General features: G+C 47.7%; 9 protein-coding genes and 9 long non-coding RNA genes across 21 annotated transcripts; 8 read left to right on the forward strand and 10 right to left on the reverse strand.

Moving 5' to 3' along the window:
- Nucleotides 1–1,304: 1,304 nt before the first annotated feature.
- LOC146423402 (rho-related BTB domain-containing protein 2-like) lies at nt 1,305–13,242 on the forward strand. Of its 3 annotated transcripts, none has more exons than XM_085044794.1 (10): nt 1,305–1,447; nt 7,403–7,604; nt 7,766–7,869; nt 7,950–8,135; nt 8,214–9,238; nt 9,998–10,116; nt 10,188–10,338; nt 10,422–10,510; nt 10,833–10,938; nt 11,019–13,242. In XM_085044794.1, the coding sequence occupies exons 1-10, from the start codon at nt 1,389–1,391 to the stop codon at nt 11,255–11,257; spliced, it is 2,280 nt and encodes a 759-aa protein (XP_084900920.1). In that variant the 5' UTR covers nt 1,305–1,388; the 3' UTR covers nt 11,258–13,242. The 3 variants fall into 3 exon arrangements, with proteins under 3 accessions (XP_084900920.1, XP_084900921.1, XP_084900919.1); XM_085044795.1 differs by lacking the exon at nt 1,305–1,447 and adding an exon at nt 2,755–2,962; XM_085044793.1 differs by lacking the exon at nt 1,305–1,447 and adding an exon at nt 3,945–4,403.
- A 986-nt stretch (nt 13,243–14,228) lies between these two features.
- Nucleotides 14,229–22,184, reverse strand: LOC146423403 (tumor necrosis factor receptor superfamily member 10B-like). 2 transcript variants are annotated; one of them, XM_085044798.1, is made up of 10 exons: nt 21,983–22,184; nt 17,800–17,929; nt 17,063–17,191; nt 16,360–16,474; nt 16,192–16,277; nt 15,915–16,004; nt 15,754–15,791; nt 15,517–15,615; nt 15,112–15,178; nt 14,229–15,028 (listed from the first exon to the last, which is right to left on the reverse strand). In XM_085044798.1, exons 1-10 carry the CDS (start codon nt 22,031–22,033, stop codon nt 14,748–14,750), a joined length of 1,086 nt encoding a protein of 361 aa, XP_084900924.1. In that variant the 5' UTR covers nt 22,034–22,184; the 3' UTR covers nt 14,229–14,747. The 2 variants fall into 2 exon arrangements, with proteins under 2 accessions (XP_084900924.1, XP_084900922.1); XM_085044796.1 differs by having other exon boundaries at nt 15,751–15,791.
- An 18,810-nt stretch (nt 22,185–40,994) lies between these two features.
- On the forward strand, nt 40,995–49,718 carry LOC146423404 (charged multivesicular body protein 7). The gene is made up of 10 exons (XM_085044786.1): nt 40,995–41,368; nt 42,300–42,474; nt 43,241–43,426; nt 44,069–44,202; nt 44,578–44,626; nt 45,430–45,549; nt 46,179–46,277; nt 47,188–47,248; nt 47,805–47,966; nt 49,349–49,718. Exons 1-10 carry the CDS (start codon nt 41,079–41,081, stop codon nt 49,411–49,413), a joined length of 1,341 nt encoding a protein of 446 aa, XP_084900912.1. The 5' UTR covers nt 40,995–41,078; the 3' UTR covers nt 49,414–49,718.
- Nucleotides 49,719–49,925: 207 nt separating this feature from the next.
- On the reverse strand, nt 49,926–51,706 carry LOC146423405 (uncharacterized). Its single transcript, XR_014847552.1, has 3 exons — nt 51,318–51,706; nt 50,974–51,113; nt 49,926–50,746 (listed from the first exon to the last, which is right to left on the reverse strand). It is a non-coding gene; the product is annotated as an uncharacterized LOC146423405 (long non-coding RNA).
- Nucleotides 51,707–55,936: 4,230 nt separating this feature from the next.
- Nucleotides 55,937–59,541, forward strand: LOC146423406 (D(1) dopamine receptor-like). Its single transcript, XM_085044791.1, has 2 exons — nt 55,937–59,136; nt 59,177–59,541. Exon 1 carries the CDS (start codon nt 57,784–57,786, stop codon nt 59,071–59,073), a length of 1,290 nt encoding a protein of 429 aa, XP_084900917.1. The 5' UTR covers nt 55,937–57,783; the 3' UTR covers nt 59,074–59,136; nt 59,177–59,541.
- Nucleotides 59,542–62,300: 2,759 nt separating this feature from the next.
- R3HCC1 (R3H domain and coiled-coil containing 1) lies at nt 62,301–76,097 on the forward strand. The gene is made up of 7 exons (XM_085044787.1): nt 62,301–62,495; nt 63,427–63,564; nt 64,106–65,201; nt 66,367–66,539; nt 68,209–68,279; nt 69,434–69,529; nt 74,981–76,097. The coding sequence occupies exons 1-7, from the start codon at nt 62,401–62,403 to the stop codon at nt 75,127–75,129; spliced, it is 1,818 nt and encodes a 605-aa protein (XP_084900913.1). The 5' UTR covers nt 62,301–62,400; the 3' UTR covers nt 75,130–76,097.
- Nucleotides 76,098–77,222: 1,125 nt separating this feature from the next.
- Nucleotides 77,223–139,453, reverse strand: LOC146423408 (lysyl oxidase homolog 2). Its single transcript, XM_085044790.1, has 15 exons — nt 139,367–139,453; nt 131,066–131,447; nt 130,113–130,135; nt 128,821–128,996; nt 106,393–106,604; nt 99,306–99,531; nt 96,242–96,425; nt 92,536–92,687; nt 90,197–90,364; nt 87,371–87,536; nt 86,223–86,466; nt 82,680–82,795; nt 80,984–81,120; nt 80,294–80,405; nt 77,223–77,610 (listed from the first exon to the last, which is right to left on the reverse strand). Exons 2-15 carry the CDS (start codon nt 131,392–131,394, stop codon nt 77,531–77,533), a joined length of 2,325 nt encoding a protein of 774 aa, XP_084900916.1. The 5' UTR covers nt 131,395–131,447; nt 139,367–139,453; the 3' UTR covers nt 77,223–77,530.
- Nucleotides 78,262–79,506, forward strand: LOC146423409 (uncharacterized). The gene is made up of 2 exons (XR_014847559.1): nt 78,262–78,333; nt 78,830–79,506. It is a non-coding gene; the product is annotated as an uncharacterized LOC146423409 (long non-coding RNA).
- A 15,232-nt stretch (nt 139,454–154,685) lies between the features above and the next one.
- LOC146423410 (uncharacterized) lies at nt 154,686–155,628 on the reverse strand. The gene is made up of 3 exons (XR_014847556.1): nt 155,577–155,628; nt 155,272–155,435; nt 154,686–155,042 (listed from the first exon to the last, which is right to left on the reverse strand). It is a non-coding gene; the product is annotated as an uncharacterized LOC146423410 (long non-coding RNA).
- A 262-nt stretch (nt 155,629–155,890) lies between these two features.
- On the reverse strand, nt 155,891–174,585 carry LOC146423411 (ectonucleoside triphosphate diphosphohydrolase 4-like). The gene is made up of 14 exons (XM_085044799.1): nt 174,542–174,585; nt 174,053–174,241; nt 171,859–172,064; nt 169,860–169,891; nt 168,667–168,785; nt 168,487–168,590; nt 167,433–167,492; nt 165,355–165,374; nt 164,542–164,676; nt 163,215–163,381; nt 161,204–161,528; nt 159,708–159,793; nt 157,571–157,732; nt 155,891–156,187 (listed from the first exon to the last, which is right to left on the reverse strand). Exons 1-14 carry the CDS (start codon nt 174,583–174,585, stop codon nt 155,959–155,961), a joined length of 1,878 nt encoding a protein of 625 aa, XP_084900925.1. The 3' UTR covers nt 155,891–155,958.
- LOC146423412 (uncharacterized) lies at nt 161,535–163,145 on the reverse strand. Its single transcript, XR_014847553.1, has 3 exons — nt 161,892–163,145; nt 161,746–161,799; nt 161,535–161,636 (listed from the first exon to the last, which is right to left on the reverse strand). It is a non-coding gene; the product is annotated as an uncharacterized LOC146423412 (long non-coding RNA).
- A 703-nt stretch (nt 174,586–175,288) lies between the features above and the next one.
- Nucleotides 175,289–177,365, reverse strand: LOC146423413 (uncharacterized). Its single transcript, XR_014847560.1, has 3 exons — nt 176,941–177,365; nt 176,200–176,416; nt 175,289–175,357 (listed from the first exon to the last, which is right to left on the reverse strand). It is a non-coding gene; the product is annotated as an uncharacterized LOC146423413 (long non-coding RNA).
- Nucleotides 177,366–183,571: 6,206 nt separating this feature from the next.
- LOC146423414 (uncharacterized) lies at nt 183,572–185,673 on the reverse strand. Its single transcript, XR_014847558.1, has 3 exons — nt 185,572–185,673; nt 184,571–184,635; nt 183,572–183,890 (listed from the first exon to the last, which is right to left on the reverse strand). It is a non-coding gene; the product is annotated as an uncharacterized LOC146423414 (long non-coding RNA).
- A 314-nt stretch (nt 185,674–185,987) lies between these two features.
- LOC146423415 (mitoferrin-1-like) lies at nt 185,988–201,506 on the forward strand. The gene is made up of 4 exons (XM_085044788.1): nt 185,988–186,231; nt 195,018–195,246; nt 199,923–199,979; nt 200,954–201,506. Exons 1-4 carry the CDS (start codon nt 186,028–186,030, stop codon nt 201,472–201,474), a joined length of 1,011 nt encoding a protein of 336 aa, XP_084900914.1. The 5' UTR covers nt 185,988–186,027; the 3' UTR covers nt 201,475–201,506.
- Nucleotides 186,918–188,217, forward strand: LOC146423416 (uncharacterized). Its single transcript, XR_014847557.1, has 3 exons — nt 186,918–186,935; nt 186,982–187,211; nt 187,257–188,217. It is a non-coding gene; the product is annotated as an uncharacterized LOC146423416 (long non-coding RNA).
- Nucleotides 201,507–201,770: 264 nt separating the features above from the next.
- LOC146423417 (uncharacterized) lies at nt 201,771–202,069 on the reverse strand. The gene is made up of 2 exons (XR_014847555.1): nt 201,998–202,069; nt 201,771–201,831 (listed from the first exon to the last, which is right to left on the reverse strand). It is a non-coding gene; the product is annotated as an uncharacterized LOC146423417 (long non-coding RNA).
- A 618-nt stretch (nt 202,070–202,687) lies between these two features.
- LOC146423418 (uncharacterized) lies at nt 202,688–205,508 on the forward strand. Its single transcript, XR_014847554.1, has 2 exons — nt 202,688–204,023; nt 204,067–205,508. It is a non-coding gene; the product is annotated as an uncharacterized LOC146423418 (long non-coding RNA).
- Nucleotides 205,509–216,987: 11,479 nt separating this feature from the next.
- LOC146423419 (homeobox protein Nkx-3.1-like) lies at nt 216,988–218,979 on the reverse strand. The gene is made up of 2 exons (XM_085044792.1): nt 218,712–218,979; nt 216,988–217,725 (listed from the first exon to the last, which is right to left on the reverse strand). Exons 1-2 carry the CDS (start codon nt 218,968–218,970, stop codon nt 217,325–217,327), a joined length of 660 nt encoding a protein of 219 aa, XP_084900918.1. The 5' UTR covers nt 218,971–218,979; the 3' UTR covers nt 216,988–217,324.
- Nucleotides 218,980–223,921: the final 4,942 nt, after the last annotated feature.

The following is a 223,921-nucleotide window of genomic DNA, read 5'->3' on the forward strand; positions in this document are numbered from 1 at the left end:
TCTTAATGCTGTATGAAACTGTGAATCCTGCCTGGAGCAGCCGGCGGGAGCCTGTCAGTGCTCCAGGCTGCAGCTGCGGCCTTTCCCGGGGTGTGGGGCTGGCTGTGCCCCCCAAAAACCTGCCCGGGGGGGCAGGAATGAGCATCTGGAAGAGCAGCCTGGGCTGTGATTCCATCCCAGCAGCGATTTCTGCACCACTCGGGGTGGTAAACCCACCACACCCCAGCTGGAGGGTGCAGAAATCCTGCACGGGTGGATCAAGACCTTGAGTTTCGCCCTGACCTGGTTTTTAGCTGGGAAAGATCTGTCTGGAGAGCCCCAAATGTTCATTAGCTCAGCGCTGGGATGCTGGGCTCCTGTGAGGAGTTGCATTTTCCGGGAGCACGCGGCGCCTTCTGGGTTTAAATATTTATAAGCTGAGCGCTGAATCCCCTGGAGCTCTGCAGCCGTATCGATGGCAGGGTGAGCTGTCACCAGGGAGTGTCAGGTGGCTCATTCCAGGGCTGGGAGATGGGATCCAGCTGGGGCAGAGAATTCCTGCAGGCAGGGAATTTCCAGAGCCCCCCAAACTCCTGGCTCGCAGACAGAACCTACTGCTTTGGCAGGGCAGGAGGTGGAAGGTGCAAAAAATGTTCTTTTTTTTTGCTTGTTTTAGGCCTTTCTTTCTGGTATCTGCTGTTCCCTGGGCTCTGCGCCCCACCGGTGTGGTGGCACATCCCAGAGGGTCCCTTTGTCCCCACTGGTCCCCCATCAAGGTTGGGTTTTGCTATTTTTGCAAAGTTCTGGTTGAAGATTTCTCCAACTGGATATGGAGCCTGAAAACCCCATTTTTAAGGCGCTGCCACCTCCCTCCCTGGCTGCTGATGGGGCTGGGGGTGCCTGGGGCAGCTATCCTGAGCCAGGACATCCCTTGTAGCATCATCCAGGCAGGAAAACTGCAGGAGTTGGGATTTCCCGAGCAGCAAAATGAAGGGATCACCCTTCCTGCTCTTCCTGGTGAACCCATGGAAGGATCCAGCACCATGTTGGGTCTCTGGAATTCACTGCCTGGCAGGAGCCAGGACTCTGCTGTCACTGTGGAGCCTTCAGCCCAGGGGACAGCTCTGTGTGTGTTCCATGGATTGATTGATTGATTGATTGATTGATTGATTGATTTTGGCTGCCGTGTAGGGTGGCACGCGGAGGGCAGAGCTGGCAGTGAGACAGTGGGGACACAAGGGACAGCTCTGCCTCCACACCAGGACATTTGGCCAGCCCAGGACCTGCCCTCCCAAAGCCTTCCCGTCCCCAGGGTCAGGGGGTGACACTGAGGGTGGCTTTAGCCATGTTTGGGGTGTTGTCACCCAGTCCCTGCGCCCTCTCCTTGCAGAGCCTGCCAAGAGAAAGCGATGGAAAGCCCGGGGAAGGGCAGCCCTGCCGGGAAGATGACCGCCGTGGCTCACAGCCTGTAAGTACCTCCTGCTGCCTCCTCCTCCTCCTCCTCCTCCTCCTCCTCCTCCTCCTCCTCCTCCTCCTCCTCCTGCTCCTGGCACTTTTCCTCCGGCCACTTTCTCCGGGGACTTTGCTCTATGCTCCCACCCCACACTGCAACGCCTCCGTTCCCCATGGATGAGGTGGAAAAAACCCGGCAGGGCTTAGGGCAGAGCAAGGCCAAGGCAGATTCCCGGCGCTTTTGGGGATGTGTGCTCCGGAGCTGCCGGAGGGTGTCGGGGTGTCTCCCCATCCCAAATCCACTTTTTCCAGCATTGCCTCGGCCTGTCCCAGCCTGTCAGCCCCCTGCAAGGTGAATAACGCTGGATTTGGGGCTCAGGGTGGGGGGCAGAGCCAGGAAAGCTGCAGAGATTGCAGAGTGCTTGCTGCTCCAAGGAGCATAGGGAAAATGGGTTTGGATCACTGCATGCTGACCCCAGCGAGGCTGGGCAGGGGCCTGGCAGTGCCTGGGAGGGGTGGAAATATCCTTGGCATTGAACTGGAGAGTCATAAATTTTACTGGGGATGGAGCAATGTCTGCTCTTATCTCAGATATCCCGAGAGCTTCTTCATTCCAGGCCGGGGAGTGGGAGGTGGAGTGAGGAGGGTGCTGTGGGGTGAAAAGGGCTGTTCAGTTCAGGGCTGTGACCCCCAGGGCTCAGCCGCGGGTGGGTGTGGAGCTCTTTGCCTGGGAGTCAGGGTGCTAACGGAGCAGGACAGATGGAATTCCTTGGGGACAGATTCCAGAGGCTTCGATTGCAGAGGTGGGAGCAGGGAGGAAAGGCCTTTTAATCACAGCCCTGCCAGGACAGCGCTGCTGGGGGAGAGGGGATGTCACTGGGCAGCTGTGCCATGCCATGGCCAGCTGTGCCACGCCGTGCCGTGCCATTCCAACCCGTGCCACAGCGTGGGCTCACCGGGGAACAGTCAGCTGAGGCTCGTGTTCCTCCTCCCGCGGAGCAGGGGGGCTGCGAGCAGCACCCCCAGCTTCTCCCGACCCCCTTCCCGTGCCCCGTGCCCACCCCGCTGCCTCCACCCGCGGCTCTCTCCTCCCGGGAAGGAGGCCCGGGCGAGCTCGGCAGCCGGAGCGTTCCGCCCGCGGGTGACAATCGTGCTTTTGTTTCGCCTGGCCGCGAGAGGGGCAGGCGGGAATTTGGCCGCTCGGAAAGCTGCCGGGAACCCTTTCTGCCACAATTAAGCACCTGCTACAAGAGAGCAAATAAGCCAAATCATGCGGCTGGCAAACAAGCTTTACGTGTTCCTTCCCCGTGACCCACTCCAAGGAGCAGAAAGCTCCAGGCTCTGCGGCTCGGCTGCTCGCAGCTCCCGGGGCAGCGGCTCAGCAGCGGTTCGGTGCCGCCGCGGGCAGCGAGGCAGAGCCGGGAGCTGCATCCTGCCGCCTCCAAAGCCGAAAGGGCTTCTTCCCCCTCCCCAAATTAGCGGCTCCATCTGCTTCTGCTATGGAGAGACAGATCCCCGTGCTGCGAGTTCGGTGAGGCGGGGGGCTCGGCCGGGCTGGGGGCGCAGCGGCGGGGCGAGGCGAGCCGCTGGGTTGTGCCGCGATGGGACGCGATGTCGCAGCGGTGACAATCTGAGCGCGGCCCGATGCGAGAGGGAAGGGATCAGGCCATGCAGGGGGCTGAGCTTAGCGCGGCTCCGCGGCGGCGATGGCGAGGGAAGGAGGCTGAAAGGCTCGGGAAGGGATGGCGAGGATCACATGATGCGGATATACGGGGTCAGAGCAGCGGGGCCAGCGGTGCCCAGCGCCTTCCCGGCAGCGCTGCGAACATGACTCGGAGTTTTTTTTTATGCCGCCAGGGTTCAAATTTAGGGGAGGTGCCCCGGGGGTGAGGAGGGGGCTGCGGTAAATCCTGCAGGGTAGAGGGAGAAGGCAGGAGCGCAGCGTGTGGCCTGTGCTTGGAGGGATGGAGGGGCAGCTCTGAAGGGTTTGGGGGTGCTGCGGGGGGGCTGTGGGGGTTTTGAGGGGTCTTCTCCACCAGCAGCTGGGAGCTGGCAGCCCCTGAAATTTGGGGAGAGGGAAAGATGCTCGGGGGGATGCAGGAGAGGTGCACCCCGGATCGGGATTGGGGGTTTGGCTGCAGAGGAAGGGGGAGGTGGGATGAAGGGGGGGATGAGGGTGTCACCCCCCTCGTTTGGGTGTCACAGATGATGGAGGACAGGGTGGGAGGGCGATGGGCACCATGGGGGCTCCAAGGCAGAATTGGGGGCACAACAAAGCCCCCTGAGGGGAAGGTCTAGGGGCAGGATGGGGGTGGCATGGAAGGCAGGATTGGGGGGCACAACGGAGCCCCCTGCAAGGGAGAGTCGAAGGACATTAAGGGGTCCCAAGGCAGGACTGGGGGACATGACAAAGCCCCCTGCAAGGGATGGTTAGAGGACACGATGGGGTCCCAAGGCAGATTTGGGGGGACATGACACAGCCCCCCACAAGGGAGGTTTAGGGGCAGGCCGGGGGGGTCCCACGGCAGGACTAGGGGGGCACAAGGGACATGATGAGGGTCCCCAAGCGCGGCAGGATGCGCCCGTACCCCCCCGGGAGCCCCCCCGTGTCCCTCTCAGCCAATGCGCGGCGGCGGGGGGGGCTCGGGGGCGGGGCCGGGCCGGGGCCGCTTGTTTTTTGTGAATGAAAGGCGGGGCGGCCGCGACTGCAGCGCGCAGGGCAGCGCGCACCGCTCGGCGCAGCGACCGCGCAGGGCCGCGATCCGCGCACGGCTCCGCGCAGGGCTCCGCGCAGCGCAGCGGGCCGCGGATGCGGAGATCGGGGCGGCCGAGGTGCCGCCATGGGCCCCCGCGGCCCCGGCCTTGAGCCGCCCAGCCGTGCCCAGGCGAGCCGCGCGAGCTGCGCCGTGGCCATGTCCGGAGGGGCGAGCCCGGCCCCGGCCCCTGGGAGCCGCCGCTTCGTCTGTGTTGGTGTAAGTACCGCCGGACCCCCCCCGCGCTTCCGCCGCGCGTCCCGCTCCGCCTCCGCGCATCCTGCCCCGCCGCCCGGCCCGGGCCGCCTGCCGGACAGGGGGACAGCGAGGGCCAGGCCCCTTGGCCGTGCCAGCAGCCCCGATTGCGAGCACCGCCGAGCCCCCTTGGGATGCTCCCGGTGCTCTCCAGCCCCCTCTCTGCGTCCCGCACCCCTCCCGGCGCTTCCCGTGCTCCCCGCAGCCCCGAGCCAGGTGCTCCGAGCACCCCAAACCTCCCTGCGATGCCCCGCACCCTCCATCGGCTGCTCCGAGCTCCCCCGAGACCCCTGGCCATGCCCCACGCCCCCGGCCTAGGTTCCTCCTCAGTCTCCTTGCGATGTCCCGCACCCTCCATCTGGGTGCTCCGGACACCCCCAACCTCCTCGGGGTGCCCCTCACCCCCGGCTGGGTCCTGCCCAGCCTCCTCGGGATGCCCAGCACCCTCCCCCGGTGCTTCCCGACCCGCCACAGCCCCGACTGGGGTGCTCCGGACACCCCTGAACCCCCCGCACCCACTCCACATCCTCCCCGTTTCCCCCGCCATACCCCGCGCCCGCTCCCGGTGTCCCCGATCCCTCCGCGACGCCCCGCACCCCCGCTCCGGATGCTCCGAGACCCCTCGCCATCCCCGCGCCCCCAATCCCGGTGCTCCCCAACTCCCGCACCCTCTCCCGGTGCTCCCCGACCCCTCCGCCGTGCCCCGCAGCCCCGATCCCCGCAGCCGGTCCGCTGCCCCCCGCCCGCCGCATCCCCCGGCCCCGGCCGTGCTGCAGCCCCGCTCGGGGCCCCGTTCCTCCCGCACCGCCTCCCGCACCGCCTCCCGCCGCGGCCTCCACAGCCTCCGCGGGGCCGCCCGGGCCCCGTTCCTCCCGCAGCCCGCGGCCGCCCCAAACCCCCGTTATTTTTGGGCATCGCTGCCGTTTCGGGGCGGTTTCGCCCCGGTTTGGGGGTTCTCCTCCCCTGGCGAGGTGCGGGATGGAGGATTTGGAGCCTGGGAGTTGCTAAGCGACGGCTCCCGGGGTGATGGTGCAGTTGCCTTGGCAACCGCGGGCTGGGAGGCTGGAAGGAGCGATTTTGGGGGTCTCCTTGGGGGGTGGGTGTGAATTGGTGCCCGTGGTTTGGGTGGGGGGCTGCGGCGGGCAGGGGGAGCAGGGCTGGGGGCTGCTGGCTGGAGCAGCCCCGTTCCCCAGGGGGAACTCCAAGGTCTTGGCATCTCGAGTTATTTTTACTCTCCGGTGGGATTTGGAGCTGTTCCCAGGAGAGAAGCGATTGTAGGGAAGGTGGGGAGGGGGCTTGGAAAGGTTCAGCCCCTCCCGGGGTGGTCTCGTGGGTGAGGGGCTGTGACCTCCCCTCTGTGGGGCCAACAGAGCTCCCCAAATGTGCTTCTGCTTTATTGAGAACCTGCGTTTTGTCCCCACTGCTGTCCTCCCTTCCTCTCCTCCAGCAGGCACTGATCCCACAAGGATTTAGCCCTTAATTCCCATGAGGCCCCAGCCTGTCCAAGCAGGCTCGGCTCGGGGTGTGCTGAGCTCCCCAGGAGGGACAAACATCCCAAGTGCCAACTGCAGTTGTCATTCCCTGCGCCTTCCCCCTCCATCCGAATGAGCTCGGCCGACCTGGGAGCACGGCTGGGCCTAAAAATAACCACAGCCCAGCTCCCTGAGCACTCACAGCCCCCATCCCGCAGATCTCTGCATCTCCTGGCCCTACGGAGCCGAGCTGATCCCTGGGGGTGGCAGCAGAGGGGGATGCCTGAGATGGAAACACATTTTGAGGGGCTGATGAGGAAGCAGCCCCGCTGCCCTGCCTCCTTTTCGCTTCCCAATGCCCTCCGGGATGAATTCCCTGCATCCCAAAGGATGGAGGAGGCGCGGAATGCGGCGACAACTCCTCGGAGAAGTTTTGCCTCGGGACCAGCCCGGTGTGGAAGCGCTGGCACCCGAAACCACCGGGATTTGTGCCACCTGCCTTTGCCTCCAGCTGCCCACGGGGCTCAGCCGTGCCCGGGGGATCCAGGTGTGCCCAGGGAGGCTGCGCACGGAGGGAGGTGCTAACATTGGGAAGTCCTTGCCAGGCTGCCGGTTTGGGGAACTGTGGTCCCACGTGCAGGGCTCGGTTGCCATCGTTACCGGGTATTTTCGCTCACTGCGCTGGTGGTTTATTATAGCAGCTCGGGAGGTCGCTGCCAGGAGGGAGCGACAAGGGGGAGCAGATCCGTGGCCTCGGGAAGTTCGGAGAAATTGGGATGTGGGGTTTTTTTGTCCTTTTTGCTGTCCCTCAACTTCCTCACTGCTTTTCCCTGTGGAAACCACGTAAACTCTTGGTTAATGGTGTGATGAGCTAATTCTGGCTGGTTTGGAGTCTGGCTTTGCACAGGGAGTGGGTGACACACCTGGGTGCTGCACGTCACACCTTGCAGGAGTTTTGGGGTCACACCTGCTCCTGGGAACTCTCCCAGTCCTGATGGCTGCTGAGCCTCTGGGAAACCTAAGGAGTTTCTTCGTGCTGCTCTTAGCTGGGAGCAAATATCCCCTTGGGAATGGGGTGGGAAAAGGGGGGCAGGTCAGTGTCCCCTGGCAGTGCCTGCTCTACACTCAGTCAGGCGGCTCTGGAAGCTTCTCTTGCAAACGCTGGAGAAGGAGAAAAGGAAGAGGAGGAAGGGAGAGGAAAAAAAAAAAGCCTCATCTCACATGAACAAGCATGAGCCGAGAGCCGGGAGGGAGGAGGGCGCAATCCAACGCAGGCCATGTGTCTGACGCGGCACAGCAGCCACGCTGCCACCAGAACATGAAATTTTAAAGGGGACTGGCGGGGACAGCCAGCTGGGAAAGGCTGGGCAGCCGCTGCAGAGCTTCCCCGGGCTGCCAGGGAGTGTCAGCATCCTCCTGCTTTGTCCCCCTCCGGCGCCCTGTCCCGGCTGGCTCCTGGCTGTGTTTGCCGAGCCCTCGTTCCGCCCGCAGGTCCCAATTAATGGATTCTGACATGGATTATGAGAGGCCAAACGTAGAAACCATCAAGTGCGTCGTGGTCGGGGACAACGCGGTGGGCAAGACCCGGCTCATCTGTGCCCGCGCCTGCAACGCCACCTTGACCCAGTACCAGCTCCTCGCCACCCACGTGCCCACGGTGTGGGCCATCGACCAGTACCGCGTCTGCCAGGAGGTGAGGGCTGCCTGGGAGATTTGGGGTGCTGGGGAAGGTTTGGGATACCCCGTGGGGATCCCGGGGAGGTGGAGGAAATTGTGGTTTGCTCCCCACGGTGGGGACAGCGCTGTTGTGAGGCTCAGGGACTCAGGAGCGGGGCGGTGTTGGTGTTCCCACAGGTGCTGGAGCGCTCCCGGGATGTGGTAGACGATGTCAGCGTGTCCTTGCGCCTCTGGGACACCTTTGGTGACCACCACAAGGACAGGCGCTTTGCCTACGGCAGGTAAGGAGAGGCAGAGCCTGGCGCCGCCCCGGGCAGGGAGGGAATCCCCAGGCTGCACCTTGACCCTCCTTCTCCTCCAGGTCCGACGTTGTGGTTTTGTGCTTCTCCATCGCCAACCCCAACTCCCTGCACCATGTGAAGACCATGTGGTACCCGGAGATCAAACACTTCTGTCCCCGCGCCCCCGTCATCCTGGTGGGCTGCCAGCTCGACCTGCGCTACGCCGACCTGGAGGCTGTCAACCGCGCGCGGCGACCCTTGGCCAGGTGGGACCCTGGAGACGTCCCCGCCCGCCCTCCTTATCTCCAGAGCTCTCCTCATTAATTATCTCCCGTCTCTTCCAGGCCAATCAAACCTAACGAGATCCTTCCCCCGGAGAAGGGCAGGGAGGTTGCCAAGGAGCTGGGGATCCCCTATTACGAGACGAGCGTGGTGGCCCAGTTCGGCGTCAAGGACGTCTTTGACAACGCCATCCGCGCCGCGCTCATCTCCCGCCGCCACCTGCAGTTCTGGAAGTCCCACCTGCGCAACGTGCAGCGGCCTCTGCTCCAAGCCCCCTTCCTGCCCCCCAAGCCCCCTCCTCCCATCATCATCGTCCCTGACCCCCCTTCCAACAACGAGGAGCGTCCAGCCCACCTCCTGGAGGACCCCCTGTGCGCGGACGTCATCCTGGTGCTGCAAGAGAAGATCAAAATCTACGCACACAAGATCTACCTCTCCACCTCCTCCTCCAAGTTTTACGACCTGTTCCTCATGGACCTGAGCGAGGAGGACCAGCAGAGCACGGCGGGGCACGGCTTCGGGGTGGCCGTCACCGCGGCCGCCGAGCGGATGCTGCACCAGGAGGAGAGGCACCACGGGCGGGATTTCCTCCTGCGGGCCGCCAGCTTCGACATCTGCGAGAGCGCCGAGGAGGCCGGACCCGGCCAGCGCAAACCGTGCCTTAGAGCCTCCACCAGTGACGGCATCCTGCGCGGCGACCGCTACGAGAACGGCGAGCGCGGGCTGCGGCGGGGCCGGAACCTCTCCTCGTGGAGCCGGGCGTTCACCAGCATCCAGGAGGAGATGGCCGAAGACCCGCTGACCTACAAGTCCAAGCTGATGGTGGTGGTGAAGATGGACGCGTCCATCCAGCCGGGTCCGTTCCGCGCCGTGCTGAAGTATCTCTACACGGGGGAGCTGGACGAGAACGAGAGGGACCTCATGCACATCGCCCACATCGCCGAGCTGCTCGAGGTGTTCGACCTGCGCATGATGGTGGCCAACATCCTCAACAACGAGGCGTTCATGAACCAGGAGATCACCAAAGCCTTCCACGTCCGGAGGACCAACCGGGTGAAGGAATGCCTGGCCAAGGGGACTTTCTCGGGTATGGCACCCCCTGGTCCCTGGGAGTGACTCTGAGGGCTGGATGGGAGCTCCTGGCTTTGCTCTGGATTTTTATCCTTTTTTTATTGCTTTTTATCACTTTTTTTTCCCTGAAAAAGTGAGTGCAAAGCCCTTCCCCAGGGTTTCCTGCTTCCCAGCTGGCCCAGCAGCTCTGTTTATTTACGGAAGAGCTGCAAAGGCGACTTCCTCCTCTCCCAGCCCAGATTTTCACGGGGTCATCCTGATTTATGAGGAACAAGCGCCCTTGGTAGGATTTCCTCAGCTTTCCAGCGAGCACCACGAGCCACCAGCACGAGGTGACATCCCAGGGGGATGTGAACGTCCCAGCCTCCCTCTGGCTGGATTTGTTTCGTGGAGATGGATCCTAATATGGTCAGGCTGTCCCTGTTGGGGACAGATGTGTGCTGGCCCTTGGCACAGCCCTGGGAGAAGCTGTGGAGAGCAGGGCAGGAGATCCCCAGCTCTCCAAGGACTCAGATGTGCTTCCTTGGTTTTCCCCTTGCTTTCAAATGTGTTGTGTGACCTGGGAAAACCCCTTGGAATAAGCAGGGCTTCTTCCCTGAGCTGCCAGGGAATGCTGGATAAAAAAAACAGTTTTTTTTTTAGGGAAAAATACAGGATATTCCAGGCTCTATCCCCTTCCCTCTGCTGTCCCCGGGGTGAGGTGTTTAGTGGCAGGGGGTGGCCGAGCCCCAGGTGGCAGGGCCGGTCCCAGCAGCTGCCCTGTGCTTGTCCCCAGATGTCACCTTCGTGCTGGATGACGGTGCTATCAGTGCCCACAAGCCCCTGCTCATCTCCAGCTGCGACTGGATGGCTGCCATGTTCGGTGGCCCCTTCGTGGAGAGCTCCACCAACGAGGTGAGGAGAGCTCCCTGCCCGGGTGGGGCGGGTGGGGACAACCCCGAGGTGACAATTAATGTGTCCTGCAGGTGGCACTTCCTCACACCAGCAAGAGCTGCATGCGGGCAGTGCTGGAGTACCTCTACACGGGGCAGTTCAGCTCCAGCCCCGACCTGGACGACATGAAGCTCATCATCCTCGCCAACCGCCTCTGCCTGCCGCACCTGGTGGCTCTCACAGGTGAGCTGGGGTGGCTGCGGCAGGGCAGGGTGGCTGTCACCCTGTCCTGGCCACCCCCTGACCCCGAGTGTCCCCCTGTGCAGAGCAGTACACGGTGACCGGCCTGATGGAGGCGGCGCAGATGATGGTGGACATCGATGGGGACGTGCTCGTGTTCCTGGAGCTGGCTCAGGTAGGACAGCAGCACGGGCTGGCAGGGCTGGGGGAGCGGGAGGTGACACTCTGAGGGGCTGGAAGGGCTGGGGGTGACACTCAGAGGGTCTGACAGGGCTGGGTGGTGACACTCAGAGGGTCTAGCAGGGCTGGAGGTGCTCAAGGTGACACACAGAGGGTCTAGCAGGGCTGGAGGTGCTCAAGGTGACACCCAGAGTGCCCTGGCAGTTCTGGGAGCAGGACAACCAGGCCTGGCCTTGGCTGTCCGTGGAGGAATGAGGTGAATCCCTCATGCTGTCCCATTCCTGGTGACCCCGAGCTGCTGTCCCTCCTTCCCCCAGTTCCACTGCGCCTACCAGCTGGCCGACTGGTGTTTGCACCACATCTGCACCAACTACAACAACGTCTGCCGCAAGTTCCCCCGCGACATGAAGGCCATGTCGGGAGGTGAGTGACACCCGGGCTGAGGGGACAGGGAGGTCCTGGTGGCCCTGGTGGTGCCACCCTCACCCGCTGTGTCCCCGCAGAGAACCAGGAGTACTTCGAGAAGCACCGCTGGCCGCCGGTGTGGTACCTGAAGGAGGAGGATCACTACCAGCGGGCGAAGAAGGAGCGGGAGAAGGAAGACTACCTCCACCTCAAACGGCAGCCCAAGAGGCGGTGGCTCTTCTGGAACGCCTCCTCCTCCCCTTCTTCCTCTCCTTCATCGTCGGCAGCCACAGCCTCCTCTTCCTCCTCCTCCTCCTCCTCCTCAGCTGTGGTTTGAAAGCCCCGTCCTTGCCCTGGCTCCAGAGACGGGGAGGAGGAGGAGGAGGAGGAAGGGTGGGATGCCCTGCCCCAGCGCCCGGCCAGCAGCGGCAGAAGCCCCGGAGCAGAGGTGGTGGCCGCAGGGGCAGTGCCAGGGGAGGGCTCGGTGCTCCTGGAGCTCTGCTCTCCCCGCGGCAGGACTGGCAGAGCCCGAGCAGCAGGAGAAACTCACGTTTACAGGAGCACGAGGGCTGTGTTGTGGTTTCATTTCGGAAGTTTTCTTTTGGATTTCTTTCTTTTTTTTGAAACATCAGCAGCATGAGGAAGATGAAGAAGAAGAAACGCATCCTGCTTCCACTTTGATTTGGAACCAGAAGCTCTGGGATGTGGTTTGGGTGTCTGATGGCATCTCGCCACCCGGAGCCACCGTGGGGGTCCTGCCACCCCCCTCAACTCGCAGCAGGGTCAGGCACAGGGCAGGGGACCTCGGTCCCCAAATGCCTCGAGGCACTGCAGCATCTCCCCTACAAGAGGGGTTTGTCCTAAATCAGGGCACGGAGGGGACAGGAGTCCTCTCCTCCCTGCTCTTAACTCTTCACTTTTGTTTAGAAAGCAAACTTCAAGCAAAAAAAAAAAACCCAAACAACCCCAACCCCATCCCAAACCCACTCCCTCAACCTGCCACACCAGAAACCAACCCCGAGCCCTCGGCTTGGGATTTTAGCCTGGAAGGCTCCATTGTAATAAATGGTGTTTGAAAAGCCCGGCGTGGTCGCTGTGTGTGTGGGAGGAGCAGCTGGGCATGGCACGTCCTTGTGCCCTGCTGGGGCGATGCCATCACCCCCTGCCAGCGCTCCCAGGACGGGCAGGGACAGCGAGGGACATCCCACCCCTGCTCCAGCACGAGGTGGCTTTTCCAGAGGTGGCTTCCCCATCGGACTAACTGCACGCCCCAGCCGTGTCCTGCAGGGCTTTGCAGGGCTGCCAGGCAGGGCAGGAGCACCCAAACCTCCAGCTGGGACGGGGAAAGCTCCTGGGAGCCATCCTGCTGCTGGAGGAGCAGCTGGGGATGCTCCTGTGGCGTCCTCTCCCGCTCCACGCCGCTCCCCTTCCCAGAGAGCACCCGGAGCCTCTCATTCCAGCGAGCTCTGCCTCGCTGTCCTCACCCTCGGCAGCCCCAGCGAGCAGGTAGGACCACGACTTTCTTTCCTTTCCAACGATCTGGGCGCTCACCGCTGCTTCCGAGCCCTGTTTGCCAAGCCCTGCATGTGCCTGGCTCTGCAGGAGCTCCTGCCCAGGCTTGGGGGGGCACAGGGAACCCCCAGGAGAGGGACAAACCCTCCCGGCAGGTCACCCACAGCTCCTGCTCCTCGATCCCCTCCACAGTGAAGGGCTGGAGAGAAGCTCCGGAGGGGTTTTTGGGGGGAGAGCAGAGCCGTTTGCTCACCAAGCACTGCATGGATTTGCAACACAGCTACTGCAACACACAGAGCCCTGGCTGGGAGGAGCAGCTCTGACCCTGCTGGTGCCACCACGGGACACGGGGACAGGTGGCACCGTCCTGTTCTGGCAGGGGACAAAGCATGGGACTCGTGGTGTGGAGAAATAATTAAAGGCCTGAGGGCTTTCCCTGGCAGGAGGGACCCTTGGGGACCGGTGGGGACAATTCCTGGTGGGATACTGAGCACCAGTTCCACGGGCTGAGTCCTCAATGCCACATCTGGTGTCCCCTGGGACCCTGGACAGACCCTCACCAGAGTTCTGAGGGAAAAAAAAAATCAAACCAGACGAGAAAATCAGGAGGTTTTGTTTTTTTTTTTTAAAGTTAACTTTTCCTTCATAAAACAGAGAAATGTAAAAACTGGAAATAGCAAACTGGCTGGGCCAGAGCTCTGTACAAAAAAAACACACAACCATGCATAACAAAAAAACCGATATTTTTATATAGCTTTTAAGTTAATATATGTAACGTTTACGATTGCTAAATAAATAAGTACAAAAACTTCTGCTTGTGGACGCAGGATTTGTTAAGGCTTTGGAGAGTGGGGGAGAAGGGGGGCAGCAGGAGAGGCACTGAGCCCTGGGGAGGTCCTGCTGGACTGGGGTGGCAGCTCAAGTAATCCAGTAGTTTTTCCAGCTCAAAGTTGTTGTCCCTGAGTGTTGGAGGAGCTGCCCATCGGGCTGGGATGGGCAGTGGTGCCCACCGGGCTGGGATGGGCAGTGGTGCCCATCGGGCTGGGATGGGCAGTGGTACCCACGGTCACTCTCGGACCTCAGTGCATTCGCCTTGCCACGCTGCCTGGGGACACAGGGACACCTCAGCCACCCCATGGCCACGGGAAAGGAACCAACCTGGGGCCAGCAGGTCCGTGAGGGGATTTTTCCTCTCTGTTAAAACCCAACCTGCAGCTCTGGGGTCTCCAACAGCACCAGGATGGGGAGCTGGTGGAGCTAATCCAGAGGCCATGGAGATGCTCTGAGGGCTGGAGCTCCTCTGGAGCCAGGCTGGGAGAGATGGGATTGCCCACCCTGGAGAAGAAAAGGCTCTGGGAGACCTTCAAGCCCCATCCAGAGCCTAAAGGGGCTCCAGGAGAGCTGGAGAGGCACTCTGGACAAAAACCATTCCCAGGGCATGGGAATGGCTTCAAACGGAATGAGAGTCACATTAGATATCAGGAAGAACAATTTCACAACCAGGGTGGGTAAACACTGGCAGAGAGGTCACCCAGGTAAGCTGCCCCATCCCTGGAAACATTCAAGGTCAGGCTGGAAGGGGTTTGGAGCAGCCTGGAGGAGGGGAAGATGTCCCTTCTCCTGGCAGGGGCTGGACTGGGCGATCCCTGCACTGTCCCTTTCCTCAGACAACCCCAAATCATAGTGCAAGTCAACCATTCCCACTCTCCCCTCCAAGTCCAGTTCCAAACTGGTTCCTGAGAGCAAGCAGAATCACTTGAACACATTAACAACAAAATTATTAAAAACACATTAAGAACAGAAACACGTAAAACTCATTTTAGTCCACAGGACTCAGCTGAGCTCGCAGAACGAAGCTCACTTAGAGATGCTCTAGAAGCAGAAGCCATTTCATGATGCCAGGAATCCTCGGGGAAAAAAAAGGAGGATCCAGTTAGAAAAACACAGCAATGCCTAAAATCCTGCAAAAGCCCTTCTCTGATCCCGAAGATCTCCGTGTAGTACCGGCGCTTCCAAGCGAGGTGATCCCAGAGGCAGCTTGAAATGATCGGAGGCTCTTCGCAGTGAAAACCAAGAAACCAGCTTGGATTTCAGGAGGAAGCACCAACGTGTGGAACCTGTAAATCCACCAGAGAGGACCCCGAGGTTCGTACTCCGTGTGAAAATCAGCTCCTCCTGGCTCAGCTGAACTCTGAGATGGCTTCAAGAGGAGAGGAGCCGCAGGAGAGCTACGCACAGCTAAAATTCAAGTGTTCCGGGAGGTATTTCATAGCTTTAGCTCCAAAGAGGGAGGCTCAGGGTCTCTGCCCTGCCCTTCAGCTCGTTTCAGCAGACTGGAAAAGTCCCATCCGGATCAGATTGCTGGAGATGTCATCTGCCACGCCGCTGAGGTGGAGCCTGTCCAGCGTGTCCAGCAGGGTGTTGACCGAGGCCTTGGAGCCTTCTCTGCTCTGCCACTTGAAGAGCATCTGGTAGAAGGCGTCCTCCGTCCACTCCTGGATGATGTCGTTCTCCTCCAGATCCAGGCTGCGGCCGAATTTCTTCCACTCCACCTTGGGAACCTTTCCGGCGAAGATGTAGAAGGAGCGGCGCAGCACTGGAGGGGGAAAAGGAGGGTTAGAGAATGGGGTGGGACAGGAATCTCATTCCCCAGCATGCCCCTTAGGCCCCAGAACTTACAGTGAATGGGGTCGTCCTCTTTCACTGGCACCAGGTTCCTCTTGGGTCTCTCATTCTTCAGCATCACCTGGAATGGCAACGGCAGTGCTGGGATGACGATGTCCTGCAGCACCCTCCCAGCCCTGTGGTTTGTGGGGATTGGAGACCCTTTCCCTCTCTCCTGGGGCTGGTGGGGCAGGAGACCACCACCCACCCCTGGGATATCCGAGTTTCCTGGCTGTGGGATGGGGGAGATGAGTTGTGTTTGCTCAGCATCAGAGTTAAATCCTTCAGGGACTCTGGAACTGGACAATGAGCACATTTTGCCATCCTGACCACACAAAGTGACCCTTTGCCACCTCCCTGAGTGCTCCAGCCATGGAATCCCCCCAAACTGACCAGGAGGGAGCAGAGGGTGACTCATACCTCTGTCTCTGTCACCATGGCACGCTGCTCGTTGGTGGCATTGTCCTCTCTCCCTGCATTTTCACTCCTGTACCACGGCAGCTTCCGAAACATGGACCTCTGTGGGGGAGAGAAGCACCAACTGTGGCAGGTGGTCCTGGGAAAGCAGGAGTCAAGGACATGGATGGGGGGACCTGGGGGACCTCATCCCACCCCCCAGACAGAGCCATCCCCCCTGCCATCCCAGGAACTCACCACCATTTCGTAGGGCCTCCTGCTCGAGGGTCTCCCATCCCCTGCAGAAGATGGAAACAGTGCTGTGATCCCTTTTTCCCCAGGAAGGTCCCTGTTCCCCCTCACCCCACACCAGAGCAGAGCCCCCGGCCAAGGTGGGTGCTCTGGGGGTCTCCTGCACTCACCTGGGGAGCTGGAGCAGCGCCTCCACATGCAGAACCCAAAAATCATCAGGACCACCAACGTGATCGCCACCAGGATAATGGTCAAGGAGTCTGAGGCAGATAAAACAGGGGTATGGTGGGCAGATGCTCCTGGTCCCCCTCAGCAGCAGCTCCCACCCCATCCCTCAGCAGCTCCCACCCCATCCCTCAGCAGCAGCTCCCACCCCATCCCTCAGCAGCTCCCACCCCATCCCTCAGCAGCAGCTCCCACCCCATCCCTGGGCAGCCCCCTACTCACGGAAGGAATCGGAATGTGTAGCAGGACCACACTGCAGGTCACTGTGGGTTGTGCAGGCTCTCAGCACCACCTGACCCTCAGGACACCTGGGGAAGGGGGAGAGAGGGAGGGCTCAGAAGCTGGAGCTCCAGCAGGGACCCCGGGGAAGCCACCGTGTCCCACACCCACCTGGGCTGGCACTTCTGGCACATCTCGCAGGGGTGGTCTGGGGGGCAGAAGGTGCCGTTCCTGCAGGCACACACCGTGTTCCTGGTGGCCCGGCAGGGACTCAGCTCCACCTGATCTGAGGGACAGAGGGGACACAGGTTTATCCCTGTCCATCCCTGCTCCATCCCAGCTCCATCCTGCTCCATCCCTGCTCCATCCCTGCTCCATCCCTGCTCCATCCCTGCTCCATCCCTGCTCCATCCCTGCTCCATCCCTGCTCCATCCCTGCTCCATCCCTGCTCCATCCCTGCTCCATCCTGCTCCATCCCTGCTCCATCCCAGCTCCATCCTGCTCCATCCCTGCTCCATCCCAGCTCCATCCTGCTCCATCCCTGCTCCATCCCTGCTCCATGCCAACTCCATTCCAGCTCCATCCCTGCTCCATCCTGCTCCATCCCAGCTCTCCATCCCTGCTCCATCCTGCTCCATCCCAGCTCCATCCCTGCTCCATCCTGCTCCATCCCAGCTCCATCCCAGCTCCATCCCTGCTCCATCCCAGCTCCATCCTGCTCCATCCTGCTCCATCCTGCTCCATGCCAACTCCATCCCAGCTCCATCCTGCTCCATCCCAGCCCCAGCCACCCTCTGGGGACACTGTAGGTGACACTTAAAGAGCTCAGCTGGACCAGCCTGAGCCACCAGCCCTGCTCCCCCCAGCTCATACCTTCCCTGCACTTCCCGCATTCTCGGCACCACTGGAAGGCGTTGGGATATTCCATGTACTCCCCAGGTCCGCAGGGCAAACATCGGCCCAAGCTGTTCTGCTCTTTGCACTCCTCTGCTACGTAGGTGCCTGAAGAGAAGGGGAAACTCTGAACACACAAGAAGGGAGCTGGGAAGGGGCTGGAGAACTCCTGAGGGAGCTGGAAAGGAGCTCAGCCTGGAGAAAAGGGGATCAGGGGGACCTTGTGGCTCTGCACAACTGCTGACAGGAGGGGACAGCCAGGGGGACAGGCTGTGCTCCAGGGAACAGGGACAGGAGGAGAGGGAACAGCCTCAGGCTGGGCAGGGGAGGCTCAGGGTGGACAGCAGCAGGGATTTCCTCATGGAAAAATCAGGGATTGGAACTGCCCAGGGAGTTTGGAGTTGCCATCCCTGCAGGTGTCCAAGGAATTCCTGGAATTCCATGCAGCTCCCTGGGCTGGGACAAGGTGGAAATTGGGCACAGCTTGGCCTCAATGGCCTTGGAGAGCTTTTCCACCCTGAACCATTCTGTGGTTCCACCACCAGTGAAGCTCAGAGGCAAATGAGGAGCCAACAAAAGGAAAATATTCCCATAATGAGAGCTCAGATCGGTGACAGAGGAGCAGGGGAGAGCTGGAGCTCTGCTGCCCCTCAGGAAAAGCAAGGACACAGAACAGGAGAGGCTGCAGTGCTGGGGTCAGTGCTGTGACATCTCACCTGCAGGACACTTCTGGCAGTAGAGTTCCTTGCCTGGCACTTGGTAATTTGTCAGTTCCCAAAGTGTATCCAGGGGATCCAAACTGTCCCTCCTCCTCAGGCTGACAGCATTAGTGCCTAAAACAGTTACCTGTTAAAAACACAGAGAAACTTGGGTTGACAACCACCCCAACCCACGGGGAAAGGGGAGAGAGGGAAAGGCCAGGGCTGCTGGGAAGCAGGAAAGAAACTCTGGGATGGCTCAGAGCCACTGGAGCCAGCAGCCAAACCTTCCCCTGACTCAGGCAAAGGCCAAACCAGGGTTGCTTTTCCCTTGGCAAAGCCTGGAGGTTTGCAGGGGAATTCCGTGTGCCAGGTTATCAGCAGGCAAAAACTCCCAACAACCCCTTTTCCTTCCCCAATTTCTGGGTGAGCCAACAGCCCTGAATGGAAGGGAAGAGTCGGGAACAGGAACCGGTTTGTGGGAGGAAGCAGCCTGGTGTCAAGGCTGGAAGGTGGCTCTGGTGCCCGCAAGAGTGCCCTGGGCTGTCACCCTGGGCTCCCAGGGGACAGCACAGCCTCGTGTTCCTGTGTTTTCCCTGTTATCCTGCACGGATCAGGAAGAAAAGCACATTTCCGCCAGCTCTCCACGCCCTTTTTCTGCTGCCTCAGCTCCTTCCGCCCCGGCCGGGTCACTCTGGGGGGACAACACTGGGCAGGAACTGCCATTTGTCCCCTCGGGCTTTGGGGGGGCTTTGAGCACCTCAGTGTCCCCAACAGGGACAATGGGCTTGGCCTTGGAGCCAGCACAGCTCCATGATATCCATGGATATAAACTTGCATGGATTTAACTGCAAGGATTTAAACCTGAATGGAGTTAAACCTACATGGAATCAAATCTACCTGGATATAAACCTACATGGATTTAACTGCATGGATTTAAACCTGCATGGATTCAAACCTCCATGGATTTAAACCTGCATGGATTCAAACTTGCATGGATTTAAACCTGTATGGATTTAACTGAATGGATTTAAACCTGCATGGATATAAACCTGAATGGATATAAACCTGTGTTGATATAAACCTGCACAGATATAAACCTACATGGATATAAACCTGCATAGATTTAACTGCATGGATTTAAACCTACATGGATTTAAACCTGTATGGATATAAACCTGCATGGATTCAAACCTACATAGATATAAACCTGCATAGATTTAACTGCATGGATTTAAACTTTCATAGATTTAACTGCATGGAAATAAACCTACATGGATTTAACTGCATGGATTTAACTGCATGGATTCAAACCTGCATGGATATAAACCTACATGGATCTAAACCTGCAGCACCTGTCCCTCCCCCCCGGGTGGCAGGGAGTGACATGCACAGCCCGGAGGTGGCACTGTCCCCCTCCCCTCCCCAGCGCGGGGGTACAAATCTGCCTTTTCAAGCAAATATTTCTGCTGTGAGTCAGAAGCTGCCTGGAAGGCTGAACAATAGGGACTCGTGCTGTCCCCAGCGCCGTCCCGCCTCCTCCCCGGACACCTCCCGCGCCAGGACAGGGCAGAACTGGCTGAGGCAGGTTGGGGACGGTCACGGGGCTGGGGAAGGTGACGCCGAGCCGCTAAAAACGCCACCAACACCAGCCAGGCCATGGCAGGACAAATGCCCACCACGACAGAGCCCCCCAGCCCTGTCCAGCCCAGGAATGAGGATCAATCCATGTCACTCCAACAGCTTGTGGCGCCTCTTTCTCCAGCCAGGAATATCTGCAAGTTTGTAGTTTTTAAATGTAACTATTGTTTTTATGTATCTATTTTACTGTAGTGGTTTTTTACCCACTTGAGGAGTTACAACCACAAGGGCTTCACCCGCTCTGGTCTGGGAAGTCCCGGGAGTGAAAAGACAACTTTTCCCATTTCCATGGGGGAAAAAATTCCATCTTTCCTCCCCACCTGAACTCTGCCATGCTGGGAGGACGATCACAGTGACAACACAGCTATCTGCTGTTGGGAAAGGCAAATCCTCTCAGACAGAGGATTCCATTGCTTTCCAGGCAGCAGCAACAAGTGCACGATAAGGTTATCAGCCCACGGCACCCTGACCAAACCAGCAGCTGGAATAACCAGCCTTGGGCAAGACACGGTGAAATCGAGGAGTTTTCAGCCACGGTAAACAACCCCAGAAAGCCTGGAGGCAGAATTAGCAGGCACAGGAATCCCTGTAAAAAAAAAAGCTAAAAGCCTCTTCTCCTTCTTGGGGGATCAAGTGTGGAGAAGAAGTTCAGGAAAGCATCACGCTTTGAACTTCACCTTTTTCCACCCCAAATTTTTTTTTTTTTTTTTCCTGAGGTGATCCCAAAAGCAACTCAACCCTGCAGAAAGGCACAGGCCCCTCGCTGAGCTCCTGATGTGAACACAAATCAAACACATCCCACAGCCCTGACGGCAGGAAGGGATAAGAGAGACGCCAGGCAGACACCTGATGCCATCTGCTCCAAGGACGTGGGGCTGATCCAGGCAGGGATTTTCCCCTGGAATTCCCGCACGTGGAATTTGAGCTCCAGCAAACTCACAGATCCATCCTCAAAAACCGGTGGCCTGTGTCCAGGCCATGATGCAAGAGAGAGAGGACACGAGACGCAACATCGTCCGACTGTGACGTGTGAATCATCAACCCCAGCAGCTCCCCTCCCCTTTTATTAAAAAAATAGGATAAAAACTAAAAAAAAACTTTAAAAACTGAGGCGATTACGAGCGTGGCTTTAGTGATGGGTTTAGCAAGGCTTGGCTTTATCAGGCGAAGTCTAAATAAACTCTGCTAAACACCACAGGGAATGAAGTGGATGAGAAGCTCTCAATAAAAACCTGTAACGGGAGGTGCTGATGTCATCCCAGCACGGGAGCAACACCCACCCGGCTCCCTCCTATCGGCCAGATAACAGGGATAAAACTCAGAGCAGTTTTATAGTATCTCTGGGATAAAACTCCGGGCAGAATCCGCGGGATAAAACTCAGGGCAGGACCCCCCTGCCTTCAGGCGAGAACAGAATTCAGGTATTTCCGATCTCTACACCGCCACCCAGAAATCCGATATGCCCAGGCGGAATTCAGTGTCCCAAAAACGCCGCGCTGAGGGTTTGGCCACAGCTCGGGCGACTTGCAGAGGCAGCATTCCTGCAGCGGGCAGCCCCGAGCCGCCCGATGTGTTAGAACATCGCCGGCAGATGCCGGCACGGAACGGCAAACGGGATTGGGAAGGCTGGAAATCCCCGTCCTTCCCTCGGGCTGGCCGAGCCGCAGGTCCAGCCTGCAGCTCGGATCGCTGTCCCTGTCGCCAAAGGGCCATGTGCTCGAAGCGGGAGCGCTGAGATCGCTGAGATCCCTTCGCTTCCCATTGCCCCTCCACGCTGCTTCCTCCCAGCCGCAGCTTTACACCCCAACATGAACCCCGAACCCCCCGAACACTCCTGAATCACCCCGAATCGTGCCCAGGTGAGCCCATCGGGACCCCGCCTGGCCAGGTGAGGCCCCCGGGTCCCCCGAACCGTGCCCAGCTGAGCCCCCCGGGTTTTCCGAACCGTGCCCAAGTGAGTCCCCCGAGTCCCCGCCTGCCCAGGTGAACCCCCCGGGTCACCCGAACAGAGCCCAGGTGAGCCCCCCGAGTCCCCGCCTGCCCAGGTGAGCCCCCCGGGTCCCCCGAATCGTGCCCAGGTGAGCCCCCCGAGTCCATCGCTTCCTCCCCGGACCGGCTGAATCGCCACCGCCGCGGCTCTCCCGGTGCCCCCCAGACCAGGTGAGCACCCCAGCTCCCCCCACGCCCCCCCCGGAGCAGATGAAACCCCCCGGAGCGCAGTTTTCCCCCGACTCACACAAGCCCTGTCCCCCCCAAACCGACACGAAAGGCAGCCCCCCATCCGCCAGTCCCTTTCAGGTAACCCCACCGCCTCCCTCCAGCCAGGGCTACCCCGATCCGCAGAGCCCCCGCGCCTGGGCGAGCCCCCAAATACCCCTGGCACCCCCTCCCCACCTTTTCCCCCCTCCTAGCCCTCCGCACGACCCCGACCCGCCCCGCCGCTCCGAGCCCCTCGACGGCGCGGCAAGCCCGGGCATGTCGCGACAACACCGCGCAGCCCCGACAGAGCTCCGGACCCCCCTGTCCCGCCTCCCGGAGGGTCCCCACGGTCCCCACTCACCGTGACCAGCAGCAGCAGCAGCGGCGGCAGGCCGTCGGGGGGCCGGCGCATGGTGAGCGGGCAGAGCGCGGCGGGGCAGGGCGGGCGCGGAGCGGGACGGAGCGGGCACGGAGCGGGCACGGAGAGGGGACAGCGCGGGCCAGGTCCGGAGTTACCTCAAGGACAGCCACCTCCACCGGCCGCCACCGGGAGAATGTATGAGCTCGGCCCGATCAGGAGGCTTTATAGGGGCGGGACAGGAAGGAAGGGGCGGCGGGAGGGGCTGTCCCAGCGCAGGTCCCTGCGACTTCGGCTCTTTCGTTCATCGTCCCCGACGAATTGGAGGATCGTAGTTAGTGCGATCGTTTCATCGTCACACCAAGGCATCGTAGGATCGTAGTTAGTGCGATCGTTCCATCCTCACACCGAGGCATCGTAGGATCGTTTCTAGTGCTCTATAGTTGTATAATCGTTCATAATCACACCCAGGAAGTGCAGTAGCTTTTTGCAGTGCTCTTTAGTCCTGTGATTGTCCCATCGTAATTAAGGAAGTGCAGCATCGTTTCTAGTGCTCCAAAGTTTTGTGAGTGTCCCATCCTCACACCGAGGCATCGCAGGATCGTTTCTAGTGCTCTGTAGCTGTGTGATCGTCCCATCGTCACTGAGGAAGTGCAGTAGCTTTTTGTGGTGCTCTATAGCTGTGTGATCGTCCCATCGTAATTAAGGAAGTGCAGCATATTTTCTAGTGCTCTATAGTTTTGTGATCGTCCCATCGTAGCTAAAGAAGTACAGCATAGTTTCTAGTGCTCTATAGTTTTGTGATTGTCCCATCCTCACACCGAGGCATCGTAGGATCATTTCTAGTGCTCTTTAGCTGTGTGATTGTTCCTTCATCAGCGAGGATGTGCAGTAGCTTTTTGTGGTGCTCTATAATTCTGTGATCGTTCCATGGTAAGTAAGGAAGTACAGCATAGTTTCTAGTGCTCTATAGCTGTGTGATCGTCCCATCGTCACTGAGGAAGTGCAGCATCGTTTCTAGTGCTCTGTAGTCCTGTGATCGTCCCATCGTAGCTAAAGAAGTACAGCATAGTTTCTAATGCGCTACAGTTTTGTGATCGTTTCATGGTAAGTAAGGAAGTGCAGTAGCTTTTTGTGGTGCTCTATAGCTGTGTGATCATCCCATCGTAGGTAAGGAAGTATCGCATAGTTTCTAGTGCTCTATAGTTTTGTGATCGTTTCATTTTAAGTAAGGAAGTGCAGTAGCTTTTTGTGGTGCTCTATAGTTGTGTGATTGTCCCATCGTAGCTAAAGAAGTACAGCATCGTTTCTGGTGCTCTATAGCTGTGTGATCATCCCATCGTCACTGAGGAAGTGCAGCATAGTTTCTAGTGCTCTGTAGTTCTGTGATCGTCCCATCGTAGCTAAAGAAGTGCAGCATAGTTTCTAGTGCTCTATAGTTTTGTGATTGTCCCATCCTCACACCGAGGCATTGTAGGATCATTTTTAGTGCTCCTTAGCTGTGTGATTGTTCCTTCATCAGCGAAGATGTGCAGTAGCTTTTTGTGGTGCTCTATAGTTCTGTGATTGTCCCATCGTAAGTAAGGAAGTGCAGCATAGTTTCTAATGCTCTATAGCTGTGTGATCATTTCATGGTAAGTAAGGAAGTACAGTGTAGTTTCTAGTGCTCTATAGTTGTGTGATCGTTTCATTTTAAGTAAGGAAGTGCAGTAGCTTTTTGTGGTGCTCTATAGCTGTATGATCATCCCATCGTAGCTAAAGAAGTGCAGCATAGTTTCTAGTGCTCTATAGTTTTGTGATCGTCCCATCGTAATTAAGGAAGTGCAGCATAGTTTCTAATGCTCTATAGCTGTGTGATCGTCCCATCGTAGGTAAGGAAGTGCAGCATCGTTTCTAGTGCTCTGTAGTTTTCTGATCGTCCCATCCTCACACTGAGGCATTGCAGGATTGTTTCTAGTGCCCTTTAGTTGTGTGATTGTTCCTTCATCAGTGAGGATGTGCAGTAGCTTTTTGTGTTGCTCTATAGTTGTGTGATCGTTCCATGGTAAGTAAGGAAGTACAGCATCGTTTCTAATGCTCTATACTTGTGTGATCGTCGCATCGTAGCTAAAGAAGTACAGCATAGTTTCTAGTGCTCTATAGTTTTATGATCGTCCCATCATCGCTGAGGAAGTACAGCATTGTTTCTAGTGCTCTATAGCTGTGTGATCATTTCATGGTAAGTAAGGAAGTGCAGTAGCTTTTTGTGGTGCTCTATAGCTGTGTGATTATCCCATCGTAGCTAAAGAAGTACAGCATAGTTTCTAGTGCTCTATAGCTGTGTGATCATCCCATCATCAGTGAGGAAGTGCAGCATAGTTTCTAGTGCTCTGTAGTCCTGTGATCGTCCCATCGTAGCTAAAGAAGTATAGCGTAGTTGCTAGTGCTCTATAGTTGTGTGATCGTCGCATTGTAGCTAAGGAAGAATCGCATAGTTTCCAGTGCTCTATAGTTTTGTGATCGTTTCATTGTAAGTAAGGAAGTGCAGTAGCTTTTTGTGGTGCTCTTTACTTGTGTGATCGTCCCATCGTAATTAAGGAAGTACAGCATAGTTTCTAGTGCTCCATAGTTGTGTGATCATTTCATCGTAGCTAAAGAAGTGCAGCATCGTTTCCAGTGCTCTATAGCTGTGTGATTGTTCCTTCATCAGTGAGGATGTGCAGTAGCTTTTTGTGTTGCTCTATAGCTGTGTGATCGTTCCATGGTAAGTAAGGAAGTACAGCATCGTTTCTAGTGCTCTATAGCTGTGTGATCGTCCCATCGTCACTGAGGAAGTGCAGCATAGTTTCTAGTGCTCTGTAGTCCTGTGATCGTCCCATCGTAGCTAAAGAAGTACAGCATAGTTTCTGGTGCCCTATACTTGTGTGATCGTCGCATTGTAGCTAAGGAAGTGCTGCATAGTTTCTAGTGCTCTATAGTTGTGTGATCGTTTCATTGTAAGTAAGGAAGTGCAGTAGCTTTTTGTGGTGCTCTATAGTTCTGTGATTGTCCCATCGTAAGTAAGGAAGTATCGCATAGTTTCTAATGCTCTATAGCTGTGTGATCATTTCATGGTAAGTAAGGAAGTATCGCATAGTTTCTAATGCTCTATAGCTGTGTGATCATTTCATGGTAAGTAAGGAAGTATCGCATAGTTTCTAGTGCTCTATAGTTGTGTGATCGTTTCATGGTAAGTAAGGAAGTGCAGTAGCTTTTTGTGGTGCTCTATAGCTGTGTGATCGTCCCATCGTAGCTAAAGAAGTACAGAATCGTTTCTAGTGCTCTATAGCTGTGTGATCGTCCCATCATCAGCGAGGAAGTACAGCATAGTTTCTAGTTCTCTATAGTTGTGTGATCGTTTCATTGTAAGTAAGGAAGTGGAGTAGCATTTTGTGGTGCTCTATAGATGTGTGATTGTCCCATCGTAACTAAAGAAGTGCAGCATAGTTTCTAGTGCTCTTTAGCTGTGTGATCGTCCCATCATAAGTAAGGAAGTACAGCATAGTTTCTAGTGCTCTATAGTTGTGTGATCATTCCATTGTAGCTAAAGAAGTACAGCATTGTTTCCAGTGCTCTATAGTTGTGTGATTGTCCCATCGTAGGTAAGGAAGTGCAGCATAGTTTCTAGTGCTCTATAGCTGTGTGATCGTTCCATGGTAAGTAAGGAAGTACAGCATAGTTTCTGGTGCTCTATAGCTGTGTGATCGTCCCATCGTCACTGAGGAAGTGCAGCATAGTTTCCAGTGCTCTGTAGTCCTGTGATCGTCCCATCGTAGCCAAAGAAGTACAGCATAGTTTCTAGTGCCCTATACTTGTGTGATCGTCGCATTGTAGCTAAGGAAGTGCTGCATAGTTTCTAGTGCTCTATAGTTGTGTGATCGTTTCATTTTAAGTAAGGAAGTGCAGTAGCTTTTTGTGTTGCTCTATAGCTGTGTGATTGTCCCATCGTAGCTAAAGAAGTACAGCATCGTTTCTAGTGCTTTATAGCTGTGTGATCGTCCCATCGTAATTAAGGAAGTGCAGCATAGTTTCTAGTGCTCTGTAGTTCTGTGATCATCCCATCGTAGCTAAAGAAGTGCAGCACAGTTTCTAGTGCTCTATAGCTGTGTGATCATCCCATCGTAGCTAAGAAGTACAGCATCGTTTCCAGTGCTCTATAGCTGTGTGATTGTTCCATTGTCACTGAGGAAGTGCACCATCGTTTCTAGTGCTCTGTAGTCCTGTGATCGTCCCATCGTAGCTAAAGAAGTGCAGCATAGTTTCTAGTGCTCTATAGTTTTGTGATTGTCCCATCCGCACACCGAGGCATCGTAGGATCATTTCTAGTGCTCTATAGCTGTGTGATTGTTCCTTCATCAGCAAGGATGTGCAGTAGCTTTTTGTGGTGCTCTATAGCTGTGTGATCATCCCATCGTAGCTAAAGAAGTACAGCATAGTTTCTAGTGCTCTATAGTTTTGTGATCGTCCCATCGTAATTAAGGAAGTGCAGCATCGTTTCTAGTGCTCTGTAGTTTTCTGATTGTCCCATCCTCACACTGAGGCATCGCAGGATTGTTTCTAGTGCCCTTTAGTTGTGTGATTGTTCCTTCATCAGTGAGAATGTGCAGTAGCTTTTTGTGTTGCTCTATAGTTGTGTGATCGTTCCATGGTAAGTAAGGAAGTACAGCATAGTTTCTAATGCTCTATACATGTGTGATTGTCGCATCGTAGCTAAGGTAGTGCAGCATAGTTTCTAGTTTTCTATAGCTGTGTGATCGTCCCATCATCAGTGAGGAAGTACAGCATTGTTTCTAGGGCTCTATAGCTGTGTGATCGTTCCATGGTAAGTAAGGAAGTACAGCATAGTTTCTAGTGCTCTATAGCTGTGTGATTGTCCCATCGTCACTGAGGAAGTGCAGCATAGTTTCTTTTGCTCTGTAGTCCTGTGATCGTCCCATCGTAGCTAAAGAAGTACAGCATAGTTTCTAGTGCTCTACAGTTGTGTGATCGTTTCATGGTAAGTAAGGAAGTGCAGTAGCTTTTTGTGGTGCTCTATAGCTGTGTGATCGTCCTATCGTAGCTAAAGAAGTACAGCATAGTTTCTGGTGCTCTATAGCTGTGTGATTGTCCCATCCTCACTGAGGAAGTACAGCATAGTTTCTAGTGCTCTGTAGTCCTGTGATCGTCCCATCGTAGCTAAAGAAGTACAGCATAGTTTCTAATGCTCTATACTTGTGTGATCGTCGCATTGTAGCTAAGGAAGCATCGCATAGTTTCTAGTGCTCTATAGTTTTGTGATCGTTTCATTGTAAGTAAGGATGTGCAGTAGCTTTTTGTGGTGCTCTATAGCTGTGTGATCGTTCCATGGTAAGTAAGGAAGTACAGCATAGTTTCTGGTGCTCTATAGCTGTGTGATTGTCCCATCGTCACCCAGGAAGTGCAGCATAGTTTCTTGTGCTCTGTAGTCCTGTGATCGTCCCATCGTAGCTAAACAAGTACAGCATCGTTTCTAGTGCTCTATAGTTTTATGATCGTCCCATCATCAGCGAGGAAGTACAGCATTGTTTCTAGTGCTCTATAGTTGTGTGATCGTTTCATGGTAAGTAAGGAAGTGCAGTAGCTTTTTGTGGTGCTCTAGAGTTGTGTGATCATCCCATCGTAGCTAAGAAGTACAGCATCGTTTCCAGTGCTCTTTAGCTGTGTGATTGTCCCATTGTCACTGAGGAAGTGCAGCATGGTTTCTAGTGCTCTGTAGTCCTGTGATCGTCCCATCGTAGCTAAAGAAGTACAGCATAGTTTCTAGTGCCCTATACTTGTGTGATCGTCGCATTGTAGCTAAGGAAGCATCGCATAGTTTCTAGTGCTCTATAGTTGTGTGATCGTTTCATTGTAACTAAGGAAGTGCAGTAGCTTTTTGTGGTGCTCTATAGTTCTGTGATTGTCCCATCGTAAGTAAGGAAGTGCAGCATAGTTTCTAATGCTCTATAGCTGTGTGATCATTTCATGGTAAGTAAGGAAGTATCGCATAGTTTCTAGTGCCCTATAGTTGTGTGATCGTTTCATTGTAAGTAAGGAAGTGCAGTAGCTTTTTGTGGTGCTCTATAGCTGTATGATCATCCCATCGTAGCTAAAGAAGTGCAGCATTGTTTCTAGTGCTCTTTAGCTGTGTGATTGTTCCTTCATCAGTGAGGATGTGCAGTAGCTTTTTGTGGTGCTCTATAGCTGTGTGATCGTTCCATGGTAAGTAAGGAAGTACAGCGTAGTTTCTAGTGCTCTATAGCTGTGTGATCATCCCATCGTAGCTAAAGAAGTGCAGCATAGTTTCTGGTGCTCTATAGTTGTGTGATCGTTTCATTTTAAGTAAGGAAGTGCAGTAGCTTTTTGTGGTGCTCTATAGCTGTGTGATTGTCCCATCGTAGCTAAAGAAGTACAGCATCGTTTCTAGTGCTCTTTAGCTGTGTGATTGTTCCTTCATCAGCGAGGTTGTGCAGTAGCTTTTTGTGGTGCTCTATAGTTCTGTGAATGTCCCATCGTAAGTAAGGAAGTATCGCATAGTTTCTAATGCTCTATAGCTGTGTGATCGTTTCATGGTAAGTAAGGAAGTACAGCATAGTTTCTAGTGCTCTATAGTTGTGTGATCGTTTCATTTTAAGTAAGGAAGTGCAGTAGCTTTTTGTGGTGCTCTATACTTGTGTGATTGTCCCATCGTAGCTAAAGAAGTACAGCATAGTTTCTGGTGCTCTATAGCTGTGTGATCGTCCCATTGTCACTGAGGAAGTGCAGCATAGTTTCTAGTGCTCTGTAGTCCTGTGATTGTCCCATCGTAGCCAAAGAAGTACAGCATAGTTTCTAATGCTCTATAGCTGTGTGATCATCCCATCGTAGGTAAGGAAGTGCAGCATCGTTTCTAATGCTCTGTAGTTTTCTGATCGTCCCATCCTCACACTGAGGCATTGCAGGATTGTTTCTAGTGCCCTTTAGTTGTGTGATTGTTCCTTCATCAGTGAGGATGTGCAGTAGCTTTTTGTGTTGCTCTATAGTTGTGTGATCGTTCCATGGTAAGTAAGGAAGTACAGCATAGTTTCTAATGCTCTAAACTTGTGTGATCGTCGCATCGTAGCTAAAGAAGTGCAGCATAGTTTCTAGTTCTCTATAGCTGTGTGATCGTCCCATCATAGCTAAAGAAGTACAGCATCGTTTCTAGTGCTCTATAGTTGTGTGATCGTCCCATCATCGCTGAGGAAGTACAGCATAGTTTCTAGTTCTCTATAGCTGTGTGATCATTTCATGGTAAGTAAGGAAGTGCAGTAGCTTTTTGTGGTGCTCTATAGCTGTGTGATTGTCCCATCGTAGCTAAAGAAGTACAGCATAGTTTCTAGTGCTCTATAGCTGTGTGATCGTCCCATCGTCAGTGAGGAAGTGCAGCATAGTTTCTAGTGCTCTGTAGTCCTGTGATTGTCCCATCGTAGCTAAAGAAGTACAGCATAGTTTCTAATGCTCTATACTTGTGTGATCGTCGCATCGTAGCTAAGGAAGCATCGCATAGTTTCCAGTGCTCTATAGCTGTGTGATCGTTTCATTGTAAGTAAGGAAGTGCAGTAGCTTTTTGTGGTGCTCTTTACTTGTGTGATTGTCCCATCGTAGCTAAAGAAGTGCAGCATAGTTTCTAGTGCTCTTTAGCTGTGTGATCGTCCCATCGTAATTAAGGAATTACAGCATAGTTTCTAGTGCTCTATAGTTGTGTGATCATTTCATTGTAGCTAAAGAAGTACAGCATAGTTTCCAGTGCTCTATAGCTGTGTGATCGTCCCATCGTCAGTGAGGAAGTGCAGCATAGTTTCTAGTGCTCTGTAGTCCTGTGATCGTCCCATCGTAGCCAAAGAAGTACAGCATAGTTTCTAGTGCCCTATACTTGTGTGATCGTCGCATTGTAGCTAAGGAAGTGCAGCATAGTTTCTAGTGCTCTATAGTTGTGTGATCGTTTCATTTTAAGTAAGGAAGTGCAGTAGCTTTTTGTGGTGCTCTATAGCTGTGTGATTGTCCCATCGTAGCTAAGAAGTACAGCATCGTTTCCAGTGCTCTTTAGCTGTGTGATTGTTCCATTGTCACTGAGGAAGTGCAGCATAGTTTCTAGTGCTCTGTAGTTCTGTGATCATCCCATCGTAGCTAAAGAAGTGCAGCATAGTTTCTAGTGCTCTATAGTTTTGTGATTGTCCCATCCGCACACCGAGGCATTGTAGGATCATTTCTAGTGCTCTATAGCTGTGTGATTGTTCCTTCATCAGCGAGGATGTGCAGTAGCTTTTTGTGGTGCTCTATAGTTCTGTGATTGTCCCATCGTAAGTAAGGAAGTACAGCATAGTTTCTAATGCTCTATAGCTGTGTGATCATTTCATGGTAAGTAAGGAAGTATCGCATAGTTTCTAGTGCTCTATAGTTGTGTGATCATTTCATTGTAAGTAAGGATGTGCAGTAGCTTTTTGTGGTGCTCTATAGCTGTGTGATCATCCCATCGTAGCTAAAGAAGTACAGCATAGTTTCTAGTGCTCTATAGTTTTGTGATTGTCCCATCGTAATTAAGGAAGTGCAGCATCGTTTCTAATGCTCTATAGCTGTGTGATCACCCCATCGTAGGTAAGGAAGTGCAGCATCGTTTCTAGTTCTCTGTAGTTTTCTGATTGTCCCATCCTCACACTGAGGCATTGCAAGATTGTTTCTAGTGCCCTTTAGTTGTGTGATTGTTCCTTCATCAGTGAGGATGTGCAATAGCTTTTTGTGGTGCTCTATAGTTGTGTGATCGTTCCATGGTAAGTAAGGAAGTACAGCATAGTTTCTAATGCTCTATACTTGTGTGATTGTCGCATCGTAGCTAAGGTAGTGCAGCATAGTTTCTAGTTCTCTATAGCTGTGTGATCGTCCCATCATCAGTGAGGAAGTACAGCATAGTTTCTAGTGCTCTATAGCTGTGTGATTGTCCCATCCTCACTGAGGAAGTGCAGCATAGTTTCTGGTGCTCTGTAGTCCTGTGATCGTCCCATCGTAGCTAAAGAAGTACAGCATAGTTTCTAATGCTCTATACTTGTGTGATCGTCGCATTGTAGCTAAGGAAGCATCGCATAGTTTCTAGTGCTCTATAGTTTTGTGATCGTTTCATTGTAAGTAAGGAAGTGCAGTAGCTTTTTGTGGTGCTCTATACTTGTGTGATTGTCCCATCGTAGCTAAAGAAGTGCAGCATAGTTTCTAGTGCTTTATAGCTGTGTGATCGTCCCATCGTAATTAAGGAAGTGCAGCATAGTTTCTTGTGCTCCATAGTTGTGTGATCATTCCATTGTAGCTAAAGAAGTACAGCATAGTTTCTAGTGCTCTATAGTTGCGTGATCGTTCCATGGTAAGTAAGGAAGTACAGCATAGTTTCTGGTGCTCTATAGCTGTGTGATCGTCCCATCGTCACTGAGGAAGTGCAGCATAGTTTCTAGTGCTCTGTAGTCCTGTGATCGTCCCATCGTAGCTAAAGAAGTGCAGCATAGTTTCTGGTGCCCTATACTTGTGTGATCGTCGCATCGTAGCTAAGGAAGTGCAGCATAGTTTCTAGTGCTCTACAGTTGTGTGATCGTTTCATTGTAAGTAAGGAAGTGCAGTAGCTTTTTGTGGTGCTCTATAGTTTTGTGATCGTCCCATGGTAGCTAAAGAAGTAGAACATTGTTTCTAGTGCTCTTTAGCTGTGTGATTGTTCCTTCATCAGCGAGGATGTGCAGTAGCTTTTTGTGTTACTCTATAGTTGTGTGATTGTCCCATTGTAGGTAAAGAAGTACAGCATAGTTTCCAGTGCTCTATAGTTGTGTGATCTCCCATCGTAGGTAAGGAAGTGCAGCATAGTTTCTAGTGCTCTATAGCTGTGTGATCGTCCCATCGTCAGTGAGGAAGTACAGCATTGTTTCTAGGGCTCTATAGTTGTGTGATCGTTTCATTGTAAGTAAGGAAGTGCAGTAGCTTTTTGTGTTGCTCTATAGCTGTGTGATCGTCCCATCGTCACCCAGGAAGTGCAGCATAGTTTCTTGTGCTCTGTAGTCCTGTGATCGTCCCATCGTAGCTAAACAAGTACAGCATCGTTTCTAGTGCTCTATAGTTTTATGATCGTCCCATCATCAGCGAGGAAGTACAGCATTGTTTCTAGTGCTCTATAGTTGTGTGATCGTTTCATGGTAAGTAAGGAAGTGCAGTAGCTTTTTGTGGTGCTCTATAGCTGCGTGATCGTTCCATGGTAAGTAAGGAAGTACAGCATTGTTTCTAATGCTCTATAGTTGTGTGATCATCCCATCGTAGCTAAGAAGTACATCATCGTTTCCAGTGCTCTTTAGCTGTGTGATTGTCCCATTGTCACTGAGGAAGTGCAGCATGGTTTCTAGTGCTCTGTAGTCCTGTGATTGTCCCATCGTAGCTAAGGAAGTGCAGCATAGTTTCTAGTGCTCTATAGTTTTGTGATTGTTCCATCCTCACACCGAGGCATCGTAGGATTGTTTCTAGTGCTCTTCAGTTGTGTGATTGTTCCTTCATCAGCGAGGATGTGCAGTAGCTTTTTGTGGTGCTCTATAGCTGTGTGATCATCCCATCGTAGCTAAAGAAGTGCAGCATAGTTTCTAAGGCTCTCTACTTGTGTGATCATCGCATCGTAGCTAAGGAAGTGCAGCATAGTTTCTAATGCTCTATAGTTCTGTGATCGTCCCATCGTCAGTGAGGAAGTACAGCATTGTTTCTAGGGCTCTATAGTTGTGTGATCGTTTCATTGTAAGTAAGGATGTGCAGTATCTTTTTGTGGTGCTCTATAGCTGTGTGATCATCCCATCGTAGCTAAAGAAGTACAGCATTGTTTCTAGTGCTTTATAGCTGTGTGATCGTCCCATCGTAATTAAGGAAGTGCAGCATAGTTTCTAGTGCTCTGTAGTTCTGTGATCGTCCCATCGTAGCTAAAGAAGTGCAGCATAGTTTCTAGTGCTCTATAGTTTTGTGATTGTCCCATCCTCACACCGAGGCATCGTAGGATCGTTTCTAGTGCTCTTCAGCTGTGTGTTCGTTCGTTCGCCACCGAAAAGCTGCAGCAGGTTTTCTCCTGCTGGTTGCTATTTTGCCAGGGAAGCTGAATTGATTGGCGCAGAACTTTTATTTTTCAGCGCCTCTTGTTTTCGCGTTTGTCGCCCCCCCACCCCCCAAGTGACTAAATAAGTTTCCAAAGTCCTGAATCACCCAGAAGCCCTCAGGAATGATTTCTAGGGTGTTGCTTCTCCATCTTGCATATTTTTCCTATCACTCAGCGGGCTCGAGTGAGAAAAGCCGCGGGATGTTTGTGTTCAGGGCAAAGGGAAGGTGAATAGGTGCTGTTAGGTGGATCTGCTCGGGTCAGAAATCCCGGGATTCTGGTGGCATTCAAGGTGGAAAACCACAGCACGGCAGCTTTGTAAAACAGTCGCCATCTCACCCCTGGGAAGTGGGGAAATTCCACCTCGCTTGTGGATTTTTTTTTTTTTTTTTTTTTTTGTGGGATAGAAAAAAAACCCCATAGTAAGTTAAATCTTTGGACTTTCTGCTGTTACCCAAACGGCTCTGCTGCTGCACGTTATCAGGGGAGCGTGTGGGAAAAATTAATTCTGAGAAAGGTGTGATTTTCCTGGGATGGTGGCAGTGTGGTGGGATGGCAGTGGAGGGACAAAGGGACTTCAGGAAGGACAGGCAGGGAGACTTTCCAGCCTTTTCCAGCACCTCAAGGAGCTCCAAGAGAGCTTCTCCAGGTCTCTTCCAACCCAAAATTGTGATTCTGGGAGAATCACGGGCAGAGAAGTTGTCATGTTAATCTTTTCCTAGTCCTGACCGCCAACTAATCCCTGAGCTCCCTTCCGGTCACCTCCCCTGTGACTCACCGGAGGTTGCTTGAAAGTTCTTAAAAACAGTTTAGTGCTGCTTTCCTAATAAATGCCTGAGGCAGAGGAATCTGCAGGTGAGAGGGAGACTGAAAATGGGTGTTAGGGAGACTGAAAATGGGTGAGAGGGAGGCTGAAAATGGGTGAAAGGGAGACTGAAAATGGTGACAGCCTGAAAATGGGTGTTAGGGAGTCTGAAAATGGGTGAGAGCGAGCCTGAAAATGGTGACAGCCTGAAAATGGGTGTTAGGAAGACTGAAAATGGGTGACAGCCTGAAAACGGGTGACAGGACCAAGGCCCAGGACTAAGGCAGGGCTGCAGGGAAAATGCTGCTTCCCAGAAAATCGCTGCTCGCCAGGGAAAAGGCTCAGTGCATCCCCAATCCCAGTGCCAAGGGGCTGCTGAGCAGCATCACCATCACCCCCGCGCTGGGAGGAAGGCAGGAAGGCTCCCTGGATCCAACTGGATCAGTGGGATCGGAGCTAATCCGCTCCAGATGTGGATTTTTGGGAAGCCACTCCTCCATTGTGCACTCAGGGCAGGGCAAGAAACGCACACCTGGCTGTCTCCTTGCAGGGGGAATTATCCACACTCTCCCTGCCGGAATTAATGAAGCTGAAGGGTGATTTCGAGGAGGAGAAGAATTGCTGCTCGTTTCCTGGGTGGGTCCTTCAATTACCAACTCCCAAAAGTATGCAGGGCTTTTGTTTAACGAAAACCATGTGTTCTGGGCTCTGCACAGCTCTGAAGTCATTGCAGTCCTCAGAGGATGAGGAATTCTGCAGTTGGGGCAGAGCTAGAACGAGGTTTGGGTCTAGGATTTGGCATAAATGGTAGTCCGTATAAAAATGGGATGGGGCAGAACCCTGTTCATCCTCTTTCTGGAAAACCTGCTGCCTTTTAGGGAGCTGAATTCATTTTAGTCCATATAAAATGGGATGGGGCAGAACCCTGTTCATCCTCTTTCTGGAAAACCTGGTGCATTTAGGGAGCTGAATTCATTTTAGTCCATATAAAAATGGGATGGGGCAGAACCCTGCTCATCCTCTCTCTGGAAAACCTGGTGCATTTAGGGAGCTGAATTCATTTTAGTCCATATAAAAATGGGATGGGGTAGAACCCTGTTCATCCTCTTTCTGGAAAACCTGGTGCATTTAGGGAGCTGAATTCATTTTAGTCCATATAAAAATGGGATGGGGCAGAACCCTGTTCATCCTCTTTCTGGAAAATCACCTGGATGGTCTTTAGGGAGCTGAATTCAGGCAGGAAGAATTGGGATGTGGCAGTGGAGATCCCAGTTTGCCCCACAAACAGCAGTGGGGTCACCCCTCAGCACCCAAACCCCAGAATCCCCCTCCTCCTCCCACCAAACACTTGCTGGGAAGCCACAGAGTTTTCCCTTTCCATCTCAATTTATAAAATTGCCCCGAGTTATCTGCGCTGGCAAACCACAGGGAGAATATTTGGCTCTGAACAAAGGCAGCTCAGTGTCCAGCGTGTGAGGAGAGGTCAGGATGGTCACTCTGCCACTCCCCAGCTGCCCAAGGAGTGTGACACCGTGGCAGACACATCATCCCCTCTCCAAGCAAGAGTTTCCAGCCTGGAAAAAGCACTGAAGGTTGATTTTTGGGCAGCTGGCTGGCTGAGAAAGGGGTGTGTTTTTATCTTCCACAGCCAGACCTCCCAGCAGACTCCCAATCCTTATCACCCCAGCCTTATCCAGCAGCTCTCTCCACACCAGGGACCCCCCAGAGCCGGCAGGCTGCACCCCAACATGAGCACTGGGGGGAAATTGGGAAATTTGAGGAGCAGGGGTGACCCACGGTGGGTTTGGGGTGTTAAATCCTCCCCTGGATTCTGCTGCGAGAGGAGAATGAAATGAGGGTGAGGACTGGAGCTGAGCTTGGCTCAAGAATTGACTCTGGAGCCTGAAATTCCCACAGGGGACAGAGCAATAAACAGTGACGGGGGAAGTTCAACCTCAGTTAATGAGTAACCCCAGCCCAGCTCCTCCTCTGCCACTCCAGACCCTCAAAATGTTCCTGTCCTGTCTGTTTGCTCAACATCCCCGGTTTTTTTTGCCCAGACAGGGGCTTTGGGAAGTTCTAATCTCCCCTCCCAGGGTGTCTGTGACCCCCAGGAGCTGCTGGGGTACGTGACTTTTTGTGGGTTATTTTTGTACATCCCCGTTCAGCCCCACCTTCTGTCCTTTGTCGCCTCCCGCCTGTTTTTGGTGCCCGGCAGGGAGCTGAGGCTGAGTGATAATTTCGACCTTCCCTCCCCCCCCTTCCCCCCCCTTCCTGCCAAACGAATTTATTTGCCTCATAAATTCCAAGTTCCTCTTTGAAACGGAGAAATAAAGGGGAAAAAAAAAAGAAATAAAAACGGCACAACCCCTTTCGCAGGCTGTGAACTTCGTGGTGAACTTTGCTCCTTGGGCAAGCCTGGGCAAACCACCCCTAGCCCTCCGTGCCTCAGTTTCCCCTCTGCAGTGCGGGGTGCTCAGGTTTCTGTCCTCTCTCCCTTTGCCTGCCTGATTTTGGGGGGTTTGGGGAGCGTTTGGGGCAAGAAGGTGGATTTTCTCCTCATTTTCTCCTCATTTTCTCCTCTTTTCTCCCTTCCCCTTTCCCAGCTGCCCAGCCTCCGAGCAGGGAAAAGGGTTAAAGAAACCCTTGTCCTTCCCCTCAAAAGCCCAGAACCCTAAAAACAAGTGGAAAATCAACGGTAAATGCACAATTGTAACCCAAATTTAAGATCTACCCCTAATATAGATTAAATCTATATTTTAATTTGTATCTTGTATAACTTTTGGGGTTTTTTTTCCAGCTGAATTTCCAGGAGGGATTGCACTGGTTTGGGCGGGGATGGAGTTAATTTTGCCGGCAGGAGCTGTTTTGGGGTTGCTCTGCAAACAGGGCTGTTTACAGAGCTGATTTCAGTATTGCTCAGCAGAGCTCCGCAGCCTCAAGGCTTTTCCTGCTTCCAGGGGGACAGGAAACGAGACTTTGGGAGGGGACACGGCTGATCCCAGGGGTATTCCTGACCACAGGAATGCTCAGCAGGATAAATCTGGGGGAGAATAATGGAATTGTGGAATGGTTTGGGTGGGAAGGGAGCTTAAATCTCATCCAGTGCCATGGCAGGGATATCTCCCACTGTCCCAGGTTATCCCAGCCTGGCCTTGGACACTTCCAGGGATTCACAGCTCCTCTGGGAATTCCATCCCAGCCCCCCAGCACCCTCACAGGGAAGAATTCCTCCCCAAAATCCCATCCATCCCTGCCCTGTGGCAGTGGGAAGCCATTCCCTGTGTCCTGTCCCTCCCTCCCTAGTAAATTTTCTCTCCATCTTTTCTCCCTTCAGGAGCTACAAGGTCACCCCAAATCTTCTCCTCTCCAGGCTGAGCAATCCCAGTTCCCCCAGAATTCTCCCAGAATTCTCCCAGTTCTCCCAGAATTTTCCCATTTCTCACTTTCCTCCCAGATCCATCCCTCTGCTCCCCCTCTGCAATCACTCCAGCAGCTCCAGGTCCTTCCCATGCTGTGGGAAGTGGAAGCAGAAACACTCAGAGCGGTGGAATTTTTCTCCCCAGCTACGTGTGCTGCTTCCCCGGGAAACTCTGACCACCTGCCAGCCATGGGGTGAAATTCCTTCTTTCGCATTCCTCACCTATCTGACTCTCCCCACCTCTCCCACCTTCCCTCCCCAATCCCTCCCCATCCTTCTGCGGGGGAGCAGCTGAACTTCCAGCTGGGATTTCTCCACTGTGGGGAGTTTTTCCACCCCGAGCAGGGCAGGATTGAGGCCTTATCACTGGTAAAAATTCTGAGATGCAGACGTGTGTTGCTGTTGAGCTGCTAGCAGAGGAAAAGACGTGGATTCTCAGCGTGGCAAGAAAAGAGAGCTTTATTATTTTAATTCCAACTTATATAGATTTTTCAGAGGTCACCCAGATTGGTCAGTCAGAAACCTCCCCCTAGGCCTGACTGGCCAGGCCTGAACTGTCCAAATCTCGAGACACTGTTTTTAATAACATCCAAACTTTATCTTTGTTTATAAGACACAGGAGAAAATTGTCATGGGAAAGACCTGTGCTAGCCACAGCCATGCAGTATAGGAAAAGGGTATTTCCTTGGTTTAATAGGATCCCAGATGCACACTGACCCAAGAGAGCGACGATATTCCCATATAGAATTTATGGACGGCCTAGATTAGCATCCCTATCCAAAAGTCTCCAATAAGAAGCCTAACAAATGAAGTAATTGCCCCCTTATTAAAATTACTTCCCCCAAAAAGGTTACAACTTAGTTTACAAAAACATGTCTCAGGGATGAGGCTCTGTTCAGGGTTGGTGCCTCATGCTCTTGAGATTGTGGGGATTGTTTTGTCTTCCCCAAAGAATTCTGAGCAGGGTGGGGGTACTGGGGTGATAAACATGTGGGGTTGAGGGTTATAAACATGTAGGGTTAAGGGTTATAAACATGTAGGGTTGAGGGTTATGAACATGTAGGGTTAAGGGTTATACACATGTAGGGTTGAGGGTTATAAACATGTAGGGTTAAGGGTGATAGACATGTAGGGTTGAGGGTTATAAACATGTAGGGTTGAGGGTTATAAACATGTAGGGTTGAGGGTTATGAACATGTAGGGTTGAGGGTTATAAACATGTAGGGTTAAGGGTTATAAACATGTAGGGTTGAGGGTTATAAACATGTGGGGTTGAGGGTTATAAACATGTAGGGTTAAGGGTTATAAACATGTAGGGTTGAGGGTTATAAACATGTAGGGTTGAGGGTTATAAACATGTAGGGTTGAGGGTTATGAACATGTAGGGTTGAGGGTTATAAACATGTAGGGTTAAGGGTTATAAACATGTAGGGTTGAGGGTTATAAACATGTGGGGCTAAAATATAGGGAGTGAAAAGTACAGGAATGGGGAAGGGTAAAAGGATATATATAAAGAGAGTATAAAAGTATGATGAAAAAGGACAAAAACCCCCATCAGGCATCGGGATCAGATCATCTCTTGGCTCGTTTCATCCCAAACATGTGATTCCTTGTTCCAACCGCCTCCGGTTCAAGGCCAAACCTCTCAGGTTCGCAAACAGAGCCCCGTGAGGCTCCTTTGAACAAAACCTCGTGATGCAGAGCTGCAGTTTCCTTCCTGGCTCAGCGTTTTCTGTGCTGATAACACCCCAAATGTGCCCTGCTCAGAGCCAGGCTGCAGTTTGGGAGGAGCAGCCCCAAAACGGGCTTTCCAGGCGTTATATGGAGGGTGAGAGTTGAAGGGATTGATAAGAAAATCGAAGGGATTAATAAGAAAATGGAAGGGATTAATAAGAAAATCGAAGGGAATAATGAGAAATTTCGGCTTGGAAGGAGCTAAAAATAGGCTGTGGCTGTGCTGAGTCACTCCGTGGTTTTCAGGGATTGGTTCAGAGGGTTGGGGCAGAGGCAGCTCCGGGACCTGCTGCCCTCCCTGCAGCATCTGGAGCCGGTCAGGGGATTTGGAGCCAAGGTGGTGTCACCGAATTCCAGGGGATTTGGACCATCCTGGGCTTTTTTATTCCATTTTCAATTCCCTTTCCTCCCCGAGGCGCTTTGAAGCAGATTCCAAATGTGACTGAGTGTGGATGAAATGAGAGCAGCTCCACCCGCGGCTGCCGGAGCCTCGGAAAATCCCTTCCCCGTGAGCAGGGTGCGCATCCCAAACCCCCAGGGCTCGCCCTCATTGCCAGAGGATCCTGCTTGCCTCCTGGTTTATACTGTCGTGTGGAAATTTGCCTGGAAAAGCCTGGATTTGGGGCTGGGGGATGCAGGGTCCCAAATATAGATATTAAAAAAAAAAAAAAAAAAAAAATATATATATATATGGTCCCAAATATACATATATATATGTAGTCCCAAATAAATATATATATGTATAAAAATTATAATAATATATATTTTAAAAGTGTCCTGTGTGTGTATATATAAAAATAAAAATAAAAATAAAAATAAAAATAAAAATAAAAATTAAAATATAAATAAAAATATAAATATAAATATATTTAAAATAATATATAGAGAGACGACACAGATATATATGAAAGCTCTCTCTATGGAATATATATTACAGTATTATGAAATATCTGTTGTAGAAGATTATATCTAAGTTGTATGTTATACAAAATGTATAATGTGTATTGTGATATTATACGATAGAAACAATAATAGATTATTGTATATTATGTAACAACATATCAAATTAGATACAGTGTATGTTAATTAATGATAATATAGTATTACGTGTATAACATTATACTATATTATAATGTATAACTACATACTATATATATCAATATATACACTATATACTATATTATAATGTATAATGTATATATAATGTATAACATTTATACTATATATCTGTATCTATATTATATACTAATTAATATGGTTATATTATACATCAATTTACATTTTATTATGCAGTTGATATTATGTGTACATTATGTTATATGTTATTGTATATATACACAATATAATATACCATATATAATATAATAGTAATTATAATATACAATAATATAATAATATAATAATAAATATTATAATATCATAATATTATAATATTATAATATAGATAATAATATATATTATATTATTAATAAATACACAATAATAAATATTATAATACTATACTTGAATAACAATAAATATAATCATAATATAATATATAATATATATGATATATAATTATATATGATGAAAATTAATAACATATAGCATATATTCTCTATATGACATATATAGGAACTATATGCATATATAATCATTATTATTTTAACAAACAGTCCAAGCTCCGCCCTCTCCCCACCCGCTATGACATCACACATGCCATCAATCAGCCGTCACGCATGACGTCACCCACACATCACGCATGACGTCACCCACACATCATGCATGACGTCACCCACACATCACGCATGACGTCACCGGGATCCCGCGGGGCGATTGGGAGGAGCTGAGCCCCTCCGGGCCGTACCACCGCGGGCTCCGGGGGGGGAGCACAGCGCGGCCCGCACCAAGTGCCGCGGGCAGGGGGGGGCGCGGGGGCGGCACCGCGCATGCGCCCTGCGCACCTCCCCGACGGCGGGCGGGCGGCCGGGCCGGGCGGAGGCCGCGGCCGAGCCGGGGGCTCGCGTAGATGTGCAGCCCGGGGGAGGCCCCCCCTGGGCCGGCCCCGGCCGGGGACCTGCCCCCGGAGTGGGAGACGGACGACGAGCGCATGGCCTTCCTGTTCTCGGCCTTCAAGCAGAGCCGCGAGGTGAACAGCACCGAGTGGGACAGCAAGATGGCCTTCTGGGTCGGGCTGGTGCTGGCCCGCGGGCGGCGGCGGGGCGCGGTGCGGACCTGCCTGAGGGAGCTGCAGAACGGCTTCGAGCGGCGGGGCAGCGTGCCGCTGGGGCTGGGCACCGTGCTCAGGGAGCTGCTCAGGTACAGCGCGGCGGGGAGGCCTCGGGGGGATGAGGGGAGGTGTGAGGGGATGCCGGTGGGGATGGATCCGTGCCGGGCCAGCCTGGAGGGGCAATACTGCACTGTCAGCCCTGGCACGGCGTGCCCAGAGAGCCTGTGGCTGCCACAGCCTTGGGAATGTGCACGGCCGAATGTCCCCATCTTTGGATGGGGTTTGGAGCAGCCTGGGGTACTGGAAGGTGTCCATGGAATGAAATGGGATTTAAGATCCTTTCTCACCCAAATCATTCTGAGATGCTGTGAATTCCGGGTGATGTTATGTGTGGAATTGGGGAGACCTGTGGGAGGTAAAGCTGGACAGGCAGTCAGAGGTGTGGGACAGGCAGTCAGAGGGCAGTGGGTCGTGCAGGAGATCCCACGGGAATATTTATGTTAAATGAGGTGATGTTCTCTGGAATGGTGTGCTGTCCCAGTCGCCAGGGACACCGGGGATGTGTTGAGCAGGTGTTGGCAAGCAGAGGTTTTGTGTTATGAAATTGGAGCCCGGGGCTGGAACCTCGAGGAGGATCAAAACAGCAGGAGCTCTGTCGGGTGACCTGAAAATGAAAACCAGCAGATCTGAGAAGCTGGTGTTGAAATTGAATGTAAAACCAGAACTATCCTGAAATGGCTGATTGATCCTAAAACTGGCACTGCTTGTTAATTCCTCATTTGGTGCCTCATCAGTTTCGAGTCAGAAAACAGTGAGAAACTTGCAAAATGGGAAAAACAATAAACAAAGGGGATCCAGAGGAAGCAGGGGAGGAGTGGAAACCTCTGTGTGCTTCCAGCAATAAGATCCCAAACTTTAGCTGGATCTGGTGACAGAAAACACCACAGGAATTGAGGATGTGCAGGACATCCAAGGTTTAGCCTGACTGTATTCAGTTCCACGTGAATATCTTTTCCCCAGACGTGGGAAGCTGCAGAGGGAGTCAGACTTCATGGCCAGTGTAGACAGCAGCTGGATCTCCTGGGGTGTGGGAGTTTTCATCCTGAAGCCCCTCAAGTGGACCCTGTCCAGCGTGCTGGGGGACAGCAAAATCCCCGAGGAGGAGGAGGTTCTGATCTACGTGGAGCTGCTGCAGGTGAGTGTTGAGAGATTTCCTGAGATTCTGCTTTTCCAGGAAAACCAGGAGTCGGTTTATGTGCTGGGAAGGAAATGTCAGGATTGAGCAGATTGGTGCTGCTGAGGTGTTTAAATGCCTGGAGGGAGATGGGTGGAGTAATTTGGGGAATGAGGAGTGATTTAGATCTACAGATGTTCCTTGAAAATAATGTTGATGCTCCAAGGGCTGGAGCATCCAGCAATAGAGCAATCCAGGCTGGGATTGCTCTATTTTGGGAGGAGCAGGGGACTGGCAATCCAATGTCCCACCAGCCCAACTTCCTGGGTGTTATTCGAGCTGCTTTCACTTGCAGCATGAGCTTTCCCATGGAATTAAAGCCTTCCTGGGATCCTTTCCCAGCCCTTTTCTCTCTGTGCTCCTCTGTGACTGTGCAAAACCAACCCCAAAACGTGCTGTGGTGTCTGTATCCAGCAGAAATGCAGGAAATCTTTAAAGGCAGGGATTTTTATTTGGTTCAGACCTGAGGAGGGATTTTCAGGAAGTGCAGGGGAAGCCAATTTATTGCCTGTGTGGTTCCTGTGCTGTTCCTCAGCATTTCAGGGAACATCAATAGTGGAGTTCTGCTTTTCATGGGTAACTATTTTTAAAGTCCCCCACAGCTCAACCTGAAACTCACTCCGGAACAAAATAGGAAATGTCCAAGCTTGGGAGGAAGGATCTGTGGGTGGGTTTGGGAAGAGCAGGAATGCTGTGTGGGCTGACAGCATGCCTGGACTCCTCGCAGGAGAAAGCAGAGGAAGTTTATCGCCTCTACCAGAACTCTGCCCTCTCTTCCCACCCCGTGGTCGCTCTGTCCGAGCTGCGCTCCCTCTGCGCCGGGCTCTGCCCTGATGAAAGGACATTCTACCTGCTGCTGCTGCAGCTGCAGAAGGAGAAGAGGGTCACCATCCTGGAGCAGAATGGAGAGAAGGTACAGGGTCAAGGTGACTGCTTTTGGGTGGTATCATCCCTGTCTTGCGTTCCGTCTGCCCGGAGAGAAAATTGGATTGGATAAAATGGGTGGTTTTTGGAAAGGTAAATTCCACCTTTTCACCTGGTTGTGGGGTGGTAAGAAATCCTCATTGCTGCATGGCAGGTTCTTTGAATGTTTGTAATAATTCCTGTTTAATTTGGAGCTAAAAACTCGGCAGGTCCTGCAGCTGCCTGGCTGTTCCCAGCAGCACACACTGAAATTTTGTTTGTGGAATTCCACTTTGTGTGGAAGGTTTTTCTGTCTCTCAGCACCTGCAGAGAGGTGCAGCCACTCTCAGCTCTGAGATTCCATGCTCCCTGTGGTGCTCTGAAATCCTTGGAAGTAGTGACATTCCCATCCACTTCCAGAGCCCAGGAACAGCTTTAAATCTTCCAGGATTTCCATTAAGGCTTTTTGTTCCCACACTGCAAACCCTCAATCATGCCTGATTCAACATCAAACACTGTGGTGACTGCGACATCCTCAACTGGGAGCGTAAAAACATCTTTCCCTTCCTTCCTTCCTTCCTAGTGAAAGTATTCCCAGTGCAGCTCTAGATTTTTTTGGAAGTGACTCCAGCCTGTGCTCCTCTAATTTTAGATCGTGAAGTTTGCCCGAGGTCTCCACGCCAAGGTGTCCCCGATGAACGACGTGGACATTGGGGTTTATCAGCTGATGCAGAGCGAGCAGCTGCTGTCACAGAAGGTGGAGTCCCTTTCCCAGGATGCAGAGAAGTAATTTGGGGAAGGGTGGTGGGAACAACATCTGTGGGAGGTAGAGCTTGGTGACACACTTAGGAGCTGCTTTCGTCTGTTATTCTTTTCCTGTTCGTAAATAAAATAGTCAGAGCCTTGTGCTGGGGCAGCTTTCCCAGCCTTTGTTGCCTGTTTCCATAAAAACAAGGTGCAGGGAATGGGTGTGAGGAATGTTTGGAATGCTCTCAAGGACTTGTGGGAATCAGCAGTGGTTTCAGGGTGGTTGTGTCCAAAATTCAGCGTTGTGGTCCCATCAGGGCAAGGGAGAGGGTGGTTGTGGTTTGTGAAATGAAGTGTAACATTTATAAAATACACTGCTGGCTGAGGAATAAATCCCCTTTTTCTGTCTTCCAGGTGTAAAGAGGATGCCAGGAGTGCTTGTAAAGCTGGGAAAAAGCAGTTGGTGAGTGGAAGCAGCAGGGAAATGTCCTGGAGCTGCTCCAGAGCTGCAGATAATGCCCAGGGTTAAACATTCTCAGGGGTGGTGAAGCCAAAGCTCTCCTTGAGGTGAAGATAAGGATTTGTTTTTCCAGAGTGAGCTGATGAAGGGAAATGGAAATAAACTCTTGAAACCACTTGTTCTGTGTGTGCCTCAGGGATTCCTGGTTGTTTGGGTTTTTTTTTTTATGACACTTCCAATCCTAGAATAGCCTGAGTTGGAAGGCACCCAGTCAAAATCATCAAACTGCAGCTCCTGCCCCTTTTTTTTATTTATAATTTTTTTTATTTGGCAGTTAAATTTTTTTCCTTTGACATGATAATTTCTGAACAAACTTTACACAAACACAAATCCACATTTCACAACCTTCCTCTGCTTTTTCCTACTTCCAGCATAATGCAACAGGCGACAAATACCTGTTTTTAATCCTCATGAAATTCCACAATTATTGCTTTTATTTTTTGAAGGAAGCTTCCACAACCAGGAATGTGAATATTTGTGAATATTTGTGAATATCAGATACCAACTGACTTTCCAAAGCAGACATCCAGGATTTTTCTGCAGGAATACCTGGATGAACCCCACGAATTAATGAAGACACTTGGCCATTCCTCATTTTTTCAGTTTCATCCTGGTTTTCTTGCAGTGCCACTAAGAATTACTAGACTCACCACAGTGGGGATGAGCCTAGGGACAGGGAGATTTTGCAGATGTGGGTGTGAAGCTGAGCTGATGTCTCTCTGAGTGCTCTTTGTCCTTTTTTTCAGGCCCTGAGGTGCCTCAAGTCCAAGCGGAGGACGGAGCGGCGCATCGAGGAGCTGCACTCCAAGCTGGATGCAGTGCAGGGAATCCTGGATCGCATCTACGCCTCCCAGACCGACCAGATGGTACCAAAATCCTCCTTCCTCAGCCCCTCTCTTCCCTCTCAGTCCTTCCAGGGTGGGATTTTACCCTTGGAATGTCCCTCTGGGTAAACCTGCCTCCGTTTCCTGCTGTTCTCATGCCTTAGGATCTTCCTTATTTTACTCGTGTCTGTAATTTTAGTGTTTAACTGAGCTAATTTCTCTCATTTTTAGACAAAACAATTCCTCTCTAAGCCCAAAACTCAAGGACACCTCACTGTCTCAGAGCCCCAGAATAAGTAAACAGCAGTGAATTAATTGAGGGAGCAAACTTGGAGTGATTGACTTCATTAGCTGGAGCTGTAATTGGAGGATTAAACCTCAATATGCAAATAGACAGGATTTATAAAGTATTAAAAACTTGTGACCTTATAAAAAACTTATAAATTATGAAAAACTCGTGATTTGTTGTCCATTTTGGGTGCAGCCCTGGGTGAGCTGTGAGTGCCCTGAATACACCTGAAGGCTTTCAATAAATTTAACTTTTTATTCTCCTAACTTTGTCAGCCTGTTTTAGGTAGACCCCTCAAGCCATCAGTTTCCACTGGGAGAAAAACTCCTGCTGTTCTTCATGAGCATTGAGCATATTTCTCTCTTTTATTTTTCCTTTCAAGGTGTTCAATGCCTACCAGGCTGGAGTGGGAGCTCTGAAGCTCTCCATGAAGGATGTGACTGTGGAGAGGGCAGAGAACCTGGTGGATCAGATCCAGGAGGTACTGGAACAGCTGAAAAAACAGCCAGTGGGGTGTGGATATTCCCAAGAAACCTGCCCAGATATTTAAAATTTATTAATTCTTTGATTTGTTTTAATTATTTAGTTTCTTTCCTTTTATAGAGTCAGTAAACTGACTTAATTTTGAGTTAAAATATCAGCAAGAGGAGGACTTTTATGCCTTCTGGTTTTGCTTTTATGTGTTTTAATTTACATTCAATTTGTGCATTTCATGGGTTTTTTAAATTTGGGTCAGCAAATATTGGCCAAACACCCAGCTTTCCTAGGAAGTGTGAATTTCTTCAAAAGAAATTCAAGTCAAACCTTTCTAAGCTGGGATACAACTCAGGGCATAAAACATAAAGTGTATTAAATCTCCCTGCCCCATAATCTGCATTTCAGAGAGGGAGAGGAGTGAATTCTGCAGGAATTGGAGTGAAGAGAGCAGTCTGGCTGCAGGAGCTGGCGTGAAAAATTTTCAAGGAAAAATTTCCAAGCAAAGGATTAATTTTTTTAGCACCATCAGCTCAAGCTGTGACTCCAGCTCTCGAGCTGAGGGGCTGCAAAATGTCGTAGCTGAGATCTGTTGGTCTGCAGCTTCCTGATTTCCTAGCCTAAGCTGTGATATCAACTCATTATTTATGTGAAAAAACTAAAATATGTGAAGGATATTTTTATTTCCACTGGGAAATTCTGGTTGAGGGTTTGGTCCTCAAATGTGCCACACTTGGTCTTGTAGAATATTATTAAAATAATCTTCTCATTCTTTGTGAAAATCACGGTGGAAATGAATTTCCCACTGATTCCTGCTGCCTTCAGATCAACTTTGGAACTCTTTTTTTGTTATTTCTTGTTTTGATATGGTAAGATTAGTTTCTATTCTTTGTTTAATTGTGTTTATTTCCCCTCAGCTTTGTGACACTCAAGATGAAGTTGCCCAGACTCTGGCTGGAGTGGGGATCAACGGTCTGGGTATATCTTGGAATTTTTTATCCTTTCCTCATCCCTTCCCTCCTCCCTCCCTTCCCCACACCTGGCAGATTCCTGGGAGAATAAACTCTTCCTGAAAAACCCAAACTTGGTGCCTTGAACTTCAAGGAGTTCTCTCCTCTGACATTTATTCCTCTGCAAATCCTTGCAGTCCCCGTTTGGGGCTGAATTTCAGTTCAAAGCTGCGTAATGTTGATTGAAATCTATTTTTAGAGTGGCTGCTGCTTTGTTTTTTTGTTTTTTTTTTTTAAGTGATGAGCTTTTTCCTCTGGCCTGGCTGTTGCTGCAGCTTGTTTGCCTCTGCTGAAAGGTGCCAGAGCTTCTTGGCCTCGGTGCAAACATTTTTCTGCAAGAAAAAAAAATCCTTTTCCCTGAGATCAGGACTGAATTTCCAGTCCTTTAAAAGAAATACAGGAAATTCCTCCTGAGTTACAATGGATAGGGAGGAATAACAGCTTTGTTTGATTTAGATTTCAGCCTGTGCTGTGAAAATGCCACTGAATTATTGTCAGAACTGCAATGTTTTGTTCAATCACAGAGATGGACACTGAGGAGCTGGAGAAGGAGCTGGACAGCCTGCTGCAGGACTCGAGCAAGGATGCTGTGGATCTTCCTGCTGCTCCCCAGAAGGTGCTGAGCCCTCCCTTCTCTGATGCCGAGCTGGAGGCTGAGCTGGAGAAGCTCTCTGTGGCTGATGGAGGTGGGAACTGCCCTGGGATCTGGGATTTGGGATTTGGGATTTGGGATTTGGGATCTGACATTTGGATCTGGGATCTGGGATTTGGGATTTGGATCTGGGATTTGGGATCTGGGATCTGGGATTTGGGATCTGGGATTTGGGATCTGGGATTTGGATCTGGGATTTGGGATCTGGGATTTGGGATCTGGGATTTGGGATTTGGGATAGCCCTGCACAGCCAAGGGGTTCAGCAGAGCCAAATCCCAATCCTGAGGAAACTGCCCTGGGATCTGGGATTTGGGATTTGGGATCTGGGATTTGGGATCTGGGATTTGGGATCTGGGATAGCCCTGCACAGCCAAGGGGTTCAGCAGAGCCAAATCGCAATCCTGAGAGAACTGCCCTGGAATTTGGGATTTAGGATCTGGGATCTGGGATTTGAGATCTGGGACAGCCCTGCATAGCCAAGGGGTTCAGCAGAGCCAAATCCCAATCCTGAGGGAACTGCTCTGGGATCTGGAATTTGGGATTTGGCATTTGGGATTTGGGATGTGGGACAGCCCTGCATAGCCAAGGGGTTCAGCAGAGCCAAATCCCAGTCCTGAGAGAACTGCACTGGGCTATGGGATCTGGGATTTGGGACAGCCCTGCATAGCCAAAGGGTTCAGCAGAGCTAAATCCCAATCCTGAGGGAACTGCTCTGGGATTTGGGACAGCCCTGCACAGCCAAAGGGTTCAGCAGAGCTAAATCCCAATCCTGAGAATCCTCCCTGCTGGGAATTCTGCCTGGATCCTCTGCCAGGGGGTGGAGGGAAGGCTGAAGGCTCTGTGAGGGAGCTCTGATGGCTCTTTTAACATCTGAGGTGGTTTTACAAAGCCAGGCAGTGTTGGAAAGGATAAATCTGACAGGATTTGTTCAGCATCTTCTCCAGCCTGGAATGCTGACTGTCTGATGTGGGACAGGCGTGCTTAAAATTATTTATTTACTGATAAGTAAATAAATAATAAGAATAAAGAAATCATGTTTTATGATTTGTTAATGACCTTTTTGGGTCTCTTCCAACTCAGGATATCCTATGATTTGGTAACAGTGAGTGACCAGAATTTATGGGTTTGAACTGAGCTTTCCCTGCACCTGTTTTGGACAACTTCCATTTCCCTTCCAGGAATCTGCTCATGAGCAATTCCACAGGACTGGCTGTGTAGTTTTCCTCTGAGCTGATAACCTCAATTTCCAGAGCATTTCCCATAAAACACAGAACATGTGTTCCCAGGGGGATGGAATGTGTGATTCCAAAGGGATGGAGCTGAGCAGTGAAGCACTGAGGCACTCTGGGATTTCCTGGGTGGTTGTGGATGTGTTTGATGAGTTCTGATCTCTTTCCCCTTGCAATTCTTCCCAGATTTGGCACAACAGACTCCCTCTGCTTCTTCCGAACCCAAAACAGCTCTGGGACTGAACCTCTGAGGAGCCAACAGAATCCTGTTGCTGGGAAGTTGTCTTAATGTTCCTTAACTCATGACCAGAACTTCCAAGGAGAGGGGAAACACCTCCCTGTCCTTCTGGATCTCTCTTTGCTCAGCAGCAGGATCTCCTGCCGTGACAATCCGCTCTGGAAGTGACCCCAAGCTGGTGTGTTTGTCATCTCTGTGCCAACATCTGCACCGATCTCCATCCTACTGGTGACCCCAAGTCACTGCCACACCCAGCCTTCCCTCCTGGGAATACAATTCCAGCGAAGAAAAACTCTCCTGTGTCCATAGCAGTGCTCAGTTTTGGGTTTGATTTTGATTTCCTTTTCGCTGTGGCTGATGCTGAGAATCCGATTCACGGCAGAATCTGATTTTTTTTTTTATTTTTTGTGGTTGTTTAGAACACTTTGGCACATCCAATTCTCGCCCTGCAACGAGCTTGAGCACCTGGTGGTAGTTGTGTTTCTCCCTGTGTGTGTCCTGCACTGGCAGCCAGGCACTGCAGCTGCTCAGTTTTAGGAGATTTTGGTGCAGCAATGGCAAAGCACAAGACAAAAGAATTCCCTCTCTCTATTAAGGCCTTAAAAGGGAGACCTGCAAAAGATTCCCCTGGGGGAGTTTTGGGCTCTTGTGAGCGAGGCTGGGCTCTGCCATCTGGCTTTTTGCTGCTGCCTCTTGGAAATTGGAGCTGCTGGCTGTTTTTGTGTCCTCCTGGGGAGCTGCAGGGTGATGGCTCTGAGCTGCCAGCGAGGGATTTGGGGTGGGGAGAGAAGGAATTCCCAATTTCCAGCTCCACCCAGCAGCCTCGGCTCTGCCTTCAGTCTGAGCACTGCAATCCCTCGAGGTGTTGTGTTCCCAGCGTTGCCAAACCAAACCCTGGGGGTGTTTTTGGTGCACAAAGCCCTGAGCACAGCTCCTGCAGCTGCCCCAGAGGCTGCTCCTGCCCAGCCCTCACCTTTTGCAGGTCACTTTTTTGCCCCTCCTGTGCACATGGAAGCGCGGGAAGCCTGATCCCTGGAAAACTGAGCTTTCAGGGTGGGAATGTGACCTTCCCTGGGCTTTGTGAGTGAGGCAGGGCAGTGCCTGGCTGCCTGTGGGTGAATTAGCAACCCTCTGCCCCTCTCCCTGGCTGGGAATGGATTCCAGCTCCTCTAGGGATGTATTCCCAGCACCATTCGGAATGTATTCCCAGCTCCACTCAGAATGTATTCCAACACTACTTGGGGTATATTCCAGCTCCACTAGGAATGTATTCCCAGCTCCTTTCAGAAAGTATTCCCAGCACTATTTGGAATATATTCCCAGCTCCACTAGGAATGTATTCCTAGCTCCACTAGGAATATATTTCCAGCACCATTCAGAATGTATTCCAGCTCCACTAATAATGTATTCCAGTTCCACTCGGAATGTGTTCCCAGCACCATTTGGAATATATTCCCAGCTCCACTTGGAATGTATTCCAGCTCCACTGGGAAGATATTCCTAGCTCCACTGGGAATATATTCCCAGCACCATTTGGAATGTGTTCCTAGCTCCACTGGGAATGTATTCCAACACTACTCAGAATATATTCCAGCTCCACTCAGAATGTATTCCCAACAGCATTTGGAATATATTCCCAGCTCCACTAGGAATGTATTCCAGCTCCACTCAGAAGGTATTCCCAGCTCCACTAGGAATATATTCCCAGCTCCACTAGGAGTGTATTCCCAACACCATTTGGAATGTATTCCCAGCTCTACTCAGAATATATTCCAACACTAATCAGAATATATTCCAGTTATACTAGGAATGTATTCCCAGCACCATTCGGAATGTATTCCAGCTCCACTCAGAGTATATTCCCAACTCCACTAGGAATATATTCCAACACTACTGAGAATATATTCTGAACTCCACTCAGAATATATTCCCAGCTCCACTCAGAATATATTCCCAGCTCCACTCAGAATGTATTCCCAGCTGCACTTCCACACTGCCTGTTCCAAGCTCCATTCCCACAGCTGGCAGCTTGGAGCAGTGGGAATTAGGGCTGGAATTTCCCCTCCTGGTCATTATTTATTGCCCACCGAGCTGCAGCCCCAGGGGTGGAGCTGGAGGTGTCCCCAGGGGCTGTGGCTGTCCCCAGGGGCTGTGTCCCCTCTGTCACTCGGCTCCTGCCAGGGAAGGGCTGGATGCAGCTCCCACTTCACCCAGGCTGTCCATGGAATGATGTACAATGACTCGAAGCTCTGTATTCCTTTCCTCTGGAAGTAAACGGGAGAAAATCCTCGCTGTTCTCTGCCTGTGTGTGCCCGAGGGGAGGGGAGGAACCCGAGGGGCTCTGGGGCCTCCTGGGCCTTTTTCCTGCTCCAGCTGCTGCAATTCCAGCTGTGCTGCAATCCAGGGATGGTCCTGGGCTGTAAGTCTGTAAAATCTTATCCAAGTCTGTAAAAAAGCCCATTATTGGACATCACTATTTTTAATGATTTGTCTGTTTTTCCTGAGCAGCCTCTGCTGCTTTCTGGGTGGCACAGCTTTCATTTTTTGGTGTCATTTTGGACTTTTCCTTATCTTTCCTGCTTTTTTCCTGCTATCTTTTCCTTATCTTTTCCTCCACATTTCCTGCTTTTCCTTATCTTCCCACTTTTTTATCTCTCTGCATCTCAAACCTGCTTTTTCAAGGCTCACAAAGCCTCAGCCCCTTTGCCTAAACCACCTTGCTGTGCCCATGGAGAAAAGGAATTCAATTCTGATGAAACCCTTGATTTTGTACCAGGCAATTCCTAAAACTGAACTTGGGAACAGTTTTTTACCCAGCTTCTTGTTCTAACTGTAATTAAGCAGCAAAGTCTGGGAGCCTGGTCCTGTCTTTGTCTGCCTGAAGAAAATCAATTTAAATGGTGTATCAAAAACCAAATTTCCCTCTAAAACCACAATGCTTGAAGAAAACTCAGATTTTCCAGGCTGAGGTTTGCTCTGATCCCTGGAGATCTCCCATGGATTTTTTTGCAGGGCTCAACTCTCACCTACAACCTGGATTTTTTTTTTATTTTTAAAGTCTTAAAATTTTTTTTTTCAAATCCTTTCTCCCCCTGCTCTCAGAACTCATCCCTTCCCTGGAAACCCAAAGGGATTCCTGCAGGAATTTGCACTCCCCTGTCCTTCTGGGATGCATCAGCCGTGCTGGAAGTGACATTTAGGAGTTAAACCCCAGCAGCTGCTGCTTTATTTGGAGTGGCTGATAATTTTCTGCCTTTGATGCAAAGTGGGGGATGTAATCAGGGTGGCTGAATGGAGAATTTTCAGGATATTTTGGTGAGACAGCAGGGAAAGGAAATCAAGGGCAGCCTCTCGCTGGGTGAGGAAATTAAATATAAAAACCTCGAGCTGAATTGCCACCAAACTGGGATCTTTTCATGCTGGAGAGGTGGTTAAAATAGTGCTTAACTCCAGCCTGGAGAAAAATAGCTGCTGAGCTGTTGATGATAAAATAAAACAGTTTGCTCAGGGGAGAAGAGCTGATCTGGGAGCACCAGGAGCTGCCTGGGACAGCAGAATCAGCAGGGATTTCTGGTCCAAAATGCACAGAAATTGGACAAAATGGATCTCTTCCCATCCTGAGCCAGCTCTTAACTGCTCCAGTCTGAGTGAGTGCAGGGGGAGATCCTTTCTACCAGCCTCGGGTTGTGCCAGGAGAGGTTTAGAGATTTTAGGACAGGGATTGGATTTTAGGGATTTTTGGGGGGGATTTTAGGATTTAGGGATTTGATTTGAGGGCAAAATTCCTCATGGGAAATGTCAGTCAGTGGAAGGATCTGCTCAGTGGTGAAATCACCATCCCTGGAGGGGTTAAAATGTGGGGATGTGGCACTTGGGGACACAGTTTGGTGGTGGCCTTGGCACTGGGACTTGATGGCCTTCGAGGTCTTTTCCAGCCTTAACAATTCCAGGATTCTTTACTTGGAAAGAGGAGGAGCTGCCCTGCACCTCGAGGAAGGATTTCCTGGTTGTCACACCTGAGATCCCTGGAGAGCAGTGGGACATCCTGGGGTTTGTCTGAAATCCTGAAATCCTAAAAATCCTCCTGCCCAGAGCAGGGATTGGGAGGAAATACCCTGTGGGGCACAGAGGGGAGAACATCCCTGCCAAGAGCCTGGAATATCCTGAGTGGGAAGGATCCACCAGGATCATGGATCCTGCACAGACATCCCAAAATCCACCAGGATCATGGATCCTGCACAGGCATCCCAAAATCCACCAGGATCATGGGTCCAGCTCCTGGCCCTGCACAGACATCCCAAAATCCCACTCTGTGCATCCCTGGGAATGTTGTCCCAAAGATCCTGGAGCTCTGTGGGGATGTGTGGGAAAGAAGAGCCTTTCCCTGCCCCAACCCCACGCTTTTCCCTGCCGAATTCCTGAATCCCCAAAATCCCAAATTCCCGAAATCCCGAATTCCCAAAATCCCGAATTCCCAAAATCCCAAATTCCAGAAATCCTGAATTTCTGAATTTCAAAAATCCCGAAATCCCAAATTCCCAAAATCCTGAATCCCCGAATTCCTGAAATCCCAAATTCCCAAAATCCTGAATCCCTGCATTCCCTAAATCCCGAATTCCCGAATTCCAGAAATCCTGAATTCCCGAAATCCCGCATTCCCGAATCCCCGAATTCCATAAATCCCGAAATCCTGACATCCTGAAATCCCAAAATCCCGAATTCCCGAAATCCCAAATTCCCGCTCCGCTCCTGCCGCGGCCGCTGCTGCCATCTAGGCTCCCTGGCTGGAACAGCGCCTGGCAGCGCGCGGCGGAACTAATGAGCTTTAATTAAAGCAAACCCCGGCGATGAACGCCGTGACAGCCTGGCAGAGATCCCCGAACGGCCGGGAGGGTGTGGGGTTGGCTTTGGGAATAGCTCGGGCTGTGGGAATAGCCTGATATTCCAGGGAATGTGGGAATAGCCTGACATTCCAGGGAATGTGGGAATAGCCTGAATATTCCAGGGAATGTGGGAATAGCCTGACATTCCAGGGAATGTGGGAACAGCTCGGGCTGTAGGAATATCCTGATATTCCAGGGAATGTGGGAATAGCCTGACATTCCAGGGAATATGGGAATAGCCTGAATATTCCAGGGAATATGGGAATAGCCTGACATTCCAGGGAATATGGGAATATCTCGGGCTGTGGGAATAGCCTGATATTCCAGGGAATATGGGAATATCTCGAGCTGTGGGAATAGCCTGACATTCCAGGGAATATGGGAATAGCCTGACATTCCAGGGAATATGGGAATAGCCTGACATTCCAGGGAATGTGGGAATAGCCTGACATTCCAGGGAATGTGGTTGGGAATGAGCAGTTTCTCCTTTCTGGGCTCGGGGGGACTCAATCCAAGCTCAGCAGAGCAATCTTGGGGTTTTCCAGCCTGATTTAGAGAAGGAATTGTTGGTCTGAGATTGGGGTGATCATCTGGAAACCTTCAGGGTGCTTTGGTGGCTTTTTAGCTCCAGAGGTGACAGGGACAAAGGTCAGGGATGCTCCAAAGCCACGCTCTGGGCACAGAGGGAATCAGAGCTGAACTCAATGTGTGCCCAGGATTTGCAAACTTGTCCTGCTCTTTCCACATTGTCCTGCTCTTCCCAGGGAGGTTTTCCCCTCAGGAGAGCAGTGGTGGCAGTGATCTGTCACTCGGAGCAGTGGTGGCACTGATCTGTCACTCAGAGCAGTGGTGGCAGTGATCTGTCACTGAGAGCAGTGGTGGCACTGATCTGTCACTCAGAGCAGTGGTGGCAGTGATCTGTCACTCAGAGCAGTGGTGGCACTGATCTGTCACTCAGAGCAGTGGTGGCACTGATCTGTCACTCAGAGCAGCGGTGGCACTGATCTGTCACTCACAGCAGTGGCAGTGATCTGTCACCTCAGAGCAGTGGTGGCAGTGATCTGTCACTGAGAGCAGTGATGGCAGTGATTTGTCACTCAGAGCAGCAGTGGCAGTGATCTGTCAGAGCAGTGGTGGCACTGATCTGTCACTCAGAGCAGTGATGGCAGTGATCTGTCACTCAGAGCAGTGGTGGCAGTGATCTGTCAGAGCAGAGGTGGCAGTGATCTGTCACTGAGAGCAGCAGTGGCACTGATCTGTCACTGAGAGCAGTGGTGGCAGTGATCTGTCACTCAGAGCAGTGGTGGCACTGATCTGTCACTCAGAGCAGCGGTGGCACTGATCTGTCACTCAGAGCAGAGGTGGCAGTGATCTGTCACTGAGAGCAGCAGGGGCAGTGATCTGTCACTGAGAGCAGTGGTGGCACTGATCTGTCAGAGCAGCGGTGGCACTGATCTGTCAGAGCAGCAGTGGCAGTGATCTGTCACTCAGAGCAGTGGTGGCAGTGATCTGTCACTCAGAGCAGTGGTGGCACTGATCTGTCACTCAGAGCAGCAGTGGCAGTGATCTGTCACTCAGAGCAGTGGTGGCACTGATCTGTCACTCAGAGCAGCGGTGGCACTGATCTGTCACTCAGAGCAGTGGTGGCAGTGATCTGTCACTCAGAGCAGTGGTGGCACTGATCTGTCACTGAGAGCAGTGGTGGCAGTGATCTGTCACCTCAGAGCAGTGGTGGCACTGATCTGTCACTGAGAGCAGCAGGGGCAGTGATCTGTCACTCAGAGCAGTGGTGGCAGTGATCTGTCACTCAGAGCAGTGGTGGCAGTGATCTGTCACTGAGAGCAGCAGGGGCAGTGATCTGTCCCTCAGAGCAGCGGTGGCACTGATCTGTCACTCAGAGCAGAGGTGGCACTGCTCTGTCACCTCAGGAAATCACAGCAGAGCTTTGCAGTGGCAGCTCGTGGCTCATCCAGACCTCCAGGAAATCCTTCCTCGAGGTTCAGGGCAGCTCCTCCTTCAAAATACAGAATCCTGGGATTATTAATGTTGGAAAAGTCCTTGAAGGCCATCAGGTCCCACTGTGGCCTCAGCAGTGCCAAGGCTGCCACCAAACTGTCCCCAAGTGCCACATCCACACCTGCCTGGAAGAGCATCTTGACTTTCTGGTTGATGTTTCCAGCTGTCAGTTATCCCTGAGGTGAGAACAATGGAATGACCTGGGAATTAAAGGAAGAGTGATGAACTTGAAAGAGAAGCGACTTTACAGCATTTTACTGAAAGTGAAATCCATTTATTAAGGATTTAAAAACATATCCAGGTGGTGTTCAGCATCCTCACCGGTTCTGCAGAAAGAAAAACTTCAGAAAGAAAAAACTTCCATGTTTGTACAGGATTTTTAGATGTGTTTTTTTTTTAATTTTCTTTTTCCTGGAGGAGGAATTTTTCAGTGGAAAATAAATTCCAGTTTGGCACCAGCTCAGGGCAGGGAGCAGTGAGTGGTTTGGGGTCATCAGCGAGCTGTGACTCAGTGCCTGGCCAGTGCAATCAGGTAATCTTTTATTCAGGACATCACAATCAATTCCTGCGCTGATTTGCATTGAGGACCCTCCAATCCCGCTGGGATATTTGTTATTTTCCCTCTTCACCCTTCTCCCTCAATTCCCAGTGACTCACGCCATGGATTAAACCTTCTCCCAGCTCCAAGGGGCACTCAGATCCCACCGGATGCAATCCAGAGGGAAGAGCAGCTCGGTTTGGGAGATCTGTGGGAGAATAAAGAGATCAAATCCCCTCTGGAAATCCCAGCCTGGCCTCGGTGGGGATTTGGGAATTCTGCAGCAGGCAGAGGATCACCCGAAGAGAATCCTGAAGAGGAGAGAGGAGAGGGAGGAAGATTTGCAGCAAATCCTCCGCAGCTGCTGGAGGTGAGTGTGAGCCCCTGAGCTGGGCTGGGAGGCAGGAGGGAAAATCTAAACGCTGTCAGCAGCAGCTCTGGAATGGAGTGAGAGCTTCCAGCGCCTCTCCTGGGGCTGGCAGTGGGATTGGACTGCAGCTGGAGCTCCGGGGATGTTGTGACAATGCTTTGGGAGCAGTGACACTGGGCTGTGGATGCTGATGGACACTGGAGCTCTGGGGATGTTGTGACAATGCTTTGGGAGCAGTGACACTGGGCTGTGGATGCTGATGGACACTGGAGCTCTGGGGATGTTGTGACAATGCTTCGGGAGCAGTGACACCGGGCTGTGGATGCTGATGGACTCTGGAGCTCTGGGGATGTGGTGACAATGCTCTGGGAGCAGTGACACCAGGCTGTGGATCCTGATGGACACTGGAGCTCTGGGGATGTTGTGACAACTGTTTAGGGAGCAGTGACAACGGGCTGTGGATGCTGATGGACACTGGAGCTCCGGGGATGTTGTGACAGTGCTTCGGGAGCAGTGACACCAGGCTGTGGATGCTGATGGACTCTGGAGCAGCTGAGGAGCTCTGCAGGAGCAGCCATGGATGGGTTGTCCCCCTCGGCGGGAGGAGCAGTGCAGCTCAATGCCACCAGCTGGCCTGAGGACAGCAACCCCCAGCTGTCCCTGCGAGCAGTGACAGCCACCTGCCTGTCCCTGCTCATCCTCGCCACGCTGCTGGGGAACAGCCTGGTGTGCCTGGCCGTGCTCAGGTTCAGACATCTCCGCTCCAAGGTCACCAACCTCTTCGTGGTGTCGCTGGCCGTGTCTGACCTGCTGGTGGCCGTGCTGGTGATGCCCTGGCGAGCGGCCAGCGACGTGCTGGGCTTCTGGCCCTTCGGGGCTTTCTGTGACCTCTGGGTGGCTTTTGACATCACCTGCTGCACGGCCTCCATCCTCAACCTGTGCCTCATCGGCGTCGAGCGCTACTGCGCCATCGCCAGCCCCTTCGGCCACCGCGGCAGGGTGACACGGCGCGCGGCCTCTGTCGCCATCGGGGTGGCTTGGCTGCTGTCCCTCCTCATCTCCTTCGTCCCCGTGCAGCTGCGGTGGCACAAGGACCGGGAGCAGCCGGGACTGAACGGCTCCGGGGAGGAGAGAAGCTGTGATTCCAGCCTCGGCAGGACCTACGCCATCTCCTCGTCCCTCGTCAGCTTCTACATCCCCGTGGCCATCATGCTGGTCACCTACGGGCGCCTCTTCCCCATCGCCCGGCGCCAGCTCCGCGGGATCTCCTCCCTGGAGGGGACAGCAGGACACCCCGGCGGTGACAGCCCGCGGGGAACCTCCCCGAAAAACTCCTTCAAGAAGGAGACCAAGGTGCTCCAGACGCTCTCCATCATCGTGGGGGTGTTCGTGTGCTGCTGGCTGCCCTTCTTCGTGCTCAACTGCCTGCTTCCCTTCTGCGCCGCCGAGCCCAGGGAGCCGGGAGAGCCGCGGTGCGTCAGCGGGGCTGTGCTGAGCACCTTCACCTGGCTGGGCTGGGCCAACTCGGCCCTCAACCCCGTCATCTATGCCTTCAACGCCGAGTTCCGCAGGGCTTTCGCCTCGCTGCTGGGCTGGGGCTGTCTGTGTCCCGGCAGCGCTGTGGAGACAGTGACCTTCAGCAATGAACTGGTGTCCTTCCAGCCGGACACGGCGGAGCACAGGGCTGTGCAGAGCCTCAGCCACCCCCAGCCCCTGCCCCACGCTGTGCTGCAGCTGGAGAACCACCAGGATTCCTTGGATGGGGTTTCTCCAGGCTCTTCTCCCCCTCCCAGGCCTTTTCCAGAGTGTGGAACTCCCATCTCGCTGGGGAGGATTCCCCATCTCAGCAGCAGCGTCCTCCCTTGAGGAGAGGCTGGGAATGGGGGGGTGGGAAGGTCTGCGGGAGGGATGGAAGCTGGGACACTCTGGGTGGAAGTTGGGACACTGGAGGGAAGCTGGGACACTCCAGGTGGAATCTGGGACACTGGAGGGAAGCTGGGACACTCCAGATGGGAGCTGGGATGCTCCTGATGGAAACTGGGACACACGATGGAAGATGGGACACTGGATGGGAGCTGGGACACTCTGGATGGAAGCTGGGACACTCCTGATGGAAGCTGTGACACTGGATGGAAGCTGGGACACTCCTGTCCCTCCTGCTTGCTGAGGAGCCCGAGGATAATGTGGGTGTTTCCCTCTCTGTTTCCGTTCCCGAGTGTGGAATAGCCAGAGTGCTTTTCCAGGTTTCTCCATCCGTGTTTCTGTGACTCAGCTGTGGCCCCAGCCTGGGGGGCAGCAGGGATTTGTGTTGCTGCTTTCTCCAGTTCACCCATGGGGAAAAAAAACCCAAAAAACAACCCACTTTCTGCAAAAGATGGGGAATGGAAAGGCTGGAATTCCACTTTCCTGGTGACTTCAGCTGCGGAAGCAGAGATGCTGTGGTCTCCTGAGCCTCTCCGTGGTTGGGAAGTGAAAATCCAGCTGTGCCTGTGGGGAAAGGAGGTGGCTTTGGCCACTGTCCCTGTCCTGTGGCCACCAGCCTGAGGCTGCTGGATGGGCACTGGCCAAACCCAGCTGGTCACTGGGTGCCAGATTTGGTCACTGGGTGCCAAGTGTGGCTGTCAGGGCTGGACAACCCTGCCCGGAGCTCGTGGGGCGATGCTGTGCCACGGAACAGCCTCCAGCCATGGCAAGCTGGGCGGGAAGGAGGGGATGATTTGCCAGGAAAACTCCCCTGGGCTGTCCCTGTCGGCAGGAATTCACCCTGCAGGTCTCGACAGGTCACAGCCACCTTCCCCGGGGCTGAGTGATCGTCCGAGCCGCGCAGGAAGGATCTGACAGCTGAAATCCGCCCTGGCCCTGCGGCAGGAGCTCGGAGCGTCCCTGGGCTGAAGGTCCTGGCAGCGACCAAAGCCAGCTTTTAGATGTTTGGGACATTTGGGGATGAGGGTGTCTGAGCCCTGCGGAGGGAACAGCAGAAAATCAGCAGAAAATCAGTGCCTCCACAGCTCCTTCCACCCCTCAGATCCTCCTTTTCCCGAGCTGCTCCATCCCCCTTTCACCTCATTCTCCCTCTAATTCCCTTCCTCCTCCATTTCATTAACGATCCTGCCGCTCTGCCTGCCGAGCCGCCTCATTGCAATAAAAAAGGCTCTTCAGGAGCTCTCCTTGCTCCCCAATCAACCTCGGGATGTTTCTGTCTGATCGCTGAGGTCAGGAGCAGCTCCTGCACTCCCTTCCAGCTGTGACCCTAAATCTCGGGGTTTTTCAGCCTAATTTAGAGGAGGAATTGTTGGTCTGAGATGGGGATGATCATCTGGAAAGCCTCAAATGACTGGATCTGAACGCTGCTGTAATAGTTAGAATTAATATTTAGAATTAATATTTGGAATTAATATTTGGAATTAATATTTAGAATTAATATTTAGAATTAATATTTAGAATTAATATTTAGAATTCAGGGTGTTGGGTGGTCCTTGGGACTCCTGGCTGGGTGGCAGGAGGGAGCTGGAGTGCCCAGCTTTTCCCAAAACTGCTTGGGAAGAGTTTCCTGCTACTTGCGGCAAAATTCTGGGGTTTAATCCTTAATCCAGGGCTGTTTGTGGAGGGAGTGGAGGCAAACCCTTGGGGCAGGGAATGGCTGCTGTGCTGAAAGTGGTTTGTCAGCAGGAGAAAAAAAAGGGAATTGAAGAGGATTTAGCGGAGAAAGGAGGAAATGAGAGCAGGGGAGGAGAATGGGATGTGGGCCCGGCGGGAAGAGCGGGGATGGAGCGGGAAGAGTGAGGATGGAGTGGGAGAACCGGGATGGAGCGGGGAGAACCGGGATGAAGAGGGAAGAGTGAGGATGGAGCAGGAGAACCGGGAGAACTGGGATGGAGTGGGAAGAGCCGGGATGGAGCGGGAGAACCGGGATGGAGAGGGAAGAGTGAGGATGGAGCGGGAAGGACCAGGATCGAGTGAGAAGAACCGGGATGGAGTGGGAGAACTGGGATGGAGTGGGAGAACTGGGGTGGAGCGGGAGAACTGGGATGGAGTGGGAAAACTGGGATGGAGCGGGAAAACTGGGATGGAGAGGGAAGAGCGGAGATGGAGAGGAAGGAGCCAGGACAGGGCGAGAGAAGCCGAGACAGAGAGGAACGAGCTGGGACAGAGAGAGAACAGTCGGGATCAAGCGGCAGGAACCAGAGCCGGGAGGGACAAGCCGGGAAGGGGACGGAAAAGAAGGGACGAAGCAGGAGGAACCGGGCTAGAGCGGGAGGATAGAACGGGAGGAGCCAGGACCGGGCGGGAGGAGTCGGGGCGAAGCGGGAGGAGCCGGGATAGAGCGGGAGGAGCCGGGACGGAGCGGGAGGAGCCGGGATAGAGCGGGAGGAGCCGGGATAGAGCGGGAGGAGCCGGGACGGGGCGGGAGGAGCCAGGACCGGGCGGGAGGAGCCGGGACAGGGCGCAGGCGCCGCACCGGCATCCGCCACTCGGCCGGGCCTGGCGGTGAGGACACGGGGGGACCCCGGACGGGGCGGCCGGAGCTTGGGGGGACCGGGGGGTGCGGGATAGGGGGTGCGGGGAGGCGGGGATGGGGGTGAAGGGGGCTCGGGGATGGGGTGGGGTGGGGACAGGGACAGGAGGAGCACGTGGCGCTGGGGGAAGGGGGGCAGCGCTGGGTGCTGGGGGTGCGGAGAGCAGGGATGGGGGAATTGGGATGTCCAGGGAAGGGGAAATTGGGATGTCCAGGGATGGGGGAATTGGGATGTCCAGGGAAGGGGGAATTGGGATGCCCAGGGAAGGGGATATTGGGATGCTCAGGGATAACGAGGTGCAGATGGATCAGTGCAGCAGCAGCACAGGGTGAGGTTGGCAGGGCACCCGGGGATGGGGTTTGTGGCCGCGTGTGTCCCCCCTGAATGTCCCTGTCCCTCCCGGTGTGTCCCTCCCGGTGTGTCCCTGTCCCACCCCCGTGTCCCTGTCCCTCCCGGTGTGTCCCTCCCGGTGTGTCCCTGTCCCTGCCGAATGTCCCTGTCCCTCTCGGTGTGTCCCTCCCGGTGTGTCCCTGTCCCACCCCCGTGTCCCTGTCCCTCCCGGTGTGTCCCTGCCGAATGTCCCTGTCCCTCTCGGTGTGTCCCTCCCGAATGTCCCTGTCCCACCCCCGTGTCCCTGTCCCTCGCAGGCTCCCCTGCCACGCTGGCTCAGCGCCCCATGGATGGCGTGTTCCTGTCGCCCACCGAGGATGAGTTCGTGGCGAGGATCGCGGAGGAGCTGGAGCACTTCATGGCGCAGGGACAGCACCAGCGGTCAGTGTCCAGCCTGGCCGGGGCAGGGGGTGACCGGGGGTGACCTCTCCCTGCTGTCCCCGCTGTCCCTGGGGGATGGCAGCAGCAGGGACTCGTGGTGACGTTTGGCTCCTGGTGACGTTTGGCTCCTGGTGACTTGGTTTGCATCGTTTCTCTGGGGTGAAACTGGCAGCATTTGGGGTCTGCCTGTGGAGCTCCAGCTGCTCAGAGCATTCCCGAGGGATTGGTGTGGATCTCCACCTCTGGTCACTCCTCCAGGCACAGTTTGGTGGACATTGGTGGTTTTTTCACCAGGCCATGGCTCACCCTGTGTTCAGCTGGATTTATTCCCCAATCTGGTGACCTTTGGAGCCCTGCAGGTGACCAGAGCCAGGTGTTGGACAGAGCAGGGCTGGCAGTGCTGAGTTCAGCTCCCTCCCAGCTCATCTGACCTTCAATATTTGTTTCAGTGCTTTTTTTATTTAATGAACATTTGGCAGAGGAGTTGCCTGGGCAGTTGTCAAACCCTCGGGGACAAACCCTGTGTGACAGCAGTGCCACTGGCTGGGGTGTTTCTTTATCCATTTTGGTTTATTCCACATTTCTGAGGTGGGGAGAAAAGGGACCTGCAGCAGCCTTCTGGTGCTTCCCAGCCATTCCCACATGGATCCAGGCAGGAATGGGAATCCCAGTCCATGGGATCAGACATCCCATGCTGTAATTTATAGATAAAATGTGTCTGGCTGCACATCTGGAAGGATTTTAAACTCCTTAACATCATCAACTCCCGCTTGGCTTTTTTCCCGATTTAAATCCCATACTGGGATTTGCTCATCCAGTGACCAAAATCCCATACTGGGGTTTAAATTCCCATACTGGGAACGCCTTGGGGAAGAGTTTGTTGAACTTCTCCTGCGTTGCCACCCCTCCAAGCTGAGCCCTGTCCCTGCAGGGTGCTGCTGTTCCCGCCGCTGTCCAGCCGCCTGCGCTACCTGATCCATCGCACCGTGGAGAGCATGGAGCTGCTCAGCAGCTTCTCGGTGGGAGAGGGCTGGAGGAGGAGGACAGTCATTTGTCACTCGGCTGTCAGGTGAGCTGGGCTTGGATTGGAGCTCATGGGATGGTGGGAGGGACTCTGGAGTCACCCCAGTGCCACCCTGCCGTGGGGACACCTTCACTGTCCCAGGTTATCCCAACCTGGCCTTGGACATTTCCAGGGATCCAGGGGATTCTCTGGGAATTCCATCCCAGCCAGGAATTCCTTCCCAAAATCCCACCCATCCTTTCCCTCTGGCAGTGTGTCTCCGTTCCCTGTGTCCTGTCCCTCCATCCCTTGTCCCCAGTCCCTCTGCAGCTCTCCTGGAGCTCCTGGAAAGGCTCTGAGCTCTCCCTGGAGCTTCTCCAGGTGAACATTCCCAGCCTGGCTCCAGGGAATCTCCAGCCCTGGGATCAAGCACAAAGCCACCATGTCCCATTCAATGTCCCCATGACCACCTTGCAGACCCCAAGGAACAGCAGGATTTCCCCTCTGCCCTGACTCCTTTATGAATTTGCTTCTCCTCCATTTCCTCCTCCCTTTCCACACCCCTGGGGATTCCCTGCTCACCTCTCCATCATCCCCTCATTCCCAGGCTTCCCAGTGACACCTCGAGTGACCAAAAACCCAGAGCCAACCCTCCTCGCTCCCAGCGTCCAGCCCAGCCCTGGGGCCGGGGTGGCCGAGGGCTCTGGCCACGCCACCCGGGTGACACCCACGGGGACAACTCCCGTGCCTCCGTGGGGTCAGGCAGGATCACCAGGCCGCCCAGGAAGAAGCCAGAAAAAGCTCTGTATGTCCCCAAAGCCAGCAGGAAAAAGGCGAATTGGAGGGAGAGGGAGAGCCCTGGAGCGGAGCTGGGCGGGGATGTGACAGGAGGTGACAACTGCCCGAAAAATTCCCTCGGGGACAGCCATGCCAGCCCGCAGGGAGGGGACAGGGATGGAGGCAGCCCCGGGGGTGGCTCTGGGAAGCAGCAGGAGGAGCCTGAAGAAGGGAATGTCCCAGGAGAAGCCGAGCATCCTCCGTGCGATGAAAATTCTGAAAATTTGGAAAATTCGACATCCGTAGGGAATAGCAATGATCCCTGTGAGCAGGAAAATCAGGATAAAGACTGTTCCCATTCCCTGGCTTCTGGACACAATAACCAGCCACCTGATGAAGCAGGAGAGGAAGATTTGATCCCAGAAGGCAGCGAATCCCAGAGCCAAGCGGGAGAGCAAAACCCATCCAGCCGCGACGCCGCAGGGCCAGAATGTGGGAAAAGCTCCTTCCCTTTGGAAAACCACAGCTGCACAGAGCTGGAATGCCAACCTGCTCCTGCCCAGAGCCTGGAGAGCAGCAGGAATACATCCCCACCTGCAGAGCAGGATCCTGGGAATGCTGAGCAACGCCAGGATTCTTCCAGCACGGAAAGCCAGCAGAGCCCCAGCACTGCCCAGGAGGAGGAAAAACCTCTCCAGATCCTCCAGGAAGGTCCAGCTGGAGCTCTGGCTGCTCCTGAGCTGCTCCAGGGTGATCCCTCAGCTCCTCAGGGAGTTCCTGAGCAGAAGGAGATCATGGAGGAGGAGGAGGAGGAGAAGGATGTGGCCGAGGCGCTGTGGAGAAACCTGGATTTGGCTGCTGGGGACAGAGAGGGGACAAGGCAGGGTGGCCTGGAGGAGGAGTGCTCAGCAGAGCTCCTGGCAGAGGTAGGGCTGGGGGAGAGTTTGGGGAAAGAGGGGAAGGAATTGGTGCCAGAGAGGAGAATTCCTGTCCTGGGTGGTGCAGATTTTTGGAAAATAGGGGAAGGAATCGATTCCTGGGGTGTGCAGATGGGGTTGAAGCAAATTTTGGGAAAAGAGGGGGAAGAACTGAATCCTGGGAGGAGAATCCCAGTCGTGGGTGGTGCAGATGGGGTTTGAGCAGATTTTGGGAAAATTAGGGAAGGAATCGATTCCTGGGGGGTGCAGGTGGGGTTGGAGCAAATTTTGGGAAAAGAGGGAAAAAAATCAATTATTGGGAGGAGAATCTCTGACCTGGGTGGTGCATATGGAGGGATAGAGCAAATTTTGGGAGAAAAGGGGGAGGAATTGATTCCTGGGAGGTGCAGATTTAGGGTTGGAGCAGATTTTGGGAAAAGACAGAAAAGAATTAATTCCTGGGAGGAGAATCTCTGTCCTGGGTGGGGAAGATGTAGGGCTTGAGCAGATTTTGGGAAAACAGGGAAAGGAATTGGTGCCTGAAAGGAGAATCTCTGTCCTGGATGGTGCAGATGGAAGGTTGAAGCAAATTTTGGGAAAATAGGGAAAAGAATTAATCCCTGGGACGAGAATCTCTATCCTGGGTGGTGCAGAGTTAGCTTGGAACAAATTTTGGGAAAAGAGGGGAAAGAACTGAATCCTGGGAAGAGAATCCCAGTCCTGGATGGTGCAGATGGGGTTGGAGCAAATTTTGGGAAAAAAAGGAAAAGAATTAATTCCTGGGAGGTGCAGATTTAGGGTTGGAGCACATTTTGGGAAGAGAGGGGAAAGAATTAATTCCTGGGAGGGGAATCTCTGTCCTGGGTGGTGCAAATGGGGTTGGAGCAAATTTTGGGAAAAGAGGGGAAGAAATCAATTCCTGAGAGGAGAATCTCTGTCCTGGGTGGTGCAGATGGGGTTGGAGCAAATTTTGGGAAAAAAAGGGAAAGAATTAATTCCTGGGAGGTGCAGATTTAGGGTTGGAACAAATTTTGGGAAAAAATGGGAAGGAATTCATTCCTGGGAGGTGCAGATTTAGGGTTGGAATGCCCACTCTGAGGACTGGCATTTGGGGTGCCACAATCCTCTTCCCAATACTCATTATTTCCCTAATTCCCACTTTATCTCTCCCCAGATCGTGGCCAAGCTGACCCTGAAGGAGATCAGCGTCGAGAGGATCAGCCTGGACTGCTCCACCTTCGGGGAGCCTCAGGTCACCGAGGGCCACCTGGGCCATGTCACCGAGATCTACGACTTCCCCTCCTCCCTGAGAACCGAGGATCTCATGGAGATCTTCGCCGATTTCCAGTGAGTCCTTCCCCAGCCAGTGAAAAAATCCCAAATTTTGGTCTCTCCTTCCCCAGTTTCTGTGCCCTAAAGGGGTTTTTACTCCTTTTCCCAAAGGTTAGGTTTGGTTTAAAATCAAGATTTTCTCCTTTTCTTCGTTTCTCTCCATCCAGGTGGTTTTTTAGGAGTTTTTGGGTTGAGAAAAACGAGGTGATTCCACTGGGATTTCCAAGGAAAAGTTCCACAAACAAAAAAAAACCAAACCAAAACCAAAACCAAAACCAAAACCCCACAAACCAACCAAAAAACCTTTTTTTTGGTTGGTTCTTGAGCGAAATTCCATTGGGATTTCCAAGGAAAAGTCCTTTTTTTTTGGTTGGAAAAGTCCTTTTTTTGGTTGGAAAAGTCCTTTTTTTTTGGTTGGAAAAGTCCTTTTTTTTTGGTTGGAAACGTCCTTTTTTTTGGTTGGAAAAGTCCTTTTTTTTGGTTGGAAAAGTCCTTTTTTTTGGTTGGAAAAGTCCTTTTTTGGTTGGAAAAGTCCTTTTTTTGGTTGGAAAAGTCCTTTTTTCGGTTGGTTCCTGAGCGAAATTCCATCAGAATTTCCAAGGAAAAGTCCTTTTTTTTTTTTTTTTTCCCCCAGTCCTGCTGCTGGGATGAGATTTTTTTGGGGAAATCCAGGGGAATGAGGTTGGAGCAGAGCTGAGCTCCTCTCACTCTTTTTTTCCATGTTTTTCTCTCACCATCCCCCTGGGATAATTCCTGGATTGGATGTGGAAATCCATTCTGTAGATCCCATTGAAACCCGATGAATTCTTATTTTAAAAGTGATATTTCAATTGTAATTTCATCAATTTATTTATTTTACATATATATATTATTTTTGAAATGATATTTAAATTATAATTTCATTTATTTATTTATTTTGCAAATATTTTATTTTTAAAATGATATTTAAATTGTAATTTCATCAATTTGTTTATTTATTTATTTTATATATATATAATTTTTAAATGATATTTAAATTATAATTTTATTTAATTTTTATTTTATAAATATTTTATTTTTAAAACGATATTTTAATTATGATTTTGTCAATTTATTTATTTATTTATATATATATTGTTTTAAAAATGATTTTTAAATTATAATTTCATCAATTCATTTATTTTTATATATATATATTTATATATTTATATATTTTATTTATATATTTATTTATTTCATTTATTTATTTTATATATTTTTTTATTTATTTCATTTATTTATTTGATTTAAATTATTATTTCAAATAATATTTTAAACATCCAACACTTCCTACTGTGTGGTTTTTCATATTTTTTATTTCCCACCCTCTGGGAATAGAACTGAGCTGGGAATGGATCAATCCAATGGATTGGATTCCTTCTTTGGGGAAGGAATTTTTTTTTTTGCTCCCAAATTCCCATTTCCCGCTGAGCCTTTATGGGATTTTCCCCTCTAACCACATCAGAAATCCCTTGATTTTTCATTATTGTCCCTGAGCACTTAAAAAATGCCAATATTTCAGTCAATCCCTGAAGCTGAGGTTGGGTTGGAGAGGAAAAGGAGAATTTTGGGGTCATTTGACATCGAGGCCTCAAAAAGGGAACATTTAATGTTCTTTGCTCTTCTTTTCCTAGACATTAATTAAGATTATTTTATTTCCTTGCAGTGAAAGTGGATTCAAAATCCAGTGGGTGGATGATACTCACGCCCTGGGAATCTTCTCCAGCCTTTCCACAGGTATTTCTGGGATTTAGGGATCCCAGGGAAATCAGGGCTCACCCCATTATTGTTGTTGTTGTTATTATTATTATTATTATTATTATTATTATTATAAAAACCAAAAAACAACAAAAAAAAACACCAAAACTACTATTACTATTATTATTATTATTACTATCATAATCCTATTGGTATTATTATTATTATTATTATTAATTATTCCATTGCTATTATTGTTATTGTTATTATTATTATTGTCATCATCCTATTGGTATTATTATTATTACTATTATTATTATTATCCCATCCTATTGGTACTATTATTATTAATTATTCCATTGCTATTAGTTATTATTATTATAATTATAATCCTATTGATATTATTATTATTACTATTATTATTATTATTATCACAAACCAAAAAAACACTATTTATATTATTATTAATATTATTATATTATTATTATTATTATTAATATCCATTGCTATTATTTTATTATTATTATTATCATCATCATCGTATTGGTATTATTATTATTACTATTAATATTATTATAATCCCATTGCTATTATTATTATTATTATTATTATTATTATTATTATTACTATTACTATTATTCAATTGCTATTATTATTGCTATTATTATTATTATTATTATTATTATTGTCCCATTGCTATTATTATTATTATTATTGTTATTGTTGTTGTTGTTGTTGTTAATGATAATAATAATGATAATAATAATAATAATAATATTTTCACTTTTTCCCCTTTTTTCCCTTTTTTTTGTTCTTCTATAACCAAAAAGAAATTCCTACAAATTCCAAAAATTCCCCAGGCACCTTGGCAATGACACCAAAACTCTGAGCACATTTATTTTTATTTCAATTTTTTTTTGGGGGGGACAAACACCCCACATTTGGCTCAGAGCAGCCTGGAGGGATTTCCATCCAATTTCCCCTTTTTTTTGGGGGGTGAAATTTCCTCCAAAAACCACAACATTCTTCCAAAACCAACATTTTTTCCCCATATTTTTTCCGATTCTCACTACAATTTCACCCGTTTTACCCCACATCTTGCTCCAACCCCGTCATTATTAAGTTTTATTCTCCATATATTGATTTTTTGGGGATTAATTCTTAATTAATTGCTGGATTTTGGCTCCCTGCAGCTTCCCAAGCCCTTGGCCGGCGCTACGGCAGTGTGAAGCTGCGGCCTCTGCTCCACGGCAGCCCCCAGGCCAGGCTGCGAGCGCTGCAGAGACACAGTGAGTCAGCAATTCACTAACAATTCCCACATTCCTCTGCTTTTTCTGATTGATAATAAATTGTGTTGTTGTATGTTAAGTGTAGAAATTATTAGTTATAATTATAATTATAATTAATTGTAATTGTGATAATGTAATTAATCATTATTAGAATAGGTTGTTATAATGATATAGTAATATAATAGTATAATATATAATATAATAATAATATAATGTATAATGATATAATAATATAATAAGAATTAATTGTCATTATAATTATAATTATATATTTTATTATTAATAATATTATATATTTTTATTATATAATAAAATATATATATATATATTATATATATATATATATTATATATAATATATAAAATATATATATTATATATAATATATATAATATATATAATAAATATATTTTATATGTAATTATATATATTATATATAATTACATAATTTATATATAATTATTATATATAATATATATAATATGATATATATTATATATAATATAAATATGTATATTATATATAATTATATAATTATATTATATAATTACAAGTATAATTATTTTAATAATATATTAATGATATAAATTATTAATTATAACATAATTCTAAATAATTGATAATATAATTAATTATAATTATTATATATATAATATAATAGTATAATTATACAATAAAAATATAATAAAATAATATATATTATTAATAATAAAATATATGCAATTATAGATAGAATTATTATTATATATTGATGATATAAATTATTAATTATTATTAATCCACATTTATTATTCCCAGTCCTGAGTGGTGCAGGTGAGAAATCCACGTGGAAATTCATGTTAAATGCCAATTATTTGTTGTTGAGTTGGGTTTTTTTATAGATTTTATGGATTTTTATGGATTTTATTGTGGGTGTGGAGTCTGGAATTTTGCTGTAATTCAGATTTAGGATTTTTTTTTTGTAATTGTAATTTTTAATTATAATTGGAAATCGTAATTTTTTTTTTTTGGTAATTTGTAATTTGCTGCTGTTTTGAGGAGCTGGAAGGGAAAAGTTGTGCTGGAATTGGGATTTTTTTTAAACAAAACACCCAAAACCACAAACCCAAACCCCCAACAAAAAACAAAACACCCAAACCAAAACCCAAACCCCCAACAAAAAACAAAACACCCAAAACCACAAACCCAAACCCCACAACAAAAACAAAAACAAACCACAACCCCAAACCCCCACAAAAGAAGGCAAAATGTAACCCAAACCATGAAATTTCCCTGTAATTCTCTCTTTCCATTTATGCTGAAATTGTGATTTTTCGAAGGCAAAACCATCAAATTTCCCAGGAATTTTCTCTCTCCAGTTCTGCTGGAATTGTGATTTTTAGAAAGCAAAACATGAACCAAACAATGAAATTTCCCAGGAATTTTTTCTTTCCATCTATGTTGGAATTATGGTTTTTTTAAATCAAAGCATGACCCAAACCATCAAATTTCCCAGGAATTTTCTCTTTCCAGTTCTGCTGGAATTGTGATTTTTTTTTTGAACGCAAAATTTCGCCCAAGCCATGAAATTTCCCAGGAATTTTCTCTTTCCAATCGTGCTGAAATTGTATTTTTTTTGAAGGCAAAACTTGACCCAATCCATCAAATTTCCCAGGAATTCTCTTTTTTCAGCTGTGCTGAAATTGTGATTTTTTTTTAAAGCAAAATGTGATTCAAACCATCAAATTTCCCAGGAATTCTCTCTTTCCATTTATGCTGAAATTGTGATTTTTTTGAAGGCAAAACCACCAAATTTCCCAGGAATTCTCTCTTTCCAGTTCTGCTGGAATTGTGATTTTTTTAAAAATCAAAACATGAACCAAACCATCACATTTCCCAGGAATTTTCTCTTTCCAGTTGTTCTGCAATTGTGATTTTTTTGAAATCAAAACCCACCAAATTCCCCAGGAATTCTCTCTATCCAATTGTGCTGAAATTGTGATTTTTTTAAAAATCAAAACGTTACCCAAAACCACCAAATTTCCCAGGAATTTTCTCTTTCCAGTTCTGCTGAAACTCCGATTTTTTTTGAAGGCAAAACCATCAAATTTCCCAGGAATTCTCTCTTTCCAGTTCTGCCAAAATTGTGATTTTTTGAAACCAAAAACCACCAAATTTCCCAGGAATTTTCTCTTCCCAGTTCTGCTGAAACTCTGATTTTTTTTAAAGCAAAAACCACCAAATTTCCCAAGAATTCTCTTCCCAGTTCTGCCAAAATTCTGATTTTTTAAACCAAAACCCACCGAATTCCCCAGGAATTTTCTCTTTCCAGTTGTGCTGAAACTCCGATTTTTTTTAAAGCAAAACCATCAAATTTCCCAAGAATTTTCTTCTTCCAGTTCTGGAATTTCAAAAATTCAAAAACTTTCAAGAATTTCAAAAAATTCTGATTTTTTTTAAAGCAAAAACCACCAAATTTCCCAAGAATTCTCTTCCCAGTTCTGCCAAAATTCTGATTTTTTAAACCAAAACCCACCAAATTCCCCAGGAATTCTCTCTATCCAATTGTGCTGAAATTGTGATTTTTTAAAAAATCAAAACGTTACCCAAAACCACCAAATTTCCCACGAATTTTCTCTTTCCAGTTGTGCTGAAACTCTGATTTTTTTTGAAGCTAAAACCACCAAATTTCCCAGGAATTCTCTCTTTCCAGTTCTGCTGAAACTCTGATTTTTTTTGAAGGTAAAACCATCAAATTTCCCAAAAATTCTCTCTTTCCAGTTCTGGAATTTCAAAAATTCAAAAATTTTCAAGAATTTAAAAAAATTCTGATTTTTTGAAAGCAAAAACCACCAAATTTCCCAGGAATTCTCTCTTTCCAGTTCTGCCAAAATTCTGATTTTTTGAAAACAAAAAACACCAAATTTCCCAGGAATTTTCTCTTTCCAGTTGTGCTGAAACTCTGATTTTTTTTGAAGGTAAAACCACCAAATTTCCCAGGAATTTTCTTCTTCCAGTTCTGGAATTTCAAAAATTCAAAAATTTTCAAGAATTTCAAAAAATTCTGATTTTTTGAAAGCAAAAACCATCAAATTTCCCAAGAATTCTCTTTCCAGTTCTGCCAAAATTCTGATTTTTTAAACCAAAACCCACCAAATTCCCCAGGAACTCTCTCTATCCAATTGTGCTGAAATTGTGATTTTTTAAAAAATCAAAACGTTACCCAAACCACCAAATTTCCCAGGAATTTTCTCTTTCCAGTTCTGCTGAAACTCTGATTTTTTTTAAAGCAAAACCACCAAATTTCCCAAGAATTCTCTCTTCCCAGTTCTGCCAAAATTCTGATTTTTTAAACCAAAACCCACCAAATTCCCCAGCAATTCTCTCTCCCTCTGCCCAACCCAAAGCAGACAAACCCAACCTCGTGGTTTTTAATTCAGAATTTTATTCAGGATCAGGTGGAGGAGAAATGGTGAAGCTGAGCCGTGAACATCGTCGGATTGATCGAGTATTGATCGATTATTGATTATCGATTATTGATTATCGATTATCGATTATCGATTAACGCCATTTAATTGATTTCCAATCAGTACAGTTGCCACAGGAAAGAAAAGCCACCAACCTCAGAGACTCTGAACCAACAATTCCTGGGATTTCCCAGCTCTCTGCAGCTGAAAGAAATCCCAATTTTAATTACACAATTATTATTTTTTATTATTTTTTATTATTTTTAATAATTTTTATTATTTTTATTATTATTATTATTATTATTAATTCCAATTGAAAAGGGACAAAGCCACAGTGACAAATTCATGAGTTTTCAGCCAAATTCTTGAGTTAAAACAGCCAAAAATTGGGTTTATTTGCATCTCCCCTTCATCTGTTTGGTTTTTTTTCATTTATTCACTCATCTGAGAATTAATTAATTAAAATTAATAAATATAGTGATTCAACAGAAATTCTGTTGGCACCCACTTCAAATTGATTTTTTTTCTCAATGCAAAATTAATCTTAAATTAGATTAAAATGAAAATTAAATCCATTAAAAATCCATTAAAAATCCATTAAAATTAAATCCATTAAAATTGAATCCATTAAAATTAATGGATCTTAATTAGCTGACAGTCTCTCCTTTATTTATTTTTAACAACTTTAGGAATAAAACTTCTGGAAAAACAAGCCAAACCTCCCCTTGCTGGGTGGATAATAACTCTGAAAATTAATTAATTAATTCATCCCCAAATCCGGATTATTGTGGATTTGGTGGAATTTTGGTGAAATTTCTTTTCTTGCAGATGGAATTGCAAAATCCCCAAAAAATGGAGAGCACTGCCTGGGGAATATTGGAATATCTGGAATATTTAAAAATTATTAAAATGTAGATTTTTTTTTTCCTTTTCCTTGCATTTTTCTAAGGATTCAGGCTGCTGGTTTGGAGGAGTTTGTGCTGAAAAATTGTTTTTTATGGATGGATAAATTGCTTTTTCCCAGGGATGGGATGTGTGGGGAATTTTTATTCCTGGAGGAGGATGAGGAAAAATTCCCAACCACAGCAGAAACTTATGGTGACCTTTTGAAATTCCACTGGAAAATGTGGAATTCCCTCTTCCTAGGGAAAAAAAATCAATTTATTCACAGGGACAGAAGGATTTAATGCCAATAAATCAACACAATACCAGCCAGCAAGGCTGATTTTTACCACAAATTGAATTTTTACCACAAATTTCTGCCTGTTGGAGCACCAAGTTGAATTTTTCCCCATTTCTTTCCCCCAGAACTCCTCCACCTGGGCAAGGAAAAACAATTCAGGTTTTGAGGAGTTTAGATTGGCTGATTGTGCATGGATAAGTTATTTTTCTGGATGGATAAATTGCTTTTTCCCAGGGATGGGATGTGTGAAGAATTTCATTCCTGGAGGAGGATGAGGAAAAATTCCTAACCACAGCAGAAGAGACCTGGAGCTTTATACCTTTAAAAATTCCACTGGAAAACGTGGAATTCCTTCTTCCTAGGCAAAAAAAAAATCAATTTATTCTATTAGAAACAAGGATTTAATGGCAATAAATCAACATAACCGCAGCCACTTTTTTTTTTTTTTGCTATTGATTTTTACCATTTAACCACAAATTTCTGCCTGTAGGAGCACCAAGTTGAATTTTTTCCCATTTTTTTTCCCCCAGAACTTCTCCACCTGGGCAAGGAATGACGATTCAGGCTGCTGGTTTTGAGGAAAACTGGGATCAGGCTTTGTGCTGATAAACTGGGAAGTTTTGAAATTCCACTGGAAAATGTGGAATTTCCTCTTCCCAGGCAAAAAAAATCCATTTATTGGTTTAGATACAAGGATTTAATGGCAATAAATCAACAAAATACCAGCCAGCAAGGCTGATTTTTACCACAAATAGAATTTTTACCACAAATTTCTGCCTGTAGGAGCACCAAGTTGAATTTTCCCCATTTTTTTTCCCCCCAGAACTCCTCCAGCTGGGCAAGGAACGTCCCCAGACAGACGCAGCAGTGGCCAGGAGACTCGTGTCCCACGCCCTGGGCTGGAAAAACCGACAGCAGGAAACCTCTGGGAACGAAATTCCCCAACCAGACCCTTCGGATCAGCAGGAATAATCCCAAAAAAAAAAGCTGGAAAATCAGCGTGGCTGTTGCTGTGAAAATGCAGAGGAAATGTTGTTCCTTTAGGGAGCAGAACCAAGTTGGGAAAATGGGGAAAAGTTGGTTTTTTTTCCAGGTTTTTTTGGGGAGGTGCTGGAATTCTTGGTTGAGGTTGGTTCTTTGTTGAGTATTTCCTGTTTTCCCGAAAAAAATTGAAAAAATAGGCATTGAGAGTAAAGGAATTGGAGGTTTTTTGGCCAAAATTTAGCTCTTAAGGAGGTGAAAAAATCTGTTCTGTGTTTGTTGTAATGTTGCTGTTGGATATCCCAGAAAATTGGTGGGAATTCGAGTGAATTCGAGTTTTTGGGAATTTTTTTTTCCCAAATTTGCAGAGTTTCAACTCGGCCTGCTGGTGAGGAAAGGTTTTGATTTGCTCCTTAGGGGAAGAAAAACCAGGATTTGCCTGTGCTGATGTGTCCCAAAGCCTGTTTGAATTCCAGGCTGGAATTCCGATCGAAAAATGGGAATTTTCCACTTTTCAGGAGGTCCAAACCCCTTTTGCCAGCTGCCCTCTGCACCGCTGGAGGGAGAGAAATTACAAATATTCCAAATATTCCAAATATTCCTGCATTTTCAAGCCTCACAGCATCCCTGTGAGGTGAGGATTTTTTTGGGAAACAGCCAAAAAAAATCCATTTTTAATCCCCTGTGGAATCAGCTGGAAAGATCCAGGTGACTTTGGCTGCTCGGAGAATAAAGGAGAAAAAAAAATTCCAAAAAATTCCAAATAATTCCAGGAATTGTGAGGAGAAATACACCAAGGGCTTCTGGAGTAATTTTGATTTTTTTTTTCCTGGTTTTTTCTTGGAGGAGCAAAAGTGTTTCCTCAAACAAACAGAGGAGCACCACAGGGAATTCCCACAGGAGCAGATTTCTGGGGATGAGAGGCAGGAATGACGAGGAGGCAAATCCATCCTTTGGGATTAAAAAAAAAAAAAAAATTGGAATATCCAGCTGGGAGGTGGGAGGAGGACAATCTGGGATGGGAATTCCCAACCCCAAAGTGCTCATCGCTGGGAATTCACTGAGTTCTGGGTGGTGAGGGAAGGGAGCACTTCTGGGGAGCTCTGATTCCATGGGAAATTCCCAAATTCCAGGTGAAATTCTGGGTGAAATTCCAGGTGAAATTCCATGTTCTGCATTCGCTGCTCCCCTCCAGAACAGGTTGTTGGATCCAAGCGTTTCACTGTATTAAATTCAGCTTTTACACTGTTCTGCTCACAAAAAGCTGCTCCTTTATTTCCCTTTTTCTTTTAAAAAAACCCAAATTTTCCTTTCTTTGTCTTTCCTTGCTAAACTGGAGCCAGCAGCAGCACAAACAGAGTGGGAAAAGAGCTGAGAATTCCCAAATTTTCACCTCGAAAATAAGGATAAAGGCTCTGATTCCACGTGAAATTTATTCCATGTGAAATTCTGGATGAAATTCCAGGTGAAATTCCATGTTCTGCATTCGCTGCTCCCCTCCAGAACAGGTTGTTGGATCCAAGCGTTTCACTGCAGTATTAAATTCAGCTTCACACTGTTCTGCTCACAAAAAGCTGCTCCTTTCTTTCTCTTTATTTTTTTTTAAAACCAAATTTTCCTTTCCTCGTCTCTCCTTGATAAACTGGAGCCAAGGCGCTGAGGAGCGCAGGAAGCAGCAGCAGCACAAACAAAGTGGGAAAAGAGCTGAGAATTCCCAAATTTTCACCTCGAAAATAAGGATAAAGGCTCTGATTCCACGGGAAATTTATTCCATGTGAAATTCCAGGTGAAATTCCATGTTCTGCATTCGCTGCTCCCCTCCGGACCAAAAAGCTGCTCCTTTGTTTCTTCTTTTTCTTTTAAAAAAACCCAAAATTTTCCTCGTCTTTCCTTGCTGAGGAGCGCAGGAAGCAGCAGCAGCAGCACAAACAAGAGCGGGAAAAGAGCCGAAAATTCCCAAATTTTCCCCTGGAAACGAAGGCTAAAGGCACTTTTGGGCTGGCTGGCATCCAGCCGAGAATTCCCAAATTTTCCCCTGGAAACGAAGGCTGAAGGCACTTTTGGGCTGGCTGGCATCCAGCCGAGAATTCCCAAATTTTCCCCTGGAAACGAAGGCTGAAGGCACTTTTGGGCTGGCTGGCATCCCTCCCGGGCTGAGCTGAATTCCTGGGAGGAAAGGCGATGCTGCAAACAGCAGGGAGAAAGAAATCCTTGGGAATGGCTTGGAAGAGCTGGAATTGCAGGAGGCACCGAGGGGTGGCCTGAGCACCTAAACCGGGCAGGGAGAGCTTTTCCAGGAAAGAATTCCCGGGGGATTTGGGAGTCCTGGGGGGTGCAGTGGTTCGGGAAGGGCCGGAGCTGGAGTCCTGGCTGCCTTAAATTAGTGGGAATTCTACCGGGAGGAGACGACGTTATTTGAGAGTCCCCGGGAGTGGTCGAACTTCTGCTCCGTCTCGTCGCTGAAGGAGCCGCCTGGGGAGGGATGGGGAGAGGTTGGGGTCAGCGGGAGCAGGGAAAAGCATTTGGGGGATTTTTTTCTGGGATTGGGAAGGGAAAAACACTTGGGATTGGGAAGGGAAAAGCATTTAAGGGATTTTTTTTTCTGGGATTGGGAAGGAAAAGCACTTGGGGGATTTTTTTCTGGGATCGGGAAGGAAAAGAATTTGGGATTGGGAAGGGAAAAACATTTGAGGGATTTTTTTCTGGGATTGGGAAGGGAAAAACACTTGGGGGATTTTTTCTGGGATTGGCAAGGAAAAGCACTTGGGATTTATTTTCTTCTAGGATTGGGAAGGGAAAAGCACTTAAGGGATTTTTTTCTGGGATTGGGAAGGGAAAAGTACTTGGGGGATTTTCTTCTGGGATTGGGAAGGGAAAAGTACTTGGAGAGGGACAGGGAGAGCTCAGGGTCAGCAGGAGCAGGATAAAAATGGGAAAAGCACTTGGAGGATTTTTTTCTGGGATTGGGAAGGGAAAAGTACTTGGAGAAGGACAGGGAGAAATCAGGGTCAGCAGGAATAGAAAAAAATAGGGAAAAGCATTTGGGGATTTTCTTCTGGGATTGGGAAGGGAAAAACATCTGGAGAGGGATGGGGAGAGCTCGGGTCAGCAGGAGCAGGGAAAAGTCCTTGGGGGATTTTTTTTCTGGGATTGGGAAGGGAAAAACACTTGGGATTTTTTTCTGGGACCAGGAAGGTAGAGGCACTTGGGAGACTTTTTTCTGAGCTCAGTCAAGGAAAAGCACTTGGGGGATTTTTTTCTATAATTGGGAAGGGAAAAGCACTTAAGGGATCTTTTTCTGGGATTGGGAAGGAAAAGCACTTGGAGAGGGACAGGGAGAGCTCAGGGTCAGCAGGAGCAGGGAAAAGCATTTGGGGGATTTTTTTCTGGGATTGGAAAAGGAAAAACACTTGGGATTGGGAAGGGAAAAGCACTTAAGGGATTTTTTTCTGGGACCAGGAAGGAAAAGAATTTGGGATTGGGAAGGGAAAAGCATTTGAGGGATTTTTTTCTGGGATTGGGAAGGAAAAAGCACTTGGGATTGGGAAGGGAAAAGCACTTGGGGGATTTTTTTTCTGGGATAGGAAAGGGAAAAACACTTGGGATTGGGAAGGGAAAAGCACTTGGGGGATTTTTTTGGGGGAGATTGGGCAAGGAAAAGCACTTAAATTTTTTTTCTGGGATTGAGAAGGTAAAAACACATGGAATTTTTTCTGGGATCAGGCAGAGCAAAGCACTTGTGGGATTTTTTCCCAGCTTGGGTGGCACAGGCTCCAGGCACCCTGGGAACAAAGGGCTCAAAGCTTTGGGGTTAATTAGATGAAGCTTTAATTAAATCTTTCCCTAACTGGGACAGCCAGGAGAGCTGGGTTAGTCCTTCATGGATTTGCAAGACTAAACTCCCCGAATTTCTTTATTTCTAACACAATGAAATCCAAACCATTTCTTTGGAACTGGAAATATTCCCAAGCCCATCCCACAGCTGGGATGAGCTCCACGTCCCTCAACTAGGTCACAGTCTGCAATGTGACACACAAAACGAGGATTTTCTGCTAAAAAACCCACAAAATAATGAGAAAAATCGGCGGTTGTGTGGATTTTTTTTGGTTTTTTTTGTTGTTTTCCAGGAAAACCATTCCTTGGAGAAGGGAATTTTGGGAGCTGGTTGTGTTTGGAGCTGGGCAGGGAGTTGTGTTGTTAATTTGTGGTGAAAAGTCCTCAAAAGCCCTCGAGTCAATTCCATCTGAAATGGTTCTGACAGTTCTGAGCCAAATTCAAATTACTTTGCCTTTGATATTTCCATGGCCAAAAAGAAGCAGCCAAGTGATAATATTCTACGTTTTTCCAAGAAAATTGAGTTTTCCCTGACATTCTGGGAATGTTTTAATTCCTGCCTAGAGCAGAAGACTTTCCTCCAATTCTTTATTTCTTTTCCAAGAGAAACTAAACTCTGGGACCTGAAGAGATCTTGGCTTGGCAAAATAATTTGAATTTGGGGAAGGAGAAGTTTCCCAGCTTGGCAAAATAATTTGAATAATTTGCAAAGGAGAAATTTCCCAGCTTGGCAAAATAATTTGAATAATTTGCAAAGGAGAAATTTCCAAGGTTGATTCCCTGGACTTGTGCTGGGATTGGAGCAGAGGACTTTTCTCCAATTCTTTATTTCTTTCTGAAGACAAACTTTGGGACCTGAAGAGATCTTAGGTTGGCAAAATAATTTGAATTTGGGAAGGAGAAATTTCCCAGCTTGGCAAAATATAATTTAAATTTGGGGAAGGAGAAGTTTCCCAGCTTGGCAAAATATAATCTGAATCTGGGAAGGAGAAATTTCCCAGCTTGGCAAAATATAATTTGAATTTGGGGAAGGAGAAATTTCCCAGCTTGGCAAAATAATTTGAATTTAGGGAAGGAGAAATTTCCCAGCTTGGTGAAATAATTTGAATTTGCGAAGAAGTTTCCTAGCTTGGCAAAATAATTTCGATTGGGGAAGGAGAAATGTCCCAGCTTGGCAAAATAATTTCAATTTGCGGAGAACTTTCCCACCTGATTCCCTGGATTTCTGCCAGGTGCTGGGATTGCCCCAGAGCATTTCACGAGGGGGAAACCCTGAAATTCCCGTCCCAGGAGGAATTTTGGGGTGTTCCCAGCGCCTCACCTATGTGGCAGTTGTACATCCAGATGCGCTGCCCGTCGTAGCGGCTGCGGCACTTCATGACGTTGTTGGAATAATCCGACTCTGCCACCTCGTAGTTGGGGTTGATCACCACCTGGAGGGATGGAAAAGGGGAGTTAATCCAAGGGGGATTGGGCAGGATGAAGGATGAGGGATTTCCTTACTGCTGTGTTTTCAGCAGGGAAAAAAAAAACGTAATTAATTTTGCGAGGAGAGAGGAAGTGGTTGAATAAAGGCAGATTGGGGAATAAAGGCTCAGTCAGGGAATCCTGGAATGGGTTGGGTTGGGTTGGGAAATATTTTAAATGCCATCCAGTGTCACACCAGGGACACCTCCAGCTGTCCCACGGTGCTCCAAGCTGGCCTTGGACATTCCAGGGATCCAGGGGCAGCCACAGCTCCTCTGGGAATTCCATCCCAGCCAGGAATTCCTTCCCAAAATCCCATTTATTGCCTTTAACGCTGCTGCCCAGCCCAGTGCAATGTCCTTTCCCAATAAAAGGTGAATTCAGAGTGTGAGGAATTGCTGCACATCCATCACTCAAAACCTAAAGGGAACATAATCCCTTTATAATCAGGAGTAGGAGGTGTCAGATCAACCAGTTTGGTAAATCCTTGCTATAATTTGGAAGATCAAAGCAGCAGAAGTGTCCCAAAAGCTCCTTTTCCCACCTGGAAGAGGTAATCCCCGGGCGGGACGTCGGTGATGTCGATCCACTGGCAGTCGATGTCGTGCCGATAGACGTCCCAGCAGCCCACAGTGATGCCCTGCTCCCCGAAATTGGCACACTCATACTGCTTCTGGACATCTAAACCAGGAGAGGCAGAGGCAGAAAATGTTCAATCTGCAGCAGGGTTCTCAGGGGATCCCTGCTCCCCGAAATTGGCACACTTGTACTGCTTTTGGACATCTAAACCGGGAGAGGCAGAGTGGTCAATCCTCAGCAGGGTTCTCAGGGGATCCCTGCTCCCCGAAATTGGCACATTCATACTGCTTCTGCACATCTAAACCAGGAGAATCAGAGGCAGAAAATGTTCAATCTGCAGCAGGGTTCTCAGGGGATCCCTGCTCCCCAAAATTGGCACACTCATATTGCTTTTGCACATCTAAAGAGGGAGAGTCAGTGTTCAGTCCTCAGCAGGGCTCTCAGGGGATCCCTGCTCCCCGAAATTGGCACACTCGTACTGCTTCTGCACATCTAAACCAGGAGAGGCAGAGGCAGAAAGGGTTCAATCCACAGCAGGGTTCTCAGGGGATCCCCCTGCTCCCCGAAATTGGCACATTCGTACTGCTTCTGCACATCTAAACCAGGAGAATCAGAGGCAGAAAGGGTTCAGTCCACAGCAGGGCTCTCAGGGGATCCCTGCTCCCCGAAATTGGCACATTCACATTGCTTCTGCATGTCTAAATTGGGAGAGTCAGAGTGTTCAATCCACAGCAGGGTTCTGAGGGCATCCCTGCTCCCCGAAATTGGCACACTCGTACTGCTTTTGGACATCTAAACCAGGAGAGGCAGAGGCAGAGTGTTCAGTCCACAGCAGGGTTCTCAGGGGATCCCTGCTCCCCGAAATTGGCACACTCATAGTGCTTTTGTACATCTAAACCAGGAGAGACAGAGGCAGAAAGGGTTCAACCCACAGCAGGGTTTTCAGGGGGTCCCTGCTTCCCAAAATTGGCACACTCATATTGCTTTTGCACGTCTAAATTGGGAGAGTCAGAGTGTTCAATCCTCAGCAGGGTTCTCAGGGATTCCTGGGATTCCAGAGAGGGGAGTTTGGATGAGGTTTGGGGGAGATTTAAGGAGTTGTGCAGCTCCAGCAGCTGGAGGCTTCTTTGGGGATTGCTTTCTAATTTGGGGAAATTGGCAGGGAGCAGAAAGTGCACAGCTGGGGGTTTGGAGGAGTTTGGAGTAGGGATGGAGGGAGCTGAGGGTGGGAAAAACATGGGGGACCTTGGGGTTTCCATTCATTCGTGAATTCCATGGATCCCATCTATCCATCATCCATCCATCCATCCATCCATTCATCTCTCCATTATCCATCCATCCTCCATCTCTCCATCCATCATCCACCCATCATTCCATCCATCCACATCTTCATCCATCCATCCATTATCCATCCATCCATCATCCCTCCATCATCCATCCATCATCCATCCATCTATCCATCTATCATGCATATCTTCATCTATCCATCCATCATCCATCCATCCCTCCCTCCCTCCATCCCTGTCCATCCATCCTCCATCCATCTATCATCCACCCCTGGTTCCTCCCTCCTTCCAGACCCCACAGAGCCCTCGGCAGCCACATGGGACCAGGATGGCATTCCAGGATGGAGTTCCAGGCCCAAGGGCTGTGTCACAGACCTGCCTCGCACTCGGTGTCCTCCAGGCAGAAGCTGGCCTTGTGTCCCTCGGCCACCTTGGTGCCATTGAGGTTCAGCAGGTCGTAGTGGGTGAACACCTCCATGCTGTGGTAGTGCCTGTGGGGAGCAGACACGGATCGTTATCCCGAGGGAAAACTCTTTATTTCCCTGGGGAAAACCCTTTCCATTTCCCTAGGGAAAACCCTTTCCATTTCCCTAGGGAAAACCCATTTCCCTAGGGAAAACCCTTTATTTCCCGAGGGAAAACCCTTTCCATTTCCCTAGGAAAACCCTTTCCATTTCCCGAGGGAAAACCCTTTATTTCCTGAGGGAAAACCCTTTATTTCCCTGGGGAAAACCCTTTCCATTTCCCGAGGGAAAACCCTTTCCATTTCCCGAGGGAAAACCCTTTCCATTTCCCGAGGGAAAACCCTTTAATCAGCAGGGCTGAAGGGCAACAGAGTGAGAGGAGCTGCAGGGAGGAATCCAGCCAGGAAATATTCCCTCGGGGTGGATAACCCTGTGTGGCATCATCACCCATCCTGGATGTTTATTTACAGGAATCCCAGGCTGGTTTGTGTGGGAAGAGATCTTTGGGATCATCAATCCATGGGCAGGGACTCCTCCCACCATCCCAGGTTGCTCCCAGTCCCATCCAACCTGCCCTGGGACATCCTAAAGCTGTTCCAGGGGGAGCCTTGCTCCATCTTTTGTAGGATCACATTACAAAAAATGGCAGAAATGGGAAAAAACCCACCAGGTCGTCACCCACCATTTCCCAGGAATATTCCACACAGAGCTGTGCCCAGACCAGCACCTCCCTGCTTTTACTGATTCATTTTTTAAGCAGCACAACGTGAATTCATCAGCCAAAAAAAAAACCCCAAAAACAACAGCTGGATCAGCTTCTCTCCCCCTGCTCAGATCTAAATAACCTTTCCTAATTTTAAACTGGGAATTCTCAGTGCCAGCCCAGCCTGGGGAACATTCCAGCACAAAAATCTGGAAATTCAGATTGCTGAAGAGCACAAGCAGAGCCTGGCAGGGTTTGGGTGACACTGGCCTCGGGGGACATTGGGGTTTTTGTGTCCCACTGCTGGCTCAGCAGAAAATCCAGCTGTGCTGCAGCCCAGTTGGGCTCCATGGGATTTGCAGAGCAGGAATGAGCTGGAAATTCCTGGTGAAATCCCAGCTGGGGCTCCACGTGGGGCAGGCTGGGCACAGCAGTGTGGGTTGTGCTGATGCAACACCTTGGATTCGATCCCAGCCTTGGAATTTGGGAGAAAATCCAGAGCGTGAGGGAGCAGGGGAACAACTGGAGTGGGATTTAAATCCCTCTGTGTCACCCCCAGCTTTGGGAATGTCTATCCCATATTTGGGAATGGAATCCCAGATTTGGGAATGCCTTTCCCAGATTTGGGAATGGAATCCCAGATTTGTGAATGTCTATCCCAGCTTTGGGAATGCCTATCCCAGCTTTGGGAATGCCTGTCTCAGAATTGGGAATGTCTATCCCAGATTTGGGAATGGAATCCTAGATTTGGGAATGCCAATCCCAGCTTTGGGAATGCCAATCCCACCTTTAGGAATGCCAATCCCAGCTCTGGGAATGCCAATCCCAGATTTGGGAATGTGTATCTCAGCTTTGGGAATGGTATCCCAGATTTGGGGATGGTATCCCATATTTGGGAATGTCTATCCCAGCTTTGGGAATGTCTATCCCAATTTTGGGAATGGTATCCCAGATTTGGGAATGGAATCCCAGATTTGGGAATGTCTATCCCAGATTTGGGAATGCCTATCCCAGCTTTGGGAATGGAATCCCAGCTTTGGGAATGGAATCCCAGATTTGGGAATGCCAATCACAGATTTGGGAATGGTATCTGAGATTTGGGAATGGAATCCCAGCTTTGGGAGTTGTATCCCAGATTTAGGAATGTCTATCCCAGCTCTGGGAATGCCTATCCCATATTTGGGAATGTCTATCCCAGATTTGGGAATGCCAATCCCAGATTTGGGAATGCCTATCCCAGATTTAGGAATGCCAATCCCAACCATGGGAATCCTGGCTGCAAAGCTCAGCTCTGAGAGAGGCACAGACAGAGCCTAATTCAGAACCAGTTGCTGACTAATTTTTAAAAAATAGAAGAAAAAAAAGGGAATAAATCCTCTCCTTTTCCAGCTGTAAAAATAATCAAAACTCAAACACTCCCAATCACCACCATCACTCATGGATTTACAGATAGGGGAGGAGCAAGGAGGGAAAGGCAGGAAATTTTCCCTGCTTTCCCCCTCACTAAAATAATTAAAACCCACAAATTGCCATCTAATAATAATGAAATAATTAATAATGAAATAATTTTTCACCCCCTTATCCAGGTCTTTCCCATTTTTATTCCACCTCCACCTCCAAATCCAAGCAAACAGGAGCTCCTGGGGCAGGAGGGAAAGCAGAGCCCCAAGGCTGAGCCCAGGCTGTGGATTTCAGGCAAATTTGGCTTAAATCAACAATTTTGCTGCTGGGGTTTGAGGTTCTGGAGTCTGACTCAGTTCTGAGCTATGTCTGAGTCACTGCAGGGCTGTTTACACTCAGCTGTTTACCGACTGGAAAGAGTGAAGAGGTTTTGAGTTCATCCCTCTCTGCTGAATTCCAGTTGGGAGCACAGCTGGCTCCTGGCCTCCTCCTCACCCTTTCCCACTCCAGCTCTCTTCCACAGGCTCCAAAATCCCTCCAAATTCCCCCTTTTTTCAGTGCTGCCTGCACACCTCAGCTCTTTGGGAAGATGATAAACGACCCTTAGGGTTTAAAATTTACCAATTTAAAATTTTTCTGGGTTTCTTACACGGGACAAGAGCTGCACCCAGAGCTGTGTTGTTCACTTTTCCCCCAAAACAGAGGAAAATCAACCTCATTTCACAGCAGAGCACCTGGATGGTTGCTCCAGCCTGGCCTTGGACACTTCCAGGGATCCAGGGGCAGCCACAGCTTCTCTGGGAATTCCATCCCAGCCTCTCCTCACCCTCTCAGGGAGGAATTCCTTCCCAAAATCCCATCTATTCCCTTTAATTCTACTGTCCAGCCCAGTGCAAAATCCCTTCCCAATACAAGGTGGATTCAGAGTGTGGGGAATTGGGTTGGGAATTGCTGCACATCCATTGCTCAAAACCCCATCCAGCATCACCTCAGACCCTCCCAGGGGTGCAGCATGGGCTCACTGCCCTCTGCCACACCTCTCCCGAGGGAAACTCCACATTTTCCATCCACATCCCAAATTTTAACCATAATTCCCCCAGCACTGAGGCCACCCTTCATGTGTCACCCTTAAGAGGTGACAGCCACCCCAGTGCCACAACCACACCTCTCCCAAGGGAAACTCCACATTTTCCATCCACATCCCCATTTTTAACCATAATTTCCCCACCATTAAGGCCACCATTAATATGTCACCCTTAAGAGGTGACAGCCACCCCAGCACCACAACCACCTCTCCCACCACCATGGGAGCGACCGGACAATGCCACCACCCCGCCGCGTGTCACCCACCGGTGACAATCGTGCCACACCCAGGCGTGGCGGCCGTTCTTGGGGCGGAAGTCGGACTGGCCGTTGTTGTGGATCTGCGAGGAGAAGCGCAGCAGGCGGCGGTAGCCCGAGGTCAGCGAGGTGTTGTGGGCCGAGCTGGCCAGGCAGTTCTCCTCCAGGGCACACTGCAGCAGGAACATGGGTCTGTCCTCCAGGTAGGAGGTTTGCTCCACCAGCTCGGCGTTCAGCACCAGGTCGGGGGCGGCTGGAGGGAGGGACAGAGGGGTGGGGTTGGGTGAAGTCACCCCAGAAGTGGCTGCTGGAGGGGGAGGAGGGTGTTGTGCTGCTCGGTGGTCCTCTAGGGTTGGTCAGTGGGAATTGGGGAAGGGGTTGGGTGGGAAGGGTTTGAGATTCAGACAGTTCCAGCCCCAACAGCTCCCACTGTGCCAGGGTGCTCCAGGCTGGCCTTGGACACTTCCAGATATCCAGGGGCAGCCAGAGCTTCTCTGGGAATTCCATCCCAGCCTCTCCCCAACCTGAGTATTTGTTTCTCCTGAATATCCAACCTAATCCTACTCTGGGTTTGAGTAGGTAAAAGCCTGGGAGGGGATTGATTCACCAGATGGGAACATGGACCTTAAATCCCATCCCATCCCATCATCCCATCATCCCAATATCCCATCCCATCATCCCATTATCCCATCCCATTATCCCATCCCACTATCCCATCCCATGGTCAGGGACACCTCCCACTATCCCAGGACACTTTTAGGAATTTGGCAGCCAAAGCCTCTCTGGAAGGAGGAATTTGCCACATCCAAAGCACAGCAGAGATCACCCCACTCCTTGTGCACATCCCTCGTCCCCAGGTGAAATAAATAAATAAAATAAATAAATAAAATAAAGAAATAAAATAAAGACATTAAATAAATAAATAAATAAATAAAAATAAATAAAATAAAATTAAAAAATAAATAAAAGAAATAAAATAAAAAAATAAATGAAATAAAAATAAATACATCAAATCAAATAAATAAATAAAATAAAATAAATAAATTAAATAAAATAAATAAAATAAAATAAAATAAAATAAATAAATTAAATAAAAAATGAATAAAATAAAATAAATAAAATAAACAAATGAACTAAATGAACCCGGATTTGCTCACTCTCCGAGCAGGACACGCCGGCCCCGAAGCGTCCCCCTCCCCTGGGGCAGGACACGTGAGCCCCATCGTGGCGGCAGTGGGACAGGGACATCTCTGTCCCCGAGCACTTCACCCCGCTCATCACCACGTCGTCAGCGCTGACATCCCCGTGCCAGTACCACGTTTCCTGGGGAAAAAAAGGCAGGAAAAGGTGTTTCAGGTGTTACTCGGTGTTTGGTGGTTCTTAGGGGAAAATTTAAACTGAAAACATGGATTGTGCCTTTAGGGGAAAGCAGGGAAAACCCCACAGTGTCCAGGGGAGGATTGTGCCAAGGGATGCTGCAGCAGGGAGCTCAGGGAAGCAGGAGATTTGTCACCAAATCCTTATAAAACCTTAAATCCCATCCAGTGCCACCCCAGGGACACTTTCCCCTATCCCAGGTTGCTCCAGCCTGGCCTGGGACACTTCCAGGGATCCAGAATTCCCACAGCTCCTCTGGAATTCCATCCCAGCCCTCCCCACCCTCCCAGGGAGGAATTTCATCCCAATATCCCCCCTAACCCTGCCCTGTGGCAGTGGGAAGCCATTCCCCCTTGTCCCCCTGATAAAATCCCCTCACTTCTCATCACCCCCCAGCCTTACAAAACTTATAGGAACAACACAACACCAACCCCCAAACCCAAACCCACCAAACCCCAAAACTTGGGAGATGGAGAGGGGAGAAAGAACATTAAAAAATCCGATCAGATCTGTCTGTATCCCAGCCTGGAGCACATTTCCAGGGAAAGAAAACCCCCTGAATCCCAGACTTCCACCAGCCCTGGAATTTTGGGAAGGCTGGGAGCACACAGGGCTGCCCTGTTCTGCACACTGCAGCTTTATGCTGCTGGGGCTGGGGCAGCATAAGGACCTTTTCTGTTCGCAATTCCAGCAGCCTCAGCCCAAGGAAAAAATGCCTTTTTTCCTCTCAGGGTTGTGTCAACAGAGCTGGGCAGGAGGAAAGGTTGACACTCAGGGATGTGGAGGTGATCAGCTCCTGGGATTTGATGGGAAAAATCAGCTGGAGGATCCATCTGCAGCAGGGGAATGGCAGCAGCAGCTCCAGAATTTTCCAGAATTCTGGGTATCCAACCCTGGAATGCCCCTGGGGAGCTGCAGATTCCCTCCCTGGCCACGGAGAATGTGGGATTTGCCGTGAGCTTGGGATGGTTTGGGTGGGAGAGACCTTAAAGCTCAGCCATGCCACCCCCAGGGTCACCTTCTGCCGTCCCAGGCTGCTCCAAACTGCCCTTGGACACCTCCAGGGATCCAGGGACAAAGCTGAGGAGTCACTCCTGGCCATGCAGGGAGGTTTGGGGCAGCAGAGGAGCAGGGAATCCAAACAATTCGTGGAGGAGGATGCAGCCCCGCTGCTCAGGGCTGCACTGGAGCAGCTGCAGCAGCAAATTCCAACCATTTCCAGGCGCCCTGACACCAGTTGGAACCTGACCTCGGCGTTTGGGGAGGGACAAGAAGCTGCTTGCAGCCACCAGCCCCAGCAGGGATGGGGAATCCCGAAAAACCTGAGCTGTGGGCGAACGGCGGCTTTGCCCAGAGCTGCCCCAGCTCCTCCTGCCCCAAATTCTGACCTCCGTGGTCATTGGACAGTGAGATTTAACCCTCAGGGTCTTTCCAGCCCAACCCTTGAAGACATTTTTGGATTAACCCTTCCTCCTCCTCCTCCAAATTCCCACCTCCACAGCCATTGGACAACGGGATTTAACCCTCAAGTCTTTCTAGCTCAACCTTTGAAGCCATTTTCAGATTAACCCTTCCTCCATCTCCTCCAGCACCCCTGAGGTGTCAACTCCAGCTTTGCCCAGAGCTGCCCCAGCTCCTCCTGCCCCAAATTCTGACCTCCGTGGTCATTGGACAATGGGATTTAACCCTCAGGGTCTTTACAGCCCAACCCTTGAAGACATTTTTGGATTAACCCTTCCTTCTCCTGCAGCACTCCTAAAGATGTCAACCCCAGCTTTGTCCAGCGCTGCCCCAGCTCCTCCTGCCCCAAATTGCCAATGGACAGGGAGATTTAACCCTCAGGGTCTTTTCAGCCCAACTCTTGATTCCATTTTTTTGATTAACCCTTCCTCCTTCTGCTCCAAATTCCCACCTCAATGGGATTTAACCCTCAGGATCTTTCCAGCTCAACCCTTGATTCTATTTTTGGAGTAACCCTTCCTCCTCCTGCTCCAAATTCCCACCTCCACACCCCCTGGACAACAACATTGAACCCTCAGTGTCTTTCCATCTCAACCCTTGACTCCAATTTTTGGTTAATCCTTCCTCCTCCTCCTCCAAATTCCCACCTCCACAGCCACTGGACAATGGGATTTAACCCTCAGAGTCTTTCCAGCCCAACCCTTGAAGACATTTTTGGATTAACCCTTCCTCCTCCTCCGAATTCCCATCTCCACAACCATTGGATTATGACATTTAACCCTCAGAGTCTTTCCAGCTCAACCCTGGAAGCACTTTTTGGGATAACCCTTCTTCCTCCTCCTCCAGCACCACCTGAGGTGTCAACCCCAGCTTTGCCCAGAGCTGCCCCAGCTCCTCCTGCTCCAAATTCTGACCTCCACGGTCATTGGACAGTGAGATTTAACCCTCAAGGTCTTTCTAGCTCAACCGTTGACTCCATTTTTGTATTAACCCTTCCTCCTCCTGCCCCAAATTCCCACCTCCACACCCCCTGGACAATCAGATTCAACCCTCGCCGTCTTTCCACCTCAACCCTCCACTCCATTTTCCCATTACCCCTTCCTCCTCCTCCCCCTGCAGCCCCCCGAGGTGTCCCCCCGGCTCACCTGGAAGGCGTGGCTGGCGAAGCCCAGCCCCAGCTGCCGGCACACCACCATGGCCTCCACGGTGCCCCAGTTGTGGCTGCACACCGTTCCCCAGCGCAGCGTCCCGTTGCGCTCGGCCAGCACCTCCACACGACCCTCGAACGGGTTGCGGCCGCCGCTCAGGCGGAGCTGAGGGACAGAGAATCCCGTAAAGCCGCGGAAAACGTCCCAGGGAAGGGGCGGCAGGTGGGGAAATAAAAAAAAAAAAAAAAAAAATTAAAAATAAATAAATAAATAAATATTTTAAAAATAAATAAATAAATAAAATTTTAAAAATAAATAAATAAATAAAATTTAAAAATAAATAAATAAATTTAAAAATAAATAAAATAGATAAAATTTAAAAAAAAAAAAAAAAAAAAAAAAAAAAATAAATAAATAAAAATAAAAAAAAATAAATTTTTATTTTTACTTATTTATAAAGTAAATAAATTTTATTTATTTACATTTTTAAAATTATTATTTTATATATTTTTTATTATTATATTTATTTTATTGTTATTATATTATATAATATATATTATAATATATAAAAAATATTATTATATATATTATATATATATTATAAATATTTATTATTATATATATTATATATATTATAATATATATTATATATATAATAATATTATTATATATATTATATATTATATTATTTTATTATTATATTATTATTATATTTACTTATATATATATTTTATTATATTTCTTTATATTTTTATAAAATATATATATATTTCTTTATATTATTATAAAATAAATAAAGAAGTGTTCCTTGGAAATGGAGAGGTTTGGGGATCATGGAATAGCCCCAGGTGCAACCCAGCCTTGCACAGTGAGGGAAAAAAACTCCCCCTATAATATAGGATAAAATTTCCCATTTAGCAGGGAAGATGTGGTGGTTTTGATTAGCCCAAAACGTGAGAAAGGTATTTTTAACACAAAGGTGTGGCTAGCACAGCTCTTTCCCGTGAGAACATTCTCCTGTGTTTTATAAACAAAGATAAAGTTTGGATGTTATTAAAAACAGTGTCTCGAGATTTGGACAGTTCAGGCCTGGCCAGTCAGGCCTAGGGGGAGGTTTCTGACTGACCAATCTGGGTGACCTCTGAAAAATCTATATATATTGAAATCAAAATAATAAACTCTCTTTTCTTGTCACACTGAGAACTTGGGTCCTTTTCTCTGCTAGCGGCTCAACAGCGACATAAAGAGGCAAAGAAAATTTAAAATTTTTAACATAAAGGGGTAAAGAAAATTTAACATTTTTAACATGAAGGGGTAAAGAAAATTTCCTCTTTAGCACAAAAGAAAATTCTCCCTTCAGCACAGAAGAAAACTCCTCTTTAGCACAGAAGAAAATTCCCCCTTTAGCACGGAGCTGGAGAAATCCTGAGGAGGGATTTTCCCTCCACACAGGGAATTCTGAGTGGAAATAAGGAATTCTAACAAGACTGCTTGAGCTCATTCCCAACCCATCCCTGGGGAAAGCAATTCAGGTTGGATGTTTTGTCCCATTTCTGTGTGGCTTTTCCTCTCCAGGGGAAAGCTCTGGAAATCCACCCAGGAGCAGAGCAGAGCTCAGGGTTTGCCCAAAGCTCCAGCTCAGGTTTGGTTCTTCTCCCTCTCTGCTCCAGCCAAGCCCAGCAGCTCCAGGGGTTGGGCCAGCTGCAGGAATGACATTCCCTGGGAATGATTCCCTTCCCTACTCCTTCAGACCTTTGGGAGGAACATTCTGAGGATCCTGGGTCTGGTTTGAGCAGTTAGCACAGAATCATGGAATGGTTGGGGTGGAAAAGGACGTTAAAAATCATCCTGGGACCTTCCCAGGTTGCTCCAAACCCCATCCAACCTGGCCTTGCTCATTTATAAACCTCTGCCATGCCCAGAGGAGCCCAAAATTCAGCATAAAAAGGCAGCACCATCCTCATTTCCCTTCCTTTTTTAGGTAAAACCAAAATTAAACACTCATGTCTTGGCTGAAACCATTCCCACCCAATTTCTGGGGAAACTCCTGGAGCAGGAATTCCTGCCCCAAATTCCCTCACTGCCAGGTTGCTCCAAACCCCATCAAACCTGGCCTTGCCCACTTATAAATCCCATTTATAAATCAAAACTCAGCATAAAAAGGCAGCACCATCCTCATTTCCCTTCCTTTTTAAATTAAAACCAAAAGGGCTTTAATTAAAAAAATTTAAAAATCGGCTGAAACCATTCCCACCCAATTCCCCGCTCCGGGGAAGCTCCTGGAGCAGGAATTCCTGCCCCAAATTCCCTGCCAGGGGGATCCCCCAGCTCCCCACCTGGTTCTGGAAGCCCATGGCTGGCACGTTGCACCTCACAGCAGCATCCTCCTCGTGGTTGCAGCCCTGGGACTCGGTGTTGAACTTGCAGTCGGTCAGGGATTTCTCAAAACCCGTGCAGTCGATCTCGTTCAGGTGGATTGGACCCATTCCTGGGGGAAAAACAGGGGAAAAAACAATCCTTCTGTGTGGTGAGGGAATGGGTTGGTAGCACCACAGTGACCTCCAGCATTGAAAACTCGGGGAAAAATCCACAATTTCTTGTGAAAGTGAAACAAAAAGCCGCAAAATTGTTGTTAATAATTTCACCGTTAAATTCTTCCCGGTGTTCTCCAGGATTCCCAGGAAAAGCCAAGTTTCCACTCGGAGTTTCCCTCCCTGCTCTCCCTTCCAGCACATTCATGAACTCTGGGTTTGATGTTTTCCCCTCTTGTGGGAAAAGGGTGAATTGTTTAATTTGCATCTCCGTTCCCAATTTATTCCCTTTTATTATCAAATCCTCCTCCCGTTCCCTGAGCCCTCTGGATGGCACTGCTCTCCCAGTCTGTCCTAACTGGGACTCCCAGCAAGGGGAATTCCCTGTGGAATTAAACCTCCCAGAGCAGCCCTGGAACACCCAAATTCCTGGGATGCAGCTGGAAACTAAACAAAAAGGGCAAACAGGGACACGGTGCTGAGAGCTTGGAGAGCTCCCTTTGCATCCAGGGCCAAAAAATCTCCTTTTTTAACCCAAATGTGACATTCTGGCTGCAGGAGGGACATCCCCACCTGCAGGGATTCTCCTGACAGGGAGCACTGATGGATGAACATGGAAAAAAAGGGGATTTTTGGGAATCTGCAGCTCCTGCTGGGAGGTTCCAGGCAGGAACAGAGTGTTCTGTGCTCTCCTCCCTCACGTGGCATCAGCTTAACCCCGGGATGATGGAGATGTTTCCTACATGCTCTCGAGCACATCAGCAGATTCCAGCCCACCACAAGAGGGTTTTTGGCAAATCCAGAGGGTTGGTCACGTTTTAGAGCTTCCCAGAGTCGGGACACCCACGTGTGGCTTCCTGCCCTCCCCTTCTCCCAGCTGAAGGCATTTTCTCCATCCCTTTACTCTCAATATTTCCTCCATTCCTTTATTCTCAAGATTTCCTCCATTCTTTATTCTCAAGATTTCCCTCATTCCTTTATTCTCAACATTTCCTCCATTCTTTATTTACAAATTTTCCTCCATTCCTTTATTCCTAACATTTCCTCCATTCTTTATTCTCAAGATTTCCCTCATTCCTTTATTCTCAACCTTTCCTCCACTCCTTTATTCTCAAGATTTCTCCCATTCCTTTATTCTCAACATTTCCTCCATTCCTTTATTCACAAAAATTCCTCTATTCTTTTATTCTCAACATTTCCTCCATTCTTTATTCTCAACATTTATTCCTTTTTTCTCAACATTTCCCCTATTCCTTTATTCTCAACCTTTATTCCTTCATTCTCAACATTTCCCCCACTCCTCCATCCTCCCAATAAAGGTTTGGTGCCATTTTTTGGGGTTTCCACCATGGGATCAAAGTGTGGGAATCACCAGGTGGTTCCAGTTCTCCTTTCAGCCACCACTGACCACATTTTGGGATTCAACCAACTCCCAAAGGCAGGAAATCCAAATCCAAACCTGGCCCTGAGCTGCCCAAATTATTCCATTTATAAAGGGCTAATTTAGTGTCCTGGGCTTAATTTGGAGAGTTTGAAGTGTCCAGGAGTCCTTTCCTGCCAGGAACCTTCTAGTAATGCATGACACCATGGGGTGGTTCTAGAGGACTCCGAGGGAACTGCAGATGAGATAATTAGGAATTAATTACTGGACCAGCTGCCTGAGCAAAAGGTCAAACTCATCATCATCTCCAGACCTTTTTCAGGGAATCTTTTAAAGTCACATCATTCCAGTCTGGACTCAAATTCATCATCATCTCCACATTTTTTTCAAAGAATCTTTTAAAGTCACATAATTCCAATCTGGCCTCAAACTCATCATCATCTCCACACTTTTTTCAGAGAATCTTTTAAGCTCACATAATTCCAGTCTGGACTCAAACTCATCATCTCTACACTTTTTTTCAGGGATCTTTTCAATTCCCATCATTCCAGGCCTCAAACTCATCATCTCTACACTTTTTTCAGGGCATCTTTTAAAGTCACACAATTCTAGTCCAGCCTCAAACTCATCATCAATTCCACACTTTTTTTCAGGGAATCTTTTCAATTCCCATCATTCCAGCCTTCCAACTCTTCAAGATCCTCGTTAAGCTGACGGAAGAAACTCCCTCTCCCCAAAACTGAATCTTCAAAAGATTCAGGGAATCTTTTTAAGTCACATCGTTCTAGTCTGGACTCAAACTCATCATCCCCACACTTTTTTCAGGGATCTTTTCAAGCCCCATAATTCCAGTTTGGCCTCAAACTCATCATCTCTACACTTTTTTCAGGGAATCTCTTCAATTCTCATCATTCCAGTCCTCAAACTCTTCAGGATCCTCCTTAAGGTGTCAGAAGAAACTCCCTCTCCCCAAACACGAATCTTAAAAAAATTCAGGGAATATTTTAAATCACACAATTCCAATCCAGCCTCAAACTCATCATCCCCACATTTTTTCAGGGAATTTTTTCAATCCCATCATTCCAGTCTGGAGTCAAACTCATAATCTCCACACTTTTTTCAAGGAACTTTTTCAAGTCCCATCATTCCAGTCTGGCCTCCAACTCAGCATCTCTACACTTCTTTTCAGGGAATCTTTTCAAACCCCATCATTCCAGTCCTCAAACTCTTCAGGATCCTCCTTAAGGTGTCAGAAGAATCTCCCTCTTCCCAAACCTGAATCTTCAAAAGATTCAGGGAATCTTTTTGAGTCCCATCATTGCAGTCTGGCCCCAAACTCATCATTCCCACACTTTTTCCAGGGATCTTTTCAAGCCCCATAATTCCAATTTGGCCTCAAACTCATCATCCTCACACTTTTCTCAGGGAATCTTTTCAACTCCCATCATTCCACTCCTCAATCTCTCCAAGATCCCCCTTAAGCTGACACAAGAAACTCCCAGTCCTCAAACCTGAATCTTTAAAAGATTCAGGGAATCTTTTCAAGTCCCATCATTCCAGTCACGCCTCAAACTCATTTTCCCCACACTTTTCTCAGGGAATCTTTTCAATCCCCATCATTCCACTCCTCAATCTCTCCAAGATCCTCGCTGAGCTGACACAAGAAACTCCCAGTCCCCAAACCTGAATCTTCAAAAGATTCAGGGAATTTTTTCAAGTCTCATCATTGCAGTTTGGCCTCAAACTCACCATCTCCACACTTTTTTCAGTGAATCTCTTCAATCCCCATCATTCCAATCCCCAATCTCTCCACGATCCTCACTAAACTGACACAAGAAACTCCCACTCCCCAAACCCGAATCTTCAAAAGATTCAGGGAATTTTTTCAAGTCCCATCATTCCAGTTTGGTGTCAAACTCATAATTCCCACACTTTTCTCAGTGAATCTCTTCAATCCCCATCATTCCACTCCTCAATCTCTCCAAGATCCTCGCTAAGCTGACACAACTTCCACTCCCCAAACCCAACATCCCGCCGCCAACCCGCCGCGCCCTGGCTGACCAGCACCCTCCTGGGGGTGGAACATTCCAGAATCCAGGGTTCCAAGCACCCCTGGAGCTCCATGCCCACCTTGGCCCAGCCTGGCCCCAGCGATGGCCTCCTTGGCGCTGCCGAAGCCCAGCTCGCGGCACACCACGCTGGCGGCCACCAGGTTCCAGTTGTCGTCACAAACTGTCCCCCACTCGCCGTTCTTCAGCACCTCCACGCGCCCCTCGCCCGTGTTGGCTCCTCCTTTCAGCCTCACCAGGGGTTGCTGGAAGAGAGACACGCTGGGAATGGGAATTCCATCCTTTACGGGGGGATTTGGGGGAATCTGAGCCCTAAAAATTATCCTGAGATCGCCTGAGATACCTTAATCCCAGTTGTTCCCAGTTGTTCCTGTTTTTCCCAGTTTTTCCCAGTTATTCCCAGTTTCAGCCTCACCAGGGGTTGCTGGAAGAGAGACACGCTGGGAATGGGAATTCTGTCCTTTACGGGGGGATTTGGGGAAATCTGAGCCCCAAAAAATTATCCTGAGATCGGCTGAGATACCATAAAACATCCATCAGGTGATTCCGAAAGCGCTGGGTGGAAGGAGATTTTTATCTGCAGAGGTTAAACAAATCAGCAGATTGAGCACATCAGCAGATTCCAGCCCACCACAAGAGGGTTTTTGGCAAATCCAGAGGGTTGGTCACGTTTTAGAGCTTCCCAGAGTCGGGACACCCATGTGTGGCTCCCAGCTGAAGGCATTTTCTCCATCCCTTTATTCTCAATATTTCCTCCATTCCTTTATTTTCAAGATTTCTCCCATTTCTTTATTGACAAAATTTCCTCCATCCTTTATTCTGAAAATTTCCTCCATTCCCTTATTCTCCCAGTAAAGATTTGTTTCTCATATCTCATGTGTGGGGCAGAGAATAAAAAAAACCAATTTAAATTATTATCTATTAATTATTATCTATCATCTATCATCTATCTATCTATTTTATTAGATCTATCTATCTATTTTATTATTATCTACTAATCACCTACTCCTCTCCCCAGGGCCAAGCAGCTCCCAATTCCTGCTGCACCTCAGAGCTGCATTTCGGCAGTGGGAGCAAAGCTTTGGGAACCCCAAAATTCCTCAATTTTTCCAACTGGGAGCGCTTTCCCCAGGCTGGGGTCACACCAAGGACACCAAACAACGGCTTGAGGAATTACCTGGCAGTGCATTTGGCTCTGGAGATCTACAATGATTTACCAAACCTTTCACCTCCCAAGCCTAAATCCCAAATCCCACAAATTTTCATGCAGGGGAAAGCCTGGAATTCAGGCAGGAATTGCATTATTCCCACCACAGGAGGGTCGGGAGGTGCTGGAAATCCATGGAAAAACCTTCTCCCCTGAGGAGCCTCCAAGGTTTCCTCTCCATCCTCAGCCTGGAAAATTTCCCTTGGCGGCCTGAACTCTCTGCTTGTTAAGCTGTTCTTTCCTGTTCTTTCCCCGAACCGAGGGAAAAGGGATGGAAAAATAGGAATTGGGAACTGAAATGTGAAAAGCAAACCCGGGGAGGATGAGAGACAAAGCGCCAGCAAACTCCCAGCTGTGCTCAGGATGGAAGGGAAAACCTGGAGGAGAGTTTTCATTCTTCCCAGACAGATCCAGAATCGCCTCTCCCTGGGACTGGGAAAAAGTGGGAAAAAGTGGGAAAAAGTGGGAAAAAGTGGGAAAGACTGGGAAAGACTGGGAAAGACTGGGAAAGACTGGGAAAGACTGGGAAAGACTGGGAACAACTGGAAAAACTAGGAATGACTGGGAATGACTGGGAAAAACTGGGAATACCTGGGAATACCTGGGAAAAACTGGGAATGACTGGAATAACTGGGGAAAACTGGGAAAAACTGGGGGAAAAACTGGGGGAAAAACTGGGGGAAAGACTGGGAGAAAAACTGGGAGAAAAACTGGGGAAAAAAACTGGGGAGGAAAACTGGGGAGGAAAACTGGGGAGGAAAACTGGGGAGGAAAACTGGGGAGGAAAACTGGGGAGGAAAACTGGGGAAAAAACTGGGAAAGACTGGGAAAGACTGGGAATAGCTGGGAAAAATTGGGAAAAACTGGGAACAACAGGGAACACACAGCAATCCAGGCTTGTTCTCCAACCCTTTCACATCTCCTGGGATTTTCATGTTCCTCTCAGCGCTCTCCTCTCCAGACTAAACAAACTTCCCAACCTTCCCAGCCTCCCCCCCGGGGCATTGCCTTGCTGAGGCCATGGAGGTGGAGGAAATCTCCAGCTGATTTCCAGGGGAAAACGGGAATTAAAATGGGAATTAAAACGGGAATTAAAACGGGAATTAAAACGGGAAACAGCCCAGCAGGACTGCGGAGCAGCAAAGCCCAGCAGCAGCTGGGCAGGAGTTCAGCTGGCTGGGGAGGAGAGGCTCTGACACGAACGTGACCCAAGGATTTTCTCACTCCTTGCTCTGCCAGCTGCTGGGGGAGCTGCTATCCCACCCTTTGGAGCAGGAAACGGAGGGGAAAAGCGGGAATTTGGGAGGGTGGGAATGCAGGGAGGTGGGGATTGCAGGGGGGATGCTGTGGCTGTGGGACAACTGGTGGTGAAGGGTTAGACCTGAGCGGTTTTCCTGCTCTAATTGGCAGATTGATGGGATTTAGGGGAGGAATTCCTTGCTGGGAGAGTGGGGAGGAGCTGGGATGGAATTCCCAGAGAAGCTGTGGATCTCTGGGAGTGTCCAAGGCCAGGCTGGGATAACCTGGGATAGAGGAAACTGTCCCTCCCCATGGCAGGGGGTGGAATGGGATTGGCTTTGAGGTTCCTTCCCACCCCAACCATTCCAAGATTCCATTTTCCCATCCCTCTGCGGGTGCTGCAGGAACAGCCCAGGGCACTGGGAATCTGCTGGAGGCACAGGACACAGGGAATGGCTTCCAGAGGGCAGGGAGGGATGGGATTTTGGGAAGGAATTCCTCCCTGGGATGGAATTCCCAGAGGAGCTGTGCTGCCCCTGGATCCCTGGAAGTGTCCCAGGCCAGGCTGGGATCACCTGGGACAGCAAAAGCTGTCCTGCCCATGGGATTACACCACCTTTAAGGTCTTTCCCACCAAATTTTGGGATTTTACACCACACCACCCCCTCTCCCCGCTCACCTCCTGCCTGAAGGCTTTCCTGAATCCGCTGTGGCTGCTGGGGGCGAAGGCTCTGCCGGGGACACAGCTGACCACGGCTGGCATCCCGTTGTCACACACTGTCCCGTTCTTGCCAGGAGCCACCGGGAGCTGCTTGCCCAGCCTGCAGCTGGAGATGTGCGCCTCGTTGCCGCTGCACTCCATGGAGTAGCCCCAGTAGTGCTGCTTCCTTCTGCTGGCAAACATCCTGAAAGGGGCGAGGAGAGCGGGAAGAGTTAGGATTCCATAAAAAAAAAAAGCATGGATGGAGGTGTTTTGGGAGGGAAAATGTCCTGGGATGGAGGGAGGGTTATTTGGGGATTGATCTGTTTGTCCACACCGTGACCCAGCTGAGGTGACACTGAAAATCATGGAGTTATTCTGGCTGGAAAAGACCTCCAGGGTCATCGAGTCCAGCCAGCTGAGAGGGAACAGATCCCCTGCAAACACTGAAAAATCAGTTTGGATTCAGCAAATCCCAGAGAGGAAACAGATCCCCTGCAAAAACTGAAAAATCAGTTTGCAATCAGCAAATCCCACTGAGAGGAAACAGATCTCCTGCAAAAAGTGAAAAATCAGAGTTTGGATTCAGCAAATCCCAGAGAGGAAATAGATCCCCTGCAAAAACTGAAAAATCAGTTTGCAATCAGCAAATCCCACTGAGAGGAAACATCTCCTGCAAAAACTGAAAAATCAGAGTTTGCAATCAGCAAATCCCACTGAGAGGAAACATCTCCTGCAAAAACTGAAAAATCAGTTTGCAATCAGCAAATCCCACTGAGAGGAAACAGATCCCCTGCAAACACTGAAAAATCAGTTTGGAATCAGCAAATCCCACTGAGAGGAAACAGATCCCCTGCAAAAACTGAAAAATCAGTTTGCAATCAGCAAATCCCACTGAGAGGAAACAGATCCCCTGCAAAAACTGAAAAATCAGTTTGGATTCAGCAAACCCCACTAAGAGGAAACAGATCCCCTGCAAAAACTGAAAAATCAGTTTGCAATCAGCAAATCCCACCTTCCCAGCACTGGACATCCCACCCTGCACAGCGCCAGGGAGAACCTAACCCCAAATCAGACAAAGAGAATTCGTGAAAACAACCAGAGAACCCCCAAAAACCCCCTTTTGCTGCCCAGCAGCTCCCGGCTGGGGTTGGGGCAAACCCAAAGCTCGGTGTTAACAACCGTGAGGCTGGAAGCGATTTCCGCCAGCAGGAGAGATTCCCTGAGGACTTGTTCACGGCGGAGCAGCTTGGCAGCGACTGCTGCTGCTGCTGCAAACTGCCTGGAGCTGCTCCAGGCTCTCCTGGGGAGGAGAAGCACGTGTGATAAAGCGGGAAGGGAAGGAAGCCAGCTCCGTCCTGGTGGGGAGGGGAAAGGTGGGTCAGGCGGGCCTTGAAAAGCCTTAAAACTCCTTAAAAACTCCTTGAAAAGGAGGTGAAACACAGGGAAGGTGCTGGGGAGTTAATGCCCTGCTGGGATCTCCACGTGGCTCTGGGGAGATCATTCCAGGTGGAATGTGTGGAGATCATTCCAGGAATCTCTGGGGATATCATTCCTGGTGGAACCTCTGGAGATCACTCCAGGAGTCTCTGGGAAGATCATTCCAGGTGGAACCTCTGGAGATCATTCCAGGGGTCTCTGTGGATTTTATTCCAGGAGTCTCTGGGGAGATCATTCCAGGTGGAATTTGAGGAGATCATTCCAAGAGACTCTGTGGAGATCATTCCATGTGGAATATGTGGAGATCATTCCAGGTGGAATTTGTGATCATTCCAGGAATCTCTGAGGAAATCATTCCAGGTGGAATTTGAGGAGATCATTCCAGGAATCTCTGTGGAGATCATTCCAGAAATCTCTGTGGAGATCATTCCAGGAGACTCTGTGGATTTCATTCCAGAAATCTCTGTGGAGATCATTCCAGGTGGCTCTGGAGAGATCATTCCAGGAGTCTCTTGGGAGATCATTCCATGTGGAATCTGGGAGATCATTCCAGGTGGAATTTGTGGATTTCATTCCAGGAATCTCTGTGGAGATCATTCCAGGAATCTCTGTGGAGATCACTCCAGGTGGAATTTGGGGAGATCATTCCAGGTGGAATTTGGGGAGATCATTCCAGGTGGAATTTGTGGAAATCATTCCAGGTGACTCTGCCACACCCTGGGGTGAGCTGTGCTCAGTGGCACAGCCAGGTTGGGTGGAATTTGGGGACAAAAGCAGCACTTTTGGTTCACTGAGCACAGAGAGCAGGGAGGAGCAGCTGGGAAAAGGGCAAAGAGACTTCCCGAGGGTGGTTTTTTTTTGGGATTAAACCCTCCAGGTTCTCCCGGCTGATCCCTCTGGATTCTGTGATTTGCAGGGTCACAGACTGGAGGAGGATTTCTCACAGATTTCTCCTGGCTCCCAGCCCCTGACTAATCCTTCCTGGAATTAGTGATTTCCCCGGGCTGAGGTCAGGGATGGATCCAGCCAGGCTGGCAGGGAGCAGCAGCTGCATCCCATCGTGCTGGAAAAGGATGGAAAAGGCTGAAATGCATCCTCAGGCCCATCCTGGGAGAAAAACTGGCTGTCAGAACCACTTTTGGGCACAGCAGAGCTGTCAGGGACCCCCTGAATCGAGGGAAAAAGGGATGGAAAAATCGGAAAAAGAGCTGAAATTGAAAACATAAATTTAAAAGGACGCGACACAAATTCCCAGCTGCCCTCAGGATGGAAAGGAAAACCTGGAAGAACATTTTCACCCTTCCCAGACAGGCCCAGGGAGCTCCACGAAGTGCAGGGCAGACAAGAAGCAGCCTGGCTTGGGGGGAGCAGCGCTGGGGATGCCTCAGAATAGCAAACAATGAGCTCATGCTGGAAATTTCACGAGGCATGAACATCTGGATGGCATTAAGAGCCCTGGGGAGGCTGGGGAGAGAGAAACCAAGCCCCACCTCGTGTCCTCAGACTGAATCTAGATTAAAAAAAAGCAGAATTCAGCTGATTTTTCACAGCCAGAAGCTCAGGGCTTTGCTGAGGTTTGGTTTTGGACACACAAGTGAGGCTGCTCGGGTCAGAGGTGGGAATGAACATTCCTGCTGGGAGATTTCGGCCAATTTCGGGTCAGGCTGGAATTCAAACCATTTCTGCTGGTGAGGAGAGAGGGAATTTCATCCTAGGAAAGCTTTGAGCAAAGCTGAGGTGGAGAGCAAGGGCTGTGGGAAGTGGCTGAGGGGTTGGACAAGGAAAATTCAGGGTATTCCACGATTCCAGGATTTGGGGAGAGGAAAACAAATCATTGCACACAAATTCCAGGGAAATTCACCCAAATCCTGCTGAGCAGAGGCTGCTGAGCTCCTCCTGGGGGCTGTGAGCAGAGGTTTGTACTCTTGGGAAATTCTCCCAGTTTTTATCTAAATTATCAAGGAGGAGGGAGGGAAGCCAGGCCTGCCAAAGCCCTTCTGTTTCCAGCTTTTCCAGGGAAAAAACAAAAAGAAATTCGGGTTTCTCCTACAAGAACGAAACCCACCACCCCTGACTGATGGGCTGGGCAGACTGGTTGAACTGGGAGCTGCTGTTTGGACTGACATTGGTGGGAATATCCCAAAATCCTGAGCTCCTCCAGCCCTTTCTTTGTCAAGCCACAAAGGCTATGTGCAAAAAGCCATCAGCTCCATCTCTCCCATCCCGAATTTCTACTCTCCCCATCAGCAAAACGCATTAAATTCTGCTTTCCCAGCCAGAGCAGGAACTGGGAGGAGGAGTTTTAGCAGCTCCTCTATAAAACCCACTGTGAGGAAAGAACAAGAGCAGGGAATGGACTCAGATTTGTTCCATTTCCGAACATAAATCGCTCTGTCTGCTCCAGAGTTACAGTTGCAGGCAGGAATAAAAGGAATAAACCCCTGGCAGCAGGACAGCGATGAGCTCACTTGTTTTCTTTCAGGCAAGACCCATCTGCAAGTCATTTCACCTCCCACCGCCGGGCAGGAGCAGAGCTCGGCGGGGATGGGGCAGTGGGGATGGGGGATGTGGGGAGGGAGGCAGAAACCTGATCCTGAGCCTGGTCCTTGTCCTGATCCTCATCTTGATCCTGGTCCTGATCCTCGTCCTCATCCTGATCCTTGTCCTGATCCTCATCCTGGTCCTGATCCTTATCCTGATCCTCATCCCGATCCTCATCCTCATTCTCATCTTCATCCTGATCCTGATCCTTGTCCTGATCCTCATCCTGATCCTTGTCCTCATCCTGATCCTCATCCTCACCCTGATCCTTGTCCTGATCCTCATCCTCATCCTTGTCCTGATCCTGATCCTCATCTTTATCCTCATCCTCATCCTCACCCTGATCCTCATCCTCATCTTCATCTTGATCTTCATCCTCATCCCGATCCTCACCCTCATCCTCATGCTGATCCTCATCCTCATCCCAACCCTCATCCTGATCCTTGTCCTGATCCTGATCCTCATCCTCATCCTGATCCTGATCCTCACCCTCACCCTCATCCTCATCTTCATCCTCATCCTCATCTTGATCCCAATCCTGATCCTCATCTTCATCCTGATCCTGATCCTCACCCTTGTCCTGATCCTGATCCTGATCCTCATCTTCATCTTCATCCTGATCCTGATCCCAATCCTGATCCTCATCCTCATCCCAGCCTTCCTCCCAGCAGCAGGGAAGGATCTGCCCTTGGGAGAAGAGGATTCACAAATTAAAGCCTGAGCAATGAGGGGAAAGGATTTTTCTGAGGTTTTGCTCTCCCAGGGAGAGGATCTGAGCACCAGGATGAACTTTTCCCTGCCCAAAAAACCCCAGGTGGGACAGAATCCCCCAGCCCAGGGGAGAAAATCCCACTGGTTGTCATCCCAGTCCCCTGGCCGTGAATCCAAGGTCATTCCCAGTCTGGAACTGGGAAATTTTCCCTCCCAGTAACACCAGCTGAACACAAAGCGAAGCAACCCGAGCAAGAATTCAGCTTTTAAACTTCTCTGACAAACAAAACCCTGCAGCTGCCAAAGCTTTACAAGCCTCTCCCACCCCATAAAATGCCATCCCTGTTTTTTTTTCCAACCTGGGATAATGCTCAGCATGTTTTCCAAATTATTTGTGGGTGCTGGAGCCCAGCAGGGCTGAAAACAAGGAAAATTAGGAGGTCTTGGGGCTCCTCAGGAGCAAAGCTTGAAGAGCACTTTGTGTTCCTAATCCCAGCTGGAATCCTTGGGATTTTCAGCGGCTCTGAGTTTATCCTGAACAGCCTTCCCTCAGTTTTTCCGTTTCCATGTGTCCAAAGCACAGGACAACTCCTGAGCTCCCTTTTCTTTATTTCTATTTCGGGCAGATGGCTCCAGATGCTGCAGTTAATGCTTTTCTTGGAAAGAACACAAGTGGAAGCAGGAAAAATCCACTTTGTCTGTCTGGAGGTGATTTATTCCCTGTTCCTGCCAGGGATGGGAATCTCAGGGATGGGTTTAGGGAAATGTGCTGCACTGGTGGAAGCAAAAACCCCTCAGATTTGTGTTTGGGGTCATTAATTCCCTGGGAATCCTGCAGACAGAATTCTGATTTATTTCAGGTTCCCCACGCTGGGATCTTTAGGTTATTCCAAGCCAAGAACCTCTCAAATTGATCAGGATTTTGCTAATGAATGGAATGAAACGTGGCCAGGGGGATCCAGAGGGAATGTTCAGGAATAGCAATTCCAGAGGCTGAAAGGAGCAGCAGGAAAACACAAAAAAACCCAAAACCACAAAAAACCCCAAAACCACAAAAAAACCCCAAAATCTCCTGCCTGGAGCACTCGGCTCTGCCCTGGACCAGCCAGGCTTTCCCACTCCCCAGGGAGAGGAAGGAGACAGAATTCCATTCCAACTGTTCTACATCTGTTAAATTTCATTTAAACACTTTTACACAGTTCCCCAGGAGAAAAGGGATGTTTTTACTAGGGAACAATGTGGGAAGAGGCTGGGCTGGGATGAGAAAAAGCAAAGTGGTGACAAAAAGCAAACTGAAGCAATGACAGCGAAAAAGCCCAGAGCTCCAAGGAATGGGAAACTCAAACCTTCCTGCTGGCAGCTCTGGAAAACACAAAGTTCTCCCTAGAAATCACTGCTTTCCTGCTTGGTTTTAAAGGAATTCACAAATCTGGGGAGAGAAAGCAGAGCTGGGATGGCAGATAGGATAGGATTTGGGATAGGATTTAGGATGGGATTGGAATCCCTTCCCACCCAGAGCATTCCAGGGTTTTTTCCTCAGAACTGGTGGATTCAGTGGGAGCAGTTTGGCTCCATCCCTGCCCTGCCCACCCCACAGAGCCCAGTCCTGCTGGGGGAAATGGAATGGAATGGAATGGAATGGAATGGCATGGGATGGAATGGCATGGGATGGAATGGAATGGGATCCCTCATCCTGGAGCTGGAACTGCAAAATAAAAAGACTTTTTTGGGCCAAGTGTCTCATATCCCATTCCAAAGTGTCTCCCATCCCATTCCAAAGTCTCTCCCATCCCATTCCAAAGTCTCTCACATCCCATTCCAAACTGTCTCACATCCCATTCCAAAGTCTCTCCCATCCCATTCCAAAGTCTCTCACATCCCATTCCAAACTGTCTCCCATCCCATTCCAAAGTCTCTCCCATCCCATTCCAGAGTCTCTCCCATCCCATTCCAAAGTCTCTCCTATCCCACTCCAAAGTCTCTCCTATCCCATTCCAAAGTCTCTCACATCCCATTCCAAAGTCTCTCCCATCCCATTCCAAAGTCTCTCCTATCCCATTCCAAAGTCTCTCCTATCCCATTCCAAAGTCTCTCCTATCCCATTCCAAAGTGTCTCCCACATCCCATTCCAAAGTCTCTCCCATCCCATTCCAAAGTCTCTCACATCCCACTCCAGGCTCTATCAAACTCTGCTCAAAGCCTTCACCCCAAGCCTGAGGATCCAAAGTTTCTCCTACCACACGCTGGACATTCCAAACATCATTGAAAACCCAACCTGGATGGACAAAACACCCAAATTTCCCCCCTGCCAATCCCCATTTGGGAACAACCCCCTGAGCATCCCCAACAACATTTTCCCTCCCTCCCTCCTTACTTGTACACGTTGGTGTTGAATTTCCTCTCGCTGGGGAAGCCGAACATCCCGCAGACCACGCGGGAATTCTTCATGCTCCAGTGCTTGTCGCAGATCTGCTTCCAGACGCCCTCGTCCTTCACCTCCACGTAGCCCTCGGTGACAGGGACACGCTTGCGGTAGGTGGCCAGGATGGCGCGGAGCCGGATGTCCTCCACCTGGATGTTCATGTTCTGCAGGTGGGGAAAGAATGGGAATTTATTCCGGGTGGGATGAGTGGAAATGGAATGGGAATGGTGTGGAGATTCTGGGAGGAGTGTAAGGTGGGGAGGAAGGAGGGACAGGGCAGGATTGGAACTTCTAGGGGGATCCAGATGTCCTCCACCTGGATGTCCATGTTCTGCAGGTGGGGAAAGAAGGGGAATTTATTCTGGGTGGGATGAGTGGAAACGGAATGGGAATGGTGTGGAGATTCCAGAGGGAGTGTAGGGTGGGGAGGAAGGAGGGACAGGATTGGAACTTCTAGGGGGATCCGGATGTCCATGTTCTGGAGGTGGGGAAGAAACGGGCATTTATTCCGTGTGGGATGAGTGGAAATGGAATGGGAACGGTGTGGAGATTCTGGGAGGAGTATAGGGTGGGGAGGAGAAGGGGACAGGGTGGGATTGAAACTTCTAGAAGGATCCGGATGTCCTCCACCTGGATGTTCATGTTCTGCAGGTGGGGAAAGAAATGGAATTTATTCCGTGTGGGATGAGTGGAAACGGAATGGGAATGGTGTGGAGATTCTGGGAGGATTGTGGGGTGGGGAGGAAGGAGGGACAGGATTGGAACTTCTAGAAGGATCCGGATGTCCTCCACCTGGATGTTTATGTTCTGCAGGTGGGGGAAAAAAATGGGAATTTATTCCGTGTGGGATGAATGGAAACGGAATGGGAATGGTGTGGAGATTCCAGAGGGAGGGTATGGTGGGGACAGGGTGGGATTGGAATTTCTAGAGGGATCTGGATGTCCTCCACCTGGATGTCCATGTTCTGGAGGTGGGGAAAGAAACTGAATTTATTCTGTGTGGGATGAGGGGAAATGGAATGGGAATGGTGTGGAGATTCTGGGAGGAGTGTAGGGTGGGGAGGAAGGAGGGACAGGGCAGGATTGGAACTTCTAGGGGGATCTGGATGTCCTCCAGGATGTTCATGTTCTGGAGGTGGGGAAAGAAATGGGAATTTAGTCCATGTGGGATGAATGGAAACGGAATGGGAACGGTGTGGAGATTCCAGAGGGAGTATAGGGTGGGGAGGAGAAGGGGACAGGGTGGGATTGAAACTTCTAGAAGGATCCGGATGTCCTCCACCTGGATGTTCATGTTCTGGAGGTGGGGAAGGAAATGGAATTTATTCCGTGTGGGATCAATGGAGATGGAATGGGAATGGTGGTGGAGATTCTGGGAGGAGTGTAAGGTGGGGAGGAAGGAGGGAAAGGCAGGATTGGAACTTCTAGAGGGGAGGGTTAGGTGGGATTTTGGGAGAAATTCTTCCCTGTGAGGGGTTGGGATGGAATTCCCAGGCACTCCCTGGAAGTGCCCAAGGAGGTGTGGAATTCCATGATTTCTAAGCTCCTTTCCAGGATTTTACAACACAAACTTTCCCACCCTGTGTGACTCCATCCTCAGGAATCCTTTCCCTTTTCCCACTAAAAAACCCCTCAGATTTATCCTATAAGTGACCCTATAACAAATCTCCTTTGTTGCTTCAATTTCTTTTTTCCAAGTGCTGATTTCACCAGCACAGCGACCTTGATTCAATCCCAATTCCAGTGGAAATAAATCTTAATTTAATCCCAATTCCAGTGGAAATAAATCTTAATTTAATCCCAATCTCAGTTCCTGTGGAAATAAAGCCCAGCTTGGTTAGGTCCAACTTTAATCCCAGAATCATTCTGGGTACAGGGAAGGATTTTGGGATTTTCATCCCAAACCATGACTTCACGTGGAATTTGGGATTCCAGTGGAAATAAAACAATTTAATCCCAGTTCCAGTGGAAATGAAGCTTAATTTAATCCCAATTCCAGTGGAAATGAAGCTTAATTTAGTCCCAGTCGAAATTCCTGTGGAAATAAAGCTCAGCTTGGTTAGGTCCAGCCTTAATCCCAGAATAATTCCGGGTGCAGGGAAGGATTTTGGGATTTTCATCCCAAGCCGTGATCCCATGTGGAATTTGGGATTCCAGTGGAAATAAAGCTTAATTTAGTCCCAGTTTAAATTCCTGTGGAATTAAAGCCCAGCTTGGTTAGGGCCAACTTTAATCCCAGAATAATTCTGAATGCAGGGAAGGATTTTGGGGATTTTCATCCCAAACCATGACTTCATGTGGAATTTGGGATTCCAGTGGAAATAAAGCTTAATTTAATCCCAATTCCAGTGGAAATAAAGCTTAACTTAGTCCCAGTCTAAATTCCTGTGGAATTAAAGCCCAGCTTGGTTAGGTCCAACTTTAATCCCAGAATCACTCCGGGTGCAGGGAAGGATTTTGGGGATTTTCATCCCAAGCCGTGATCCCATGTGGAATTTGGGATTCCGCCGTGCTGACAGCAGCGTTTCTCCAGCTCCTCCTCCCAACCTGGGACAGCAAATGAGTCATGGGAGCAGAATGGATTTCACATGTGGCACCTAGCAGGGCACAGAGCAGCATCCAGAGGCAAATCCTGCCTGGAAAAGATCCCTGCAGAGCCCCAGAGGCGAATCCTGGCAGGAAAAGATCCCTGCAGAGCCCCAGAGGTGAATCCTGGCAGGAAAAGATCCCTGCAGAGCCCCAGAGGTGAATCCTGGCAGGAAAAGATCCCTGCAGAGCCCCAGAGGCAAATCCTGGCAGGAAAAATCTGCTGCGGTGAGCAGTTAGAAAAGAACTCCTGAAAAACGGATCAGTTCCCTTCCAGGAGTTTTTTTTTTTTTATTTTCCTGGTCAAATCTGGGCGATTTGACGCCACGTGGTTGTGCTCGGGGTTACATCAGAGCTGAGGAATCCTCGGGTTCAGCAGCTTGGAAAAAAAAGGGAAATTGCCCTGAGTTTTTAAAGGGCCTCTGGGCAGGGAGAGGGGGAGAGCAGGGCAGGAGCTGCGCAGGGCTGAGGGTTGATTTGGGGCTCTGCTGTCCTCTGGGTGGTTTTGGTGGGGATGGGGTGAGAAACTGAGAGCTGGGGAGGGCAGGGAAAGAGGATTTGGGGCTGGGATGGGGCTGGAATGGTGCTGGAAAAGGAGAAAATGGGGTTGGGAAGGGGAGAAGGGAATGGGGCAGGGAAATGAGAAAGGAATGGGGCAGGAAAATGAGGAAGGAATTAATGGAATGGGGTTGGAAAAGGAGAAATGGGGTTAGAAATGGAGAAAATGGGGTTGGGAAAGGGAGAAGGGAATGGGGCAGGGAAATGAGAAAGGAGTGGGGTTGGAATGGGGTTGGAAAAGGACAAAGGAATGGGGCAGGAAAAGGAGAAAATGGGGTTGGAAAGGGAGAAAACAGGGTTGGAAAAGGAGAAAATGGGGTTGGAAAAGGAGAAGGGAATGGGATTGGGAAAGAAGGAAGGAATGGGGCTGGAAAAGGAGAAAGGAATGGGGTTGGAAAGGGAGAAAGAAAGGAATGGGGTTGGGAAAGGAGAAAGGAATGGGGTTGGAAAAGGAGAAAGGAATGGGGTTGGAAAAGGAGAAAATGGGGTTAGAAAAGGAGAAAGCAATGAGGCAGGAAAAGGAGAAAGAGGAATGGGGTTGGAAAAGGACAAAGGAATGGGGTTGGAATGGGGCAGGAAAAGCAAAAAGGAATGGGGCAGGCAAAGGAGAAGGAAAAGGGGCTGGAAAAGGAGAAAAGAAACAGGATAGGAAAAGGAGAAAGGAATGGGGCAGGAAAAGAAGGAAGGAATAGGGTTGGGAATGGGGCAGGAAAAGGAGAAAACGGGGTTGGAAAAGAACAAAGGAATGGGGTTGGAATGGGGTTGGGAATGGGGAAAGGAATGGGACAGGAGAAATGAATAGGGTTGGAAAAGGAGAAAGGAATGGAGCAGAAAAAGGAGAGAGGAATGGGGTTGGAATGGGGCAGGAAAAAGGAATGGGGCTGGAAAAGGAGAAAAGAATGGGGCAGGAAAATGAGAAAATGGGGCTGGAAAAGGAGAAAGGAATGGGGTTGGAAAAGGAGAAAATGGGGTTTGGAAAGGAAGAAGGAATGGGGTTGGCATCTCCTCCTCATCCTCAGCTCTGCTGCTCTGTCCACCCACCTCAGACAATTCCCTTAAGGCTTCCTCTCTCCTTCCCCTTTTCTTTTTTCTCCCCTATCTTTCATTTAATTGATAGATAATTTCCTATAATTTAATATTATTAAATTATCATTAATACTACCTTTAATTTTTATATCATTTATTATCATTAATATAGAATTTAGATTATCCATTAACCAAATTAATTAATAATATTATTATTATAATTTCCCACCCAGTTTTGCAAATCCTGATTCCCCCTCTCGCCCTCAGCTGCAGGAATTCCCAACAGCTGAATTTGGAATCCCTCAAACACCCCCAGTAACCCCAGAAAACAAGATTTATCCACTTTTGAAAGCTCCTGCAGCCCTCAAAATTAAAAAAAAAATTAATTAGGATCCTCAGATTCATCACATCTGAGTCAATGCAGGTGTTGCAAAGGTCTGATGTAAGCTGGGGTTTGGAACATCTCCAGCAGAGCAGGAAAAATCCATTTCCAGCGCAAAGTTCCTCCCGAATTTGGCAGATTCTCCCAAAATCCTGCAGTTTTTTTTTGCCTACGTGCTGTCAGGAAGGTCTGAGAGCCTCGGGGCATTCCAGGCTGCTTTCCAAACCCTCAACTCTCTTCTCCCTGCTGCACTTTGGGAAACATTCCCAGCGTTTTGCCCTGATGGAGAAATTGTGTTTGCTCAGAGCTGCCAGAGGGAAATTTGTGCTGCTGGTTTGGTTTCTCCACCAGGAAAAAAAAAAAAAAAAGGGAAAAAAAAAAAGTCAGCAAAGCTTGAAATCCACTTGGGAACAGCTCTGGGTGCTGAAAATGTGAAAATGGTTTTTAATAAAAAAATTTAATAAAAAAATAAAAAAATTAAATTTAAAAAATTAAATTTAATTTTAAAAATTATTTTTAATTTAAAAAAATTAATAAAAAAATTAATAAAAAATTAAAAATTAACTTAAAAATTAAATTTAATTTTTAAAAATTAATTTTTTTTAAATTAAAAAAATTTAATTAAAAACACCTGGAAAAGATGGGAATTGAGGAGGGAATTGGCAGCTGGGAAGTGGGAATTTTCCATCATCGATGATGGGACTTATTCATAAAATAAACAGGAAGTTTTGAGCCCCACAGAGAGGGGAGGATCAGCCCTGCTGAATGTGAAATTCACAGAAATGACAAAATAAATTACTTTTGGTGTTGAGTCCAGAAGGGAAAAAAAGGATTTTCCTTCCAAACCCAACACTGGGAAGGTGTTGAAGTCACATGGGGTTTTCACCAGACAGCCCTTTGCCTTCTCCTTGGATTCAGCAGTCTGGAGTTTTTGGGATAAATCCTTGGGATAAATCCCTGGGATGAACCCTTAGGATAAATCCTTGGGATAAATCCTTGGGATGAACCCTTGGGATGAACCCTTGGGATAAATCCTCAGGATGAATCCCTGGGATGGATCCTTGGGATAAATGCTTGGGATGAACCCTTGGGATGAACCCTTGGGATGAATCCCAGGGATGAATCCTTGGGATGAATCCTTGGGATAAATCCCAGGGATGAACCCTTAGGATGAATCCTTGGGATGAATCCCTGGGATGAATCCTTGGGATGAACCCTTGGGATAAATCCCTGGGATGAACCCTTGGGATGAACCCTTGGGATGAATCCTTGGGATAAATCCTCGGGATGAACCCTTGGGATAAATCCCTGGGATGAACCCTTGGGATGAATCCTCGGGATAAATCCTCGGGATGAACCCTTGGGATAAATCCTTGGGGTGAATCCTTGGGATAAATCCCTGGGATGAACCCTTAGGATAAATCCCTGGGATAAATCCTTGGGATGAATCCTTGGGATGAATCCTTGGGATAAATCCCTGGGATGAACCCTTGGGATTAATCCTTAGGATAAATCCCTGGGATAAATCCCTGGGATGAACCCTTAGGATAAATCCTTGGGATAAATCCTTGGGATAAATCCTTGGGATGAATCCTTGGGATAAATCCTTGGGATAAATCCTTGGGATGAACCCTTAGGATAAATCCTTGGGATAAATCTCTGGGATGGATCCTTGGGATGAATCCTTGGGATGAACCCTTAGGATAAATCCCTGGGATGAACCCTTGGGATGAATCCCTGGGATGAATCCTTGGGATAAATCCTTGGGATGAATCCCTGGGATGAATCCCTGGGATGAATCCTCGGGATGAACCCTTGGAATAAATCCTTGGGATAAATCCCAGGGATGAACCCTTAGGATGGATCCTTGGGATGAACCCTTGGGATGAACCCTTGGGATAAATCCTTGGGATGAATCCTTGGGATAAATCCCTGGGATGAACCCTTGGGATGAATCCTTGGGATAAATCCCTGGGATGAACCCTTGGGATGAACCCTTGGGATAAATCCCACCCCAGGTGAGTCGTGTGCCGTTCCAGATGTGGAACATCTGCCTGGTGCTCCCTGGGATCAGCATTCCCACATCCCACCTCTAGTGATCCCTGAGCATCCCAGGGCATGTCAGCCAGCTGGGAAAGCTGGAAAAACCCCAAAGCAAACAGGACTGTTAGGGTTTTTCCAGCCTTAACAACCCCTGGGAATGAGCAGCGGGATTTTGGGATTCCCAAAATCCTTCTGCAGGGATTTTGGGTGCACAGGGAGCAAACTGCTCCTCCAAAACCCCCAAAAAGCTGGGAATCCTCTCCATGATCCTGAAGATTCATCTCCAACCTCTTCCCAAAAATCCTCTCTGGAACACAACTGAACCCCAGATGTGAAACACCCTAATTCTGATCGAGGAGATTGGGATTTTTCCTCTCCTGATCCCACAGATTTGGGGTTTTTTCTCTTCTCCCCACTCCCCCACCTCGTGGATTTTCCAAGTCAGAGGGTGGATTTGGATATTCCAAAGCCCTGGATGGATCTGGGAATCCCAGATCTGATCCCAGCTGGGATTTATGGGATCAGAGAAGAGAAACAAAAGAGCTGCTGAGGTGGAGGAGAGGAAAAAAAAATTTTAAAAATCCCCAAAAAATCCCAAACCTCTTGAAAAATGGGAAGCCTGGGAATGCTGGGAGGCACCTGAGGATTTGCCTGTTGTTTTTGCAATTAGTTCTGCAGCTTAGCCAATCCAAATAAGTTGTTCCATCCGTTTCCAGAAGAGCTCTGAGCACTGCGGGAATGGGAAACCCAAGAGCCACTCCAGGGCTGGAGATTCCTGCATTGCCCACTCCAGAACTGGAAATTCCTGTATTTCCTACTCCCAGAACTGGAAATTCCTGCATTTCCCACTCCCAGAACTGGAAATTCCTGCATTTCCCATTTCCAGGAGTGGATATTCCTCTATTTCCCACTCCAGGATTCAAGATTCCTCTATTTTCCACTTCAAAACTTGAGATTCCTGTACTTCCCACTTCCAGCACTTGAGATTCCTCTATTTCTCACTCCAGGACTGGAGATTCCTGCATTTCTTACTCCCAGAACTGGATATTCCTCTATTTCCCACTCCCAGAACTCAAGATTCCTGTATTTCCCACCTCAAAACTCAAGATTACTGTACTTCCCACTTCCAGGACTTGAGATTCCTCTATTTTCCACTCCCAGAACTCAAGATTCCTCCATTTCCCACTCCAGAATTCAAGATATCTGCATTTCCCACTCCAGAACTGGATATTCCTCTATTTCCCACTTCCAGCACTCGAGATTCCTGCATTTCCCACCCCAGAACTCAAGATTCCTGCATTTCCCACTTCCAGGATTTGAGATTCCTGCATTTCCCACTCCCAGAACTGGATATTACTCTATTTCCCACTTCCAGCACTTGAGATTCCTCTATTTCCCACTCCAGAACTCAATATTCCTCTATTTCCCACTCCAAAGTGGATATTCCTCTATTTCCCACTCTGGAATTCAAGATTCCTGTATTTCCCACTTCCAGGACTTGAGATTCCTCAATTTCCCACTCCAAAACTTGATATTCCTCCATTTCCCACCCCAGAACTCAAGATTCCTCCATTTCCAACTCCAGAACTCAAGATATCTGCATTTCCCACTCCAGAACTGGATATTACTCTATTTCCCACTTCCAGCACTCGAGATTCCTGTATTTTCCACTCCAAAACTTGATATTCTTGTATTTCCCACCCCAGAACTCAAGATTCCTGCGTTTCCCACTTCCAGGATTTGAGATTCCTCTATTTCCCACTCCCAGAACTCAATATCCCTCTATTTCCCACTTCAAAACTCCAGGTTCCTGTATTTCCCACTCCAAAACTCAAAATTCCTGCATTCCCCACTCCCAGGCTGAGCACTTGGCCATTCCTTTCCCCCATCTGTCTCCTCCTTGCTGGTTTTTCCACAGCAGTGAAAAATAAAGGTGCAAATGGAATTCCTTGCCCTTGGATTTGGGAGAATATTCCCGAATATTCCAGCTCAGGCTCCATTCAAAGCTCTCCCATCCCATCCCTCTCCCCCAGAGATGCTGACTCAGGCACAAAAAAAATCCTGGAATTCTGCTTTGTGCATCCAAACCTTTTTGTCATCGTTTTTTCTCAGCTTGCTTTGCCAAGGAGGATATAAAAAAAAAAAAAAGAGCAAAACGGCAAAAAATGAGGAATCATTTCACTCCCTGGAGGGAATGAAACTCCTGATGGCTCCAGCAGACCAGGGGGACATTTTCCAAAAATCCCATTCCCTTCTCCCTGCCTGAGCTGGTTCAGAGCAGGGAATTTTTCATGGAGAATAATTCCAGACCCGGATTTGCATCAGCAAATGAAAGAACAAAGGATCAGAACCAGAACACTGATTTCTCCAGGAAAAAAGTCTGCCAGGAGCTTTTTCCCTAAAAAATGGGATTGGAATGGTTTCCTCTCACTGCAGAGGTTTTGTTTCACTGCTGGGTAATGAGAATCTGAGCAGCTGGGCTGATGGGGAAAACAGAGTCAGCAGGAAAATCGGGAGCAAACAACCCCTAATGGGTACAGCAGAGCCCTGAAATCCTAAAATCCTCCTCTGCAGGGCTGTGGAGATGTGGGGAGAGTGTGGAGAGTGATCCCACAAGGAAAACTCTGGGAGAAAGGGAGAGCTGGGGTTAAACTATGGGAAAAAAGGGAAAAAAGCTGGGATGGAAAGGGATTTGGGATCAGGGGAATGGGGTGGAATTGAAATAGGGTGGGGATGGATGGGATTTGGGAAGGAATTCCTGGCTGGGATGGAATTCCCAGAGAAGCTGTGGATCCCTGGAAGTGTCCAGGGAGCACCCTGGGCTAGCAGAAGGTATCCCTAAATAAATAGGATTTATATAACTAATCTAAAACTAGAAGGTAACCCTAAATAAATAGGATTTATAGAACCAATCTAAAACTAGAAGCTATCCCTGGTGTGACACTAAATAGGACCTAAATCCCCTAAACAGGATTTCAATCCCTTCCCACCCCAAACCATCCCAAAATCCCACAATCCCAGCTGGGAACTCCATCACCCCACAACACAACCAGCCCCAAAAACACAGGAAAAAACCCCCAAAACTTCCCCCCAGAGCCACGTTTGCCTCTCTCCCCACCATCCCCTCCCATCCAGCCCCAGAGCTGCTCCTCTCCTCTCGTCTCTCACAAAGCCCTGGCAGAAGCTCCAGTTTTTTGGGAGTTACAAAACCCCGGGAGAGAGCTGAGGGTTTGTCTGCAGCTCTCACAAAAGCATTCCTGCCTCGGCAGAGTTTGCACATCTCGCTTTTGTTTCCACCCTCTGAAGCGAGTTGTTCCCCAGACCCAACAGCAAAATCCAACCCAACTTTGGGAATATTTGATTTCTCCTCTTGCAACGTTTTCTGTCTGGCAGAATGATGCCCAGATTGGTTTATTTGGGTTTTTTTGGGTCTTTCTCAGTGCCCAAATCCATTTTATTTCCCTTGGCAAGGCTCTGAGGATGCTCTGGATTTATTTGGTTTTTTTTGGGTCTTTCTCAGTGCCCAAATCCATTTTATTTCCCTTGGAAAGGCTCTGAGGATGCTCTGGACTAATTTGGGTTTTTTGGGTCTTCTTCAGTGCCCAAATCCATTTTATTTACCTTTGGAAAGGCTCTGAGGATGCTCTGGACTTATTTGGGGTTTTTTTTGGGTCTTCCTCAGTGCCCAAATCCATTTTATTTCCTTTGGAAAGGCTCTGAGGATGCTCTGGACTAATTTGGGTTTTTTGGGTCTTCCTCAGTGCCCAAATCCATTTTATTTCCCTTGGCAAGGCTCTGAGGATGCTCTGGAGTTATTTGGGTTTTTTTGGGTCTTTCTCAGTGCCCAAATCCATTTTATTTCCCTTGGAAAGGCTCTGAGGATGCTCTGGACTAATTTGGGTTTTTTTGGGTCTTTTTCAGTGCCCAAATCCATTTTATTTCCTTTGGAAAGGCTCTGAGGATGCTTGGGACTTATTTGGGTTTTTTTGGGTCTTTCTCCGTGCCCAAATCCATTTTATTTACCTTTGGAAAGGCTCTGAGGATGCTCTGGAGTTATTTGGGGTTTTTTGGGTCTTTCTCAGTGCCCAAATCGATTTTATTTACCTTTGGAAAGGCTCTGAGGATGCTCTGGACTAATTTGGGGTTTTTTTTGGGTCTTTCTCTGTGCCCAAATCGATTTTATTTCCCTTGGAAAGGCTCTGAGGATGCTCTGGACTAATTTGGGATTTTTTGGGTCTTGCTCCATGCCCAAATCCATTTTATTTCCCTTTGGAAAGGCTCTGAGGATGCTCGGGAGTCACACCAAGGGGAGGATGTGATTCCTAGAAATCCCAGCCGCTGCCCTGCTGCTGAATCAGCTGCAGCTCGGATTTCGCTCTGCTCTGTCCCTGCAGCTCCCAGCTGCACTTCTCTGATATCCACTCCAATCCTCTTCCCTTCCCCAAGCCTCACCCTGCAAGAAAATCTCTTTATCTCAACGGTTTTTGCTCTCAGCAGAGCTCCAGGAATTCTCAGCTTCTAAATATCAACAATTGAGGCTGAAACTTGGAAAATAAATTGGGTTTTTCCCCCTTCAATCCAGAGCACAACACAGAAATCTGTCCACATCTGGAAGTTCATCCCAGAGAGTTTTTCCCTCTCAAGGATTTTCCCTCCAGGAATTCTCTGCTTTTCTTAATTCCATCAGCAATTAAGGCTGAAACTTGGAAAATAAATTGTTTTTTTTTCCTTCAATCCATAACACCACACAGAAATCTTTCCACAGGGAATTCCCTGGGAAATTCATCCCAGAGAGTTTTCCCTCACAACAGAACTCCAGGATTTCTCAGTTTCTGAACATCAGGAATTTAGGCTGAAACTTTGAAAATAAATTGTTTTTCTTTTTCTTCAATCCAGAACACAACACAGAAATCTTTCCATAGATAATTCCCTGGGAAGTTCATCCCAGAGAGTTTCCCCTCTCAGCAGAGCTCCAGGATTTCTTTGCTTCCTCTGCTTTTCTTAATTCCATTAGGAATTAAGGCTGAACTTGGAAAATAAATTGGGTTTTTATCTCTGATCCAGAACACAACACCAAAATATTTCCATATCTGGAAGTTCATCCCAGAGAGTTTTCTCTCTCAGCAGAGCTCCAGGAATTCTCAGCTTCTAAATATCAACAATTAAGGCTGAAACTTGGAAAATAAATTGTTATTTTTCCCCTTCAATCCAGAGCACCACACAGAAATCTTTCCACAGGGAATTCCCTGGGAAATTCATCCCAGAGCCTTTTTTCTCTCAACAGAACCCCAGGATTTCTCAGCTTCCAAGCAATGGGATTTAGGGCTGAAACTTGGAAAATAAATTGGTTTTTTTTCCCATCAATCCAGAGCACAACACAGAAATCTTTCCACAGGGAATTCCCTGGGAAGTTCATCCCAGAGGCACCTTAAATCCTCCCTTTCCCCCAAAATCAGCTCCCAGCTCTCTCCCAGGGCTCATTCCCAGCCCTGTTCTCTTCCAGAATATTTCCCTGGCAATATTCCCTGCCAGCAGCCAGCCAGGGCAGAACCAGAATTAATCCAATTAAATCTCTGCTAATCACCTCCTGGCTCATTAAACTCACCAATCACCACCTCCTCCCCCAAACCTTCCCACTCTGTCCTCAGGAGGAGTTCAATATTTGAACAGAAATGAAAAATTTTCCATCCCCAAACTCCTCCTGATTCCCTGATGTGTCCCAAATTATCACAAAGCAGCTGCTGAGGCGTTTAAATCCTTTAAATTCCCAGAAATAAAACACTCTGAGTTACCCCAAAATCACCTGAATTCAGATTTGCCTGGAGTGAAGGATTTCCCTTTAAATTCCCAGAAATTAAGCATTTAAAGAATTTAAATTCCCAGAAATAAAACATGCTGAGTTACCCCAAAATCTCCTTTATTCAGATTTTCCTGGAGTGAAGGATTTCCCTTTAAATTCCCAGAAATAAAACATTTAAACAATTTAAATTCCCAGAAATAAAACATGCTGAGTTACCCCAAAATCACCTTAATTCAGAATTTCCTGGAGTGAAGTATTTAAATCCTTTAAATTCCCAGAAATAAAACACTCTGAGTTACCCCAAAATCACCTTAATTCAGATTTTCCTGCACTGAAGGATTTCCCTTTAAATTCCCAGAAATAAAACACTCTGAGTTACCCCAAAATCACCTTAATTCAGATTTTCCTGGAGTGAAGGATTTCCCTTTAAATTCCCAGAAATAAAACATTTAAACAATTTAAATTCCCAGATACAAAACATGCTGAGTTACCCCAAAATCACCTTAATTCGTATTTTCCTGCAGTGAAGGATTTCCCTTTAAATTCCCAGAAATAAAACATGCTGAGTTACCCCAAAATCCCCTTAATTCAGATTTTCCTGGAGTGAAGAGGTGCTGAAGAATTCCCAAGTCCCCAGAATAGCAGAATTTGGGGTTAGAGAATTAATTTGGGCTTAATTAATTAGAGGATTAATTTGGGCTTAATTAATTAGAGAATTAATTTGAGCTTGGGCCAATTAATTAGAGAATTAACTAGGGTTTGGGCTTTGGGTCAGAGAATTCAATGTTTACAGCAAGAGGGAAAATCAAAGTTTGTTATCACAACAAACAGGCAGAAAACCACTAATTAATCTAATCTTAATTATTTATAATAAATAAATAGATAAAAATAAATTAATTAAAGACATCTAATTAAACCCTGAGGGCTGCAGGACACAGAGATGGGGTGAGGGTGAGCTGGGTGAGAAATTCCCACTGATCCCATTGTTTTTATGGCAAAAAAATGGGAAAAAAGGGAGATTTCTTGGTGACAAATTCCCTCAGATCCCACTGATTTTATGGCAAAAAAATGGGAAAAAAGGGAGATTTCACTGGTGAAAAATTCCTACAGATTCCATGGCAAAAAACTGGAAAAAAGGGAGATTTCCCTGGTGACAAATTCCCACAGATCCCACTGATTTTATGGCTAAAAAATGGGGAAAAAGGGAGATTTCCCTGGTGAAAAATTCCCACTGATCCCATTGATTCCATGGCAAAAAAGTGAAAAAAAAAGGAATATTTCTCTGATGAAAAATTCTGGCAGATCCCACTGATTCCACGGCAAAAAAATGGGAAAAATGGAGATTTCCCTGCTGAAAAATTCCCTCAGATCCCATTGATTCCATGGCAAAAAACTGGGAAAAAAGGGAGATTTTCTTGGTGAAAAATTCCCATAGATCCCACTGATTCCATGGCAAAAAACTGAGAAAAAAAAGGAGATTTTTTTTTCCTGGTTTGGTCTGAAAATTCCTAAGGTCTGGTTTGACTGAAAAACCCTAAGCAGGACTTGCAGAACCTTTTAAAATTGTTAAAAAACCTGGAATTCAGCAGAATCATGGAACGCTCAGTGTTGGAAAGGAGTTTAATCCCCATTTTGGGCAGCAGGGAGATCTCCCAGAAATTCACCCTGGAATTTTAGCAAAGCTCTGCTTTCCCATTTTCCCCACCAAACCCATCCTTGGGCATTTCCAGGGATGGCTAAATCCACTTTTTTTTTTTAAACACAACCCAAATTTTGCAGCTGCTGGGCTTTAAAATGAGAATTTTCTGCTCCCAGGGGGGAAATAAAAGTCAGAAATAGCAGCAGAGGCTGTCTGGCCAAAGCCCTGGGCTGGCCCAGGTAGTAAATCTATTTATGAACCTCAGAAAGCTGCAGAAATTCGAATTTAAAAACCCCAGAAATTCGATATATTTAGAGCTCTGGACTATTTAAGGCCTTGTGGGTGCAGGCAGGGCAGGGAGGTGGATGGTAAATATTATTTTAAGGATGTTTTGGGGAGTAAAATTCAATAAAATCCCTCTGGTGAATGGATTGAGGTAGGAATTAGTCATTTTTTGGGGATGTTTTGGGGAGTAAAATTCAATAAGATCTGTCTGGTTTGTGGTTTTAGGGGAAATATTCAGGTAGGAATCAGATTTTTTTTTTTTTTTGAGGATGTTTTGGGGAATAAAATTCAGTAAAATCCCTCTGGTGAATGGATTTAGGGGAAATATTGAGGTAGGAATTAGTAATTTTTAAGGATGTTTTGGGGAGTAAAATTCAATAAGATCTGTCTGGTTTGTGGTTTTAGGGGAAATATTAAAGTAGGAATCAGATTTTTTTTTTTGAGGATGTTTTGGGGAATAAAATTCAGTAAAATCCCTCTGGTTGGTGGATTTAGGGGAAATATTAAGATAGGAATTAGTAATTTTTAAGGATGTTTTGGGAAGTGCATGAAATAAAATCTGTCTGGTTGGAGGATTTAGGGGAAATATTCAGGTAGGAATCAATCAGTAATTTTAAGGATGTTTTGGGGAATAAAATTCAGTAAAATCCCTCTGGTGAATTAATTTAGGGGAAATATTAAGGTAGGAATCAGTAATTTTTGGGATGTTTTGGGGAATAAAATTCAGTAAAATCCCTCTGGTGAATGGATTTAGGGGAAATATTGAGGTAGGAATTAGTAATTTTTAAGGATGTTTTGGGGAGTGCATGAAATAAAATCCCTCTGGTTCATGGATTTAGGGGAAATATTAAGGTAGGAATCAATCAGTAATTTTAAGGATGTTTTGGGGAATAAAATTCAGTAAAATCCATGTGGTGAATTAATTTAGGGGAAATATTAAGGTAGGAATCAGTAATTTTTGGGATGTTTTGGGGAGTAAAATTCAGTAAAATCCCTCTGGTGAATGGATTTGGGGAAAATATTAAGGTAGGAATTAGTAATTTTTGAGGATGTTTTGGGGAGTGCATGAAATAAAATCCGTCTGGTTGGTGGATTTAGGGGAAATATTAAGAAATTAGTCATTTTTAGGGATGTTTTGGGGAGTGTATTGGATAAAATCCCTCTGGTTGGTGGATTTAGGGGAAATATTCAGGTAGGAATCAGATTTTGAGGATGTTTTGGGGAGTGCATGAAATAAAATCCCTCTGGTGGGAAAATTCCTGGTGGGAAAAAAGGGATGGAAAAGCTCAGGGATGGGAAGAGATGTGACCTGAGCCTCAGAACATGAGCTGGAATTGCTCTGTCCCAATGAAAATCCCATTGGGATCACTCTGGTTTTGCTTTATCCTACTAAAAATCCCACTGGGATTGCACTGGTTTTCCTCTGTCTTACTGAAAATCCCACTGGGATCACCCTGGTTCTGCTCTGTCCTACTGAAAATCCCACTGGAATTGCTCTGTCCAGCTGGGAATCCCACTGGGATCACCCTGGTTTTGTCCTATCCTACTGAAAATCCCACTGGGATCACCCTGGTTCTGCTCTGTCCCGATAAGAATCTCACTGGGATCGCTCTGGTTTTCCTCTGTCTCACTGAAAATCCCACTGGGATTGCTCTGGTTCTGCTCTGCCCTACTGAAAATCCCACTGGGATCACACTGGTTTTGTCCTATCCTACTGAAAATCCCACTGGTTCTGCTCTGTCCTATAGAAAATCCCACTGGGATCACCCTGGTTCTGCTCTGCCCTACTGAAAATCCCACTGGAATTGCTCTGTCCAGCTGGGAATCCCACTGGGATCACACTAGTTCTGCTCTGTCCTATTGAAAATCCCAATGGGATCACACTGGTCCTGCTCTATCCTACTGAAAATCCCACTGGGATCACACTGGTTCTGCTCTGTCCCAATGAAAATCCCACTGGAATTGCACTGGTTTTCCTCTATCCTACTGAAAATCCCACTGGGATCACCCTGGTTCTGCTCTGTCCTACTAAAAACCCCACTGGGATCAGCCTGGTTTTCCTCTATCACTACAAAAACCGACAGAAACTGCTGCCCAGAGCAGCTCTGAGGAAATTCCAGCCCCCTCACCCCTCATTCCAGAGGGAAAACATCACTGGGATGAGCTCAGCAGCTCTCACAGGATGATGTTTCCCCTGGTGAATTCCAGGAACGACCTGAGGAATTCCCAAAAGTCCCAAATTCGCCTTCATAGGAGGTTTTGGACACCCCAGGTTGGATTTGGGGTCACCCTGCTCCTCATTTTTGCCTCCAGCCACATCCTGCTGGCTAAAACCAGGAGGAGAGAGAAGGATGAAGGGAAAAATAAAGGATAAAAGGATGAAAGAGAAGGAAAACGGAGAGGGGAAGGAGCTGAAACATTCGACAGCCACTTGTGAGGCTGCAGGATGGAATCCCAAATATTCCAACTCATCCCCTCCAGCCCCAGTCCTGCGGCTAGGAGGGCAGCAGGGAAAGAGCCCCAGGGGTTTGTAGGGAAAGAGCCCCTCATTCCCATTCTGTAGGGAAAGAGCTCCTCATTCCCAGGGATTTACAGGGAAAGAGCCCCTCATTCCCAGGGATTTACAGGGAAAGAGCCCCTCATTCCCATTCTGTAGGGAAAGAGCCCCTCAATCCCAGGGATTTTATAGGGAAAGAGCCCCTCAATCCCATTTTATAGGGAAAGAGCTCCTCATTCCCATTTTATAGGGAAAGAGCCCCTCATTCCCAGAGATTTTATAGGGAAAGAGCCCCTCAATCCCATTTTATAGGGAAAGAGCTCCTCAATCCCAGGGGTTTTATAGGGAAAGAGCTCCTCATTCCCAGGGATTTTATAAGGAAAGAGCCCCTCATTCCCAGGGATTTTGTAGGGAAAGAGCCCCTCATTCCCATTTTATAGGGAAAGAGCCCCTCATTCCCATTTTATAGGGAAAGAGCCCCTCATTCCCAGGGATTTATAGGGAAAGAGCTCCTCATTCCCAGGGATTTTCTAGGGAAAGAGGGAAAATCAGCTGGAACTGGGGAGTGGAAGCAGCAGTGGGAAGTTGTTTGTGAAATTTGGGGAAAAACAGAATCCCAGGATGATTTTGGGTGGGAAAGGAGTTTAAAGTCACTCAGTGCCACTGCAGGGACACCTTTCCTGTCCCAGGAAAAGTGTCCAAGTGGCCTTGGACACTTCCAGAGCAGCAGCCATTCCTGATTATCCCACAATTCCTAATTATCCAACAATTCCCAATTATGGAAAAATTCTTGATTATCCAACAATTCCTGATTATCCAACAATTCCCAATTATCCACCTTCCAGAACAGCAGCCATTCCTGATTATCCCACAATTCACAACTATCCCACAATTCCCGATTATCCAGCTTCCAAAACAGCAGCATTCCCGATTATCCCACAGTCCCCAATTATCCCCCAATTCCTGATTATCCACCTTCTGGAGCAGCAGTCATTCCGGATTATCCAATAATTCTTGATTATCCAACAATTCCCGATTATCCGCCTTCCAGAGCAGCAGCCATTCTCAATTATCCAAAAATTCCCGATTATCCCACAATTCCCAATTATCCACCTTCCAGAGCAGCAGCCATTCCTGATTATCCAAAAATTCCCAGATATCCAACAATTCCCAATTATCCCACAATTCCCAGTTATCCCACCATTCCTGATTATCCACCTCCCAGAGCAGCAGCCATTCCCAATTATCCCACAATTCACAATTAGCCCACAATTCCCAATTATCCAACAATTCCTGATTATCCACCTTCCAGAGCAGCAGCCATTCCCAATTATCCAAAAATTCCCAGATATCCAATTCCCAATTATCCAACAATTCCCACTTATCCAAAATTTCCTGATTATCCACCTTCTGGAGCAGCAGCCATTCCCGATTATCCCACAATTCCCAATCACCCAACAATTCCCGATTATCCCACAATTCCTGATTATCCACCTTCCAGAGCAGCAGCCATTCCTGATTATCCAAAAATTCCTGATTATCCCACAATTCCTGATTATCCCACAATTCTCAATTATCCCACAATCCCCAATTATCCCACAATTCCTGATTATCCGCCTTCCAGAGCAGCAGCCATTCTCAGTTATCCAGATCTTCCTGATTATGCAATAATTCCTGATTATCCAACAATTCCCGATTATCCACCTCCCAGAGCAGCAGCCATTCCCAATTATCCCACAATTCCCAATCACCCAACAATTCCCAATTATCCAGCCATTCCAGATAATTCAGCAATTCCCAATTATCCCACAATTCCTGATTATCCACCTTCCAGAGCAGCAGCCATTCTCAATTATCCAACAATTCCTGATTATCCCACAATCCCCAATTATCCCACAATTCCCGATTATCCAACAATTCCCAATTATCCAACAGTTCCTAATTATCCACCTTCCAGAGCAGCAGCCATTCCCAATTATCCCACAATTCCCAATTACCTAACAATTCCTAATTATCCAACAATTCCCGATTATCCACCTTCCAGAGCAGCAGCCATTCCTGATTATCCAAAAATTCCCGATTACCCCAAAATTCCCAGATATCCAACAATTCCTGCTTATCCCACAATCCCCAATTATCCCACAATCCCCAATTATCCCACAATCCCCAATTATCCCACAATTCTTGATTATCCACCTCCCAGAGCAGCAGCCATTCCCAATTATCCAAAAATTCCCAATTATCCAACAATTCCTGATTATTCCACAATTCCCAATTATCCAAAAATTCCCGATTATCCAGCCATTCCCGATTATCTCACAATTCCCAATTATCCCACAATTTCCAGTTATTCACCTTCCAGAGCAGCAGCCATTCCTGATTATCCAAAAATTCCCAATTATCCAACAATTCCTAATTACCGAACAATTCCTGATTATCCCACAATTCCCAATTATCCCACAACCCCCAATTTTCCCCCTCCAGAGCAGCAGCCCTCCCCGCTGCCCCAGCCAGCCCCACTCCTCCATCCCCAGCGCTGAGCTCACGGAAAAGCTCTCCACATCTCCATGATTCATTCCTGCAGCAGCTCAGGGCTGAGCTGACCTCAGTCTAGACTGAGGCAGAGCTTTTTCCAGGTGTTTTGAGGATTCAGAGGAGCCAAACCCACCCAAAATTCCTCCTCGTTCCCGGGGCAACAAGGGAGCCTTTGATGGGATGAGGAAAGGAATTGAATCCCTCACATCCTGCACCTTCCCTGGAATGCTGAGCGCTGCCTGCTCATCCATTTCGGGAGCAAATCCAAGGATTCGTCCCTGGAAACCACGCTGGGATGGGCAGCACGTCCTGCCAGCTCTGGGGAATGGTGCCTGCAGGGAAGTTTTCCCATAAAAAATGATTTTTTCCCATAAAAACCCCAATTTTTCCCCATAAAAAACTGATTTTTCCCATAAATTCTGGCTGAGAGCAGCCTGGGAATTGAGACTGAAAAATCCAGGGAAAGGGAGATGCAGCCTGAGCAGCACAAACTTCCCAACCTGAGGGGTTGAGGAAAGGAATTGAATCCCTCACATCCTGCACCTTCCCTGGAATGCTGAGCGCTGCCTGCTCATCCATTTCGGGAGCAAATCCAAGGATTCAGCCCTGGAAACCACACTGGGATGGGCAGCACGTCCTGCCAGCTCTGGGGAATGGTTCCTGCAGGGAATTTTTCCCATAAAAAAACAATTTTTCCCATAAAAACCCAAATTTTTCCCATAAAAAACAATTTTTCCCATAAAAAACCCCAATTTTTCCCATAAAAAACCCAATTTTTTTCCCATACAAAACCCAATTTTTCCCATAAAAAACAACTTTTCCCATAAAAAACCCCAATTTTTCCCATAAAAAAATTTTCCCATAAAAACCCAATTTTTCCCCTAAAAACCCCATTTTTTCCCACAAATTCTGGCAGAACTGAGACACTGAAAAATCCAGGGAAAGGGAGATGCAGCCTGAGCAGCACAAACTCCCCAACCTGCAGATTTGAAGGCAAAAATCCCTTTTTTTTTCCCCTCTGAAGATCTCACCCCAGATCCCTCCAGCCCAGCATTCCCTAACCCTTTATCCTGCAGAAATCCCTCTGGGATGAGGCTGAACCCTCTGGTTGTGTCATTTCCCCAAATCTCAGGCTGACCCCACGACTTCCCTTCCTCCCTCCCAGCCCTTATCCCACATTCCCACAAATATTTCCAGGATTTCGTCACGATTTTTCCAGCATTGCTCATCCCAACTGTCCAAAAATGGCTTTGTGTCTTCCCTAGAAATTCAGGATTCACAGGGAGGCAGCAGGGGAGGGAAAACTCAGGACTTTTGGCCATTTGACCAGCGAAATCTGGAGGTTCTGTGCATGTTTTGCCTCTCTAAATTCATTCTTTGGAATAGTAAAAGAAAAGATTTCCATTTGGAAAAAATCGATTGTGGAACTGGAATAATTGATATTTAAAAAATAAAATAAAATAAACCTCAGACTTTCAAATTCTTATGATCGATCTGATGTTCTGCAATTGAAACCTGAATTTTGCATCTCCCAACGGGTTTGTTTTAACCCCAGAGATGGGATCAATATGGGATAAATTGATCAATTATAGCATTCCCAGAACTCCCTGCCTCAGGATGCTCCAAAGGAGTATTTTTACCTGTTTACCTCAATTTGATTGATCAGGAAATTGTGAAATTTATAATTTACAGCATTCCCAGCCATCCCTGTCTGAAGCAGCATTTTTCCCTACTTTACCTGGATTTGATCAATCAGGGAATTGTGAAATTTAAAATTCACAACATTCCCAGCTAACCCTGCCACAGGAGCCTCCAGAGCAGCATTTTTCCCATTTACCTCAATTCGATCAATCAGGAAATTATGAAATTTATAATGTACAACATTCCCAACCTTCCCTGCCCCACGAGCCTCCAGAACATCATTTTCCCATTTACCTCGATCTGATTAATGAGGGAATTATCAAATCTGAACCCAGGGATTCTCTTTTAACCCCAGAGCTGGGATAAACATGAGATAAATTTATCACTTATGGCATTCCCAGGAATCCCTGTCCCAAGTGGTTTTGGAGCAGAGTTTTTTCCTCATTTACCTCAATTTGATTGATCAGGGAATTATGAAATTTGTAATTTACAACATTCCCAGCCACCCCTGTCCCAGGAAACTCCAGAGCAACATTTTTCCCATTTACCTCAATTTGATCAATCAGGAAATTGTAAAATTTATGATTTACAACATTCCCAGCCACCCCTGTCTCAGCAGACTCTAGAGCAGCATTTTCCCATTTACCTCAATTTGATTGATGAGGGAATTGTGAAATTTATCAGTTACACCATTCCCAGCCTTCCCTACCCCAGGAGCCTTCAGAACAGTGTTTTTCCCTGTTTACCTCAATTTGATTAATCAGGAAATTGTAAAATTTATAATTCACAGCATTCCCAGCCACCCCTGTCGGAAGCAGCATTTTCCCCTCATTTACCTCGATTTGATCGATAAAGGAATTGTGGAATTTATGATTTACAACATTCCCAGCCTTCCCTGCCCCACGAGCCTCCAGAACATCATTTTCCCATTTACCTCGATCTGATTAATGAGGGAATTATCAAATCTGAACCCAGGGATTCTCTTTTAACCCCAGAGCTGGGATAAACATGAGATAAATTTATCAATTATGGCATTCCCAGGAATCCCTGTCCCAAGAGGTTTTGGAGCAGAGTTTTTTCCTCATTTACCTCAATTTGATCAATCAGGAAATTATGAAATTTGTAATTTATAATATTCCCAGCCACCCCTGTCACAGGAAACTCCAGAGCAACATTTTCCCCTCATTTACCTCAATTTGATCAATCAGGGAATTATGAAATTTATAATTTATAACATTCCCAGCCTTCCCTGCCCCAGAAAGCTCCAGAACATCATTTTCCCCATTTACCTCAATTTAATCATACAGGGAATTGTGAAATTTCTCAGTTATAGCATTCCCAACCTTCCCCACCCCACAAGCCCCCAGAACATCATTTTCCCCATTTACCTCGATCTGATTGATGAGGGAATTATCGAATCTGAACCCAGGGATCCTCTTCTCACTGCACACAACTCCCACATCCTCGCTGTGCTTGCAGTCGCTCACTCCCCAGCCGTTGGAGCTGCAGGCAGCCAGGCTGCTCTCCTTGCCCGTGCAGTGCACGTTGTCCAGCCAGATCTTCCCTGGAACGGCAAGAAAAACACAGCTGATCCTCTTTTATTATATTCCATACTTGGAGCTGGGAAAGCTGCTCTTGTATCGCAGCTCTTGAGAAAGAAACACTTCAACACCATCAGGTAGGTTAAAATTAGGGATTTTTGGGAGCTGGAAAATCCCCTTACCTTCCCCTTTCCCGTATTTTGATCCAGGCAGCCAGGACTCCACATATCCCAGCTCCCGAGAAAGCAACACCCCAACACCATGAATTAAACCGAAATTAGGGATTTTTGGGAGCTGGAAAATCCCCTTACCTTCCCCTTTCCCATACTTGGAGCTGGGCAGCCAGGACACAGCCTGCACATATCCCAGCTCCCAAGAAAGAAACACCCCAACACCATGAATTAGACTGAACTTATTGGGATTATTGGGATCCCCAAGATGCTCTTACCTTCTGCTTTCCCATACTTGGATCCAGCCAACCTCCAGGTATCCCAGCTCCCGAGAAAGCAACACCCCAACACCACCAATTAGATTAAATTTACAGATTTTTGGGAGCTGGAAAATCCCCTTACCTTCCCCTTTCCCATATTTTGATCCAGGCAGCCAGGACACAGCCTCCAGGTATCCCAGCTCACCCCAACGCCATCAATTAGACTGAATCAATTAGATTAGAATCAATAGGGACTTTTGAGCTCTGAACAATGCCCTTACCTTCCTCTTTCCCGTACTTGGATCCAGGCAGCCAGGACACAGCGTCCATATATCCCAGCTCCCGAGAAAGCAACACCCCAACACCATGAATTAGATTAGAATTAGGGATTTTTGGGATGTGGACAATGCCCTTACCTTCCCCTTTCCCATACTTGGATCTGGGCAGCCAGGACACAGCCTGCACATATCCCAAATCCCGAGAAAGCAACACCCCAACACCATGAATTAGACTGAAATTAGGGATTTTTGGGAGCTGGAAAGATCCTCTCCACACTTTTCCAAGATCTTCTTACCTTCCCCTTTCCCATACTTGGACCCGGGCAGCCAGGACACAGCCTCCAGGTATCCCAACTCCCAAGAAAGCAACACCCCAACACCATCAATTAGACTGAAATTAGGGATTTTTGGGCTCTGAACAATGCCCTTACCTTCCCCTTTCCCATATTTGGAGCTGGGCAGCCAGGACACAGTGTCCACATATCCCAGCTCCCAAGAAAGCAACACCCCAACACCATGAATTAGATTAAAATTAGGGATTATTGGGATCTGAAAAAGCCCCCCAAGACCCCCTTACCCATACTTGGACCCTGGCAGCCAGGACACAGCCTCCAGGTATCCCAGCTCACCCCAACACCATGAATTACATTAAATTTACGGATTTTTGGGATCTGGAGAACCCCCTTACCTTCCCCTTTCCCATACTTGGACCCGGGCAGCCAGGACACAGCCTCCATGTATCCCAGCTCCCGAGAAAGCAACACCCCAACTCCATCAATTAGATTAAAATTAGGGATTTTTGGGATCTGAAAAAGCCCCCCAGGATGTCCTTACCTTCCCCTTTCCCGTACTTGGACCTGGGCAGCCAGGACACAGCCTCCGTGTATCCCAGCTCACCCCAAAACCACCAATTACACAGAAATTAGGGATTTTTAGGATCTGGAGAACCCCCTTACCTTCCCCTTTCCCATATTTGGATCCAGGCAGCCAGGACACAGCCTCCAGGTACCCCAGCTCCCAAGAAAGAAACACCCCAACACCATCAATTAGACTGAAATTAAGGATTTTTGGGCTCTGGAGAACCCCCTTACCTTCCCCTTTCCCGTACTTGGACCCTGGCAGCCAGGACACAGCCTGCACATATCCCAACTCCCGAGAGAGCAACACCCCAACACCATCAATTAGACTGAAATTAGGGATTTTTGGGCTCTGGACAATGCCCTTACCTTCCCCTTTCCCGTACTTGGACCCGGGCAGCCAGGACACAGCCTCCACATATCCCAGCTCCCGAGAAAGAAACATCCCAACATCACCAATTAGATTAAAATTAGGGATTTTTGGGAGCTGGACAATGCCCTTACCTTCCCCTTTCCCGTACTTGGACCCGGGCAGCCAGGACACAGCCTCCAGGTACCCCAGCTCGCGGCACACGACGTTCGCGGCGTGGATGGAGAAGTCATCGTCGCACACTGTGCCCCACTCTCCGCCATAAAACACCTCCACCCTGCCCTCGTTGTGCTTCCTCTTCTGCCCCGCCAGCCGCAGCTGGATTTTGGGCACATCTGGGGCTCTGGGGGGCGGCTGGAACACCTGGGGGGGTGGCTCGGGGTAGCCAGGCAGGTAGGGCCAGTGGTCATCCTGGGCACAGGCCAGCCAGCACAGCAGCAGCAGGAGGAGGAAGTGGTTGGAGGGAAAAATTTGGGATTTTCCCATTGCCTGTGATGGAGATCGGAGCAGCCTGAGAGAGGAGAGGGGCTGGGGGTGTGCTGGAAGGGAAGGAAGAGTTGGGTTAAATATGGTATTATATCATATTATATTAATAGATATATTGTATTAAGGGTTGGGTTAAATATTTTATTATATTAATACATATATTGTATTAAGAGTTGGGTTAAATATTGTATTTTATTATATTATATTAATATATATATTGTATTAAGGGTTGGGTTAAATATATTATATTACTTATATATATATAGCATAAGAGTTGGGTTAATTATTATATTATATATTGTATTACCAGAAGTTGTCAATCTTGTATTATATTATATTTTATATATCTATAGCTATATCATATTTTATAATAAGAATTGCTAAATATTATATATATATATATTATATTAGAAGTTGATTAAATCTTATATAATAGATTATATATATTATATTAAAGTTGAGTTCAACCTTAGATAATGTTATATAATATTATATATATTAAGAATTGATTAAATCTAGATAATATTATATAGTGTATATTAGGAATTGGGTGAAATATTCTATTCTATTATATATATTATATTAAGAGTTGAATTAGATCTTATAGAATATTATATTATATAATATATAATATATATACTATATTAAGAGTTGAGTTCAATCTTAAATAATATTATATTATATATATTATATATTATATTAAGAGTTGGGTTCAATCTTAAATAATATTATATTTTATATATATATAATATTAAGAGTTGGGTTAAATCATCCAAGAACTTAGAGCATTACAGAGGAAAATCCTGCTTTAGAAATCTGGGAACATAGCAGGAAAACTCTTCATCATCTCAATATGGAGACATTTATCTCCAGAGTGATATATTTATAAGGATATATTGATATTTATAAGGACAAAACTCTCCAATTTGCAAGGACACAGGGATTTTCCCAGGGAACAACACCCTGATCCATGGCTGGAACTTTTCCTGGAATTCCCACCAGGAATTTTTCTCTGATAAACCAGCAGAGCTAACTGCCCAGCAGTTTGGAATTCCCACCAGGAATTTTTCCTGGAATTCCCACCAGGAATTTTTTCTCTGATAAACCAGCAGAGCAAACTGCCCAGCAGTTTGGAATTCCCACCAGGAATTTTTCTCTGATAAACCAGCAGAGCAAACTGCCCAGCAGTTTGGAATTCCCACCAGGAATTTTTCTCTGATAAACCAGCAGAGCAAACTGCCCAGCAGTTTGGAATTCCCACCAGGAATTTTTCCTGGAATTCCCACCAGGAATTTTTCTCTGATAAACCAGCAGAGCAAACTGCTCAGCACCTCCTTCACTCCACAAAAACCTGGATTTATCCTCCCCAAATCTCCCTCCTCACCTCCCAGGTGATATCCAAGAAACCCCGATATCCATGGAAACTCCAACATCCATGGAAACCCCAACATCCATGGAAACCCCAACATCCATGGAATCCCCAAAATCCATGGAAACCCCAAAATCCATGGAAACAATATCCAAGGAAACCCCAAAATCCATGGAAACCCCAAAATCCATGGAAACAATATCCATGGAAACCCCAACATCCATGGAAACCCCAACACCCATGGAAACCCCAAAATCCATGGAAACCCCAATATCCAAGGAAACCCCAACATCCATGGAAACAATATCCAAGGAAACCCCAACATCCATGGAAACCCCAACATCCATGGAAACCCCAAAATCCATGGAAACCCCAAAATCCATGGAAACCCCAACATCCATGGAAACCCCAATATCCATGGAAACCCCAATATCCATGGAAACAATATCCAAAGAAACCCCAAAATCCATGGAAACCCCAAAATCCATGGAAACCCCAACATCCAAGGGAATTTTCCCTTCCACCCCAGCAGGGATTTTCCAGCCCAAACCTCTCTCCCAGCCCCAGGCAGATTTCCCTACAATCCCACATTTCTGGGGCACCAGAAATCCCACAGAAACACAACTTAAAATGGAAAATATTCCCTCAAAACCACATCAGCACGTGCTGAGCTCCCTGGGAATAAATCCAGCCTCCAGTTTGGGTTGGATTTTCCCTTTTTTTTTTGGGATAATTCCTCCCCTCACACCTCCAAACCTCTGGATTTCTGGGTGATGTCAGAAAAATGTTTTGGTCTCTCCGTTCCGAGGCAGATAACTTCCCAAATTTCCCAAATAATTTCCCAGATTTCCCAAACAATTTCCCAAATAATTCCCTGGTAATTTCCCCAATAAGTTCCCAAATTTCCCAAATAATTTCCCAAACTTCCCAAATAATTTCCCAGACAATTTCCCCAGTAATTTCCCAAATTTCCCAAATAATTTCCCAAATAATTTCCCAAATAATTAATTTCCCAAATTTCCCCAGTAATTTCCCAAATAATTTCCCCAATAATTTCCCAAACAATTTCCCAAATTTCCCCAGTAATTTCCCAAGTTTCCCAAATAATTTCTCAGATTTCCCAAATAATTTCCCAGATTTCTCAAATAATTTCCCAAATTTCCCCAATAATTTCCCAAATAATTTCCCAAATAATTTCCCAAATAATTTCCCAAATAATTTCCCAGATTTCCCAAATAATTCCCCAGATTTCCCAAATAATTCCCCAAATTTCCCCAATAATTTCCCCCAATAATTTCCCAAATTTCCCCAATAATTTCCCAAATTTCCCCAATAATTTCCCAAATTTCCCCAATAATTTCCCAAATTTCCCAAGTAATTTGCAGCTTTCCAGGTGGATCTGCACACCTCCAAGCAGGAGGAAATCATCCCTCACCCTCTGCCTTAATTAACGCTGCCTTAATTAACTCTGCCTTAATTAAAGCTCCCTAATCCCCCCTGGGGCCAGAGGGACTCCAACCCAGGCTGGTGTTTTTCCTGGGAAATCTCCCTTGGAATAACAAACTCCCAGCAGATCCACTGTGGATTCCCAGCTGTACTTTTCCTCCTCTGATGGGGATTTTGTGGGGAAAAAATGGAAAATATGGGATAGAAAGTGTCCAAAAATGGCTCTGAAAATTAAACTGGGAATGAAACTGGGCCTGGAAATGGGAATTATCCCAGTGGGAATTATCCCAGTGGGATTTATGGGGAATAAATGGGGAAAAAATGGAAAATATGGAATAGAAAGTGTCCAAAAATGGTTCTGAAAATCACCTGAGAATTATCCTGGGCCTGGAAATGGGAATTATCTCAATGGGAATTATCCCAGTGGGATTTATGGGGAATAAATGGGGAAAAAGTGGAAAATATGGGATACAAAGTGTCCAAAAATGGTTCTGAAAATCACGTGGGAATTATCCTGGGCCTGGAAATGGGAATTATCCCAATAGGAATTATCCCAGTGGGAATTATCCCAAAGATTTTGGGTCAAATTATGGATAAAAAATCCCACAGAGCTCCTTGCTGGGAAAGCATTTTGGGGTCTCAGCCTGGGAAAGGAGAGAATTTCCTCTGATGATGTTTTTTGTGGGGAAAAAATGGAAAATATGGGATAGAAAGTGTCCAAAAATGGCTCTGAAAATTAAACTGGGAATTATCCTGGGCCTGGAAATGGGAATTATCTCAATGGGAATTATCCCAGTGGGATTTATGGGGAATAAATGGGGAAAAAATGGAAAATATGGGATAGAAAGTATCCAAAAATGGCTCTGAAAAGCAGCTGGGAATTAAACTGGGTCTGGAAATGGGAATTATCCCAATGGGAATTATCCCAATGGGAATTATCCCAAAGATTTTGGGTCAAATTATGGATAAAAAACACCACAGAGCTCTTTGCTGGGAAAGCATTTTGGGGTCTCAGCCTGGGAAAAAACTTCCTCTGATGATGTTTTTATGGGGAAAAAATGGAAAATATGGGATAGAAAGTGTCCAAAAATGGCTCTGAAAATTAAACTGGGAATGAAACTGGGCCTGGAAATGGGAATTATCCCAGTGGGAATTATCCCAGTGGGATTTATGGGGAATAAATGGGGAAAAAATGGAAAATATGGGGCAGAAAGTGTCCAAAAATGGCTCTGAAAATTAAACTGGGAATTAAACTGGGCCTGGAAATGGGAATTATCCCAATAGGAATTATCCCAATAGGAATTATCCCAAAGATTTTGGGTCAAATTATGGATTAAAAAACCCCACAGAGCTCTTTGCTGGGAAAGCATTTTGGGGTCTCAGCCTGGGAAAGGAGAGAATTTCCTCTGATGATGTTTTTCTGGGGAAAAAATGGAAAATATGGGATAGAAAGTGTCCAAAAATGGCTCTGAAAATTAAACTGGGAATTATCCTGGGCCTGGAAATGGGAATTATCCCAGTGGGAATTATCCCAGTGGGATTTATGGGGAATAAATGGAAAATATGGGATAGAAAGTGTCCAAAAATGGCTCTGAAAATTAAACTGGGAATGAAACTGGGCCTGGAAATGGGAATTATCTCAATGGGAATTATCCCAGTGGGATTTATGGGGAATAAATGGGGAAAAAATGGAAAATATGGGGCAGAAAGTGTCCAAAAATGGCTCTGAAAATTAAACTGGGAATTATCCTGGGCCTGGAAATGGGAATTATCTCAATGGGAATTATCCCAGTTGTACTTTTATGGGGAATAAATGGGGAAAAATGGAAAATATGGGATACAAAGTGTCCAAAAATGGCTTTGAAAAACAGCTGGGAATTATCCTGGGCCTGGAAATGGGATTTATCCCAGTGGGAATTATCCCAGTGGGAATTATCCCAAAGATTTTGGGTCAAATTTTGGATAAAAAAACCCCACAGAGCTCTTTGCTGGGAAAGCATTTTGGGGTCTCAGCCTGGGAAAGGAGAGAACTTCCTCTGATGGGGATTTTGTGGGGAAAAAATGGAAAATATGGGGCAGAAAGTGTCCAAAAATGGCTCTGAAAAGCACCTGGGAATGAAACTGGGCCTGGAAATGGGAATTATCCCAATAGGAATTATCCCAATGGGATTTATGGGGAATAAATGGGGAAAAATGGAAAATATGGGATAGAAAGTGTCCAAAAATGACTCTGAAAAATCACCTGAGAATTATCCTGGGCCTGGAAATGGGATTTACCCCAATGGGAATTATCCCAGTGGGAATTATCCCAAAGATTTTGGGTCCAATTATGGATAAAAAAACCCCACAGAGCTCTTTGCTAGGAAAGCATTTTGGGGTCTCAGCCTGGGAAAGGAGAGAACTTCCTCTGATGATGTTTTTATGGGGAAAAAATGGAAAATATGGGATAGAAAGTGTCCAAAAATGGCTTTGAAAAGCAGCTGGGAATGAAACTGGGCCTGGAAATGGGAATTATCTCAATAGGAATTATCCCAGTGGGATTTATGGGGAATAAATGGGGAAAAAATGGAAAATATGGGATAGAAAGTGTCCAAAAATGGCTCTGAAAATTAAACTGGGAATGAAACTGGGCCTGGAAATGGGAATTATCCCAATAGGAATTATCCCAATGGGAATTATCCCAGTGGGAATTATCCCAATGGGATTTATGGGGAATAAATGGGGAAAAAATGGAAAATATGGGGCAGAAAGTGTCCAAAAATGGCTCTGAAAATTAAACTGGGAATTATCCTGGGCCTGGAAATGGGAATTATCTCAATGGGAATTATCCCAGTGGGGATTATCCCAAAGATTTTGGGTCAAATTATGGATAAAAAAACCCCACAGAGCTCTTTGCTAGGAAAGCATTTTGGGGTCTCAGCCTGGGAAAGGAGAGAATTTCCAGGAAAAACCATGGATTTTCCATGAAATCACCCTGCAGAGGCAGAGCCATTGTCCAAATTGTCCAAATCAGCAGAATTCCTCAATCCTGAGGGTTTTTCCAAGATGTTAAAACTTCCCTGGAGTTTTTTTTTTAGGAGTTTTTTCCCCTAAAATTCTCCTCTTTGCACCAGGAGGATTCTGAGCCCCAACAAATAAATATTTAAATATTAAACATTTTAATATTTAATTATTAAAATTTAAATATTAAATATTTAAATATTTAAATTCCCATTAAAACCCCATTTTTTTGGGGGGATTTTAGTTTTTTCCCCTAAAATTCTCCTCTCTGCACCCGGAGGATTCTGAGCCTCAACAAATAAATATTTAAATATTAAACATTTTTATATTTAATTATTTAAAATTTAAATATTAAATATTTAAATATGAAAATTCCCATTAAAAACCCCATTTTTTTGGGGGGATTTTAGTTTTTTCCCCCTAAAATTCTCCTCTCTGCACCAGGAGCATTCTGAGCCTCAACACCACCCAAATTAAATATCAAAATTCCCATTAAAAACCCATTTTTTGGGGATGACTCCCAACATCCTCCACGGAAATTCCCTCCCAGGTGTGTTTTCTCCCCAATATTTTTGGCTATTCCAAGCAATTCACTCTTTTATTTCATTTAATGTGTTTTTTTTATTTTTTTTTTTAGCAGCTTCCTACCTCCCAGCCGAGGAAATTCCTCCACCCTGGGTGGCTCAGACCTGGCGAGGAGGAGCTTAAATCCTGAATTTATTCAGGATTTATTCCATTTTCAGCCTGAATTCGGGGAAAACCTCAAAGCACTGCTGATATTTACACTGATAAATTAAAAATTTATCACCTTGACGAGATGATCAATTCTTTTCCCAGCTATCCAAACCTGGATTTTCCTCTCTAAAATTCTAAATTATCTCAGATTTGGGATTTTTTTTTTCATCTCCACTGGGCAGAATCTGTTTAATTCCCACCAAAACCTCATGGGGAAGGAAATAGGAATAATTTGTGAACATCCCACGTTTCTCCAGGGAAATTTTCCAGGTGGACATCCCGGAATGATCCCAAAAAATCCACCAGGATGAAACACCTTGGAAAAGCTGCTTTTGGACTCAGAGAGGCTGCGAATGCCAAGCGGTGAAAGCAGAAAAAAAATCCTTAATTAATGACATGTTTTGCACTTCCAGCCAAACATCTGCCTTGGAGGTTTTCCCTAAAAAAAATGGGAATTATCTCGAGAGGAGAAGTCGAGTTTTTCTCTAAATATAATAGGAAAAACTCGAGTTTTTCCCTCAATAAAATGGGAATTATCCCGAGAGGAGAACTCGAGTTTTTCCCCTAAATAAAATGGGAATTATCCCGAGAGGAGAAGTCAAGTTTTTCCCTAAATATAATAGGAAAAACTCGAGTTTTTCCCTAAATAAAATGGGAATTATCCGGAGAGGAGAACTCGAGTTTTTCCCTAAATAAAATGGGAATTATCCCCAGAGGAGAAGTCAAGTTTATCTCTAAATAAAATAGGAAAAACTCGAGTTTTTCCCTAAATAAAATGGGAATTATCCCCAGAGGAGAACTCGAGTTTTTTCCCTAAATAAAATGGGAATTATCCCGAGAGGAGAAGTCAAGTTTTCCCCTAAATATAATAGGAAAAACTCGAGTTTTTCCCTAAATAAAATGGGAATTATCCCGAGAGGAGAACTCGAGTTTTTTCCCTTAATAAAATGGGAATTATCCCGAGAGGAGAGCTCGGTTCACCCTGGTGATATTTACCCAACTCCGCAGTTTTCTGCCCCAAAATTCTCTCCAAAATTCAGGATATTTTAATAATATTTCGGCTCGAGCACAGCCTGGACTTGCTGGAAGTTTTTGCTTTTCTTCCAGCCGGGAATGGCTGAGAGGAAAAAGGAGAAAAATCCTCAACTCGGCCAGGAGAACTTTAAAAAAAAAAGCTTTAAAAAAAATCTCTGCCATCCCAAATCCCCCCTCGGAGGACAGAAATTAGGAAAAATCAGTATTTTTTTGCTATTTCCCAGTCTGGTTTTTATCACGATGGGAGAGAAGTGAAAACAGAGAGAAAGAAGTTCAGGGAGGAGAAGGGAAATGAAACTTTCCACCCGAAACGAGGAGTTTAAAATGTCCTAATCGCCCAACCAGCCGGTTTTTGCAGCGATAAAACCCCAAAAAATCCGAATTTACCTCAATTATCGGCGGCTGGGAAGCTCAAGCCCGTCGTGCTTCATGCAGCTCTGCCTGCAGGGAAGGGAAAAATGCAAAATGCAAAATAAAAAATCCTCCTGCAGGCGGAGAGAAGTGCTGGAGAGCTGCAGCTTCCTGCGCGATTTGAGGGATTTTTAGAGGAGCAAACCCCTCCCCGTGAGATCAGCGCTCCTCCCGGGCCGGCAGGAGGGGAAAAACGGGGGAAAAGGAGAAATTCTCAAAAAAAAAAGAGAAATTCCCTAAAAAAAAGGAGAGATTTTCACCCAAAAAAGGTGAAATTGCCCCCAAATAAGGAGAAATTCCCAAAAAAAGGGAGAGATTTCCACCCCAAAAAGGAGAAATTAAAAAAAAAAAAAAGAGAAATTCCCAAAAAAAGGAGAAATTAAAAAAAGGAGAAATTTTAAAAAAGGAGAAATTCCCAAAAAAAAGGAGAAATTCCCCCCCCAAAAAGAAATTTTCCCCCAAAAAAGGAGAAATTCCCCACAAAAAAAGGGAGAAATTCCCCCCAAAAGGGAGAAATTTAAAAAAGGAGAAATTTAAAAAAAAGGAGAAATTCCCCCCAAAAAAGGAGAAATTCCCCCCAAAAAATGAGAAATTCCCCCAAAGCGGAGAAATTTTAAAAAAGGAGAAATTCCCCCCCAAAAAAAGAAGAAATTTCCAAAAATAGGGAGAAATTCCTCCCCAAAAAGGAGAAATTCCCCCCAAAAAAAGGAGAAATCCCCAAAAAAAGGAGGTTTGAGGATGTTGCCTGAATTTTAGGGTTTTTTAGCTTGTGGAGGAGAACTGCTGGGAGGTGTTGTGACTCCCAGGGGTGGAAGAGCAGTTGGTTGGATTCCCAGGGATGAATTCCTGCAATTCCAGGGTTTTCTGGAAAAAATTCCTGGAATTCCCACCGGAATTCCTGCAATTCCAGGGTTTCCTGGCAGAAAATCCTGGAATTCCCATCAGAATTCCTGCAATTCCAGGGTTTTTCTGGAAAAAATTCCTGGAATTCCCACCAGAATTCCTGCAATTCCAGGTTTTTCTGGCAGAAAATCCTGGAATTCCCACCGGAATTCCTACAATTCCAGTGGTTTTCTGGCACAGAATCCTGGAATTCCCACCGGAATTCCTGCAATTCCAGGGGTTTCCTGGCAGAAAATCCTGGAATTCCCACCAGAATTCCTACAATTCCAGGGTTTTTCTGGAAAAAATTCCTGGAATTCCCACCGGAATTCCTGCAATTCTGGGGTTTTCTGGAAAAAATTCCTGGAATTCCCACCAGAATTCCTACAATTCCAGTGTTTTTCTGGCACAGAATCCTGGAATTCCCACCAAAATTCCTGCAATTCCAGGTTTTTCTGGCACAGAATTCTGGAATTCCCACTGGAATTCCTGCAATTCCAGGTTTTTCTGGCAGAAAATCCTGGACTTCCAACCGGAATTCCTGCGATTCCAGGGATTTTTCTGGCAGAAAATTCCTGGAATTCCCACCTCTGGATTCCTGCAATTCCAGCTGTTCCAGCTGCTGGAGATTCCCCCAAAAAAAAGCAAGGAATTCAACTCAGCTCATCCTGCAGTTATTCCACACTCAGGGATAAAAATAATTCCTCAGGGAAAAATTACAAACCCTGGATGGAAGAATTCCCAAAAAATCCCTGAATTGGATCAATCCCACCTCATCCTGACACCACAGGGAATTTTTATCTTCTCCCCAAGCAGAGGATTTAGGATTTTAATTTTATTCATCTTGTCCATCCAGGCTTGGAATTCATCCCAAAAATTCTCTTTATTCCACACTCAGGGGAGTCCCAGGAAGTCAAAATAATTCCTCAGGGAAAAATGACAAACCCTGGGTGGAAGAATTCCCCAAAAAACCCTGAATTGGATCAATCCCAGCTCATCCTGACACCACTGGGAATTTTTATCATCTCCCCAGGCAGAGGATTTAGGATTTTAAGGTCATCCTGTCCATCCAGGCTTTGAATTTATCCCAAAAATTCTCTTTATTCCACACTCAGGGGAGTCCCAGGAGGTAAAAATAATTCCTCAGGGAAAAATAACAAACCCTGGGTGGAAGAATTCCCAAAAAATCCTGAACTGGATCAATCCCACCTCATCCTGACACCACTGGGGATTTTTATCTTCTCCCCAGGCAGAGGATTTAGGATTTTAATTTTATTCACCTTGTCCATCCAGGCTTGGAATTCATCCCAAAAATTCTCTTTATTCTTTGCTTTAAGTGGGGAAAACAACAGGAAATCGAGGAGGTTTTAAATTTCTGAAAGGAACCCAAACTTGAGTCTCCTGACCCAGTTTTGGGGAGGCAGCAGCACTTTGGGAAGTTGTCAGCATTTCCCAAATATTTTCCAAAATATTCCCTGGCGGATCCTCTGCAGCTTTTGGCTCTGGGAGTTCAAATCTACAGTCAGAGAAATTGCAAATAAATAGTTTTTCAAAGAAATCTGGGAGAAGTTGATGGGTGCAGAAAGAATTCCCAAAGGGAATTTTGGAAGGAATATTCCCATTTCTCAGAAGGAATATTCCCATTTCTCAGGAGGAATATTCCTATTTATCAGAAGGAATATTCCCATTTATATCAGAAGGAATATTCCCATTTATTCAGGAGGAATATTCCCATTTATCAAAAGGAATATTCCCATTTCTCAAAAGGAATATTCCCATTTCTCAGAAGGAATATTCCCATTTATCAAAAGGAATATTCCCATTTCTCAAAAGGAATATTCCCATTTATATCAAAAGGAATATTCCCATTTCTCAGGAGGAATATTCCCATTTATCAAAAGGAATATTCCCATTTATTCAGGAGGAATATTCCCATTTATCAAAAGGAATATTCCCATTTATCTCAGAAGGAATATTCCCATTTATTCAGTGCATTCCTATTGGATTTTCCAGCAAGTCTTTCCCTAGCAGTTTCTCCTTCCTATGGATTTTCCTCTGGGATTCTCCTGCTCACCAATTCCAGTTGAATTCTGGATTAATTAGGATTAAAAAATCCGGTTAATTAGGATTGAAAATTCTGGTTAATTAGGATTAAAAATTCTGGTCAATTAGGATTAAAAATTCTGGTTAATTAGGATTGAAAATTCTGTTTAATTAGGATTAAAAAATCTGGTCAATTAGGATTAAAAATTCTGTTTAATTAGGATTACAAATTCCAGGCCTCAATGCCCAACTCCACCCATTTCCATCCAACATTCCTCCCAGCTTTTCCCAAATTTTTCCTCCCGAGGTCATTCCAGCTTCAGGGCCAAACTCCATCCTCCCAACCCCAGGAAAAGCTGAATTTATTCCAATTCCAGGCAGAATTCCTGGAAATCCCAATTCCAATTCCTCCCATTCTGGAATCCACCTTTCATTGGGAAGGGATTAAAGGGAATAAATGGGATTTTGGGAAGGATTTGGGGAAGGAATTCCTGGCTGGGAGGGTGGTGAGGAGCTGGGATGGAATTCCCAGAGGAGCCTCTGAGATCCCTGGAAATGTCCCAAGGAAAATCTGGGATAATCTGGGATAATCTGGGATAATCTGGGATAATCTGGGATAACCTGGGAAAATCTGGGATAACCTGGGATAATGGGAATTTTCCCTTTCCATGGATGGGATTTTTCCCAATTCCAGGAATTCTCCGGGAAGAAGCCAAACTCTGGGAATTCAATCACCATCCTGACCCTCAGCAGAGCCACCTGCCAGCTCAGGGACAGCAGGGGACAAAATATCCCGGGAGAAACTCCAGGGGGACCAAAAATATCCCGGGAGAAACTCCAGGGGGACAAAATATCCCGGGAGAAGCTCCAGGGGAGACAAAGCTATCCCGGGAGAAGCTCCAGGGGGGACAAAGATATCCCGGGAGAAGCTCTAGAGGGACAAAGATATCCCGGGAGAAGCTCCAGGGAGACCAAAAATATCCCGGGAGAAGCTCCAGGGAGACACAGATATCCCGGGAGAAGCTCCAGGGGGACAAAATATCCCGGGAGAAGCTCCAGGGAGACCAAAAATATCCCGGGAGAAGCTCCAGGGGGACAAAGATATCCCGGGAGAAGCTCTAGAGGGACAAAGACATCCCGGGAGAACCTCTAGAGGGACAAAATATCCCGGGAGAAGCTGCAGGGGGACAAAGCTATCCCGGGAGAAGCTGCAGGAGCAATTCCCGGCTGGAATGAGGCACAGGAGGAAGGAACGTGTCATTGTCTCCCAGCCCGGGTCGGCTGAGGACAAACCGTGACAAATCCCAGCCGATGGAAGCGGCAGGGATGAAGGAATCCTGCCGCTGGGTTTAGGGAATCTGCTGCCCCCTTCATCCCGGGAATGGTTAAAACCAGGGAAAAAAGGGATTGGAAAAGCTCTGGGAATCACACGGCAGGGGGGAAAAAATTCCATCCCAAATCCACCCCAAATCTGGGGAATTCTGACTCCAGCTGGATGTTGGAAATAGGGAATTTGCCAGTTTCCTCAGCCTGTTCCTTAGCAGAGCTCAGTTTTCAGCGTGCACTGATTTTACACATGGATTTTCCCCCCAAATCCCAATCCAAACCCCATTTCCAGCCCAATCCATCCCTTCCCTCTCTCCCAACCCCATTCCAGGTCCTTTTCCTGCCTCAGGACACTCCTGGGTTCTGCCCAGCCCCAGTCACACTCCAATTTTCAGCATCCCCAAGGATTTTTCCCCCCAAAATTCCAAACTAACCCCAATCCAAACCCCATTTCCAGACCAATCCATCCCTTCCCTCTCTCCCAATCCCATTCCATCCCTTCTTCCATGACTTTTCCTGCCTCAGGACACTCCTGGGCTCTGCCCAATCCCAGTCACACTCCAATTTTCAACATCCCCATGGATTTTCCCCCAAATTCCCAACCCAATCCCACTCCAATCCCACTCCAATCCCAATCCAAACCCCATTTCCAGGTGAATCCATCCCTTCCCTCTCTCCCAGCCCCATTCCAGTTCCCATCCTTTCTTCCATGATTTTCTTGCCCTCGGGACAGAACATTCCTGGGCTCTGCCCAGCCCAAGTCACACTCCAATTTTCAGCATCCCCATGGATTTCCCCCCAAATTCCCACTCCAATCCCAATCCAAACCCCATTTCCAGCCCAATCCATCCCATTCCCTCTCTCCCAACCCCATTCCAGGTCCTTTTCCAGCCCTCAGGCCATTCCTGGGCTCTGCCCAGCCCCAGTCACGCTCCGACTTTCAGCATCCACTGATTTTACACATAGATTTTTCCCCAAAACCCCACTCCAACCCCAATCCAAACCCCAGTTCCAGGTGAATCCATCCCTTCCCTCTCTCCCAATCCCATTCCATCCCTTCTTCCATGACTTTTCCTGCCTCAGGACACTCCTGGGCTCTGCCCAATCCCAGTCACACTCCGATTTTCAGCATCCCCATGGATTTTCCCCCCAAAATCCCAAACCAATCCCACTCCAATCCCAATCCAAGCCCCATTTCCAGCCCAATCCATCCCTTCCCTCTCTCCCAGCCCCATTCCAGGTCCTTTTCCTGTCTCAGGCCATTCCTGGGCTCTGCCCAGCCCCAGTCACACTCCGATTTTCAGCATCTGTTGATTTTACACATGGATTTTTCCCCCAAAATCCCAACCCAACCCAATCCAAACCCCATTTCCAGACCAATCCATCCCTTCCCTCTCTCCCAATCCCATTCCATCCCTTCTTCCATGACTTTTCCTGCCTCAGGATACTCCTGGGTTCTGCCCAGTCCCAGTCACACTCCGATTTTCAGCATCCCCTTGGATTTCCCCCCAAAATCCCAATCCAATCCCAATCCAAGCCCCATTTCCAGCCCAATCCATCCCTTCCCTCTCTCCCAACCCCATTCCAGGTCCTCCAGGTGGATTTTCCTGCCCCAGGACACTCCTGGGTTCTGCCCAGCCCCAGTCACACTCCGATTTTCAACATCCCCTTGGATTTTCCCCCAAATTCCCAACCCAACCCAATCCAAACCCCATTTCCAGCCTAATCCATCCCTTCCCTCTCTCCCAACCCCATTCCAGGTCCTTTTCCATTCCTGGGCTCTGCCCAGCCCCAGTCACGCTCCAATTTTCAGCATCCCCATGGATTTTTCCCCCAAATTCCCACTCCAAACCCCATTTCCAGCCCAATCCATCCCTTCCCTCCCTCCCAGCCCCATTCCAGGTCCTTTTCCATTCCTGGGCTCTGCCCAGCCCCAGTCACGCTCCCTGCTCCCAAAAATTCGGCACGGGCCGTTGGCTGCTGTAATGTCCCTAATTTGCAGTTCTTTGGGATTTGCCTCCCAAAATCCTCCTGTTTGCACCTCGGAGATTCCCTGGGGCGACTCGACCTCTCCAATTCCCAATTCCGGGAGCAAATCCTCCCAGAGCCCTAAAAACTGCTCCCTGATCCTGGAAATCCCAAAAAACCAGAGGGATTTGGGGGTTCTGTAGGAATTTTGGGGACACGTGGATGTTTTCGCACCCAGTGGGAATTAAAGAGGCAAATCCTGGATGGAATCCCAATGATTCCGGAGAGAAAAATCCATAATTCCACCCCAAAAGGAATTTTTTTGTGTGTTTTAATCCATGTGGGAATTTCTCCAGTTTAAAAATCAGGGAATGATTTGGGTTGGAAAAGCCTTAAAATAATCTAATTTCATCCCTGCCAGGGCAGGGAAAAAATCCCAAAATTCCAGGGCAGGGATAAAATCCCAAAATTCCAGCTGGGTAACCAAACCTATGGGAAATCTCATAACCAAAAAAAAAAAACCCAAAAAAATCCCAAATTTCAAGGAAATCCTCCCAGCAGAACATTTCCCTGGCAGAAACAGGAATTCCAGGATGGTTTTTCCTTCCCATCCCAGAGCAGCTCATTCCCAGAAAAATCCAATTTTTGATTTCCCTCCTCAACCTTGCAGGAAAAGGACTGGAATGTGCCATGGAATGGGAATTCCTGGATTTCCTAGAACAAGGAAAAATCCCCAAACAAGCCAATTCCCAATGTTCCAAATCTGGAATTCCTGGATTTCCTAGAACAAGGGAAAACCCCAAAAAAGGCAATTCCCAATCTGGAATTTCTGGATTTCCTAGAACAAGGAAAACCCCAAACAAGGCAATTCCCAATGTTCCAAATCTCGAATTCCTGGATTTCCTACAACAAGGAAAAACCCAAACAAGGCAATTCCCAATCTGGAATTCCTGGATTTCCTGGAATAAGGAAAAACCCCAAAACCAGGCAATTCCCAATGTTCCAAATCTCGAATTCCTGGATTTCCTACAACAAGGAAAAACCCAAACAAGGCAATTCCCAATCTGGAATTCCTGGATTTCCTGGAATAAGGAAAAACCCCAAAACCAGGCAATTCCCAATGTCCCAAATGTGGAATTCCTGGATTTCCAAGGACAAGGAAAACCCCAAACAAGGCAATTCCCAATGTTCCAAATCTGGAATTCCTGGATTTCCCAGAACAATGAAAAACCCCAAACAAAGCAATTCCCAATGTCCCAAATGTAGAATTCCTGTATTTCCAAGGACAAGGAAAACCCCAAAACAGGCAATTCCCAATCTGGGATTCCTGGATTTCCCAGAACAGGGAAAAACCCCAAACAAGGCAATTCCCAATGTTCCCAATCTGGAATTCCTGGATTTCCCAGAAGAAGGAAAACCCCAAACAAGGCAATTCCAATCTGGGATTCCTGGATTTCCTAGAACAAGGAAAAACCCCAAACAAGGCAATTCCCAATCTGGAATTCCTGGATTTCCTGGAATAAGGAAAATCCCAAACAAGGCAATTCCCAATGTTCCCAATCTGGAATTCCTGGATTTCCCAGAACAAGGAAAACCCCAAAACAGGCAATTCCCAATCTGGGATTCCTGGATTTTCTGCAACAAGGAAAACCCCAAACAAGGCAATTCCCAATGTTCCCAATCTGGAATTCCTGGATTTTTTAGAACAAGGGAAAACCCCAAACAAGGCAATTCCCAATCTGGAATTCCTGGATTTCCTGGAATAAGGAAAAACCCCAAACAAGGCAATTCCCAATCTGGGATTCCTGGATTTCCTAGAACAAGGAAAAACCCCAAACAAGGCAATTCCCAATGTCCCAAATCTGGAATTCCTGTATTTCCAAGGACAAGGAAAATCCCAAACAAGGCAATTCCCAATTTTCCCAATCTGGAATTCCTGAATTTCCCAGAACAGGGAAAAACCCCAAACAAGGCAATTCCCAATGTTCCCAATCTGGAATTCCTGGATTTCCCAGAACAAGGAAAATCCCAAACAAGGCAATTCCCAATGTTCCCAATCTGGAATTCCTGGATTTTCCAGAATAAGGAAAATCCCCAAACAAGGCAATTCCCAATCTGGAATTCCTGGATTTCCTAGAACAAGGAAAAATCCCCAAACAAGCCAATTCCCAATGTTCCAAATCTGGAATTCCTGGATTTCCTAGAACAAGGGAAAACCCCAAAAAAGGCAATTCCCAATCTGGAATTTCTGGATTTCCTAGAACAAGGAAAACCCCAAACAAGGCAATTCCCAATGTTCCAAATCTCGAATTCCTGGATTTCCTACAACAAGGAAAAACCCAAACAAGGCAATTCACAATCTGGAATTCCTGGATTTCCTGGAATAAGGAAAAACCCCAAAACCAGGCAATTCCCAATGTCCCAAATGTAGAATTCCTGTATTTCCAAGGACAAGGAAAACCCCAAAACAGGCAATTCCCAATCTGGAATTCCTGGATTTCCCAGAACAGGGAAAAACCCCAAACAAGGCAATTCCCAATGTTCCAAATCTGGGATTTCTGGATTTTTTAGAACAAGGAAAATCCCAAAACAAGGCAATTCCCAATGTTCCCAATCTGGAATTCCTGGATTTCCTAGGACAAGGAAAACCCCAAAACAGGCAATTCCCAATCTGGAATTTCTGGATTTCCCAGAACAAGTAAAAACCCCAAAACAAGGCAATTCCCAATGTTCCAAATCTCGAATTCTTGGATTTCCTGGAATAAGGAAAATCCCAAAACAAGGCAATTCCAAATGTTCTCAATCTGGAATTCCTGGATTTTTTAGAACAAGTAAAATCCCCAAACAAGGCAATTCCCAATATTCCCAATCTGGGATTCCTCAGGAAGGAATCAGGGCTTGGAAAGGTGAATTCCCCCAGGAATATCCTGACAAAAAGCAGGAAGCACCACAGGCTGAGCCACATCCTTTCCCAGATGGATTCCTGATGGAAAAATGGATTTATTTTCCTTGAAAAAAACCCACGAGGAGAGTGAATTTCTCAGGAAAAGGGAGAAATTTCGCGACGGCAGTTCTGATCCCACAGAAAATCTGGGAATGAGGGGTGAGGTTTGCATTTTTCCCATGGGATAAAAGTCCTGGAGGATTCTCAGCCTTTCCCACTAGGTGGCAAAAACTTTTTCCAAAGGGAGCTGTGCAGGGATGGGAGCAGGGAAAGCAGGGAATGCTGCTCTCCAGCGGGGTGGAGTTTGGGAAAAAAGGGGGAAAAGAGGGAGAAAAGGGGAAAAAGGGGGGGAAAAGGGAAAGAAAAGGGGAAAAAAAGAAGAAAAAGGGGAAAAAAAGGGAAAAGGGGAAAAGGAAAAGGGGAAAGGGAAAAGGAGAAGAAAAGGGGGGGAAAAGGGAAAAAGGGGGAAAAAAGGGGGAAAAAGGGGGAAGAAAGGGGAACAAAAAATGGGGAAAAGGGGGGGGGAGAGGGAAAAAAGGGGAAAAAGGGGAAAAAAGGGAAAAAAGGGAAAAAGGGGAAAAGGGAAAGGATGGTCAGGAACTGCAGGGAATCCTCCACTCTCTCGGGATGGATTTTGGGAAAACCTCATCCAGGGAAAAGGAAAAAAAAAGGGGGAAAAGGGAAAAGGGAAAAGGGAGAGGATGATTAGGAACTGTAGGGAATCCTCCTCTCACTCGGGATGGATTTTGGGAAAACCCCATCCAGGGAAAAGGGAAAAAGGGGGGAAAAAAAGGGGAAAAAAAGGGGAAAAAAGGAGAAAAAAAAGGGGGGAAAAGGGGGAAAAAAGGGGAAAGAAAAGGAAAAAAAGGGAAAAGGGAAAGGATGGTCAGGAACTTCAGGGAATTCTCCACTCCTTCGGGATGGATTATGGGAAATCCAAGGAAAAGGGGGAAGGTGAGGAACGGATCAGGATCAGGTGGGAAAAGTGGGAGGATGATTAGGTATTGTAGGGAATTCTCCTCTCTCTCCGGATGGATTTTGGGAAAACCTCATCCAGGGAAAAGGGAGAAAAGGGGGGAAAAGGGGAAAAAAGGGAAAAGGGAGAGGATGATTAGGAACTGCAGGGAATTCTCCTCTCCCTCGGGATGGATTTTGGGAAAAGCTCATCCAGGGAAAAGGGACAAGGGGGAGGATGATCAGGAACATCACCCTGGAGTTTTTCACTGCCAGGGAATCCCAAATCCCTCCTCAGCTTTTAGGGAATCTCTGGGTTTGCTGATTCCCTGTGGCGAGCAGGGACAGGGACAAGGGACAGGGACAGGGACAGGGACAGGGACAAGGGACAGGGAAAGGGGACAAGGGACAAGGGACAAGGGACAAGGGAAAAGGGACAGGGACAAGGGACAGGGACAAGGGACAAGGGACAAGGGACAAGGGACAAGGGAAAAGGGACAAGGGAAAAGGGACAGGGACAGGGAAAAGGGACAGGGAAAAGGGACAGGGACAAGGGACAAGGGACAAGGAAAAGGGACAGGGACAAGGGACAAGGGACAAGGGACAAGGGACAAGGAAAAGGGACAGGGACAAGGGACAAGGGACAAGGGACAAGGGACAGGGACAAGGGACAGAGGGACAGGGACAAGGGACAAGGGACAGGGAAAGGGGACAAGGGACAAGGGACAAGGGACAGAGGGACAGGGAAAAGGGAAAAGGGAAAAGGGAAAAGGGACAAGGGACAAGGGACAGGGACAGAGGGACAGGGAAAGGGGACAGGGAAAGGGGACAAGGGACAAGGGACAGAGGGACAGGGATGCAGGGAGGGGACAAGTACAGGGGACAGAGACTCAGGGAGGGGACAGGGACAGGGGACAAAGACCCAGGCAGGGGACAAGGACAGGGACAGGGACCCAGGGAGGGGACAGGGACACCACGAGTCCCCCCAGCCTCCTTCCCGCTCTCCAGGAGCTTCATGCGTTATTTGATAGCAACAATGGGACCTTTTGGGGACAACAATGGGACCTTGGGGACAACAATGGGACCTCGGGGACAACAATGGGACCTCGGGGACAACAATGGGACCTTGGGGACAACAATGTCCCCACCAGGACGAGGTGTCCCCGCCCCAAACGGCACCGCGGCGCTGCCAGCCAGTGTCCCCTTGTCCCCAAAGCCTTTTGTTCCCGAGGCTGCTGCCCGCAGTGTCACCTCTCTGTCATTCCCTGTGCATTTCCTTCCTCAGTTCTGCCAGTTGGGGACATTTTTAGGGAGTTTTCTGCATGCAAATTTTGGGATTGATCCTCTGTCCTGCTCTTCTCTGTCCCTAAAGGTTCTGGAAAAAGGAGCAGGAGAAGGAAAATAAACTTTGGGAGTGCAGGAAACACAAAAAAATAGAATATTCCCAAAGAGATCCACATTCCCAAAAAAATTATTGTTCCCTAAGAGATCAATATTCCCAGAGATCAATGTTCCCAAAAAGATCCACATTCCCAAAGAGATTCACATTCCCAAAAAAATTAATGTTCCCAAAGAGATCCACATTCCCAAAGAGATCAATATTTCCAAACAAATCAATATTCCCAAAGAGAGTCACATTCCCCAAAAAATCAATATTCCCAAAGAGATCTAAATTCCCAAAAAATTGCTTCCCAAAGAGAGTCACATTCCCCAAAAAATCAATATTCCCAAACAGATCCACATTCCCAGAGATCAATATTCCCAAAAAAAAAATCAATATTCCCAAAGATCCACATTCCCAAAAAAATTAACATTCCCAAAGAGATCCACATTCCCAAAAAAATCAATATCCCCAAACAGATCCACATTCCCCAAAAAATAAAATATTCCCAAAGAGATCCACATTCCCAAAGAGATCAATATTCCCAAAGAGATCCACATTCCCCAAAAAATTAATGTTCCCAAAGAGATCCAAATTCCTAAAAAAATTAACATTCCCAAAGAGATCCACATTCCTAGAGATCAATATTCCCAAAAAAGTCAATATTCTCAAAGAGATCCACATTCCCAAAGTAATATTCCCAAAGAGATCAATATTCCCCAAAAAATTAACATTCCCAAAAAGATCCACATTCCCCAAAAAATCAATATTCCCAAAGAGATTAATATTCCCAAAAAAATTAATGTCCCCAAAGAGATCCACATTCCCAAAGAGATCCACATTCCCCAAAAAATCAGTATTCCCAGAGATCAATATTCCCAAAAAATTAACATTCCCAAAGAGATCCACATTCCCAAAGATATCCATATTTCCAAAAAAATTAATGCTCCCAAAAAGTCAATATTCCCAAAAAATCAATATTCCTGAACAGATCCATATTCCCAAAAAATCAATATTCCCAAAGAGCTCCACATTCCCAAAGTAATATTCCCAAAGAGATCAATATTCCCAAAAAATTAACATTCCCAAAGATCCACATTCCCCAAAAAATTAATGTCCCTAAAGAGATCCACATTCCCAGAGATCAATATTCCCAAAAAAATCAATATTCCCAAAGAGATCCATATTCTCAAACAGATCCACATTCCCCAAAAAATTAATGTCCCCAAAGAGATCTAAATTCCCAAAAAATCAACATTCCCAAAAAATCAACATTCCCAAAAAATCCACATTCCCAAAGAGATCCAAAGGATTCTTTGGGATTTTCTCCTCCAGGCAGAGCTGAAAAAAGGATCTGCAGGAATAATTTGGGTTGAATTTTCTCCTCAGGAAAAAAACAAAAAAAAAATCACCATTTTCTTCCTCCTCTAGCCAGGTGGATCCTGCAGATCCTTGGGGTTGGAAAAACTGGGAGGAAAAAGATGGAGAAATTAAAAAAAAAAAAAGCAACCAGAATTCCAATTTTGGGAATTCCAAAGGAATTCACAGGAGGAAAAAGATGGAGAAATTAAAAAAAAAAAAACAAATTTTGGGAATTCCAAAGGAATTCACAGGAGGAAAAAGATGGAGAAATTTAAAAAAAATAAGCAATCAGAATTCCAAATTTTTGGGAATTCCAAAGGAATTCACAGGAGGAAAAAGATGGCAAAATTAAAAAAAAAATAACCAATTTTTGGGAATTCAAAAAGAATTCAAAAGAGGAAAAAGATGGAGAAATTAAAAAAAAAGAAAAAAGAATTCCAATTTTTGGGAATTCAAAAGGAATTCACAGGAGGAAAAAGATGGAGAAATTAAAAAAAAAATAACCAATTTTTGGGAATTCAAAAGGAATTCACAGGAGGAAAAAGATGGAGAAATTAAAAAAAAAAAAAGAATTCCAATTTTTGGGAATTCAAAAGGGATTCACAGGAGGAAAATAAGAAAAAAATAACCAACCAGAATTCCAATTTTTGGGAATTCAAAAGGGATTCACAGGAGAAAAAATATGGAGAAATTTAAAAAATAACCAACCAGAATTCCAAATTTTTGGGGAATTCAAAAGAGGAAAAATATGGAGAAATTAAAAAAAAAAATAACCAACCAGAATTCCAATTTTTTGGGAATTCAAAAAGAATTCACAGGAGGAAAAATATGGAGAAATTTAAAAAAAAAATAACCAACCAGAATTCCAATTTTTTGGGAATTCCAAAGGAATTCACAGGAGGAAAAAGATGGAGAAATTAAAAAAAAAATAACCAACCAGAATTCCAATTTTGGGAATTCAAAAGAGGAAAAATATGGAGAAATTCTCTGTCCAAAGGTGAAAATACATCAAAACCAGGCAATAAAATAATTTAAAATATCCTGATTTTTGGATTAATTAGGATTTAAAAGGGATCAATGTATTCTGTTCTCCAGTAATGAAAATATCCCATTTTTCCAGCATATTCCCAACTCTTAGAGGAGTGGGAAGTTTTGGCAGTTGGAGAAATGATGGAATAAAATAGAATAAAATAGAATAAAATGGGATAGAGTAGAATAGAATGGAATGGAATAGAATAAATAGAATAGAATAGAAATAGAAAATAGAATAGAAATAGAAAATAAAATAGAATAGAAATAGAAAATAAAATAGAATAGAAATAGAAAATAAAATAGAATAGAAATAGAAAATAGAATAGAATAGCATAGAATAGAATAGAATAGAATAGAATAGAATAGAATAGAATAGAATAGAAATAGAAAATAAAATAGAATAGAAATAGAAAATTAAATAGAATAGAATTAGAAAATAGAATAGAAATAGAAAATAAAATAAAATAGAAATAGAAAATAGAATAGAATAGAAATAGAAAATAAAATAGAATAGAAATAGAAAATAAATAGAATAAAATAGAAATAGAAAATAGAATAAAATAGAAATAGAAAATAGAATAGAATGGAAATAGAAAATAAAATAGAATACAAATAGAAAATAGAATAGAATAGAATAGAATAGAATAGAATAGAATAGAATAGAGTAGAATAGAGTAGAATAGAGCAGGAATAGAATAGAAAATAAAATAGAATAAAATAGATTAGAATAAAATAGAAAATAGAATAGAATAGGAATAGAATAGAACAGATTATTATAATATAATATAATATAATATAATATAATATAATATAATATATAATATTAATAAAATATCCACACCCCAGAGGTTTCATACAAATCCCACTTTTAATCACGGACAAATATCACTTTCAAGTAAAACCAACAGTTTTAAATAAAACATAAATTATCAGAGGACTCAGCAAGACCCTGTGCACATTCCTCCCTCCTTCCCCAGCTCTCCTCAAAGGTCTCTCGGTGATTTTTGGAACAGAAATTTGGGATTGAAAAGCACTGGGAAGGTGAAGATTCCCAGGAAAAAGGAGGAGCTGGAAGGAGGGAAGAGAATGATGGAAGCAGCTTTTGGTGGAAGCTCAGCTTTGGATGTAAAGGGAATTTCCTTCTCCATCTCAGTGATTCCAGAGGGGAAAAAATCCCAGAAATTGTCCTAAAATTCGGGTGAAGTTTTCCTGGTTTTTGGAGGTTTCTGTGCTTGGAGAGCAATGCTGGAATTGGATGGAGAATCTCACAGTTCTTCCTCATCCCAGGATTTCCCAAAATTGGAATTCACACTTTTCACCTCTTCACAAAGTGCAAAATTCCCAGCAAAGTCATTTTTTGGGCATTTTTTTCCTTCCATTCTCCCAGGATTATTCTCCCAGGATTTCCCAAAGCTGGAATTCACACTCTTCCTCTTCACCTCCACGAAGTGCAAAATTCCCAGCAAAGTCTTTTTTTGGGCATTTTTTTTCCTCCATCCTCCTGGGATTTCCCAAAGCTGGAATTCACACTTTTCACCTCTTCACAAAGTGCAAAATTCCCAGCAAAGTCATTTTTGGGGCATTTTTTCCCTCCTGGCAAAGTAATTTTTTTTTCCTCCATTCTCCCAGGATTTCCCAAAATTGGAATTCACACTTTTCACCTCTTCACAAAGTGTAAAATTCCCAGCAAAGTCTTTTTTTGGGCATTTTTTCCCTCCATCCTTCCAGGATTTCCCAAAATTGGAATTCACACTTTTCACCTCTTCACAAAGTGCAAAATTCCCAGCAAAGTCATTTTTTGGGCATTTTTTTCCTTCCATTCTCCCAGGATTATTCTCCCAGGATTTCCCAAAGATGGAATTCACACTCTTCCTCTTCACCTCCAACACACACAAAGTGCCAAATTCCCAGCAAAGTCATTTTTTGGCATTTTTTCCCTCCATTCTCCCAGGATTTCCCAAAGCTGGAATTCACACTCTTCCTCTTCACCTCCACGAAGTGCAAAATTCCCAGCAAAGTCATTTTTTTTCCCTCCATCCTCCTGGGATTTCCCAAAGCTGGAATTCACACTCTTCCTCTTCACCTCCACAAAGTGCAAAATTCCCAGCAAAGTCTTTTTTTTTGGCATTTTTTCCCTCCTGGCAAAGTCATTTCTTTTTCCCTCCTCCCAGGATTTCCCAAAGTTGGAATTCAAACTCTTCCTCTTCATCTCCACAAAGAGCAAAATTCCCAGCAAAGTCTTTTTTTGGGCATTTTTTCTCTCCATCCTCCCAGCATTTCCCAAAGCTGGAAACTTCCCAAAGCTGGAATTCACACTCTTCACCTCCACAAAGTGCAAAATTCCCAGCAAAGTCTTTTTTTTTCCTCCATCCTCCCAGCATTTCCCAAAGCTGGAATTCACACTCTTCCTCTTCACCTCCAACACACACAAAGTGCCAAATTCCCAGCAAAGTCATTTTTTGGGCATTTTTTTCCCCCTCTCATTTCTTTTTCCCTCCATCCTCCTGGATTTCCCAAACTCAAAATTCTCCTCCTCCAACACCTTCGAAGGGGACGGAAAAAAAAAAAAAAAAAAAAAAAAATCAAATCAAAACAAAGAAACCCTGAGGCAAAAAATGGCTTTTTTTTTTTTCACTCTCCCTGTCCCAAATCCAGACTGTTCCCCATCCCAAAAGCTCAGAGAGGGGCTGGGATTTTTTGGGGAGGCAATCCCTGCTCCCCCCAGAGCGCAGGGGAGGAGGAGCAGTGGCAGCGGCGGCGGTGGATGCGGCGCAGGCGCAGCAGGTAGAGCAGGATGGAGAGCAGAACCACCAGGAAGCAAGCCAGGAACAGGTAGTGGTTGTAGACGAAGGAGAAACTCCTCCAGCGAGAGTGGATGCCGCGGAAATTGTCCTGCTGGATGTCCCTGGGGGAGAGGAGAGGGAGGTTTTGGGGGTTTGGGGTTTTGGGGATTTTGGGGGCTTTGGGTTTGGGTTTTGGGGATTTTAGGGTTTTTTTGGGGCTTTGGGCTTTTTGGGGATTTTAGGGATTTTTGGGGTTTTTGGGGTTTTGGTTAGATCTTTTAGGGCTCTTTGGGGCTCTTTGGGGGTTTTGGGGTTTTTGGGGATTTTGGGTTTTGGGGATCTTAGGGATTTTGGCTTTGGATTTGGGGGTTTTGGGTTTTTTTGGGGATTTTAGGGCTTTTGGGGGTTTTTTGGGATTTTTGGGGTTTTTTGGGGATTTTAGGGTTTTTTGGGGATTTTAGGGCTTTTGGGGATTTTGGGGATTTTTGGGTTTTTGGGGCTTTTTGGCTGGGATCTTTGGGGCCTTTGGGCCTTTGGGGTTTTGGCCTTTTGGGGATTTTTGGGGGGTCTTTGGGGGCTTTTGGGGATTTTTGGGGGTTTTGGGATTTTGGGGGTCTTTGGGGGTTTTTGGGGTTTTGGGGTCTTTGGGGCTTTTGGGGGTTTTTGGGGGGTTTTGGGGTTTTGGGTTTTTTGGGGGGTTTTGGGGTTTTTTGGGGGTTTTTTGGGGATTTTGGGGTTTTTTGGCGGTTTTGGAGGTGGTTTGATGTAGGGTGGGAATTAGAGCCTGGGTTTTGTTAAATCTCGTTTTTTAAAATTTGAATCTTAACCCTAAAAGGTGCAAGTTGAGGGAGCAGTTCCTGAATTTTCCTGCCTGAAATTCCTCTTCCCAAAATTGTGGGAGAGGATTTTAACCCCAAAAACTGCAAGTTGAGGGGGTAGTTCCCCAATTTCCCTGTCCAAAATTCTCCTGCCCAAAATTGTTGGAGGGGAAAAATCACCTTCAATTTTTTTGCCTAGAACAAAATTCCCTCATTCTAGAGGAAGTTTTTTCTCCTTTTTCCTAGGGAAGTCTCCAATTCCAATGGAGATTTCTGGTTTGGCTCAGGATGGGAATCAGAACTTGTTTTTTCTAAAACTCAAATCCTAACTCTAAAAATTGCAAGTTGAGGGAGTAGTTCCCAAATTTCCCTTCCCAAAATTCCCTCTTAAAATTGTGGGAGGGGATTTGAAACTTCCAACCCTAAAAACCACAAGTTGAGGGAGCAATTCCCCAATTTCCCTGCCCAAAATTGTTGGAGGGGAAAAACTGCCATCAATTTTTTTTCCTAGAACAAAACTCCCTCATTCAAGGGAAGTTTTTCTCCCTTTCTCTAGACAAGTCTCCCATTCCATGGGAAGATCTCATTGCCAATCCTCCTCCCTCCCACCCTTTTCCTAAAAGAAAAAGGAAATCAAGGGAGGTTTTAAACCCTAAAAAACCCGTTTTTCTGGGTTTTTTGGGGTACCTGAGGGGCAGGAAGCGGGTCCTGTAGAGGATTGCTCCCAGGGTCCACTGCACCTCCTTGTCATAGACCTGCAGCGCTGTCTTGAGGCTGCTGTAGCTCTCGGGGAAGGAGAAGCCGCGGTGGAAAACCTCAAACATCCAGGCGGACTTGAAACATTGGTACCTGGGGAGAGAGGGTCAGGGAGAGAGGGATTGGTCAGGGATAATGGGGTCAGCCAGGGATAATGGGGTCAGGGAGAGAGGGATTGTCAGGGATAATGGGATCAGGGAGAGTGGGGTCAGCCAGGGAGAGTGGGATTGGTCAGGGAGAATGGGATCAGGGAGAGTGGGATTGTCAGGGACAGTGGGGTCAGGAGAGTGGGGTCAGCCAGGGATAATGGGGTCAGGGAGAGAGGGATTGTCAGGGATAATGGGATCAGGGAGAGTGGGATCAGCCAGGGAGAGAGGGATTGTCAGGGAGAATGGGATCAGGGAGAGTGGAGTCAGCCAGGGAGAGTGGGATTGGTCAAGGAGAGTGGGGTCAGCCAGAGATAATGGGGTCAGGGAGAGTGGGATCAGCCAGGGAGAGTGGGATTGGTCAAGGATAATGGGATCAGGGAGAGAGGGATTGTCAGGGAGAGAGGGATTGTCAGGGAGAGAGGGGTCAGCCAGAGATAATGGGGTCAGGGAGAGTGGGGTCAGTCAGGGAGAGTGGGGCCAGGGAGAGTGGGATTGGTCAGGAACAGTGGGATCAGGGATAATGGGGTCAGGGAGAGTGGAATCAGACAGGGATAATGGGGTCAGGGAGAGTGGAATCAGACAGGGATAATGGGGTCAGTCAGGAACAATGGGATCAGTCAGGGACAGTGGGATTGGTCAGGAGTAGTGGGATCAGTCAGGAAGAATGGGATCAGTCAGGGAGAGTGGGATCAGTTAGGGAGAGTGGGATCAGCCAGAGATAACGGGGTCATCCAGGGAAGAGTGGGATCAGGAACAGTGGGATTAGTCAGGGAGAGTGGGATTAGCCAGAGATAACGGGGTCAGGAACAGTGGGATCAGTTAGGAACAATGGGATCAGTCAGGGACAGTGGGATCACCCAGGAACAGTAGGATCAGTCAAGGATAATGGGGTCAGGGACAGTGGGATCACTCATGAACAGTGGGATCAGGGAGAGTGCGATCAGCCAAGAAAAATGGGATCAGGAACAGTGGGATCAGTCAGGAACAGTGGGATCAGTCATGGATAATGGGGTCAGGAACAGTGGGATCAGTTAGGAACAGTGGGATCAGTCACGGATAATGGGGTTAGGGAGGGAGAATAGGATCAGTCAGGGATAATGGGGTCAGGGACAGTGAGATCACTCAGGAACAGTGGAATCAGTCAGGAATAATGGGATCACTCAAGAACAGTGGGATTGGTCAGGAATAATGGGATCAGGGAGAGTGGGATCAGCCAGAGATAATGGGGTCAGGAACCGTGGGATCGGTCAGGGATAATGGGATCAGCCAGGGATAATGGGATCAGCCAGGGATAATGGGGTCAGGGAGAGTGGGATCAGTCAGGGACAATGGGATCAATTAGGGACAGTGGGATCAGACAGGGATAATGGGATCAGTCAGGAACAGTGTGATTGGTCAGGAGTAGTGGGATCAGTCAGGAAGAATGAGATCAGTCAGGGAGAGTGGGATCAACCAGGAACAGTGGGATCAGCCAGGGATAATGGGATCAGCCAGGGTTAGTGGGATCAGCAACAGTGGGATTAGCCAGGGAGAGTGGGATCAGCCAGAGATAATGGGGTCAGAGAGAATGGGATCAGGAACAGTGGGATCAGTCAGGGACAGTGGGATCACCCAGGAACAGTGGGATCAGTCAAGGATAATGGGGTCAGGGACAGTGGGATCAGTTAGGAACAGTGGGATCACTCAGGGATAATGGGATCAGGAACAGTGGGATCAGCCAGGAACAGCGGGATCAGTCATGGATAATGGGATCAGGAACAGCAGGATCACTCAGAGAGCACATCACAACCCCAGCCCAGCCTTCCCTCCCCCCCAGCCCACCCCCACAGTTTTCCCATTTCCCCTCTCCCAACAACCCCAAACACCAGCCCAGCCCTGGCAGAAGCTCAGCAGGACTTTGCTGCCCAACAAACTCTCACTTGAGCCGGTGCAGGTCGGCGTGGGAGGCGTACAGCCCGCGGTCAAAGCGCTCCCGCAGCACCGCCCACCGCGTGGCACAGTAATCCTGCAAAAAACAGGGGAAAACAAAAGGAAAATGGGGAAAAAGGGATTATTGCAGTTTGGTTTCTGCCTGGAGGAGGAGAATCCTTACAGAGAAAGTGGTCTGAAATGGGAGAAGGCAAAAAAATAGCAGGTGGGGAGAAGGCAGAGCCTGAAGTTGGGGGTGATGTTTGGATTCGTGCTTGGGATTTTGGGAAAAGGCAAAAAAATAAAAGCTGGTTGGGCTGGAAATAAGGCAGATCCCAAAATTCATGGTGATGTTTGGATCCATGCTTGGAATTTTGGCAAAAGGCAAAAAAATAAAAGCTGCTTGCACTGGAAATAAGGCAGATCCCAAATTTCCTGGTGATATTTTGATCCATGCTTGGAATTTTGGGAAAAGGCAAAAAAATAACAGCTGGTTGGACTGGAAATAAGGCAAATCCCGAATTTGGTGGTGATGTTTGGATTCATGCTTGGAATTTTGGAAAAAGGCAAAAAATAACAACTGGTTGCAATGGAAAAAAGGCAAATCCCGAATTTCCTGGTGATATTTTGATCCACGCTTGGAATTTTGGCAAAAGGCAAAAAATAACAAAAAATAATGTTTGAAACTAGGAACGTTTTTCTCTTTTTCTTTTACCTTTGCAGCTTTAGTGAATTTGGCAGCATTGAAATTCCTTGTTTGAAATTTGGGATTTTTTTACCTTTGCAGTTTTGATGAATTTGGCAGCATTGCAATTCCTTGTTTTAAATCAGGAAATTGATCTTTTTTCGTTACCTTAGCAGCTTTAACAAACTTGTCAGCATTGTAATTCCTTGTTTGAAATTAGGGAATTTTTTTTTCATTACCTTAGCAGCTTCAAGGAACTTCTCAGCACTGTAACTCTTTGTTTCAAATTAAGAAATTTCTCTTTATTTTTACCTTAGCAGCTTTAGGGAACTTCTCAGCACTGTAACTCTTTGTTTCAAATTAAGAAATTTCTCTTTATTTTTACCTTAGCAGCTTTAAGGAACTTCTCAGCATTGTAATTCATTGTTTGAAATTAGGGAAACCTTTTTTTGTTACCTTAGCAGCTTTAACAACCTTCTCAGCGTTGTAACTCCTTGTTTCAAATAAAGAAATTTCTCTTTTACCATTACCTTAGCAGCTTTGAGGAACTTGACATCATTTTAACTCCTCGTTTCAAATTAAGAAATTTCTCTTTATTTTTACCTTAGCAGCTCTGAGGAACTTCTCAGCACTGTAACTCCTCGTTTCAAATTAAGAAATTTCTCTTTATTTTTACCTTAGCAGCTCTGAGGAACCTGGCCGCGTTGTAACTCCTTGTTTGAAATTAGGAAATCTCTCTTTTCCCCTACCTTAGCAGCTCTGAGGAACCTGGCAGCATTGTAATTCCTCGTTTTAAATTAAGAAATGTCTCTTTTCCCTTACCTTAGCAGCTCTGAGGAACCTGGCGGCGTTGTACTCGCCGCCCATGCGCAGCACATCCTCGGTGCAGTAGTAGAACTCGGAGAAGCCGTAGAACTCGCTGCTGGGGAAGTGCAGGGGCGGCTGGAAGACGCCGTTCAGCGAGGTCTGCGTCTCGTTGGTTTTGTTCAGCAGGGGCTGCAGCAGCTCCCTGCACTGCTGGAAGTCCCCCGAGCCGCGCAGGTGCAGCGTCAGCCCGTCCTGCTGCAGCTCGTCCTGCGCGTCCCGCGGCAGGCAGGGGTCAGCCAGGGGAGAGTCCCGGCTCAGGCCGGTCTGAGTGCCCAGGGCTCTGGGGACAGGGGAGAGAGGGGTGGGAATGGGGAACTGATTGGGAATGGGGAAGAGATTGGGGATATCCAACTGCTTGGGAATGTGCAACAGATCGGGGATATCCCAACTGCTTGGGAATGTGCAACGGATCGGGGATATCCAAGGGATCAGGGATATCCAACTGCTTGGGAATGTGCAACTGCTATGGGAAATCCAAGGGATCAGGGATATCCAACTGCTTGGGAATGTGGAACAGCTTGGGAATGTGGAACAGATTGGGAATATCCCAACTGCTTGGGAATGTGCAACTGCTACGGGATATCCAAGAGCTCAGGGATATTCCAACAGCTTGGGAATGTGCAACAGATTGGGGATATCCAACAGCCTGGGAATGTCCAACAGATCAGGGATATCCCAACTGCTTGGGAATGTGCAACTGCTATGGGATATCCAAGAGCTCAGGGATATCCAACAGCTTGGGAATGTCCAACAGATCAGGGATATCCCAACTGCTTGGGAATGTGCAACTGCTATGGGATATCCAAGAGCTCAGGGATATCCAACAGCTTGGGAATGTCCAACAGATCAGGGATATCCCAACTGCTTGGGAATGTGCAGCAGTTATGGGATATCCAGCAGCTCAGGGATATCCCAACAGATCAGGAATGTCCAACAGTTTGGGAATGTCCAGCTGCTCAGGGATATCCAACAGCTTGGGAATGTCCAACAGATCAGGGATATCCCAACAGCTTGGGAATTTGCAGCAGCTTGGGAATGTCCAACAGCTTGGGAATATCCCAACAGCTTGGGAATGTGCAACAGATCAGGTATTCCCAACAGCTTGGGAATGTGGAACAGTTTGGGAACGTCCAACAGATCAGGGATATCCAACAGCCTGGGAATGTGGAAGAGCTTGGGAATATTCAACAGTTATGGGATATCCAGCAGCTCAGGGATATCCCAACAGATCAGGAATGTGCAACAGCTTGGGAATGTGGAACAGTTTGGGAATATCCAACTGCTCAGGGATATCCAATAACTCAGGGATATCCAACAGTTATGGGATATCCAACAGTTCGGGAATATCCAACAACTCAGGGATATCCAACAGATTGGGAATGTCCAACTGCTCAGGGATATCCAACAGCTCAGGGATATCCAGCAGTTATGGAATATCCAACAGCTCCAGCAGGAGCAGCCTCACCTGGAGAACCTCGGGATTGCTCAGGGAATGGGAGGAAATTCAGACTGATGGTGGGAAATTTCATTGCTGTAATTTTTATTGTAGTTGTCATTATTCATTTGTTAATCATTGGTTTGGGTGGGAAGGACATTTAAATTCCCAGGGTCACTCCAGGGATATCTCCCACCATCCCAGGCTGCTCCAGCCTGGCCTTGGACATTTCCAGGGATCCAGGGGCAGCCACAGCTCCTCTGGGAATTCCATCCCAGCCCCTCAGCACCCTCACAGAGAAATTCTCCCCATTTTCACAGGGAAAAATTCCCAACCCAACCTAATTCCCATTTTCCAGCTGAACCCACTCCACCTCGTACCGAGGACAAATCCTCCTCATTCCCCTGCAGACTTTCCCATCGCTTTCCCCAAAAACCACCTCAACCTCTCCCCACACCACCCAGGATCATCCCAACCTTTCCCCTCCCACCTTCCCCTCTCCCTGACCACTTCCAGGGATTCATCAGCTACCTGTTCCTGAGCAGGATGCTGGAGAAGAGGCTCTCCTGGTACCTCTGCCGAGCTGCATTCCCACCAAAGCCCAGGAATGTTGCCACATAGACCCTGTAGATGTGCTCAGTCTGGTGAGCATCACAGCCCAGGTTGAACTCTGCCAGCAGGTTCTTGGCCACTTCCTCCTGCAGGGAAAGCAGGGGGGAAAAGGGGTGAGGAAGATCCCAAAAAGGGATTTTTTGGGATGTGTTGGATGGGTTTGAATTGGCCCTGCGCTCGTGGGTTGATCCACAGAATGGTTTTAAGAAATCTGTGAGATCATCAATCCACATCCATGGTTTTTTTGGATGTTCCACAGTGCCCTGGGCAGGATTTTCCAATGCTTTACAGCTCTTTAAATCCATATATTTGAGTTTTTCCTCATCTCCCATGTTGTTTGTTTAGAAAAAATTAGGATTATTTCACGGGGAGCAAAAAACGGAGGAGTTTTCCTTGGGAATGATCATCTCCCACTGCATTTTTTAAAAAAACACTTTGTAGAAAGAGGAAAATCTTGGAATTTCAGATTCCCAGCCCTTCCCTCCTCCCAATCCTGATTCCCAGGAAGGTTTCCTCGACCAAAATCCCAGTTTTATACCCATTTATGATCAAATAAAACCACCCCACAGCCAGAATTTTCATCCCTATTCCCAGCTGATCTTTGACTGGATCTGATTTTTAATAACCCAAATTATTCCTCACACCTTCTGTTAATTAAAACCTGTGATTAGGAAAAATCATTCTGTGGGATTTAAAAAAATCAATATATCCATTATTATAACAGAAAACTAAGAGCCAAACACGGGGATTTGATCCTGTTTTCCCTTTAGAGAATTCCCAATTAATTTCATGGGAAGCTCAGCTTGAAAAATCCAGGAATTGCTCCAGAACTCAGTGGAATTGGAGCAATTTCTGTTCCATTTAAGACTTTGGGACAGAGCAATTTGATGACATTTATAATTCTGTTTCTCCCAAAAATTAAAGGGAAAAAGTCATTTAAATGGGATTTTTTATCTAGGAACCACCACAGATTTTGGGGTTTTTAAGCAGATTTTGGACATTTAAGGGGTTTCACACTTCTCCAAACACACACAGACAATAAAAACTAAAAACAAATGACAGATTTGGAGGGATGGAGATGAAGAAAACACAAAGGAAGCCTTAGCTGGTGCAGAGCTCGCGCTGCCATCGTCTCTCTCTTGGGGAATGGGATGGGATGGAGGATTCCAAACAGAGGGGAAAAGAAAGGAAAACTCATTAAAAACAATTCCCCAGGAGGGGAAGAGGGAATTGCACGGATAATGACCTGCTGTGGGGAGGCAAAGCTTACACTTTTGGGGACTTCGTAGGCGATCTGGGTGGAAACTCCCCCCATGTCCAGAATGCCCACCGTCCTCTTGCGGAAAATGGGATCCCTGGGCTCGTTCCCGGGGATGTGCACCTCCACCACGGCCTCAGCCTCTGGGGAAACAGGGAAAAATTACTGGGAATGGGGAAAAATCAATGGGAAATGGGGAAAATTCATTGGGAAATGGGGAGAAATCAATGGGATATAGGCAGGGAGGGACAGTGGGATCCCTGGGCTCGTTCCTGGGGATGTGCACCTCCACCACGGCCTCAGCCTCTGGGGAAACATAGGAAAATAGTGGGAAATGGGGAAAAATCAATGGGAAATGGGGAGAAATCAATGGGAAATAGGGAGAAATCCTTGGGAAATAGGGAGAAATCATTGGGAAATGGGAAAAAATCAATGGGAAACACCAAAAAATCAGTGGGAAACAGGAAGGAGGGACAATGGGATCCCTGGGCTCGTTCCCGGGGATGTGCACCTCCACCATGGCCTCAGCCTCTGGGGAAACATGGGAAAATAGTGGGAAATGGGGAGAAATCATTGGGAAATGGGGAAAAATCACGAGGAAATGGGGAAAAAATCAATGGGAAACACCAAAAAATCAGTGGAAAACAGAGGGAAATCACGGGGATACAGGGAGAAATCACTGGGAAATGGGGAAAAATCATTGGGAAATAGGGAGAAATCAATGGGAAATAGGGAGAAATCGCTGGGATACAGGCAGGGAGGGAAAATGTGATCCCTGGGCTTGTTCCCTGGGATGTGCACCTCCACCATGGCCTTGTCCTCTAGGAAAACATGGGAAAATAGTGGGAAATCGGGAAAAAATCATCAGGAAATGGGGAGAAATCAATGGGGTACAGGGAGAGATCACTGGGATACAGGCAGGGAGGGAAAATGGGATCCCTGGGCTCGTTTCCTGGGATGTGCTCTTCTACCATGACCTTGTTCTCTGGGGAAACATGGGAAAAATAATGGGAAATGGGGAAAAATCATTGGGAAATGGGGAGAAATCAATGGGAAATGGGGAGGAATCAATGGGAAATGGGGAGAAATCAATGGGATACAGGCAGGGAGGGAAAATGGGATCCCTGGGCTCGTTCCCTGGGATGTGCACCTCCACCACGGCCTCAGCCTCTGGGAAAACAGGGAAAAATCAATGGGAAATGGGGAAAAAATATTGGGAAAGGGGGAAAAATCACGGGGAAACACCAAAAAATCAGTGGGAAACAGAGGGAAATCACTGGGATTCAGGGAGAAATCACTGGGAAATGGGGAAAAATCATTGGGAAATAGGGAGAAATCAATGGGAAATAGGGGAAAATCGCTGGGATACAGGCAGGGAGGGACAATGGGATCCCTGGGCTTGTTTCCTGGGATGTGCACCTCCACCACGGCCTCAGCCTCTGGGGAAACATGGGAAAATAGTGGGATGTAGGGAAAAATCATTGGGAAATGGGGAGAAATCAATGGGAAATGGGGAAAAATCACTGGGAAATGGGGAAAAATCAATGGGAAATGGGGAAAAATCAATGGGATATAGGGAGGGAGGGAGGGACAATGGGATCCCTGGGCTCATTCCCTGGGATGTGCACCTCCACCACGGCCTTGTCCTCTGGGAAACACGGGAAAATCAGTGGGAAACAGGGAAAAATCAATGGGAAATAGGGAGAAATTGCTGGGAAACAGAAAAATCACTGGGAAAAAGGGAAAAGTCATTGGGATACAGGGAGAATTCACTGGGAAACAGGCAGGGAAGGAAAATGGGATCCCTGGCGGGATACAGGGAGAAATCCTTGGAAAACACCGAAAAATCAGTGTGAAATGCCAAAAAATCACTGGGAAATAGGGAGAAATCACTGGAGAACAAGGAGGGATCATGAGGACACAGGCAGGGAGGGAAAATGGGATCCCTGTGCTCTTTTTCCAGGATGTGCACTTCTACCATGGCCTCATCCTCTGGGAAACGGAAAAATTACTGGGAAACTGCGAAAAATCACGAGGAAATGGGGAAAAATCAATGGGAAACAGGGAAAAAATATTGGGAAATGGGGGGAAATCAGTGGGAAATGGGGAAAAATCAATGGGAAATAGGGAGAAGTCACTGAGAAACAGGCAGGGAGGGAAAATGGGATCCCTGGGCTCGTTCCTGGGATGTGCACCTCCACCACGGCCTCAGCCTCTGGGAAAACATGGGAAAAATAGTGGGAAATGGGGAGAAATCATTGGGAAACGGGGAAAAATCACGAGGAAATGGGGAAAAAAAATCAATGGGAAACACCAAAAAATCAGTGGGAAACAGAGGGAAATCACGGGGATACAGGGAGAAATCACTGGTAAATGGGAAAAAATCATTGGGAAATAGGGAGAAATCAATGGGAAATAGGGGAAAATCGCTGGGATACAGGCAGGGAGGGACAATGGGATCCCTGGGCTTGTTCCCTGGGATGTGCACCTCCACCACGGCCTCGGCCTCTGGGAAAACATGGGAAAAATAGTGGGAAACAGGGAAAAAATACTGGGAAAGAGGGAGAAATCACTGGGAAATGGGGAAAAATCATTGGGAAATGCAGATAAATCACTGGGATACAGGGAAAATTCACAGAGAAACAGGGAGAGAGGGAAAATGGGATCCCTGGGCTCTTTTTCCATGATGTGCACTTCCATCATGGCCTCATTCTCTAGGGAAATGGGGAAAATTCACTGGAAACATGGGAAAAATCCCCAGAAAACAGGGAAAAATGACTAGGAATCAGGGAAAAAACCCCAGGAAACAGAGAAAATGGCTGGGAATCAGGGAATGTGTGAGAATTGCCCAGCTGAAGCCCCAATTCCCCATTCCTCACCATCATCCGTGTGTTCAAATCTGCCCAGGACAAAGTTGATCCCAATCCATGCATAGACTCCTGCAGGGGAGAAAAAACACATTTGGGTATTTCAGGAATCACTGAACTGTCAATTTAAAAGCAAATTTCAACATTTTAATTTATTTTGTTCTATGGGAGTTAAAATCGATTATCGCTGGGTTTTATTTTATAAATAAATTTAATTAATAAATTATCATATTAATTTTAATAAATTATTATATTTATAAATTATTTTATTAATAAATTTAGGAGTTAAACATTCCTGAGAAATTGAGAATTCCTGAGAAATCAGAAATTCCTGACCATCAACTCCTCCTAACTGAAGGAATTAAAGGCAGTTTGATGTGTAAAAAAATTCAGGAAATAAATGAAGGAAATGAACTTTTAAAGGGATTTTAGTGATCACAGCCAAATCTCTCTGCTTTAGGAATCATCTCACCCTGCAAAACTCCTTCCATCAGGAATGGTGGGATTTATCCTCCCCAAAGCCAGAGGAAAAGGATTCAATTCCATGAAATTGAATTGAATAATTGGAATTTGAAATTGAATGAATTCAATGAATTGAATTTCAATTTCCAGGGCTAATTCAATGAATTGAATTTCAATTTTCAGGGCTAATTAGCAAATATTTGGCCAATCAGGAGCTCACAGCAGCTCCTAACCCAACCCACACTCTGGGATTAAAGATTCTCAATCAAAGTAGGATTGGAAAATGGGATTAAAGGATTGAAAAAAAACAACAAAACCACCCGAAAGCATCCCCTGGAAATCCCAAATATTTCCCAGATTCCTCCCTCCCCAAAGCCAGAGGAAATGGAATCAATTCCATGAAATTGAATTGAATTTGAAACTGAATTTGAAATTAAATGAACTGAATTTTAATTTCCAGGCTAATTAGCAAACATTTAGCCAATCAGGAGCTCACAGCACCTCCTAACCCAACCCACACTCCGGGATTAAAGGCAAAAACAACAAAACCACCCCAAAGCATCCCCTGGAAATCCCAAATATTCCTTTCCCAAGCTCCACCTACCTTCCTGCTTCCCCGAGATCACCTCAGCATGGGAATCTGAGAAGAGGAAATCGAAGTGCACTGGGATGTCAGTGAGCAGATCCTCCAGGATGGCTTTCTGCTGGCTGGGAAATCCCACAGGAAAGGGTTAAACCCACCAGGATTGCTGCTGGAAATCCCAAAAAAAGGGAAGGAGCTCACCTTTCAGGCAGGATCCTCATGCCTGCCGTGCAGAGGATGTAGAGAGGAGTTTCCTTGTGCTTGGAGCGAGGGACGTGCTGGGCAGCGAAGGTGAGCAGGGGGGAGATGTAATCACTGACCTTGTCGGGAGAGCTGGCAAACTCTGAGATTCCTGGGATGGAAAATTAAAATTAAAAATTAAAAATTGGAATTGAAATGATTGCTAGAGATGTAATCACTGACCTTGTCGGGAGAGCTGGCAAACTCTGAGATTCCTGGGATGGAAAATTAAAATTAAAAATTAAAAATTGGAATTGAAATGATTGCTAGAGATGTAATCACTGACCTTGTCGGGAGAGCTGGCAAACTCTGAGATTCCTGGGATGGAAAATTAAAATTAAAAATTAAAAATTGGAATTGAAATGATTGCTAGAGATGTAATCACTGACCTTGTCGGGAGAGCTGGCGAACTCGGAGATGCCTGGGATTGAGGATTAAAAATTAACAATTAAAAATTGGAATTGAAATGATTGTTAGAGATGAAATCGCTGAGCTTGTCGGGAGAGCTGGCGAACTCTGAAATTCCTGGGATTGAAAATTAAAAATTTACAATTAAAAATTAACAATTGGAATTGAAGTGACTGTTAGAGATGTAATCGCTGACCTTGTCGGGAGAGTTGGCAAACTCTGAGATCCCTGGGATTGAAAATTCAAAATTCAAAATTAAAAATTGAAAATTAAAAATTAAAAATTGGAATTGAAATGAGTGTTAGAGATGTAATCGCTGAGCTTGTCGGGAGAGCTGGCAAACTCTGAGATCCCTGGGATTGAAAATTATTAAAAATTAAAAATTGTCATTGAAATGATTGCTAGAGATATAATCACTGACCTTGTCGGGAGAGCTGGCGAACTCTGAGATCCCTGGGGAACAGGAATTAAAATTAAAAATTCAAAATTAATTAAAAATTGGAATTGAAATGATGGTTAGAGATGTAATCGCTGAGCTTGTCGGGAGAGCTGGCGAACTCTGAGATCCCTGGGATTGAAAATTAACAATTAACAATTAAAAATTAAAATTGATTGTTAGAGATGTAATCGCTGACCTTGTCGGGAGAGCTGGCAAACTCTGAGATCCCTGGGATTGAAAATTATTAAAAATTAACAATTAATTAAAAATTGTCATTGAAATGAGTGTTAGAGATGTAATCGTTGACCTTGTCGGGAGAGCTGGCGAACTCGGAGATCCCTGGGATGGAAAATTATTAAAAATTAAAAATTGGAATTGAAATGATTGCTAGAGATGTAATCACTGACCTTGTCGGGAGAGCTGGCGAACTTGGAGATCCCTGGGGAAACAGGAATTAAAAATTAAAAATTAAAAATTGAAAATTGTCATTGAAATGATTGTTAGAGGTGTAATCGCTGAGCTTGTCAGGAGAACTGGCAAACTCTGAGATCCCTGGGAAACAGGAATTAAAATTAAAAGTTAAAAATTAAAAATTAATTAAGAATTGTCATTGAAATGAGTGCTAGAGATGTAATCACTGACCTTGTCAGGAGAGCTGGCAAACTCGGAGATCCCTGGGATTGAGGATTAAAAATTAAAAGTTAAAAATTAAAAATGGGAATTGAAATGATTGTTAGAGTTGTAATCATTGACCTTGTCGGGAGAGCTGGCGAACTCTGAGATCCCTGGGATTGAAAATTAAAAAAAATTAAAAATTAAAAATTAAAAATTGGAATTGAAATGATTGTTAGAGATGAAATCGCTGAGCTTGTTGGGAGAGCTGGTGAACTCTGAAATTCCTGGGATTGAAAATTATTAAAAATTAAAAATTGGAATTGAAATGAGTGTTAGAAATGTAATCGCTGACCTTGTCGGGAGAGCTGGCAAACTCGGAGATCCCTGGGATTGAAAATTAAAATTAAAAATTAAAAATTGGAATTGAAATGATTGTTAGAGATGTAATCGCTGAGCTTGTCGGGAGAGCTGGTGAACTCTGAGATCCTGGGATTGAAAATTAAACATTGTCATTGAAATGAGTGTTAATTTTAAAATTACTGCTAATTAAAAAATCACTGCTAATTAAAAAATTACTGTTAATGTTAACTGAAAACTGTGATTAGGGAGAGGTCATTCCGTGGGATTGAAAATATCAGTATATTCATTATTATAACAGAGCACTAAAACTCAAACACAAGGGTTTGATGCTGCTCTTCCTTTAGATAATTCATCTGTTTGATGTCCAGGAGGTTTTTATCCACACAAAATCCTCTCCCTCCTGCCCTATTTCAGACTTAACCTCCCCAAAACCACCTGCAAACCAATCCCAAAAAACCTGCAGCTGGAAATATCCTTTATCCAGACACTGTGGAGAGCAAGAAGCACAGTTAGAGAGGAAATCATGGAGAAATTCCTACATGGAACTGATTTTCCCAGTACCTGGTTTGATTTTCATCACCACGGGTTTCCTGCTGCTGTTCCTCATCTGTTTAATATCCAGCAGGTTTGGAAAAATCTCTCCTTCCTGCCCTATTTCAGACTTAACCTCCCCAAAACTCCCTGCAAACCAATCCCAAAAAACCTGCAGCTGGAAATATCCTTTATCCAGACACTGTGGAGTGCAGAAAGCACAGTCAGGAGAGGAAATCACAGAGAAATCCCATTATTTCCCCAGTACCTGGTTTGATTTTCATCACCACGGGTTTCCTGCTGCTGTCCCTCATCTGTCTGATATCCTGGAGGATTTTATCCACACAAAATCCTCTCCCTCCTGCCCTATTTCAGATTTTAATCTTCCCAAAACTCCCTGCAAACCAATCCCAAAGAAACCAATCCTGCTATCATTCACTCCATGGTCACAAGAAGGAAAAATCCTTTATCCAGCCACTCTGCAGCGCAGAATGCAAAACTAGAAGAGGAAATCACAGAGAAATCCCATTATTTCCCCAGTACCTGGTTTGATTTTCATCACCACGGGTTTCATGCTGCTCTCCCTCACCTGTTTAATATCCAGGAGGTTTTTATCCGTGGAAAAATCTCTCCCTCCTGCCCTATTTCAGATTTTAACCTCCCCAAAATTCCCTGCAAACAAATCCCAAAAAACCTGCAGCTATTCCAGGATGGAAAAATCCTCTATCCAGCCACTCTGGAGTGCAGAAAGCACAGTCAGGAGAGGAAACCACAGAGAAATCCCATTATTTCCCCAGTACCTGGTTTGATTTTCATCACCACGGGTTTCCTGCTGCTGTCCCTCATCTGCCTGATGTCCAGCAGGTCGTGGGGGTTCCCGTTGTGCCTCGGCCAGCAGTACACAAAGATCCTGGAGCCACTGCTGCCACAATCCACCACGATGCCATAGTTCAGGTTGGGGTTCTTGGTGTCTGTGGCTTCTGTGTCTGTCACCCTGGCCAGGTATCTGGGGGGAAAATGGGGATTGCTGCAGGGAATTTGGGGGTGGAAGGATGGGTTTTGGGTGAAATCAGACTGGAAGTTGGGTGTTTTCCATCGGGGGAATGATGGGTTGTAGAGGATTTTGGGATGAGGTGGGTGGGAAGGGATGTTAAATCCTATCCAATCCCATCCTCAGGGAATCCTCCCACCATCCCAGGTGGCTCCAGCCTGGCCCTGGACACTTCCAGGGATGGGGCAGCCACCTCTGGGAATTCTTTTCCATGGAATTTCTAGGAAATTTCATTCTTTTCCACGGAATTCTTTCCCCTCAAAGCTCCATTTCCCTCTTTTCCATGGAATTCTTTCCCCTCAAAGCTCCATTTCCCTCTTTTCCATGGAATTCTTTCCCCTCAAAGCTCCATTTCCCTCTTTTCCATGGAATTCTTTCCCCTCAAAGCTCCAGTTCCCTCTTTTCCATGGAATTCTTTCCCCTCAAAGCTCCAGTTCCCTCTTTTCCATGGAATTCTTTCCCCTCAAAGCTCCATTTCCCTCTTTTCCATGGAATTCTTTCCCCTCAAAGCTCCATTTCCATCTTTTCCACAGAATTGTCTCCCCGTTTCCCCCCCCAAAACTCCATTTTTTTCTTTTCCACAAAACTCTTTCCCCCTCGAGCTCCATTTCCCTCTTTCCCACAGAATTCTTTCCCCCAAAGCTCCATTTCCCTCTTTTCCATGGAATTCTTTCCCCACAAACCTCCATTTCCCTCTATTCTATATAAATCTTTCCCTGCAAAGCTCCATTTCCGTCTTTCCCACAGAATTCTTTCCCCACAAACCTCCATTTTCCTCTTTTTTCCAGAATTCCTTTCCCCCAAACCTCCATTTCCCTCTTCCCCACAGAATCCTTTCCCCCCCACAAAGCTCCATCTCCCTCTTTTCCATGGAATTCCTTCCCCTCAAAGCTCCATTTCCCTCTTTTCCATGGAATTCTTTCCCCCCAAACCTCCACTTCCCCCTTCCCCACCACTCCCCTCCCCATCCCCGTGGAACTCCCGTCCCTCTGTCCCTCTGTCCCCATGTCCCTGTGCCCCTCTGTCCCTGTGTCCCCCTGACCTGTGCCCCTCTGTCCCTGTGGCACTCTGCCCCTCCGTCCCTCTGTCCCTCTGCCTGTGTCCCCATGTCCCTGTGCCCCTCTGCCCCTCCACCCCTCCGTCCCTGTGTCCCTGTGCCACTCTGTCCCTGTGCCACTCTGCCCCTCCGCCCCTGTGTCCCCATGTCCCTCTGTCCCCATGTCCCTGTGTCCCTCTGTCCCTGTGCCCCTCTGTCCCTGTGCCCCTCCGCCTCTCTGTCCCTGTGTCCCCCTGACCTGTGCCCCTCTGTCCCTGTGGCACTCTGCCCCTCCGTCCCTCTGTCCCTCTGCCCGTGTCCCTCTGTCCCTGTGCCCCTCTGTCCCTCCACCCCTCCGTCCCTGTGTCCCTGTGCCACTCTGCCCCTCCGCCCCTGTGTCCCTGTGTCCCCATGTCCCTCTGTCCCTGCGTCCCTCCACCCCTTTGCCCCTGTGTCCCTCTGCCTCTCTGTCCCTGTGTCCCCCTGTCCCTCTGTCCCCGTGTCCCTCTGCCCTTCCATCCCTGTGTCCCTCTGCCCCTCTGTCCCTCTGTCCCCCTGTCCCTCTGTCCCCGTGTCCCTGTGCCCCTCCGCCCCTCTGTCCCCATATCCCCGTGTCCCTCCGCCCCCGTGTCCCCATGTCCCCGTGTCCCTGTTCCACTCTGCCCCCGTCCCCGTGTCCCTCTGTCCCCGTGTCCCTCTGTCCCCGTGTCCCTCTGTCCCCGTGTCCCTCTGTCCCTCCACCCCTCTGTCCCCGTGTCCCTGTGCCCCTGTGCCCCGTGTCCCCGTGTCCCTCTGTCCCCGTGTCCCTGTGCCCCCTGTCCCCGTGTCCCTCTGTCCCCGTGTCCCCGTGTCCCCGTGCCCCTGTGCCCCCCTGTCCCTCCGCCCCCATGTCCCCGTGTCCCCTGACCTGTGCCAGCTCCTGTCGCGGCCGTGTTTCCCGCGGAGCAGCAGCAGGGAGCAGAGCAGCAGCGCCCCGAGGGCAGCCAGAGCGCCCAGCAGCAGCAGCTGCCGCGGGGAGCCGTGCAGGAGGCGCGAGCAGCCCAGCGGGGACAGGCTGAAGTGCCACCAGGCTGGCAGCAGGCACGAGATGCTGAGCCTGGAATGCAGAGGGGATCGTCAGGAAGGGATGGAGGGATGGATGGATGGGGGTGACAACTGCAGGAGGAATTGCTGGCAGGGAATTGCCAGAGGTGTCGTGTCCTTGGGGGCTTCAAAATCTCGTGGGGAGCCTAAAGAAACCATGGAAAAATTCCCCAAAATCTCTTGGGAGAGCCAAAAAAAAAACCCTCCTGGAGATCCCAAAAAACCATGGAAAAATCCCAGAAAATCCTGCAGCTCCTTTGGGATCCTCACCTGCCAATTTGGGATCCTCACCTCCCCAATTTGGGATCCTCACCTGCCCAATTTGGGATCCTCACCTGCCCAATTTGGGATCCTCATCTCCCCAATTTGGGATCCTCACTGCCCAATTTGGGATCTTCACCTGCCCAATTTGGGATCCTCATTTCCCCAGTTTGGGATCCTCACCTGCCCAATTTGGGATCCTCATCTCCCCAGTTTTAGGATCCTCACCTGCCAATTTGGGATCCTCACCTCCCAATTTGGGATCCTCATTTCCCCAAATTCAGATCCTCACCTCCCAATTTGGGATCCTTATCTCCCCAATTTGGGATCCTCACCCCCCAGTCTGGGATCCTCACCTGCCCAATTTGGGATCCTCACCCCCCAATTTGGGATCCTTACCTGCCCAATTTGGGATCCTTATCTCCCCAATTTGGGATCCTCACCTGCCCAATTTGGGATCCTCACCTCCCAATTTGGGATCCTCATTTCCCCAAATTCAGATCCTTACCCCCCATTTTGGGATCCTCACCTCCCCAATTTTAGGATCCTCACCTGCCCATTTAGGATCCTCACCTGCCCAATTTGGGATCCTCATCCCCCAATCTGGGATCCTCACTGCCCAATTTGGGATCCTCATCTCCCAATTTTAGGATCCTCACCTCCCAATTTGGGATCCCTATCTCCCCAATTTTAGGATCCTCAATTGCCCAATTTGGGATCCTCATTTCCCCAATTTGTGATCCTCACCTGCCCATTTGGGCTCTCAGGCACACGAGCAGCAGCAGCAGCAGCTCTGCTGGAGGCTCAGCCGGTGACCTCGCAGGGACAAGGGACATCCAACCTTCCCCGAGCCATCCCTGCCCTGCTCCTGGGGGAAAGCAGAGCTTTGCTCAGAGCTGGGAGATCCCAGGGTGGAATCCTGGCTGGGTTGGCTCCAGGCTGGGAAATATGGAAATACAAAGTGGGTTCAGCTGGAAAATGAGAATTAGGTTGGGTTGTGGAGGGAATTTTTGCCTGGGAAAATGGGAAAAATGAAATTTTTCCCTGTGAGAATTTCTCTGTGGAAGTGGAGAGGGGTTGGGATGGAATTCCCGGAGGAGTGTGCTGTCCCTGGATCCCTGCAGTGTCCAAGGCCAGGCTGGACAGGCTTGGGGACAGCGGGAGGTGACACTGCCATGGCAGGGGTGGCACCGGAGGGGATTGGAGGTCCTTCCCACCCAGATTATCCCGGGATTCCGTGTCCCTGCACTCTGCTGTCCCTGCCCAGCCTGTCCCCACGAGGTGCCGCCTGGTGGCACAACAAAGCCGCAGCGACATTCCGAAAGGAATGAAGAAATAAAGGAATAAAGGAATGTCACCCCGAGGTGTCACTGTGTCCCTCCCTCCCGCCCCGCCCCGAGGGCAATCCCGCCCGCGGTGCCACGAAAGCACCGAGCAGGTGACACAGCGCGCGGGACAGGGACAGGGACAGGGACAGGGACACGATGGGGACGGGCAGAGGGACGGGAAGGGCGCTGAGCACAGCGAGCTGCTGCAGGCCGCGCGGCCATCGCCACCCGCCGGGCCCGGCTGAGTCCCCGCGGGTCCCCGAACCCCGCGGCTCCTGGCACAGCCCCGTCCCCAATCCCATCCCCATTCCCATTCCCGTCCCCATTCCCCGTTCCCGTTCCCATCCCGACATTCTCTCTCTCTCTCTCTCTCTCACTTCACCTCCCCAGCTGCCCCATGGCAACCGGCCCGCCGCCACTTCCGGGTGCGCCGCCGGACGTGACGCGCCACGCGCTGACGTCATGACGCAGCGGGGATACCCCAGGGGCGTGGTCATGGAAAAGTAGGCGTGGTCACGGGGAAAGTGGGCGTGGTTATTGAGAAGTGGGCGTGGCCAGGCGGGTCCAGGTGAGCTGCAGGTAAAAACTGCCAAAAATCGCTATAGAAACGGCAGAAATGGGAATTTAGGGCTAGAAATACAAATAGATAAATATAAATATACAAATAAGAATAAAAATAAATATAAATATAAATAGACAAATAAGAATAAAAATAAAAATAAATATAAATATACAAATAAGAATAAAAATAAAAATAAATATAAATATAAATATACAAATAAGAATAAAAATAAATAAATAAATAAATAAAATATAAATATAAATGTAGAAATATAAATATAAGTATGAATATAAACATAAGTATATATAAAAAAAAAAAACATAAATATAAATATAAATATAAATATAAATATAAATATAAATATAAACATAAATATATACAAAATAAAAACATAAATATAAATATATAAATATAAACATAAATATATATAAAAATAAAAACTATAAATATAAATATAAATATAAATATAAATATAAATACAGATATGCCAATTTCTAGGAATATATAAAATCCGTAGCTAAAAATTTAATGTCAATATTTTGGAATATATAAAATGTACACCTGTAAGTGTGTCGATATTTTGGAAAATATCCAACAGGGAGCTCTAAACATGTCAATAGTTTGTGATTTGTTCAGCTTAGATCTAGAAATGCGTCAATATTTTGGAATACATATTGAATTTATAGCTATGTGTCGATAGTTTGGAATATATTCCGTTTATAGCTATGTGTCAATATTTTTGAATATATACAGAATTTATAATTATGTGTCAACATTTTGGAATATATTCAATTTATACCTATAAGTGTGTCAATATTTGGAAATAAACTTGTACCTGTAAGAGTGTCAATATTTTGGAATATATTCGATTTATAGCTATAAGTGTGTCAATATTTTGGAATAAATTTATAGCTATGGATGTTGTAACGCTTTGGAATATATTCAATTTATAGCTATCAATACTTTGAAATGTATTATTATAAATGTGCAGCATATATATTATATATTATAAATATACAGAAATATATATTATAAATATACAGAGGTGTTGTAGCACCTGTAAGGAATCTATAAATGTTTATTATAGAAAGAATAAATATATTAATCTGGTTTAAATTTTTAATTTTAATTTTCAAATTTAAATTTTTAAATTTTCAATTTTTAATTTTAATTTTTTAATTTTTTAATTTTTAATTTTTTAATTTTTTAATTTTAAATTTTTAAATTTTTAGTTTTAAACGTTTTTAAATTTTTAATTTTTTAATTTTTAAATTTTTAAATTTTAAATTTTTAATTTTTAAATTTAATTTTTACATTTTTAGTTTTTAAATGTTTTTAAATTTTTTAATTTTTTAATTTTTTAATTTTTAAATTTTTAAATGTCTTTAAATTTTTAATTTTTTTAATTTTAAATGTTTTTAAATTTTAAAATCTTAATTTTTTTCTTTTTTAATTTTTTTAATTTTTAGTTTTTAATTTTTTTAAATTTTTAAATTTTTTTTTAAGGAAAAAACTACCCAGGGAAAGGGAAAACTGCTGATTTTCACCGCCGAGCGGCAGCACTGGCTGCCCCGAGATCGCTCTGCGGAGCGGGAAGGGAAAAGTTCCTCCTGCAGGGCTGAGGGGGAAATAATGGGAATAAAGTCAGGGATTGTGGGGGAAACTGTGCGGCTGCGGTGGGAACGGGAATGGGAGAGATTGGGGTGGAGAATTATCCCGGGAGAGGGGAGGGAAAGGAAAGGAAAGGAAAGGAAAGGAAAGGAAAGGAAAGGAAAGGGAAGGGAAGGGAAGGGAAGGGAAGGGAAGGGAAGGGAAGGGAAGGGAAGGGAAGGAAAGGAAAGGAAAGGAAAGGAAAGGAAAGGAAAGGAAAGGAAAGGAAAGGAAAGGAAAGGAAAGGAAAGGAAAGGAAAGGAAAGGAAAGGAAAAGAGAAAGAAAAAGGAAAGGGGAAAGAAAGGAGAAAGAAAAAGGAAAGGGGAAAGAAAGGAGAAAGGAAAGGAAAGGGGAAAGGAAAGGAAAAGGGAAAGGAAAAGGGAAAGGAAAGGGGAAAGAAAGGAGAAAGGAAAAAGGAAGGGAATAAGGGAAAGGAATAAGGGAAAGGAGAAAGGAATAAAGGAAGGAATAAAGGAAAGGAGAAAGGAAAGGGGAAATGAAAAAGGAATGGGGAAGTGAATAAGGAAAGGGGAAAGAAAAAAGGAAATATAAAAGAAAAGGAATAAGGGAAAGGAATAAGGAAAAGGGAAAGTTAAAAGGAAAGGAATAAGGGAAAGGAATAAAGAAAGAGGAAAGATAAGAGGAAAGGAACAAGGGAAAGGGGAACGACAAAATGAAAGGAATAAGGGAAAGAATGGGAAGGAAAAGAAAAAAGAGACAGAGGGAATATGGATTGTTGGGAATGATTTCATCCAGCGGCACTGCACCATCCCGGCTGTGCTCCGGCTGGAATCCCGGGGATGCAGGAAGGGTTTTCCCAACCCCCAAATCCCTCTGCGCCCCAATTGCAGCAGCAATTCGGGACAATCCGGGAACACCGCGATGGAGCGACTCGGGGAAAGAGCCGCAGCGGCGCTCGGCATTTGGGTTTTTTCCGAGCAGAAAGCCCTGCGCTGTGCCCCGCGGGGCGCGGCGGGGTTTGGGGTCTCTATCTGGGCTGCCCCACGCCCCACACCGCGCCCCGGCATATCGGGGGGCACCGGGAGGAGCCGATAGCAGCAGCCGGGGCTGGAGCTGCTGATGGCGGGGAGAGAGCGAGCCGTGGGGAGGGTGGGGAGGAGGCTGGAGTGTCTTCCTCCCGGTGGGATCTTCTTCCCGGTAGGATTTTCCACCCGGTGGGATCTTCCTCCCGGCGGGATCTTCCTCCCGGCTGGATTTTCCTCCCGGCTGGATTTTCCTCCCGGCTGGATTTTCCACCCGGCTGGATTTTTCTCCCGGCTGGATTTTCCTCCCGGCTGGATTTTCCTCCCGGCTGGATTTTCCTCCCGGTGGGATTTTCCTCCCGGCGGGATTTTCCTCCCGGCGGGATTTTCCTCCCGGTGGGATCTTCCTCCCAGTGGGATCTTCCTCCCAGCTGGATTCTCTTCCCGGTGGGATTTTCCTCCTGAAAAATTCTGGGTTTATTTGCTAAAAGGCTCCCGTGCCCATTTCAGAGCTGAAGTGTCCCGAGCTCCCAAAGCTGTGCTGACTTTGGGGGGAATAAAAGAATTTCCCGTTGCAGCCTTTTCTCCTCGCCGTCTTTTAATCCCCTTTTAAATGCCATTTATTTACCCAGAAGCAGTGGTGAAAGCCAGCAGAATTAACCGATTTGACCGAGAGCATGCAAGGGATGAGTGGCAGAGCAGGATTATGGAATTCTGGGATGGTTTGGGCTGGAAGGACCTTAAAGCTCATCCAGTTCCAATCCTGACATCTCCCACTGTCCCAGATTATCCCAACCTGGCTGGGACACTTCCAGGGATCCAGGGGCAGCCACAGCTCCTCTGGGAATTCCTAATTCCCAAATCCCATCCATCCCTGCCCTGTGGCAGTGTGTCTCCATTCCCTGTGTCCCCATCCCTTGTCCCCAGTCCCTCTGCAGCTCTCCTGGAGCTCCTTTAGACCCTGGAAAGGCTCTGAGATCTCCCCAAATCCTTCTCTATCATCCCCAAATTCCCATTCCCTGAATCCCAGTTTTCCCCCTCCTTTCCAGCTCTAATTTTGCTGAGTGCTGGAATTAAATCCAGGAGGACAAAAGGAGCTCCAAGCCCAATCCCAGTGCCACCAGTCCCTGCTGGCAGCACCTCCAGTTCACCTTCCCGAGTTCCCCCAGGGCTTCAAACCGGAAAGGTGAGCTGGGGAAAGAAAAAACCCAACAACTCAGGAGCAGGAAATAATCCCAAAGCAGCTTCAGTTCCCCACAGGAGGCACTGCCTCTCGCCGTGCCTCCCGGGGAGGGGGAATGAGGTCAGGTTGTGTGAGTTTGGAGAGAAAACCCAGCGAATTCCAGGAGTTTCCCTCGGAGTTTGGGGGAAGATGGAGATCCCAGCCTGGTTCTGGTGGAGCTGCAGAGCTGCTTTTTCCCATTTTGAGGTGTTTTGGGGTTGGATTAACCCCCTGGAGGTTTATTAGGGCTCAGTTCTGTCTGCTTTTCTCTCTGGTGGTTCTCCCTGGCTTCACCTCAGCCCGTGGTGATGTTACACAAAAAGCCAGCAGTGAAACCAACCCCGTGGTGACTCAGGGAAAAGGGGAAAGTTCAGGGAATGTGGTTAAAGCTGGGGATGATCCTGCTCTGCCTGCACGGTTTCGGTCTAATTATTTCATTCTGATTGGCTCCACCACTTTTTGGGGCCAAAAAACCCACATTAATCCCAGTGTGGAGCTCGTAGCAGAGCAGGAATTCCTGTTTTCCTGCTTTTCCAACCCCAATCCCAACAGCAGCACCTTCCCACCAGGGCCTGGTGCTCCCCAAATCGGGTCAGTCCATCCCAAAACCAACGCAAGGCTGTTTGTTTCTACTCCCGGAGTTTGCAAATAGAAAGATAAAAAGGAAATTGAACACAGCAGGTTTGCAAGCAGCTCAGTTTCCCCATGGCAATGCAGCCAGATGGGCAGGAAAATCCAAATTGGATCGTTTTCCAGGGATCTCCTGAGGCTGAGGGGATCTTGGATCTCAGGATGGGGCTGGGATTGAAGTCCAGCCTTGCTGTTTAATTTGGATTTTGGGGGATTGAGTGTTTTTAAGGGGCTGGAATGTGCTGGGAAGGGGCTGATCAGTCTTGTGGGATGGGGGATTGCTTCCCACATGAAAACTGTCATTCCTACAAGGATCTGGCACACAAATTTGTGAGGAAAAAAGGCAGTGTGGACAAAAAATTCCAGCAAAGAAGATTAAAAACAAGTGAACCACTTCCATTCGCTCTGATCCCTCTTCTAAAGCATTTATAAAATGCCATAAAATGGTGGCTTTTCCTTTCTGCATTAAAAATCCTGGAATGGTTTGGGATGGAAGGACATTAAAATCCTCCATGGCAGGGACACCTCCCACTGTCCCAGGCTGCTCCAACCTGCCCTGGGACACCTCAGGGATCCAGGGACAGCCACAGCTCCTCTGGGAATTCCATCCCAACCCCTCACCGCCCCGACAGGGCAGAAAAACACAATTATCTGATGCTGAACGTGCCAATTAAAAATGAACCAACTTTTAATTTGCAGCTCGGTGGCTTTGGCAGCTCCCAGGGCACTCTGTGCTGGTGGTGAGGAGGATAAAACCTCCCAAACCCAGCTGCTGCTCAGCTGTTGGACCACTTGTAGATTTGAAAAGGGGAAAAAAGTAGAAATAGATGGCACTGGGTGGTGGAGATAAAGCCCAAAGTGGGTGCTCAGCTCGCAGCTGGACACTCCTGCTTTATCAGGAGTGCTGCAGCCCCTGGGTTTGGCACCTCCTGCCCACTGAGGGGTTTGATAAGGAGCTCCAGGTTGCTCTTATCAGCTGGGGAGGGCAGGGAGGTGCTGCCCAGGCAGGGACCCTCCTGCTGGAGTGTTTCAGTGGCTGGCCATTCCTGCTTTCTGCTGGAATTCCTGGCTCAGAGCTGGGCGCTGCTGGACCAGGCTGGGTGGCTGTGATTCATCATTTGGCTGCTGGCACGGAGGGAATGTGGGTGAACATGCTGCAGGGACTTGTTGGGGGAGAGAGCTGAAAGTTGGGGATGGTTTGGGTTGGGAGGACCTTGAGGCTCAGCCAGGTGCTGTCCTGACACTTCCCACCATCCCAGGGTGCTCCTTGGGCAGTTCCAGGGAGGCACAGCTCCTCTGGGAATTCCATCTCAGCCCTCCCCACCCTCATTCCTGCCCAAAATCCCATCAAATCCTGCTCTCTGTCCCTCTGAAGCCATTCCCTGGGTCCTGTCCCTCCCATTCCCTGGGTCCTGTCCCTCCCATTCCCTAGGTCCTGTCCCTCCCATTCCCTGGGTCCTGTCCCTCCCATTCCCTAGGTCCTGTCCCTCTGAAGCCATTCCCTGGGTCCTGTCCCTCCCATTCCCTGGGTCCTGTCCCTCCCATTCCCTGGGTCCTGTCCCTCCCATTCCCTAGGTCCTGTCCCTCCCATTCCCTGGGTCCTGTCCCTCCCATTCCCTAGGTCCTGTCCCTCTGAAGCCATTCCCTGGGTCCTGTCCCTCCCATTCCCAGGGTCCTGTCCCTCCTGCCCAGCAGACTCCCAACGTTCAGGGCTGCAGAGGGATGGGAAAACACAACCAGGGAATGGTTTGGGTTGGGAGGAAATCCCATCCAGTGCCACCTCAGCCATGGCAGGGACACCTTCCCTGTCCCAGGTCACTCCAGCCTGGCCCTGGACACTCCCAGGCCGAGGCTGTTGCAGCCCAGAGGTGTTGTCAGCAGCACAAGGAGCTTTTCCCTTCCCTGTTTCCCTGCTCCGATGGAATTTGGGGATCAGGGATCACCTGAGGGATGCCCTGGAGATCCAGGGTGGGATGCAGGGAGCAGTGGTGGGGAAGGGAAGAGCCAGGGAATCTTTCCAAGGGAATCTTTCCAAGGGAATCTTTTCAAGGAAATCTTTCCAAGGGAATCTTTCCAAGGGAATCTTTCCAAGGAAGCTTTCCAAGGAATCTTTCCAAGGGAATCTTTCCAAGGGAATCTTTCCAAGGGAATCTTTCCAAGGGATCTTTTCAAGGAATCTTTTCAAGGAAGCTTTCCAAGGGAATCTTTTCAAGGAATCTTTCCAAGGGAATCTTTCCAAGGGAATCTTTTCAAGGAAGCTTTCCAAGGAATCTTTCCAAGGGAACCTTTTCAAGGAACCTTTTCAAAGGAATCTTTTCAAGGAAGCTTTCCAAGGGAATCTTTTCAAGGAAATCTTTCCAAGGGAATCTTTCCAAGGGAATCTTTCCAAGGAAGCTTTCCAAGGAATCTTTCCAAGGGAATCTTTCCAAGGGAATCTTTTCAAGGAAGCTTTCCAAGGAATCTTTCCAAGGGAACCTTTTCAAGGAACCTTTTCAAGGAATCTTTCCAAGGAATCTTTTCAAGGAAGCTTTCCAAGGGAATCTTTTCAAGGGAATCTTTTCAAGGGAATCTTTCAAAGGAAATCTTTTCAAGGGAATCTTTTCAAGGAAATCTTTTCAAGGAATCTTTCCAAGAGAATCTTTCCAAGAGAATCTTTCCAAGGAATCTTTTCATGGAAGCTTTCCAAAGAATCTTTTCAAGGAAGCTTTCCAAGGCAAGCTGAGCTCCCTTTATCCAGGGATGACTCCTCTTTGCCAGGAAACCATCCAAGAGACACAAGGCTGCTGCTTTTCCCACTCAGCAGCACAAACCACAACCTCTCTGTCCCATTTTCCTCACAAATCACGGATAATCCCATCCCATCTCCAGGAATATGGGGAAAACCCCTCAGGCTGAGCCTCTGCTTTGGCACCTGAGCAGGAAGGATTCCTCATGGCACTGCTGCAGGGTTAAAATATAACCTGGCCCTACCTGGAAGGAGAATTCCAGCCTGGTCCAGGTCATTATCAGGGAGCAGGAGCTGAGGCTGCAGGGAAAAGGGCTCGTTAAGGTGACACTGTAATTCCCCCTCCCTTCCCTGCCCTGCCAGAGGCACGGGGAGGAGATTAAAGTGCCCTTGGTTCTTGCTTGGGGAGAAGAAAACCTCGATAAACCCTGTGGAGCAATCCTGGGCAGTGTGTCTCTGTCAGTTTGATCTCCTTGGATCCCAGAAAGGGAAATTCCTGTTCCTGGTTTGTGGCTGGGGATCACAATCCTCTGCTGGAATCACAGGGGTGTGGCTCTCCAGCTCCAAAAATGCCATTTAATTGGGAAAACACAGCCAACAAACCCTGTCAGCAGCACACATTAGATCTCTCCCCGAGGAAATAAAGGTGTGAGAATCCCATGGCTTCTTCCAGAGGGCAAGATGGGGGGAAGAAAGGGGAGATTGAAGCAATTCCTGGGTTAAATTTTATACTCTCAGGTTGGGGTTTGCTGCTCTGGGGACGGTGGGATGGCTGGGATGTCACCTGCAGCTCTCCCACCTCCTGGAACAGCGTTTTTCCAGGAGCAGGAAGCACTGCCAGCTCCCCAAAATCAATCAGGGGTGATCCCCATGCGTGACGCTGCCCTGTATTGTTATTTTCCCCACGGGGAACAGAGACTTCCCAGCATGAATATGGCAAAGAGGGAGAAGAAAGAACAGCACGACCTGGATTTGCTCACCTCAACTTTTATTTTCCTGATCTTTTTTCAGGCTCCGAGGGTGGTTTTCCTCCTTCCCAAGGCCCCTGCAGCAATAAATTGCCCAGCATTATCACGGGGAATGGTTAACCTTGATTGGAGTTCGTGCAACACCTCCTTCCCTTCCCTGCAAGGTCGAATTCCAAATAATCCTTTGGAGAGGGAGGGAATTAAAGCCTGGAGTGTTCCCTGGGCTGCAAAAACCTTGCCTCATTCTCCTAAAGAGCACCAAATTCACCTGCTTTCGGTTGGTTTTGGGGTGGAACAAGGAAATAACATAAAATTTGAGGGAAGAGAAGGGTTTTTGGGGAGCAGGGAGATGGAAAGAGCGATCTGCAGCCAGGGATGTGGATGCTGTGGATCCTCTCTTCCCAAAAAGCTTTTGCAGGGAAGGGCATGAAGCTTTCCCAAGCTTGGATGATTTTTTTTTTCCCATGATTTTTTTCCCCCCATGGTGAGGCAGAGCCCAGGAAAGGAGTGGCTGTGTCACCCTGCAGAGGTGACAGGAGGGGACAGAGCTTTGTGCAGAGACACCTCCAAGCCCACAGAAAACCTCAAATAAACCCCAAATAAACCCCAAATGAACCCCAAATGAACCCCAAATGAACCCCAAATGAACCCTGCTTTTGGGCACAGGAGCTGAGCTGGTCCTGCTCGTGTTTTGGGGACAACTTGGGGCTGTTTTGGGGACAATTTGGGGCTGCTCTGGGGACAATTTGGGGCTGCTATGGGGACAATGTGGGGACCTTACAGGGAAAAACAGCCCTTTGCTCACGGAATCTCCAATATTCACCTCCCTCCCCGCTTGTCCCAGGAGGGTCCCTGTCCCTGCAGGTGGGCTGGCTGTGAGCTTGCACAGGACACACCCAGAGGTGACACCCCGGCTGTCCCAGCCGTGTCACCATCCAGGGATCAATCCAGGGACTAAAAGCCCCTCCGGCAGTTCCTTCCCCTCGGCGGCACACGCCACGGGGTCAGCACACCTTCCTCCCTTCCGGCAGAGCCTCGCTCGCTGCCCAGGCTGGCTGTGACACTGCTCTTGTCGCTCCGAGTGACATTTCCAGCCCCAAGTGACATTCCCAGCCAAAGCGACACGCCCAGCCCCGCGGCCGCGATCGCCTCAGCGGCGCTCCGGGAGCAGCGCCTCCCCTCACGGCTACGCCCCGCCCCTCACGGCTACGCCCCGCCCCTCCGCCTCCACAGCCAATCACAGCCAAGCATCGCGCGGCGGCTCGTCTGTTATTAATTAAAATTCCTGTCAATCATCCCCCGCGCCGTGAGGCCCATGAGAGCGCGCCGCGCTGATTGGCGGCGGGGTCAGAGTGGGCGTGGCATGCGCCTTTAAAGTGCGGCCGGGGCGCCGCGCGGTCCCAGCGCCCCTCTCCCCGCGCCCGTGTCCCCGCGGTGTCCCCGCGCCGGTGTCCCCCCGGTGGCGGCGGATGGAGCTGAGCTGTGCCATGGCGGGCAGCGCCGCCGCCCCGCCGGGCCCCGGGCCCCCCGCCGCCGCCGCCGGGGCCGGGCTGATGGAGGGTGACGAGTACGAGAGCCTGCCCAGCGGCGCGGCGCTCGGCACGCACATGGTGGCCGGGGCCGTGGCGGGGATCATGGAGCACACGGTCATGTACCCCGTGGACTCGGTCAAGGTGCGCGCCGGCGGCGGCGAGCGGCGGGGGAGGTGTGCCCGGGGGGAGCGGGGGGACAGCGGGGATGCTGCGGGGAGCGCCACGGCACGAGTGGGGTGCTGGGGTGGGCAGGGGGAGTGTTGGGGTGCGGGGAGAGTGTTGGGGTGGGCAGGGGGAGTGTTGGGGTGCAGGGAGTGTGTTGGGGTGTGGGGAGTGTTGGGGTGCAGGCAGTGGGAGGTTTAGGGGGTTTGGGGTGCAGGGGGTGTGTTGGGGTGGGCAGGGGGAGTGTTGGGGTGCGGGGAGTTGGTGGGGTGCAGGGGGTGTGTTGGGGTGTAGGCAGTGTGTTGGGGTGGGCAGGGGGTGTGTTGGGGTGCAGGGAGTGGGAGGTTCAAAGGGGTTTGGGGTGCAGAAGTGTTGGGGTGCCAGGGGCTGGTGGGGATGCGAGGAGCGGGGAGAGAGGGAAGGTGTCCGAAGGGTTGTTGGAGTGCTGGGGGTGCGAAGGGGAGAGAGATTATTGGGGGTTTGAAGGATTTTTTAGGGTGCAAGGAGGGGACAGAGTGTAAGCAGTGTGTAAGGGGTGTGCAAGAGGTTTTAGGGTGCAGGGAAGGGACAGTTAAAGGGATGTGCAAGAGGTTTTAGGGTGCAGGGAAGTGAGAGAGTTAAAGGGGTGTGCAAGGGGTTTTTAGGGTGTAAGGAAGGGAGAGAGTGTAAGAAGTGTGCAAGAAGTTTTAGGGTGCAGGGAAGGGAGAGATTTTAAGGGGTGTGCAAGAGGTTTAGGGTGCAAGGAAGGGACAGAGTGTAAGGGATGTGTTAGGGGTTTAGTGTGCAGGGAAGGGATAGTTAAAGGGGTGTGTTAGGGGTTTTAGTGTGTAAGGAACGGACAGAGTGTAAGGGGTGTGCAAGAGGTTTAGGGTGCAGGGAAGGGAGAGATTTTAAGGGATGTGTAAGAGGTTTAGGGTGCAAGGAAGGGACAGTTAAAGGGGTGTGTTAGGGGTTTTAGGGTGCAGGGAAGGGACAGAGTAAAAGAGATGTGTAAGAGGTTTAAGGTACAAGGAAGGGACAGTTAAAGGGGTGTGTAAAAGGTTTTAGTGTGCAAGGAGGGGACAGCGTGTAAGGGGTGTGTTAGGGGTTTTTAGGGTACAAGGAAGGGACAGTTAAAGGGATGTGTAAGAGGTTTAGGGTACAAGGAAGGGACAGTTAAAGGGATCTGTAAGAGGTTTAGGGTGCAAGCAGGGGGAGGTGGGAAGGGTGTGTGAAGTGCTGTTGGGGTGCAAAGTGATAAGTGTGTCAGCAGCTGGGGTGCAAGGAGTGCTGCAGGTTCACGGGGCTTTGGGGTGTAAGGGATGTGTAAGAGTTGTTGGGGAGCAAAGGAGGAAAGCGTGTGAGAAATCGGGGTGTGGGGAGAGGGGGGAGTGTGGGAAGGCTGTGAGAAATGTGGGAATGCGTCAGGAGTGTTGGGATGGAAAGGCTGGAATGTTGGGATGCACGAGGTTCCTGGGGCTGGGGTTGCACTGGGCATGTCCCCAAGGTGTCACCCCAAAATCTCCTCTGGATCTGGAGCTGTCCTGCAGCTCTGGGGAGCTCTGCACAGCCCTGCTGCAAAGGTGACATCCCAGCGCTCTCCCTGCGCTGGGAGATGAGTCAGGATCTATTTATTCCCTCCTGGAACCATGGAATTCCAGCTCAGGAGGGAGAAGCTGCTGGGATGGGGTGGTGTGTCCACTCCAGGATGGAAAGGCTGGAATGTTGGGATGCACGAGGTTCCCGGGGTGCTCTGGGCATGTCCCCAAGGTGTCACCCCAAAATCCCCTCTGGATCTGGAGCTCTGGGGAGCTCTGCACAGCCCTGCTGCAAAGGTGACATCCCAGGACTGGGAGATGCCACCAGTGCCCTGCTGGCCTTGAAATGGGTCAGGATCCATTTATTCCCTCCTGGAGTGATGGAATTCCAGCTCAGGAGGGAGAAGCTGCTGGGATGGGGTGGTTTTTTGGGTGACATGGCCGTGACTTAGTGTCATCCGAGGTTCCTGGGGTGCTCTGGGCATGTCCCCAAGGTGTCACCCCAAAATCCCCTCTGGATCTGGAGCTCTGGGCAGCTCTGCACAGCCCTGGTGCAAAGGTGACATCCCAGCACTGCTCCCTGGCCTGGAGATGGATCATGATCCATTTATTCCCTCCTGGAATGATGGAATTCCAGCTCAGAAGAGAGAAGCTGCTGGGCTGGGGTGGTTTTTTGGGTGACACTGCCGTGACTGAGTGTCACCCCGCGGTGGCTTTGCTGGGCTCAGGGGGTTTGGAAAGGGTGGCTTTGGGAGCTGATGACGCTCAAACACACCCAGGGAAGATTTCCAGAGTGGTTGGAATCATCCTGAAGGATATTTCTTCCCTCTGCCTTGCCAGTTTGCTGCTGTGGGACCTTAAAAAATATAAGAAGGGATGCTGGGAAAAGCCCGACTGGCTCGGTGGTGCTGCTGTGGGTGACTCACGGGGTGTTGCAATCCCTCAGTTTCAGAGCTCCTTGAAGGAGGGACAGAAGAGGAAATGCTTTGACTTTGAGAGGCTGCAGGAAAAAGGAAATATTTCCATGTTTTAAAGGGAATATTCCTGATTTTTTTGCCCTGTTTTCCCCGTGGCTCTGTCCCTGGGAATGGTTAGGTTATTCCTCCTAGATCTGGGGTGTCCCCGAGGGTTTGGGGACAGTTTGGTGCCCAGTCAGGGCTGGAGCAGCAGAATTCTGGGTGTTGGCATTCCGGAGCTCTGGCGTTGCTCAGCAGGGCATTTCCTCGGTGGGGAAAGCAGAGCGAGAAAACGAAAGTGGTGCTCAGCTTCCCGGAGCGGGAGGTGCTGCGGGGGAAAAGCTCCCTGCCTGCCGAATTCCCAGGGTTACCTCGGGCTGGGATAATCCACTCAGCCTGGAAGGGCTGGGGAGCTGGAAAAACCCTCTGGAAAAGCCTGGAAAAGGTCAATCCATGTGCTGGGCAGAGGGAAATCCCTGGATTCTCCTCCAGCTCACTGCTGTCCTACCTGGCTGCTGGGGGAAAAAGTGACAACTGACCCAAAAAAGAGATTTTTTTGATCCGGAAAGAGCTCTGTTTGGTTTGCAGAGGGTGTAATCCAATAGCAGCTGGGCTGGTAGGAGGAGGTTTGTCTCTCCAGCAGCAAGAGGAGTGGCATTGCTGCAGAAAAGGAGCACAGCTCCTTCCTCCTGGGCACTTCCTGGCTTTCTGGGTGGGCAGGAGGAGCTGCTGGGTGGGAGCAGCTCGGGGGGGAATGTTTGGGTGCCAGCAGGTCGTTTCCTGCCGAAGAGAAACTGAAAATGTTGGTCGAAACGGTGAAAATGGAAATTCTCTTGGGGAATGGTTTGCTGGAGATTCTCAGCAGTTTCTCCTGAGTTTCTCTGCAGTTCCAGCTGAGGGAGAATGTTGGGAAGCTGGAAAATCATGGAGATTATGGCAAACCTGCTGGGCTGACCCTTGGCTCTGCTCCCGTGGGTTCTTTGCTTCTCATTTAGAGTTGAACCCCAAAAATTGGGGTTCAGGGCTTGAGCCTGGCTTGTGCCTCGTCCAGCTGGCAGGACCTGCCTGGATCCTGCAGAAATATTCCTTATTTCCTGCTAAAAGCAGATTGGGTTCCCTTTGGGAGCCTCAGCCAGGCTGGCTCTGTCACACCAACCCGGGAAAAGCAGGTTGTGTTCGGAGAAAATAAATAAAACAACCCCAAACAAAGATAAAATGAGCTCTGAGGGTGTTTGCAGGGTGTCAAACCTCTGTCCCTCTGCCAGGATATGCAAAACAGACACCTGACTCCTGCTAGGAAAACTATTTTTTGCTAGAAAACAACCCTGGAATAATCCGGGAGGGTTTATTCTGCATCCAGAAGGACAGAACTCTTCCCAAAGCTCAGGGAACTGCCCGGAGCTGACCCTGGCACTGTGGGGATGGTTTTTTTTCTGCCCAAACTGCACCCAGAAGGAGAGAACTCTTCCCAAACTGCTTCCAGGAGGGTTGGTTCTCTTCCCAAACTGCATCCAGGAGGACAGAACTCTTCCCAAACTCATCCAGAAGGACAGAGCTCTTCCCAAACTGCATCCAGAAGAACAGAACTCTCCCCAAACTCATCCAGAAGGACAGAACTCTTCCCAAAGCTCAGGGAACTGCCCAGACCTGACCCTGGCACTGTGCTGATGGGTTTTTTTCCTGCCCAAGCTGCAGTCAGGACCAGCAGAGCCCTCGTGGCATGGCTGCACTCTGCCTTATGCAATGGGATTAGCTCAGGGAGGAGCAGAGGCAGCTCCTGGCTGCCGATCAGGGCTGAGGCTGCAGGAGCTGCTGGTTGGCCTCAGATAGGTGAGAGGAGCTGGGGACACTGCCCAGCCTGGGGACAATCAGCTCTGAGCGCCTGGGAAACTCAGGGGCTTCACACAGAGCTGATCCCTGCTCTGGGAGCACAGCAGAGCCTGGCTGTGGTGATGCCTTGGGCTGTTTGTACTGCTCAGTCCTGGTTTTTGTTATTCCTTGGGGTGTTGGTGCTGCTCAGTCCTGGTTTTTGTTATTCCTTGGGGCAGTTTGTCCTGTTGAATCCCAATTTTGGTTATTCCTTAGGCTGTTTTTGCTGCTCAGTCCTGATTTTTGTTATTCCTTGGGGTGTTTGTGCTGCTCAACCCTGATTTTTGTTATTATTTGTGTTCTCAGACCTGTTCAGTCCTGGCTTTGGTTATTCCTTGGGCTATTGATGCTGCTCAGTCCTGATTTTTATTTCTCCTTGGGGCTGTTGGTGCTGCTCAATCCTGATTTTTGTTACTCCTTTTCTTCTCAGACCTGTTCAATCCTGGTTTTTGTTATTCCTTGAGGCAGTTTGTCCTGTTGAATCCCAATTTTGATTATTCCTTGGGTTATTTGTGCAGCTCAGTCCTGATTTTTGTTACTTCTTGTCTTCTCAGACCTGTTCAATCCTGATTTTTGTTATTATTTGTGTTCTCAGACCTGTTCAGTCCTGGTTTTTGTCACTCCTTGGGGCACTTTGTCCTGTTGAATCCCAATTTTGGCTATTCCTTGTGCTTCTAGTTCTGCTCAGTCCTGATTTTTGTAATTCCTTGTCTTCTCAGACCTGTTCAGTCCTGATTTTTGCTATTCCTTGGGCAGTTTGTCCTGTTGAATCCCAGGTTTGATTATTCCTTGTGCTTCTAGTCCTGTTCAGTCTTGATTTTTATTATTCCTTGGGGCACTTTGTCCTGTTGAATCCTAATTTTGGTTACTCCTTGGGCTGTTCATGCTGTTGAATATTTTTTTGATTATAGTTTTTGAATAGTTTTGATTATTCCTGGGGCTATTTGTGCTGCTCAATCCTAATTTTGGTTATTACTCGTGTTCTCAGACCTGTTCAGTCCTGATTTTTGTTATTAATTGGGTAGTTTGTCCTGTTGAATCCCAGTTTTGGCAATTCCTATTGCTTCTAGTTCTGCTCAAGCCTGATTTTTATTATTCCTTGGGTTGTTTTTCCTGGTTTTGGTTATGCTTTGTGCTGTTTCCCCTGGGTTTGGTTATTCCTGATGCTTTCAGTTCTGCTGAATCCTCCTTTTGGCTCCTCCTTGGGCTGCTGAACACTGATTTTATCTGCTCCTTGGGCTCCTTGTCCTGATGAATCCAGGCTTTGGTCATTCCTTGGGCTGCTTGTCCTGTTTTTGGTTATTCCTTAGGCTGTTAGTCCTGTTTTTGGTAATTCTTTGGGCTGTTTATCCTGGTTTTGGTAATTCTTTGAGCTATTTATCCAGGTTTTGGTTATTCTTTGGGCTGTTTATCCTATTTTTATTTATTCTTTGGGCTGTTAGTCCTGTTTTTGGTTATTCCTTAGACTGTTTATCCTGCTTTGGTTATTCCTTGGGCTGTTTTTGGTTATTCCTTGGGCTCTTTATCCTGTTTTTGGTGATTCCTTGGCCTGTTTATCCAGGTTTTGGTTATTCCTTAGGCTGTTAGTCCTGTTTTTGGTATTCCTTGGGCTATTTATCCCATTTTTGGCAATTTCTTGGGCTGTTTATCCTGGTTTTGGTGATTCCTTGGGCTGTTTATCCTGGTTTTGGTGATTCCTTGGGCTGTTTATCCTGGTTTTGGTGATTCCTGGGGCTATTTACCCTGTTTTTGGTCATTCCTGGGGCTATTTACCCTGTTTTTGGTTATTCTTTGGGCTGTTTATCCTGTTTTTGGTCATTCCTTAGGCTGTTTATCCAGGCTTTGGTTATTCCTTGAGCTCTTTATCCTGTTTTTGGTAGTTCTTTGGGCTGTTCATCCTGTTTCTGGTTATTCCTTAGGCTGTTTATCCTGTTTTTGGTTATTCCTTGGGCTGTTAGTCCTGTTTCTGATATTCCTTGGGCTGCTTGTCCTGTTTTTGTTTATTCCTTGGGCTGTTTGTCCTGTTTTTTGTTATCCCTTGGGCTGTTTATCCCATTTTTGGTCATTCCTTGGGCTGTTCATCCTGTTTTTGGTCATTCCTTAGTCTGTTTGTCCTGTTTTTGGTAATTCTTTGGGCTGTTTGTCCTGCTTTTTGGTATTCCTTGGGCTATTTATCCCATTTTTGGCAATTCTTTGGGCTCTTTATCCAGGTTTTGGTTATTCCTTAGGCTGTTTATCCAGGTTTTGGTTATTCCTTAGGCTGTTTATCCTGTTTTTGGTATTCCTTGGGCTATTTATCCCATTTTTGGTCATTCCTTAGGCTCTTGGAGCTCTGGGGGAAGTTGTAGATATTTTGCCATCAGCAAATCCTCTGGAACACAAACCTAAAACCTTAGAGTGGGAATTGTGGATTGTGGAAGAATATCCACAGATATTCTTCATTTGGAGTGGGAATTGTGAATTGAGGAAGAATATCCACAAATAATCCTTATTTCCAGGCTGAAAAAAGCCACACCAGGGGCTAAAATAGGCTGAAAAAAAGAATACCAAGGGCTAAACTGGGCTGAAAAAAGCAAACCAGGGGTTAAACTAGGCTGAAAAAAGCCACACCAGGGGCTGAACTGGGCTGAAAAAAGAACATCAGGGCTGAACTGGGCTGAATAAAGAGAACCAGGGGTTAAACTAGACTGAAAAAAGAACACCAGGGGTTAAACTGGGCTGAAAAAAGCCACACTCAGGGGCTGAATGAGGCTGAAAAAACAACACCAGGGGCTGGACTGGGCTGAAAAAACACCACCAGGGGCTGAATGAGGCTGAAAAGAGAACACCAGGGTTTAAACTAGACTAAAAAAAGCCACAACAGGCGCTGAACTGGACTGGAAAAAGAACACCAGGGGTTGAACTGGGCTGGAAAAAGCAAACCAGGGGCTGAATTTGGCTGAAAAAAGAACACCAAGGGTTAAACTGGGCTGAAAAAAGCCACACTCAGGGGCTGAATGAGGCTGAAAAAACACCACCAGGGGCTGAACTAGGCTGAGAAAAGAACACCAGGGGCTGAACTGGGCTGGAAAAAGAACACCAGGGGCTGAAAAAAGAACACCAGGGGCTGAATTTGGCTGAAAAAAGAACACCAGGGGTTAAACTGGGCTGAAAAAAACCACACCAGGGGCTGAATGAGGCTGAAAAAAGACCACCAGGGGCTGAACTAGACTTGAAAAAGAACACCAGGGGTTAAACTAGACTGAAAAAAGCAAACCAGGGGCTGAACTGGACTGAAAAAAGCCTCATCAGGGGTTGAACTAGACTGAAAAAAGAACACCAGGGGCTGAATGAGGCTGAAAAGAGAACACCAGGGGTTAAACTAGACTGAAAAAAACACCACCAGGGTTTAAACTAGACTAAAAAAAGCCACAACAGGCGCTGAACTGGGCTGGAAAAAGAACACCAGGGGTTGAACTGGGCTGGAAAAAGCAAACCAGGGGCTGAATTTGGCTGAAAAAAGAACACCAGGGGCTGAACTAGACTGGAAAAAGAACACCAGGGGCTGAACTGGGCTGAAAAAAGAGAACCAGGGGTTAAACTAGACTGAAAAAAGAACACCAAGGGTTAAACTGGGCTGAAAAAAGCCACACTCAGGGGCTGAATGAGGCTGAAAAAACAACACCAGGGGCTGAACTGGGCTGGAAAAAGAACACCAGGGGCTGAATTTGGCTGAAAAAAGAACAGCATGGGTTAAACTGGACTGAAAAAGTACACCAGGGGTTAAACTAGGCTGAAAAAAGAACATCAGGGGCTGAACTGGACTGAAAAAAGAACACCAGGGGTTAAACTGGGTTGAAGAAAGAACACCAAGGGCTGAAAAAAGAGCACCAGGGGCTGAACTAGACTTGAAAAAGAACACCAGGGGTTAAACTAGACTGAAAAAAGCAAACCAGGGGCTAAACTGGACTGAAAAAAGCAAACCAGGGGCTAAACTGGACTGAAAAAAGAACACCAGGGGCTGAACTAGACTGAAAAAAGCCACATCAGGGGTTGAACTAGACTGAAAAAAGAACACCAGGGGCTGAATGAGGCTGGAAAAACACCACCAGGGGTTAAACTGGGCTGAGAAAAACAGCACTAGGGGCTAAACTGGGCTGAAAAAAGAACACCAGGGGCTGAAAAAAGCCACACCAGGGGCTAAACTAGACTTAAAAAAGAACACCAGGGGCTAAATTGGGCTGAAAAAAGAACACCAAGGGCTGAACTAGACTGAAAAAAGCCACATCAGGGGCTAAACTGGGCCAAAAAAAGCCACTCTAGGGGCTGAATGATGCTGCAAAAATCCACCCCACGTACCCAACCAACCCCTCAACGACCCGGCAATTCCAAATTCTGGCATTTTTCCGCTAACCCCGCCTCTCCCCCCTGTGCTGTGTTGCAGACGCGGATGCAGAGCCTGCAGCCCGACCCCCGGGCTCGGTACAGGACTGTGTTTGATGCTCTGCGGAGGATGGTGCTGAGCGAGGGGCTGGGCAGACCCCTGCGGGGCATCAATGTCACCGTGCTGGGCGCTGGCCCTGCCCACGCGCTCTACTTCGCCTGCTACGAGAGCATCAAGGAGTCTCTGAGCGAGGCGTTCCAGCAGGGAGGGAACAGCCACCTGGCTAATGGTATTTTGGGGGGTTTTGGGGGGTTTTTGGGGGTTTTTTTGGGGTTTTTTGGGGGGTTTTGGGTTTTTTTAGGGGTTTTTTTGGGTTGTTTTGGGATGGAAAAGTAATTCCTGTTCGTTGATTGTTTCTCACTGAGAGAGCTTTTCCAGCAGGGAGGCAACAGCCACCTGGCCAATGGTATTTTTGGGGTTTTTTGGGGGTTTTTTGGGGGGTTTTTTGGGTTGTTTTGGGATGGAAAAGTAATTCCTGTCCATTGATTGCTTCTCACCCAGCGAGGTTTTCCAGCAGGGAGGGAACAGCCACTTGGCTAATGCTATTTTTGGGGTTTTTTTGGGTTTTGGGATGGAAAAGTAACTCCTGTCCATTGATTGCTTCTCATGCAGTGAGGTGTTCCAGCAGGGAGGGAACAGCCACTTGGCTAATGGTATTTTTGGGGGGTTTTTTGGGGGGTTTTTTTGGGTTTTTTTGGGTTTTTTTGGGGTTTTTTTTGGGCTGAAAAGATATTTTGGGCTGCAAAACGAAGCCCTGCACAGGATGGTGCTGAGCGAGGGGCTGGGCAGACCCCTGCGGGGCATCAATGTCACCGTGCTGGGCGCTGGCCCTGCCCACGCGCTCTACTTCGCCTGCTACGAGAGCATCAAGGAGTCTCTGAGCGAGGTGTTCCAGCAGGGAGGGAACAGCCACCTGGCCAATGGTATTTTGGGGTTTTTTTGGGGGTTTTTTGGGGGTTTGGGCTGATAAAGTAACTCCAGTCCATTGATTGCTTCTCATGCAGTGAGGTGTTCCAGCAGGGAGGGAACAGCCACTTGGCCAATGGTATTTTGGGGTTTTTTGGGTTGAAAAAGTAACTCCTGTTTGTTGATTGTTTCTCACTCAGAGAACTTTTCCAGCAGGGAGGGAACAGCCACTTGGCTAATGGTATTTTTGGGTTTTTTGGGGGGTTTTTTTGGGGTTTTTTTGGGGTTTTTTTTGGGCTGAAAAGATATTTTGGGCTGCAAAACGAAGCCCTGGGCAGGATGGTGCTGAGCGAGGGGCTGGGCAGACCCCTGCGGGGCATCAATGTCACCGTGCTGGGTGCTGGCCCTGCCCACGCGCTCTACTTCGCCTGCTACGAGAGCATCAAGGAGTCTCTGAGCGAGGTGTTCCAGCAGGGAGGGAACAGCCACCTGGCTAATGGTATTTTTGGGGGTTTGGGGGGTTTTTGGGGGTTTTGGGGGGTTTTGGGTTGAAAAAGTAACTCCTGTTTGTTGATTGTTTCTCACTCAGAGAGCTTTTCCAGCAGGGAGGGAGCAGCCACTTGGCTGATGGTATTTTTGGGGGGTTTTTTGGGGGGTTTTTGGGGGTTTTTTGGGGGGTTTTTTGGGGGTTTTTTTGGGATGAAAAAGTAACTCCTGTCCATTGATTGCTTCTCACTTAGTGAGATGTTCCAGCAGAGAGGGAACAGCCACTTGGCTAATGGTATTTTTGGGGGTTTTGGGATGGAAAAATGCCTCCAGTCCATTGATTGTTTCTCATTCGGTGAGGTGTTCCAGCAGGGAGGGAACAGCCACCTGGCTAATGCTATTTTTGGGGTTTTTTTGGGTTTTGGGATGGAAAAGTAACTCCAGTCCATTGATTGCTTCTCACCCAGCGAGGTTTTCCAGCAGGGAGGGAACAGCCACTTGGCTAATGGTATTTTTGGGGTTTTTTGGGGGGTTTTTTGGGGTTTTTTTGGGCTGAAAAAATATTTTGGGCTGCAAAACGAAGCCCTGCGCAGGATGGTGCTGAGCGAGGGGCTGGGCAGACCCCTGCGGGGCATCAATGTCACCGTGCTGGGCGCTGGCCCTGCCCACGCGCTCTACTTCGCCTGCTACGAGAGCATCAAGGAGTCTCTGAGCGAGGTGTTCCAGCAGGGAGGGAACAGCCACCTGGCCAATGGTATTTTGGGGGGTTTTGGGGGGTTTTATGGGGTTTGGGCTGATAAAGTAACTCCAGTCCATTGATTGCTTCTCATTCAGTGAGGTGTTCCAGCAGGGAGGGAACAGCCACTTGGCCAATGGTATTTTTGGGGGTTTGGGATGGAAAAATTACTCCAGTCCATTGATTGTTTCTCATTCAGCAAGGTGTTCCAGCAGGGAGGGAGCAGCCACTTGGCCGATGGTATTTTTGGGGTTTTTTTGGGGGTTTGGGATGGAAAAGTAACTCCAGTCCATTGATTGCTTCTCACTTAGTGAGATGTTCCAGCAGAGAGGGAACAGCCACTTGGCTAATGGTGTTTTTGGGTTTTTTTTGGGTTTTTTTGGGGGTTTTTTTGGGGTTTTTTTGGGCTGAAAAAATTACTCTTGTCCATTGATTGCTTCTCACTCAGAGAGCTTTTCCAGCAGGGAGGGAACAGCCACTTGGCCAATGGTATTTTTGGGGTTTTTTTGGGGGGTTTTTTGGGGTTTTTTTGGGCTAAAAAAAAAGTACCTCCTGTCCATTGATTGCTTCTCACTCGGTTAGGTGTTCCAGCAGAGAGGGAACAGCCACTTGGCCAATGGTATTTTTGGGGTTATTTTTTGGGGTTTTTTTTTGGTTTTTTTTTAATATTTTTGGCTGAAAAAATAATCCTTTGTCCCTTTGCTTGCTTCTCACTCAGCCTGGCATCCCTCCCAGGCTAAATTCTTGTTAATTATCAAATAATTTCATTTCATTTGCTATTAAATAATTCTTACTTAATAGCAAATGATTTCAGCATAGTTTCATGGGCAAAAGGTGTTCAGGTGCAGTTTAAATTCTTGTTTAATATCAAATAATTTCAGCACAGTTTAATGGGCAAAAGGTGTTGTGAAATCCTTAAAAAAATATTATTGTGAAATCCTGAAAAGGATTCACCTATATTATCCTGAAATCCTTAAAAACCCTTTGGGATGATCAAATCCCAGTTTGATTTCTCCAAGGATTAATCAATCCTTTGAAGGTCTCACCCAAAAGTGTGATTTGACATAGAAAGCACCACTTTGGAGGTTTGAAATTTGGGTTATTCCAGGTGTCTCTGGGACCATGGAATGCACTCTGTGTGTTCACTTTTTAGCAGGAATATTTTGATTTTAAGCCTAGAAATAGCAGAAATAGAAATAGAAAAATAGAAATATTTTACTTTATAGCAGTAGAAACTCCAGAATTGTCAGCCAGGCCTTGACTGTAGGGTTTGGGCAGGAAATTCCCAGATTTTGATCCACCATGAGGTGACCAAACTCAGTTCAGGGAATCAAATCCCTTCTCCTCTCTGCTCCTTTCTCTGGGATCACATTCCTGCTTTCCCTTTCAAGTAGCTACAAGCCTGTGGGGCCAGCAGGAGGACTGGAGCTGGGGTTTAATGAGAAATGACCCAAAAGTCGTTTGGGCAGGAGGGAATGGAGGTGGGCAGCGAGATCAAAGGGGAATATTTTACTTTTAAGCCTAGAAATAGCAGGAATATTCTACTTTATAGCAGTAGAAACCCCAGAATTGAGCAGCCAGGGCTTCACCATAGGGTTTGGGCAGGAAATTCCCAGATTTTGATCCACCATGGAGTCACCAAACTCAATTCAGGGAATCAAATCCCTTCTCCTCTCTGCTCCTTTCTCTGGGATCACATTCCTGCTTTCCCTTTCAAGTAGCTACAAGCCTGTGGGGCCAGCAGGAGAACTGGAGCTGGGGTTTAATGAGAAATGACCCAAAAGTCGTTTGGGCAGGAGGGAATGGAGGTGGGCAGCGAGATCAAAGGGGAAGGTGTGGCTGGAGAGGTTCATGGCAGAGCCCAGGGCAGGATGGCTCCTGGCTGGCTGGATCTGGGCGAGGAGGGTTGGAAAGCAGGCTGAGTAAAGGGAGAGAAAAATATCCTTAATTATGGCTGTGCTGATGGGATGGTAAACATTGCTCATGGTGCCTGGGGTGGAAAGAAATATGTGAGTTGGGGTTGGGAAGGGCAAAGGTGATTGTTAGGAGAGGGGAAAATTCTGGGAGGGTGGAAATCGGGGAATGGGGTGGCTGGGAGTGGATGCTGGGGGCTTGCAGGGTGGGTTTTCAGGATGGATTTTTCAGGATGGAAATCCATTTTCAGGGTGGATTTCCTGCCCTGGGAATCTTGGCTGGGGTGGCTGGGTGTTCCCTGGAGCAGGGGGGGGAAACTGGGTGGGAATGGGATCCCCATGGATGGAGCAGGGATGGGATCCTGGATGGGATCCTGGGTGGGATTCTGGGTGGGTATGGGATTCCTGGATGGGAATGGGATGGGAATAGGATCCCCATGGATGGAGCAGGGATGGGATCCTGGGTGGGAATGAGATTCCTGGGTGGGAATGAGATTCCTGGGTGGGAATGGGATTCCTGGGTGGGAAACTGGGTGGGAATGGGATCCTGGGTGGGAATGGGATCCTGGGTGGGAATGGGATTCCTGGGTGGGAATGGGATCCTGGATGGGAAACTGGGTGAGATCCTGGGTGGGAATGGGATTCTGGATGGGAATGGGATCCCCATGGATGGAGCAGGGATGGGATCCTGGATAGGATTCTGGGTGGGAATGGGATTCCTAGGTGGGAATGGGATTCTGGGTGGGAATGGGATAGGAATGGGATCCTGGGTGGGATCCTGGTGGCAATGGGACCCCCCTGGATGGAGCAGCAAGCTGTCCCCCCAGCTGTGCTCTGTCCCCTCCAGCTGCTCTTGTCCCACAGGCATCGCTGGCAGTGTGGCGACTCTGCTGCATGATGCTGTCATGAACCCTGCTGAAGGTGAGGCTGGGGCTCGGCCTGGGCCTGGGGGTCACTGTGGGGACTCAGGGGTCACTCTGGGGGCTCAGAGGTCACTCTGGGGACTCAGGAGTCACTCTGGGGCCTGTGCCAGCCAGGCCAGACCCATAGCTCAGCAATGTCCCTGTCCCCAAGCAGTGGTGGGGACAGGGAGGCTGGGGCTGGGCCCGGGGGTCAGTTTGGCCCAGGGGTCACTCTGGGGCCTGTTCTAGCCAGGCCAGACCTATAGCTCAGCAATGTCCCTGTCCCCTGCAGTGGTGATGGAGAGGGGAAGGCTGGGGCTGGGCCTGGGGGTCCCTCTGTCCCCAAACCCCTCAGCTCAGCCATGTCCCTGTCCCCTGACTGTCCCCACAGTGGTGAAGGGGAGGCCAGGGCTAGGCCTGGGGAACACTGTGGGGCCTGTGCCAGCCAGGCCAGACCTCTAGCTCAGCCATGTCCCTGTCCCTGCTGTGGTGAAGGGGAAGGGGAGGGTGGGCTCAGGGCTCCCTCTGTCCCCAAACCCCACAGCCCAGCTATGTCCCTGTCCCCACAGTGGTGAAGAGAAGGTTGTGGCTGGGCTCAGGTGTCCCTCTATCCCCAACCCCCCACCTCACCCCTCTCCCACCCCACAGTGGTGACGGGGAAGGAGAGGCTGGGCTCAGGGCTCCCTCTGTCCCCAAACCCCTCAGCTGTCCCCTGGCTGTCCCCATAGTGATGAAGGGAAGGTTGTGGCTGGGCTCAGGGGTCACTCTGGAGGCTCAGGACTCCCTCTGTCCCCAAACCCCCCACCTCACCCCTCTCCCACCCCACAGTGGTGAAGAGGAGGTTGTGGCTGGGCTCAGGGGTCCCTCTGTCCCCAAACCCCCCAGCTCAGCCATGTCCCTGTCCCCACAGTGGTGAAGGGGAGGTTGTGGCTGGGTCAGATGTCCCTCTGTCCCCAACCCCCAGCTCACCCCTCTCCCCTCTCCCACCCGCAGTGGTCAAGCAGCGCCTGCAGATGTTCAACTCTCCCTACGGCTCGGTGCTGAGCTGCATCCGCTCCGTGTGGCACGCCGAGGGGCTCGGCGCCTTCTACCGCAGCTACACCACCCAGCTCAGCATGAACATCCCCTTCCAAGCGCTGCACTTCATCACCTACGAGCTGCTGCAGGAGCACCTCAACCCCCGCCGCGACTACAGCCCGCTGAGCCACGTGCTGGCCGGAGCCGTGGCCGGAGCCGTGGCCGCCGCGGCCACCACGCCGCTGGACGTGTGCAAGACGCTGCTGAACACGCAGGAGAGCACGGCGCTGAGCTCGGCGGGCGTCAGGGGCCACCTGTCGGGCATGGCCAACGCTTTTGGCACGGTGTACCAGCTGGGAGGGCTGGCGGGGTTTTTTAAAGGGGTGCAGGCGCGGGTGATCTACCAGATGCCCTCCACGGCCATCGCCTGGTCCGTCTATGAGTTCTTCAAGTATTGGCTGGGCAAGCGCGCGGCGGAGAGGAGAGCGTTGTCGTGATTGGGGACGGGGTGGGTTGGGGAGCTCTGGGGGGTTGGGGAGTCCCATGGGATTGAGGAGCTCTGTGGGGTTGGGGAGTCCCATGGGATTGAGGAGCTGAGGGGGATTGGGGAGTTCCATGGGATTGGGGAGTTCTGTGGGATTGGGGAGTTCTGGAGGATTGGGAAGCTCCACGAGATTGAGGAGCTCCATGGGATTGGGGAGTTCTGGGGCTGCTGGTGGATGGAAGGGGAAGCTCCATGTGCATCTGTGCCTTCTGGGTGGTTCCTCCCAGGTGGATTGGCGCTGCCTCTCTGTGTTGGAATTCCTGTGGAGAACCCTTTTTAACCTCAAAGTTCCCCTCTCTCTGCTGGAGTTCTGGTAGAGAACCATTTATCACCTAGAACTTCCCCTCTGCCTGCTGAAATTCCTGTGGAGAGCTCTTTTTCACCTAGAAATTCCCCTCTCAGTGCTGGAATTCCGGTAGAGAACCCTTTATCATCTAGAAAATTCCCCTCAACATGATGGAATTCCTGTGGAGAACCCTTTATCACCTCAAAGTTCCCCTCATAACCTTTTTATTCTGCTGGAATTCCTGTGGAGAACACTTTTTCACTTAGAAATTCCCCTCTCAGTGCTGGAATTCCTGTGGAGAACACTCTTTAACCTCAAAGTTCCCCTCATAACCTTTTTGTTCTGCTGGAATTCCTGTGGAAAATCCTTTTTCAACCAGAAATTCCCCTCTCCATGCTGGAATTCCTGTGGAGAACCATTTTTAACTTCAAAGTTCCCCTCTCAGTGCTGGAATTCAGCTGGAGAACCATTTATCACCTAGAATTTCCACTTCCCATGCTGGAATTCCTGTGGAAAACCCTTTTTCATCCCAAATTTCTGCTCTCCATGCTGAAATTCAGCTGGAGAACCCTTTTTCACCTCAAATTTCCACTTTCCATGCTGGAATTCCTGTGGAAAACCCTTTTTCATCCCTAATTTCTGCTCCCCCTGCTGGAATTCCTGTGGAGAACCTTTTTTTACCCAGAAATGTCCCTCAACCTGCCAGAATTCCAGTGGAGAACTCTTTTTCACCTTGAATTTCCCCTCTCCTTGCTGGAATTCTGGTGGAAAACCCTTTTTCATCCCAAATTTCCCTGGAATTCCAGTGGAGAACCCTTTTTCACCTAGAAATTCCCTTCTCCCTGCTGGAATTCTGGTGAAGAACCCTTTTTCATCCCAAATTTCCCTGGAATTCTGGTGGAAAACCCTTTTTCATCCCAAATTTCCCTGGAATTCTGGTGGAAAACCCTTTTTCATCCCAAATTTCCCTGGAATTCTGGTGGAAAACCCTTTTTCATCCCAAATTTCCCTGGAATTCTGGTAGAAAACCTTTTTTTATCCCGAATTTCTGCTCTCCATACTGGAATTCTGGTGGAAAACCCTTTTTCACCCCAAATTTCCCCCCCAAAAAAATAATAATGCCAATCTGGTGGATTCCCCATCTCCCCTCCCAGGGATTCTCAGCTCACTGAGTGCTTCCCTTCCTTCAAAACAAAAAAAAAGAGAATTTATACAGACTTTTATATTAATATATATATATAGATATATTTAATAACTTTATTTTGCAGCAGTGAAAAATGCAAACTGCAATTTTTTTCTGGGAATTAAGATGGAAGGTGCAGTTTACTCCTTATGGAAGGTTTAGGTTTTTCCAACCTAAACCCTTTTTTTTTTTGTTTGTTTGTTTTTATTTTTTATTTTTACAGCAAAGAAACAAAATATCCTGGCACAGAACTGAATTTTTATGTAAATATAAAATAGCTGGATAATGTTTATCCTTTATTTTTCTATGTAGGCATTTCGTGTGGGTTTTTAAATGCTTTTTTCTGGGTGCAAAGCTGCTTCCAAAGGGCTCAATTCTTCCCTCCTGGCTCAGGAAAACCCAAAAAATATTTGATTTTTTTTATAGCCAGATTGGCTCGAATTCCCTAGAATTCCCTAGGATTCTCCTCAAAGGTACTTGGAAACCCCAAGGAATGGGGAAAATCCCAAAATTCCTGCTGACTTCCAGGGGGAAAAATGAATCCTATTTTGTAAACTCTTGAAAATGCAGATTTTTAACAAATACTACTTTGCAAAGTTGCTGAAGGTACATTTTCTGTGGGATTTGAGAGCTGCTCAGCCTTCATCCTCCCAGGGTTTATTCCCATTTTTTCCTCACTAAAGCTGGAATTCCAGGGATTGGATGGAATTGGGGTGCCTGGAGCTTCTGTTTACACTTTGGTCAGGTCCTGGCAGCTCCAAAACAGCAAAAAATCCTCTGGAAAAATCCCACTGTGGATCCAAAGGAAACTCCCAGCCTGGAAGTTGCTGCTCATCCCTGCAGAGGAGGGAGAAAAAATCATCCTGGAGTGGGGAAAATCATCCTGGAGTGGGGAAAATCATCCTGGAGTGGGAAAAAAATCATCCTGGAGTGGGAAAAATTATCCTGGAATGGGAAAAATCCATCCTGGAGTGGGAAAAACCATCCTGGAGTGAGGAAAACCATCCTGGTGTGGGAAAAAATCCAACCTGGTGTGGGAAAAAAACATCCTGGAATGGGGAAAAAGCATCCTGGAGTGGGAAAAAATCATCCTGGAGAAGCTCCTCATTGGCTGGGTTTGGTTTTCCTGCTGGGGATGCTGAGTGGGAAGGTTGGATTCCCCTGGAATGGCTATTCCAACCCAAAATCCACTCCCTGGGGAGATCCAGAGGGATTTTTGGATGTGAAAATTCCCATCTCAGGGTCCAATTTCCTCCTGGGAATCTGTTCCATCCCAAAATCCATCCTTTTGCTGCTCCCAGGGAAGCTCAGGAGGGATTTTTGGGAGCCTGGATGGGGAAATTCCCATTCCAGGGTCCAATTTCGTCCCGGGAATTGCTCCTCCAACCCAAAATCTATCCTTTAGCCACTCCTGGGGAAATCCTTTTTCACCTAGAAATTCCCTAGAGGGATTTTTGGGAGCCTGGATGAGAAAATTCAAGTTTCAGAGTCCAATTTCCTCCTGGGAATGACAATTCCAATCCAAAATCCATCCTTTAGCCACTCCTTGGAGGCTCAGGAGGGATTTTTGGGAGCCTGGATGGGCAAATTCAAGTTCCAGGGTCCAATTTCCTCCTGGGAATTTCTCCTCCAACCCAAAATCCACTCCCTGGGGAGATCCAGAGGGATTTTTGGGAGGCTGGATGGGAAAATTTAAGTTCCAGAGTCCAATTTCCTCCTGGGAATGAGGATTCCAATCCAAAATCCATCCTTTTGCTGCTCCCAGGGAAGCTCAGCAGGGATTTTTGGGAGCCTGGATGTGAAAATTCAAGTTTCAGGGTTCAATTTCCTCCTGGGAATTGCTCCTCCACCCCAAAATCCACTCCTTGGAGGCTCAGGAGGGATTTTTGGGATGAGCAAATTCAAGTTCCATCCCCTCCAGGATGTGATTTGGGAATTCTGGGGCTGGAATTTGACCCTGGAGCTTTCCCACCACCCAGATGGATTTATTTTTTAAAGCAGATTTCACCCTTGAATTCTGTTTTTTTTTTGGAGGAGGAAAATACCAAATCCCCTCCCAGGGGTTTCCTGAGTGCCTTGTGGGAACAATCCCTCTGTTTTGGTGGGAAATGAGCTTTTTGATGCCTTTTTTTTGTGTCTTAAATTGAATTAATCACTGAGCCAAAGGCTCCCTGTGCCTTAAAGTGGGGAAAAACCAACCAGCTGGGTTGGGTGGGATCGGAGTTTGGGGTTTTTCCTGGTGATTTGGGAATCCCACAGCTGGAACTGCTTGGAATATTCCCGTGGAGATGGAATTTTGGGGTTGCTGTGATCCCAAAGAGACCAATTAATGTCGTTAGCATTAGCAGCGTTTTCATAAAAATAATAAAAAAAAGAAATTTATTTTTAAAAAAGGAAAAAAAAAAAGGAAAAAAGTGGTTTTTTTCCCCTGTTGACCAATGCAGGATTCAGGTGGGAAATGCTGCTACAGTTGTGTCACTGGAGCTGGAGGAAATAAAAATATCCTGATTTTATTTTTCTTTTTTTGGTCCTTTTTGGGCTGCTGGTTGTGTTTTTGCTGGGGAAGGAGGGAGGTGCTGCTCCTCCCCGAGGGAATTGTGCTTTTTGGGGTTGTCTGAGCCTCTCAGAGCAGCCCTGAGGGATTTGCCTCATCCCAGGGGAGGAGGGAAACCTTTTTGGGAGGGAAAATCCTACTGGGAGGAGGAAAATCCTACTGGGAGGGGGAAATCCTACTGGGAGGGGAAAAACCCTTTTGGGAGGGGGAAAAAACTCTTACTGGAAGGAGGAAGATAATTCTGGGAGGAGAAAATCCATATTAGGAGGAGGAAAGTCTTTCTAGGAGGAGGAAAATCCTTTTTGGAGGAGAAAAATCTTTCTGGGAAGAGGAAAATTCTGACTGGGAGGAGGAAATTGCTTCTGGGAGGAGGAAAATCCTCTTGGGATGGGGGAAAAAAAATCTTTCTGGGAGGAGGAAAATCTTCCTGGGAGGAGGAAAATCCTCTTGGGAAGGGGAAGAAGTCTTTCTGGGAGGAGGAAAATATCTTTCTGGGAGGACGAAAATAATTCTGGGAGGAGAAAAATTCCTTCTGGGAGGAGGAAAATCTTACTGGGAGGAGGAAAATAATTCTGGGAGGGGAAAAAATCTTCCTGGGAGGAGGAAAATCTTCCTAGGAGGAAGAAAACTCTTCTGGGTGGAGGAAAATCCTCTTGGGAAGAGGAAAAATCTGTCTGGGAGGAGAAGAAACCTCCTGGGAGGGGGAAAATCATCCTGGGAGGAGGGAAATTCTTCTTGGGAAGAGGAAAATTCCTACTGGGAGAAGGAAACTCTGCTGGGAGAGGGAAAAAATCTTTCTGGGAGGAGGAAAATCCTTTTGGGAGGAGGAAGAAAACCTTCCCAGGAGGGAGGAAAATCTTTTTGGAAGGAAGAAAATTCCTACTGGGAGGAGGAAAAAATCCTCCTGGGAAGAAGAAATTCCTCCCTGGAAAATCCTCCTGGGAGAAGGAAAAATCCTTGCTGGGAGAGGGAAAAATCTTTCTGGGAGGAGAAAATTCCTACTGGAAGGAGGAAAATTCCTACTGGGAGGAGGAAAATTCCTACTGGGAGGAGAAAATTCCTACTGGGAGGAGGAAAATTCCTACTGGGAGGAGGAAATTCCTACTGGGAGGAGGAAAATTCCTACTGGGAGGAGGAAAACCTTCCTGGGAAGAAGGAATTCCCGCTGGAGTTTCCCAGCCCAGCAGCTCCACCTCGGGATCCTCTAGGAGCCGCTGGAGAGTTTGGGATCAGAGCTGTGCTGGCAGCGAATTCCCAAATCCGCGGAATTTTGGGATCAGAGCTCTGCTGGCAGCGAATTCCCAAATCTGCGGAATTTTGGGATCAGAGCTCTGCTGGCAGCGAATTCCCAAATCTGTGGAATTTTGGGATCAGAGCTCTGCTGGCAGCGAATTCCCAAATCCACCGAATTTTGGGATCAGAGCTCTGCTGGCAGCGAATTCCCAAATCTGTGGAATTTTGGGATCAGAGCTCTGCTGGCAGCGAATTCCCAAATCCGCGGGATGAGGATTGTTTTGGGGCATTTTTGGGACATTTTGGGGGACATGTTCGGGGACGTTTTTGGGACATTTTCGGGACATTTTCGGGATATTTTCGAGGACATTTTAAGGACATTTTTGGGACATTTTAGGGGCATTTTTTGGGACATTTTGGGACATTTTTGGGGACATTTTCGGGGACATTTTGGGGGCATTTTCGGGGACAATTTCGGGGATATTTTCGGGACATTTTTGTGACATCTTCGGGGCATTTTGGGGACATTTTCGGGGACACTTTAGGGACATTCTAAAGACATCTTCGGGACATTTTTGGGGACAAATTCAGGACATTTTCGGCACAATTACAAGACATTTTCGGGGACATTTTCGGGGAAAATTTCAGGACAATTTCGGGACAATTTCAGGACATTTTCAGGACATTTTGGGGACATCTTCGGGGCATTTTCGGGACATTTTTGGGGACATTTTGGGGACACTTTCGGGCACATTTCCCCTCTCCCACCCTCTGCCCCTCCAGCCACACCACTCCCACCCTCTGCCCCTCGCTCCATCCAGGATCTCCCTGTTTGCTCTCCGCAGCCACAACAATCCCATTTTCTCTCCCAACACCTCCTCTCCTTTCAGAGCTAATGAAGCCGAAAACAAACATTTCCCTTTCTCCTTCTCCCCTTTTCCTGTTGATTTTGGAGCTCTCGAGGAGAGAAAGTCCTTCCGGCCACTCCTTCCCCTCCCTCCGCCTTCTGCTGCCCGCAAAGGGAGGGAAAATATTTGGATTTATTTTGGTTTATTTGGATTTATTTGGATTTTTTTCCGGGGGATTGAATTCTTTTGAAAGTGTTTTCCGCCAGGTGTGAAGAGCTCTGGAGCGAAGCCAAGCCCTGGGTGGATTTTTGGACTGAAATATTGTGGATTTTGGGGGTTTTAATGCTGGAATTCTGCAGGTCAGACCCACCTGAGGGTTATCCCCACTTTTAGTCACTTCCTGCTGGATTTCCGACTTGGCAACATCAATAATTTCAGTTTTGGGTAGAGAAAAATCTCAATAATAGGAATTTTTGGGTAGAGAGAAACCCAAAAATCCTAATTTTTGTAGAGAAAAATCTCAATAATCTCAATTTTTGGGTAGAGAAAAACTCAAAAATCCTAATTTTTGAGTATAAAAACCCCTCAGTAATACCAATTTTTGGGTAGATAGAAAAATCTCAATAATCTCAATTTTTGGGTAGAGAAAAACTCAAAAATCCTAATTTTTGGGTAGAGAAAAAGCTCAATAATACCGATTTTAAGGTAGAGAAAAACCTCAAGAATCCAAATTTTTGGGTATAAAAAACCTCAATAATCCCAATTTTTGGATAGAGAGAAACCTCAATAATGCCATTTTTGGGTAGAGAAAAAGTCAAAAATCCTAATTTCTGGGTATTAAAAAAACCTCAATAATCCCCATTTTTGGGTAGAGAAGAATCTCAAAAATCCAAAATTTTGTGTATAAAAAACCTCAATAATCCCTTTTTTGGGGTAGAGAGAAACCTCAATAATCCCATTTTTGTGTAGAGAAAAACCTTAGTAATACCAATTTTTGGGTAGAGAAAAACCTCAATAATCCCATTTTTGGGCAGAGAAAAACTCAAAAATCCTAATTTTTGGGTATAAAAAAACCTCAATAATCCCAATTTTTGGGCAGAGAGAAAACTCAACAATCCCATTTTTGGGTTCAAAGAGAAAAACCTCAATAATCCCATTTTTGGGTATAAAAAAACCTCAATAATACCAATTTTCGGGTATAAAAAACCCAAAATAATCCCATTTTTGGGTACAGAAAAATCTCAATAATTCAATTTTTGGGTAGAAAGAGGAAAACCCAGGATTTCCTCTTGGATTTTTTTTCCCAGCTCGGAGGTTTTCCCAGCAAAAATCCATTTTTTCTCTGCTGCAGGAAGCGAAATCCTCCAAAAAAAAAAACCTCCTCAGAGCTGCAAATCCCCAACTCCATCCATCCATCACCTTTTTTATTTATTCACATTTTTTTATTATTTTATTTGCTTTAAATTGAGCTTTCCAGCAGCTGGCAGGAGCAAGGTGTGGATTGATATTCCCGGGGAAATCAATGGATAAATAGAGATAAATAGAGATAAATAGAGAAATAATTCCTCCTTTCAGCAGCTGAAATCGAGGTGAGGAGGGTGAGGTGAGAGGGAAAAAAATTCCGGAGAAAATCTGGGAGGGAGGAGAGGAAATAATGGATTTTTTCCCGAAATAATTCGGTGGGAATGGGGGAAAGCGGGGTGGGGAAAATGATGTGAAAAATTGAGATTTTTGGAGTTCTGGGTGACTTTATAAGGAGTTTCAGGGTGAGGCAATTCCTGTGAAAAATTCCCAGGATTTTGGCTCAAAAATTCTCTTTTTCTCAGTAAATTCGTGTGAAAAATTCCCAGGATTTTGGACCTAAAATCCTAATTTTCTCAGTAAATAATTCGTGTGAAAAATTCCCAGGATTTTGGCCCAAAAATTCTCTTTTTCTCAGTAAATTCCTGTGAAAAATTCCCAGGATTTTGGCCCCAAAATCCTCCTTTTCTCAGGAAATTGGTGTGAAAAATTCCCAGGATTTTGGCCCCAAATATCCTCCTTTTCTCAGTAAATTCCTGGGAAAAAATTCCCAGAATTTTGGCCCAAAAAATCCTCCTTTTCTCAGTAATTTATGTGAAAAAATCACAAGATTTTGGCCCAAAATTCCTCATTTTCTCAATAATTCCTGTGAAAAATTCCAGGATTTTGGCCCAAAAGTTCTCCTGTTCTCAGTAATTCCTGTGAAAAAATTCCCAAGATTTTGGCCCTAAAATTCTCATTTTCTCAATAATTCGTGTGAAAACTTCCCAGGATTTTGGCCCAAAAAATCCTCCTTTTCCCAGTAAATTCATGTGAAAACTTCCCAGGATTTTGGACCTAAAATTCTCTTTTTCTCAGTAAATTCCTGTGAAAAATTCCCAGGATTTTGGCCCAAAAATCCTCCTTTTCTCAATAATTCCTGTGAAAAAAATCCCAGAATTTTGGCCCAAAAATCCTCCTTTTCCCAGTGAATTCATGTGAAAAATTCCCAGGATTTTGGCCCCAAAATTCCTCATTTTCTCACTAAATTCCTGTGAAAAATTCCCAGGATTTTGGCCAAAAAATCCTCCTTTTCTCACTAAATTCCTGTGAAAAATTCCCAGGATTTTGGCCCCAAAATTCCTCATTTTCTCACTAAATTCCTGTGAAAAATTCCCAGGATTTTGGCCCTAAAATCCTAATTTTCTCAGTAAATAATTCGTGTGAAAAATTCCCAGGATTTTGGCCCAAAAATTCTCTTTTTCTCAGTAAATCCGTGTGAAAAATTCCCAAGATTTTGGCCCAAAATCTTCCTTTTCTCAGTAAATTGGTGTGAAAAATTCCCAGGATTTTGGCCCTAAAATCCTAATTTTCTCAATAATTCCTGTGAAAAATTCCCAAGATTTTGGCCCTAAAATCCTCCTTTTCCCAGTAATTCCTGTGAAAATCCCCAATATTTCCACTCCCCCTGTGCTTTGGGATTTGCTGTGACTTTGGGTTAATTCCTGGAATTTTTTCTCCTGGATTTTGGGTTGAACTTGACCAACTCCCCCTGGAACTGGGATGGAAAAATCCCAAAATCCTCCTGGATTTGGTGCTCATTTCCCCCAAAATATCCTATTTTTGGGAATTCTCAGGGAATTCTCAGAGACCCTCTGGTGGGTTTTTTTTTTTTTTTTAATTGAAATTTGGGAATTCTCGAGGATCAGCCAATGACAACTTGCAGGTGATCTCCATTCCCAGTTTTTTATGGAAATTGGGGTTTTTCCCAGGATTTTTGCCAAATTCCAGGTTACCTCCATTCCCTCTTTTTTATGGAATTTGGGGTTTTTCCCAGGATTTTTGCCCAATGTTGCTGCCGCCTGTGGCACTGCGCAGATTTCCGCCCAAAACCCCCAAATTTTGGGGAAAAACTCCTGGAAAAAAAACTGGGGAAAAACTCCCTGCTTCCCACCGCTCATCCCAGCCATGCTCCAGCTTGGAATCCGGTGGAGGATTCCCATTCCAGATGTTCTCCCTGCCGCGGGCCAACATCTGGCGGCATTCCCGGGGCACATCTGGAGTTTCTGGAAGGTTTTCCCGATGATTTATGGATCCAGGCAGTGCCGGCAGCCAGCCCTGCTGAATTCGGGTTCTGTTTGCTCAGGGATTGATTTCCCTAATCCCTCTGGTCCCCCGCGGCTCTCCGGGATGGAGGGTGGAAAAGTACCGCGGGAGGATTTTCCAGGGATTTCGGATCCGGGATTTTGTCACCTGCGGCTCGGCGGGACAGGGAGCCTGCCCGGGACTGTGTCACTTTCCCAGAACTGTGTCCCTGTCCCGGGACAGTGTCACTTTCCCAAGACAAGATCCTTTTCCCAGGACAGTGTCCCTTTCCCTGGGCTGTGTCCCTTTCCCAGGAGAGATCCCTTTCCCAGGATCTCTTTCCCAGGACAAAATCTCTTTCCCAGGTCTGTGTCCCATTCCCAGGACTGTGTCCCTTTCCCAAGACAGGATCCCTTTCCCTGGGCTGTGTCCCTTTTCCAGAAAAAAATCCCTTTCCCAGGACAAGATCCCTTTCCCAGAACTGTATCCCTTTCCCAGATCAGAATAATTTTCCCACGATCTCTTTCCCAGGTCCGTGTCCCTTTCCCAGGATCTCTTCCCCAGGACAAAATCCCTTTCCCAGAACTGTGTCCCTTTCCCAGGACAAAATCCCTTTCCCAGGATCTCTTTCGCAGGACTTATCCCTTTTCCAGGATCTCTTTCCCAGGTCTGTATCCCTTTCCCAGGATTTATCCCTTTCCCAGAACAGTGTCCCTTTCCCAGGACCGAATTCCTTTCCCAGGATCTCTTTCCCAGGACAAGATCCCTTCCCCAGAACTGTGTCCCTTTCCCAGGTCTGTATCCCTTTCCCAGAACAAAATCCCTTTCCAAGGACAGGATCCCTTTCCCAGAACAAAAATCCCATTTCCAGGATACTTTTCCCAGAACAGTGCTCCTTTCCTGGGACAGGATCCCTTTCCCAGGATCTCTTTCCCAGGACTCTGTCCCTTTCCCAGGACAAAATCCCTTTCCCAAAACTGTATTCCTTCACCAGGTCTGTATCCCTTTCCCAGAACAGAATCCCTTTCCCAGCATCCCTTTCCCAGGACAAAATCCCTTTCCCAGAACTGTGTCCTTTTCCCAGGATTCTTTTCCCAGAACTGTGTCCCTTTCCCAAGACATGATCCCTTTCCCAGGATCCCTTTCCCAGGACAAAATTCTTTTCCCAGAACTGTATTCCTTCACCAGATCTGTATCCCCTTCCCAGGACTGTGTCCCTTTCCCAGGATCCCTTTCCCAGCACTGTGTCCTTTTCCCAGAACAAGATCCCTTTCCCTGGATCCTTTTCTGAGGACAAGATCCTTTTCCCAGCACTGTGTCCTTTTCCCAAGACTTACCCCTTTCCCAGGATTCCTTTCCCAGGTCTGTATCCCTTTCCCAGAACAAAGTCCATTTCCAAGGACAGGATTCCTTTCCCAGGATCTCTTTCCCAGGAAAAAAAAAAATCCCTTTCCCGGGTGTGTGTCCCTTTCCCAAGACAGTGTCCCTTTCCCAGGACAAAATCCCTTTCCCAGGATCTCTTTCCCACGATCCCTTTCCCAGGACTTATCCCTTTCCCAGAACAAAATCCCTTTCCAAGGACAAAATCCCTTTCCCAGGATCCCTTTCCCAGGAAAAAAATCCCTTTCCCAGAACTGTGTCCCTTTTCCTTGATTCTCATTCATTTTCCTTACACACCACCACACCACACCCCCTCGATTTTCACCCCTTTTCCCTTGATTTTCACCCAGTTGGTCACTCGGGATCGCTCCCAGCAGGAAGAGGGATGAGAAAAAACCCCAAATCCGGGATAAAAACCCCAAATCTGGGATAAAAACCCCAAATCCGGGATAAAAACCCCAAATCCGGGACAAAACCCCACAGAATCAGCTCGTTCTTGGCAAAGCTCCTGCAGCCTTTATTCCAGAGGATCACAGACAGGAATTCCAGAGGATTAAATCAACCCAAAAATAGGGAGAGAAACACAACTCTGCCCAGTCGGGGGAGCTGGAGGGATTTGGAGCACAGGGAGGAGATTTGGGGTTGGAAAAGCCCAGCAGGGAAAAAAATATCAGCAATATTTTCCCAAAGAAGCATCTGAGAAATTCAGTTTAGATCTAATTTTCCATTTAGATCTGATTTTCAGTTCAGTTCTCAGTTTGAATTTAGGTTTAATTTTCAGTTTAGATCTAATTTCTAGGTTAGATCTCCTTTTCAGTTCAGAGCTCATTTTTAATTTAGATCTAAGTTTTAGTTCTCATTTTCAATCCAGATTTAATTTTTAATTTAGATTTAATTTCCAGGTTAGATCTCATTTTAAGTTCAGATTTCATTTCCAGATTATATCTATTTTTTTTCACTTCAGGTCTAACTTCCAAGTTAGACCTAATTTCCAGGTTAGATCACATTTTAAATTTCCATTTAATTCCCAGTTCAGATTTAATTCCCAGTTTAATTTCCAGCTTAGCTCTCATTTTCCAACTCAGATTGAATTTTTAGTTCAGATTCAATTTCCAGATTAGATCACATTTTAAATTTACATTTAATTTCCAGTTCAGATTTAATTCCCAGTTCAGATTTAATTCCCAGTTTAATTTCCAGCTTAGCCCTCATTTTCCAATTCAGATTGAATTTTTAGTTCAGATTCAATTTCCAGGTCAGATCTCACTTTAAATTCGGATTTAATTCCCATTTTCCCAGCCTTTCCCAGTGCCACATCCCTCCCTGTGCAAAGCAGGACGAGCTGAACTCTTTCCCATCGTTTTCAGTGCAAATTTCCCATTTCTGCCCCAATTCCAGCTGGGAATTCCGTGGGATTTGGGCAGCAGCTCCTGCAGGGAGTTCACTCCCAGCTGGGAATCGACTTGGAGGTGAATAAAGAGGATTTTGTTGTCCCAAAGTGGATAAGGAGTTGGGTTGGAAACATTTTGCAGCAGCGGATGGGGATGGGAGTATCCTGGAATTCGGGATGGGGAATGAAAGAATAAAAATAATAATAAAAGGAATAAAAGGAGGGAAATGTCAGCTGCAGATAGCAAAAGTTACTTTGAGACAATTCTGAAATTTGGCCTTCAAGTGGAGAGGAGTTCTGATAAAAAGAGAAAAAATTAATAATTGCTGCAAAGGCTCTCAGTTGGAGTGTTCTCCTCTGCCTGCCCTCCCTTCCCCTGGAATTTTGCCTCTGGAATTTTGGATTTTGCTCTCTCTCTGCCTGGGAGTTGTCAGGATTTGGGGAGGTGAAAGAGATCCCAAAAAATCCTGTGGAAAAGGGGAAAATCCTGGTGGTTTATTCCCATTATTTGATTATTTGGATTGAATTCCCTCCCTGCTAATTCCCTCCATTTTTATTTTTAATTTGAAGAGCAGAGCCAGAGGGATAATTCTGGAATCTCCCAGGGAAGGAATTCCCGTGGATTTTAATTCCAGGAGATCAAATCTGCTCCGGCAGAGTTTCTCCAGCTGAAAAAAATGCATTTCCTCCCTTGGAAATCTCCTTTATTCCCACATTTTCCCCTGGAATTGGCGACACCTCGAGCTTTAAGCGTGATTAGCTAAAAAAGAAAATAAATATTGCTCTTCTGCAAGTGCAAATGGGAGTTTTTTTCCCCTAAAAAATGACATTTTTGGGATTATCCTGATATCCCAAAAATGGGAATTGGGAATTCTGGGATGATTTCGGCCGGGAAAGCCCTTCGAGGTGGATAAAACCCCCAAATTCCACCTGCAGAGCCAAACCCTGCGAGCTGTTGGTTTTTTTGAAAGGTGGAAATGCAACACCCGGATATGCAAAGCTCGTCTGTCATTGCCCATTGTCCCCAGGCTGCCTTGGCTCCTGCTGCTCCCTGCGGGGAAAAAACAACTGGATTTGGGCATTTCCAGGGATGGGAGAACTCGGGGGATTCCCGAGAATTGGGAGAAAACACGGAATTGAGGGTTATTGATATTTTTAGGGATTTTTTTCTGGGTTATTTGGGTGTTTGTGCTGCAGGTGTCTCCCCCCTGATGGGCTCTAGGAAGAGCATAAAATACCCCAAATTCGGGGGGGAAAAAGCAGTTTTTACCAGGAGGGGCTCCAAAAACTCAGCAGTGCCAGTTCCCCTCGGCTCTGAGTCCAATCCAACCCGGATTTGGACATTCCAGGGATCTTCTGGGAATTCCCAAAGCGATCAAACACACTGAATGAAGTGCTATTGAATTTTTGGGATTTTTCTGTGGTTATTTCAGTGTTAGTGAGGAGAGAGCTTTGAGCTGCCACTGCTGGCAATCCCTGCCCACCTGAATTTAAGGGGGAAAAAGATATTTTTCACCTAAAAAAGCAGTTTTTACCAGGAAGGGCTGCAGCCAGACAAGAGTGCTCTGAGCTCCAAACCCCATCCAGCCTGGATTTGGACATTCCAGGGATGAAAGTGGGAATTCCCAGAGCACTGCTATTAACATTTTGTCCCTTTTTTGGGTTATTTCAGTGTTAGCAATGAGAGAACTTCGAGCTGCCACTGCTACAAACTCCTCCCCACTTGAATTTAAGGCAAGAAAGACATTTTCCACCCCCAAAAAAGCAGTTTCTACCAGGAGGGGCTCCAGCCTTTGACATAGCAGAGGCAGGGCAGGTAGGGCGAGGTTCCCTGAGCTCCAAACCTCATCCAGCCTGGATTTGGACATTCCAGGGATGAAAGTGAGAATCCCCAAAGCACTGCTATTAACATTTTGGGGTTTTTTTTGGGTTATTTTAGTGTCAGCAATGAGAGAACTTCGAGCTGCCACTACTACAAACTCCTCCCCACCTGAATTTACGGCAACAAAAGACATTGTCCACCCAAAAACCCCAGTTTCTACCAGGAGGGGCTCCAGCCCCCACAGCAGACCAGGCAGTAAGCCAGCTGCCCGCAGCTCCAAACCCCATCCAGCCTGGATTTGGACATTCCAGCGCACTGCTATTAACATTTTGGGCTTTCATTTGCTTATTTTAGTGTCAGCAATGAGAGAATTTTACACTGCCACTACTACAATCCCCGCAATCTGAATTTAAGGCAAAAAATGACATTTTCCACCCAAAAACCCCCAGTTTCTACCAGGAGGGGCTCCAGCCGCTGCCACAGCAGACGCAGGGCAGGTAAGGCCAGACTGCCCTGAGCTCCAAACCTCATCCAGCCTGGATTTGGACATTCCAGGGATGAAAATGGGAATTCCCAGAGCACTGCTATTAACATTTTGGGCTTTCATTTGCTTATTTTAGTGTCAGCAATGAGAGAACTTCGAGCTGCCACTACTACAAACTCCTCCCCACCTGAATTTACGGCAACAAAAGACATTTTCCACCCCAAAAACCCCAGTTTCTACCAGGAGGGGCTCCAGCCGCTGCCACAGCAGACGCAGGGCAGGTAAGGCCAGGCTGCCCTGAGCTCCAAACCCCATCCAGCCTGGATTTGGACATTCCAGGGATGAAAGTGAGAATCCCCAGAGCACTGCTATTAACATTTTGGGCTTTCATTTGCTTATTTTAGTGTCAGCAACGAGAGAATTTTACACTGCCTCTACTACAAACCCCTCCCCACCTGAATTTAAGGCAAAAAATGACATTTTCCCCCTCCAAAAAAGCAGTTTCTACCAGGAGGGGCTCCAGCCTTTGACACAGCAGATGCAGGGCAGGTAAGGTGGGATGCCTTCACCTCCAAACCCCATCCAGCCTGGATTTGGACATTCCAGGGATGAAAGTGGGAATCCCCAAAGCACTGCTATTAACATTTTGTCCCTTTTTTGGGTTATTTTAGTGTCAGCAATGAGAGAACTTCGAGCTGCCACTACTACAAACTCCTCCCCATCTAAATTTACGGCAAAAAAAGACATTTTCCACCCAAAAAACCCCAGTTTCTACCAGGAGGGGCTCCAGCCGCTGCCACAGCAGACGTAGGGCAGGTAAGGCCAGGCTGCCCTGAGCTCCAAACCTTATCCCACCTGGATTTGAGCATCCCAGAGATGAAAATGGGAATTCCCAGAGCGCTGCTATTAACATTTTGGCTTTCTTTTGGTGATTTTAGTGATAGCGACGAGATAGCTTTGAGCTGCCACTACTACAAACCCCTCCCCACCTGAATTTAAGGCAAAAAATGACATTTTCCCCCTCCAAAAAAGCAGTTTCTACCAGGAGGGGCTCCAGCCGCTGGCACAGCAGACGCAGGGCAGGTAAGGCCAGGCTGCCCGCAGCGCCAGCAGCGCCATTCCCGGGAATTCCGCCGCTTCCCTGCCTCTCCCGCTCGAGTCCAAGCGGCTCATCCCGGCGCCGAGCTGTTTCCTCTTGGTCTTGTACCTCCTGTTCTGGAACCAGATCTTCACCTGGGTCTCGGTGAGCTGCAGGTGCCGCGCCAGGTGAGCTCTTTCGGGCGCCGACAGGTATTTCTGGTGGCTGAATTTGCGCTCCAGTTCGATCACCTGGCTGTGCGAAAAGGCGGCTCGGGAGCGTTTGCCCTGCCGGGGAGGGCGAGGGGTGCTGGGGTGGATGGGGTGGGAGCAGTCGGGCAGGAAAGGCTCCGCCGGGGTGTCTGGGGAGGGAAAAAATGAGGGTGAATTGCTTGGGGAAAATCGCCGTTTGGAAAAAAATCCCACTGGGGGAAAAAATCCCACTGGAAAAAAAAAATCGCTATTTGGTAAAAAATCCCGCTCGGAAAAAAAATGCCCATTTGGGAAAGAAATCCCCATTTGGGAAAGAAATCCCTCTTGGAAATGGCTAAAATCACTTGATTTTCATTCTTGCAGAGAGGAAAAAATTAGTATTTTCTTGGGAATGTTTTAATGTAATGGTGTGAAAGTCGAGTGAGGGAGTTTTGCCTTCCTAAATCTCAGCTTTGGATTTGTATCCTCCTGAATTCCATAGGAACGGAGAGTCGAGGAAGGGAGAGGGATAGGGATAGGGATAGGGACAGGGACAGGGATAGGGACAGGGACAGGGAGTGGGATAGGGACAGGGAGAGGGATAGGGATCATTCCTGATCCATTCCCTGATCCAAAATCAGACATTCCTGATCCATTCCCTGATCCAAAAGCAGATATTCCTGATCCATTCCTGATCCATTCCCTGACTCAAGCACAGACTTTCCCGATCAATTCCCAATCAATTCCTTATCCATTCCCTGACCCACGCTCAGACATTCCTGATCCCGTCTGTGATCCAAGCATAGACATTCCCGATCCATTCCTGATCCATTCTCTGATCAATTCCTGATCCATTTCCTGATCCAAAACCAGACATTCCTGATCCATTCCTGATCCATTCTCTGATCAATTCCCAATCAATTCCAGATCCATATCCTGATCCAAGCACAGACATTCCTGACCCATCCCTGATCCATTCCAAATCAATTCCTGATCCATTCCCTGATCCAAGCATAGACATTCCTGATCCATTCTCTGATCAATTCCCAATCAATTCCTGATCCATTCCCGATCCATTCCCTGATCCATTCCCGACCCATTCCCCACCCACCCCAGCCATCCCCTCTCCCCTCCCCGCCCAGCGCTCCCCCATTACCTGTGTCCCCCTCCCGCGCTGTCCCCTCCGCTCGTGTCACCGCCGCGCCACGGTGACCCGGCTGGGGCTGTCCCTGTCCCCGTGCCGGGCTGTCGCCTGTCCCCTCCCGGCTCTGCTCCTCTCTCCCGGTGTCCCCGGTGTCGCCGGTGTCCCCGGCCGGCTCTGCCCCATCTCTCAGGATGTCCTGGATGAGGAAGGACGCGCGGGGCCGGGAGCAGCCGGCGCGGGGCTGCGGGGCGTTCCGGGGGGCTGCGCTCATGCTGGGGGGCTCTGCGCTCCTGCTGGGGGGCTCTGCGCTCATGCTGGGGGGCTCTGCGCTCCTGCTGGGGGGCTCTGCGCTCATGTTGGGGGGCTCTGGGAGGCTCTGGGGGGCTCTGCCGAGCTCTGCCCTTCCCGGAGCTCCTCCTGGCTGCTGCCCAGCCCGCCCGGCCCCGCGGGGATGGTTTTATTTATTTATGGCGGCGGCAGCCAAACCTCCCGGGGCTGATTGGAGAGCGGCGGCAGTGAACGCCCTGCGGCGGGTCGGGCTGCTGCCTGCTGCCTCCTGCTCGGGGCGCCTCTCCTTTTGGGGGTCACAGTCCCCTTCCCCATTGATCTGTGGGGTCACAGCTGCAATTCCCCATAGATTTGCGGGGTCACAGCCGCCCTACCCGTTGATTTGTGGGGTCAAAATCCCCTTTCCGTGAGTTTGTGGGGTCACAGCCTCTCCACCCGTGGTTTGTAGGGTCACAGCCGCCCTACCCGTGGGTTTGTGGGGTCACAGCCACCTTACCCCATTGATTTGTGGGGTCAAAGTCCCGTTCCCCGTGGGTTTGTGGGGTCACAGCCGCTCTACCCATTGATTTTTGGGGTCACAGCTGCAATTCCCCATGGGTTTGTGGGGTCGAAGTCCCCTTCCCCATTAATTTGTGGGGTCACAGCCGCTCTACCCGTGGGTTTGTGGGGTCACAGCTGCAATTCCCCATAGATCTGTGGGGTCACAGCCACCTTACCCCATTGATCTGTGGGGTCACAGCCACCCCTCAGCTCCTCCCGAGCTCACAAACCCACCCCCGAGCTCTCACGATGAAGAGAAATACGCGAATTTTGGGGTCCAAATGCACCCAGAGTGGGGTTTTTGGGGAGCAGCATCCTTGCAGGATGTTCTGCATCATCACCCCAACCTCAGCTCTGCTGCCTCCCCATCGTGGGAATGATTTCTGTGGGGAAAAAGCTGCTTTTCAGGGGGAAAAGTGAAGAAATAAAAGGGTTGGGTGGTGGATTTCAATTTATTTTGAGGGTTTTCCTCAAACTCCTCCTCTTTGAGAGTGTTGGGAAAAGGGGGAAATGTCAAAGATGTTTTTGTCAGCTTGGCAAAGCTGCTCCGGGGGTGATCGGGGATGATATAAAGACAGGGAGAGAAGTTCCAGAGGGAAATCCTTGCAGGGAAAAGTTTGAACCCAAACCTCAGATTAATTCCTCAATTCATTTAAGAACTCTGAACACCTTTAACAGCAAAGCCAAGGCACCCAAAAGCAGCAAAATTTTCCCAATTCCAAGAAAAAACCAGGAGTGGAGATGATTTAACAGATCCTTTCCCTGAGGATCTCCGTGATTTGTGGGTTTTATTCCAGAGTTTCTGTTTGGAAAACAACTCCAAACAGCCTCGGAACCCCCAGAAATGGGGAACACTAATTAAAAAATCGCATTTAATGTCCCATCAAAAGGCAAAACCACCTTTGGGGAGATCCCAGGGGAACAGATTTGGCTCTGGCGATGAGGATGAGCAGAATCCTCGGGAATTTATATTGAAATATATCTCTAAATAAATATATCAATGTATCAGTGACCTCCTGGTGACTCCAAACTCCTTTCCCTGCTGGAATATCAGCGCCAATCCCCTCTTTAATTCCCAAAAGAATTGGGAATTCCCAATCCCAGCCCCTTTCCTTCAGCCGCAAATCCCAGGCTTTCTTTTTTTATTCTTTTTTTCCTTTCCCCTTGAAAAAGGGAAACAAAAGCTTTCCCTCGAATCCCCGGAGGAGTTTGTTGATTTTTCTCGGCGGGTGTTTGGTTACAGCCAAACACGGAGCGGGTTGGGCAAACTCGCCCCAAACTCGCCTTTTTCCGGATTTTTTTCCTTTTTTAACCCTCTGCCTCTGGAATTATCCCAAAACCTCAGAGTTTCAATGGCTCAGCCTTGTTCTGGTCGGGAAAAGGGTATTTGGGAAGAGTTATGAGGGAATTTGGGAATATCCTGAGTAGGAATGAACCCACATGGATCATCGAGTCCAAATCCTGCCCAGGACAATCCCGACAATCCCAACAATCCCCAAAATCCCACCTATCCCAGAGGGTTTTGTCCCGAGCTCCTGCAGCTCTCACAATTCCCATTTCCAGCCTTTTTTTCCTTCTTTAACTCTCTCCCTTGGGAATTATCCACTTTCACTCAAGGAATGCTTGGAAAACCTCAGGAGCTTCAGAGAAAAGGGAATTTGGGAAGAGTTATGAGGGAATTTGGGAATATCCTGGGTTGGAATGAACCCACATGGATCATCGAGTCCAAATCCCAGCTCTGCCCAGGACAGTCCCAACAATCCCACTCTGTCCCTGAGGATTTTGTCCAGAGATCCTGCAGTTCCCAAAATTCCCATTTCCAGCCTTTTTTTCCTTCTTTAACCCTCTGCCTCGGGAATCATCCCAAAGCTTGGAAAACTTCAGGAGTTTCAGTGGCTCAGCCTTGTTCTAGCCGGGAAAAGGGAATTTGGGAAGAGTTATGAGGGAATTTGGGAATATCCTGAGTTGGATCCACATGGATCATCGAGTCCAAATCCTGCCCAGGACAATCCCGACAATCCCAACAATCCCCAAAATCCCACCTATCCCTGAGGGTTTTGTCCCGAGCTCCTGCAGCTCTCACAATTCCCATTTCCAGGTTTTTCCCCTGAGCCGAGAGGGAAACAATCTCCCTCCTTCATTTCTGCATTCATTTGGGGGAATTTCCAGGGATTTGCCTCGTTTTGGAGCTGAACTCTTCGCGGCGCTCGGAATTCCAGGCTCTGAATTCCGCTCCCTGCGATCCCAGCAGCAACTCCCAGCGCCGCGACAGGGACCCTGCTGAGTCCCCAGGGTGGGGACAAAGCCCTGAGACCCAGGGGACATGCTGAGTGAGAACGGAGGGATGGAGGGATGGAGAGGATGGATGGATGGATGGATGGATGGATGGATGGATGGAGGGATGGATGATGGATGGAGGATGGAGGGATGGATGGAGGGATGGAGGATGGATGGATGATGGATGGATGGAGGGATGGAGGATGGATGGATGGATGGATGGATGGAGGATGGATGATGGATGATGGATGGATGGATGGATGGAGGATGGATGGATGGATGGAGGGATGATGGATGGAGGAGGGATGGATGGATGATGGATGATGGATGGATGGATTTATGGATGGATTTATGGATGGATGGATGGAGGATGGATGGATGGAGGGATAGATGGAGGAAGGGATGGATGGAGGGATGGATGGATGGATGATGGATGGAGGATGGATGGATGGATGGATGGATGGATGATGGATGGATGGATGGATGGATGGATGGAGGGATGGATGGATGGATGATGGATTATGGATGGATGGATGATGGATGGATGGATGGAGGATGGATGGATGGATGATGGATTATGGATGGATGGATGGAGGGATGATGGATGGAGGATGGATGGATGGATGGATGGATTGATGGATGGATGGATGGATGGATAGATGGATGGATGGATGGATGGATGGAGGATGGGTGGATGGATTTATGGATGGATGGATGGATGGATGGATGGAGGGATGGATGGATGGATGGATGGAGGGATGGATGGATGGATAGATGGATGGATGATGGATGGATGGCTGGATGGATGGATTTATGGATGGATGATGGATGGATGGATGGAGCAGAAGGGGAGGGAGCAGCGATCCCAAAGCCTCCAGAGCCGCAGGATGAGCAGCGACCTCTGTGCCCGGCAGGGATTTCTGCTCTGATCCAGATGTCACTGATGTCCCATTTTGGGAAGTGAGGGAACGCTGGGGCGACATGGCTGAGTGGGGTGGGAGATAAAAGCTTAATTGCTTCCCTCAAGGTTTTTTTTTCCCAAAGGCTGCAGGATAAGGAACTGTCGGAAATGGATGGGAAGAGGGGGGAGCGACCCGGAGTTAAACCTTGGAGGAGTTAAACCTTGGGAATTCCCAGATTTGAGCCGTGAGGTGATTTTGGCCTGGATTATTAAGATTTGATTTGATTTTTATGTTTCTTTGGCTCAGTTCAGATACTGTGGGGGAAATTGCAGATGGGAAAATTCAAAATACAAAGTGAGAAATAACAGAGTGAAAACACAACTTCATCCATTTCCTTTTTATTTGCAAATAATAATAATAATAGCAATAATAATATTAATCATAAAGGCAGAAATTAATATCTGTGCTGGGAGATAGTAAGAAATACAAATCAGAAATACATTTAAAAAATGATCAGAACTCAAAGCATTAAATGCTGTCCATCCAAAAGCCCAGGGAGGTCACAGACCCTGTTTTCCAGTTATCCTCAGGAAGAAAACCAGAATTCCCAACGTCCCGGTGGCATCAGGAGGAGCAAACCCCTCGGGGGTGGGAAGCACCAGACTCCAAATTATTGTGTTTAATAATAAATAATTGATAGTTGTTGGGTGCTGCGGTGTTTCCAAGGGAGATGTGACCGCAGGATGGATGTGCTGGAATTGTCCCACAGTCCGGGCTGGCAGAAAGGACTCACCTCCTGTCCCCATCAGGGACAAATCTCCCGTGCTCTGGGAGCTTTCCCGGCGCCTCCTCCCCTCTCACCTCCAGCTCCCCGCGCTGATCCCCGCGGGCACAGCCGGGCAGCGACCCTGCCCACCCCCGCAGGTGGCACTTGGGGACATCCCGGGGTGTCCCCCGCCGAACCCCGCCCCGAAAGAGCCGCAGGAACAAGCCATGCCATAAGGATCGAGCCTGGAGCTCCCCAGGCAGGGTTTGCCATCCCTCACCAGCACCGGCACTGCCACCCTGCGCGGCGACAGCGACAGCGACAGCGACAGCGCGGGCACGGCCAGCTGCAAGCTCCGGTCCTGCCGCTGCCTCTTGCTCTTGTACCTCCTGTTCTGGAACCAGATCTTCACCTGCGTGGGGCTGAGCTGCAGCAGCCCGGCCAGGTGT

The sequence above is a fragment of the Lichenostomus cassidix genome, unplaced genomic scaffold, assembly GCF_008360975.1.
Source record: "Lichenostomus cassidix isolate B80296 unplaced genomic scaffold, HeHo_3.0 HiC_scaffold_707, whole genome shotgun sequence".
NCBI classification, from domain to species: domain Eukaryota; kingdom Metazoa; phylum Chordata; class Aves; order Passeriformes; family Meliphagidae; genus Lichenostomus; species Lichenostomus cassidix.

Coding starts and splice junctions, on each gene's coding strand:
- LOC146423403 (XM_085044796.1), bottom strand. CDS start 22,033: ATGCGCCGGCCCCCCGACGGCCTGCCGCCGCTGCTGCTGCTGCTGGTC. Junction 17,930..21,982: donor TGCTGCTGCTGCTGGTCACG/GTGAGTGGGGAC, acceptor TGTTTTTAACAG/GTAACTGTTTTAGGCACTAA. Junction 15,792..15,914: donor GCGCTGCTCCAGCTCCCCAG/GTGAGTGCAGGA, acceptor CATCTTCTGCAG/GGGATGGGAGACCCTCGAGC.
- LOC146423402 (XM_085044793.1), top strand. CDS start 4,054: ATGCGCGGCGGCGGGGGGGGCTCGGGGGCGGGGCCGGGCCGGGGCCGC. Junction 9,239..9,997: donor GGCCAAGGGGACTTTCTCGG/GTATGGCACCCC, acceptor GCTTGTCCCCAG/ATGTCACCTTCGTGCTGGAT. Junction 10,117..10,187: donor TGGAGAGCTCCACCAACGAG/GTGAGGAGAGCT, acceptor TGTGTCCTGCAG/GTGGCACTTCCTCACACCAG.
- LOC146423404 (XM_085044786.1), top strand. CDS start 41,079: ATGTGCAGCCCGGGGGAGGCCCCCCCTGGGCCGGCCCCGGCCGGGGAC. Junction 44,203..44,577: donor CTTTCCCAGGATGCAGAGAA/GTAATTTGGGGA, acceptor TCTGTCTTCCAG/GTGTAAAGAGGATGCCAGGA. Junction 47,249..47,804: donor AGTGGGGATCAACGGTCTGG/GTATATCTTGGA, acceptor GTTCAATCACAG/AGATGGACACTGAGGAGCTG.
- LOC146423408 (XM_085044790.1), bottom strand. CDS start 131,394: ATGGGAAAATCCCAAATTTTTCCCTCCAACCACTTCCTCCTCCTGCTG. Junction 96,426..99,305: donor GGAAAGCCTTCAGGCAGGAG/GTGAGCGGGGAG, acceptor TCTCTCTTCCAG/CAACCCCTGGTGAGGCTGAA. Junction 82,796..86,222: donor GTGTGGCACGATTGTCACCG/GTGGGTGACACG, acceptor TGCTCCCCACAG/GCACTACCACAGCATGGAGG.
- R3HCC1 (XM_085044787.1), top strand. CDS start 62,401: ATGGATGGCGTGTTCCTGTCGCCCACCGAGGATGAGTTCGTGGCGAGG. Junction 63,565..64,105: donor ATTTGTCACTCGGCTGTCAG/GTGAGCTGGGCT, acceptor CCTCATTCCCAG/GCTTCCCAGTGACACCTCGA. Junction 69,530..74,980: donor GCGAGCGCTGCAGAGACACA/GTGAGTCAGCAA, acceptor TTTTCCCCCCAG/AACTCCTCCAGCTGGGCAAG.
- LOC146423415 (XM_085044788.1), top strand. CDS start 186,028: ATGGAGCTGAGCTGTGCCATGGCGGGCAGCGCCGCCGCCCCGCCGGGC. Junction 195,247..199,922: donor GAACAGCCACCTGGCTAATG/GTATTTTGGGGG, acceptor CTTGTCCCACAG/GCATCGCTGGCAGTGTGGCG. Junction 199,980..200,953: donor TGTCATGAACCCTGCTGAAG/GTGAGGCTGGGG, acceptor TCCCACCCGCAG/TGGTCAAGCAGCGCCTGCAG.
- LOC146423406 (XM_085044791.1), top strand. CDS start 57,784: ATGGATGGGTTGTCCCCCTCGGCGGGAGGAGCAGTGCAGCTCAATGCC.
- LOC146423419 (XM_085044792.1), bottom strand. CDS start 218,970: ATGAGCGCAGCCCCCCGGAACGCCCCGCAGCCCCGCGCCGGCTGCTCC. Junction 217,726..218,711: donor AGCGCGGGAGGGGGACACAG/GTAATGGGGGAG, acceptor TTCCCTCCCCAG/ACACCCCGGCGGAGCCTTTC.
- LOC146423411 (XM_085044799.1), bottom strand. CDS start 174,585: ATGAGGATCCCAAATTGGGCAGGTGAGGATCCCAAATTGGGCAG. Junction 174,242..174,541: donor GAGGATCCCAAATTGGGCAG/GTGAGGATCCCA, acceptor TCTGCATTCCAG/GCTCAGCATCTCGTGCCTGC. Junction 164,677..165,354: donor AGGACAAGGCCATGGTGGAG/GTGCACATCCCA, acceptor GCCGTGGTGGAG/GTGCACATCCCCGGGAACGA.